The sequence below is a fragment of the Malus sylvestris genome, chromosome 4 (assembly GCF_916048215.2).
Source record: "Malus sylvestris chromosome 4, drMalSylv7.2, whole genome shotgun sequence".
Taxonomy (NCBI): Eukaryota; Viridiplantae; Streptophyta; class Magnoliopsida; order Rosales; family Rosaceae; genus Malus; species Malus sylvestris.
In genome coordinates, this window is record NC_062263.1 from 1,917,743 (window position 1) to 2,206,100 (window position 288,358).

Genomic DNA, 288,358 nt, shown 5'->3' on the forward strand with positions numbered 1-288,358 from the left:
TCTTTTGCCTGTCAAACTGCAATATACATGGATGCCATCGTCAACTTTACACAATCAATCACCATTTGAGGTCTTATTTCAATATGTTCCAGAAGTCCATCATCTCAGGATATTTGGTTGTGCATGCTTTCCATTATTGAAGCCTTATACCAGTAACAAGTTACAACCAAAAACCAAAAAATGCATTTTTCTGGGATATGCATCTAAATACAAAGGACATATATGCTTTGAAATTAGTTCGAAAAGGGTTTACATTTCTAGACATGTCATATTTGATGAGTGTGATTTTCCATATCCTTCACTTTCACAAAAAACATATGTACTTCCAACCAGTTCCTTTTCTAAAGCTTCTTTAAAACCAGTGTATGTCACAAGTGAATACACTGTTGTTGTAGCATTACCAAATCTATCTATGTTTATTCCTAGCCCTACACCTAGACCTGCTAGTGCCAGTGATCAATCTCAAACACCATATAATGTCAGTGGCTTATCTGAGACACCATCTTGTAATGCCACAACAACAAAAGACATAAGACAAGCCATTACTAGCACTTCACCTCAGTTTATCTCCTCTACAATCCCTGTGGCTCCTAAATTCAACCAAAAAACTTACAAGTTGTTATGCCTATACCTCGATTAAAATTGCATCCAATGCAAACAAGGTCAAAGAATGGAATTATAAAAAAGAAAGCTTTTCTAGCCATAACATCTGATAATGCAGAAGTTGATTTATCCCAGATTGAACCAGTTTCATATAAGTCTGCTCTTAAATCTCCAGTGTGGTTTAAGGCTATGGAAGAGGAAGTACAAGCATTATACTCTCAGAACACTTGGTATTTGGTCACTTTACCATCAAACAGAAACCTTGTAGGTTGTAAGTGGGTCTTTAAGATCAAAAGACATGCAGATGGAACCATTTCAAGGTACAAGGCTAGATTTGTGGATAAATGATTCAATCCAAATGGAGGTATAGACTATGGTGAAACATTCGATCTTGTGGTTAAGCCTACTACAGTAAGGATTGTTCTTGCATTAGCTGCACATTTTGGATGGTCTATGAGACAGCTCGATGTAAAAAATGCATTTCTGCATGGAATCTTACAAGAATAAGTTTATATGACACAACTTTTTGGCTTTGTGGATTCTCTACACTTTACCTCAGTTTGCAAACTTCACAAGTCCTTATATGATTTAAAACAGGCTCTAAGGGCATGAAATGAGAGATTTACTAATTTCTTACATTCTCTAGGTTTCCAAACCACTTATGCAGACACATCACTGTTTGTCAAACATGTTGGTTCTGAGGTGGTGATTCTCATACTTTATGTTGATGATATAATCATCACAGGGAGTGCAAATGATGCCATAAGAGAAATCATTTTTGCATTAGCAACAAAGTTGATATCAAGGATCTAGGACCTCTACACTACTTTCTTGGCATTCAAATTACACATAATGAAGAAGGATTATTTCTGTCTCAGCATAAATATGTTAATGATTTGTTAACAAAAACATAAATGCATCAAGCAAAGCTCTGTGTTACCCCTTGCTTACCTTATAACAGACTTCCTAAAGATGATTGAGTACCTTTTAACAACCCTGAGTTATACAGAAGCATAATGGGAACTTTGCAGTATCTCACCTTTACAAGACCTGATATTGCATTCTCTATGCACCAGGTCTGTCAATTCATGCACTGTCCTACGGAATCACATTATTTGGCTATGAAACGGATACTTCGATACCTCAAAGGTACACAGAATTACGACATTCAATATGTTAAAGGAGGACTGCAGTTAAATGCATTCAGTGATGCTGACTGGCTAGGGATCCCAATGATAGAAGATCCACAACTGGATTGATTGTTTTCTTAAGATACAATCCAATATCTTGGTCTTCAAAGAAACAAAACACAGCGTCTTGTTCATCCACTGAAGCTGAGTATAAAGCAATTGCTCCAACAGCTGCTGAGATTGATTGGATAAGACAGTTACTTGCCTTTTTACAAATCTCAATCCCAACTCCATCTACAATGTTCTGTGACAGTCTATCAGTTATTGCCCTTACCTGCAATCCAATGATGCATCAAAGAACAAAGCACATAGAGACTGATGTGCATTTTGTGCGAGAAATAGTTGCCAAACAACTAATTCAAATGCAATTTGTATCTTCCAGTGAATAATTTGCTAATATTCTGATTAAAGTGTTATCTGCACCATTGTTTCATACTCATTGCTACAATCTCAGGCTCCGTGGTTCCTCTCCTGAGCTTGAGGGAGGATGATAATAGCATAAGATGAATGGTCAGATAGGGTGCCATGTGTCAATGGATTAGTATGGTTGGTATAAGGTAGTTAAAGGTTGTTGAGATTGTAGTGACTTAGTGTGCAAGCAAGCTTTGTTACTTAGAAGAATATATAACAGTTTGTAAGAATTGTATTACTAATAAGAAAATATACAAGAATTCATTTTCCCTCTCTCTCACTCTATTCTTCTCAAAACCTCCATTATTGTTCTGCATTACTGCAACATAATCTATTGCTCTACACTACCTTGTATTTTCCATATTGTTCGAGTAAAATTGGCAATTCTAAACAAAAAGCTTGAGCATGTAATGTCTTAGATTAGTATATGTTTTCCGTTGTAAGTATTTTAATTTAAATTTGTCTCTCGTGCTCTCAATCACAAGAATGTCAAGCATTTCCAAGACATCCGCTCAGGTAAGTGTGTCATGCATATGCATTTACATAGTATAGGCTGTTTAGTTTTAGTGTTAACAATTAAGTTTTGGGCTTGCATGCATGTTAATTAGAATTACATGATTTTAGATCGGCAGAGAATCCTAGTTGTACTGCTTGTCTTAGCATTTGTTTATATGCTGATAACCCGTATGTCCACATCCCACTCAGTTTTTTATCTGGCCAGGATGATAAGTCCTCATCCTAATAATTAAGTCCGCGTTTTTGTTATGCCTCGCATGCATATCTGGTTTGGTTGAAAAACCTTATCTTGGTTAATAACGTGTGATTAGGTTTTGGTTGAAAACCTTTTTGTTCTAAGTCAGCACGTTTTTTATGATTGTGAAATATATTGCAGAAATATATCAATTATTTATATGATCAAATATATCAAATCAAATGTATAATTACTATCAGACTTATGAAATTTAAATTAGGAAAAAAAGAATAAGAATAACTGGCCTATGAACCAAAGAGATGCGCGATGTCGCTACCCTAAAGCCGTAGATGCCTCCCTACATGCACATTATGGCGGTGCCTACAACTCCAAGATACAACCCAAAGCCTCACATGCACAAGGGATTGCCAAGTAGTGATCAATTGACTAAGAATTATGAAGTATGAATGTAAATTGAGATGTGAAAACTGAGAGAGACAGAAAAGTTTTAGCGTATTTTGTTTTGTGTCTGAGGTTTCATATTTAAAGAACTTCTCATACCCTTTTAGAAAAGGATTATGACTCTTCAAATAAAACACAACTCTTAAATATTAAAAATAAATAAAATAAAATAATAATAAGTTTTGAATCTTTAAAATAAAATATTATTAAAATAATTAAAATAACTAACAATGATTTGATTGGATGCCTATATATAGGCATTAGATTAGGCTTTTAGGCTTCGTTTGGCACGCCGTATAATACCACCGGTGTAACATCTCACATTGACCAACGGAGAGGGATATATGCCTTATATGTACATGCCCACCTCCTATAGCAAGAGGCCTTGTGGGGACTTACTGACTTCAGATTCTATTGGAACTCAGTAGTTAAGCGAGTTCGGGCAAGAGCAATCCTAGGATGGGTGACCCCTGGTAAGTTCTTGCGTGAGTTCTCAGAAACAAAACCATAAGGGTGTGGCTGGGGCCCAAAGCGGACAATATCGTGTTTCGACGGAGTCGAGACCGGGATGTGACAGAATGGTATCAGAGCCACTCTGCCATTTGGTGCAAGTGTGCCGACGAGAACGTCGGGCCCTTAAAGGGGTGGATTGTAACATCTCACATCGACAAACGTAAAGGGGGTGATGTGCCTTATATGTACATGCCCACCTCCTATAGCACGAGGCCTTTTGAGGACTCACTTGCTTCAGATTCCATTGGAACTTCGAAGTTAAGCGAGTTCGGGCGAGAGCTTCTCGAGTAGTTCGGGTGAAAGCTTCTCGCGTTAGTTCCCAGAAACAAAACCGTGAAGGTGTGATCAAACAATATCGTGCTACGGCGGAGTCGAGATTGGAATGTGATAACCAAATAGTATTAATAGTACGAAACAGGTGTTTTGTGAGCTTCGTATTAAATAAGCACAAGATTTTTTAATCGGGCCCACTTATTTTATACACCTCATGCCCACTTGTTTATCCCAACCAAAACCTTTGATTAATTAGTCGAGTAGAATGGCTCTCTTCGCTGACTCCGTCCCTCTTTATCGCTTCTTCATCCCTCTCCTTCTCTCTCAGCACTCTCCTTCCACTTTTTCACATCGTCTACACTCTCTTGTCTGGATCCCAAGTTCATCTTCGCCCTTCTTCTTCTTTTCTCTCTCTGTTCCTCCCTCCTCCTTACACACACACACACACACACACCTCCCACCTCCTCCGTTCGCCTTCGATCTCTGACAAGTGACAACAAAACCTTCCATAGGTTGAAGGAGGAAGATGATGATTCGAATTCTTCCGATTTGGGTTCTGACGAAGAAGGGGGCCGGTCTTTGACGAGGACGGGGATAGCAATTCGGATCTAGGCTCCGATGAGGAGCCTGTTGGTTTATTACAATTGAAAATATTCAATCTGGGATTTTAATTTTGGTTGGTGAATCAATGAGTGGGTTTGTATGGAGGGTGGGATTTGATAAGTTATAGTAAATATTTCTGGTATTATTTTGGGTATTTTACCCTTTGGAAGAGAATTACTCCAGTGTGGAACACAAGTTTAATGTCAGATCTTGTTCTTATGTTGAATGCATCTGGTTCTTTAGCATGTATTTTCCGAACTTGTTTATTCCTGCCAAATAAGAAAAGGCATGAAATTTATTATGAATGCTTTGTGAATGAGTTGCCTTGCTGAGCATTTTCACATGATTGCCTCTTATTATGCAGGTTGTGTTGGCAGCTGATGACTTGCCTTCTATCAATGATGTAACTTACACTGAACTAATTGAGATTATATCAATGATGTAACTTCCCTTTTCTTATCCGGTTCAATACCAAACACAGTATAAATAATACGATCATTAGTCCGATACTGCACCAAACGCCCAACTAATTTAATCAGTACTATCCGTAATTTAATCAGTATCATCCGATGACTATTTATCCTATCCAATAGAAATAGTCAGTACATTCCGAGCTACCAAATGAGGCCTAAGGTTTGCTGCTGCCGCATATAACACATACGGGTAGAGAGGACTAGTGCAGGCGCTAGGTTTTTAGAAGTGATCATCATATCATAATCTTTGCTACTGCAGCATGCATTAGACTAGGTGGTTTTGGAATGCTGCTTTTGAGTTTTGAAAGAAAATATACAAAATAGATGCAACATGTGAATATGTTTTTGAGTTTTTGGGTTACTTCATATAGGAACGGCTATCGTTTCCATCTTATTGTTTTGATGGTTCTCAGGTCAATGCATATTCACTACTAGTTTAGTCCTTATTATTTTATCTGGGTTGTCTCGCATAGTAATATTTTCACAGAGAACATTATACGAGTGTTGCAGCAATAGTGTGTGAGGAAGAAAAGAGTCTTCAGCCGTGTGGTTTTAAAAGATAAAATTCAGTTTTTCTTTATTGATTTTCGTTGTACTTTAAACCGAGACCGATTATGAAAATATGCTTCGTCATTTTCGTAATTGGTTGACTTTCATTAACCATTTCATATATACTGTTCGTCGCACGAATTTCCGTCGGGGATGTCTTCCTGGCCAACGAGCACACAGCTCCCCGGGAGGTTGGCGCTGGTTGAGGGCTGTTGTCGGGCTTCTGCTTTCCTATCGGGCTTTGTCGGGCAAGTCTTGATTGGGCAAGACTCTTCGGGCAAGGCTCGTCGGGCAATGCTGAAAGAGAAGGACAGAGTTAATTTGAAAGGTGCCTTTGTGGGGCCTTAGGTATAGGCCTTGAGGCTCATAATCAAGATTAACTTTTGAGGTGCTCAGGCGTGCCACTGCCATCTTCAGTATGGCAGATGTCGAATGGATGTCGAGTTTTAGTTGTGAATATGTATATGCTCGAGAAACTGTGTTTAGACATGACAGGTGCCTTTGTGGGGCCTTAGGTGTAGGCCTTGAGGCTTCCTCTCAAACTAAACCAGTGCTCGAACACATCATATTTGATCTTTATGATTGCATAAATCTTCTCACCATTATACTTCTGATTACCCGAGTCCGAGAGGTAGAGTGAACCCAAATAGGTGCCTTTGTGGGGCCTTAGGTGTAGGCCTTGAGGCTTCCCATTAGAGTTCGTTCTTATACTCGAACAATCTAGACCGCAGAATAGAATGAATCCAAATAGGTGCCTTTGTGGGGCCTTAGGTGTAGGCCTTGAGGCTTCCTATCAGAATCTATTCCATATTTAAGCGTTAAATGATAATCATAATATAATAGAAACAAAACCAAGAGGTAGGTCGATTACTTGCGCCCCAAGTAACTTCGGACTTCTCGTTTATCAAGGACTGTCATGGATGGGTTAAGTCCACATAAAGTTCTTTTTTATGCCTTGAGGCCAAGGACTTTTAAACTGATCAGATTTACATGCCCGAGGGCTTAGGACTTGGATCTGATTTGAGCACTGAAGATATATTCAAATCGAATCCAAATACTGAGAAAGTCTTTTCATCATTATTTTGCTAGAAACAACTTGCATATAACTGGAAGTATACAACATATTGCTAGGCTTTAAAGAATGAAAAGACAAAGACAAAGCAAAGAAGGTCGGGCAAGGTTAAACCTTATCAGTTAAGGCTGATCGTCTTGCAGGTCCCTATCTTTGTAGTTTTGTCAAAGGTCTGAAAGCTTAGAGGGAGAAAGGGGGAGAGGGAGATACAAAAAGTGAATCGATACTACAACAAGTTCAAACAAGGTAGCAGAGCTATTATAAAGGTTTGAAGAGAAGGTTATCCCGCGGGGGATAAAGGCTTGTCCCGAATGGGATGAAGGCTTGGGCTGACTACAGCTTCGTTTTGAAGGCAAATCTGGCTTTTGAGCAGAGTTTGGGCTTGCATTTGTTTGTTTGATTGAGTGTCCTTATTCTTGTCTTCTCTTCCTCCTTTTATAGACAACTCGGTTTGGCCTCCTGTAGCAGCAGCCTTGCCCGAATGCGGTTTGAGGGTGATGACTCATCAGCTTTTTTACATGTAATGCCACCATAAAGTACTTTATGGGCTATGCAGTCTGGTCAGTCTATACCACTTGGTCCTTGGGTAGGTAAGCAAGTGGTCCTTATGAATTGTATCAAGTCAGAAAAGGCCCTTTCCTGCTTTCCTAGGTTTCGGCCGGGCCTTGATCTTCTATTCCTCCAGGACTCCTTTTGGGCCAGCTCATTTCTTGAGCCCAAAGTCAAGTTTTAATCCAAACATATACATTCCATGATCGCGTTAGTATCTTACAAAATTCGAGGAGACAGTGATTGACGGCCGCGTTAATGTCGTGCCACTTCCACTCAAAGGCTAAAGAGAGATTGAGTAGCAAAGCGTAAAAAGAAAACTGCCTACTAGTATGCATGTTTAGTTGAGTTGATGAGTTTTGTAAGTCTTTCTGTACTCATGTGTTTGTCCTGGCTTGGAAGTCCAGGGATTTTTCCAATTGTGGCCTCGTTAAATCCTGTAACAATCCGTCCCAAATTTTACAAATTTCGAAATGAGGGTAAATTGGTAATTTCACGTGTGGGAGATATTTTTCATGTTTGTCTTTTTTGGGCTTGTTTAGTGTGTCAGTGGGGCCCACCCCTTTGTTTTGGTCTCCCAGCCCTTTCTCCTTCTTCCCTCTCCCCATCATTCTCTCTCTCTCATCTTCATTCTCTCTCTCTCTCTCTCTCTCTCTCTCCTTCTCTTATGCTCATCTCTCTACAACTCTCTCTTTCTTCGAACTCACACACGACACCACTTCCACCATCACTAGCCTCGCCACTCTGGCGAACCCCAACACCCTTAGGACCTCCCTGTCACGACCTCAGACCACCAAGGCTCCACCTCCTCTTTCCCTTTCACGGTACAGTGTCACTGTCACTGTTCAAAATGTTCTTCGGAGAACTCTCGCGGATACCGACATGGGTAAGCTTTGGAAACACTCTAAACCTTCTCCTTTTGTCCTCATAGTTCATTTTTATTGTGCTTGTGTGTTGTGGACGTCGAAGTATTGCAGAAACTTCTCGGGGAGACTTCCCTAAATTTCGGCGAGAACCCAAGCCTTCCAGGCCATTTTCCTGCCAACTTCGGCCACAGCTGGCCACGACATAGGTATAATATTCTTCCTTGTTCTTAGGGCTTCAATTTGGTATATTGAATGACTAGTTTTAGTTGAGATTTTGAGATGAATAGAGCTCTCCAAGCTTCGGTTTTCTTGTTTGTGGAGACCTGCTGACCCACAGCCTGAAAACGGGTCGACCCGACCTGCAACCCAAAACCCAATCCAAAACACTGTTCTGACCCGACCCAATTTGTGTTGATTTTCCTAGAATATTCCTTGTGTTGATTTTTTGTTGACTTTTACGAAATTTTCCCAGGACCCCTCCTAAACTAATTTCGATGTCCTGATTTCAAATCCTCACTCTGTTTTCCCAAATTCAATTGCTTAAGTAGAGTTTTACTGATTAGTCATTTTATGTGATTAAGTACGATTGTTAGTGACAACCTCGTCCTCTCTAGTTTGAGCGGCTCTTCGGTGACAAGGTATCTGTGAGTGGACCCTTCTAAAATGCATGATTTTATTGCTAGAAATGCATACATGAAAATCATGATTATAATTATGTTTTATGAAACGTTTATGGGTTATCCGAATTATGCTTTATAAAATGTCATGCTTTATCGGATTTATGTTTATTGAAATATTTATGAATATGGTTTTATGATATGATGTTTTAGCTATTGAGCTCTAATGAGATATATTTTGAAAAGATTATGTTCATAATTTTATGTGCTTACTTAGTGGATATTCATATATATGTGCCTTCGGGCAAGCGATGTAGTGCCTTCGAACGGAAGATATATGTACCTTCGGACAGGCGATGTAGTGCCTTCATGCGATTGTGATACCACTACTAAGCACACTATATATGATATATGTTTTAATCCAAGGTTTTAGGGCATGCTAGTGTTTTCGGAAAAAAAAAACTATTATTTATTATGCTATATGAGTTTCTAAAACTGGGGGTTAGTACATTTGAAGAGTAGTTGATTTTAGTATTACTTAAATATATACTTGGTCCACTCATGCTTTGTTTTACGCCCCCTTCAGGACTTAGAATCGAGGTGTACACTCTCACATCGATATCTTCAAGTCCTCTCGGTGTAGGACCCAATCCTTTGTTCGCACCTTTTCATAGTATTCCTTCTACAATATTCTTGATTAGTTGTATGCTTTGAACATGTTCACACATTTGCATATTCATTATAGTTAAGTTTATGTGTTTTATTTTACGTTCGTTCTTTCTTCATATTTTTACATGCACGTTAATATGGCTTCGTCACCCTCGGGTGTCGGTCAAAATGTGTCTATCTTGATGTTTGGAGGATATTGGGGTCGGGCATGTCAAATCCTACATCCTACATGCATTTTTTATTTATCTTTTTAACTGCATATGTGTAGGATAGTTTGATAAGTGACTGAAAATTGAATTGGATTTTTATATTGAAACCTATTCACCCCCATCTAGGTTGAACTAGTACCACCCTAGAACTTGCACACATTATTATAAAAAATAGTATTAGTACCATCTGTTTGTATAATCTCTAATAGAAATAAAATACACATGTGTTGATGGGCCCACGTCTATTAGAGAGATAATACAAATAGATGGTAAGTACAACAATTATTATGGATTTGGGTTTTGTCCCGTAAGTGATGTCTATAAGGTCTATAAAGTGGTTATGATTAGGAATGCCAGCGGAGAGGTAATGGTTATGACTGTTGGTTCCTGGTTTTGGAGAATAGGGATTCTGATTACACTTTGGTGTTTCAATCATTATCGTCTCCTTTTGATACGTGCCTTTAACCTTGAAAATGAGCATTTCCAACAGTTACCACTACCACCTTGTTCTCCGATTTGAAATGGTCTAGCTTTTTCCTTGGAGTCTTGAAAGATAGGCTCTCTATAACTATGCGCTCGATGGCTAGTATCAATGCTTGGGTGATGCAGGAGAGTGATGTCAAGCAGTGGTGGACAAAGGAGCTGGAGATTCGCGTGAGTCGTCTGGTTTTTGTATTACTCGAGTATTGAAGTTTACAGATGAGGGGCAACCGGGGCAAGTCTTGTCGTTTAACAAGTCTCGCTTAGAGACTAATACTCGTAGAAGAAAGGGCCCTGTGAGGGTTGAGGACCTTGAGGTGGATGGGCTACCATGCGCAGTTGATACACCTTGCTTTCATGTTTCAAGCTTTGTTTCGCTTAAAGATGCCATGAGGGGTTCGAGCTCGAAGCTAGGTAAGATATGCCAATGCTAGTACTAGTTATGTTTGTTTTTGCAATTTTGTGCAAATTTGGTGGTAATTTGTTTCCATTCAATATATTTCATTTATTTTTTTAATTTTTTTTTGGAATTGTTATTAGCACTCCAAAAATCTCATTCTACACTCCAAACTTTCTATATTAGGAAATAAAAATACATTCGTGAGAAGTGTAAAATAAGATTTTTGGAGTTCCAATAACATTTTTTTTTTCCTATATAGTTTTATTTTATTCCAAAGAAAGAATAATTGCTAATGGTGACCGTTGTTGTGCCCACAATTTGAACGAATGTTGCGAGAGGAATGTTGAAAATTTGCTTAATTGTGAAAAGCTTTTCTGGTGAGACTTTGAGAAAGCCATCACGTGGGCTTTGCAATTTGGTTTTGTACAGTCAATTCACTTTCTGTTCCTCACATCACCTTTGTTGGGTGAGTTGCTATCTGCCCATTACGTGTAACTTTTTACTTCACTTCCTCTTGCATTTATTTTGGCTTCTCAAGCATTCTTGCTGGTGAGTGCATATATTAATGTGCACCTAGGTAGAGCCGTTCGACAGATACAGAAAAAGCTAGCGCAGCAAAACCATTTGGTGAAGAGAAAAAAAGTACTCTCTTGTTCATCGGTTTTGGGTGCTGTCAACTTTATTGAAAGAGCCCAATCATCTCCTCTTTGTGACTAAAGATTGTCACACCATTTGGAGCAAGAAGGAAACCTTTCTTTGGTTTTAGGGGCTGCTGCTCATCTTATAAATTTCTCTCGCTTTTTTGCTTTTGGTGTTTTGCTTCACACTTCCGTAAGAGCTTTTGTATGTTTGCAGAGCAAGAACGAGAATTGTTCTTGGCACATCTATGTGGGAGAGTGACGTGTATTTGGGTTTTGGGTTGTGAGAGCTTAAACAATTTTTAATCTTTATTTGATAGAAATCGTCTAGAAAGCGGGACTAATATTCTCACCCTCTCCTTACTAGACGTAGGCTTACATTGAACTAGTATTCGTCCTTGTGTTATTTGGATTTCTGAATTTATCATATTTTGCCTTGTTAAATATTTGCCTCATATCTGAAGCTTCCGCACAACACACACACGCGCGCGCGCGCACACACACACACATATATATATATATATTATTGTCGCAGAAAAATAGTGGTAAAGCCATAAATTGTCACAGAAATGAGTGAAATTTAAACGGGTAAAAGAGTATATGACTGTGAAGACACGTGATATTATGGGCCTCTAGACACACACACACACACACACACACATATATATATATATATATATATATATATATATATATATTGAACAAACACGTAGACATATATATGAAACAATTAAAAAATGTAAAAAATTTTGTGAGAAGAAAAATAATTATTTTTTGGGTAATAACAAATATAAATTATGAAAAAAAAATAGGAAAAGAAAATGAGGCTTATTTAGACCAACTCCAACTCTTGAAGTAAGTTCTAAAATTTACCTTCTATTTCCCCTCAATTTCCTTCCAACCCTTAGGCCAATTTGGGACTATGGGTTAGAAGCTAAAATTGGACCAAATATCGGCCAGAAAAGTGGGCTGGATTAGTGGTGTGCCCCACTTTTGCATGTGAATACGCCCCAAAAATGGGCAGCGCAACAAGAATGACGCGCCCACGCATGGAACGCACTGGGAGCTGAGTAGCTAGGGGTCCCACGCACATGGATCTTGTCAGCCTCCCATCAGAGCCTAACGACTCTTTTTCTCATCCAAGGGTTGTGCTTTATTGGACCGTTGGAGGTTCAGGTTCAAATTTGTTTTTTTTAGTTTATATTTATAAATGTATTAAATCCAACAGATGAGATTAAATATAATCAAATCTAATGGTAAAAAAAAAAAAAATTAAAGGCAAAATTTAAATCCAACCGCTAAAATAATTAAAAAAATTATTTAACTCAAAATTCACCAAAAAACTCTATAAATACCTATATTTTTGTTCAAACATCCATACAAAATTCACCTTTCTCCTACAATTCTTTCAATTTTCTTTCTACCACCTTCCAAAACCATGTGTTTTGTGTTTATACATCTCTATCATGTGTTTCATATTCTTCCATAGTGTTTCATGAGTTTTATGTGTCAGTTTAGTGATTTTTCAATGTTTATCAGGATTTAAATATTTTTAGGTTAAAATGTTCATAAAATTAATTTATGATAATCTACATATTTTTTTTAAAGTTATTTTAAAGAATATAAAGCTTAAATTCATTTTTAATAGTCTGGGGGGTAAAAATTTAACCCAAAAGAGTTGGAGTAAAAAAATTATTTCTTAGTTAAAACCTAAATATTCTGAGCTAAAAATTTTAAGTTTTAACTCAAAGGTTGAAGATGCTAATGGACGGAGAAGAAACAAGAAAAAAGGGAGGAAGAGAAAGGATAGGGAAAAGTGGGTAGGGAATGCCTCAAACATAAAAAAAACTCCAAATGGTAAAATATCGAGGATTTGACAATCGTCGTTCTCACGTTGAGGCAGAGCCAAGGAGAGAGAAGGGTAGAGAGAGGATGGAGAACCATAAGCAGATGGAGAAGGATGAGTGGGGCCATGGCAGTGGAGACGGCGATGTGGCTGTAGTTTGTTGCTCTGTTGCTTCTTCTTTGAAACCGGTTTCCTTTTCCGGTTCTCCACCCACAAACTCAAGCTTTGAAATTGTTGTAACTGAAATAGAAAGGAACGAAGTTACCCAAAAAATGTAGAAGCCTTGACTGGTGAATGATTCTTGGGATGAGTCGCGGACTAAGTCGCTCTCTTTAAGATGTTTCGCGGCTTTGTCCAGAGTGTGTAAGCAGTACTCAAACACCACGTCATCCCCAGGATAAAACAGCCCATAACCTTCTTTTGATAAGATTCTTCCTTGCACACCGGAAGAATCTTCAAACTTACACCTTTTCTATATGTTGCTTTCAAAACTCAATTTAAAAAAAAATAATAAGCTGTTGTTTCTTTTTCTGCTCCTCATTTTCTTCGAAACAGGGAACATATATATATATACAAGACAATTAAATATACGTTTCAAATTTTTGATATTCAAGGGCTTGAAAATCTTTAATAGTAAAAACTGAAGAAACCAAAACTGTCAAATAAAAAACGTACATATTCAAAGGTCAAATAAAAACCGTACATATTCAAACCTAACAAAAGGATGTACAGGACCTAATCTTCTTCTCTATTCAGAGAAGGAAACCCACCATTTAATATGAGAAGCTTTCTTACGTTTCAAAAGTAGTGGATGAGATTACTCCTCATCAAAATGTAGGATTAAATACAATTTAGGTTATATATATATATATATATATATATATATATATATATATTTAATGATTGTAATAAGTCCAAATATAAATACTACAACGGACAAAAACATAGCAATTAAAATATTTAAATAAAAACATATTTACTCCAACAATCCCCCACTTTTTTTGTTTAAAAATCGTAAATTAAGCAACATATTATAAAGCTATGCATAAGTAAAGGTGTTTCTCAACTTGAACTTGTACATAGTGTTAGTGATTCAGATTATACCAGAGTAACTTATAGTTTTGAACTCTATCTGTAACAACACCACACACATAACTTTATTAAGGTGAAGTTCAAAAAGCCAGCACATTACGGCCATGTGCTTGTATCCCAGTATAGTGAACGCTCTAGAAACTTGCCCAAGATTTCATAGGAAGCGGCCTCACTTCCACATTCACATAGGTAAGACTATCAAGGATATTCTTGTAGCTAGATATCTCACTCAACATAGAGTATAGACCTTACTAAGAGAAAAAATCTCACCCTAAAAACGCTTCAGGATGCCATGCTTCTTAGGGATGGACTTGGAATGATATTCCAAATTAAAATTAGCAAGACTTCACTCATATCACTTGTGATTTGTTATTACCCTTTGAACCTATTTCTTGGGATCTCCAGTCTATAGGTTGGGTTGCTATCACAAATGACTCAATTTTCTACCGGCTTTAGTCTTATCCCTTTCGAGGTTTTCCAAACTTTTTTCTCATGTTAGTCCTTTCATCAAAGGATTTTTCCAACTTTTTCTCATGTCAGTCCTTTCGTCAAAGGATCAACTAAATTTTCTTCAGACCGTATATGACTGGAATCGTTTTCTCCCATAAAGGGGTATCTGACAGTAGGTTCATAAATTTTAGAAGAATTAGAACCCCCACTATTTCGAAAATTAAAAAGAAATTTATTCTCTTAAAAATCAGCATCAAGTGACTCAATTATGACATTTTATCAACATTCAATTTAAACATTCCATCAGAGCATATCCCTTTCCCACAAAAACCCCATTTTTAGTAAGAGTATACATATCTGCTCCAATGGTTTGAATAAATCCAGCCTTATTGAGAAGAAAGCCCAAGACCAAATTCTTCCTTATTGCTGGAGTGTGCATCACATCTTTCAGTATCATGGTTTTTCCAGAGGTAAACCTCAGCTCCACCTCTCCAGTACCAGCAATATTAGTTGAGTGCGAATCACCCAACAACACCTTCCTTCCTTCAACCACAGAATAAGTCTTGAAAAGAGAATGATCATAGCAAACATGGCGAGAAGCATCAGTGTCCACCCACCACCCCTCGAATCCATCAACAAAGTTGATTTCTGATATCATTGCAATCAGTTGCTCTTTAACAAGATTTTCCTGTGGAGCACGGCTTTTCTTATTTCTGCAATTCCGGGCAAGATGGCCTAGCTTGTGACAGTTATAGCATTCAAACTGTCGCGAATCATAAGCAGCACATGAGGGGGATTGGTACCTATTCTGCAGATGAGAGGGATTTTGATTCTGAACCTTGTTTGTGTTGTTGTTGAGGCGCTTGTTGTGATTCTTGTTTTGAATCTTCATGTTCTTCCCATTTGGCTTCAGAACAGCTAGAGTCTGGTTTCGGTTGAAGTTGGTAGCCTTCTGGTTGCTTGACACGACCAGAATTTCCTCCTTTAATTCTTGTTTCCTGGCCTCTTCCTCAATGCGAAGTCGAGTAATCAAGCTTTCCAGGGAGAACTCTTTTGTCTTATGGCGGAATGAGTTCTTGAAAATTTTCTAGATTGGTGGCAATTTATCAATGATGACGACAACCTGAAATTGATCATCTAAAACCATACCTTCAGAAATAATTTCATGAGCAATTTTCTATAATTCATGACATTGTGCTTCAACAGATTTATCATCAACCATCTGATATTTCAAATAACGACTAACAGCAAATTTCTTAGCTCCAGCTTCCTCAATGTCATATTTTTTCTGAAGTGCCTCTCATAAATCTTTAGCAATGCCATAATCAGAGTAATAGTCATAAAGGTCATCAGTCAATCCATTAAGAATATAATTCTTAACAAGAAAATCATTTTCAATCCAAGTTTGTGAAGCTTTGGTCTGTGCAATAGTGGGCTCTTCAGGGATAGTTGGTTTGACAGTGGTGCAAAAAGAAGCCAATTTTTTTGTGGTGAGAAAAAATAACATCTTCTGCCTCGAACGCTTAAAATGGAGACCCTCAAACTTGGAAGGCTTGTTAAGGTCGAGTGTGGTATTGTTTTCAGATTCCATGGCAGATTGATACCGTCTTAAAATTGTTGTAAACTGAAATAGAAAGGAACGAAGTTACCCAAAAAATGTAGAAGCCTTGAGTGGTGAATGATTCTTGGGATGAGTCGCGGACTAAGTCGCTCTCTTTAAGACGTTTCGCGGCTTTGTCCAGAGTGTGTAAGCAGTACTCAAACACCACGTCATCCCCAGGATAAAACAGCCCAGAACCTTCTTTTGATAATATTCTTCCTTGCACACCGGAAGAATCTTCGAACTTACACCTTTTCTATATGTTGCTTTCAAAACTCAATTTAAAAAAAAATTGTTGTTTCTTTTTCTGCTCCTCATTTTCTTCGAAACAAGGAACATATATATATATACAAGACAATTAAATATACGTTTCAAATTTTTGATATTCAAGGGCTTGAAAATCTTGAATAATAAAAACTGAAGAAACCAAAACTGTCAAATAAAAAACATACATATTCAAAGGTCAAATAAAAACCGTACATATTCAAACCTAACAAAAGGATGTACAGGACCTAATCTTCTTCTCTATTCAGAGAAGGAAACCCACCATTTAATATGAGAAGCTTTCTTACGTTTCAAAAGTAGTGGATGAGATTACTCCTCATCAAAAGGTAGGATTAAATACAATTTAGGTTATATATATATATATATATATATATATATATATATAGTTAATGATTGTCATAAGTCCAAATATAAATACCACAACGGACAAAAACATAGCAATTAAAATATTTAAATAAAAACATATTTACTCCAACAGAAACTCTGCAATTCAACAGAAACTCTGTAATCGAGAAGAAGAAAGGCAACAAAAGAGATGAAAATACCAGAGGGGCGGATTTAACTCGTAGGGTCAATTTCTGACGATTGAAGGTGCGGCCGCACCTCCTTAGAGCTTTGTGGCTTCCCCACTGATCAACTATAGAATCTGGTGTTCGGTGTTCCACATAAACCCAAAAGCTAGAATCTAGCTATAGGGCTCATCACTAGGGCCGGCCCAGGCCCAGTGCAAGCAGGGCAACCGTCCGGGGCCCAAAAATATTGGGGGCACCAAAATTATTAGGGTGGTATATTTATATATGTTTTCATAAGAATATAAATTTATAAAATTTGGTTCAATGACATAGAAATTTAAGTAGAAGAGGTGGTTTGGTCATTTGAAAATAATGAGAGGTCTTGAGTTCAAAACACCACATGTTATTTACTTTCTAATTTTTTACAAATTTCTTTTCATAAGAGTATAAATTTATAAAATTTGGTTAAAAGATCAAGAAGTTTAATTAGAAGTAATGGTTTTTGTTGTTTAAAATTAGCAAGAGGTCCTAAGTTCGAAACGCTATGGGCATGTTTATTTTTTTCAATTTTAACAAATTTTTGTTTGGTTGTTAATTTATTTTTAGTTACTAGCTAGTAGCTATGTAGGTTGTTATTTTTAAATATTCGTTTCAATTCAAGTCTAATCTTCAACAATGAGTAATACGTAGACCAAATTTGTAGCGCAAATTTGTAAATTATATGACGTGTTATCAAAATATTTAATTTAATGCTCATTCATTACTAATACATATCAATTAAAGACTCGAAAACATCATTATTTTTTTAGTCCCATATTGACAAGGTTAGTAAATAAGAAAAAACACCTCATGATTTATACAAAAACACTTTCAAAGTTCAAATGGAAAACAAAACTCATCATCTATCTACTTATAAGCCCAGAGTTGTTTGGTTTTCTTCTCTCAATACAAAATAAATTAGTCTTTTTGTGTTTCTAAATTATTGAGTTTGAAGTGCTTTTCTAAGTATAATTTTATCAATGTCTTACGTGTGAAAATAAATACTTTTCTTATATGAAGTTAGGGCACTTTTTTTGGCGTCACCCCGGGCCTAAAAAATCTCTGGACCGGCCCTGCTCATCACATCACATAAAGCTCATTGTGAATTGGGAATTTTCCTAGTAGCTAGTGGTAACTAGAGATTTTGCACGAGAGCCTGATGGTTATCTTGTTCGTAATAACCAGCAAAGTTCATCATTAAGGTATATATGTGTATTCTCATATTAAAAAAATAAATAAATAAAAAAAAATAGTGAAAATCATACAACGGGGTCATAAAGTAATTTCTCTTTTACAAATGTGGTTTTCGAGCCATTCCAAGCATTTCTGTTGCAAGTTACATATGGCTATTTGGAAGATGCATAATAAAATGAAGTTTAAAAATAATTCAGCTTCCTTTTCACGTCCTTGTTATTTCACTTTGGCCTGAATTAAGCAGGTTGGAGTTTTCACTCCTAATCATGTGAATGGTATTTTGAATAAGCAACTTGTAGTCTCTCTTGTAATCTCGATTGAGTCCTGTAAACTCCTATAATTTCTGTTCTTTGGCATCCTCCTCCATTTTATAGGGTCAAAGTGAATATGGATGGCCTTGCTAAAAGTAATCCAAGTTTTGTAGCTTGTGGTGAGGTTTTTGGACATTATGCAGGTTATTTTCTTGGTGGTTTCTCCTTGAGCTTAAGGCAATGTACTTCTTTCTATACGAAGCTTCATGCTGCCATCTTTGTTGTAGAGTTGGCTCACACACAGGGTTGGCAAGATTTATGGCTTGAAAGTAACTCTTCTAGCATGATTTCTTGCTTTCCTTATGGTTCTTTCTCTCCTATTTGGTCGCTCCAGACTCGTCGGAAATAGTATTTCCCAGTTGCGGCATATGGTATTTCGTTGTTCTCATAGATTTCAAGAAAGGAATGCAGTTGCTGATAAATTAGTCAATTTAGGACTTATCTCGTCTTCACTTGTTTGGCATGCCACTCCTTATAGACATTCTTCCTTTCTGCATTTAGATTTATAAAGTATGTCGGCCCACAGGTTTGTCTCCTCTTTTTGATATGTCAATTTCTTTTTTACCTAATCTTTTTGGATTCTCCTTTTTTGTTTTGTAGCTTGTCTTGCAGGTTCTTACATTTTAGGTGTTATTTTAGAGAGGGTCAGTCATAAGTCCACCCTGTTTTTGTTTGTATTTTCTTTTCCAAGAAGGGTAAGTATATGTCCCCTCACTCTTTCTTGTAATTTTTTTTAAAGAGGGATAAGGTGTATGTCCTCCTATTTTTTTTCTAGTAATTTGTTTTTCTTGTTTTATAAGGGGTAAGTTTATATCTCCTTAACTAAGTGTAACTTCTTTTGTTCGTAACAATAAACTTTGCTCGCCGAGGTTTTAGTACAATTCTTTCTTGTAATAGCAAAGGAGACAACTTCACATTTTAAAAGTAAAATAAAAAAGTATTTTTCCATGCAATAGGACATTATTACAAAAGTCGACCAGTTGTGTTTGTGTAGCCGTAAGCTACTACCAAACCAAGAAATAGAAAAGGGCCAGCCATTTTCTTAAGATAACATTAATCTATCTGATCCAAGAAAGCCTTGAGATTCTTGTTCGAAGACCCCCCTTCAGTCACAGCCTCTCTTGCCAAATCTTTCCATTTCTTAGCATTCCTTCTCATCTCTTCACCAATCTCCCCACTTCCCATGACCAACTCCAAACACCTCTTGAGCTCCTCACCCGTAACAATCCCCTCCTCATTTTGTGTCACCCTCAATCCTGTCTTCCAAGTGTCTTCTATCAACTTGGCATTCGTCCCTTGGTCCGTCCACTGTGGAAACGCCACGACAGGCACCCCCGAAACCAGGCTCTCCAAACTTGAATTCCACCCACAATGTGTCACAAAGCAACCCAACGAAGGACTCGAGAGAACCGCCACTTGACTACACCATGGCACTATCCTCCCGAGCTCTTCCAATTCCTCTCTGCAACTCAACATCTCTTCTTCTTTCTTCGCCTCGTTATCGTCTCCCTTCTTCTCGACTTTATCTCTAATAACCCACAAGTACGGACGGCCGCAATCCAACAACGCCTTTGCGATTTCCTCCATTTGGGCCGTTTCCAACACAGAAATGCTTCCGAAGGACACGTAAATCACCGACCCTTCCGGCTTCGAGTTCAGCCACTCGAGGTACGAAGAGTCCTTTGATTTTTGGAAAAGATCGCCTCCAAATGACTTGTCCGATGTAACCTTGCCGTCCAAGGAAGCAGACGGAATCAGTGGCCCGACTCCAATCAAATTGTACTTGTCAATTGCTTTTAAGGCTTCTGGCTCTAGCGCATCGAACGTGTTCACTAGAATGGTCGGATTGGTTTCTCTCTCCAGCAGATCCATCTGTTCTTGAAACAACGGGAGGGCGAAATTGTACGGATTTGTATCCACCATGAAGGAGGGAAGGTCTCGGCTTGTGAGAGATAATGGCAAACCTGGTAATTCTATTGAACATGGAAGGACATCGTTCGTACCAGAACTAGTATTATTCCGGATGAGATCTTTGTACCCGTTAAAGTAATAGTAGTAGATGTCGAAAACTGTGGCTGGTTGAATCCAAAGCAGTACGTTTTGGAGGTGAAGTTTATACGCCACGTCCGCCGCCCAAGGGAGAAATGTTGTGTAGACTAGGCAAGTGTAAGGGAGACCCTCGTTTGCACTTGAGACTACAAGGTCGGTGATGGCTTGTGCTCCGTGGCGCCGCAGCTCCGATGCGTAGTGGTCGTTGTTGTTGGCAGAATTAAACCCGTCGTCGTACCCATCAGAGAAGAGTGAGTAGGTCAATCCATCTGGAATTGAGTCATTGCCTATGCGGTGACGGGCGGAAAGGCAGGTAACGAAGGTGACATGGGCGCCGGTAGTGTTGATAAGACGCTTGGCGAATTGGAGGGAAGGGTTGATGTGGCCTTGTGCCGGGAATGTGACAAGTAGAAAGCGGTGTTGCACCATGGCGGCGTATGGGATTGCGGAGTTGCGCGGTGGAGCGTGGAGGTGTTGGAAGTAGAATAAGTAGGTACGTAATTGATTGGTAGAATATTTGTTTCTGTGGGCTTATTAGCTGAGTGAAATTGAAATTCTTGTGGGAATATACATTCAAGGTGGGGAGTGTGTTGAGAGGATGTCAAGGCTTAAATAGGGGTTTGGGGGTAGAAAGGTGACGTTTGTCGTGACGCATTGAAGACGCTGGAGACGAAGCAAAGATGAGAAGGATACTTGTGTTTTGTGGTCTTCTCGATCATGCATAATATTATGAGTAATACTAGGGAGGTCATCTATACTTAAATAAAATACTATATTTATCACATATTTGTGTATTGTATCATTATTTGTATCATCTCTCTAATAGAGATAAGACCAGACCAAGTGGCCCAATATCTATTGAAGAGATGATACAAATATGTTATATGTGTAGAAATCATGTTATTTAAATCATAAATTTTATATCATACGACGTGGCTATTAATGACACATCACATGATTTACAAATTTAATGTAAAAAGTTAGTATCCCTAACTTACTCTTTTCAAATTCGCTTCATCAAGTTTCTTAGCACATCACGTGGACTAAATCCAGTTTGATGTGGTCAGATAGACAAATTAAGTCATCACCACAAAACTAATCAATACACATGCGAGTGTTTGATTTGTCTAGGTTAATTAACTATTGATTCGATCTGATTTGTCTAGTTTAATTAATTATTCAAGGCCGAGTGTTTGAGGCCATGAATAATTGAGTTCGAACTAAACAGCCTATACGGTTCATCGTAGATGTGAGCAACTCCACCTTGAGGGCTTGTCCTCAATACTAGGAAAAAAGAAAACTAAGAACCAAGACACAATCTGATGGTGGCACGGTCCTTCACTCTAAAACTAAAGAACTAAAATTAAAATAAGGGACTTGGATCCTCTCCTAAGCTAATGAAGAGGATCCTCCTGACCAAGTGTTATGGGCCGTTGGATTTTCATCTAACGGCTATAATTATTATAACTTTAAAAGGATCCACCTGTTTGTAGCCGTTGGATAAAAATTCAACAGCCCACAACACTTAGTCAGGAGGATCCTCTCCATTAGCTCAGGAGAGGATCCAAATCCTAAAAGAAGGACCAAATTGTTTTCTCGTGGTCCTAAGCCGAAAGAAGGTATGTTGAAATATCTATCATCGATAGAATGAGAAAAAAAGAGTATAAATATCTTAATTTCATTCCAACTAATATCGAAATCTTTTATGATAAAAACTTCACACCTGTCGAACTGTGTAAGTAATAATTTAAAAATGAAGACAATATCAATATTATTGGAAGTACATTTTTCGCATGTAACAAGGCAAACACATATATGCTCCATGTGTCATAATTTAGTTCGATATGACCAGTAAAAAAATAAGCAACCATATAGTTTTGGTGAAATGGAATATGAAATGGGCCCTACCGTGGGACTAAGACTCCTAATCCTGCTACTAATAAACACACATATGCTCCATGTGTCATAATTTAGTTCGATATGACCCGTAAAAAAAATAAGCAACCATATAGTTTTGGTGAAATGGAATATGAAATGGGCCCTACCACGGGACTAAGACTCCTAATCCTGCTAAGATTATTTTAAAAGGAAAACTAATGAAAAATGCTTGAAAACTTTAAGTTTTAATGATAAGGACAAAATAAAAGATAAAGTGAATAGTACTAGAATTGACTTTTTAGTGTAAAAATATAATTTTTTGTTAAAGTGAGCAGTACGGGTGCTTTTCGTTAAAGTTCCCTATTTTAAATTCCTAATCCTGCTAAGATTCCTAGTCAAACTAAACTTCCCTAATTAAGCTAGATGGTTGTAGTAGTCTTCACTCATGCATGCATGATGAGTGCAAAAATTCGCTTTCTATTTCTATTAAATTAAGTGAATAGCACATAACATGGACTAGTAGGTTTGACGTGGCAAGAGAGATGAACGAATTTAGTGAGCACAAACCTGATTAATACACATACAAATTTGTGATTTGTCTAGTTAGGGGCCTAAGGGCTAGGGGGCCGTTTATCATATGCCAAATTTGATTGGTCTTGTTAAATTTCAAGTAGACGGGTCACGAGCCCATTCCAACAACATCGATATTGTCCTTACTAGGCCACCCGCTCAATCCGTCAGGTGTGGGGTTTTAATACAAAAGACCTCGATATTAGTTAGAGTGGGGTAATTTTATTTAAATGGCTTGTTCTCAAGCCTTTTGACCGATGTGAGACAGAGGAATTATAACACTCCCCCGCACGTGAGACCCAATTTTATGGGTCACACATGAAGTTCCACACATCGGCAACCACGTGGAGCCAAGTCGGGGCTCACCCGTTCGTGCGAGGTCAATGGGGACCCACCCATTCATGTTGCATCTCTTGGCCTATGTGGAGCCAAGTTGGGGCTCACCCGTTCATGCGGGGTCAAAGGGGACCCACCCGTTCACGTGGATGTACGGGCCCGTCCTCTGGCTCTGATACCATCTTAAATTTCAGGTAGACGGGTTATAGGCCCACTCCAACAACACCGATATTGTCCCCACCATGTCAAATTTCAGATAAATGGGTCATGGGCCCATTCCAACAACACTGATATTGTCCCCACTTAGCCACATACTCAATCTATCAAGTGTGGGGTTTTAATATAAAAGGCATCGGTATTAGTTAGAGTGAGGTAATTCTATTTAAAGGGCTTGTTCTCAAGCTTTCTGGCCGATGTGGGACAGAGGAATTCTAATAGGTCTAGCTGCATCACACTAAAATTGATTGGTCTAGCTTTATGATACTAACTTTCCTTTATCAACAATGATCATTAGACACACAAAATTAACCATATTGATGACGTATTTTATAGTAGAGGCAAGTGTGCCAAAAAGTAAAAAAGTGTGGCATGACCATTGTCACCCTTTTAGTAATAGCTAACTTAGCAACGTCACTCTTGCTCTGTGGTTATTGCCCTCTTTTCTCGTATTGGCCTATGTTAAAGAGAATATATCGACTATGTGACCAATTTTGTGTCCTAAATAGTGTTACTGGGTCTTTATTGTTAAAGCTATTTTTGTTAAACAAATTTGACATTCATCTATTTCTTTTTCGTTTTGAACTAAGCAATGTCCTACACTGTTATATTGTTAGGTTTTATTGACCCTAAAAATTACAAGATGTACATGGCGCGCAGGCCGAACAACTAGTGAGTTAACTACGTCATTCTTATGAATGCAGGCTTACCAACTCACGACCGAGACTAATTGGGTGAGTAAAATAGATGTGGTGGTGGTGTTGAATGCATTGCTGACTGCTACGCTTAAGCGACTACGACCAAGGAAATAACGCCTCTCAGCCTAGGGTTCTAGATCCTGAAGACAAGGTTACTTAATTCATTGAGAAGTTCAACATCTTCTCCACCAAATTCGATACCTACAACTATATTCGTGAGAGTATAACTACGCTGAATCGGTATCAAGCTGTAAAGACAAATATACTCAAAAGAAACGAGTGTCTTTATGGTGAATGTTGTTTGGTTGTCGGAATGACGAACTCTGAAATGTACTTGCGAGTAACCAATCATAGACACCTCACTTCGCTGGGGAAGCTAATGAAGTGGCATCTTTCGGTGAAGGAATCAAAGATTCTTCATCGGCTGAGACTTAGATAGGTAACCAACCGAACTAGAAGTAGTGATGTTTAAACAAACTGAAGGTATTCCTAGGTCGACTAGTCCTACGACTCCAGTAATGTCCACCCGAACTGAATATGTTGTCAGTTTGCGAACCCAATGATGTTCGATTTGCCAACCAATGATGTTCCAACGAAATGAATATATGCAGATAGAGGGGTTAGACTAATTAGTATTTTTTTTTCAAGTTGTGACAAGGATTTCATGTATTGTTGGAATTTAAGATTATTTTATTGTTTGAATTTGGGCGTAGCCAATTAGTATTAGGGTTTCGTTTTCTTGCTTATTAGGGTTAGGTTAGTTCTCTATATGTATGATGCTTTATAGCTCGTAGAATAAGTAATTCACAATGTAGTATCTTGGAGTTTTGTAGCTATTTTGGCATTCTCCTTTCTTTAATAATATTCTTATTATTTTGTAATCTTGTTTGTTGAGCACTCTGACCGGAGCAATCTAGGTGAACCACGTACATCTTGTGTTTGCTTTCCTATCTCTATCCATTTATATACTTATCCACACTAATGACCGGAGCAATCTAGCGAAGATCACAAAAAGCGACCGTTTTCATTACCTATGATCTATCTTGCAAGAGAACGGAGAATTAGATGGAGATCTCAACCATAGAATACGAGCTGGATGGAAAGAGTGCATCCGGCGTGTTGTGTGACCGTCGTAGGCCACTGAAGCTCAAGGGAAAATTTTATAGGACGGCAATAAGGCCAGCGATGTTGTATGGCAGAGAATGTTGGGTGGTGAAGCATCAACACGTACACAAAATGGGTGTAGCGGAGATGAGGATGCTTCGTGGGATGTGTGGGCACACGAGAAAGGATAAGATTGGGAATGAGGATATCCGAGGTACAGTAGGAGTAGCCGAAATTGTAGGAAAGATGAGAGAAAATCGGCTCTGGTGATTTGGACATGTGCAAAGAAGGCCGACTGACGCTCCGGTTCGAAGATGTGACTACGGGACAGAGGTTCAGGGCCGAAGGGGTAGAGGAAGACCTAGGAAAACTTTGGAAGAGACTCTAAGAAAAGACTTAGAGTACTTGGATCTAACGGAGGACATGACACAAAACTGAGCGCAATGGCGTTCTAGGATTCATATAGCCGACCCCACTTAGTGGGAAAAGGCTTTGTTGTTGTTGTTGTTGTTGTTGTTGTTTGTTGAGCACTCTGATATTCAACTTGGTATCAGAGCAGGTTTGATCATTCGGGGTATCCATGTTATTTGTTTGATATTAGTTTTCAGTATTCGTTTTGAAAAGAAAAAAAAAATTGAATATGTTTGCTCGAAACCATTCCCAGATCCGTACATACCTGAAGCCCTGAACCGTACCCGCAATCGTTTCCTCATCAGATCACCACCACGCTACCACTAGAACCACCTGCTACAAATCCGACTGAATCTGCACCTCGCCTGCTTGAAACATTGCGCCACCATTTTCTTGAACCCATTGATGTATTCTCTATCTTTTGCATCCACCGCCGCTGAACCTGCTGTTGTCCACCGCTGTGCTTGTTCCGATTCCTTTCCCAACGATTTGATCACCTGCACCATGTTACCGCTGCAATCAAGAACTATGCTGATCCGTATTCATACCATCACCCAGATTCAACTGACCCAAGATTGCATGCCCGCTGCTCATCACATCCTTGTTGCACTGCTACACAGACGACCACTGCACTGCTGCTCGAACCTGTACTCCGCTTCCGTCGTGAACCCACTAAGCCACCGCGACAATAGAATCCCATTGCCACTGCACTTGCATCAACCCCATCTGCACACTGCCTCTGTAACTAGAAACCTAGCACATTTGCCATCTGAATGGATTGTTTGTTTGTTTGCTTGAATCGCTTGCCTTGTCGTGTCCGCCTAATGGAGCTTACCTTGTCGTGTCCGCCTAACGGAGCTTGTCTTGTCTTGTCTACCTAACGGAGCTTGCATCCGCATCTGCTTGTTGGCAAACTCATTACGTGTACCGCCATGAGTTTGACGGGGGGTGTTGGAATTTAGGATTATTTTATTGTTTGAATTTGGGCTTAGCCAGTTAGTATTAGGGTTTCGTTTTCTTGCTTATTAGGGTTAGGTTAGTTCTCTATATATATAATGCTTTGTAGCTCATAGAATAAGTCATTCACAATGTAGCATCTTGGAGTTTTGTAGCCGTTTTGGCATTCTCGTTTCTTTAATAATATTCTTATTATTTTGTAATCATGTTCGTTACGTTACACACTCTGATATTCAACTCGTATAGCGTTTGAGTTGTTTTGACTTAAAGGGGGTTTTTCACGTTGTAGAACCTCTTGTATTTATAGGACGACAATACTTTGGTTGATAGGTTCCAAAACCAATTCAAACTGCAGCACGCTCTTTGAGCTTTATCCCATTTTACTTGCTAGTTATATCCGATGCTTAAGTCTAGTCTAGCTAACATCTCATGAGAAACAACTCTAATTTGGGGCCATGTGCATGATGAAGGCCTACTTCCCTCCTAAGATGGGACTCTATCATTAGTTACAAGGACGATAGAGTCCCAAACCTATCCACATAAGTTATAAATCCCAAACCTATTGGATGTGCTGCTCACCGTGCCCATCTTAACAATCATAACTTCTTTTAATTTGTAGAATGGGAAAGCAATCACACTGCCCATAATCTTCAAATGCAGCATGTGCTTGAAAAGAGTCCATCAACTACTGAAGCTTTATTTTTGCTCCTATTCCATCGTCAGACCGCGGTACACTAAATGATAGGATGAGACAAACCTGTAGTTGTGTTGAAGGAGTCTGTCAGCTTTGCTTTTGTTGCTGTCAAAATATTTTTAATAAACGCTTCAAGATAATTATTTTGATGAAAATCAACGATAATATCTTAAAGAAGTTAAATTAAAATCTCTTAAATCTCTCTCATACGGCCGAAGTTTTCAGAAAATAAAAAAAGTTAATTAACATCTCTTTATTCTTAGAGCTATCAAACAATCTAAAATTTTGTTCATTCAACAACCTTAATTGTACGAGACCGATAGTTTAATAGTGGGTCCAAACTTGTTTACTCTAAAAGACAGAATGAAACTGTGAATAGCATGAGTGCCTCGCAACCGGTTTACCATCGACCACAAGTAATCATTTGCATTTCTTAGGATGCTAAAACAAACAAGAATAAAACCAAAATATAAATCAGATGGCAACGTCATACTGCATGGTTGCCTCTTGGTGTATAAGCCAAACTACAGAGAAAATATTGGAATGTTCTCTATTCTCGAACATATAAAAAAACGTCATCCATGACGATATCTTAAAAATCAGATTGCAACCAAAATTAAATAATGTCTTTTAGCTTGTCTTCTGATTGCGTATCACGAAAAAACATTACACCTCACAGCAAATGAAATTTTAGCACGTGTGTATTCATTCTGAATAACGCCATAAGAGTTCAAAGTTTAAATGAGGGATTCAACCAGGTTGTGCAAGACAAGAAATCTTCTGTATTTATTTTGTGTGTAGCTTTTTTTATAGTTTTTATTCTTGATCGATTGACACATGTTAAAAAGTTTAATCTTTCTTAACTTTATTGTCTTAAATTTAATATGTATTATTTAATAATAGAGATCATAGACAGACCAGACACAAAATAAATGTAGAAGATTTGTTCTCGTTGAGGAGCTAAGCACTCAAGATTATCTAAAGGGATGACGGAAGGAAAAATAGTTAGAATTAGGACAAGTAAATGGTGCAGTTTTTCCAATGTGGTAAAAAAATACAAAAATGGTTACGATTATAATAGATAAATAGTTTGTTGACCATTTGCATGCGTAAACAGTTGATCCTGAAACATCTCAACAATTAAATCTAGAGAACTTTAACAAAAAGTTCCTGATACTGTTTATTTTAACGAAAAATCACATTTTTACACTAAAAAGTTAATCATGGTACTATTCACTTTACCCTTTATTTTGTCATTATCTTTAAAACTCAAAGCTTTCAAGCCTTTTTCATTAGTTTTCCTTTAAATCTAAGCTGAAGAGGTAGATGTTGTGGGTCTTCATCAGTCCATTAGCAAGGTCAATGCGTCCGTTAGCAAGGTCAGTGCGCCTACTGGCCAAGTCCAATGGCATACATGCCTAATGCCTTCTTGGTATCTATGATTATATTGAAATAGATAATCATCTAAATTAAAGATATATAGAGGTAGAGGGTACTGATTCTTCATTTTGAATGGATTAGAAGGGGATCAGACATAAAGGAAAATTCTTTCTTTTAATCCTACTACATTTTTAGAAACGATTGAAATGAATAAGCTTTTCTTCTCGAGCAATTCATCTCCTACTTTCAAATTTGTCACATATTTTTCATTTATTCATTCAGCTTACCTTAAAAATGATAACTTATGTATTCCAATTCATTTCTCTGTACCAAACAAGGCTATAGTTCTCAACTTAAGAAATGCTTAGGGTCGACTCTCTCAAAGTAGGACGCTCATATATTTTTTGTCACCTCACTGTTAACGTCAATTTCTATACCAACATTATAATACTGTGCTAAAAGCATAAAATGACAGAGTGTCTATGAAAAATCTCACGAGTCTCTTTAGCATTTTTGATAGTAACTTATTAAACCATTAAGATTACTGTTGTCTCTTTAGCATTTTTGACTACTGTCAGTTCTTCCCTTTACCTCGGTGGACACTCAAAATAGTTTTTCTTTTAGGATAACTAATGAAATTGATTTGAAAACTTTGAGTTTTAACGAGAATGATAAAATAAAGGGTAAAGTGAATAGTATCAGGATTAACTTTTTAGTATAAAAATATGATTTTTCGTTAAAATGAATAGTACCATGAGCTTTTCATTAAAATTCTCTTTTGTTTTTGGGGCAAAGTGAACACCCAATTAAATCCAAGTATGTGACTAGAGCAAAGTTCCTGTGGTATTTTTCTCAACAAGGCCTTTGGTTTCTTGTGTAAGAGAGAGGATGTAGACAGATGGATGTCTCCTTCCGTTTCTTTTGAGAGCACTATTTGATGCCACTAATTATCCATTGAGGCTCCTTTTTGGATAAAATGTCTGGCCCCAGTAGGATGAGAATCTTTTCCGAGTTTTTTTTGTGAAGGTTATAGGAATCCTCAAATCATATTCGTTTATTATATATTATGCGATCAAAAATTATTTTAAATATTTTTATTGAAAATTAAACATGAACAGTACTTGAAGAAAACTGACCACACAATATACGATGAATATACATAATTTGAGGATCCCAGGATCCTTACAAAGGCGATCGGGAGAAGATCCTCATTCGCCCCAATTATCCAATTTGATAAAAGTTGACAGAATTTAACATTTAGGATCAGTTGAAGGAGAAATTTTTGTTAATATTTTAAGTGTCATAATATAAGTAGTGCATTCGCCCATGAGCGGTAGGTCTCGGTTCGAGACTTGGGAGCAGCCTCTCCATAAATGGAGGTAAGGCTAGCCGACATTCACCTCTCCCAGACCCTGCGTAAAGCGGGAGCCTTGTGCACTGGGTACGACATTTACCTTTTATTCAACCAGTATCCAACCACATCTATTATGACAGTGAGTATATATCAAATTGGATACTGGTTGAAGGCTGGAACATTGTCAGTTTTGTACTAGCTGAAGTTCACAGACTCGGGTTTTATTGAGATTGCAAATGCAATTTTTTTCTGATTTTGTTATCGTATTGAGACTTGTCCATATACAATTATCTTTGGACGTTTTCTCTTATATGTTTCTCGATATCCCTGGTACATGAAGGTTTCCAATCCATAATATACTTTGGTGGCTGAGATTTTAGGGTTCCAACCTTTCCTTGTTATTTTAAAAAACAGGCGTTGCGTCCACTTCAAGGGTATAACATTTTATTCACTCAGCGTAATTCAATCACCGTAAATATGTCATGATTTGAACTGTTCAATATTTTAATTATGATTTAAGATATCTTATGATGTTGGTACCAATTACTATTTCAGTTTTGTTTCACTTTGTTATCTAAAAAAGTTCATGCTTTGAGGAACAAAAATTCATTTTCGATTTTAATCAAAATAATCTTGGAAATGTAGAACAATCATGCTTTGAGGAACAAAAATTCATTTTCGATTTTAATCAAAATAATCTTGGAAATGTAGAACAATTGATCTTATGGGCTTTACAAACGTGTTTTAACAAAATACTCTTGGGAAGTTTTTTTATTATTACAAATCATAATTTTTATACACAAAAAATGGACAAATGAGTACCACAATAATCTAGAGAATTAGAATAATATCTTATATGTTGTGGTCTATATTTAATTGATAAGGGAAGGGAGCCGGCGGCACATAGAGACAATAGAAATAGATGTATTTGTAGGATTGTGTAGAAGAATGTGTGTTATTCTCCCTACGCAATGCCTTTATTTATAGTAATAAGAGAGAGAAGAAATCCTTCTCCTCCAAGAAATACAAGTCCTAATAGGGAAAAATAATTAGAATCAAATCTAATATAGGATTTACACAATCACACTTAAATAAGAAGTTTATAACACTCCCCCTTGAGTGTATAAATACTCAAGTAGATTCGGCATCATGTAGAGGTTGAGGAAGTCGACTCGTCGGCACTGATTCTTGGAACATGTTGTTCTCAATAAGGTAGAAACTTGCATAAGTAAGTAAGTCTCACAAAAAACCCTAAGGCTATAGTAAAAACCCATAGGGACAAAATCCATAGTCTAAGGAAAAATGCGTGAGTAATGCAAAGTTAAATGAAACATCTACGGGATGTCATCAGAGATATGATCAACCCAAGGTGGGTGCCTCGTCAAAACCTCGTTAGGTAGCAAAAACCCTATGGGAAAAATGCTCCTAATCATAGGAAAAAAGAGTACATTAAGATCAAGTAAGTATACTTCAAGATACTCCCCTTGAGTTTGACACAATTCCAAAGAGCATTAGCAATGTTACAACTCAGAAAGTTTACGCATACCAATTCCTTGAACAAGCTTCTGAAATGTCACATTCGGTTGTGATTTGGTGAAGAGGTTGGCTAGATTGTCTTGTGAACGGATTTGTGTGACTTCAATCTTCTGATGCTCTTGCTGTTGATGTGAGAAGAAGAACTTAGGCGCAATATGCTTGGTGTTGTCTCTTTTGATGTAACGCTTCTTGAGCTGTTCGATGCATGCTGCGTTTTTTTCATAGATCGTTGTCTAGACATCAATGACAGGGTAAAGATTGCAGGAGCTTCGAATATGGCCCACAACTGCTCTAAACCAAAAGCATTCTCAATTTGCTTCGTGTAAGGCGAGAATTTCAGCATGGTTAGACGAAGTGGCAACTAAGGTCTGTTTAGTTTACCTCCAAGAGATTGCGGTGCCTCCAACGGAAAAGACATAACCCGTTTAAGAATGCGCCTTTTGCAGATCAAATAAGTATCCTGCGTCGGTATAACCAACAAGGTGAGAATCGACTCGAGATAAGGGGGTGAGGCATCATTCAAGGATCTATAGGGATATAATAAATTCAGATCCGTAGTACGTTTAAGGTAGCGGAAAATCTCTTTAACACTAGTCTAGTGTCTACATGTTGGTACATTAGTGTATCTTGCCAAAAAATTAACAGCAAAAGAGATGTCGGGTCTAGTGCATTGATCTAAGTACAATAAAGCGCCTATTGCATTTAAATAAGGAACTTTAGGCTCCAAAATCTTTTCATCATCCCCTTTCGGACATAAGGGATCTCGTTTTGCATTTAGCAATCGAACGACCATAGAAGTACTCAAAGGCTTCGCTTTATCCTTGTTAAAGCGGCGCAACACCTTCTGGGTGTAGCTCGATTTATGTACTAAAATTCCACCCAAACGATGCTCTATCTCGAGACCGAGACAGTATCGAGTATTTCCTAGATCTTTCACCTTAAATTCCGACTTCAAGTGCGCAGCAGTTCTCGCTAGCTCTTCAGGAGTTCCAATGAGATTCATGTCATCGACATATACTGCAATTATCGCAAAATCGGGATGTGACTTCTTAATGAACACACAAAGGTATAATTCGTTGTTCACATATCCCTTACTAGTCAAACATTCACTCAAACGGTTATACCACATTTTTCCGGATTGCTTCAAACCATAGAGTGAACGCCTCAGCTAAATTGAGAGCGTGTTTCGAGGTTTGGAAATATTTGGTCCAATCAATGTAAGTCATTCGGGAACTTTCATATAAATTTTCATATCAAGATCCCAAAAGAGATACGCAGTTACTACATCCATCAGATGTATACTCAATTTTTCGGAAACTACCAAACTGATAAAGTAGCGAAAAGTAATCACATCTATAACGGGTGAATAAGTTTCGTCATAGTCAATCTTGGAGCGTTGTGAGAAGCCTTGCGCAACAAGACGAGCTTTGTAACGTATAATTTTGTTCTTGTCATTATTCTTCCAAACGAAAACCCACTTGTAGCCAACGAGCTTCATATGTGGAGGAGTAGGAGCTACAGGTCCAAACACCTTACGTTTCGCAAACGAATCGAGTTCGACTTGGATTGCTTGTTTTCAGTTTGACCAATCGGTTCTACATCGACATTCATCAACAAAACAAGGTTCAATGTCATCGCTCAACATGATCTTAATAGCTACTACATATACTAATGTATCGTCGACGATCATCTCATTTCTACACCGAACATCATCCAAGCTGGCATAACGGACTGAAATCTCATGATTCTCGGGAGGTGGATTCGTTTTTTCAAGGACGCTTCCCTAATCTAGAATTTCCTCGTAAGTTGGATAAAATGAGTAGGCGACAGTTGGATTCACGGTAAGTTCTTCAGGTCCATGTGCCTTGGGTTTCCTTTTCCAGGGGTGTGAATCCTTTGAACCAAATGGTCTACCATGCTTTTGTGTAGGGGTAGATGATTGGTTAGCCGTTAATGTACTTTTGGTACATCCATCTTTGCAAGCACATTTGCAGTTGGAATATGTGATCTTGTAACTCGCGCTAGATCGGTGAAAGCATCTGGCATGCTTTGAGCTATGCTCTGGAGATCTAATATGTGTTGCACTTCAGTCTGAGATTGAGTGGTGCAAAGATTTAAATGAGACAAAGTGGGAGTCGTCCACAACAATTCGCGTCATTTTTCAGGAACGTTGACGTTCTTATCTCCCCCTAATGACGGGAATACTATCTCATAGAAGTGACAATCTGCAAAATGAGCGGTAAACAGATTGTCTGTCAAAGGTTCTAAGTAATGAATAATCGAATGAGAATCATATCCGATATAGATTCCCATTATTCGTTGAGGCTCCATTTTTGTACGTAAGGGTGACGAAATCGGCACATAGACCACACAACCAAAAACACGCAAATGTGATATGTCATGTTCGTATCTGATAACCAACTGAAATGCGCTATATGGCTGGGTCATAACAGGCCTCAGGCGAACCAACATGGTTGCGTGCAATATTGCATGGCCCCAAGCAGCGATCGGGAACTTAGTACGTATGACCCACGATCGAGCAATCATTTGTAAACGCTTAATGAATGCATCTGCCAAGCCGTTCTAGGTGTGAACATGGGGTACTGGATGTTCAACTTCAACCCCAACCAACATGTAATAGTCATCAAAATTTTTAAATATGAATTCTTCAGTATTATCAAATCGAATTGATTTGATCAAATAATCAGGGTGGTAAGCCCCGAGCTTGATAACCTAAGCTAACAGTTAGGAGAATGCAGTGTTCCTTGTAAACAACAAGCACACGTGTGACCAACGTGTGGAAATGCTAACCAAAATCATAAAATATCTAAATGGTCTGTATGGAGGGCGAATCGGTCCACAAATGTCCTCCTAAATCCTTTGTAGAAAATAGGAAGATTTAAACAATCTTGTCATAAGAAGGCTTAATAATAAGTTTTCCCATAGAATAGGTTTGACATGCGATTCCTTGAATTGAACCTAAACGTTGGGTTAGTAGATGCCCGTGTGATGATTTGAGGATATGGCGCATCACTATTCGTCTAGGGTGTCCCAAACGATCATGTCAAAGTGTAATTTCGTGTGCGGTCCCAGAGGTAGGACCGGTCACATAGTGGCTTTCTATAGGGCGTATAATCGTAGTATACAAACCACTTGGGATACGCTCCATCTTCTTTAGAATATGCTTCTGACCATATTCGTAGGAAGTTATGCACAGAAATTCGACTCTGTTTTCTACATAGGTTTCAGCGTGGTAATTATTATCTCTAATGTCCTTGAAACTCAACAACTTTCTTCCGGAACGTGGAGAATAGAGTGCCTCATCAATGGTCAAAATTGTACCATTGGACAACATTATACGTGCCTTACTGTATCCTTTGATCAGGTTGGTTGGGCCTGAGATGGTTGTCAGAGGTGCATTCTTAGAGCAAGTCCACCCCTAAGGACTTTGCGTTAGCACCCAACGCATTTATCCACTCAAGTGAACAGTAATATACTAGAGTGAACAGTAATAGGCCAAAGCATCTCCACCCCTAAAAAAATGCGTTGGCACCCAACGCATTTATTTGGTGTGTTTTTTTTTTTTTAAGTTTATTTCGGATAAGATTTTTAACCAACTTCAGATAAAATTTCAAATAAACTTAAAAAAAATACACACTAAAATAAAATTACATACTCATCAAATAAACTATAAAAAAAACACACTAAAATGAAATTACATAAACTCATCAAATACACTTTATTCTTCAACCACAAGCTTTTTGGTATTTTTTTTTTCACACAAAAAGTATATGAAAACTTTGGTAGAAAGTGTAGAAAATATTGAAATATGGTGTAAGGTGGAAGATGAGAGTTAGGTATTTATAGAAAAAATAAATAATTTTTTTTTAATATTTTCTGTATTTTTAATATATTTTCTGTATTTTTTAATAAATTTTAATTTAGTTAATTAACGTGGACCGTTGATTTGTGATCGGATAGTCTATTTTAAAAGTAAAATTTAAATTTTTTTTACCGTTGGAAATCCAACGGTCTAGAAAAACTAGCTGTTGGATTTCCAACGGCTATGAGCATGCCACGTCACTGATGGGATCCAGAGCACAAGTGGGCTGACAGCCCCTCTGCAGCCTTTCGGCTACTCACGCCTAGGCACGCTTGTCGTGCACGCACCAGCCAAATAGGCTGGCTTCTTGGTCTATCAAAATTGGGCTAGCCTGTTGCCTGGCATGGGCTGGGTGCTAGGCAACTTTGTGGGCTGAAGCAATTTGACTGAGGGCCAGGCTGTTTTTTGTGTTGGGGGCTGGGCAAAGCAAGCCCGGTGGTCTTGCTCTTAGGTATGAAGTTAGTGAAATAGATATGTTCACGCAAAACAGTGTGCGTGGTTACACTATCTACTTGACAACCAACTTTCCCACTAGTCATACCTAGAATAAAAATTAATTTGAATTGGTCACATGCATAAAGTTCTTAAAACAAATATCCAAAAACAAATCACCATCAAATAATCCAAACATAAAGGAAAGTTGTCCAAAATTAAACCAAAAACACAAGGGGGTTCGGCCCCTAGGTGGAATTATTCGGCCCCATTGTCTAAATTTCAACTAGAAAATAGTTTATGTCTAAGATTCTAATCTTCCATAAGGGTAATAGCCTCTTGAAAGTTAGAAAGCTTCATCTTTGTACTTTTTGGTTCATCCACTTGCACAACCTTCTGGGGAGCTCGGCAAACATGGGACCAATGGCCATTTGAACCACAGCAATAGCACATGCCAGCATCCATGGTTTCAAGTGCTTTACCCTTATTCTTGAAGTTTAGGGTCTTGGGTGCTAGGTTAAGGCGTTTCTGGGCTCTGTTTCCTCCCTTAGATGGGCCTTAGCTCTGTTGACCTTAACGGGGTGGCTTCTGGCTGCCCCTACCAGGTTTATTTTGGCGTTTTGGGCATTTGTTTATGCTATGGTTTGCTTCAGGCATAATAGTCACCCTAGTAGCTCGAGTTTGATGATTTTTCATTAGCAGCTAATTCTGCTTTTCAGCTAGAAGTAAAACATAGATCAAATATGAAAACTTAGTGAACTTCTGAGCCCTATCTTGTTGCTACAGGATAATATTAGTAGTAGAGAAGGTCGAATAGGTCTTCTCCAGGAGATCCTCTTTGGTCAAGGTCTCGTTACATAACTTGAGAAGTGATCGGATTCAACAAACTTCATAATTATATTCATTCACAGACTTAAAGTCTTGGAAGCGGAAATGCTGCCAGTCATGTCTTGTTTCAGGCAAGAATATGTCCTTTTGGTGATCGAAACGATCGGCCAAAGCGACCTAGAGTGCTCGTGGATCCTCCTCAACAAAATACTCGGTTTGCAATGGGTCATGAATATGTCTTTGAATGAAGGTCATGGCAATGGTTTTCTCAGCTTCGCCAACTGAGTTATCCATCTCATCTTCAATGGTGGGACACAAATTCTTTGCAGTGAGGTGGAGCTTCACATCTTGGACCCACCTGAGGTAGTTTTTTCCATAGACCTCCAAAGTGGTATAGTCGAGTTTGTTCAAATTTGACATGTTCTTATCACAAAATAGATAGGCAAGATGTGGTTAGTGTAATGGTGAAAAAATCAATCCATTCACATTGGTTTAGAACATTTAGGTTCTAATAGACATGTATTGGTTTAAATTCGCATGAAAAAAAACTTCGGGTTTTCATGGGTGATGTTTTTAAGAAAAACTTCAGGTTTTCAAACAAGGCATGTTTTTAGAAACTTCATGTTTCGAAATAATTATTTCAGGTTCATATGTTCCTGTAGATAAACACAAATATATATAGAGAAATATGTAACAAGAAAATATGCAAATAGAACTTCAGGTCTATAAATTATAATAAAATTAATTATTTGGACTTTGGGCCAAATTTGAATGTGTGGGTGAAAATTTATAAAACCCAAATTGTCTAAAAAATTAAACAATTATTCGGGGTCCAAAAACAGGGACCATAAACCCATAGGTGGGTTGAGTGAATTTGTACCGTGGTCCAGGCCCAAAAACTGGGCTGGGGTTAGGCACCAACTAATCGGTCCCCAAAATAAATTTGGGTTGTGGGCCCAGTAGCGGCAAGCGGGTTGAAAGAAGACTGGGCCTAAAGCATAGGACCAGACAGGGTGCTGATCAGGTGTAGTGGGAAACAAGCTAGGGCTGTAAGCCCACTCAGAGGCGTGCTCATGTGCTTCGCGGTACAGTGCACCGGTGTTCCAACTTCAAGTTGGGATCACATGCATGCGGGCGTAAGGACACCAGGTCCCCTACGGGCTAGTGTCACGCTTGAGTCGAGCCATGGTCTTGGGCCGCATCTGTGAGCCCAGTCACGAATTTTTTTTTTTTTTTTTTCATATGCCGAGAGGGCCAGCCCAATTGGGCTTAGGTTGCAACAAAAGGAACACCCCAGCTTCGCTGGGTGTGGTCACCAAGGACGAAGGCCGGCACCGTCGTTTTAGGCTGTCGTGTTTTGATCAAAAGAACTCGAAACGAGTTGTGGTGTTTGACATGGAACCTGGATGGTGTGATGGAGAAGGTCTCGACATCCAAAAACCAAAGAAAAACCTAGGATTCGAATTTGGGTTTTCAAAATCCGGGGAGATTCATACGAATCTCGGCCAAAAAAAAGGTCGGCGACGATTGCAGGTCGTCGGGGATGGCAGCTGTAGTGGCTGGGCATGGCTGCAGGCCATGCTTGTGATGCTGTGAAGGGTGTCGGGGTTTTTGGGCTGGGTTCTAGAGGTTTGGAGCTTCGAGCTCCTACTGTGGTTTGGGTTTGGGTTCAAAGAACCCTAGAAATGTTTTTTTTTTCTTTATTTCCATATTATAATTCAATGCATATTGAAAAATAATTTAATGCATGAGCAGATATTTGATGCAATTCAAGGCAATATCAAATTCACATAATTCAACAATTATGGGGAATGTTCATGCCATCAGGGCTGCAAAAATATCGAGATAAAAACTGTTGTTTTGGAAGAACCTGATTGCGTGATTATATGGATGAACTGATTTGATGTAGAAAACTTCCATGTCAAATTCCTAAGCACAACAGTAGGAGCGTGCTAATAACGTGTTGTGACCTATATTTAACTGACAATGGAAGGGGGCCATAGGCACAGAGAGAAAATAGAGAGAGATGTGTTTGTAGGATTGTGTAGAGAAATGTGTGTGTTATTTCCCCTACACAATGCCTTTATTTATAGTAATATGAGAAAGGAGAAATCCTTCTCCTCCAAGGAGTACAAGTCCTGATAGGGAAGAATAACTAGAATCAAATCTAATCTAGGATTTACACAATCACACTTAAATAAAAAGTTTATAAAATTATACGCTTTACAAGCGTGTTTTAATTTTAATTTTCTTAGTCAATCAATGGAGTAGTGGTGCTTCAAATAATAATAAAGTTCATGCTAAAAAAATGTAGATTCATTTCTTTATTTCAAGATAAATAAAATTGAAAATGGTGTTGGCTGATTTAGGCTGCTAAGAATCAAAATCATGTATTTTAAAACCCTTGAATTAGAAACATAAACTTGATGTCAAATTCACCAATGGACATCAATGGTAGAGTACATTAAATAATTGGGAGTTTTAACGAAACACTCCCGGTACTGTTCACTTTTAACGAAAAACCATATTTTTACCTTTTCCTGATACCATTCACTATACCTTTATTTGTCATTTTTCATTAATATTAAAGTGTTTTTAGACTTTTCGTTTGTTTTCCTTAAATAATTTCCAAATAGACATAGTACAACTTACAAACAAGTCCTAGAAAGGGCTAGCGTACAAAAGGATGCCACTTATGAAAACAAAATATGAGTAATAGTTCATCTCTACAATGTTTACAAAATAGTAAATATATACATAAAAAGGTTTCAACTAAAAAAAAATTATCTTCAGAGACCCAACAGTAGCTAGTAGAGAAAATTCTAGAAGCCTAGGTGAGGAATGAACTGTCGCTAATGCCCCAAAGGCACCCAATCACCCACACTGCCAATTTAACACCACAAAATAGAACTTGTTCACCCCTAGATCATACATGTACAGACTTTCAAAAGCCCCAAAAATAAACAAAGTTAAACCTCAAACATATAACATCATAATACCCATTACAAAACTAAAATTTATCACTATTTTTTGCTCAAAATTTATCACTATTTAACCTACCATCCAATTGAAGCAGCCAAACCTCACAACTATATGCACCACCACACAGGAACAAGAAAGAATATAGTTCCAATGCCGGCAAATGAAGACATGAATCGAAAACCAAAGAAAGAGGCGAGGCAAAGCTCCGCGTGGAAACCAAAGTCTTAGTTCCATACACCTTCAGCTGAATGAGGGACGATTCGTTCTAAGTGTGGGTAGTAGACACCAGAGCTTGGTCAGACTTCTTAATCGAATGTGGCCATTTTGACGGCAAATGAGTCTTGAGGACTGGATTTGTAGTATGGGTTAGATATTTGTGGTTCATTTGGGGCTAATTAGGATCTGGTGCACAATAGCACGAATAGGGGGAATTAAGAGGATAGCCAAAAGAGGGGAAGTCAAGTTCCCGAATTGAGACGTAGCTCAAGCCCACAACCACCATGAATCGGGATTGAGGCAAATCATCATCTTTGGAGAGATGGGGCAAGCTACCATCATGGGAGAGATGAAGCAAAAGAGCACTTAAGAGGAAGTGGGGAGGAGAGAGAGAGAAGGAGAAAGGTAGATGAAGAAACGGGAGGGGCAATTGTTATACACCAATGACATCTGATGCACTCCCAAAACACGCACATTCATTTCAATTCTCTAGGATTCATTGGAGGCTGGCGTCTCCTTAAGAGAATCATGTCGTACGTTTCTTGCAATTGTTATACACCAATGATATGTCATCATCTCATGCACTCAAAGCTACTCTTCATTTTGCTTGGCGTCCTTCTAGCCCATGGCGTTTGGTGCATTTGGGAAAGGTCTATTACGACATTCACTTTGAGACCGAAGAAGATATGCCCCGAGTTTGGAGAGGAGGAACCTGTACATTCCCAACTAGTATTTTCATATTATCGCAACGAAAGCTGGTTTATAATCTTAGTGAAACTCTTGCCCATACTCAATCTCAGGTACGTATCTATGGTCTCAGCCAGAAATATACTGGGGCACACGCGCACACAAAACACCCTCGCGACACCTAATGGAAATAGCGAGAGGGGTAGGCACTGTAAGATTGTGAGTATGAAATATAGGTTGGGACCGGTTATATCGTTTAAGATTGATATAGAAAAGTCTTTTGTTTAAAGTAGTTGAGATATCCTCAATGATTTGGGTTAACAGGATTGAGAGAAGTTCTAATTGGTTTTGGAATAAGACTCGGTATTGGAACTTTATAGTGTCTCATAATTCTGTTTGGTTTGTAGCTTTGAGTCTGAGTCCGGTTCTGATAGGGAATGGACAGAGGAATGCTATATATACATATATAGCTCAAACCCCTGCTCTTGCGATTGTAAGCTTATAGAGTTCTAAGACCTATTGATTAGAAGAGCTTTTCTTATCGTTAAAGAGGAGAAGGTTTTGAGCAAGAAGACTGCAATGGCTTCTTCTTCTGCATCGAGTTCTGCAAGTATGCTTCCTCTCTATTCTTGTATTGTAATATTGTTCTTGTGTTTCGTGATTCAATAGCATATCTGTGATCTATGGGCTATGTTGAATATATGTCTTACATGTGGTATCAGAGCCATGGTTGATTATCGCTATTGAGTTCGAAAAATTTGTTCAAGAATTGATGAAGTATTACATGGGTGTTCATCATGAACTGTCGAAACCCAGGAAAAGAACATTAAAAAAAAAAAAGACATGAAAACATATTACCTGGGTTTCGAACTGGGCTCTTAGGGTTCTTAGAGCCTTTAGTTAGAAACGGTGCCGTTTTCGTTAAAATAGGCTTTAGACAAGTCATAAAAAATTAAAAGTGTCGCTTGGTATGCTCTTCGAAAAGGACTCTCTCTTATCATCTGAGATCGACCCTTTTCTTCCTAATTACTTCTCTGATTCATGATTCTTAGTCGAAATAGATGCTGAAATTGACGAATCTTGAAAGTTAACTACAAAAGGTATGAATTTGAAATTCGAATTTTGACATGATTCATGTATGATTATCTGGCATAAGTCAAAAGTAATACAGATTGTTCTTAAAAGATGTTTCCGCCTATATATCTGATATCAGAGACTATATATATGTATATTGTGCAATCTGTGGTGACTCTAATGCAGATATTGATGAATCCCGTTGAATTGCTTATTCTATGTGTGTCTTTAAAATATCAGATCATATGTATGAATAAGTTGATTCAATGAATAAGTTTGGTAGTGAAAAGACTGAAATCAAGAATCTTTAAGATTCATAGTGATGATTTCATTGTTGTCTAATGCAGTTTCACTAAGATCACTAAACTTAGTAGCAGTGCCAATACTCACTGGTGGAAGCAATTACAAAAGATGGAGAAGAGAGATTGAATTGCTTTTGACACTGAATGAGTATGACATTGCTCTTGACAATCCACAACCTGAGGCTTTAACAGACAAAAGCACTAAGGCTGAGAAGGCTGATTTTGAGAAATGGACCAGGGCCAACAAAGTGGCACTATCGATACTAGAAAGTGGTATGACAGACACTGTGCGTGGTGGAATAAAGAAGTCAGCTCTTGCAAAAGATTATCTCCAAGCCATTGAGAACAAATTTAAAGAATCAGAGAAGGCTGAGATTGCTCAATATATGTCCCTCTTGACTTCTTATAAATTTGAAAATGGAGGATCAATCAGAGATCACATTCTGAAAATGACTGATGCAGCTGAAAAACTTAACTCCATGGAAGTAAATATTGGAGAGAAACAACTTGTGTTTATGATACTCCAAGCATTGCCGCTCAAATTCAGTCAACTCAAAGTGTCCTACAACACTCAAGACAAGACTTGGACAGTGGATGAACTCATTGCTCAATGCGTGCAAGAAGAGAATAGACAGAAACAAGAAAAAGGAAAGGAGCCTGAAATTGTTAATTTTGTCCAAGTTGCCAAAGGAAAGAAGGAGTCAAATGTTGGTAAATCTTCTAAACCACAATCTTATGATAAATCTGTTATGCCTGCTAAAAGTTTCAATTCTTCTAAGTCTAATAAATTTAAGGTAAGAACTAAAAGTGTTGAGAAGATTAGATGTCATCACTGCAAGACCAAAGGTCACTATAGAAAAGATTGTGAAATATTCAAGGAGTGGCTGAGATCTAAAGGTAGAACTGATGTCTATGTTTGTGAGGAGACAAACCTTGTTGATATTCCTACAAACTCTTGGTGGTTTGACACCGGCGCATTTGTGCATATCACTAATACTTTGCATGGTTTTAAAGAACAAAAGAAGACAAACAGTTTTAATGTTTTCGTTGGAGAGGGAACCAAAGTTTCTGTTGAGTCCATAGGCACTGTCAAACTAAGATTAGACACTGGTTTTACAATGCAACTGAATGATGTGTTATATGTGCCCAAAATGAGAAGAAATCTTGTTTCTGCATCAAAACTGGTCAAACAAGGGTATGTTTTTGTGGGAGATGATGAGTGTGTCAAGTTTTTCAAAAGGGGATCTTTACATGGAAAAGCATTTCAGCATGACCATCTTTGGAAAATACAGTGCAATGTAGAGTTTGAGGACTTACATGTTTTGAATACTGCAACTAAGAGGATGCATGCTTCTGATCAATCTTTTATACTTTGGCATAAGAGGCTAGGACACATTTCAAAAGAAAGAGTGTTTCAGTTGTCTAAAATGAATTTGATCCCTGCAATAGACATTAAAACTGCTGCAGAATGTGTTGATTGCATCAAGGGCAAGATGACTAATATTAGAAAATTAGATGCTAAAAGAAGTAATGCATTGCTCGAGGTCATTCACACAGATATTTGTGGGCCATTTCCTGTCAAAACCATTTGTGGGAATACTTATTTTGTAAGCTTCATAGATGACTTCTCGAGATTCAGTTATGTCTACCTAATAAGTGAGAAATCGGCAGTCCTTGAATGTTTTAAAGTCTTCAAATGTGAAGTTGAGAAACAGTTAAACCATGTGATTAAAGCTGTTAGATCGAATAGGGGAGGTGAATACTTTGGCAGGCATACAGAAGCAGGGCAACAAAAGGGTCCATTTGCTCATTTTCTTGAAAGTCAAGGGATTGTGGCTCAATATACCACTCATGGTACCCCACAGCAGAATGGAGTGGCAGAAATGAGGAATAGAACTCTTATGGAAATGGTGAGAAGCATGATTTCAAGATCCAAGCTCCCAAATTTTCTTTGGGGAGAGGCATTGAAAATTGCAAGCTATATTATAAATCGAGTGCCCTCAAAATCCGTGCCTAAGATACCTTTTGAATTATGGCATGGTAGAAAGCCAAGCTTCAATCACTTTCATGTATGGGGATGCAAAGCTGAAGCAAAATTCTACAACCCAAGTGAGAAGAAATTGGATCCAAGAACAACTACATGTTATTTCATCGGTTACTCAGAAAAGTCAAAGGGTTTCAAATTCTATTGTACACAAGCATACACAAGGATTCAAGAAACACACAATGCCATTTTTCTGGAGGATGAGGATGTATCAGATATGACACATGAAAAATTCGATTTTGAAGAGATGGTGCAATCAGAAAGTTATTCTCAATTAACCTACAATCAAGTACCTGTATTGCAAAGAACTCACCCAAATGCCGATGATCTTGATGATGATATGGCAGAAGCTGAGAGCAATGATCAAGCAAGCATTGAGAATCGATCAGAGACTCAGAATCAAAATCTCAATGTTCAAACAAATGAGAATTTGACTGAACAACCACAGATCAGGAAGTCTAACAGAATCAAGAAACATGTGATCTCACAAGACTATGTGTATCTTCAAGAAACAGAATTTGATTATGGTGATATAGATGATCCTATGACCTATCAGCAAGCTATCAAAAGCCCTAAAGCAGTCTTATGGCAGCAAGCAATGGTGGAGGAACTTGAGTCAATGGCAAACAACAATGTTTGGTCTTTAGCAAAGCCATCAGATAACACTAAACCAGTAAACTGCAAGTGGGTATTTAAGACCAAGAGAGATGCCCAGGGAAGAATTGAGAGATATAAAGCTCGATTAGTTGCAAAAGGATTCACACAAAGGGAGGGTGTTGACTACAATGACACTTTTTCACCAGTTTCTTCCAAGGACTCAATGCGAGTGATAATGGCCTTGACAGCTTATTTTGACCTGGAATTGCATCAGATGGATGTCAAAACTGCATTTTTGAATGGTGAACTTGATGAGGAGATCTTTATGTCACAACCTCCTGGATTTGTTGAAAGAGGGAAAAAGGATATGGTCTGTAAATTGAATAAATCAATCTATGGTTTGAAACAGGCTTCAAGACAATGGTTTCTGAAATTTGATCAAGTAGTTACTTCACAAAGGTTTATTGAAAACAAGATGGATGATTGTATCTACCTTAAGTTCAAGGGATCCAAGTTCATTTTTCTGGTCTTGTATGTCGATGACATTTTGATTGCAAGTTCGGATGTACAGTTGCTAAAAAAGACTAAGAGCATGCTGAGTTCAAACTTTGAAATGAAGGATCTTGGGGAAGCTCACTATGTTCTCGGAATTGAAATCGCGAGAGACAGAAGACAGAAACTTCTTGGGTTATCTCAGAAGGGATATATAGAAAAAGTGCTTAATAGGTTTAATATGGAAAGTTGCAATAAGGCTGATGTTCCAGTAAATAAGGGTGATAAGTTCTCTCGCAATCAATGTCCTAAAAATGAACTTGAGACTAAATTGATGAAGATGAAACCATATGCTTCTTTAGTTGGCAGCCTTATGTATGCTAACATATGTACCAGACCTGATTTGGCCTTCATTGTTGGACTTTTGGGAAGATTTCAATCAAATCCTGGAGAAGCTCACTGGGTGGCAGCCAAGAAAGTGTTGAGATATTTGCATAAAACCAAGGGGTTTATGTTGGTTTATGGGCACAGTGATCCGTTAGAGTTGATTGGATTCACTGATTCTGATCTTGCTGGGGATGTGGATGAAAGAAAATCAACTGGAGGATACATTTTTAAGTTGAGTGGAGGTGCTGTGTCTTGGAAAAGTGCTAAACAGACTATTGTGTCAACTTCAACTATGGAAGCTGAGTTTGTAGCATGTTTTGAGGGAATGAAACAAGCAGTTTGGCTCAGAAACTTGATTTCTGATATGAAGCTTGTAGATTCAGTCAAATGGCCTATAAGAATGTTCTTTGATAACAATGCCGCTGTGTTTTTCTCAAGGAATAACAAAAGAACTTCAGCCTCAAGATTAATGGATGTAAAGTTTCTTAAAGTTAGGGAGATGGTCAAGAAGGGGGAAATAGATATTCAGTATTTATCTACCGGTGCAATGATCGCAGACCCTCTTACCAAGGCCTTGCCAAATAATTTATATAAGGGACATGTTGCTAAGATGGGGGTGGTAGAATCTTTTGAACAGTGGGAGTAAACTGTTTCAAAATTGGAAGACTGTTGGAGTGTTCATTTGAATTTGATGACATTAAGACAGCAAGTCTTCGTAGTTAGATAGTTTTATTTGAGTTAGTGTTTTGTTTAGTAAGTAGTTTATTTTGGTTTTCAATAAGTGTTCAATTCTTCCAATGTGATTAATTGTTCCAGAAAACAAGTTTTATTCAATGAAAGTAAGTTTGCTAAGAAATCAGTTTTGTGATTTGTTTGATGCATGCTTATTTGTATGTTGAATGGATAAAATCATTGACTTGATTCAAATTATGAGAGCTGTATTACTCAAGTGAGAGTTATACATTTTGTGCTCTGTGTTGTGATTTATACGATTCTTAATTGCAGATTGGATGAGTAGTAATTGTTGAATTGTTTTCTGTGATGTACATAGTAGATTCTTCAGTTCCTTATTTTGAGATGCATTATGATTGTAATCTGAGAGGATGATTAGAGCTTGCATAAGACTTAGTGATCACTTCTATAAATCTTAAATACTGGTTGTTGTGTTTCATACTCAAGTGGGAGAATGTAAGATTGTGAGTATGAAATATAGGTTGGGACCGGTTATATCGTTTAAGATTGATATAGAAAAGTCTTTTGTTTAAAGTAGTTGAGATATCCTCAATGATTTGGGTTAACAGGATTGAGAGAAGTTCTAATTGGTTTTGGAATAAGACTCGGTATTGGAACTTTATAGTGTCTCATAATTCTGTTTGGTTTGTAGCTTTGAGTCTGAGTCCGGTTCTGATAGGGAATGGACAGAGGAATGCTATATATACATATATAGCTCAAACCCCTGCTCTTGCGATTGTAAGCTTATAGAGTTCTAAGATGATTAGAAGAGCTTTTCTTATCGTTAAAGAGGAGAAGGTTTTGAGCAAGAAGGCTGCAATGGCTTCTTCTTCTGCATCGAGTTCTGCAAGTATGCTTCCTCTCTATTCTTGTATTGTAATATTGTTCTTGTGTTTCGTGATTCAATAGCATATCTGTGATCTATGGGCTATGTTGAATATATGTCTTACAGGCACTCCTCTTCAATTGGATAGGTCTACTAAAGATTGAGTTTATGGCTACTATGCCAGAATTCTTGTGGATATGGAACAAGCAATCGAAAAGATTCTGAAGCATCCTCGAATTTAAGTATTGTTCCTCGATCTTCCGAGTAATCTTCCTTCTTTTCTCATGTATGACAATTTAACAATGGATTTGCTTAGTCATCAACAGTTGAATAAACAAGACAATTGCAAGTAGGTTCCATCTGAAGGTCGCAAACGAAGTCATCTAGGTGAGAAGAATCGTGATCCTTCTCCTATTGATCTGATCAAACCCTAAATATTGTCAACCAAATTCTCGAGGATGTGATCAACGAAGAATTAAAACGCATTGTTGTTGTGGTGGTCACAGAGAAGGAGGATGTTGTGGTTACAGATACTGAAAAAGAAGATGATCTAGCTCGTTAGGAAGTTCTTTTAAAATGACTTAAAGTGCTTTGAGAGAAAATGTTTCTGGTTGAATTGCTTCTTGCAAAAAGCACTACTTATGTGCTTCCTGCAACAAACATTTCAAGTGTTTTTTTCAAAATTTACTTGTACTTTTATTAAAATAAATTCCAAAAATATTTTCAATAAAAGTGCATTCAACCATTTTAAAAATATTTTTGCCGTGTTAGTGACGATGAGCCTTAACTAGGTTTCCCGTCAAAGCAGAGCCGATGACCTCAAGAAATACATATGTGGGAGTTCAAACTCAAATTGAGGGCTCCAATTCTTTGCTTGCTTTCCACTAGACCAACATTCTCCATAAGTGATTATGGCTATAATAAACTTCAACTTGGCTACCGCTTATGTAGAACATAATGTATTGTGAAATACCTCATGTATTACAAACTAAAAAAAAAATGGTTACAAGTTTTACAATCAAAATGTGACCATTGAAATGTCGATATATATAAGCATTGTTGCTAATACAACTTTGATCTTGGCCCAAATGGAGTTGGTTTAACTTTCCACAAAATGAAATCCAAACCTAACCCCTTACTTTCCGGCCATCATCTACCATCCTCTCGCACCTTTTTGCCGCCAAATATCTCTTTTTCCATCTCTCTCCTTCGCTAAACCCTCTTCTCTTCTCTCTCTCCCTCTCTCTGATTCCTAGAGTCTGAAGCGGCCATGGAAGCAAACCAAACTTCCATGAAATGGAACCGGCCTTCACCTGTAATGTTCATCAGCACCGGCGCCAAATCTCAGATCCATCTCCACACCCACCAATACGGTAAATGCTTCGCTAATTTTCTTGGTATACTAGACCATGTTCTGGGAACACTTATAAACTCTCCATTGGATTTTCATAAAGAAATTTGTCTTTTATAAATGTGGTATTCGAGTCATTCAATTTCCTGGCATTTTTGTTGCAAGTAACATTAAAACAAAGTTACACCATAATTTATTTTAAAAAGATTTGAACTTAAATGCAGAAGGAAGAGTATATTATTCTGATTACAATTTTTATTTGCAATAATAAAGGAAACAACTACACATGTTAAAAGTAAACAACAATAAAAAAACATTTTCCCACTAAGTGAGATCGACTATATGAATCCTAGAATGTCATTGCGCTCTGTTCTGTGTCACGTCTTCCGTTAGATCTAAGTACTCTAAGTATTTTCTTAGAGTCTCTTCCAAAGTTTTTCTAGGTCTTCCTCTACTCTTTCAACTCTGAACCTCTATCCTGTAATCCAAGGACGGAGCTAGAAATGTTTTTGACTGGGGGCGTCCTAAAACAACCAAGTAAAATAATGGATGTTAAGTTGTTGAGGGTCCGGTACAATGAAAAATCTCTAAATTAATAAGTTAAATTTTAAATTGTAATGCCACAAACGAATAGATGAAGTAAATTCATATAAAATACTTTGCATAGTAAATTTTTTTATATCAAGTTATGATACTTCATCGGTTGAATTCAATCTATTTATGAAACCTCAAGTTCAATTGAGTTTGATTTAGATTAGAAAACGTGGAATATTCGGAACCAAAATAAAAAATTTAATTGTTGTTTTAATTGTCATGACAATTTTTTTCATCGCTCAAAAATCTAAGTGGGGGCGGATGCCCCCTCTGGGCCTTAGGTAGCTCCGCCCATGCCGTAATCGCATCTTCTAACTGAAGCGTCAGTAGGCCTTCGTTTCATATGTCCAAACCATCGTAATCGATTTTCTCTCATCTTTCCTTCAATTTCAGCTACTCCTACTTTACCTCGGATATCCTCATTCCTAATCTTATCATTTCTCGTGTGCCCACACATCCAATGAAGCATTCTCATCTCCGCAACATCCATTTTATGTACATGTTGATACTTCACCGCCTAACATTCCGTGTCATAAAGCATTGTCGGCCTTATTGCCGTCCTATAAAATTTTCTCTTGAACTTCAGTGGCATACAACGGTCACACAACATGCTGGATGCACTATTCCACTTCATCCATCCAGCTTATATTATATGGTTGAGATCTCCATCCAACTCTCCGTTCTTTTGCAAAATAGATCCTAGGTAGCAAAAGGTGTCGCTCTTTAACTCATTTGAGCATCCGTTTGCACTGAACTTGCACTCCATATACTCTATCTTTGACTGACTTAGGCGAAGACAGATTCCAACACTTCTCTCCAAAGGTTAAGCTTTGCATTTACTCCTTCCTGAGTTTCATCTATCAACACTATATTATCTGTGAAAAACATACACCAAGGAATATCACCTTGAATATGTCCCGTTAACTCATCAATTACCAATGCAAAAAGGTAAGGACTTAAACATGAGCCTTGATGTAACCCAACAATTATGAGAAAGCTTTAAGTTTGTCCTTCATGAGTTCTTACGCAATCCTTGCTCGATCATACAAATCCTTTATAGCTTGAATATATGCTACTCGTACTCTTTTCTTCTCTAAAATCTTCCAAAGAATGTTCTAAAATCCTCCATCATACACATTTTAAAAGTAAAATAAAAAAATATTTGTCCATGCAATAGACATTACAATTACAAAAGTCGACCATTTGTTTAAGAAAACATCAATATATCTGATCCAAGAAAGCCTTGAGATTCTTTTCCGAAGACCCCCCTTCACTCACAGCCTCTCTTGCCAAATCTTTCCATTTCTTAGCATTCCTTCTCATCTCTTCACCAATCTCACCACTTTCCATGACCAACTCCAAACACCTCTTGAGCTCCTCACCCATAACAGTCCCCTCCTCATTTGGTGTCACCCTCACTCCTGTCTTCCAACTGTCCTCTATCAACTTGGCATTCGTCCCTTGGTCCATCCACCGAGGAAACGCCACCATAGGCACTCCCGAAACCAAGCTCTCCAAGCTTGAATTCCACCCACAATGTGTCACAAAGCAACCCAACGAAGGACTTGACAGAACCTCCACTTGACCACACCACGGCACTATCCTCCCTAGCTCTTCCAATTCCTCTCTGCAACTCAACATCTCTTCTTCTTCCTTCGCCTCATTATCTTCTCCCTTCTTATTGACTTGATCTCTAATAACCCACAAGAACGGACGGCCGCAATCCAACAACCCTTTTGCGATTTCCTCCGTTTGGTCCTTTTCCAACACACAAATGCTTCCGAAGGAAACATAAATCACCGACCCTTCCGGCTTCATGTTCAGCCACTCGAGGTACGAAGAGTCCTTTGATTTTTGGAAAAGATCGCCTCCAAATGACTTATCCAGTGGATCCTTGCTGTCCCAGAAAGCGGACGGAATCAATGGCCCGACTCCAATCAAATTGTACTTGTCAATTGCTTCTAAGGCTTCCGGCTCTAGTGCATCGAACGTGTTCACTAGAATGGTCTGGTTGGTTTCTCTCTCCAGCAGATCCATCTGTTCTTGAAACAATGAGAGGACGAAATTGTACAGATTTGTATCGACCATGAAGGAGGGAAGGTCTCGGCTTGTGAGAGCTAATGGTAAACCTGGTAATTCTATCGAACATGGGACATTGTTCGTACCAGAATTAGTATTATCTAAGATGAGATCTTTGTAGCCGTTAAAATAATAGTAGTGGATGTCGAAAACCGTGGCTGGTTGAATCCAAAACAGCACGTTTGGGAGGTGAAGTTCATGCGCCACTTCTGCCACCCAAGGGAGAAATGATGCGTAGACTAGGCATGTGTAAGGGTGACCCTCGTTTGCACTTGAGACTACAAGGTCGGTGATGGCTTGTGCTCCGCGGCGCCGCAGCTTGGACAAATAGTTGTCGATGCTGTCGCCGGGCTTAAACCCGTCGTCATACCCATCAGAGAAGAGCGCGTAGGTCAATCCATCTGGAATTGAGCCATTGTCTAGGCAGTGACGGGCGGAGAGACTGGTAACGTAGGTGACATGCGCACCAGTAGTGTTGATAAGGCGCTTGACGAGTTGGAGGGAAGGGTTGATCTGGCCTTGAGCCGGATATGTGACAAGTAGAAAGCGGTGCTGCACCATGACGGCGAATGCGATTGCGGAGGTGCGTGGTGGAGCGTGGAGTTGTTGAAATTCTTGTGGGGAGAATATACATTCAAGGTGGGGATTGTGGTGAGAGAGGATGTCAAGGCTTAAATAGAGGGTTGGTGTAGAAATGTGACGATTGTGGTGACGAATTGAAGACCCTGGGGAGACAAAGCCAATATGAGAAGGATACTTGTGATTTGTGGTCTTGTCGATCCATGAATAATATCGTGGTTAATGTTAAAGAGATCATCTACTTAAGAGTAATGAATGCTAAGTAGATCAACTTTTTAAATAAAATTTGCAAATCATACACCTAGAGCAAATAAACACGATAATCATAATTAAGTAATAATCCAATCATCAACAATCATGTCTTATGGTTACAAGGTTTGGTTTAAAATTTTGATATCTCTAGTATTGCTCTATATTTAAATCATATTGACGACGTGATTATTAATTACTGAATTATTACTTAAGTATTAATTAATGTATGTATTTTCCAGTGTTCTCAAAATCAGCCTAAGCGGCCGCCTAGGCGCTAGGCAGTGGTGTGCCGCCGTGATTTATGCCAAGGCGTTTATAAAATCGAGTAGAAGTTAGTCGGCCGCCTAGGCGCTATCTAGGTAGTCTAGGCGGTGGTAGGTGGTGGTCTAGGCGGGTTCGTCGGAGCCTCGGCGGTTATTCGTTTCGCTGCGATCTGTCAAGAAGAGAGAGAGCGCAGTAGAAATCACTACAAGAAAAATAGGCTAAGAACACAAATGACTTGTGCCCTTTGCATTGTCATTCAACACAAATATGTATTTGTGCTTTTTGAATTGCATTGAACACAAAACCATCTCAAATGTGCCCTTTAACAAAAAGAAACATTAATTTGTGTCCATAACAAAGTATAATTGTGCCTATTAAAATTTGAGCACAAAATTTGTGGCACTATTTATAAGTATCAGTCATCATAATTTTTTATTAATTTAAAAACACACGAAAATCAAATTCGTGCCGTTTGATCTGACGACTTTTAAGTATTAATACTGTGATGAAAAACGTGAAACAGAAAGAGATATAGTATGGGTTTTTTTTTTTAATTATAAAAATGATGGCACCTTAAACCCTGAATCGCTTAGGCCGCCTAGTCCGTCTAGAGCGGCTAGCCCCTACCCGATTTTACTCTAATTTTTTATCTAAATCTCATCGGTCCTCCACCGTCAAGCACCTAGGATGGTTTTTAGGACAATGAGTCCTAAGCCGAAAGAAGGGGAACTCACATACGCTTCTCCTAAGCTGATATGAAGCGTTAAAAAAAAAAAAAAAAAAAAAAAAACTGATAAAAAGTCCTCAAAACTTCATGTTTAATCTTCAAGACAAAATAATTTTATAATACCCAAAATGAGCATAAGGAAAACATGACAAAGCAAGTGCTCCAAAGAGACAATTCGAAAAGGCATGCATGCAGCAAGTTCACATGGTCCTCATGAAAACAAATGCTAAAGGATAGAAGATGACAAAGTAAAGACAACAACAAAAGAAGGAAAAAGAACAGCCACAAAGGGAGGGAAAAAAGATAAAGAATCAGAAACAATGACACCTACACTTTCAAAAATTGTAAGACAGATTTAGAAACAGTAACTTTATCGGTCACTTTCAAAAACAGTTATAAATAATTGTATAACTTTTTGAAAAGCATTTTTGTAACTTAGTGGACCAATTTATGTGTATAAGTAAGCCTTTTTTAAAAGCATTTTTGACACACATCTGAAAACACTCAAGCATAGAGCATCCAAAGCCTTCTCCATGTAACCCTTCATCCTTGTAAACTTGTATCCTTTGTAATCACACTTTGTATATCAATAAAAGAGCAACAACAACAACAACAACAACAACAACAAAGCCTTTTCCCACTAAGTGGGGTCGGCTATATGAATCCTAGAACGCCATTGTGCTCGGTTTTGTGTCATGTCCTCCGTTAGATCCAAGTACTCTAAGTCTTTTCTTAGAGTCTCTTCCAAAGTTTTCTTAGGTCTTCCTCTACCCCTTCGGCCCTGAACCTCTGTCCCGTAGTCACATCTTCGAATCGGAGCATCAGTAGGCCTTCTTTGCACATGTCCAAATCACCGGAACCGATTTTCTCTCATCTTTCCTTCAATTTCGACTACTCCTACTTTACCTCGGATATCCTCATTCCCAATCTTATCCTTTCTCGTGTGCCCACACATCCCACGAAGCATCCTCATCTCCGCTACACCCATTTTGTGTACGTGTTGATGCTTCACCGCCCAACATTCTGTGCCATACAACATCGCTGGCCTTATTGTCGTCCTATAAAATTTTCCCTTGAGCTTCAGTGGCCTACGACGGTCACACAACACGCCGAATACACTCTTACACTTCATCCATCCAGCTTGTATTCTATGGTTAAGATCTCCATCTAATTCTCCGTTCTCTTGCAAGATAGATCCTAGGTAGCGAAAATGGTCGCTTTTTGTGATCTTCGCTAGATTGCTCCGGTCATTAGTGTGGATAAGTATATAAATGGATAGAGATAGGAAAGCAAACACAAGATGTACGTGGTTCACCCAGATTGGCTACGTCCACGGAATAGAGGAGTTCTCATTAATTATGAAGGGTTTACACAAGTACATAGGTTCAAGCTCTCCTTTAGTGAGTACAAATGATTTAGTACAAATGACATTAGGAAATATTGTGGGAGAATGATCTCGTAATCACAAAACTTCTAAATATCGGAGTGTGGTATCGTCTTGACTTGCCTTATCTGTTTCATAGATAGATGTGGCATCTTCTCTGGAAGTACTCTTCTTCCATCCAGGGGTGGTATCTTTAACTGGTGGAGATGCACAAGGTAATGTATCAATTTCACTTGAAGCTTACTTGTAGTTTCAGGCTTGGTCAAGCGCGATACAAACCATGTAGTAGGAGTCCCCCAAGTCGCCGAGCTAGGGGATCTGCTGAAAGAGGTGACAGACAAGGTAAGCAATCAGAGCTCCGGCTGATTGTTCACATTCTCCCTATCTTGCAGGCAGCATGAAGGATAAAGAGAAGAAAAATGAGAAGAGATGATATGGGATACTTTTGCTTTTGAAGAAGTAACTTTCCACAGGCTTATTCTTGAACTGAGCTGGAGGGTTTTCTAGTTTCCTCCAGAATATAAGGCCGACTGAAGAATTTGAGGGTCAAAACAAGTCCATCAAATCTAGAGTACGTTCGACCCTGCTGATATGGGATACTTTTGCTTTTGACAGAGTAGTGGATGTATCGGCACGTGTGCTGTTACACTTGTCTCCACATGCTTCCTTGTATCCTTCTCACTTGCCCTATCTGCTCCTCAGGCAGATGTGGTATCTTCCCTGGAAGCATAAGATGTTGAAGATGAGTACTCGAGAGCAATGCCAGGTAAGTAATCAGGTAAGGGGTTCCAGGCAGTCAATTCCTGGTTGGAAGCTTGATTCCAAGTGCTGACTGATTGATCTATTTCTCCTTGTCTTACAGGTAAGAACAATGCCAAAGGAAAAGACAGGGAAAAAGCATGATATGGGATACTCTTGCTTTTAACCCTGATGATATGAGATATTCTTGCTCTAGTATAGCTTGTTTGCAAAGGTATTATTGGGGGGAAAGAAAGCTGAATATTTCGAAAGGCTTCGTTGGGAGTGCCCTCTCAGATATGAGGAAGGGTTGAGCATTTTGCAGGTCTACCTGTCTGTTGGGGATGGAGGTCGACATATATAGGAGTCTCCCTAACAACAAGTAGTAATGCTATTCCTTTACCCTGCTTGGTCATAGCACGGTAGTGGGAGCTGCCAGCTTCACATGTTTTAACTCTGTCAGAGCACTTTGAAAAAGTGGTCCGGCTCTTGAAGTTGGGAAAGTGGTGCCTCTTCGGTTTTCGAACAAGCAATCCTATCGGGGATCTGGCTCTCGAGATTCGGAGAACGATGCATCTTCGATTTTTGAGAAAGCAATCATGCTGGGGGTCTGGCTCTCGAGATTCGGAGAGCGGTGTCTCTTCGATTTTTGAAAAAGTAATCATGTTGGGAGTCTGGCTCTCGAGATTCGGAGGGCGGTGCCTCTTCGATTTTGGAGCAAGCAATCTTGTTGGGAGTGTTTTCTCGGATGTGAGTAAAGGTTGGGCATGTTTGCTAGTCTGCCTTGCCACGAAGCACAGAGGTTTACACACAGGGACTTTCCAATTATCCAGCAATGGTACTGTTCCTTTACCCTCTCTTCGATTTTTGAGAAAGTAGTCATGTTGGAAGTCTGGCTCTCGAGATTCGGAGGGTGGTGCCTCTTCGATTTTAGAGCAAGCAATCTTGTTGGGAGTGTTTTCTCGAATATGAGTAAAGGTTGGGCATGTTTGCTAGTCTACCTTGCCACGAAGCACAGAGGTTGACACACAGGGACTTTCCAATTATCCAGCAGTGGTACTCTTCCTTTACCCTTGTGGGTAATAATATGGTAGCTAGACCTTCAAAATGTATGTGTCTAAACTTTGTTAGTGCTGTTTCTTTGCTATTATTTTACCCTTCTTGGTCAGAGCGATGTAGTGGGAGCTGCAAGCTTCACGTGTCTCAACTTTGGCAGAGAACTTTGGCAAAGTTATCTGTGGTACCCATGAGCTACTGTTGCGTGTGGGAAGTGGGTGATTGAACAGTAAGATTCATGTGCTTTCTACTTCACCAGAAGTCTTCGACAGAATGCCCATAATTTCCGCAAAGCTAAGTGTGAGTGTGACAAGTGCTGACAAGGCTGGAAAAGTAGGTGTCTCTTCGATTTCTGAGATCGACCCTCGTGGTCTCTGAGCAGCCCAACTTTTGAGAAAGCAAGCGCCTCTTCGATTTCTGAGATCGGCCTTCGTGGTCTTTGAGCAGCCTAGCTTTTGAGAAAGCAAACGCCTCTTCGATTTCTAAGATCGACCCTCGTGGTCTCTGAGCAGCCCAGCTTTTGAGAAAGCAAACGCCTCTTGGATTTCTGAGCAGGCGCCTCTTCGATTTCTGAAGCTCCGTCGAGTGCAGATTTTTTATAGGGGTTGGCATTAAGTTCCAAAGCACACTTGAATCTCCACCAATAGAAGCTCCATTCTTACACTTCTAAGATCTTGATTTGTCCGACCTCTTCTCTCTTCAACACCTTTGAAAATGTCTGGCCCCTCCGACCGTCGTTTTGACTTGAACCTTGTTGAAGAGGCAGCCCCGCCTTCTCCAGACAACATATAGCCCCCATCCTTCGTCTCCCCTACTGGTCCTCTTACCGTTGGGGATTCCGTGATGAAGAATGATATGACCGATGCGGTGGTGGCCAGGAACCTTCTCACTCCCAAAGATAACAGACTACTTTCCAAACGGTCTGATGAGTTAGTTGTTAAGGATTCTCTGGCTCTCAGTGTTCAGTGTGCAGGTTCTGTGTCTAATATGGCCCAACGCCTATTTGCTCGAACCCGCCAAGTTGAATCATTGGCGACTAAAGTGATGACTCTCAAACAGGAGATTAGAGGGCTCAAGCATGAGAATAAACAGTTGCATCAGCTCGCACATGACTATGCTACCAACATGAAGAGGAAGCTTGACCAGATGAAGGAATCTGATGGTCATGTTTTACTTGATCATCAGAGATTTGTGGGTTTGTTCCAAAGGCATTTATTGCCTTCGTCTTTTGGGGCTGTACCGCGTAATGAAGCTCCAAATGATCAACCTCTGATGCCTCCTCCTTCTAGGGTTCTGTCCAGTACTGAGGCTCCGAATGATCCCCTTCCGGTGCCTTCTCTTTATGGGGCTCTACCGACTGCTGAGATTTCTCCTAAGCAACCTTTGTGAAGGCTCCCTCTTGTTTGTTTATTTTGACTCATGTATATGTACATATTTGTAACTTATCGGGGATATCAATAAATAAGCCTTCCTTCATTTCAACGTATTGTGTTAAATACACCAAAGTCTTCTTCGCTAAGTTCTTTGAATTTTCTTTTGTTGAAGTTTGTATGTTGAAGCTTTCCTTCATATCAATAAATAAGCTTTCCTTCATTTCAACATATTCAAACAATTCTCCAGTCCGAAGTAAGCTTTTTTCTTCCATTTAGTGTTTTCTTTTAATTAAACTTCCAGTCCTAAATAGAGAAACATTATTGTAGTTATATTCTTATCTTGCTAAACTGATAATTATACTTTGTCTGAGCACTTTATGACCTTAAACCTGCTTTGTGAGTAGCCATCATGCTGAAACATGTCGAGTTCCATGTGCAAGGTTTTATGCCTCGTTGTTATAACTATTTAACCACATCTCTGCTTCAAATTTGGTGTAGAGCCAAGTTTAGTATTTTGATAGTATAATTATAATAGTAAAGTACATTGAGGACGGAAGTCATCAACACAACTGATATCAAACACTTGTTTAATTTTGTATGAACACTACCTATTATTGTCCTTGTAAACCTTGTCAACCACAACCTCCAGGAGTTTATTGTAATTACAAGCAATTAGAAAATTTAGAATATGATGAAAGTGAAATTGAAAGTATTCATTAAAGTATACATATAGCCTTTGATAACTTAGATATTAATTTAGTTGAGCAAAATTATGATCATATTGTAGATAAACTCATATAAGATATTGATAGCTTAGATATGATTTAGAACTACACAAGATATCCAATGAAGAAATGGAGAAACTAATTTTAGACAAAGGGGTAGAACATATTTTAGGAGCAAAAGTGTTTATACCATATTTAGGACATCCGTATTTAGATCTCGTACAAATACTCAGAGGACTTAAATGTAATTATGTAATAAAGGAATGGGCAAATATGTAATAATTGAGGAGCCCTTATTCTATAAAAATGACTCCTCACCCTCACAATTAGGGGAGGCCAATTCCTAAGGCTCCTCACCCCCTCAAGCTCTCATTCTCAGAGCCTCAGATCCATTACAGATGCTCTCTCTCTCCCCCTCAGAAATACAATATCAGTGTGGACGTAGCCCAAACATTGGGTTGAATCACGATACATCTTGTGTTATTTACATTTCTTGCAGATTCACGGTCAGATTTACGTTGTTCCAAGACCTCCGGTTTTGTGCATCAACATTTGGCGCCGTCTGTGGGAATCGATACGAAAAGTTGTGTCAGTTCTCTTTCATTTTTTTCACCTTCACCGTGAATCTGCAAAAATCACAAAAAACCCAAGAACAACACTCTCTCTCTAAAAAAATCCTGAGATACCCAGAAAAACCCATATCTCTATTTTTTTTTTTTAACCAAGGAATCAAATCTCTCATCTCTCTGTCTTGTAGAGCTTTCAAGACCCACACAGATTCAAACCTGTCCAAATTCCTGAACCATCCCCAAAGTCCAAATTCCAGAAGAAAACAAGTTATCTGTCTCTGCATGTGCACCAATCCACTGTGCCCAGTAGCGGTTTCGAGGCTCGGAGACCGTTTGGGTCCAACCGCGAGCCTGAGAGGGAGAGCTATGGCAGACACAGTGAAGCAAATCTTGGCGAAACCAATCCAGCTCGCTGACCAGGTCACGAAGGCCGCCGACGAGGCCAATTCGTCGAAGCAGGAGTGCTTGGAGCTAAAATCTAAGACTAAAAAGCTGGGATCCAAATCTAAAATCAGACATGGCGTGCGTGAAGCTGGGATCCAAATCTGAAGTCTTCTTCCTTGATGGCAAAACTTGGCTTTGCTCAACTGGACTTGATAGTGACATCATAGTTGAAGTTGGAGAAACATCTTTCCATCTTCATAAGATGAGCTCATTGATAATGTTGCCTACATTGGTACCCCGGGAAATGGTATCCTTGCTGTTGATGAGTCAACTGGCACGATTGGCAAGCGTCTTTCCAGCATTGGCGTTGAGAATACTTAGACAAAAAGGCGCGCTTTCCATGAGCTGCTTTTCACCACTCCCGGTGCCCTCTAATACCTCAGTAGAGTCATTTTCTTTAAAGAAACCCTCTACCAGAAGACAGCTGCTGGTAAGCCGTTCGTGGATGTTTTTAAGGAAGGCGGTGTCCTTCTTGGCATTAAGGTTGACAATTACTCTGTTGGAAGTCATGGTTGCCCATGAATGCAAAAAACTTGTGTTTATGGTTGGCCGAAGGTGGTCCCATGTACATAGGACTTCTCACTTGCTGCAGCAAATCCTTATGGACGAACGAAGCTTTTCATTGAAGAAATTGCTCGAGATATTTACCGCTCAGACTCTGACTAGAAAATCATATTGCTGAGATATTTCAATCGAGTCAGTGCACATCCTAATTGCCTTATTGGTGAGGATCCCCATGGGATACTAAACAATCTCATGCCGTTTGTGTAGCAAGTTGCTGTAGGCAAGCGTCCAGCCGTGACAGTGTTTGGAATTGACTATAATACCAAAGATGGTACTGAGAGTTCAAGTCGATGAAGATGAATGCGGTGGGGAGACAGATGTTGCGATCCAGTTCGTCAATGCACCACCACCGTCGTCAGTACTCGGACCACTTAACTGGCGCGCCGTCCAAATGGATGCAGTCCACCAATCTGTCACAGGACTTCAAGCTGCACGTGAGGGAGGTGAGCATGCATGTGGAGGCCAGCGAGGAGAATCATTTGAACGGGAGGGAGCACATGGGGGACAACAGAAAAGCAAAAAGGAAAAGAAAAAAAAAGGAGTGATAAGCCATGACCACACTGTCAAAAGCAAGTGGAGTTAGCCCTCCAGTTTCGCCAAGAGACAGAGACAAAAACGCAGTGGAAATCAAAAGGAAAAGAGAAAAAGAGAAAGAAATGGTGTGAGAAAAGCAAAAGAAAAGCAAAAGCAAGGAATAAACACCCTACCAGAATGATGTGATTTACTTTTCTTATTTCTGAATGATGTAAATTATTTTTCTTATCTTTCGGAGACATCTATATAAACCCCATCAGAGGGTAATAATAAAAAAATAAAAAAATAAAAAAATAAATAAAAAAAGGGCAAAGCCTAAAATAAATGGGCTGGAATGTTATGTAGAGGGCGAAGGCCCATAAGCCCAAAATAGCTCCAACCAGGTGATCAAAAGTACGCCCAGTACTCCAAAATTATTCGGCAACCTGCTGCTATTACCACCAACTAGGTTATGAAATGTACAACCCGTACTCTAATATCATTTGGCAACTAGCCATTTATGCCACTAACCAGGTGATGAAATGTACAACCCGTACTCTCCTTCATGCCACCAACCAGGTGATCAAAAGTATGCCCAGTACTCCAAATTATACATGAGCATTACTCATGTCATTCATACATAAACATTCATGAGCATCACTCATGACAATCATACATAAACATTCATGACCATCATTCATGTCAACATTCATGAGCATCACTCTTGTTAACATTCATGAGCATCACTCATGACAACATCTATGAGCATCACTCATGTCAATCAGTTTCAAAAGCTTTATTTACAGAGCTCTAACTTCAAAAGCTTCATTTACAGAGTTCTAGCTTCAAAAACTTCATTTACAAAAGCTCCAGCTTCGAAAGCTTCATTTATAGAGCTCTAGCTTCAAAGCTTTACTTGCAAAGCTTCACCTACAAAGCTTCAATGCAAGGTATACAAATACTGCCTCCGAACAACCGCCACTTTGGCCCATACATGGATTCAATTTGAAGTCTCCAGCCAACAGACTCTATTAACCGAAGACTTAGGGGACTACATTATGTACCATATATTGGCCCTCAACTGGGCCTCATGAAAAATACTTGGGGGACTTAGCCCATTATTTATGTATTGAGGAGCGAGCCCTTATTCTATAAAAGGGACTCCCTCACCATCATTAGAGAGCATCGCCGCCTACTGAGCAACTGCCTCGCCGCGAGCATCAACTATAGCCCATTATTTATGTATTGAGGAGTGAGCCCTTATTCTATAAAAGGGACTCCCTCACCATCGTTAGAGAGCATCAACTCTAACACATTATTCATGCATTGAGGAGCGAGCCCTTATTCTATAAAAGGGACTCCCTCACCATTATTAGAGAGCATCGCCGCCTACTGAGCAACCGCATCGCCGCGAGCATCAACTCTAGCCCATCATTTATGTATTGAGGAGCGAGCCCTTATTCTATAAAAGGGACTCCTTCACCTTCAACGCCGCAAGCCGAGCCAACCAAGGCAACATAAGCCACAAGCCGAGCAGCCTCGCAATATGTACTACTTCTAGTTTAGCATCATTTTAGATTGGGCACCACCTCATATCGAGTATCAGTGCCAGACGCCATCTAGTTACTTCGGCCCACACATAGACTGAATTTCAAGTCTCCAGCCAAAAGACTCTCTTGATTGAAGACTTGGGGGACTACTGTTTATACCATATATAGGGCCTCCATATTTAGATCTCGTACAAATACTCAGAGGACTTAAATGTAATTATATAATAAAGGAATGAGCAAATATGTAATAAGTGAGGAGCCCTTATTCTATAAAAGGACTCATCACCCTCACAATTAGGGGAGGCCAATTCCTAAGGCTCCTCACCCCCTCAAGCTCTCACTCTTAGAGCCTCTCATATCCATTACAGAGGCTCTCTCTCTCCCCCCCTCAGAAATACAATATCAGTGTGGACGTAGCCCAAATCTTGGGGTGAACCACGATACATCTTGTGTTATTTACATTTCTTGCAGATTCACGGTCGGATTTACGTTGTTCCAAGACCTCCAGTTTTGTGCATCAACAAAAAGAATACAATAATTTATAAGAATTGAAAATTGCATGTAATCCAGCAGCAGAAAATAGTACATCAGGAATAGAAAATAATTCAGGACACACTACTAGAATAGACCAACAATTTTTAAGACAAACGAATGAGCAATATAATGAACAAAGAAGAGTAGATTATATGGATGAAAAAATGATGAGACCACCTAAAAAAAATAGAATATCATACTTGGAAAGAATTGAACAGAATAATGTAGTAGGAAATATATTAAATTTAGATAATGTAGATCCACAATATTAAGAGAAAACAATAGAGAGATGGAAAAGATGTTGTGTACATGCAACATTAATGTTAGATTTAGTAATTGCAAAATATGTTAGATTTTTATTTTTATTTTTTAAAAGACCAGCTGATGACTTCGTCATGGCAGTCTTACCTTCTAGGACATGTTAGGTTATTTTGAACACACTTTAGATGGTTTAGTCTTTAATTATTTTTTTTTTATTTTTTTTTTTGAAACATAGTCTTTAATTATTTTCAAGCTTGGAAAGTACAAAACCCATAACATCATCAAGTAGCTAAAACACATTTTAATATAGATGATTTCGTTACATTAATTAAACAAGAATTTTTAGATCATAATAGATTTTTTTTTTTTGAGAAAGTTCGATACTCATTGATTCATAAAATCGAAACACTTACATATAAGATGGTAGGGTGAACAATAATAAGGGTAAAACTGTAAACAGTTAAGGTTGTTATGGTTGTTTTGTAATTAGTGAGTGATGAGTTGATGAAGGTGTAATTAGTTAGCTATCTAATACTAGTGAGTAACTAGTATATAAGGCATCAGGGTGTAACCTTATTGAGTTAATGAAAATGAAAGGATAATTTTCCTAATATGGTATCACTCGCCTAAGTCCTACGACAGCCGATCCTCTCCTTCTGCTTCCTGCTTCTTCCTCTTCGAATCTTCAACCTTAGAAATCTCCCGCTTCTTAATCTTCGATTCTTCCAACCCTAGTAATCACCATGGCTGGATCTCCTTCTTCTGGATCTGCTTCTTGTCCTAATTCTTCTCTCTCCTCGACGACATCGTCGATTACGATCCAAAATATTGGATCTATGGTGCCGATCAAGCTCACATCGACGAACTATCTCACCTGGAGTGCTTTGTTCGCTCCCATCCTTCACCGGTACAATCTCACCGGAATCATTGACGGCACGATGTCTGCTCCGCCGAAATACCTTCTTGACTCCTCGGGTACTCAAACTTCTACTCTCAATCCTCAGTATGTTACTTGGTTTGAGAATGATCAGAATATCTTGATTTGGATCAATTCTACTCTCTCGGATGCCCTAATTCCGTACACTATTGGAGTTAATTCGGCCCGTGAGCTCTGGTCCAAATTGGAATCGCGACTTGCAACGACTTCGCAATCGCACATTCATGAGCTTCGTTCTCGTCTTCGTAGCATCACGAAGGGTGATTCTACGGCTGCGCTCTATCTTCAACAAATTGAAGAAATCGCAGATGCTCTTGCCAATGCAGGCGCTCCAATCGAAGATTCTGAGTTGATTTCTGTCATTTTACATGGTTTGCCCTCTGAGTATGAGTCTTTCATTGATGCAATCCAATTTTGCCCGGGTTCAACCACTATTGATGAACTTCATGGGCTGCTTTTGAGTAAGGAGCTTCAACTGACTGCTCGCAAGAAAACCTCACCTTCTACTCCCGTTCAAGCTTTTAATGTTTCTGCTGGTCTTCTTCCCACACCTCTTGGTGATTTTGGTCCGCAAGCATTCTTTACTTAGAACGGCTCTTCTTCCCAATCCTATGGTACTCCAAATCGTGGCAATTTCTCTCAATCTCGTAATTACACAAATCGTGGTTCACAGCGGAATCATCAAGGTTTTCAGGGCAATCAACGATTCAATCGCGGGTTTCAGGGTAATCCTCGTTACAATCGTGGTCCTCGTTCTCAGTACAACAATTCTCACAGAAAGATTTCCTGTCAAATTTGTCGCCAATTGGATCATGAAGCTGTTGAGTGTCCTCAGCGCATGAATCCCAATTTTGGTAACAAGAACTCTCCAGCTGCTTATCATGCCTCTACCCCTCCTACTTGGCTTCTTGATTCTGGTGCGAGCTCGCACATGACTCATTCCTCCACCAATTTGCAGAATCCTGAGCCTTACACTGGACCTGAGCAAGTGTATATTGGTGATGGCAAAGGTTTGCCTATTCTCAATTCTGGTTCTTCTACACTTAATACTGGTTCTCATTGTTTTGATCTTAACACTGTCTTGCATGTTCCTCATCTTAAGCAAGATTTGATTTCCGCAAATCGGTTTATTCTTAATAATTGGTGTTCTATTCATTTGTATCCTTTTCACTTCATTGTGAAGGATCTTTCTTCGGAGAAAACGCTTTTTAAAGGTCCTGTGAGAGCTGGTTTCTATCCATTTCATGCATCTTCTATTGCTGGTAATCAAAAGGCATTTGCTGCTTCTGCTAAAGCTTCCCCGCAGACTTGGCATCATAGATTGGGTCATCCTGCTCTCAACATTCTTCGTAAACTAGCAACTCATTCTTGTATTTCAGTTTCCAGTGCTTTAAATAAATCTGTGTGCTCCAGTTGTGCTCTAGGCAAGAGTTCCAAGTTGTCTTTTGCTTCTGTTTCTTGTACATCCAGTAGGCCTCTAGAGCTCTTGCACACTGATGTATGGGGTCCTGCACCACTCATTTCTGTTAATGGATATCGCTATTATCTCATTTTTGTTGATGACTACACCAAGTATACTTGGTTTTTTCCTCTCAAGTCTAAATCTGATGTCTTTGATACATTTGTGCAATTCAAAGTGTTGGTGGAAACTTTACTCAGTACTAAGATTGTTATCTTGCGATTTGATTCTGGTGGGGAATTTCTGAGTCTCAAGTTTATCCGGTTTCTTCAAGAACAAGGCATTTCCCATCATTTAAGCTGCCCCCACACACCTGAGCAAAATGGTTGTGCTGAGCGCAAGCACCGGCATTTGGTTGAAACTGCTCGAACACTCCTAGCAGCATCCAAGGTTCCTCAGTCTTATTGGGTTGAAGCTTTTGCCACAACTATCTATCTCATCAATCGGATGCCAACAACCACCAACTTCTCACCTTGGGAACTATTATTTCACAGATCTCCAGATTACACCTCACTGAAAATTTTTGGATGCCGATGTTTCCCATGGTTGAAACCTTATACAACTTCCAAGCTTGATCCCAAGAGCAAGGAATGTGTTTTTTTGGGGTACAGTTTAAACCACAAAGGCTATAAATGTCTTGATCCTTTCACTGGCAAAGTGTATCTTTCAAGGCATGTTATTTTTGATGAAGATACATTTCATTTTGCTCAACAGGATCATCCTCCGCCATCACATTCCAGCTCTAGTTCTTCTCCTTTGCAACCATCCAATCCTATTCCCACCACTTTAACTTTTCCTTCTCTATCTCAACCTTCTTCCTCTTTGTCTCCTCTCTTATCTCCAACACCCTCTCCATCCCCATCTCTTCCTGTCCCCTCTTCTACTGCCTTACCTAACCCTCCTCTTTCTGCACCCTCAATCCCTCTCAATACTCATTCCATGCAAACCAGATCCAAATCGGGTATTTTTAAACCCAAAGCACTTATGGCAACCAAGTATCCCATCTCTTCTGATCTCTCTCCCGATTATACACCTTCTACCTATCTTCAAGCCTCTAAACATCCTCATTGGCGTCGAGCAATGCAAGAATAATTTAATGCTCTCATTCAAACTGGAACTTGGTCTCTAGTTCCTGCATCTCCCACTCAGAACTTGGTTGGTGCGAAATGGGTGTTCCGAATCAAACGAAAACTGGATGGTACTATTGATAGGTACAAAGCTAGGCTTGTTGCAAAAGGCTTCCATCAGCAGCACGGTATTGATTATACTGAGACATTTAGTCCAGTTGCTAAGCCTGTTACTATTCGGTTACTTCTCACTTTGGCTGCTAAGTTTGATTGGTTTCTCAATCAACTTGATGTCAGCAATGCTTTTTTGCATGGTACCTTGACAGAATCTGTGTTCATGATCCAACCACCAGGATTTGAAGACCCTACCAAGCTAAATCATGTTTGTCATCTCCATAAATCTTTGTATGGGCTCAAGCAAGCCCCCAGGGCCTGGTATGACAAACTCACCACTGCATTGAAGTCTCTGGGTTTCTCAGGTTCCTCAAATGATCATTCTTTATTTGTCAAGAAGGCTCCTCCTTTGATCTTCATTTTGGTCTACGTTGATGATATTATTGTTACTGGACCGAATGCTCAACTCTGCCAAGATGTTATTTCTCAGCTCAGTTCTTTATTTCCTGTCAAAGATCTTGGTCCTCTTCATTACTTCCTTGGTATTGAAGTCAAGCGGTCTTCATCCGGTATCCTTCTCTCTCAACACAAGTATATTCTTGATCTTCTCTCCAAAGCCCACATGGAAGGCTCCAAACCTTGTGTCACTCCTCTTAGTACAACTAAATTGGATCATGACTCTTCTCTGCTTGATAACCCTGAGGAATATCGATCTTTGGTTGGTGGTTTGCAATACTTAACATGGACACGGCCAGATCTATCTTTTGCAGTTAATTTGGTTTGTCAATTTATGCACTGTCCGAGACAAGCTCATTTTCAGGCCGTCAAACGCATTCTCCGATATCTAAAGGGTACCTTGTCTCTTGGCTTATGGTTTCCCAAATGTCCTAAACCTCTTACTCTTACTGCTTTCTCTGATGCCGACTGGGCCGGTTGCAGTCTTGATCGCCGATCTACTGGGGGGTTTTGTGTCTATTTGGGTGACTCCCTTATAAGCTGGAGTGCCAAGAAACAGCCTACTGTGGCTCGGTCATCGACCGAAGCTGAATATCGATCTTTGGCTAACACTGCAGCTGAACTGACACGGATAAGTAAGCTTCTACTTGATGTTGGTCTTGCTCTTCCTTCTTCCCCTCAGATTTGGTGTGACAACATTTCTGCCATTTCATTGGCTAAAAATCCAATCTTCCATGCTCGAACCAAGCATGTGGAGATTGATTATCACTACATTCGGGAAAGAGTGCTTGCTCATCAAGTTCAAGTTTTGTTTGTGTGTACTCAAGATCAGGTTGCTGATATATGCACCAAGGCTCTGTCCAAGCACAGATTCCATCTTCTCCGGGACAAACTCTCCCTTCGGCTACCTCAGTTCGGTTTGAGGGGGGATAATAAGGGTAAAACTGTAAACAGTTAAGGTTGTTATGGTTGTTTTGTAATTAGTGAGTGATGAGTTGATGAAGGTGTAATTAGTTAGCTATCTAATACTAGTGAGTAACTAGTATATAAGGCATCAGGGTGTAACCTTATTGAGTTAATGAAAATGAAAGGATAATTTTCCTAATAAACAATAGTGGGCCTCGATAAAAACCTAGTCGGGGATTTTAACCTGGTCTGAGAGAAAAAGAGCGTCTTGCACCAACATTAAATAAAACTACTCTCCTCGACCGGTAAATCACTGATTACATCAGGGGGTTCCTCAACCCATAAAACTTGATGAAGCAAAGATAATCCACATCTCGCCAGCCAACGAGCCACCATGTTGCCTTCTCTGCGAACGTGAGAGAATTTAATCCATTGGAATGCTCGAAGAAAATGTCGTGCATCATTTATCACATGCCCCAAAGGAGAAAATCTGAAACCTCATCCAAATACAAAGCCGCAATAACAAAACTTGCATCACCTTTAAACTCAACTATATCGTCTTCCCATTTTTTGAGCAAACAACACTGCCGCCCTTGCTGCTTCCATCTCTGCGTGCAGGGGTGAGGTCACTCCAAGAATTTGCATAGTCATTGCCGCCACAAACTTACCCAAGTAGTCACGAACAATAAGAGCTATTAGAAATTTAGAGTAGTTACAAATTTGTGATTTACAATACATAGCTGAATATACTTTAGGTTTCTTTAAATACTTAGGAAGAACATGTAGAATTAATGATATTAATTTATTAGATATTTATATGACAAAATAAAATGACCAATAAGAGAAAATTTTTGGAATGAATGACAAGAGCATCGAAAGAAAAATGATATTGTAATAGGACCTAAAATTCAACATGTATGGTATATTTAGACAATAGTGTAGCCAAATAAAAACTAAGAGACAGGTTAGGAAACAATTTTACATGAATTGTTAAAATATAGATTTGCCTTAACAATACGGTTGCAATAAGAAAATAAGCATAAGAAAAATATATAGAAGAATTACAAGTCATATAAACCCTACAAACAACATAATAATTTAATGACATATAGAAACATAAGTATAGTCTCAAATAATTTAGGAAAAAAAATGGTAAACCTTGGATTAGAAAATATAAAACACCAAAAGATAAGAGTAGTTGTAAATGTTATTTATGTGGAGAAATAGAACATATTAGACTTAAGTCTCCAAAATTAGGAAAATAGTCAAGAGCAAAAGTACATTAAATGGAATTGTTTAAATTAGAAGAAGATCACGATATACAGTCAGCATATAGTTTAGATGACCTCAGTGATAATGAAAGTGTTTATAATATAGAGAAGAATGATACATGGACTCTTGTGAGTAGGCCTTCTAAGAAACTAGTAATTGTAGTGAAATGGGTCTATACAACCAAGCTTAAACAAGGCAAGACTAGTTGCAAAAGGGTATGCTTAGAAACCAGGAATTGATTACAATGAGATATTTGCAGCAGTTGCTAGATTAGATACCATTAGGATTCTTATTGATATGGTTGTTCAAAAGGGCTGGAAATTTGTTTCAGTTAGATGTAAAATCAGTCTTCTTGAATGGTGTGCTCCAAGAATAAGTATATGTTGGACAACCTGAGGGATTCACTATGAAAACCCGTTCCTGAGTTTCACTATTTAAAACTACATATCTCGTATTTCGTATTCATATTTGTAATTTTGACGCTTTCATATTTACGGCGTATATTTTTTTGATAAGTAAAAGGACGAAATTGCCCTTATTGTATTAAATGGATTCTTCGCGGACGTATTTGATCTTTACATGATTTTCCAGAATTATTTACATATTCGAATAGTACGTCTCGATATGGATGCGTGAGCACAACGGAATGTAATTTGGAGTTATAACAAATAAGTTATAAACGAGCAAAGAAAATGGCGAAATGGTCATTTTACCATTATCTGGAAGGTTCCAGATTTTCTAGAGCAAAGATTTGTGAAGCCACGTGTACTGTTGACATGGAAAGGAAAGGAGAGAAAGGAAGGATGAGGAAAAGGGACCAATCAGCAAGAGAAGAAATGAGGGGAAATGAAGGGAAGCACGGGGATCATCGGCTTGTTCCCCTTTTTCTGACCCGACCTGCTTCCGCTTGTCTTTTCAGGTGGTTTTCATCAATTTTTCTAGTGAACCACGTTACCTAACCACCTGGAAAACATTTCCCATTGTTCCCTCTTCACTTTACATCCCAAATTTGATGAAATTTGGCTCGATTTCACTAAGAATCGCATCGGTGGGTGCGATGGTTCCTCAGCTGTGATCCCCCATTTCTGAAGGTAGTACAATCAATCACCACCACCAATAGACTTTCCTCAATCCCAGGAACAAAGCCCAAGCAATGGTGGAGGCATTAAAGCTCATTTTGAGGTCGAATCGAGAGCACCCATTCCAAGGGTTTCCAGCAGATCGAGGCAGTTTTCAGGTGTTTCCCGGCTGAATTGGACTTTGGCTCAGGTATGAAAGTTCTTCCCTTTGGTGAGATATACATTTCTATAAAATTTGTAATTTTTGGAGTTCGTCAGAAAATTGGGTTTCTGTTCGACGAAAACCACAATGTGCGGCGGTGTGTGGCCAGTGGGTCGATGATGTTTGTTAAGCTAAGTTAGATTTCCTAATTTCAGATTCAATATCCACTTAATGTGATTTGATTGTTTGAACCTAGTTTCATATGAATCGACGATCCAACTGTTGGATCGTCACCAAACTTTAATGCGTTATAGTATGTAATATTTGAGGATAAAAGGAACTTACGGATTGGGAATCTGAAGTACGGATCTTCCCAAATTGGATTTCTAAATTTGTAAAATCAAACATTGACCCCCACTTAATCTTAGCGATTGGCAAATCCAACCGATGAATCGTAATGAAATTTTAGTTTGTTGTTCTAGAAAAGTAGTGAGACTTTTGGGAAGTTACGGATTAGAAATTTGATAGGCGGATCTTCCGGTTTAGATTTCTATGGTTATGGACCTTACTCTTGACCTTGATCGACAGTTGGTTTTTTAGTCAACTAGCCCGAGTTCTTCTAAGGTGTTGCTGATCTTAGAGTGTTGTTGAGATTCCATGGAGCTTATTGGGCTCAACATGATGACGTGTTTTCCTCGATTGACGTGCATCTCAATTTACGTACTAATGGCATCACATTATGTTATGCTTGTTTATTTTATGTGATTTGACTTGTGTATTGAACTTGTTGTGGAGTGTGGTTGATTTGTATGTTTGGCTTGATGTGATGAAATGTGAGGGCTAGGAGTGGACTATGAACCCATTGTTATGGGGCTTGTTGCTTCGAGACTTGTTTCATATGTCATATCATTATTTCATTTCTAAGTTCGTTGAGTCGTTCTAATTGTGTGCCTTGTGCTTTGTTCCATTTCTTGTTTCATTGAGCTTTTGTATTTTGAGTACTTGTTTCATGTCTTGTTCTTCAATCGTTGCTCTATTCCTTGGACTTCCGCTTTGTTCCATTGAGTGATCTGGAACTGGGTTTTAGTTGGGGTTCCATTGAGTGGTCCAGAATCCCTCATGATCCAAGATTTCGTTGAATGGTCTGGAATCGTATCCAGCTTGGATTTCGTTGAGTAGTTCGATATGCATTGTACTCCGCGATTCCGTTGAGTGGTCCAGATCGTATCGACTCATATTTCGTTGAGAGGTCTGGAATCCCTTTTACTCCGTGATTCTATTGAGTGGTCTGCAATCGTTCCTGATTTGGATTCTGTTGAGTGGTCCAGAATCCCTTTTGGTGTCTTGGTTCCGTTGAGTGATCTGAAACCCGATGTTGATGGATTTCATTGAGTGGTTCGAAATCGCATCATTTGATTTGTTTGCTCTTTAGATTTGATTTTAGCTTCAGAGATGTAGGCTTCAGCCGAACTGTGTCACTCTAGCCCTATATTTCGATGTATTGTATGTGTTATTGATTGCTGTGATTATTGAATAGTGTTGGAAAGCATATATGTGTGTGTGAATGGCAAGATGAGTAGAGAATATTAATGTGCTTCATCGAATGTTCCTTGAGATGTTGCATGCCTGATCGTGGTATTATGTTTGGACATAGTGTTTTATGTGATGATTGTTCGAGTGTAGTGAATGATGAACTATGAATGGCTTGATCCCTATTTAGGGTACGTAGGCAATCTAACAACATAGTTAGATGTAGTCATAAAGTGTACGAAAATTACTACGCAGTTGGATCGTGAGTTGTGCTTTGCACATATCCTGAAGGCGGGGTATCTTAGATATACATGTAATTGGTGACGTCACGTGTCGATCCTGGACGTATGTCGGGATCAAGGCGTGACATTCACATTGAATGTAGAAGAGGATAAGGTTTACATATTGAACAAAGCTCTTTATGATCTTAAACAAGCACCATGGTATGGTGAAATTGATTCATACTTCACAAAGTGGTTTCAACAAGAGTTCCAGTAAAGCAACTCTTTGTACAAAAAGCAACTCTAAATGAGGAATGCTCATTGTCTCAATCTATGTAGATGATATAATCTAAACTGGAAGTGATCAAAGAATGATTGACGATGAGTTTAAAGTGGACATGAAGAAAAGATATGAGATGTCTGATTGGGATTGCTCTATCATTTTCTTGGTATGGGAGTTAAACAAACAAAATCTTATATTTTCTTGCACAAGAAGAAATGTGCATCTTCTCTTCTGAGCAAATTTGGCATGTAGGATTGCAAAACTGTGAGCACTCATTTAGTTGCAAATGAGAAACTAAGGAATGATGATGGAAATGGAAGTGTCGATGAAGCTAAATATAGAGGAATTGTTGGTCGTTTGTTGTGCCTCACAACAACAAGGTTTGATTTTATGTATGTAGCAAGCTTGCTAACAAGGTTCATTCATTGTCTCTCAAATAAACACTTTGGTTCTGCATGGAAAGTATTGAGATATGTTCAAGGAACACTTGACTATGGGCAGGAGTATAAAAAAAGGGAAGAAAACAATGTTGATTGGATACTTTAACAGTGACCAGGGTGACTCAGAGGATGATATGAGAAGCACATATTGTTATGCATTCTCTTTTGGTAATGAAATGTTTTCTTGGGTTTCATTAGAGCAAAACTATGTAGATTTATGTACTGCAAAAGTTGATACATTAGTGCATCAGGGACTACAGCTCAAGTTATATTGTTGAGATTTGTTTCAGATGATTTTGGAGAGTTACAAATCGAAGCAACTCCATTAATGTGTGTTAACTCATCTGCCATAGCTATCACCTAGAATCATGTCCTTTATCAGAAAACCAAGCATATTGATACAAGATATCACTTCATCAAAGATGCATTGCAGCAAAGGAAAATTGATTGCTCTACTATCCTACAAATGAGCAAATTGCAGACATCGTCACCAAGTCCTTATCAAGAGAAAGGTTCAGTTACTTAAGGAAGAAACTTGGGGTAAAATCTGTGCACAATTTAAAGGGGAGTGTTGAAATATAAATCCGACTCAGATTTTACACGTGTAATTATGCTATTGGAGAGTTCTTTTATTAGCTCATACGCTATGTAATGGTACTCTTGTTATTTGCTCATAAGCTAGTTACAATGGAGGGCTGAGATTGATTGAATTTGTTAGTTCTCTTTCTTCTCCAACGGTTACATATGTACTGATGTTGAGCTCACATGCATAGTGTGAATGTATGAGAATCTAAGGAGCAAGAGTCATATTCTTTGTGCAACAATATTTATGCCCTTCTTTCTTATTCCATTCATATCTTGCAAGAAATAAAACATTTAATTTTGAATTACATTTTTGATAATCAGAGTTTGAATTTTAACATATAAGCCCTTGCAAAGTTTTTTTCTTTCACCAATGTGGGACTACAAGTTTTTTTTTTCTTTTTTTTCTCACCAATGTGAAATTGCAAGGTTTTTTGTTTCACTAATGTGTAACTCTTTTACCTTCACATACTCACATGTCTCTTCATGTGTGGCAAATTTTAAGCCAAATACGTGGACAACATGAATTGAATGACGTGGAGCATGTGTGGCTATTGAAAGTCACACGTGGGCTAACCTGCTATGATAGCATGAAGAAAGTTGATATTCCACCATAAAACCAATTGATAACATGAAGAATAGTTCAACCTCTTATAAGTCCTTGCAAAGTTTTTCATTTCATCAATGTGAAACTATTTTACCTTCACATTCTCACAACTATTATGCTAGAGAATTCTTGTGGATATGGATCTTGCAAGTAATCTTCCTTCTTCTCTCATGTGTACAATTTAACAATGGACTGTTTAGTCATACCACTGCTAACTGCCAACAAGAAGTCGTCTAAGTGCTAAGAATCGTCCTCCTTCTGCTTTTAAAAATAACTCTGTTGTAGCTTCTACGGTAGTTGCTCCACATTGGTCTGAGCAAACCCAAAATATTGTCAACCAAGTTCTCGAGGATGTGATCAACGAAGAATTATACTACATTGTTGTTGTGGCGGTCACAAATGGTGGATGTTGTGGTTACAGATATTGCAAAACATGATGATCTAGTTATTGAATAGGTTTCCCAAGTCGGCCCTCTTAGTGATGATGGGCATTAACAACGTTAGGATATGTTGGGTAAATGGATGTTGGTAGTCATATCAATGACACATTTCTAAATTTAATTTGAAAATATGACATACCTAGCATTATCCTTTACAAAATTGGATATCTCAAAACCTGAAAATAGAAAGAATCCCACAACTAATTTATATAATCATTTAAAGTCATAAGAAGCACATGGGAATTATCTTTTATTTTTTACTATAGGAGTGCCATCCCACCACACATTAACGACATATTAATTTATCTTCTTATGCAGTCTCGGTACTGCATGAGGTAGTATCGTACTTTTGACCCAAAAGTTAAACAATACGTCAAAGCAGAGTCGATGATCGCAGAAAATGCGCTGTGGGAGTTTGAACTCGAATTGCGAATTCCAACTCATTGTTCGCTTTCTGCTAGACCAACATTTCTCTGTAAGTGATTATGGCTGTAACAAACTTCTACTTCACTACGGTCTTATATGGTACATAATGTATAGTGGAATACCTCATGTATTCAAAAAATAGAATTTGATTATAATCCTTATATGTATTTAATATAATTATTATCTAACAATTATATATAATGTACCTGAATGTATGTATTTAGTACAATCAAAATGCGACGGTTGAAATTTTGATTATATTGAAATACGTATAAGCATTCTTGCTGACACAGCTTTGACCTTGGCCCAAATGGAGTTAAACCACTTTCCACAAAACAAAATGAAAACCAAACATTTCAAAACGGAAATTAGGATTAGTTTGGGATTGTGGTGCTTTAAAAAAAACAGCTTATTAAAAATTGTGAAACATTAAATATGTTTGGTAAAACAAAAAATCTTTTTCTTTAATTGGTATTAATGAAAGTAAAAAAGTATAAAAAAGCAGAAGCAAAATCTACCATACTTCTTAAAAAATAATTTTTTTTAAAGCATAATAATCAATGCTCATTTAATAAACTTTTCAAATAACAAATATACTCCCACATGTTTAATAAAATTACAATCTTTTCCTCTACATTTTGTCTCTAACAATTACTATATCAGATTAAATACTATATCATGTTTTAGTCATTTAACATATTCAAAGCAATTTATATAAAAATTTACTAAACAATCAGACATTGATTTTTTTTTTATTATTAACAGCACTTTTACAAAAAAAATGTTTACCAAACACTTAATAACTTTATTTTATAACTATTTATTCTCACAGCATAACAAAAACAATTTTTTTAAACAACATTACAATACCAAATTAGCCCTTAATTTCCAAAAAAAAAATGTAATTAAAACTTAAACAAAACGTATTTAATCCCATAGCTCCGCATTCCCGCCAAAAATAACCTAACCCCTTACTTTCCCGCCATCGTCCACCATCCTCTCGCACCTTCTTGCCGCCATATATCTCTTTTTCCATCTCTACTACGCTAAACTCTCTTCTCTTCTCTTTCTCTCTCTCTGATTCCTACAATCTGAAGCGGCCATGGAAGCAAACCAAACCTCCATGAAATGGAAGCGGCCTTCACCTGTAATGCGGATCAGCACCGGCGCCAAATCTCAGATCCAGCTCCACACCCACCGATCCGATCAGGCCAGAAATTGTGACGGCGAGTCTAAGCTTCCGAGCTCCGAATCAGTCCGGAAAAGACCCAGATCATTAGATCAGATCATGGAAGGATCTTTAACCGGCAGCTTGCTCCGGAACACTCTGATTAAAGATCTCCGCGTCAAACGGGTATTTTCCCCAACCTCTGACCCGCCTGAGAACGTGAACGACCACCAAAAATTAGGGATTGAATTCCGTTCGCATGAACCAGAAAATGGTCCCAAGGCGGCGAAGAACGATGAGTTGGAGAGTTCTGGAAATGGGATTTCTTGCTCAGGTCCAAATGTGGCTGTTTCGGAGAGCATAGGGACTGAGAATTCAGAAATGGGGTTTGTGTTGGATGATGCCAGTCTTAAATCCCCGGCCAGTAAAGGGATAGGTGGCTCCGCTCAGCAATGTGCCCAGAAATCATCACCCGATGCGAAGGCAAATAGTTTTCGTGTCAATGTCGATTATCAAACCAAATCGGTATGTCTGATTACCAGTTTAGTTGAATTTTTTTTGAAGATCAAGTGTTTGATATTACTTAGAGCTGTTGGTTATAAAATTTGAGATAGGATGGAAGCATTTATGGGTCATACAAGGCATTGAAACGCATTGTTTGATTTGTGTTGTGTTATTCTTTGTGGTTATGTCAGGTCCTTAAGCCTCGACAGAGAGTGTTTAAAGCTCCCGGCTCATTCAGTTATAGACGATTGCTTCCGTATTTAAACGATATGGCGAAAGACAATTCTTGTAACCGCTTTACCCTTGCCTTTCTTTACTTTTGTTAAGATTGTCAAATGCTAATATTATTTTTCCCTCTGGAGAATTATATATTCTGGGAACTAAGTGTTGTAGTACTCTGTGTACAGGTATGCTTGAGTTTCGTCAACAGCCAAATCTTAATAAAGGTTTGGAAGGAAAACCGTTCCAGGGTAAGCGGGCTTCTGAAAATCAAGCAGGTTTCTTGCATCAATTTAATGAGCAAAAACTTTCCAGGGAGTGTCCTACCAATGGTTCTTCTGCTCAGCTGGAAACTGTACAAGTTTCTTCAAATGACACATCTAATGATAGTGTTGTTTCGGAATCACCATCTATGACTCTGGTTGAGGAGTGTCGGTCAAAGCCACCTGTTGATGAACAGGTTGAAATTTGTGATTTGGGATTTTCTTGCAAAGTTCAGAAGTTAAATTCTCCGAGCCCCTTTTCCTCATCAGCTGTGGAGGACTCTCTAGTTAATAAGGTTCATGTAATTGACGTGTATGCTGATGGTGATACACCAGTAGAGAATGCGGGGACTGCCGATAAAACTGTTAATGGGTTTCCAGGCGAAGCTCAAAATGTGAAAGATATAAATCCCAACTCACATTCGATTGTGGAGGAGTGCTATTCATGCAAGGATAGTGAAGTTGGTCAGAACATAAACTTACTTCAGAATGATGGGATGAGAAAAAATGACATGGGCTATCTTTGTAAAGACCAAAATCCAAATCACTTAAATGAGCAGAGAGTTGGTAATGCCGGTGACATTTTGAATCAGATAGATGATTCAAACGAAGACGATTGCCAGATGACACCACCAGATGCTGAGATCTTAGGGAAACTAAAGGGGGAAGTAAAAAGAGTTAGTGAAGAAGGATATAATCTTCAGAGTACAAATGAAGGTTCGGAGAAGCCATCCACTGCATTCAATCATAGAGATGTTCCGTCAGTTGATATTAAGAGACATGAATCTACTCTCAAGAGAAATCTGGTAATTATTTATCAACCTCTCTAAATGTCAGTCTGAATTTCATTTGGAAAGCCATCATTTTCCGGTATGATATCTTTTAATCCAAGGCATTCTGGTTCTACGCAAAAGCTGGCTGATCAATGATTTTTTGAATGTTTATTTGTCCTTCTGCTAATATAATTTTTTGTTTCCAAAATAGGTTTTAAATCCATGTTCACGACTCAAGTTGTTTAGGAGTCCGGGATCAATCAGCTACAGAAGATTGCTTCCATTTCTTATGGACATGGAGAAGACTAACTCTGGTAATTTGTTTCCTTTGTGCACTTCTTTATAATTTGAAGGAATAGATAGTTGTATTAACTTGGAGCCTCTAGTAGAAATAAGCTTAACCTTTCTTATGATCATTTTTCACAGCTGCCAATACCGATAAGGATTTGAAACAAAAGCAACTGTCACCAGTGACTCCTAATCAGCAAGAAACACCAATGGATAAATCAGAGGGCTTGAAATTTCAATCAAAGCATCAAATTTGTGATCCCGGTACTCTACCGACACCACAACTGGTGACAGCTAATGGCTCATCTAATGATGGTGGACAGAATCTAACTTCTCCAGAGCACGTCCCTGAATCTCAAATGCCAATTGATTTACAAGAGGAACATTATGCTGAGCAGGCTGTATCAGGTAAACAAAGTAAACTGGAAACACGCCCTGAGATAATGAGTTCTGAACAAGAAACAGATGCGCCAGTCACTTTGTTATGCCCCAGTACTTGTGAAGCCACTTCCATAAAAGACGGTGCAATATCAGTCAGTGATTCATTATCTGATAAACCTGAAGAGGAAGGCATAAGTTCAAGAGCAGCATTATCTAATGGTGGGAAACCACTTCAAGCTAATAGCTTTTCTCAGAACTCATCCGAAATTGCTGCCACAGTTTCTTCAGGTATTCATGAAGTTGGTCCCAGAAAAGGGATCCTTAAAAGAAATCCACGAGGATGCAGAGGACTCTGCTCGTGTTTGAATTGTGCTTCGTTTAGACTCCATGCAGAGAGAGCATTTGAGTTCTCTAGAAATCAGATGCAAGATGCTGAAGAAGTAGCCTTAGATTTGATGAAAGAACTATCCAATTTACGTAAGATATTAGAATTATCAGCTGCTAGTACAACTAATCCCAGCATGAACTTAAACGAGGTCAGTTTTTCTCGAGCTTGAAACAAAGATGCGGTTATAAACTTTCATTTTTTTGGCTCTTGCTATGCCTTTTTTATGACTAATTAGAATATATGCTTCCAAGTTGCAGTCCCTTTATGTTCAACCACTTATAATTTACATCTGCTCAAAATTGCCATATGGTTTGAATATCTTTTTTCACACGGCATACCAAAATATTTATGCCTTTTGGAAAGACTAATAAACAAAATAATTCGTTGATGTTGGAATCATGATTTGTTTTTTATTTATTTCAGGTTAAAGAAGCTTGCAGGAGAGCATCTGAAGCGGAAGGCATTGCAAGAAACCGCCTCGGTGAAATGAATTATGATCTCAACATTCACTCCAGAGTCACAGTAAGTGTCCCACATACTCCATAAGAAAGTATTTCTAGCTTTAATGGTGTTCTTCTGTTATTTGTTTATCCCAATTTGGTTACTCGGTATTAAGCCTTAGCTAAACTTATTTCTTGCAGTGCTTGCAGGAACCAAGTGTCACATTTGCAAATTACGTTGAAGAAAAAGTCATTCCGAAAGAAAAGTTTTCAAGCAGCTAGTGTCAGATCACAAGAAAGAGAGTAAACAAAGAATTGCATTCTTTGTGGCTAGGTTAGATTAGGTTGGATTATGGGAACCGTTCGTATTTGCAGGAGGATTTGGTTGGATTGACATCCAGGATGTTTCTAAATACACAAGTTTGTGGAAACTGTATCAATCCTGTATCTCGGGACGACATTGTTATAGATTCAGATTTCTGTAAAACTTCATTTGTGTGAATTTGAGTTATTTGAATGTGGAGATACTTTGTGGGGAATGAACCTCATGCAGTGGTAAGAGTCGATTGTATCATTGAAATCAAGAGAAGAATACAATTCACTCCGTCGCACCAGAGAGTGAGCTAGAGGCTCGCCAATACTGAATAACAGAGAGAATCAAGGCTTAGGGTTTGAAGTGCGTGTGCAAGCCTTGGCGGGGTTTGCTCTCTGATCCCAAGTTTACCATAGACGTGCTTTCACGGACACCGGGTTGCCTTCTGGTAGAAGATGTTTTAGGATTTAGTGTTTGATCATGTTTCTTAGTTTCTGGATTTGGAAATAAGTTGAAAGAGGAGTAAAAGGGATGAAGAACAAAGGTTTGCTTGTATTTCTATGTACGAAGGGCTGCAGCACAAAGCTTCTTGCAGACCTCACATCTCAACATTCTCTTACGCATTTGCACTATATCCAATCCAATCCATTCATACTAGGTCATCGCTAATGGCTTGACACTAGGCTACAATCTAAGAGATATAAGTCATACATAGATGGATTGAAACTAAACCATACATTTGTTCTATCGACCTAAGTAGACCATTGTTCTATCTACTTAAGTAGGCCAAATTTTTTCCTGGTCCTTATGGTGGCAGTGCACTTTTGATGTCCCTCTCGTGGCGAAAAAAGTTGTTAAGCAAGCCGTTGTGGTCATCCTCATTAGCAATTGAAACCCTAACTTCCGATTGTCTTTCGTTAAAAACGCGCAGACGTTAATCTCACGTGAGGTTATATTTGTTATTTCAAGTTTCAACCAAATTAAGAAACCTAAACATCTATCGTACGATGACTTAAGAGTTCACTTCATATTTTTCAGATTTATGTTTTCAGTCATTGGAATGGGTATTATAGGCATACACCTTTTTTCAGTGAAAAATTAAAACCTTGCAAATTACAAATGAACAGTGCCATTTTTCATTTGAATAGTATAATCCTCGAGGAATCTTGACACTATATACGAAAAAGAAATTGAAAAACATGTTGTAACTAAAAGGGCATCTGCAACGCCATTCGTATCACATAGGGTGCAGTTCATTAAATATATTTGAAACTCTTACTGATCTGGCTGATAAGATGTTCAATTTCAAACAAGATATAAAATATCGATGATATCGGAAATATCGGTAGTTCAAAAACACGGAAATTTCGATGGAAATATCGGGATATTATCGATATCGATAAAAATTAAATAAAAACCACGGAAATTGTAAGAAAAACTTGGAAATTTTTATTGAAACTTTGCAGGATGTTTATTTAGTCAATCGTCTATTAGTTTATCACAAAAAATTGGAAGGAAATGCATTGCATGATGGATTTAACTGATTTAAGTTGATTATATAGCGAGCTGGCAAATATTGTAAGTGTAGAAAATATGTAGTAATTAATGAAAGAAGTTTAAACACACTATAATCATTTATATATAATGAATTAGTACAATATTTTACACTTTATACATTGCATGGTAAGATACATGAGTGACTTAGTCCAAAAATACGAAAATTTCAATAGAAATATCGGGATAATATCGATATTTTAGACCTTGATTTCAAAGAAGTGACGTTGTTCAGTTTGAGCCTTTTCCGTCGAATCCTAATTTTATACAAATATAACCTCTTATAGTCAGCGAAGAAGCATCACTAAAATTTTTAGTTTGAAGAAACAAATATAACCTTCCCACATGTGATTCACGTGTGCCCTTTTAATGGAAGAGTAGGATGGCTATAGTAGTTTGCATAACAACATTTTCACCACCAGAGTGACATTAAAATTGCACTACCACCATAAGAATTACGAAAATATTTGGCCTTACAACAATAATAGATTTTTGAAGTACAAATTAATATTACATTTTTTAAATATGCCTGAAAATAATCTGAAATGGGCCAGCCCAATGGGACACATGCAGTCTCAAACCCTAGTTCTGAATCAATATATATTCTGAGGGAAGTGGACGTAATCTAGCAAGTACGGTAGTGCAAAACCTACAGAACTACATCACATCAATGGAAAAATCCGAAGTGTGCCTAAGCCACCCCCCAAAGTCCATTCATGGACAGGCAAAACAAGAGGAAGAAGAAAAAGAAGAAAAGCATGATAAGAAAGCCTATATTCTGCAATTACCAGACCACATTATAGTGGAGATCTTCTGCAAAATCCCAACTAAAACGCTCATCCTGTGCCAATGTGTGTGCAAGGATTGGCATCGTTTCCTCTCAGATATTGAATTCATGAGGGGTCTATTTTCACGAACTCATACTTGCCTTTTGGTCCAAGGGAACCCCCAAATACAGTGCCCATGGGGATGGCAGATTAAACACACCCACTTCTTGGTCGGCCTGAAGCACAAGTGGAACGGAAACCATGTGGCACTGAAGCTTTGTAGAGACCCAATTTTCCGAACAGGAGATATACATATTGTGAGTTCATACAACGGTTTGCTTCTATGCGAAGACAGGTTGATGGGATCGGTGAGTCTTTACATATCCAATCCCATTACCGCTGAGTCTTTAGCTATTCCTAAACCTTCGAAAATCCGTTTTACAAATTGTTATTCTGGCTTTGGGTATAGTCCCATCAGTGATGTCTATAAAGTTGTTCTGATTAATAAGCCAAACAATGAGTCCAAGGAACCGGGGGCGAGGGTTCTCACCGTTGGTTGTACTACTTGGAGAATCATCGAAGGTTTTGAGATTTTCGCATTATCATATGGTACTCATCATAATGGATTTATTCATTGGTTAGGCCGGCGTATGGATTCTCTCGGGATCTTTGCTTTTGATGTTGAAACTGAGCATTTCCAGCAATTTCCACTACCCCCTTGTCAGTTTGATATGGACAATGTGCCTAATTATAAGCTTGGAGTCATGAAAAGTTGCATCTCTTTGACTGTTCATTCGCTTAATAGTTTAACTGTTTGGATGATGAAGGAGTATGGCGTTAAGGAGTCTTGGACCCAAGAGCTTGAAATTTGCAAGAACTCGGGTTACTGTCGTTCATATTATTTCAAATCGGTGAACTTTACCGAGGAAGGAAAAGTATTGATACTAGGTAGGGACGGATGTTTGCGAGTTTATTTTCCTAATACAGGGGGCTTTGCGTGGATTCATATCGATGGGATATCATGGAACAGTGGCGCACTTGTCCACGTTCCAAGCTTTGTTTCACTTAAAGATGTTATCAGAGGTTAGAGCTCCAAACTATATGTCATAGCTAGCTAGTCAAGCTTACATAGTATTGGTAATATATTTTGTAAGATACTGAGGTGATTGGTTGCTTGATTTGCGTAAAGGATAGTATTATCCACATATCTATTTTTACTTCTTATACACTTTCTTAATTTTTTGCAGTCAGATCAGATAAATTGAAGAATATATATCAATGCCCAAAAATTAACAAGGATCTGTAGAACCTAAAAATAGGTGTGTGAATAGCATTATCCTACGTTGATTTAAATTTTCCAATTGATTGCAGATTAATGCATTCTTGTTTTCTTATTTTTTCTATACCTTGTTTTTTGTCTTTGTGCTGCATATAATTTTCTTCAACATTGTGCTTAAAATTCATATTACACAAGATTTTATCTACTTTGAGTTCTCGATTAAGGAATTATTCGGAATCTGACTTCATTAGAATTTTATTTATTTGGAAGGAATGTTTGTATTGAATAAATGATCGTTTATATGGGCAGATTCTAATTGTTCAGGAAAACTTATATAGTGGAGACTTAAGTTTGGCATTTTGTAGAAGTGTTTATGCAACGAAGCATTAGAGTAAAGAGAACAAGTATAAAGTTCTATTTTCTCTGGCCTCACAACAAATAAAAACACCTTTTTCCGACGAAATGTTGTCTGACAAAATATAAGGCGACGAAATGTCATTTGCGCGACTAATTTTGTTGGTCTGAAAAAGTTGGTTTTTCTTTAGTTGTTGAGATTTAAGTTTAACAGAGTGTGTATGTATTCATGAAAAAAAATTACAAGGGAGAGGTCTCATAAAAAGGAGACGAAGCAAGGAAGGAAAAACCTACCCAATAAACAAATGCAAACAGCTACAAAGTAGTAGTTAGAGAGAAAAAGGCTAGCCCTAGATACAACTCACAAGAAATCTCCTAGAAGACATAAACCCTAAAATTAAGGAATAAAAGGCTAGACCTAGTTACAACTCACAAGAAATCTCCTAGAAGACATAAACCCTAAAATTAAGGAATAACACTTTAACACAAAGTGAATAACACTTTAACACAAAGTGATGGCCACCCATCAGTTTCAATACTCTACCTCAAGCTGGATCAAGGGGGTTGATTGATCCAAGCTTGCTCAGCAATCTTTGGAAATGAGTAGAGTCGAGAGCTTTTGTAAACAAGTCAGCAAGTTGATCATAACTTCGAGTGTACATGGTGTTGATGACTTTGGATTAGACTTGTGCTCGGATGTAATGGCAATCAACTTCAATGTGCTTTGTTCTTTCGTGGAATACCGGATTTGAAGCTATATGCATGGCAGCTTGGTTGTCACAAAACAGGGACATAGGTTCCTTGTTGAAGCAGCCAAGATCCGTTAGGAGACTTTTTAACCAAATTAATTCACAAGTCGTGGCTGCCATGGCTTTATATTTAGCCTCAGCACTTGATCTTGCAACCACGGTTTGTTTTTTACTCTTCCATGTCACAAGATTGCCACCAACAAAAGTACAAAAACCAGTGGTAGACTTTCGATCGAGGGCATTACCCGCTCAATCAGCATCAGTGTATGCCATGATATGATTTGAACCATGTGTTTTGCATGAGTAAACCTCTGCCAATGGATCCCTTCAAGTATCTGAGTATCCTTTTGACACTCTCCCAGTGAATCATTGAGGGAGAGTGCATAAATTGACTGACAAAACTTACAGAATAAGCAATATCAGGTCTGGTGATAGTGAGGTAGATTAGTTTTCCTACCACGCGTTGATAAACCCAAGGGTTTGGTAGTGGTTCACTAGGTGCATTTACTTGAAGTCTACTCACCTGAGGAGTAGAAGCGGGCTTGCAATTCAACATGCCAGCTTCATCTCGTAGATAAAAAACATACCTCATTTGATTTAAGAACAAACCTTTAGAGGAAGTACCATTTCAATGCCAAGAAAGTACTTTAAGATTCCCAAATCCTTAATGGCAAATTGTTGATGAAGAAAGGATATGAGGGCATTGATTTCTTCTATGTTATCACCTATTATAATAAGATCATCAATATATATAAGAACAACTAGTTTGCCACTTATACTAGTGCGAACAAATAACGACGAATCGGCATGGCTCCTTATGAATCCTGCAGCTTCAAGGAATGAACTTAACTTCAAGTACCAGGCGAGGGGAGATTGCTTCAGTCCATATATGGCCTTATAGAGCTTGCAAACTTTGTTAGTTTCATGTTCTTGTGGATGTCTGGGAGGAAGCTTCATGTACACCTCCTCTTCGAGGTCACCATGAAGAGATGCATTCTTCACATCCATTTGAAATAGGGACCAATCGAGATTGACTGCCACAGATAACAACACTCGTATAGTACTCATTTTGGCTACGGAAGCAAATATCTCCTTGTAGTCAATGCCATAAGTTTGAGTAAAGCCACGGGCTACTAAACGAGCCTTATGTCTTTCAATATTGCCATTTGAATGAAACTTGGTCTTGTATATCCACTTACTCCCTACTGCCCTTTTTCCTTTTGGAAGATCAACCACACTCCATGTTTGGTTGTTGTTCAGTGCTTGAAGCTCTTCTTTCATAACTTTCTGCCATACTGGAATGTGAGCAGCTTCATTAAAAATTCTTGGTTCATCATTAGTGGACAGCTTATGTAGAAAGGCTGCATGGGATGGTGATACTTTTTTAACAAGTTAAGGCTTTAGAGATGGGATGTCTTACCGTGTACGTAACATACTCTTGTAGCCTTAGAGGAGGATGCCTGTCACGAGTAGGGTTTCTTCGTGGTGCCAAGACAGGTTGAGGAGAAGTGCCTGAGCTTCCTTGATCAGGAGATGTTTCCTCATCATCATGTTGTTTTGAGTGGTGGTTGAGATAAACATTGAATTCATGTAGATTTGCTGGAATGGACAGAGGAAAAATGTCCAGTTGGTTCTCCCCCTGAGGTTCTTCACTGCTATTTTTTGTGAAAGAATTGAGCATTCTCATCAAATTGAACATCCCTTGAGACACCAATCTTTCCATTAAGAGGATTGTAATATTTGTATCCTTTTTTAGTGCTTGAGTATCCCATGAAGGCACTCTTGACAACTCTGGGATCGAGCTTGTCTCGATGTGCAGCTTGAATATGGACATAACATGTGCATCTAAAAGTTCTCAGGTGTGAGATGTTAATAGTTCTTCCCTTAATTACTTCAACAGGTGATTTTGAATTCAATACACGGGTAGGTAACCTATTGATGATGTAGGCTGTAGTGAGGAGAGCTTGAGACCAAAACCTTCTAGAAACATGCATTTGAAGCATAAGAGATCTGGATTTCTCTAATAGTCACGATTTTTTCTCTCAGCTACACCATTCTGTTGTGGTGTACCAACATAGCTGGTTTGATGTAAAATCCCATGATTGCTCAAATAATTAGACATATTGTTGGATGTATACTCAGTGCCATTATCCGACTGTAAAATGTTTAACTTAGAGGAGAATTGGTTTAAGATTAATTGATGAAAGTCTTTGAAAGCATCAAAGAATTCACTTTTGAATTTCAAGAGGTAAATCCAAGTGCAACGAGAATATTCATCAATAAAGGTGGCACAATATTTATATCCATCAAATGATTCTACACGGGAATGACCCCAAATATCTAAATGAACAACCTTAAACAGTTTACTGGTTCTAGACTTGGAAGAAACGAAAGGAAGCCTAGTAGCTTTTGACATTTGACAGACTTCACATTCATGTGTGGCTTTACAAAATTTTGGAAATATTTTGTTCATCACAGGTTCTGAGGGATCGGCCAATCAAAGGTGCCAAAGTTGGTACTTTTGAGGAAGACTTAGGCTGGCAAAATGATGTTTAACAGGCTTGAGCTTCTTTGAAAGATAGTAGAGTCTATTCAATAGAAACCCTTCACCAATCTTCTTCTGGGTGACTCGATCCTGAAATACAACATTGTGAGGGGAAAATATGGCAAGGCAATTTAGTGTGTTTGTGAGTTTTCCTATGGACAAAAGCTGGAAGGGAAATGAAGGCACATACAAAGCTGTTGACTCAATCTCATCACTTAACAGTTTAAGTTTACCTTTTCCCATAATAGGTTCTCCTTTCCCATTTGCTACAGACACAAGTGAAGACTCAGGCATATTTTGAAACTTATCTAAGCAAGATGACTTATTTGTTATATGATATGTGGCACCTGAGTCTATGATCCAACAATCATGCGTAATTTCATTGAGAGCAATGGAGAGGGCAGAGATAATACCTGAAACATTGTCTTGGGTTGTGGTCTCATTCAAGAAGCCTGCAAATTTTCCAAGCATGGCAATAGGATTCTTAGAGATCACTTCCTCTTCCTTACTGATGCCTCATCTCCTTTGAAGAAAGCTTGCAAATTCATTTATCAAATCTATGGGATTTGCAGTGAAGTTTGGTAAACCACCAGTCAATGAGCTAGTTGAATGGAGAGTGTTTGGAAAAATTCCCTTGCCTTCTTTGATCATTCTTCCTTCCTTATCAAACTTTGGCTTTAACTCCGGATGTAGGATCCAGCATTTTTCCCTTATGTGCCCTTTCATGTTGCAGTAGGTACATTTCCAATCTGCCTTCTTTCCAGTAAAATTTTTTTTACCAATGTGTTTATGATTGCTAGTGAAAACCCTTGCCTCAGAATTGGACTTGGGTTCAATGTGCATGACTTGTCTTCGAGTTTCCTCTCGTTAGACAGCTTGACAAACACTATTAAACAAGGGCAGATCTGCAGTCATCAGCAAGTGACTTCGAAGATCTTCATATTCTGCTCCAAGACTTGCCAAAAGTTGAAACACGTTGTCTTCATCGGCTCTTTTAAGGAGTGTAGCGGAATCTGTTGTATGTGGACGATACATGTCAAGTTCGTTCCACATGGACTTCATGCTCCCAAGGTGTTGCACGAATGATTGATCATCTTGCCTTAGCCCAGTGAGATCCTTCTTGAGTTGAAATATACGAGCAGCATTGTTTTGGCTGCCATACATCTCTTTGATAGATTCCCACAAAACATGAGAGGATTTTGAGTAACTGAAGAGTTCAGACATCTTAGGTTCCATAGAGTTAAGTATCCAGGACATAACAAGCTGATCGTTTGCATGCCATGCACCATACGATGTAGAGGATGGTTCAGGTGCTTTAATGCTTCCATTGGCATACCCTAGCTTCGATCTTCCACCTAGGGCAAGAGAGATGGCGTGAGACCATGGTAGGTAATTAAACTCGTTTAATAACATTGAGCACAGGCACATATTTGGATTGATTTCACCATGAATCACACTGGAAGATAAAGTGTTTGACGAGCTTGCTGCCTCTCGGCTTAAAGTCTGGTCTTCTGCCATGACAGTGAACGAAGAGCAGAAGACACCAAGAAAGAAAGAATTTTTTTTTAATGGAATGGATTGAACAACAGAGGCATGACCCTATGGTTCCTGCTCTGATACCATGTTGAGATTTGAGTTCAACAAAGTGTGTATGTATTCATGAAAAAGAATTACAAGGGAGAGGTCTCATAAAAAGGAGACAAAGCAAGGAAGGAAAAACCTATCCAATAAACAAATGCAAACAGCTACAAAGTAGTAGCTAGAGAGAAAAAGGCTAGCCCTAGATACAACTCACAAGAAATCTCCTAAAAGACATAAACCCTAAAATTAAGGAATAACACTTTAACACAAAGTGATGGCCACCCATCAGTTTCGATATTAGTGGAGCAAGGGGCGTTGCAAGGGTTCGGATTCATGGGGTATAATTTATAACTAGCATATTCCAAGCTTGGTTTCGCGTCAAGATGTTATAAAGGGTTAGAGCTCGCTGGTAATATGTGTCGTGGCTAGTCAATCATTTGGTCTTTAATGTAGTGCAATTTCGTGGTCGCATTTCTCACTGCCATTCACTAGTTACAGATAATCCTTCATGTTAATTTTCCTCTAATCAAAATTGTTTCAAGTTCGTACATACATTATTTTGAGATATATATGTTACCCTTTCCTTATTGACGGCACCAAGTCATCCTGCAAATAAAGTATGAGAGAAGCGCAGATGACTTCTTTTTTTTTTTTGGAGCGCAATAAAATGAAACTGAGTTGGCTATGTTTGTTAGTAATCCAAGGGGACAAACAAATTAAATTACCTAACATACGAGATACTCCGGTTAAATTACCTAACATGGAGTATTATGGAGCTAACAAAGAATTTTACGCAAAACCGAACGAAGTGATGTACTATGATCTTACTGGCTGACACGAAATCAGAAGAATAAATAAAAAATTCTACAAGTCTATAGGAGGTACTATGTGTTTCTTTATTTTTTTATCTTTCCAGAATTTTGAAGTTTGTACAGGATAGAACTAAAACTTTTAAAATAAAGAGAAATTTGTGGAATGGAGGTGCACATAGAATCCCTGCTTACCGTGATGATGATTATGTTGCTGATGAAGTTGAGATGCACTCTCATGCACTCACAGATACCTGCATGCCGTATGCCTGATGTTTTGCTTTGCTTTACTTACCTTGCCCTACTTTGCCTTGCTTTGGCTTTGAATTTGACTTTTCTTTCTTTTCTTTTGCCCTATTTAGTTTTTTTTTTTTTTTTTTTTATTTTTATTGCGGGGAGTGAAGAGAAGAACTGCTTCGGATGAACTAATTTAAGTTTTGGACAACCACGTAAGTGCTTAGAGTAGTGATCACTCGAGACGGCAGCTCATAATCTGTGTTTCAATGCTGATGATAACCGTTGTCTACCGGGCCTTGATGACTACTGTTTTCATGGTGATTATCACCATGAGTTGGAGGAAGAGTGTTGGATAGTAAAAACATAGGAATTTTTTGGATTGTATTTTATTTCCTACCTTTAGGAGAAAATAATATTTAGATTTCTTTGTCCACATGGATTTTATTTTCGGAAAACTAACGAAGAGTTCAAAAAAAAAACTTTAGTTTTAATGAAAAATGACAAATAAATGTGTAATGAATAGTACCAGGAAAATGTAAAAATATGATTTTTCGTTAAAAGTGAACAGTACCAGGAGTGTTTTGTTAAAACTCCCCTTTATTTTGCTTATTTCATTAGATTTACTTATGTTTATACCATATTTAGGGTCTCGTACAAATACTTGAGTGACTTAAATGTAATTATATGATAAAGGAAGGGGCAAATATATAATAAGTGAGGAGTTCTTATTCTATAAAATGACCCCTCACCCTCACAATTAGGGGAGGCGAATTCCTAGGCCATCTCACCCTTTCTCAAACCTCTCACTCTCAGAGCTCTCTCTCCCTCAAATAAATACATAATCAGTGTGGACATAGCTCAAACCTTGGGGTGAACCACGATACATCTTGTGTTATTTACTTTCTTGCAGATTCACGGTCGGATTTACGTTGTTCCAAGACCTCCGGTTTTGTGCTTCAACATTTGACGCCGTCTGTGGGAATCGATACGAAAAGTTGTGTCGGTTCTCTTTCATTTTTTCACATCCACTATGAATCTGCAAAACCCACATAGAAACACAAACTTTGCACACTCCATTACTCTACTCTGCATACCCATTTGGTTCGACCATTTCTTCTGCTCAAGGTGACGCCGTTTCAAGTAGCAACACCAGCAAAATCTCCAAAGACGATGCCTTTTTCTTCTGCTCGCCTCTCCAAACCCCCAGATCCAAGCCACTCGAATGTGTGGTGGTGAGTGAGGATTCCAAAAAGCTGAGAGAAGGCCCATTTGCCGATACAGAATTCCATTTGCCTTCTGAGTAGAGCCACCTGTATATGAAACACATCTTGGTCAAGGGCCTAGCCGTTCTTCTTCTAATGCATAAATCAGTTTGTAGGCCACACCGATTCCTCCGAATCAAACAATGTTGTATCTCTCAGTCGTTGATCCATCGCAACACTTATACAGCTCCTTATTCCCCTCCCTCTTCCTCTCTCTCCCGCCGCGAGATTCGACTTCAGAGGGAGCTCCGCTGGCTCGAATGGCTGGCTTCTCTCCTCACCATAGTACGCCGACACTGACAGTACAGATTGATAGTAGCAGTTTTGTGGGGTGCAGGTGCCTCTGTTGAACTTGTCCAAAGACGCGTCGAGGCTCGACGTAGTAAACGCCGCTAACGGCTTCAAAACACTTTCGGAGAGTACTGTCTCGACCACTGACTGGCATACTTGCTAGTTCCCGCTCGACAGAAGCCCCACCGCTTGCAAGGCCAAATCGATGTCAGCGTCGATGGATTCCTCCAAGCCTTCCCCCAAATCGAATCCTCAGCTCCAATCATTCGACTGAAAAAAGGAGTCTAGTGACAGTGTTGTATGGTACAAACAATGAAGGGAGATGATGTCGCGCTTTACAATCCTCGAACGGTCGATGAGGTTTTTTTTTCCAGAGATTTCAAGGGCCGCAGATCTGGAATGATCAAAAGCAGAAAGCAACTGTCACTTTGGCTGCAATTATTACCACGAAAATACCAGTTGTCAAGCATTTGTCACTTTAGAGAAAAGCAAAAGAAAGCAAGTGGGCGGTACATGGTGGAAATGGAAAACAGAAACAAAAGCAAAAGGAAAAGCAGAAAAGCAAAAGAGAAAAGCAAAAGATCTTCCTATTATTATGATTCCTTATGTCTGCAGATGAAGAAACAGAGAGAGTGCAGCAGAAAAACACTGCAAAAGCAAGGAATAAACACCGCATCAGAATAATGTAATTTATTTTCCTTATCTTTCGGAAACATCTGTATAAACTTCATCAGAGGGTAAATAAAATAAATAAATAAATAAAAATAAAAAATAAAATAAAACGGCAAAGCCCAAAATAAATGGGCTGGAATGTTGTGTAAAGGGCGAAGGCCCATAAGCCCAAAATAGCTCTAACTAGGCGATCAAAAGTACGTCCAGTACTCCACAATTATTCGACAACCTGCTGCTATTACCACTAACCAGGTGATCAAAAGTACGCCCAGTACTCCACAATTATTCGGCAACCTACCGCTATTATCACCAACCAGGTGATCAAAAGTACACCCAATACTCCACAATTATTCGGCAACCCGCCGCTATTACCACCAACCAGGTGATGAAATGTACAACCCGTACTCTAATATCACTTGGCAACTAGCCATTCATACCACCAACCAGGTGATGAAATGTACAACCCGTACTCTAATATCATTTGGCAACTAGCCATTCATGCCACCAACCAGGCGATGAAATGTACAACCCGTACTCTCTTTCATGCCACCAACCAGGTGATCAAAAGTACGCCCAGTACTGCATATTATACATGAGCATTACTCATGTCAATCATACATAAACATTCATGAGCATCACTCATATCAATCATACATAAACATTCATGAGCATCACTTATGTCAACATTGATGAGCATCACTCATGTCAACATCCATGAGCATCATTCATGTCAATCAAACATTCATGAACATCACTCATGTCAATGAGCTTCAAAAACTTCATTTACAGAGCTCTAGCTTCAAAGCTTCACTTGCAAAGCTTCATCTACAAAGCTTTAGTGCAGGGTATACAAATACCGCATCCGAACAACTGCCACTTCGGCCCATACATAGATTCAATTTGAAGTCTCGAGCCAACAGACTCTATTGACCGAAGACGTGGGGGACTACATTATGTACCATGTATTGGGCCTCAATTGGGCCTCATGAAAAATACTCGGGGGACTTAACCCATTATTTATGTATTGAGGAGTGGGCCCTTATTTTATAAAAGGGACTCCCTCACTTTCATTAGAGAGCACTCATCACTTATGTATTAGGAGCGAGCCCTTATATATTGGACCTCAACTAGGCCTCATGAAAAATACTCGGGGGACTTAACCCATTATTCATGTATTGAGGAGCGAGCCCTTATTTTATAAAAGGGACTCCCTTACTTTCATTAGAGAGCACCCATCACTTATGTATTGAGGAGCGAGCCCTTATTCTATAAAAGGAACTCCCTCACCATCATTAGAGAGCATCAACTCCAAGCCCATCATTCATGTATTGAGGAGCGAGCCCTTATTTTATAAAAGGGACTCCCTCACCTTCAAACGCCACAAAGCCGAGCCAACCAAAGGCAACATAAGCTACGAGCTGAGCAGCCTCGCAACGTGTGCTACTTCTAGTTGAGCATCATTTCAGATTGAGCACCACCTCATATCGAGCATCAGTTCAAGACAACATCTAGTTACTTCGGCCCACACATGGACTGAATTTCAAGTCTCCAGCCAAAAGACTCTTTTGACTGAAGACTTGGGGGACTACTGTTTATACCATATTTAGGGCCTCGTATTTAGATCTCGTACAAATACTCGAGGGACTTAAAATGTAATTATGTGATAAAGGAAGGGGAAAATATGTAATAAGTGAGGATTCCTTATTCTATAAAAAGACCCATCACCCTCACAATTAGGGGAGGCGAATTCCTAGGCCATCTCACCTTCTCTCAAAGCTCTCACTCTCATAGCTCTTTCTCCCTCATATAAATACATAATCAGTGTGGACGTAGCCCAAACCTTGGGGTGAACCACGATACATCTTGTGTTATTTACTTTCTTGCAGATTCACAGTCGGATTTACGTTGTTCCAAGACCTCCGGTTTTGTGCATCAACAACTTATTTGATTAGGCTTGTATGTTGATCTTTGTAAATACCTACATAAGTGTCAAGATATAGTGCTTTTAATAAACTGAATTATACCACTTAGTACTATGACCTATTGGTCCTCTTCACTTATAAGTAAGAGGTTTTAGGTTTGATTCTTGCCAAAAACATATTTGAACCATATTATTGCTAGCTCTAATGTGAGGTTTAGCCCACTCACATGTCCCATGTCCCCTTAGTGTAGATAATATTGTTTGTTAAAATAAATAAATAAATAAATAGTTTGTTAAAAAATAAATTGAATTACAACCCATAGCCTATCCGGACCCAAAATGAATGGATAACCCTGAGTTGTACCCCTTTTAAAAATAATTAAAAAAAAGGGTAAATTACATAGTAGCCCCTCAGGTTTGAGCTCTATTGCAATCTCATACAACATAACGGATAATAAACAGTTGTAAAAAAAGGATAAAATATGATTATTGGATAAGGGATATTTTTAGTACAAATTGTTAACATAACGTTTTCCTTCTGGTTTGGTATTGATGTGCTTTTTTAAAAAACTTCTTCTGCTATGCTGTGAAAATAAACAGCTGTAAAAAAAAAAACAGTTCAGTGTTTGATAACTTTTTTGTAAAAGTGCTTTTAACAAAGAAAACATTGTTTAAGTGTTTGATAAACATTTATATAAAACTGTTGTGACGATGTTAAATGACGAAAAAGGGTATGATGTTAGATGTTATACTTTTTTATTCATAATGTAACTCTTTCTAGAAGCATCCAATTTTCTCTCTGCCCCATCTTCGCCTTTCCACATCTTCCAGACCCTTCTCCACACCTCAAACCATCCCCCACCGTAGCATCTTTGAGACCAAGATGATCTCCCCAAATTGATAATTTATTTTCTAAATTTGGCCTGACTCGATTATGTAATTGCAGCAAAAGCATATAGTGATAATAAGATTTGGAGTGTGAGGGTTCGGCGACTCAGAGTTGACGAAGCTCAAAAATTCGAGAAGGTGTGGGGGTTCAACGACACCTAGGGCTACGGCTTCATCACCCCCTAAGATGGAAGCGAATATTCACCAATCATTGGTTAGATCCGACGGCTTCCACACCGTCACTGAAGGCGAGTCCATAGCGGTAGTTTTGAATTTGGCAGTGGTTGTGGATTCGAGAGAAAATACAGGAGGTGGCCCGTGGCTATGGTGGGTTGCGTTCTTGATGGGTGAAAATTAATGACCAATGGGTTCAGAGAGGTGGTCATGGTGTTAGTAGGGGCTAGGTGTGGTGGTTGGGGTGGTCGGAGTTGGTGGGTGGTGTTTAGCACAGAGAAATGGAGGACATTATAGAGATGGAGGACAAAGATGGCATGTTAGTAAAAAAGGCGGGGGTATTATTGGCCTTTAGAAAATTTCATTAAAACTTCACTGTAGCTCCGCATGCTTCATTTTGAAGCAGTTTTCTGCAGTTTTTGAAAGCAAGGTCAGAGCAGCTTCCTGATTTCTGCTTTTTATCACCACACTTTGAGAAAAAACTGCTTTATTTTTCAGTTACCAAATGCTTGAAGGATCCAAAATTTTTTGAAAAGCTGCTTTTTAATTAAGCACCACAATGCCAAACTGGGGCTAAATAAACCTAATAATAAGCTGAAGTACGCCAGGCCCGGCCCAACGACTTTTGAATCATATTCCGAGTGAAGTGGACGATATATAGCAAGTACGCTGGTGCAAAACCTATATCAATGAAAAAACACCAAGTGTGCCTAAACCCCTCAAGGTCCACTCATAGACCTGCAAAACGAGATGATGAAGAAGAAAAGCATGATAAGAAATGCTATATTCTACAATTACCAATTTACCAGACCACATTGTAGTGCAGCTCTTCTGCAAAATCCCAACTAAAATGCTCATCCAGTGCCAATGTGCGTGCAAGGATTGGCGTCGTTGCCTCTCAGATCTTCAGTTTACCAAGGACCTATTTTCACGAACTCATACTTGCCTTTTGGTCCAAGGGAACCCCCCAATACAGTGCTCCAGGGATGGCAGATTAAGTACACCCACTTCTTGGTCGACCTCAACTTCAGCTCTACCAAAAACCATGTGGCTTTGAAACTTTGTAAGGACCCAATTTTCCGAACTAGAGATATACATATTGTGAGTTCATACAACGGTTTGCTTCTATGTGAAGACAGGTGGATGAGATCGGTGAGTCTGTACATATCCAATCCCATTACCGACGAGTCTTTAGCTATTCCAAAACCTTCTATGTATAAGAAAATCCGTTTTACAAATTGTTATTCTGGCTTTGGGTTTAGTCCCATCAGTGATGTGTATAAAGTTGTTCTGATTAAGAAGCCAACCGATTGGTCCAAGGAACCGGGGGCGAGGGTTCTCACGGTTGGTTCTACTACTTGGAGAAGCATCGAGGGTTTTGATGAGATTCTCGCATTATCAATGGTACTTATCACGACGGTTTTATTCAATGGTTAGGCCGGCGTATGGGTTCTCTCGGGATATTTGCTTTTGATGTTGAAACTTAGCTTTTCCAGCAGATACTACTACCCCCCTTGTCGTTTTGATATGAAGAATGTGTCTAATTATAACCTCTCGGAGTCTTGAAAGGTTGCCTCTCTGTAACTGTTTACTCGCTTCATAGCATAATTATTTGGGTGATGAAGGAATTTGGCGTTAAGGAGTCTTGGACCCAAGAGCGTAATATTTGCAGCAACACTTGTCTCCGTCCTTCAGATTATCCCCAACTGGTTAGCCTTACAGAGGAAGGAAAAGTCTTGTTATTAGAGAATTGTGGAATATTGCGAGCTTATTCTCCTAGTACCAGGGACCTTGCGAGGGTTGAGATCGATGGGATAGCATGGGTGGGTGGCTCACGTGTCCACATTCCAAACTTTGTTTCGCTTAAAGATGTTATCGGATTTTAGAGTTCGAAGGTAATACATGTCATATAGGCTCATAGCTAATCAAGCATACATGGTATTATGTTTTGTAAGACTAGCTTTGTTTCGCTTAAAGATTTTATCAAACGTTGTGTTTAATTTTTCCAATTGATTGCAGATTAATGCATTCTTGATATCTTGCTTTTCTGTATCACAAAGGTGCTTCCAATTGATTGCAGATTAATGCATTCTTGATATCTTGTTTTTCTGTATCACAAAGGTGCATTCTTGAACTCGCTTTTAGAATACAACATGCTCTGTGGTTTGTTTTGGTTGATACCATCTTTTGTTGCATATGATTTTCTTCCTTTGTTTACTAGTTTGAACTCTTCCCTTGTTTACTGGTTTGAACTCTTCCTTTGTTGACTGGCTTTAACGTTGTTCTCATTACATTTGTGTACTGCATTAACATACATTAATGCAGCGGGAAGTATAGGAGATCTAGTAATATTGAAATACAGTATAATAAGAGGAAGATTTCTAAAAGTGTATTTATAATACGAACAAGCTGAGAATACAAATCCATAAGGTTGTTCAAATAGCAAGACCCAAAACTAGATTATTGTTTAGGCCTAAATCTTTTCATAAAGGAAGTGATTTTGGCACACCCTTTTTCTTCTATCTGGAAATTACTTCGTATAATCATGAACCTACAACATACCGGGTTCGAAATCCACTCCTTTTTGTGGCTTTAGCCCGCTTCTTGTTACCTTGTTACTAAACAAATTGCATGCGTATAAAATGGGATCTAGGACCAGTGGGTCGGTTCTTCCCTAAGTCTCCAATTCTCAATATTCAATATAATCCCTTAAAGATGACTCAAATCTCCCCACTCTGTAGCATGAGATTTTGAGTCCAGTTTGTCCATCTCCGATTATAAGTTCTCGTGCAAGTCCTGCTTATTATGCGATGTGAGGTATCATCTTGATGATTCAGGTTTTTGCACCATCTTCCAGTTATTTAAATAATTTTTGCAATAATTTTACGAATAAAAAATCATTAGGCTAATCTGGTAATTGGTCTGTTCCGAATCTAATAGTTACACCTGACATGGCATTTTCAGGGTTACATAGTTGCGAAGCAATTTGTTGATTGCTATTCAGCTAATTGTCATGTTAAGTTCATAACTTTTGTGTTTAATTTATTCCATGTTCAAATTTCTAATGGCTAATCACCTCTATAAAGATGACTAATAAACAAGTCTTACATGATAGACACAATTCTTTTGCACTTAAAGAACTTTCGTGTGTTTAATCGTATGCCTAACCAACATTTAATATTAGTGGTGTCGCAATAGGATACAAGATTTAAATCCAATCTAGGATTAAGCCACATCTGAGAACAATTTTTAACATTGGCATAGTAATGGGATTGGCTCTAGAAAATAAAAAAAGCTTGTCATTGTTAAATTCATAACCTTAATTAAGTTTCAGTTGCTTAAATTTTAAAACTCTTTTTACTACGTGTTTAATTTCTCGTCTTCTTAAATTTCTTGTTAATTTTAGTTTCAATCAATTATTTATTTCTATAAAAAAATCTTTTAATTTGGTTTTGTGTGATTAATTGGTTAAATTGATTTACGCCAATCCTTGTGCAATCGATCTATAGTGATTGCCCTTGGTATATTATTATTATTGGTCTTGTCAACTATTCAATTGTGCTTGTTTTATCTATTTTAAAGGTAATCAGACCATTTAGTATTACGGTCTAGTAGTATTCTTCTTCACTTGAAAGTAAGATATTTTAAGTTCGATTCTCGTCAAAAACAAATTTAATCTACATTATTGTTAATCCATTGTGAAGTTAAGCATACCCCCCTCTCGGCCTCTCCTTAGTATAGATAATACAATATGTTAAAAATAAATAAAATAAATAAATAAATAAAAAGTAACTCGAGCTCACATATCACCGAGCCCTCGTTTTTCTGTTCCGTGGAATCACAAACAAAAATTTAGGGATGTGATATCCACACATCCCTTTTTACTTCTCTCACACTTTTTTAGTTTTCGACCGTCGGATCAGATGAATTGAAAAAAATCAACGAACATAGATTAACAAGGAATGTGAGAAGCCACACACCCCAAAATTTATTATATAAACAGATCTTACAACATTACCGCTAATCATACAAGGACGAAAGAAACATTTCATTTATTTGACACGATGCTAGGCCAAACCCTGTATTCACCGGAAGTAATAATTAAAAACACTATCAAGCCCTTGATCATTAAACTTTAACATTAATCTTTCTTTAAAGGGAACTAGAAAGATCGTCTGCATTCAGGTGGAGCGCCTTGTGGGAAGCGTTTTAAGTCGGTGCAATAGTTGTAAATCATGAAATATTTCTGCACCCATCTCAGACGTCTTCTGCTGGGAGCATCAAGCTCGTTAGTCTGCCATTCGGAGAAGGAACTGGATGACCTGGAATCAATGACGTTGAAGTTTCTGTAGTATGCTGTGAAGGGTGCCTTCGACCAATCAGTTTTCACCAACCCTCCTCTGGTGGCCCAGTCATCTGCATTCCAAAGGCTTGAGTATATCCTCATGGGTTGGCTCTTCGGGAATGGGACACCAACTGCTTCAGCGTTCTTGAATACTCTGATGGGAGTCTTGTCAACCAAGAAACTGAAAAATGGAGAAGCAATAACCCAATTAAATTTTTCTCTTTCATTTTTTTTTATGCAAGCGATATTCTATGCTAAACATATTTAAACTAAATGCACGAGAGTTTGGAGTTGGGTGCAGAGGAAGAGCACATTGCTTCTACTCTAGCCAACTCAACTAAACTCAATTCTTGTGAAACCATAAATAGAACTTAAGCGTAGGGCATCTAAATATACATGGATTAATAATTATTTCTTACATTATGTGTTGGGGCTTCCAGATGACGGAGTAAGTGTGGAAGTTTTTTGAGGGGTCAAACCAGAGATAGAACTGCTGCTCTCTATCTCCCTTGCCCTGGGTGAAAATATTGGTGTGCAAAATGTAAGGGTCACCGCTAAGATTTCCCAAGAATTCGAAGTCGATTTCATCATGTGTAGGACCTTGAGAGGACAGCTACATAAGAAAAAAAACAAAAACAAACCGAAAGATGAAAAATTATTATCTGTATATATATAGTAAAACAATTGGTCTTTAAAGCTGAAACAAATTTAAACCTCGAATGAATTTTGACTTGTAAATTATGTTATAAGTATTCGGTGGCTCACTCTCGTGAACGTATAGTATATATAGTTACTGTTGAATTTGATGCAAGCCATTATAGTCCAAAAAACTTAGTCTTATTTCTCTGTCTCACTACTTTGGAGATATTTTTACAAGACAAAAGCATCCATTTTCAAGTGGGCCAGTAGAATTCATGTCTTTATATGAAAAAAAAAAATCGTACAACATATAATCCTAAATGAAAAATAAAAAATGCTATTAGCGGTCTAAAACATTATCATGTACTCGTAATAAAAAAACGAAGTTTCTCAAAATATATCAGAATTAGTTAGATTTATACCATTTGATCCAATTTTTCTCTAATTTACGTAGTTAAAATGTGTGACTTCATCCGAAAAAAGATATCAAAGAATAATTTAGAGTATATAAACATTTTGAGCATTAAGGATGTAAAAGGATATTCTCTTTTTTTTTTTTTTTTTTGTATATATCTGACTGCTAGATGATGAATGTATTAAGTAAATGCATGTATTGTAACCAAGTCCGTAAAAATTTCACTTAAAGATAAGTTTTATTTATTGCCTACAATATCGTGAAGCCCACGTCAAATGATAGAGAAAAAAATTTGAAGAAAAAGAATGAGTTAGTATTTATATATATTATTTCCCCCAAAATAAGGAGTATATATGTAAGTTATTTGTTATTCTATTTTTTAGTATGTATGAGGAATGTGTACGTATGTGTGTTGTGTGAGTGATACGTACGTAGTATGCGGTGACGGTGCCAGCAGAGTTGCCGGGAACAAGCTTAAGCTGCATATCAATCCTCCCAAAGAGGTACTCTTTTTTGGACTGAAACCCAGAGCCAGAAACTTTGTCTAAAGACAGAGAAAGAAGTTGACCTCCCTTGAATATTTTGGGGCGGTTGCCACCCCATGTTAGGTCAAAATCCTGGTAAAAGTTTCCAGCATAAGTTGCTACCATTAAAGAGCTGCAAACCAATCCCACCAACAAAACCAAACTAGAAATCCCCATTTTTTGGAGAGAGAGAGAGAGAGAGGTTTAAGGACTGTTTTCAAGGTGTGTGTAAGGGTTTTAGAAGGAGGTGTATTTATATAGGAAAGGGGATGGAGTGAGGACGTAATGCTAACTGGCAAGGGTGGGGGACTTGTGAGAAATATTAACTTGGAGGAGCCAAACGCCAAAGGCAATGCCAGCTAAGCACAAAATGAAAGCTGGAAACTTTTGTTTGGGCATTGAGAGGTGCCTGGCTTTCTAGGTTTTTGAGTTTATTATTAAAATTTGGTTGGTTGTTTGTAAACGAGAAAGAGAAAGAGTGGGAGAAGATATTTTTTAGTATGCTAGAAATATGATCTTGTATGCTAGATGTAATTATATAATTGGTTAAAAACTTGATAAATAAATAAAATCTTCTATTAATTATATTATAATACTTAATATATCGGACCGTGTTGCTAGTATTTTGAAATTTTTTGTCCAGATGGAGATACATATTGCTAGCTATGGCTTAGCTAATAAATGTCTCCAGGATGAATGATGGATTTATGGGTGATAGCAGCCAGGTAGGACCTCATCTTTCTTTTGGTGTGATTTAAATTTGGTGGTGGATGCCAACTTGGTGTGGTATGGGAGAATAAAGTTTCCGTAATTCCCCCGGGACCATCAATCATGTATTGGGGACGGGAGGGAGGAGGGGGCTTACCATTGATTAGGAATTTGACAGTTGGCAAAATGATATCTGAGTCACTACTTTCCATGTCATGAACATTCAAGGATTATTCAAGGGTTTTAATTTCAACTCGAACCCTCGTCGACATCTCTCGAGTAAAAAAAATAGCAAGTAAAATATGGAAAAGGATCTTCGTCATATTTTTTTTTTAGAAATTTTGGAGATCTTGTGATTGTGATCGTACATCGTATATCATGCGTTCAGTTTTCGTTATGTACTATTTATATTTAATTTTAAATTTTAAATTTCAACTAATTTATGATCGCATGATGTATGATAAATGGTCACGATCACGGAATTTCCAAAATCTCCAAAAAAAAGAATCCGACAAGGATCCTTTTCCGAAAATATAATAACTTTGAAAATAAAACATTACTTGACAAGCACTCGAGACTCGAGTTATTCTCAAAGAGGGGCTTGAGTTTTTCTCGACGGGGTCCTGAGAAATAGGGGGAACTCAAATGATTTGAATTATAAGGTGGTTAAGTCTTTCTAGGGGCAAAATCCTAAGAGTATCAATTAATGAATCTCTATCTCATTATATGTTGGTTATATGCATCAACATTAGATTATACATCAATGTGATTTCCAAATGTAATTTCCTAACGTTACTTTTTCAAATTCTCTATGTTTATAAGTAACTGTTATCAAATGATCAAATCACTTGACAATTAGTAAAGTGGTATAGATATGTACACAACCAACCAAACAAGGCCACCAACGTTATGCAGTTAAGAAATTCAGAGTCCAATAATTGTATTTGGGTGTTTACTTTACAGCATAGGTTTGGCTTTGTATGATCTCAATTATTTTTTAATGCTTAATTTGGTTTTTTTTTCAATTAGGTGCTTGAAAGTGAACTTGAACCTAATGGACACTGATCAATATATAGGATCCTATCTCATTGGCAATTATTGGTTTCAAATTCAAATGTATGACTTGTAGTTTCTCCATGCTCTCTGGACAGGGATCATCTCTATTTTCTTTTAAGTTACAACCAATTTTTAATACTATTATATTGGCATCCAAAAACTTCTATCTCATCCTCATTCGTGCATTTTTTTTCCTTTCCAAGTTTAATTATTAGAAACTGGCGACCATGGTCTTTGACAGACAGGGAATGGGATTGCATGGTTTTTTTATTTTTTTTTAATTTGAGATATGGATAAGAGTAAAATGGGTTGAGACATGAACAACTGAAGATTCTGACACCCAAACCTTATGTGGAGAAAATTTTAGTTGTGACGAGAATATGGATGGTACATCACGTGTTTTTATGCAAGTGGTGGAAAATTTTAATTTTTAAGTTATTAACCTTTTAACACACATAACCCACCATTTATATAGGGATACGTGGTGTATCATCTCGTGTGACGGTCACACTGAAAAATCTCTCCCTTATGTGCATGTATGGCCACACTTTCCAAGTTGATGGTCCAACATTTGGCATGGAAAAATCTCCCAAGAGGTCCAGGGAGTGTGGAGCCTGCGTCGGTACTATCACAAGTTCCAACGGTGACAGAAAATTCATGAAAAGTTTTATTTTTTAGAATGTTAAAGAGACTATCTTAAAATGGAATTCTTTGACATTCTCTGTCACTTAACAGTTTAATGTTAATTTTCGTGCCAGTATTATAAAATATTGTGTAGAAAAAATGTGGCAGAGAGTCTATACAAGGTCCTACTTTTGAGAGAATTTCCTTAGAGCATTTCCAAATGAGACGTTAAAATCTTAGGTGGAATGCCACTATGCATATTAGACATCAAAAGTCTCTCCAACTGAAGTGTTATTTGTTAACTGGATTTGAAAGCTTTGTAATTTGGAGTCAAATTTGGCATCAATTTCAAATTTATTTTTAATTATTTTTATAGTGGATCCCTTATTCCACCAACATTTCAACCAATAAAAATTTTGATTCAACATTTCTTTCATAATTACAACTATTTAAAGCTCTATTTAAATAATAAAATAACATTTGACTATGTGGTTGGAGAAGTACAAAATTTGACATAAGACTTCAAATTATCACATCAGTCATCAATTGTAATTTAACTTTTATAACTTGACATTTTCTTTGTAGATGGTCTTAGCATTTCTCTCTTGGAAATGCAAATAAAGAAATGCTAAAGAGACTCTCTCAAAAGTGGGCTCGCTATAGACTCTTTGCTACTTTCAGTTCCTATGTCAATATTATAAAATATTGTGCTAAATCATAATGTAACAAAGAGTTAACGAAGAATCTTAGTTTTTAGAGAGTTCTATTAGTATTTCTCATGCAAATATAGTTAATCATACAACTTGTAAATTTCATCCCAATTTTGAGAGAGTCCTTAGCATCTCTCTTTCATAAATAGCGCATTTTATACTAAATTATTTTTTATATTTAAGTTAAAACATATCTATTGAATGCAATAATATTACTTTGAGGAACTGATTAGCTGTTAAACATTTGCCCCCGAAAAAGAATAGCTGTTAAACATGTCTATTATAATTAATCTGCCTCCCTTACTAAAGTGAGAAGTAGGCCAGTATGGTGTCCTATATATTCGCAATTCGTAGCCTTTATGGTGTTGCTCCTGAGTGTGCTTTAGAACCTTGAATAATCCTGAGCTGGAGTCCTTTTCTTGGTGAACTAAGTAATCACTAATTTCCAACACAAATCAACGTAGTAATTTTTTCGAGAAAAATAAAATAAATGTTGTAATTAATTGATATCGAATTGGTCACTTTCCTTGTTCAATTCGTAGTTTAGCTCATGAAAAGAAAATGAGAGAAACTTACAGGCAACATAGTGTATGTTTTGTGTTTGTTTGTTTTCCTAGTCTTAATATGTAGTTAAGTTACGTTACAAGAAATCTTGACTGCATGGATTATATTGCTTAACAACAAATTAGAGCTCTTCAAACTATCCATGCACATCATGAATGGCTACTGTGGATTTTGTTGACAACTTTTACATGGTTTCAACTCATTAATTTAACAAATCCAACTCTAATCAATCCTCAATAAGTTACTAGCTATGTGAATTTGGTTAACTTAAGCACGCGTAAAATTAGGTCTAATATTAATCCTGGCCATCAACACATTGCTCATTTGGCAATTATCGGGTAGTCGTTTTGTATGTATCTCTATTTATAAGTATCAAACCTGCCCCCAATGCACATATCATATGTTAATGAGTAAATTTATTGCCAACCTGCCCCAATGTGAAATAGTTTAGGGGTAGTGCTATCTACTCCACACACTTCTCAATTTTCAGTCATCTGATTGAATAAATTGAAGATGATCAAAGAACATAAATTAACAATGAATGTGTGAGAGGTAAAAAGAGGTGTGTGGATAGCACCACTATAGTTAAAATAAAATGCATGCACCCTCCATACTCAAAACACTACCAACCTACTTTTTAATCATGTAACAAAGCCATAGAGACAGGTCCTGGGCCCACTTCTAACCTCAACATTATAACAATTTAACCACTCATTGCTAAGTGTGAGTTTTATCGCAAAATGCATCGGTGGTACTAGAAGTGGAACCATGCACTTATATATTGTATTTTATTATAATTCCCGATGTGAGACTCATTTTCGACACTTTATTAATGATGATTAGAGTTTATTTCTGGAATGGAGAGTGATATGAATTTGAAAGCTTGAAGGAAAAAATTTGAGTTATAGCTGATCTCAAGTGAAAACCTTAGGTGGTGTAGTAAAAATTAAAATTTTAATAGAAAAAATTCTGCCGTAAATAATCACATCATATTACGCTAAGTAAAGCATTCCATATTAAAAGAGGAGAGAGATGTCTTCAATATTGGGTCGAGAGGTGTCAATCTGTTAGCATTTTAGAAAGAGAGAGACAAGCGCCAAGTGATGGTGGTTGCATGTCCGCGTGGCTTTGTTTTATAAATTCCCTTTAAAATAGTTTGGGGATGCACATTCCAATCTTGGTGACCCTAGTATTTTCAGTTTTGTTCTCTAAAATATGTATTTTATTTTTTTTTGTGGGGGGTGGGGGGCAGAATATGTAGTTTGATAAGAACTCATAAATTTAAAATGGGACAAATGATTAGCGCTTTAGTTATGGAATAAGTACCTACTTAGCAAATAATTAAGCTGGATTATTCTCCATAGTAGCCTATCCATTTCTTAATACATGTAGTAGGAGAGTGGGGCAGAGGCATTTTTGAGTGGATGAGGAAATCTGCAAATGCATGCATGAGATTTCTGTATCTGTAGTAAACACGGGGAATTGCATGAACTACACGATGGAGAGAGAGAGAGAGCCACGGACTCCACCAACCCAAATTACTCAAGAAAGCTAGCAAGAGCGGCGGTGCATAGTTAATGCTTATTTGGAGCGGGTCGGGGTATATGATTCATGAAGATTTGTTTTGTTGAAAGAAATTAATAAAAGAGATAATTCCGGTCAATTTTCCAATTCGGATTCATACATTATACCCGTGGTTTCAATGATTTGAAATCTTAAACACACCCTCAAGACAAATGCTAAGGAGACATTTCTCCACCCGAGAAATGCTAAGGAGACTTTTTAAAAGTAGGATTCTCCATAGACTCTCTGCAACCACCCACAGTTTAATGTTAATTTCCGTGTCAACATGATAAAACATTGTATAAAAAACATGAAATGACAGAGAATTCATGGAGAGTCTTGTTTCACCCTCAATCCAATATGTAGATATTAATGAAAGCGCCTTGACCGATCAACCACTTTCAAACTCATAAGAACTATGCTCTTCATTGCTTTCTCAGAAGAGAAACTATTTGAATTCATAAACATAAAACTAAGGGATTCAAAATGATAAAATTTAAAATTTGTACGAGAGAAACTTGGACCAAAGGTAGGATTTTTAAATTGAAATATTGTAGTTCCTCTATTTGAATTCATAAACATAGAGACTTATCAATGTCGTGTGAGTCCAAATTTATTTACCACCCAGGAACCCATATTAGGTGGCGAGAGTAAAGACTACCATAAGAGTGCACCGCGTGTTGGTAGTTTAACTATGGCTAATAAATTTAATTTTTATATAGGTCAAATTCTTTTCGTGGTCTCTATGGTGACACCCTAACTTTAAACCGAATCCTGGGGGTGAAAAAAATTGTTAACAACGTGAGTTAAAGTATGGGGATAATGCTAGGGAGATGAAATATTTAGACAAAATTTTGAAAAGTAAAGACATGGAAGTTGATGATTGATTTATTACTTAAACGTTGATAAACGTGCTCATTCCTATTAGTGACACATCATTTAGTTTGCAAATTTAGTCTTCCTAACATGAGAATCCCAGATCCATGAGGAGCTATGGCTTATCAAGCATGTGTGTCAGCTTCCTCCAAAGCGAAACTTTTCTCAAATTAAACCTATCAAAAATCCTAACTTATGTTCAAAAGATCTAATTGTCGAACCGTTTTCGACTACTTATGATTAATGCATCTATTAGTTCATTCAAATTTGATGTTCTCTCAGATGGTCAAGAAATATACACAGTTGTCTTATTATATAAGAGAAATTTATGTACATTGGACAACATCATTTGTTCCTCTATGTTTTTTAATTGCGTTTCTTAATCTATTTTCCCCATCAATTTTTCTGCTATGTTCTCTCATTTGGTTTCCAATCTTCTTACCGTATTAGTCGTTCGAATAGTTTACACTTTGTTTATATCATACTTAGGGCCTCCTCACCCTCACAAACCCTAGGTCTCTCCTATATAGAGCAAAGCTCTCACACTCTCTCCCTCACAAATACTCTCAGATAAATACAATCAGTGTGGACGTAGCCCAAACCTTAGGGTGAACCACGATACATCTTGTTTTATTTACATTTCATGCAGATTCACGGTCGGATTTACGTTGTTCCAAGACCTCCGATTTTGTGCATCAACATTTGGTGCCGTCTGTGGGAATCGACACAAAAAACTATGTCGGTTCTCTTTCATTTTTTTACTTCCACCGTGAATCTGCAAAATCTGCAAAACCCAAAATGATGCAAACCTGAAAAGAGAGGTTTGGAAATCGAGGCAAAAAGAACAGGCTAGAGATGCAATTTTATCAAACACGAGGGCTTTTCAGAAAATTTAACTGCCAGAGAAGGCGACAAGTGTAACATCATCCAACAAACGAAGATCCAGTTTTCTACTCAGACCCGCCATCGATACAAAGCTTGCTTTCGGTCTCCTCCGTTATGGAGAGGCACATCGAGATATTCCTGAAGAGGCTCTCCTACGTCGCCATCCTCATCGGCACCGTCACCTTCGTCTTCCTCCTTCTCAAAACCCCCGACACCTGCGTCGCACCAGGTTCTTCCCCCAAACCCCACATTTGCTTCCCCAAATCCTCCTGCGACGCCTCGCCGCGCCTGATCCTCCATCTCCACAAGAAGAACAACCGCTTCTGGTCCACCAAGACCTGGCAGAACAAGGCACCCGTTGATTAGAAGCCACATTATCTCGCTGAAGTAGGCAGATGATCCAGCTCGAAAGCTCGGTAGATCCCATGGACGAGTCCTAGTGAACTCAAGAGGCTGATCATGAAGTAGGGTCCTGAGCAGTGTTCTAGTAGACATCAATTCGAGCTTTATGGTTGTGTACCTCTAAGGTAGAATATGAAACCTCACAATCTTCTCGAGCTATTCCGACGCCAAACCACGTTGTTTGGGTAATCTCCCTCATTTCTTCCATGGAAGCTGCTTCATTGGTCAGTCTCTAAGCCATAGTTGTTGCAAGATCTAAATTTGGTTTCATAACAATGGTTGCGTGGCTCTAAGCTGCTGAAGTGGTGAAAACTTGCACTAAACTTGACAGGCTCAAGCACGGACAACACCTCCAACAGCAACAGTTGGGATCTAGCAGCGGCAAGATGACCCATCAGGTACGTCATAGGTAGGTGAGAGGACACCATCACTCCATTTCCTCCGTCGTCCCAAACCGAGTCATACCCGCCTTCGGCCGTCGTTAACGACCCAGCTGGAAATTACCCACGCTTCGTCGGCAACCTCTGTAATCAGAAGATCCAAAAGTCACAAAGCATCGTGGCCAAGCTTACCAGCCTCCCTTTCCAGCAGTGCCAGCACAGCATCACCATCATGGCCAACCTGCAGATTCAAGGCTGCACATGCATGACAGCAAAATGGAGACAAGATGATTACCTGCAGTGATGATCTTACTTTAAGGATTTGGAGATTATCAAAAATTGCGCCTAAAGGATTGCATCAGACAGGGATAGGGAACATGGGTGGGCAAAGAAATGGAGTGACAAAAGCAGAAAAGAAAAGAGCACATGGGAAAGCAAAAGCAAAGCAGGAAAGCAAAAGTAAAGCAGAAAAACAAAAGCAAAAGAGAAAGCAAAAGCAAAGAATAAACACCGTACCAGAATGATGTGGTTTACTTTCCTTATTTTTGAATGATCTAATTTATTTTTCGTATTTTTCGGAGATATCTGTATAAACCCCATCAGAGGGTAAAAAAAAAAAAAAACCGCAAAGCCCAAAATAAATGGGCTAGCATTTTGTGTGGAGGGCGAAGGCCCGTAAGCCCAAAATAACTCCAACCAGGCGATCAAAAGTACGCCCAATACTTTAAAATTATTCGGCAACCTGCCATTATTACCACCAACCAGGTGATCAAAAGTACGTCCGGTACTCCAAAATTATTCGGCAACCCACCACTATTACCACCAACCAGGTGATGAAATGTACAACCCGTACTCTAAATATCATTTGGCAACTAGCCATTCATGCCACCAACCAGGTGATGAAATGTACAACTTGTACTCTAATATCATTTGGTAACTAGCCATTCATGCCACCAACCAAGTGATGAAATGTACAACCCGTACAATCCTTCATGCCACCAACCAGGTGATCAAAAGTACGCCCAGTACTTCAAATTATACATGAGCAGTACTCATGTCAATCATACATAAACATTCATGAGCATCACTCATATCAATCATACATAAACATTCATGAGCATCACTCATGTCAACATCCATGAGCATCACTCATGTCAATCAACATAAACATTCATGAGCATCACTCATGTCAATCAGCTTCAAAAGCTTCATTTACATAGCTCTAGCTTCAAAAACGTCATTTATAGAGCTCTAGCTTCAAAGCTTCACTTGCAAAGCTTCACCTACAAAGCTTCAGTGCAGGGTATACAAATACCGCCTCCGAACAACCGCTACTTCGGCTCATGCATGGATTTAATTTGAAGTCTCCAGCCAACAGACTCTATTAACCGAAGACTTGGGGGACTACATTATGTACCATATATTGGGCCTCAACTGGCCTCATGAAAAATACTTAGGGGACTTAGCCCATTATTTATGTATTAAGGAGCGAACACTTATTTTATAAAAGGGACTCCCTCACTTTCATTAGAGAGCACCCATTATTCATGTACTGAGAAGCAAGTCCTTATTTTATAAAGGGACTCCCTCACTTTCATTAGAGAGCAACGCCGCCAGCTGAGCAATCGCTTCGCCGCGAGCATCACTCCTAACCCATCACTTATGTATTGAGGAACAAGCCCTTATTCTATAAAAGGGACTCCCTCACCACCATTAGAGAGTATCGCCGCCTACTGAGCAACCGCCTCGCCACGAGCATCAACTCTAGCCCATCATTTATATATTGAGGAGCGAGCCCTTATTCTATAAAATGGACTTCCTCACCTTCAACGCCACAAACCAAGCCAACCAAGGCAACATAAGCCATGAGCCTCGCAGCCTCGCAGCATGTGCTATTTCTAGTTGAGCATCATTTCAGAATTGAGCACTGCCTCACATTAAGCGTCAGTTCAAGACAACATCTAGTTACTTCGGCCCACACATGGACTGAATTTCAAGTCTCCAGCCAAAAGACTCTCTTGACTGAAGACTTGGGGGACTACTGTTTATACCATACTTAGGGCCTCCGTATTTAGACTTCGTATAAATACTCGGGGGACTCAAATGTAATTATGTAATAAAGGAAGAGCCAAATATGTAATTAGGAGAGGAACCTTTATTCTATAAAAGGGCCTCCTCCCCCTCACAAATCCTAGGTCTCTCCTATCTAGAGCAAAGCTCTCACACTCTCTCCCTCACAAATACTCTCAGAGAAATACAATTAGTGTGGACATAGCCCAAACCTTGGGATGAACCACGATATATCTTGTGTTATTTACATTTCATGCAGATTCACGGTCGGATTTACGTTGTTCCAAGACCTCCGGTTTTGTGCATCAACACACTTCATTCAGCTTTCAAAAAGGAGATTAAATTTATCCCTTCTCTTCGATCCTTAGCACAAGCACTACGTAAGCAAGTTACCTCTATCTTCTCATTTGAAAAGAAAATACTTCGTTCGTAGGCATTCTACATCATCATGTTTACTCTTTTTTTTTAGGTTTTTCCCTTGCTCAGGCATTATTTTCCTTTTACTGCATATTGATATTGAATCTTCCGTTTGAAAATGCCTTTTTTTTTTTTTAACTTGCTTAAAATGCCCCTGTCAAAATTTTAAGGCCTTTTCTTTGTTCATCTCATCTTCCTCCTTTTCTTTGTCCAATTATCAAGCAGTTTTTTATTTTTATTGCTATAAAGACCTTTTCTTTGTCAAATTATATATCCCTATGTCAACTCTTTCTAATCTAAATGCACTCATTTAGTCACTTACATTGTATCTGATAGAGTAGATGAAAAAAAGGGAAATGCGGATTATATATGCACCTTGATTATCATAAATAAACTGTCTTAGCTTTGGTTATATGTTCTACTATTTTGAGTTAAATTCGACAAACCATCCATACTAACAGCTCCCTTTTTCAAAATTTGTAGAAACCTGCTGCCAACCCTTGCAATGAAAAATTCAGAAGAGAAAACACCTCTACATAATGAAGATGAAGATGAGCCTGAAAACAGTAAAGTAGGAAAATATTGAACAGTCTTGAAACCCGCATCATCGCAAGGGCGTTTTTGCTTGTTCTCTAAAAGTGAAATGGAAGAGGCCGTTGCAGACAGTGTTTGTGAGCATCTGCTGTAAAATCCCAACTACACAAATGCGTATTCGACGATAGAACATAAACCCAGTAAATCCGACTAATCATTTCAATATCTGGCATAGCTGACTACCAGTCCAGTAGAAACTAAGAAATGTGAAGACATGCAGAGTAAGCCAACTTTGAGCCCCAGCAGAGCCCTTTCTTCCAGCCTTCTAGGACTATAAACCCAGTTTGTACTTGTATAAAAACACACTTGCCCCTTCTTTGTAAATTTCTGTTGGAAAAGATACAGTCTAATTGCTAAATTAATCAAATATAAAATCAAAGAATAATTTGTGCAATTAAATAAACAATTTAATGCATACACATAACGAAAAACAATGTCAAATGCACATGAAAATGGATCTAAAAAAATCTAAAAATTGGTCGAGGCAAATGTTGAATGTTTAAGACAAGTTTACGTCCTATTATGGTGCTCATGGTTGGTCTGCGTTTGTCTCTTAGGTCCTTGTAATAGTAGCACCCTAAATCACAAGGTTTTTGTGAACCACGATTGTGTTGAATACTCTGTCATATGGACTCAAGAAGGTACTACAACACTTTCTTAACAATAGTGAACTATGTGTATGAATATGTGAATGTGGGTGTAATTTCTACTTGCAAAAGGGTTACTTAATCATAGGCTTTCGATACTGTCATATTGCTCAGGATACCCTTTTTAGCTTCTAGAATCTATTTCTTAGTTCAAGATCCCCCTTAATAACTGGAATCAAAGAATTAGTAGATCTGTTCTGCCCAAAATAGAAATGGGCTAGGGTTATGAACTTATAATCTATAATCTAATGATCGAGTTGTCCATGATTATAAGTTCATTCCATACCAGACCAGACCGGAATAGGGTTATATACATTCTAAAAGGGTCTAAATCAGGTGATTTTTTTGGGTGCCTTTGGTTGTTTATATATATGCAGGTGTGTGGACTATACTAAAACTAACTCAAAAATATTGAAGCAAAAACAAATTAAAACAAAAGTTAAAACAATTCATAAAGCGGGAGCCTCAAATTATGATTCCGAATGCATGCAGCAAAACACAGTTTGAGTCCTCTTGAAAAATTGAACATATATGCAGATGACATAGATTACAGATTGGTATTACCAACTTAACAAACTCCCCTAGTTTAGAACTCGAATCCTAACCATAACGTCACGGTTAAAGACCTAATGCAACCATGAACCAAATCGAACAGCGTTTCTAATCTTGAAGCATGAACGTTCTGAGAGTCTTTCTTCTCAAGAGGATATATCTTCTTCACCAATATAATCTGTTTTCAACTTTTCATCATCTGTGAGCTAATCCGTAACTTCCAAACACCGTCTCATCTATTTCTGTAAAACAATACGAAATAACAGACAGGCAAATTTCAATCAAAGATCACTATGGATAAAGCAATCAACAGAGGTAAGCTAGGGAATTACTTTTCCTCATTTTATTTATAATTTCTCCATAAATGGGGGTAAGGCTAGCTGACATTCACCTCTCCCAGACCCTGCGTAAAGCGGGAGCCTTGTGCACTGGGTACGTTAAATTAAAACAATATACCATATATTACACCATGTTTTCTTCTCAGTTTATCATATTTTCTTCCAAAACCACGCCAATTCAAATGGCTTCCCATATCATTAGTGCCCTTATGCAGCAAGACCTTGCATGAATGCTGTAGCTTTCGCACAAAGCCTATGGATGTACTGTACGAGAAAATATTCAGCAAACCATGAGCTCTCAACAGAGTTAAAGGTTGGATTTGAGTAAACTACCTACATTTATGTGCCACAGTGACTAAAGTACTTCAAAGAAAGCCCATCAGGCATCAGGTAAGCCTGTGGAATGGAATCTGCCAGGAGCCTAACGTGCACCATCTGTAATCGTTTAATTTGAAAGGAGTGATGAGTATCAAACATACTGCATTTCTACCACATAAAAGTCCTTGACGTACTCTAATGAAACTACCAGATGATGAACTACAAACAAGAATTCCACAATGAAAAATCTTTCAACTAATGCTAGGCAGATTATCTTAACCATCACCAAATAATAATTCCTAACAGAGGACGACATGTTTCAAGGCTTCATCAGGGTAAAATATGTCCAATATACCATAAGCATGACACTCCAAGTAATCAAATTCTTTCCAAAGTGAAATGGAAGAGGCCCGTTCGGACAATGTTTGTAAGTTTGTAACCAAAGACCGTGAAAAAAAAACAAATACAGAAGTACCTACTAGATGATTAAACCAGTTAATAATCTGATAATTAATTTTAACATCTGGCACTAGCTGACTACTGGACTCTTAGTACTCCCTATTTCTCTTCTCTATCTGCCAAGAGCCATTTTCATACTATACAATATTTGTCCACCAACATCTGACGCAGTAACAGTAGCAAGTTCAAAATAATCAAGTAAAAGAAAACCATCTCCAGTCTCCAAGTGGAAACAGCTTGACTGATCACAATAAACACCATCTTTGCCACATAACATACAATCTTGCTAAGAGATTCCTATCACTCTTCCACACTCCACTGTCAAAAGCTGCCTCCTTAGCAATTAAATCATTGAGAAAATGGATCATACTCAGTAGTCTTCAACCGAATTACATACCGTATGACAAGACAGTACAACAACAACAACAACACATCCCACTAATGTTAGTCACGGATGTCTTATCAGACGAAAAAATGTTAGTCACGGATGTCTTATCAGAAGAAAAAATGTTAGTCACGGATGTGATTCTATTTCCCAAGAAACTAAGAAATGTGAAAACATGCAGAGTAGGTTAACTTTGACAATAGAGACAGAACGCATAATCTTTTTCACGTTTGGACATATCATTTGTTGAGAAGTCATGTAAATAACAACTAGTATCAGAAGAACATAAAAACAATAAACCAAAATAGCGATGAAAAAAATAAAAAAAGGTAGAACGAGAAAGAGGTTTATCACTTTATCTTAATCAACTAGACACCGTCCCTAATAACATGCATTCAAGACGGGCTTAACTTTACGCTGGAATAGCTAAATAGAGTAATCTAAATTGGATGGGAATACAGAACAATTATCTGCCACCAGAAGGGAAACACAAACATAATGCTTAACTATGTGGGAAACACAAAAAATGACCTTCAAATTGCACGCAGCAAGAAAAAGCAATGCTTAACTATGTGGGAGAGATGTTACCTCTGAGCTCAAATCCATGATGGCATCCTTAAGAGAAACAAAGCTTGGAATATGGACAAATGCTTCAACCATTTATGGTAGTCCATCAACTTCAACCGCAGCAGAGCCCCTTTTTCCATGAGTATAAACCCTCAGTTTATACTTAAGTAAAAACACCACTTGGCCCTTCTTTCAACAATTGAGTAGCAGAAAAACTAGTTCTGTACCCAATCACTTGCTGCATGACAAGCTCTCCGGCCCACGATTCCTTAATGCCATAATCTTTCATCACCCAAACATTGATACTTCCCAACGAGATAACGTATACAGAGAGGCAGCCTCTCAGGACTGCAAGGTTAACAAGACGCTTTCCCAAAGAACAAGGCGGTAATGGCAACTCTTGGAAACACTCACTTTCAACATCAAAGGCATCAATACAGAATTGTCGCCACGAGCAATCCAATGAAGAAAACCATCATGATAAACCCCATACCATTGGTTCCCAAAAGGGTATACGGAATTCCCAACATTTCTCCAACTTCCAGTGCCAACAGTCAAAACCATTACCTCCCATTCATTCGATTTCAGTCCGTTACTCGTAGATGAAACCACAACTAATTTATAGTCACCATCGACAGGACAAAACCCAAACCCATAAAGAAATGGAAAACCAATGTCCTTGGGAAATCTTGGAAGAGTTATGGACTCACCAATAACGGGATTGGAGATGTAAAACCGGCAGCTGTTAAGCCTATCGTATACGCAGAGGAAGCCATTGCAGGAACCCACAATTTGCACACCGAAATTCGGGACATTGGGGTATTTGGGAAGCTTGATTACGACGTCGTTCTTGCCTGAGGGTTTGTCGAGGTCGACCAAGGAGAGGTCGGTGGTGTTGGCGTTTCGGGTGCTGCTGTTTTGGAGCAAAAGGCAATCGGGTGTCTGTGAAAGTAGGTACTTTGTGAATCGGGTGTCTGAAATTTTTTAGACTTGCATTCATGTGAAATTTTCAATGTTTGTGCTTTGTCTGGGATGAGTAAGGGTGTTCCCTGCTCCACCAAAAAGAAAAGATGGAACAAACATTAAAATATGAACTCCTTTATTCATAATCAAAACAGGGGTGATTAACAAAAGAGTGTGATTGAATTCAGAAAGGATTGCCTACATATCTTCGAGATGGAGAAACTGGCCTATTTCTAAGCAAAAAGATTATATGAAGTAAGAAATACAACAAGGATCACTTTTGACAATAAGCCTATGGTGGGGTGTAAGGAGATGAGTTCTTCATGGACTTGGTTTCGTGCAGACGGCAGCGTTGTGATTGTGTCCGGAGCGGACTGCCTACATATCTCGGGAAGGGAATCAAACCGCATATAGTTTGAATGAAGTGTTTATGGAAAATATTTTATGAGCTTGGTGATGTTCCATTTCTTGGTGATCGGGGTTGCATCCATGTGCTCCAAGTGATAGGTTCTGTTGCATCCTACTTTAGCGATCTTGTACAGTCCTTAGTTTTTCCCCGAATTTGCCTTCTCCTAAGATCTTGGTATTATTGAAAACTTTTCTCATGACTAAATCTATGGCTTGCAGACTTTTGGGCTTGACTCCTTTGTTGTAACATACCGGATCTGATGTTGATAGGCCTCTAGTCGGACTTAAGCGCATTCTCGACGCTCTTTGCAAAGTCGAGATTAGTCTTCAGGATCCCTGCATTTTCTAGGGTTGTCCTTTCTTCAGTATCGAAATTCGGCATAGTCGTGACTTGGCCTAGGATGACAGCCTTCGTTCCATAGGTAATGGAGAATGGCCTGGTGGCTCTCTGGATTGTCATGCGATACGCCCATAGGACTCTAGGCAGTTCTTCTAGCCACTTGTTTTTCTATTCTTCTAGTATCTTCTTCAAACATTGCAAAATGGTTTTGTACGAGACTTCTGCCTGTCTATTACCTTGTGGGTATGTCGGAATGAAAGTGAGGTGATGGATCCTGAGCTCTTTGTACTAGTCTGTGACTTCGGAGCTGGTGAACTATAGACTGCTGTCTATCAATATCATGTGGGGAATTCCAAATCGGCAGATGATGTTTTTCTAAACGAAACCGCAATAGTGATTCTTGTTAAGAGCTTATCTTCTATCCATTTCAAGAAGTAATTTGTCGCCACTATTAGATACTGCATGTTCCATAGGGTTTTCTTAAGGGGTCATACTGAATCAATACCCCATTGCTTGAAAAGCCATGAACTTGTAGGATTATTAAGTTTTTCTGCAGTTTGATGGTTTATAGGAGCGTGCTTTTGACATTCATCGCACAACTAATTGCGTCTTGCTACATAGAAGGCCAATGTAGCTTGCAGTTATCCCTTTCTAGGCGAACGACCTTCCTTCGACATGATTGTCGCAAACCTTGGAATGAATATCATTTAAAATTTGTAAGCCGACCTCTGGCGTGACGCGCAAGGTATAAGGTCCGGAATATGAGCGTCTATAGAGTTTTTCTGCGGATGACTGTATAGCTTAACACCATTTGGATTAACTTTCTAGTCAAGTTACGGTCCTCTGGTAGTTTTTGTCCTATATGTAGTCGATGACGGTGACCACCTCAAGCTCCATTTCACATATATTAGGGACTTCTAGATATTCGAAGTGGATCATCCGCCTGAGGGAGTAATCTACATTCAAGGCTATTCCAGCGAGTGCGTCAGGGTAGTTGTTTTCTCTTCTAGGGATCTATGTAATTTCGTACCTTTTGAACTTCTCAAGTAGTGTTTTGACCCTGTTTAGGTAAATCCCTATGGTAGGATGATGGGTGGCGTAGTCCACTGTGACCTGATTAACTATGAGCATCAAGACAATGAATTAGCAGTTCTTGTACCTAGAGTTCTTCCAAAACTCTGAGCCCTACTAGGAAAACCTTGTACCCTATTCGAGTATGGATCCGTCTGGTGTTTGCAATACCATTCCTGGGCTAGCCCTTTATATTTTGGACAATCCGTCTACGTAAAGCTTCCAAAGGTGGGAATTTTCTGGAAAGCTTTAGGGACTTGATGCGTTTGAGACATTTTGAGATACTAGTGTGAATTTAGCTAGAAGGTTTGTCAGTGCTCGAGCCTTGATTGACGTCATAGGTCAGTAGGTTATTTCATGTTGCCCTAGTCGATAGCCTATTTGGTGACTTTAGACGAGGCGTTGGGGTTGTGCAAGATGGATCTCTGCAGATACTTCGCCATATAGACCATTCTGAACGACTGGATATATGGCCGGAGTTTTCAGGCTGCTGTTACTAGTGTCGAGATAAATTTTTTCATTCTCTGATATCTTGTCTCTGGACTCTGGTTCAAAAAGAGCTTTTGATATGTAGTATGTCAGTTTCTGCTCCCCCGACTTTTCTCGGATCAGAGTTGCGCTTACTGCATGGTTAGATACAGCTAAGTACAAGTACAAGTCTTCTCCATCTACTGGTTTGGAGAGCAACGGGGGTTTGGAGAGGTACTCTTTGAGCTTCGTGAAGGCTTCTTCGCATTCATCTATCCAAAGTAGACCCTTGCTATTTTTTATACCTGTAAAGAGTGGTTTCCACTTATTGGTGGATCGTGAAAGAAATATCATGAGGGTTGCAGCTTGCCCTATTAGGCTTGTATTTCCTTTACGGTTATGGGTGATCTCATATCTATGATGGCCTTAATTTGGTCTGGGTTAGCCTCAATTCCACGCTTAGTAACCATGTAACCTAAGAATTTGCCTGATGCTACTCCGAAAGTACACTTTTTTTTATTTATTTAGCTTCATGTTGTACTTCCGGAGTAGGTCAAACGACTCCTGGAGGTGTGTTATATGTTCTTCTTCTCTTTACTTTTGACAACCATGTTGTCCACGTAGACTTCCATTGTGTCATCAAGCTTCTCCTTAAAGATTCGGTTGACGAGTCACTAATATGTTGCCCCCTCATTCTTAAGTCTGGGCATGACTATGTTGTAGTATGTACCTTAGTCAATAACAAAGGATGTTGCTTCCATGTCTGGCTCGTATATCTTTATCTGGTTGTATCCTGAGTAAGCACCCATTTATCTTAAAAGTTCATGTCCCGCGGTTGAATCTACCAATAGGTTGATCTGTCGGAGTGGATATGGATCATTTGGGCAAGCTTTGTTTAGGTCTGTAAAATGCACACATACTCTCCACTTTCCTTTTGTTTTTTTGTTTTTTTTTTTTTTGCACTAGCACAACATTAGCAAGCCAATCTTGGTGGTGGACTTCGACGATAAATTGGGCGTTATGTTCTGTGCTTTCGTTTACATTGGATAACTGGTCTAGCAGTTGGTCCAGGTGGAGATGGTGGCAGATCACAAAGGGACCGATTCCAGGCTTATCTTCTACTGACCATACGAATGCATCTTTGTTAGCTCGAATGAAGTTGGTAAATAGTTCTTTCTCACGCTTGGTTAGTTTCAAGCTGATCTTGGCTTTCCATTGTGGTCTATCACGATCGAGGTTGATTTATATGGCTTTTTGGTCTGCCTTTGACCCCGGTGTACTGTCATCTTGGAGATCAAGATATAGGTCGAATTCTTTGTAACTCATCTGCTAAGCCCCTGACTGTGAGTGCTATGTTGATTTGGCCATGTGGGTGTTGGAGATTCATTTTTTTTTTCCCTAAACATGTTCATGCTTTAGACAATGTAGCAATGTGCCTCTAATTAATCTCCTTTTATTTCTTTTACTCCGCTAGGAACCGGGTAGCAGAGTAACTAGTGGTTTGAAAACATCAAAATGGTAGAATTAATCGCTAGTGGCTTGTTGATAGTGCCCACCATTCTTCATTTCCTGCAAGCGGCCTTTCTTTCTTTTTGAGCGTTTCCAAAATATTCTTGCTTGCCTTGTATATAGTTTACCTTATGAGGGTTTCCTTCGCTTGAGCACTGGACAATGTGGAGACCAGAAGCTTTCTGAATTTCCTACAGTGTTTCTCTAGGGTAGGGGGTCCAAATGACTCATTGAATTTCAGATCGATCATTTTCATATTTGGGTAGACAATTCTTCGAAACCAAAAAAAACTTATTTGATGTGTGCTTATATATCGAAAAATTTAACAGGTTCTTTAGATCAGATTTGGGAAACTTTAACCAAGATCATCACTTTTGTCAAAAAGCTATAGAAGAACCAGACCTCTACTCATCTTAAGAGCCATTCTAACTTCGCGAACATGGAAAGACAAATGAAGAAACCTGGAGAACTTAAGCGGGGCAATGCCTCCTACCTAAATTCTCGTCTTTGGATTTGGAAGCATAAGTACCATAACTCAAGAAGGTGACCTCATAACATCTCTAATCATTTAGGCATCAGCAAACGCCGCAGGCCCTAAGAGAAATCCACCGATAATCGACAGACCCTAGGCGCAAATACAGGGGAAGGAACCCATAATCCACATAAACCCCCACAAAACACCTTAGGGGTACCGAGAACAAAACCTTGTTGTTTAAGGTTCGACAAACACAAGGTTATTGGGAACTAAGAGCATCGATATTCTTCGAACGAAGATAACCATGCAAGTCTCATCCAACTCCGCATTTCGAGTCGGCTGATGGTTTAAGTCAGGACACCCCTTTTAGCAACAATCGAAGGAATGCCTTTGCCAGAAAAAATTCTCTCAACCAAGGTTCAAATAATTCCGCGATGATTCTGACCCTGATTACCATATCATGCATTACAGAAATGCCATGGCGTTATACAATAACAACAATGCCTGGATGTGCAAGATGTTATGAGGTGGTATTCGAAATTTCCGATTAAATGCATTGACTCCTCTCATAACCTGTCCGAAAACACCACGAAGCTATGTTCAGGGTACTCCCTCAAACCAAAGATAAAAGTCTTAGAGCCTATTTGAAGCGCTTTCGAGCAGAGTTGGCTGAGGTGGAAAAACTAGATGACAAACTCACGATTATGGTATTTAAACGAGGCCTCTATGTCCATCCACTTCTTTCTAAGATGTTGAACAAGAAGAAGTACGACTATGCTACTCTAGTTGAATGCTTCGATATCAAAAACGACCTGACCAACTGAGACGACAAGAGCTGATAGACAACCGTTGAGTCTGATTACTTTAGAAAAGCTGACAAAAGAAGGATGGACAGGTACATTTCCGCGTTTTCTCTATGACAAGTTATGAGAGAAGGACGCTGAGACGAGCAAATCCTATCAAAGCATAAACAAAATACTGCCTTGAACACCACCGTTAATAACATCATCCACAGCATAAAGGATAAACCCTTCATCCGACGCCCAAAATCACTCCAAAACATCTAGCTAAGAAGAAACCAAGAAAATATTGCTCTTTCCACATGAGTACCGGCCACACCACAGAGGTTGTAGTGCTGATGGATTATATAGAAGAATTGCTAGATCAGAGGCAATACTGGGAATTCATTAGGGATAAGGCAACAAAGAAAATTCGGCTAGCAGAACCCAAGGAAAGGGATCCATGGGATAAACACACTAATCTCATCTCCTAACGCCCCACCATAGGCTTATCGTCAAAAGTGATCCCTGATGTAATTTTTATGTCATATCATTTTTTTCTTAGAACTACACTAGTGATTTGATTCTCTATCTTGGAGATATGTAGGCAATCCTTCTCGGATTCAATCACACCCCCTTATATCTACTTGGACCATGAATAAAGAGCATCTGTTTGTCCTAAAATGTGTGTTCTTTCTTTATTTTTTGTTGATGTAGGGAGGACCTACTCGTTCAAAACAGGGCATAAACTTTGAAAACTTCGCAACATTGCAAGTCTAAAAACATTCAAAGTTACATTGTCAGACGAACCTCTTTTAGCCAATCCCGTCTAGAACAGTTAGTAACTTAGAAAACTCGAATCGTAATAATCACATAAACGATTGGTGGGCTACGAGCACATGGCACCTTGATCTAGAAGTCCAATGCACCCTTCGGCCTCCGAAAAGTTTATGAAACCAATAAGGTTTTGGGTTATAACATTCAAATTCGAGCTATATGCCACTTGATGGAATAGTCGAAATAGCGATCCAGAACTCATCTAATGGTGGATTTGAAAACCCCAAGTATGACTACTTTTATCCCAGTCTAACTTACTAAGTTAACTAAACTTTGCAACAAGAAGTAAGCACATTCGAATAGGGCATCTAGACTAGGTAATCCTCAAGAGGAATTTATTTCAACAGAGCTCTGATACACAAAAATGCTTTAGTCCAGCCAGTTAAAGTAGTTCAATCGGAAACACTCAGGTTCGACGCTTAGGGTATGACAAAAAGATTCAAAAAGTGTTTCCAACCCAGAGGCATGCGACCTTGTCTCCAAAGAACTTTCGCCTAAAGAGTCACTAAAGACAAACACCCATCACAAGCTAGAGGGTACACACCCCTCGAGCATCATATTGCAACAAGATTCGAAGTGCCCAAAAAGGGAATAAGAAAGCAATTAAATAGGAGGACATTCCCGATAAACGAAATACCCTCATTTCTGATCTAGCATGAAGAGTAGAAATGAGGCAAAAGGTTCTCCATAGGTCTTAACATCTACCATCAGAGTAAGGTGTACTCTAAATATCGCAATGGGTACCCTTACAAGCACTGAGTTTGGGAGATGATATTTTTACCAAATCAACATTATTGAGGGGGCTATAATGCTCTATCATGGGCCCACAACTCACCCGTGCTTCGCCTTGCTTCTTATTGTCCCAGAGTTAGCTTACTTTGGAGATTTAGCTAGATCGGGGACACGACTAGAAAAATATGAAGAACAAGAAAGGAATACCCTTAGCCAAAGTTAAAGGATTCAAAGCCCGGACAAGGGCAATGCGTTCAATGAATGGGGCACACCCTCATCCTAGCCTAGCAAACCATAAAGAAAAACTACTCCGCAATGCCCTGTCCACTACATCCTTAGGATCAACTGAAGAGGAACCGACAAGAGGAGTATCAGCAGTGATAGTATTTTTCTTCTTTATCTGTTACTCAAGATTCCGAAGATTACTCACCTTGCTTCGATATGACCAACATTGATGCATCGACCGCAAGCGATGAAGGCACCAGTAAATCAACTAATCGTATTTCCTCTTGGTATTGTTGCCATAGCTTTGCGACCAAGTTTGACTAGAAGACGGACTTCATGGGTTTAAATACTTGCATTCTTGGTGTCGAAGTAAGGTAGTACTGCGACTATCACAATGCAAACCTTTCATGGATGCTAAGTTTTAGAGTTCGTTTACTTTGGAAATATTTGTTGGATTGAGAATTTTTCGTGAAGCAGATGTACAAGATATGCATATCTTTACTCAAGTGCATGTCTATTATCAAAGTCCCAAAATGGACCAATTTGGTACAACAGTTTGGGGGAGACAAGCCTTAGCCCTTGGCAATCAAATATTTGAAAAAAGATTACACGATACTCTTGGCTAAATTTATCAGGATCTGCTGTCATAACAGAAATATGCTACGCCCACCTTGCTGGGTTACGAGCATGATACTGCATTAAAGGTGAGTATTTAAATGAAGACGTGCCACTGTCATTATTTGCTCGTAAAGGAGATGAAGAAGAACAAAGATGAAGAATTCACACGAGCATCCTGCCACTTTGAAGAAATTGGACTCTGATGCAAATTTTGCACTTAAAACCCAAAAGTGAAGAAGGTTGGTGATGGGGCATCCTTGTGGAATCCAAACACTCAAGCCACATGAGTGCCGTATGGGCACGTGTATGAATGAAGAACAGCCATTGTCATAATCATCCAATATCAAATAAGGAAGGAAGCGGCGGCGGACGACACCTTGAGGAATTTCAACCCTATGGCATAGATTGACTTTGATGTAAGATTTGCATCGAAGGTGGCTCATATGGGAGAATATTATAGAACAAGTTGCTAGAAGAAGGAAAGTATTTTTGGAAATTTGCGTTAAGCAATGCTATTTTTTGAGATTGAATTTTTTTCTCAGCAAAAGACTCATAAAAGGATTAAAGTTAGGTAATGAAGACACATGCATCATGGTAGAGAATGGGAAGGGTTTGAAGGAAACTGCTGCCTGATGAGGCTATATAAAGGGAAATTGCTAGAAGATCTCATCGTTGAAAGCAAAAAGACGCGTAACCAAATGCGTGGAAAAAGCGACCTATTAATACAAAGGAATTCGTGATCATGGTAGTGGATCTTTCTTCACAATTCCAAAGATTATGTGATGGAAATCGAAGTGACTTGATTACCCGGCTTTAAATGATGATCCAGACATGATTATAAGAATTTGAAGACCAATCGTTATGTATTCCAGCCTACTCTGAAAGGTATGGTCTTTGGTAACAATCTATCCTCAAGGGGAACAGGTTGCCTCTTAGACAGATAGTTAGGGGCAATTATGGGACCATAATTTTCCAAGGATGGAGTAAGGCTGATTCGAATATTGTTACCTCAGAAGTCCAGTCATGGACTCACCGGCTCTGAGCAAAGTTGTATCAAATGTGGAATCCTAGCAACTTCGCTGGATGACCATGTTGTTCCACAAGACACGATTTGATCCAGATATGGACTCAAGCAAATCCTATAATCTTTGGAGTCCCTACAATTTAGGAATAGGCGTGTGCTGCAAGTAATCACACTTCTAAGAGGATGCAATATGTAGTCATTAGATATCCTCTCGGATTTTCCCAACTTCAAACAAGGATTCTATCCTAAAAGGTTTCTTTCCCATGGTATAAATACACCCATTTAGGGTTCATCTACGGTAACACAATCTATAGACTTGAATTCTCTTGCCCATTATTCGATTCTCAAATCATTTACTAACTTAACCGTCGAAGAGTCTTTGATCGGCACATGCATGTCCAAGGGTTTGCATACGGTTGTTTACTATTTTTGTAGGTTATTCCATACTACATGCATTTGTGCCTCAACCAACGCTTACGAAGGTGTCCAGATTTGGTTCCAATATCCACCAAAAACAAGTAAAGCTTTTCTATATACAGAAAACCCTAAACACTCACTTTTCTCAGAGAGACTAACTTAGGCATCGAAGATCCATTGGCTAGACCCCTCTCCCCCAGCTCATCGTGAGCGCGTTAGGCTTTTGGTCTTTGATCAAAGATGTTGACTGTTTTGCAGGTATATTTTCCTCAAAGCGAATGACAGTGAAAATTTGCATTGACAATAGTTACAAGTTATTTTCTCATTACTTTTGGTCTCTCATTTTCCATTTTATTCGGATTACTATAGTGGGATTTCAAAGAAATGGGCTTCATTTTTTAAGCTTTTCATTAGACACAGGAGGCCGACTACCATTAGCACCTGTAATTTTTTTAATGAATGAATCGTACAGGTTTGATTGATACATCTCCCTTACCAATTCATCGGGTGCTTGAAATTCTCATTTGAATAGAAAAGAGATTCCAAACCTCGATTCCCTTATGTATGGAGGGCAAAGGTGCTGTAACGAATGCAGGTGGTTGGTACAGTAGTATAGTAGAACGCGCCTCTTTTGCCAGAGCCCACACAACACAACATTATATTACTGTACAATCTACTTCTCACATATCTCTTGATTAATTACTTATTCCTCTTATCCCACATGTTGAAAGAACTATCTGTTTATATCTTAGCCTATACTTAGATCAAGACCTTACTAATAAAATAAGGCTCCACTTTATACATTTTTCGGGGCAGACCAATGCAACATTTTTAAAAAGGAAGGGAACTTCTAACCGGAGGAGGCAGTAGGAATGAAGGAGGCGGGAAGCTACCGCTTCATAGGAAGTTGTATTAATGAAGCTCTACAACTTGTGAAATTGTCAACTCCGAAATTCGCCATCATAATCTCATAAACCATAGATTTAAATTTGACTATTGATTGTCGTTTACATTTATGTTCCATTCTTCTCACTGTATTTTTTTTATTCATATTTTTTTTTTTTAAACAAGATCTTTTTTTTATATCACGTTCATATTTTTTTTATAGTTAATGAAAATATTGCTTAGAATTTATAAAGTCTCTAGAAACTATATAACATCGACTCATATTTCAATTAACCGTAAACTTTGAAATGTGATATCAACGATCCAAACAGTTCATTTTTCTACATCTGCTAAAAGATCATGCTTTTAAAAAAGAAAATCTGAAAAATGAAATTTGGTGAGAAGAATAGAACATAACTAACAATCGATGGTTTAATATAAATCTAGGTTTATAGATTATGGTGTCAAATTTCGGAGTTGACCCCTTCACAAAAGTTGTAAAACTTATCATTACAAGTGATTGCACGCACGCGCACGCACGCACGCACGCACGCACATACATACATACATACATACATACATACATATATATATATACATATATATATATATATACATATATATATATATACATATATATATATACATATATATATATATATATATTTTAGGGGTGTGCTATCCACACACCTCATTTTACTTTTTACACACCTCTTGTTAATTTCTATCCATTGCTTTTCTTCAATTCATCTGATCCGACGACCGAAAATTAGAAGGATGTGTGAAAAGTAAAATGAGGTGTGAATATCACACCCCTTTTTTTAACATTTTTTTCACACTTATACATCAATTAATATGAATTTTTATTGATTTTGCACTCAAACAATAACACACTATTCATGAGGGTTTGAAGTGTTTTAAAAATCTAAACGACGATATAACCATTGTCTAAGCATAGATGATGCAACTACGAGCGTTTGTATATTTTTTTTTCACATTTTTTCACAGTTTTACATTAATTATTATGAATTTTTATTTAGTTTGAACTCCCTTAAAACACTGTTCACGAGGGTTTGTAAGGTTTCAAAAATCCAAACAATGATGGACCATCGTCAAAGCATACGATCATGAGCATTTACATATTTTTCACACTTGTAAATCAATTATTATGAATTTATAATGTGTTTTTATATTTTTAAATTACTTTGGTATGTTTAATGTGCTTTGGAATTTCTTAACCTTTCTTACATAAGATTAAATACTACGGCTATAGTAGTAAGGTTTTTTAGTAGTTTAAAATTATCAAACTAACATTTTTCTTATCGGTTGTAACGGGTCACCTGCAGGTAAATACTATGTGAGATTAACGGGTTTCGAACGTGTGACGACCCGATTAGTTAATGTATTGACCCGAAACTCGTTATTTCGTGTCGTTTTAGATCAAATTAACAGGCCATGTAAGAATTGTTAGGTCTAGACTCTAGTTTGGACCCTTCTTTTCTTTAATACATAATATGTCTTCTAGACTACTCATACATCACACAAAACACTTATTTCAATGAACTTTATCGGAGTTGTTTTATTTTGCAGGTTACAAAATGTCTCTCATGACTTTTCTTTGGGGTTGAAGTTGAACTATCAATGCCTAGAATTAATTTTGGGGATGTACCATCATTTTTGTCTTTTATCTCTGTTTGGGCCCAAAAATATTGGTTTGGGCCAAGTTTAGAATTGTTCTTGGCCCAGAGGCCGAGTTTAAGTGTCGTTGGGGGTTATCCAGCTCACGAGCCGCGCAGTCGAAGCTGGCCGTGTCCCATCGGGGACCTGTGGGATGTGGGTGAGTCCTATTACGAGAAGGAGTTTCGACAGGATAAGGATGTTGGAGTTTGAGATTGAATACGGCTTGATAACGAGTTAAGTTCAAAGTCCTAGTAGGAGTAGGACTGTCCGAGATAAGGTTGGACAGGGGAAAGGAGTCCTAATCCGAGAATGATTGGGATTCAATGCAGGTTACTATAAATAAGGAAGGAGGACATCGAACAAAGCCCCTCCAATTCAACACATAAACTGCCCTGCACAAACTCTCGCTCTACGCGAAACCTCTTAACAACCTTGAGATTTTTACTTTTTTTTCCGCCGACATACCTTCAGTTTGGATAAACAGCACTGTGGAGGCAACCGGTGATCATCTTCAGTTTGGATAAACAGTATTGTTGCCGTAGAATCAGCCGACCGTGAAGCACCTTCAATTTGGATAAATAGCACTGCAACAGGGTCAACTGGTGATCTATCCAAGTCTCGGTCGAGAAGGATTTTTGGATATTGGCAGAAGTCATCTCATCAGCCTTCTCGACGAAGTGAGGTGTTACTAGGGCTCGGCACATCGAACGCCGAGTTGTTTATGACTAGGTATTCGCAAGTAGGTTTTAGAGTTCGGCATTTTGACGGCCGAACCACTTTCACAATCAAGACGTACATTTGTTTTGAGTATTTGTGTCCCTATACTCTAGTGTTGATTCGACGTGCTTATACTCTCACGAACATAATCATCGTGACCGAATCTGGCGCCGTCGATTTGTGAACTTCGCAGAACTAGCAGCTTTGTCTTCAGGCTCTAGAACCCGAATGTCGAAAGTGTTCCTTGCTCGGCCGCAGTCGCAAGATCGAGAAGTCAGTCGTGCACTCAACGCAACATTAACACATTTTACTCCTCGGTCGAGCTCGGCCGACGAGCTGGCACGCCCCTCAAGCAACCGAATGACGTAGTTAGCTTATTAATTACTCGGCATGCGCGCCACGTAGGCTTGGTAGTTTTTTAAGGTCAACAATCTCTCGACTGACTTGTAAATTTTTCCACAACTACTTTGTCTACCGTCTTTATGACGCTGGATGTAGAAGAATGAATCTGTTTTCATAAATTTCAAGGGTTGAGCAAAATCTCCTCCAATTAATAAATAAAAAGAAACAAGACCTATAGAATATTATTCCTAATTATATATATAATTATGTATGCAAGTGGTAGATTACCTTGGGTAGGGCCTCTCTTTGATCAACAAAGAGTAGGCTCTCTTTTCTCTGATACATAATTTATCTTCTAGATGACTACTCATACATCGCACTTGTATTTCAGAGAACCTTATCGAAGTTGTATTTCTCAGGTTAGTAAGCACCTCTCGAATTACCATCCGCTATGTAAAGGAATCTGGGTGTATTCCAGAGAAGCTTATCGAAGTTTGTCTCATTTGTTATGATTTAGATCAAGGTATGTTCTTCAATGAAATATTAGAAACGGAGTTATTGTTTGGGTTTCTTAGCCCACTTAAGTAGAACAAGTGTTGATATCTGCATGGTTGATTGCAACCACATGACTTTTCTTTGGGGATCAAGTTTGAACCATCACTGCCCGGAATTTATTTTGGGGATAGACCATCACTTTTGTCTTATTTCTGTTTGACTGACTGATAAATTTTTCCATAACTTTGTCAAACGTCTTTGTGGGTTTGGATGTAGAAAAAGGAAGCTCTTCATAAGATTCCAAGACTGAGCTAAAACTTCTCCTCCAATTATATGTTTCATTGGAAAAAAAAAAAACAAGAACTACAGAATATTACCAGCAATAGTGCCCGCGCGTTGCAGCGGGTCTTAAAACTACTGAATAGAAAAGAAGAAAACAGGCAGTCGACTATTACAAATATATAAATTAACAAAATGCAAATCTAAACTAACCAATTCAATTAGATAATACTGCAAATTTCATAGGTATTTGTTAAGGTGTAAGCTAAAGGCATTAAATTTATGCAAACACGTTAAGTATGTGCGTAATCTATCATTAATCAAATGTAAACAAAATATGAAAAAATAAAGAGGTAAATATGCTTTAAAATCAGTTCACAAAAAAGGGAATTAACATGCCATCACAACTTTTCAAACCGCTACTTTATTTCTCAAGTCTCACCTTCAAGTGTTCTAAAATCGTGGAAGGTGTTGTATATGTCCTTTACTTTACAAAAATGAAACGTGCAAAACAAACAGCCAAATGAAACCTGTAATCATAAATTTTAGAAGCATCAGAACCATAATAACTTGTTTCATACACTAAGGAAATAAACTTTGAAAGAAATGTAGCAACTCGAAAACAGCAACTAATATTTCTAATGAAAAACCTCTTTGCTTACCAGCATAGAATATATATTAAGGTATACATTACAACATTTGGTTATCGGCAGTAGAAACACAAAAACTCTTCAGTAAAAAGCATTTAAGCATAAAAAAAAGTCATTCTAATCCATGTAATGTGAGACATAAACTTTTTAATGCATATTTCCAATATGTATAAATTGTTTTATTTTATATGATCAAATTTTGATCTAATTTAATCAAAAAATTCTAATCTAATTTGATATAATAATAATATATATGTCCCCAAGGATTGATCATATTACCAATTATCAAATCACATTCTCGGTATCTTTCTCTAACATTTTTCTACTCAGTTTCCAACTCATTTCAAACTTATTAAAAAGGCCAATTCAGTCTACTTATCTATATGCTGCTGGGTTTTCCTGTGCGAGCTTAAAGCATCTAGCTTACTACCAAAGGACACTATAAAATTAATTCTTAATGCTTACCAGACTGAATTATGATTTATGATTGGGCAAAAATTCGATTGAACTACATTACTAAAATGTCAGTCCCTATAATTTGGAATTGAAATCCTAAATTAGCATCATTGGGATAAGTTGACCAGCATCCATATAAGATAACAATCCATTCATTTTTAAGACCCGGGTGTGATTCAATTATAATAGCCCTGCATCTCAAACGATTCGTGCATGGCTCACCACATCTACCCAAAGTGTTGACACATTTATATACGTGTAATGTAATTCCATGTATAAAACAAAAGTAAAAAAATAACAGCAGACAGAGAATATAATGTCCAAATCTGTCAACACTCTGCATACCTGCCAGAGCCTCCAGCAACAGAGGATACAACAAACGGAGTGCTTCCAATTTGCTTCTTTTCTTATCTCCCGTGTCACTGCTATCACTAATTTTTTTATTCTTAGCCAATTCCTCGAATTGATGTAGCAGGAAATATTAAACACCAGCTGAAAAAAATTATAATAAAACAAAGATCGATCTCATGCACTAAAAAAAAACAACAAACAAATATCAGAGCAGCATTAACATACTAATAACGACATACCAGGGGCACCAGCAAAAGTGGAAGATACTAAAAAAACAACAAACAAATAGGAAAAAAAAAGAAGTAAGCAGTCAATCTTAATTTCCAAAAACATATATAAAATAAATAAATAAATAAAAAGAGAGGAGAGAAGAAAGACAAACATCCACAGTCGGCCACAGAAGGAGAGGAGGCATTGGAAGCGGCGGGGATGGAGGCGGCTCTTGTGATGTTCAAAACGACACCAAACGGAGCACTGCTCTTGAAGACCACAACTAACCCAAAACAAAATTATTACAGTTTCATCCAAACTAACAAAATTACAGAATAAAAACTGAAAGACAGTAGTTAAGAATCACACCTCAGTTGTATAAAATTTATTTCCCAACGATCTAAAGACAGCAGGCGCTCAACGATCTAAACACAGCCGGCGCTCAAAAGGAGAAGAACAAACAATCGCAGAAGAACACAGCTAGAATAAGGCAGGAATCAGAGAAGGACCAGAAGAAACAAAGGGTTAAACGCAGAAGAAGACTCTTGAACTCGATGCCGAGATATCAACGATGATGGACGCATGGAAAGAATGGGCAAAACCGTCTTTCCACTGTACGAAGCAGGCGACAAAGCGAGCGAGGAGAAACCAAGGGGCAAAAACATCCGCCCACTAGTCATCCACAGTGCCCACAAAACTGAGTTTTAGTATATACTGAGATAATAAGCCCGCGCGTTGCGGCGAGAACCAACTGTCATGAATGAACAGAGGGACACGTGAGTGAATGAGGTCAATAAGATAAGCAACTTGGCTTTTATATACATTCAACCGAGCATGGTTTATTCAAGGGTTAAAAGGGCAGTTAAATTGATTGAAATAAAAACAGTCACAACACATGACATGATTAGATGGACCACTGCGTTATCTGTAAGTTAAGTTGTGGCCCCATAAAACAGAAGCACTTTCCAATGCATAACAAAATAGATTTTGATTCAAGTATACCTTGTATGATAGTGAATAAGTTCCTGCTGATTTTCTCCATCCATCTAGCCTGTGAAAATCAGAAGTACAAACTTGAACTCTAGAGCTTCAATCACCAGAATCACTTCTCATTCCTAAAATTAGGCAAATTCCCAACAATAACAACAAAAAACCTCTTAGATTTCACTTTTGCTTAATCATAGGCATCCACTCATCCGTAACAAATGGAGAAATAAGCAAAAATCACCTTGAGATAACACAGAGTCCACTGTTGCTGCCTCGGCAGCATCTTGAACAAGAAGAATACCAATTAAGTGAGGATCTCAAGTAAATTCACACCAACACAAAACCCAACCAGCAACAATTTGTTCATGATGTCTTACAAATGATATCTTACAACACCAAATTTCGTCCTGAAAACAGGACATTTAATGCAGAAAGCTCAAAACTTTGCCTCCCAAAACTAACATCTGAGAGAGCATTGCACTTCTTATCTTTAAAAGCATGAATGGTGAACTAAATAAAATAATAAGAATCTGCAATGAACTAAATAAAAACACATTTTTTACAAACATTATTTGCACAAAAATAAAAATTGTATTGAGAAACTCACCATCCCACTACTCACGAATGATGTATGATGATCAACCTATCACAAAAAAATGAAATCCAATTCAAATAATAATAAAAAAGAGAGCTTGAATATAGCAACCCTACTCACCCTCTTATGGTCTAATATGTAAGGACGTCGTAATCCAATCATGTTAAATTCACCCTTTTAAACGCCACAATTTATCTAATAAAAAGAGAAATTGAAAGGAAAAAAAAAGCCTAGAACACAAAGTAGTGATCGAAAGCTCCCTCTACTGTCATTATTTGACCAAACTCTGTGAATTAATCGGAAACAAAAGAAAACTAAGAACTTGATTAATTGAGTGATTAAGAAAACATGGACTTGTATATGAAAGCTGAATTCATTAACAGATGCTTCACATACATCACGCATTCAAATATTAGATAATATTTCCAAGCCATAACATCCACTGTTTATTTCCAAAAAATAGATACACTATATGGATAACAGCACCTGGTAATGAATTGATACTCAAAAAATCCCACAAAACCATTCACAAATACATATTTCACTATAAAGCATGAAAAGAGAAGATTAAGGTTCAAAAATACCTTTTGGGTGAAGTACAGCGAATTTGAATGATGGCACTAGGTAAAAGGACCTTGTTTCAGAAAGGAACGATGCCGAGGCTAGTGGGAAGCTCCACTGATTCCGCCATATTTGCAATTTGTAGTGAGAGGAAAGAAGAAGAAACAAAAAGGAGCGTCAGAGGAGGAGGTAGAGAACAAAGACATTACCATATAAGTGCCTAACCCAAAAACAAAAAAACTTAACACAAAATTATGGATGTTGTAGTAGAGCATTTTAAATGAAACGAATAAATATTGGGAAGTACTGATTGTCAAACTAACCTAACGAACTTCTCTTGCTGAAAATTCATGACTATAACTTATTTTCTAGAATCTCCAAACGGAAAGTTAACCTCCGAACATTTGAATAACCCGAAGAACTTCCTCATGCACCACCAAGTTCCCAAAAGCAGTCCCTTGACAACTAGGGGTGGGTTCAAAAAACCGAAAACCGAAAAAAAACCGAAAACCAAACCGAACCGAAACCGAAAAAACCGAACCGAACGAAAAAATCTAACCGAATTGAAAAAACCGAACCGAACCGAATTCTTTTGGTTCGGTTCGGTTTTAGTGATATAGAAACCGAACCAAACCAAACCGAACCGAATTAATTAAATTAATTTTTTTATTTAATTATTTGTTTTGGGTATTATTTTCTAAACCCAATTTGTAAGTTAAAATGTGCTAAACCCAATGTGTTGCCAAACTTTAAGCTTAAAATATTAAAAAAATGCCTATAAAAACTCTAAACCCTAACCTATTATTTCTCCCCTATATAAGGTTCCGGAACCAAACCTCTTCCCGAAGTACCTACATCCATCTCCATAGCACTGTCTACTTCTGCGCCAGCTTTCTTTTCCAAATCTACTCTCATATAACATGTAACATAATCCATAAACATTTATTTCGGGTAGATTACTAGGGTAATTTGTGATGGAAAAGAATCCAACACACACTAAATAAATCCACCCACGCATTACCTTTACTAATCAAGTTGTCAACATGCAGTTATAAGCAAACAACATTGATCTTTGAACAACATCATACAATTTAACTTTTCTAAGTCATTTGTACGATTTTTGTGTTGTGAGGTTGTTAGTTTGGACTTTGGGAAGACTTGATAGATGATTTTAGTTCAATTTTAAATGTTTATTTTCATTGTCTTTGATTATAGTTAGAATGTTTATGTTATGATTGTGTTGGATATGTTAAAATTTAAAATTTCAATGTTTTTCATTTTTTGAAAAAAAATAAAAACAAAAAACCGAAACCGAACCGAAATCGAACCGGAAAAACCGAACCGAAAAAAAATTGAACCGAACCGAACCAAACCAAAATTTCGGTTTGGTTTCGGTTTTGGCAAAAAACCGAACCGATTTAAACCGAACCCACCCCTATTGACAACGATTCAAAGTGAAATAAAGTGAATGCAACATAGAAACTTCTATAATTAATTGTAACACCTAAAAACAGTTTCATCCTCCATTAAAGATATTGAGTACATCAAGAATCGCCACTATATTTGAAATGAATTTGGTGGATTAGAAACACAATAATCTCACGCAACTAAGATCATCTAATACTTTGAACACTATTTGCAACTCAACTTCAATACCTATTATTGATTAAGAATTAATTCCTAACCCATTACTCAAAAACCTAAATTTCAAAAATTAAGAAAAAAAAAGAGCAAAATTCTTGGTAAAACGCAATTATTGTTTCTAAATATACATTCTCAGAATTTCAACACTGCTCTGATGATCTATAAAGAAGGTAGCTTTGGAGAGTTTGGAATCGAAGTAAGGCATCAATTTTGGCTGCGGTGAACTCGTCCCGGAACTTGAGAAACCCAAATAAAAAATATGATGAATAAGTAGAGCAGCAAATGATTACACATGTATAATAATATGTATAGAGATAAACACATAAACAAAAATTAATGTTTCAATTTGTATCTTATCCAAAGCTTAAACCTCCAACCAATCATTCTCTCCCAGAGGTCATCAAAAATGTCATTCTTCTGAGAATCGACGTTTAAGGAGAGGATTTGTTCGTCCCCGGAAAACCACAAATACAATCAAATAAGCTTCCAAAAGAACATTAATAAATGAAAAATACAAAGCAAAGAAATAATGAGAAACCAAAATATGCATCTCAAAATCTAATCACTTTTTAGCCTGCTGGCCATTTTTAGTTCTTGAATTTAGACAGTTAAACCATGACTCAGCACATGAATGAAGCGAGAGCGTAAAAGATAAGTGGGATATGCTAAAAGTCATCCTCGATTCATGCATTAACTTTCAAACTATTCCAAAATAGCTTACATCTTTAAAAAATGAATAACTTAAGTCAAGTTAGCCATAGGAAGCCTGCAGAACAAAGTTAAACATGAAGAATGAATAAAATGACAGACAGATTTAAACAGCATACCAAAAAAGGAGTGCAAAGCTGAATTCTTCTCGACTTACCTCTTTACTGAGTTATTGGACCTATTTAGAGAGTTACTGGACTGAAATGAAGCCAACTCTGCAACAGAGAAACAAATGGAAAGGTCAAAATCCAAAAATCCAAGTTTAACTCAATCAAATATATTAACCAATGAAAGTTGCAAGCTGCAAATACTCAGCAACGTAGACAAATAAATTTGTTTTTCAAAGACTTAATTGGTCCTCTATTTTATTAATTATCGTTTGGGAAAGGAAATTTGAGACAACACCTTATCAAAGAGAACCATATATGCATTTAAGTCATGGTACAATGGGCGGCATTCGCTGCTGCAGTGATCTAATGCTTTTTCAATGTTCAGAGAGACTGTTAGTCGTATAGCCCAATCAATGGTCTGATTCTCCCCTGTCAAGGAAGTGTGAGGTGAATTTATACCTGAAGCGCTTTGAAAAGCTATAGGCAATAAATTTCAGAGGTCACTTGTTAAGAATATGAGAATGGGAAAAGCAAAATAGCAGTCACAATTTGAAATGAAAATAGCACATGTGTAGATAATAAATCAGCTTTGTGAAAGTGGTTTGAGATCAGAATATTATGCTCAAGCAGATCAAATGCATTCTTCAAAGCGAAGAATGAAAAAAAAAACCAATATCTTATGTAAAAGAAGAGAAAATTATATGGAAAACTAATGAAAAGGACTTAAAAACTTTGAGTTTTAACGATAAGGACAAAATAAAGGGTAAAGTGAATAGTACCATGATTGACTTTTTAGTGTAAAAATGTGATTTTTCGTTAAAGTGAACAGTACCACGGGCTTTTCATTAAAACTCTATATCTTTGCAGGACTGTGGCCTCATCCAAAAGTAAAGCCAAAACAATATCTTAAAAGTAGTAGTCAAAAGTAAGAATGAAACTGAAGTAGGAAAAATAAAATGGTCAAACAGAAAACAGGCAACTTTGAAATATCCAACTTTATATGTCGGGTTTATCTTTGACAACACCATAGCATCTTTAATCGGTATGGCCTGTGCAAAATGAAATTGTCAATCCTGATTCACAAAGAAGAAAAAATCAACTCCCACATAAATTAAGATGCTATCCAACATCCCTTGTCCTTAGCCTCAATCCCAATCAAAAATCCCGACAGCACAAACATTATTAGTCCTAACAATGTATAAATCTATATGCACACATATATTCACACAAAAATATATTTACACACATATATTTATATACACGGACAACATTGAGTTCAATCCAAATCTATAGTCCAAACAATGTACTAAACACATAAGAAACATAAATCCAATGTACCTCCAACAGAGACTTGAACCATCTTTTGAGAGTCACCATAGCTTTCCTTTGCCCTTTTTCTCTTTCTAATCTCTGTAGATTTTATCTGGAAACATAAATAAAACTACAAAATCACAAGTCGCTTATACTGGATCAATGTTTTTCTCTGAAATCTCTATTTTAGACTTAGTATCGAGAAGAGAAAAGTCTTAGATGCAAAAGATAACTCATTCATCACAAAGCAACAATACATTTGCAGTAACTGTTTAAATCAGAACATATGATTATCATGAACTGCAGCATTAGCATTCTAATTAGAAACTTGTAGCCATAAAATTGAACATTTCACTACCTTGTTTGATAGCATTAAACAATCTGATTATCAATCATTACCTTAGCAGATGCTTGAATTTCTCTGGCAGTTATATCCAAAGCAAGTGCATAACCTTACACCATCTGATTTTTGCTAATCGGATTTAAACTTAAAACCAAATCATTAACAGCATCATTATATTAAAATAAATCATTAGCAGCAGCATTATTAACTGATTAATTAAACTAAATCATTAACAGCAACACTATTAACTGATTAATTAACTGACCTTCAAAAAATAAAATAAAAAGTGATTAATTAACAAAAAACAGTAACAAAAATTACAAATTTACCCGCAATGTAATCCATGGCGGTGGATTGCGGAACATTGCGAGCTTTCTGAGAGATGATCACCGCCACCTCATGGTCCAAAGATAACAGAGGGTGAGGGACTTCGATCGTGCCGCCGTTCATCAAGTAAGACAACGTCGGTTTGAGGAAAAGCACGGGCCTTCACAAATCAGAATTAAGAGAGGAACTGGTTGCTTTGCATTCTTTGCAACCCACAGTTTTCCCTCATATCTGAAAGTTCCCAAGAAAGTTAAAAGAACAAAAGGAAATAATAACTGAAGATTCTTCATGTTTCACATAAAGCTCGTAATTAATTTTAGAAAACAACTTACTTGGCACGAATAAATTTCTCAGTCCCACTTCTGTCAAAATTTGGTGGCATTTCTTTTTCCCAATAACTGTTTCCCTTTTCATTACCCATGGCTGCCCAAAAGTACATAGAGTTAACTAACACTGTAGTCAGTTAAAAAAGATTAAAAACGGACAGAGCAAGAATGTGAACACTGAACTTATGTGTTCTAACAAATCAAAGCACCCTAATACAAAACAGTGGCAAATCACAAACCTGGAAGGTCCTCTTGTACTCATCAACCAAGACTCCGAGCTGATTGAGCAGCTGCTGGACCATCTCTAGCCGATTCAAGAGCAAGCACACCATTAAAAATCTCAAAACAAACTGAAGCTGCTTGTTGGCCAAGCTCAGGTCCTCAAACATGCCCTCCTTGAGTACTCTCTGCTCAGAATAACCTCGTGGAATTACCTCGTGTGCATAAGGAAGAAACTGCAACTCAATGAGACAGACCACTGCAAAGTAACTCATGGTTCACACTCCAAATTATAGAAAACAAATGCTAATCAATACACAAAAATGAATAAAAGACATGAAATCATTGTATTTGAATAAAATCACTCACCTCTTGATCACTTCAATAAAAAAATGGGGGCAATAACACGTATATTAGAGAAAGAAATAGAATAGGTTATAGAGAATATGTTGGAAAATATGCACTGGTTGTATACTGAAATGAATCATTACAACCCCTCTGGCTCTATAACATTGAAGACGAAATACCTGCATTAGTTTGGAAGCATGAAACTCCACGCAGAAAGTAGATTAACGTGGGTCAACTATAGCTTCATGGTCAGTCTAATTTCTAGTATTACAGGTATTAGATAATTGAAGTGCAATATAAGCCAATAATCATGTATCAGTAACATAGGAAAAATAGTAAAATGTGCCCGTGCTTCGCTGTGGGGATTGAATGTATTAGTCGGAACATGCATGGATAGTTTCTACACAAAGTAACTAAAATGACAGTACAGTACATAAGAACCAATGGATTGATACATTGCTTGCTATGCATGGATATGCATGCTATAAGAAACATTCATTTGCAGATCGTACAGTGTTATCAATATTACTCACAGTTTCAAGTAATCAGTCAGCCCACTCCATGCGGGAAAACACAGAAAAAGGAAAACAGAAAAGTAGAAGACACAATACTTGAGCATCTAGCAAGAAAAGCAAGCTTGTGAAAAAAATTGCTAAATCTTACAAATTCAATCACCAAATGTTATACTCTAATCCAAGACAAAGATAAGGCATATAGTTTGTTTACAAATCAAAACAGAGTTTGAATAGTCACTCTCTTCACGTGGCTGCAAGAACCAGTCGTTAATTTGGAAACTATTCAATACACGTTAAAACATGACTTGGAAGCGAACTGATGAAAAAGATAGAAGGGAATATGTAACACAACTTAGTAATTGTATATGTTACGAAAGAGCAATACTTTTCTACCTATCTACATACCTCAGGATCATTAAAAGCAAGAAAAAATTGGAAAAAAAATTGCTTATAATCTGTTTGTTTGGTGAAAAACTGCAGAAAGAGAAGCAAATGAAAGAAGGAATTTTTGAAAGGGAAGCTCACCACTGCTATCATAGGGCGTGAGCACAGACGGCTTCGGAGGCTGCAAACAAAAGCCCCAAAAAACGAAAAACCAAGGTCTCCTGAAACTGAAAACAAAACCAAATTAAACAACCACATGTAAAATCGCAGGCTACAAAGAAAACCCCCAACACAATCCCAAGTGGAAGGAAAGGGTAAATGGAAGAAGAATAGAGGTGACAGAGAGGGGGGAGATACAATCCCTCAACCCCATCCTCAATGCAGCCAACATACTCGTTCTCTCAACCCTACCTCCCTAGAAACCGGCCTTAAAAACCCATACCCATACCTCCCTAACCCAATAAATCTTCACAGACATATTGCAGAGAAAGGCAGATAAGGAACGCAAAAGCATGAAATAAACAAACATTCATAGAAGAAGTTTCAAATTTTACCTGCCGATCCAGCAACAGCTCGAATTCAAAGGTCAACCCCTTCTCTAAATCACGCAAACATCATTCAAATAAGAAGTTTGAGATTTCTACTCTACATTATACAAATTTATTAAATTAGAATCAAACTAATAAAGGAACTAATAAGATATTACAGTGTTGCCTCATCAACCATTTTCTGAATGTAATAATTATATTGCCTTGCTTAAAAGAAATTATACCTACAGAGTGATGGCAAAGGCATTTGCTCAGCCAGATAAAACCCTGCAAAGACCAAAAATCCCTGAAAATCAATATATTATACTACATCTATATCAAACAGTAGTATAATTTTCGTTCACAGTGGGCCCAAAGGTACAAAAAATAAATATATCTGACCATCTGAACCATGATTAAAAAAGAGAAGCGTTCATATGCAAAGAATTAAAAAAACCACAACAGTTGTTGTTTACCCTTGCAAACTTAAGTATGCATGTGCAATTTGTGCAATAAATTAATATGTGAATTCCTATAAATTCACTTGTGAATGTAGCAAATTACATGCAACGTCTTATACACCTAACTGCAGAAAAATACAATGCAAGAAACCCTAATTTATTAGCAAAAATTATGAACAGTTAAAACCTAGGGTTATTCGAACAGTAACCTAGGAATTGAAAGACAACTTACCCTTTGAATCGAAGGGAAGCAAAATTACCCACCCACTAGCCCATACCTCTCACCCCATTTCTCTGCACGCGGGTTCCCTTCAACCTTACCCCGACATTTCTCCCCATCTCTCTGTCCATGCAACGATTCCCCAAATCAAGGGTGAATCATGCACCACCCTAACCTCTCTACCCCAAATCATTCTCTCTCTACCTCAAACCCCTCCCTGAAACCCTAGACCCACTCCCTGTCACTCCTCCGCAAACCCACCTACTCTCCCAACCAAAGTGATCAAGTGCTACTGTCGAGAGAAGAGGAAAGAGGAGTGAAGAACAAAAACCAAATGCATAATGTATTTTAGAGGGATAGATAACTGAGCATTTGATTCACAGGCCAGCACAAAAACAAATAATAGAGCAATGAACTAAAAGGGGAAAATGCATACAGTTTGAATTCTGCAGAGAAGCTATAACACTGAAAGACCAGCACAACAGGAAGATAAATATACACACACACAGATATACACATAAACACACACGGACACAAATACAAAAAAAGTTAAAACAGAGCTCAATTAAAAAATGAATTTTTTTTTTTTTTGCAGAAAATCACAAATTGTAAATCAGTCTATTATGTTTACTGATTTTGTTCCAATTCAAATCACAGAAAGGAATTGAAAAGTTTAAAACAAGAATGTCAAATACATTCACCTAAATACAATGCTTTTGCAAGCTGACCACCAGTAATATGCACACAACACGAATCCGAGAAATATGAACTTCCGGATTAAGTGAAAAATCACATGGTCAATAAATTTAATAAGTTTATGGATTAGTATTATGAAAGAGGATGGAAATATCAAAAAACTAATAAAAGGGGTAAAATTCTATACATCGAATAACAGTCAACCCTAAACCCTGGTTTTGAAGATCAATATATTTGTTGTTTTTATCATGCATAACGCATTGAAAGCTAAAGTTGTTGATCATGTTTACGATGACAAACACTTTACAACAACTTTAAAAGCATGCTTGTTCAAAGACATAAGCTATAATCAAACCAAACTGAAAAATTAAATCTATTTCTAACAATAGCAACCATAATTTCCTACCAAAAATAACATATCTCAATAGATTTGTTAGCAAACGATTCACAGCGCATCATATGTGAATGAACAAAAACCAGATACATAATGTATTTTAGAGGGATAAAAAAACTGAGCATTTGATTCACAGGGTCAGAACAACAACAAATAATAGGCTAATGAACAAAAAGGGGCAAAATGCATACAGTTTGATTTCTGCAGAAAAACTATAACACTGAAAGACCAACACAACAAGAAGAAAAAGAGAAATGAAGAGGAAGTGGTATTATGAGACAATGAAGAAAGCAGCACAAAATATCTATTTTTCTGTCCTAATTTAATAATTTAAAAAGAAATCTTGCACTCCCAACTAAAAGTTGAAGAACCGAACCAGAACCAAATAGAAAACAAAGCAAGAAAAAAAAAACAGGTTTCTAAGCAGGTTCAAACCAAAAATAGTGAAATATGGGAAAATTCGATTAAAAATGACACTTAGCTTTGAAAGGAATTCAAGCTACCAGCTGGGAGAAATCCTCATCAATGCTTGCAGAGATAGCTTCCAGCTGGACCCAAATATCTTAAACCAACCATAGGTTTAGGCATCCCTTCCTGCCTCACCGTTTCTCTAAGCAGAGCTCACCGAGAAAAAACAAAACCCAAATTTCGGGCAGCCCTACCTATTGTTTTGCTCATCCTACCCTCCATCTCTCCTCCAATTTTTCCTTCTAGAGTCCTCCTCTCTCTTCTTTCTAGCATCACAAGACCCCTTCTCTCTTCTCTCTACCATCGGACGACTCCTCCTCTCTCTCTTCTCTCTCGCATCATACGACACCTCCCATCTCTCATCACTGGCATCGTTGCAGGCTAGGCCTGCCTGTGTCGGTCATCCATCCCAAAAACCCAACTACATATAAAACCCACCAACCCAGTCACAGCCCAAATCCGCAAAAGCCCATACAACTAAAAAAAATAAAAACCCAAGAGAAATCCTTAGGGCAATGGCATGTCTGTAAATAAAGTGAAATTGGGGTAAAAAAAAACTATTCATTTGTGCAATTGAAAAGCCTTCTTTAGACTAAAGTAATGATGTAAGACTAATGTTGAGTTGTCAATTATTGTTATGAAACGGATTATGAAAATTGATTATTATGATGCCGCAAATTGCGTTGGTGTTCAATGGTTTTCATGGTTAATAACATATATTTAATTAAAATGAGATAAATTATTATTTATTTATTTGGTAAAAATAAATCATTAATTTGAATCTTTCTTACATAAAATTAAATAATATGGCTATTGTAGTAAGGTTTTTTAGTAGTTCAGAATTATCAAACTAACATTTTTCTCCTCAGTTGTGAAGGGTCACCTGCGGGCAAATAACATGTGAGATTAACGGGTTTATAACGTGTAACCCGATAACGACCCAATTATAATGTATTGACTCGAAACTCGTTATTTCATGTCGTTTTAGATCAAATTAACAGGCCATGTAAGAATTGTTAGGTCTAGACTCCAATTTGTACCCTTCTTTTCTTTAATGCATAATATGTCTCTAGACTACTCATACATCACACAAAACGCTTATTTCAATGAACTTTATCGGAGTTGTTTTATTTCGCAGGTTACTAAATGTCTCTCATGACTTTTTTTTGGGGATGAAGTTGAACCATCACTGCCTAGAATTAGTTTAGGGGATGTACCGTCATTTTTGTCTTTTAACTCTCGACTGACTTGTAAATTTTTCCACAATGACTTTGTCTACCATCTTTGTGGCACCGGATGTAGAAGAATGAAGTTGTTTTCATAAATTTCAAAGGTTAAGCAAAATCTCGTCCAATTATATCTTTTACTGGAAACAAAAAACATCTTAAGACCTAAAAAGAAATAAGACCTATAGAATATTATTCCTAGTGAGATATATAATTATATATGCAAGTGGTGGATTGCCTTGATGGGTAGGCCATTTCTCTTTGATCAACAAAGAGCGGGCTCTCTTTTCTATGATACATAATTTATCTTCGAGATGACTACTCATTCATCGCATGTGTATTTCAAAGAATCTTATAGAAGTAGTTGTATTTCTCAGGTTACCAAGTGCCTCTCAAATAACCATCCGCTATGTAAAGGAATCTAGGTGTATTACAGAGAAGCTTATCAAAGTTTTTGTCTCATTTGTTATGGTTTGGATCAAGGTATGTTCTTCAATGAAACATTAGAAACAGAGTTATTGTTTGGGTTTCTTAGTCCACTCAAGTAGAACAAGTGTTGCTATCTGCATGCCTGATTGCAACCACATGACTTTTCTTTGGGGATCAAGTTTGAACCATCACTGCTTGAAATTTGTTTTGGGGATGGACCATCACTTTTGTCTTATTTCTCTTTGATTGACTGATAAATTTTTCCGTAAAGACTTTGTCAAACGTCTTTATGGGGTTGGATGTAGAAAAAGGAAGCTCTTCATAAGATTCCAAGGTTGCGCTAAAACTTCTCCTCCAATTATATGTTTCATTGAAAAAAAAAAAAACACAAGAGCTATAGAATATTATGTAAGACTAATGTTTAGTTGTCAATTATTGTTATGAATCGAATTATGAAAATTGATTATTATGCTTCTGCAATTTGCGTTGGTGTTCAATGGTTTTCATGGTTAATAACATATATAAAATTGTTTTTAATTAAAATGAGATAAATTTTTATTTATTTATTTGGTAAAAATAAATCATTAATTTGAACCTTTCTTACATAAGATTAAATAATATGGCTATTGTAGTAAGGTTTTTTAGTGGTTTAAAATTATCAAACTAACATTTTTCTTCTCGGTTGTAAAGGGTCACCTGGGGGCAAATACTATGTGAGATTAACGGGTTTCTAACGTGTGACCCGATAACGATCCAATTAGTTAATGTATTGACCCGAAACTCGTTATTTCGTGTCGTTTTAGATCAAATTAACAGGCCATGTAAGAATTGTTAGGTCTAGACTCCAATTTGTACCCTTCTTTTCTTTAATACATAATGTCTTCTAGACTACTCATACATCACACAAAACGCTTATTTCAATGAACTTTATCGGAGTTGTTTTATTTCGCAGGTTACTAAATGCCTCTCATGACTCTTTTTTTTTTTTTGGATGAAGTTGAACCATCACTGCCTGGAATTAGTTTAGGGGTTGTTCCGTCATTTTTGTCTTTTATCTCTTGACTGACTTGTAAATTTTTCCACAACGACTTTGTCTACCATCTTTGTGGCGCCAGATGTAGAAGAATGAAGCTGTTTTCATAAATTTCAAAGGTTGAGCAAAATCTCCTCCAATTATATTTTTTACTGGAAACAAAAAACATCTTAAGACATAAAAAGAAATAAGACCTATAGAATATTATTCCTAGTGAGATATATAATTATATATGCAAGTGGTGGATTGCCTTGATGGGTAGGGCCTTTCTCTTTGATCAACAAAGGGTAGGCTCTCTTTTTTTTTATACATAATTTATCTTTTGGATGACTACTCATTCATCGCACGTGTATTTCAGAGAACCTTATCAAAGTTGTTGTATTTCTCAGGTTATGAAGCGCCTCTCGAATTGCCATCCTCTATGTAAAGGAATCTTGGTGTATTCCAGAGAAGCTTATCGAAGTTTTTGTCTCATTTGTTATGGTTTGGATCAAGGTATGTTCTTCAATGAAATATTAAAACAGAGTTCTTGTTTGGGTTTCTTAGCCCACTCAAGTAGAACAAGTCTTGTTATCTGCATGCCTGATTGAAACCACACGACTTTTCTTTGGGGATCAAGTTTGAACCATCACTGCCAAACATTTGTTTTGGGGATGGACCATCACTTTTGTCTTATTTCTGTTTGAGTGATTGATAAATTTTTCTGTAATGACTTTGTCAAACGTCTTTGTGGGGTTGGATGTAGAAAAAGGAACCTCTTCGTAAGATTCCAAGGCTGAGCTAAAATTTCTCCTCCAATTATATGTTTCGTTGGAAAAAAAAATCAAGAGCTATAGAATATTATGTAAAACTAATGTTGAGTTGTCAATTATTGTTATGAATTGAATTATGAAAATTGATTATTATTCTTCCGCAATTTGCATTGGTGTTCAATGGTTTTCATGGTTAATAACATATATAAAAATGTTTTTAATTAAAATGAGATAAATTATTATTTATTTATTAGGTAAAAATAAATCATTAATTTGAACCTTTCTTACGTAAGATTAAATAATATGGCTATTGTACAAGGTTTTTTAGTTGTTTAAAATTATCAAACTAACATTTTTCTTCTCGGTTGCAAAGGGTCACCTGTGAGCAAATACTATGTGAGATTAACAGGTTTTTAACGTGTGACCCGATAACGACCCGATTAGTTAATATATTGACCCAAAACTTGTTATTTCGTGTCGTTTTAGATCAAATTAACAGGCCAGGTAAGAATTGTTAGATCTAGACTCCAATTTGGACCCTTCTTTTCTTTAATACATAATATGTCTTCTAGACTGCTCATACATCACACAAAACCCTTATTTCAATGAACTTTATCGGAGTTGTTTTATTTCACAGGTTACTAAATGCCTCTCATGACTTTTTTTTTTGGGATGAAGTTGAACCATCACTACCTGGAATTAGTTTAGGGGTTGTTCTTCAATGAAATATTAAAACAGAGTTCTTGTTTGGGTTTCTTAGCCCACTCAAGTAGAACAAATGTTGCTATCTGCATGCCTGATTGCAACCACATGACTTTTCTTTGGGGATCAAGTTTGAACCATCACTGCCAAAAATTTGTTTTGGGGATGGACCATCACTTTTGTCTTATTTCTGTTTGAGTGATTGATAAATTTTTCCATAACGACTTTTCCATAACGACTTTGTCAAACGTCTTTGTGGGGTTGGATGTAGAAAATGGAACCTCTTCATAAGATTCCAAGGCTGAGCTAAAATTTCTCCTCCAATTATATGTTTCGTTGGAAAAAAAAAATCAAGAGCTATAGAATATTTTGTAAGACTAATGCTGAGTTGTCAATTATTGTTATGAATTGAATTATGAAAATTGATTATTATTCTTCCGCAATTTGCGTTGGTGTTCAATGGTTTTCATGGTTAATAACATATATAAAAATGTTTTTAATTAAAATGAGATAAATTATTATTTATTTATTAGGTAAAAATAAATCATTAATTTGAACCTTTCTTACGTAAGATTAAAAAATATGGCTATTGTAGTAAGGTTTTTTAGTTGTTTAAAATTATCAAACTAACATTTTTCTTCTCGGTTGTAAAGGGTCACCTGTGGGCAAATACTATGTGAGATTAACGGGTTTTTAACGTGTGACCCAATAACGACCCGATTAGTTAATATATTGACCCAAAACTTGTTATTTCGTGTTGTTTTAGATCAAATTAACAGGCCATGTAAGAATTGTTAGATCTAGACTCCAATTTGGACCCTTCTTTTCTTTAATACATAATATGTCTTCTAGACTGCTCATACATCACACAAAACGCTTATTTCAATGAACTTTATCGGAGTTGTTTTATTTCGCAGGTTACTAAATGTCTCTCATGATTGTTTTTTTGGATGAAGTTGAACCATCACTGCCTGGAATTAGTTTAGGGGTTGTTCCATCGTTTTTGTCTTTTATCTCTCGACTGACTTGTACATTTTTCCACAACAACTTTGTCTACTGTCTTTGTGGCGCCAGATGTAAAAGAATGAAGCTGTTTTCATAAATTTCAAAGGTTGAGCAAATTCTCCTCCAATTGTGTTTTTTACTGGAAACAAAAAACATCTTAAGACATAAAAAGAAATAAGACCTATAGAATATTATTCCTAGTGAGATATATAATTATATATGCAAGTGGTAGATTGCCTTGATGGGTAAGGCATTTGTCTTTGATCAACAAAGGGTAGGCTCTCTTTTCTTTGATACATAATTTATCTTTTGGATGACTACTCATTCATTGCACGTGTATTTCAGAGAACCTTATCGAAGTTGTTGTATTTCTCAAGTTATGAAGCGCCTCTCGAATTACCATCCGCTATGTAAAGGAATCTTTGGTGTATTCCAAAGAAGCTTATCGAGTTTTTGTCTCATTTGTTATGGTTTGGATCAAGGTATGTTCTTCAATGAAATATTAGAAACAGAGTTATTGTTTGGGTTTCTTAGCCCACTCAACAAGAACAAGTGTTGCTATCTGCATGCCTGATTGCAACCACATGACTCTTCTTTGGGGATCAAGTTTGAACCATCACTGCCCGGAATTTATTTTGGGGATGGACCATCACTTTTGTCTTATTTCTGTTTGACTGACTGATAAATTTTTCCATAACGACTTTGTCAAACGTCTTTATGGGGTTGGATGTAGAAAAAGGAAGCTCTTCATAAGATTCCAAGGCTGAGCTAAAACTTCTCCTCCAATTATATGTTTCATTGGAAAAAAAAAACCATCTGATGAAAAGAAAAAAAAGAGCTATAGAATATTATGTAAGACTAATGTTGAGTTGTCAATTATTGTTATGAATCAAATAATGAAAATTGATTATTATGCTTCCCCAATTTGCTTTGGTGTTCAATGGTTTTCATGGTTAATAACATATGTAAAATTGTTTTTAATTAAAATGAGATAAAAATTCTTATTTATTTATTTGGTAAAAATAAATCATTAATTTGGGTTGTCATTTAATATAATTGTTGAGCTCTACTTTATAACCCATCGATTGAAGTTCGAAATTTTCCGTTAAGTCGGGTTGGTTTTGGCCTTCTCGGCACTTTCCGGCGAGTATGACTTGCTGTCAAGAGTTTGGGTAAGATTTAATTTAAATTGTGACAAATGATGAACTCGTATGTTGTGTTAAGAAAAGTCACCCTCGTACGTACCCATTAATGTCTTCTTTTGTTGGTGAAACAATTCTCCCTGTGAGTGTTTGTAACTCTTGTCGGTGTAAAATGCCTTTAAACACCTTAAGGAGTTATCAAGCTCCTTTAAGGGAATTATTCGTTATATCAAGCATGCTACTGTTGGTTAACACCAGCTGAAAGTTGAATAATATTGTTATTGAAGTGTAAGTTTGCATCACAAGTAAACTGAGATTCTGATCAAAAGATCGTGCCATAGATGGGGTTATGATCCATGTTAAGTTCTTTTATATGCTTTGTTTTACAAAGGACTTCAAATATTTTCTTTATGTATGACAAACGGTAACCACAAACTGATTGGCTCTTAGTTCAACTCAGTTTGCAATTCTCACATGGATTTGTATATAGAAATGTATGAAACACTATACGAAAATGAAAGAACAGAAAGGAAATGATGTTAAATACTTAAAAAAATCCAACTACAAAGTAATAACTTGAAAGAAATGCAAAATACAAGAGATCAGGCAAGTTTAAACCCGTTCGGGCAAACTTGCTTGCTAGTTGGGCAACTTCGTGCAGGTCGTTGAAGTGATTTGAAAAGAATTTTTCTTATAGGGAATCGATCTTACATGCAATGCAGCAGAGCGTTAAACATAAATACAAGTACAAAGATGCTAGATTACAAAAGGAATTTGAAAGAGAGTAGGCTGCACAGCTTCAAAGTCTTTTTTATTTGTGAGTTGAGTGCCTTTTTCTTCTTCTTTTATGTTGCTTTATATAGAATAGACATTTCTTCCAGTTTAAACCTTTTACTCTCAAGATAATTCTGTCTGCTGGAAACAAATGAGTCCTTCGATCTCGGGATGGTTTGTCAGTCAATATATATTTCAATTCTCTTCTGGAAAATGATTTTTAAAACTAATTAAGTAGAGAAATTATTGCTGATGTGCTTGACGTTTCTTTGGGGATGAAGTTGAACTCTCACTGCCTGTAATTGTTTTGTCTTATATCTCTTGAAAGTGACAAATATTTACATAATGACTTTGTCTACCGTATTTGTAGGTTAGGATGTAGAAAAATGATTGCAATTTGTTGGCAGATTCAACCAGTTATGCTATTTTTTATTGGACCTGTACTCTTTACTAATGTGTGTATATATAGCACTCTAAATTACTCGTTCTTCACATCCATCACCTACTTGATATCTATATGGCGAGAGTCATGAGAGTTGTTTCACCAATCAGCTTTCTTCTATGCATTGCGTCTATTACTGTTAGCTTATGCAATGGAAACCTGAATGTACCTTGCAAAGAAAATGAGAGACAAGCACTTCTTCTGTTCAAGAAAGATCTTATTGATTCTTCAAATATGCTTTCCTCTTGGGTTGGTGAAGGCGATTGTTGTTGCAACTAGACTGGTGTTGCCTGTGATAATTTAACCGGTCATGTCCATGAGCTCCACCTTGCTGGTTATCAGGATCCAGTGACTGGGGTGATGCATATGTTGGGTGGTAAGGTAAATCCTTCTCTACTCAATTTAACGCATCTCAGCTACTTGGATGTAAGCTTCAATATTTTTAAAGGACTACAGATCCCTAGGTTTCTAGGTTCTCTTAAAGGTTTAAGGCATCTTGACCTCTCAAATGCAGGGTTTGAGGGAACCATTCCTCCTCAGTTGGGAAATCTATCTAGTCTACGTTATCTCGACCTTTCTGAAAACTCTGGTTTGATGGTTGAGAGTCTCAAGTGGCTCTCTGGTCTTTCTCTGTTGAAACATCTTGACATGAGTTCTGTAGATCTTACTAATGCATCTCATTGGTTACAAATAAACACATTCCCTTCTCTTCTGGTCGAGTTACATTTGTCTACCTGCAATCTTTATCACATACCAACAGGTGTTGCAAACTTGACAATTCTTAAAGTTCTTGATCTGGATCTGAACCAACTCAACTCTACCATACCGAAATGGTTGTACAGTTTGAGCCATCTCGAGTCCCTCAATCTTTTTTACAATGCTTTCCATGGTGAAATTTCGAATTCCCTTGGAAACTTGACAGCCCTTGTTGATCTTAGTTTAGGTTGGAATCAGCTTGAAGGGGAAATCCCAAACTCATTGGGAAATCTTCGTAAGTTGACTTCTGTTGATTTGTCTTTGAACAATTTTAGGGGGAGGGTATCAGAAATCTTTGAAAGTTTGTCTCGGTGCAGTCCTGGTCAAATAGATTATTTAGATTTTTCAAATAATAATCTTTCAGGTCCCATTCCAGTGTCCTTAGGAAATCTATCATGCTTAGAGGAATTGATCATTCATAACAATTCATTAGAGGGTGTTGTCTCTGAAGTTCATTTTACTAATCTTACAAGATTATCTAACTTTTATGCGGATGAGAACTCCTTGACTCTTAAAACCAGCCCAGATTGCGTTTCTCCTTTTCAACTTTCTATCTTGAGATTAGGTTCTTGGCGTCTTGAACCATCAGAGTTGCCTGCATGGCTTAAGAGTCAAAAACATTTGTCCGCTCTTAACATGTCCAATACAGGAATTTCAGGTACCATTCCGACTTGGTTTTGGGACATTTTTTCGCTTCGTTCAGTAAGCACTGTGGATCTCTCATGTAATCAATTGTCCGGTGAGGTTCCAAACATAGTTTCTGCCAACTGGCCAAAACAAAAGCATTCAATCTCCACTTTTCAGAAATCATAATTGACTTAAGGTCTAACCAGTTCAACGGTTCATTGCCTTTTGTGTCTTCGACAGTGACTACACTAGATCTTTCCAATTCATCATTTTCGGGAATTCTCTCTCTCTTCTTTTGTGATAGGAGTGATGTACCTAAAAACCTTCAAGTTCTTTATCTTGACAACAATCTCCTCAATGGAGAAATTCCTGATTGTTGGTTGCACTATCCAAACTTGAACGTTGTGAATTTAGAAGACAACAATTCGATGGGGAAAATTCCAAGCTCTATTGGACACTTATTTTCTCTTGAATCATTGCACTTGCGCAATAATAACTTATCTGGAGAATTACCCGTGTCCCTACAAAACTGTGAGAAGTTGTTACTTCTTGACCTTGGTGGAAACAAGTTTGTTGGAAGCATTCCAATATGGTTTGGCCAAAGCTTGGTAGTTCTTAGTCTTCGTTCAAATAAGTTCGATGGTGGCATTCCTGAAGAACTCTGTAGTCTCAGGAATCTCCAAATCTTGGACCTTGCACATAACAATCTCTTAGGAACGATACCAAGATGTTTCCAAAATTTGTCATCTATGGCCACTACCTTTTCAAGCAAAGTAGTTCCCAATACTCTGTTCTTTGTGGAGTCCTACACAGAGAATGCAATTTTTGTGACCAAAGGCAAAGAAGTGAAATATAACACAATGCTTCGTTTGGTGGCTAGTTTGGACCTTTCAAGCAACATGTCATTTGGAAAAATCCCTGAAGAGCTAACCAGCCTCATTAGCTTACAAACGTTGAATTTATCCTATAATCTTCTTACCGGAAAAATCCCTTCCAGAATTGGTGATATGAGAACGTTAGAATCACTTGATTTGTCTGTAAACCAACTTACTGGCGAAATTTCTTTAAGCATCTCAAATTTGACATTTCTCAATTATCTGAATCTGTCCTATAACAATTTGATAGGGCAGATTCCGACAAGCACTCAACTTCAAAGCTTTGATCAGTCTAGTTATGTTGGCAATAAACTTTGCGGACCTCCATTGGAAGAGCGTTGCAATGCAGATGAGGCCATGCCACCGATAGGTGATGAGAAGCACGGAGGAGGTCTTGTGCTTGAAGACGGTGGGTTCTATCTGAGCTTGGGGCTTGGGTTTGCATTCGATTTTTGGATTGTTCTTGGATTACAGTTGTCTAATGTGCCATGGAGCAATGCATTTTCTCGGTTCCAAAATCACATGGTGATGAAGCTCTATGCTGCAATCGTTGAACGTTATTAAATAATTTATGCAGATTGAGCGAGTTTGTGTGGTTTGTTACTACTTTTCTGCTATAAATATACATATACAAAATTTTGTATTTTTTTTTTTATCTTTTCCTATGTTTTCATTTTCCCAATATAATATTGTAAGATTTACCTTCCTGAATCTCAATCTTGACGAAAACATGTGTTCTAAAACCATCTCCAACCCATGAGATAAACATTAAAATGTGATATCAACGATCATAACCGTTCATTTTTCTATATCCGCTAAAAGATCAAGCTTTCAAAAAAGAAAATCTAAAAAATGAAATTTGGTGAGAAGAATAGAGCGTAAGTTTATGGATCATGGTGTCAAATTTCGGGGTTGACCCCTTCATGACAGTTGTAAAACTTGTTATTACAAGTGATTGTGTATATATATAAACATTTTTTCACACTTCTACATTAATTATTATGAATTTTATTTGATTTTGCACTCAAACAATAAACACTATTCATGATAGTTTGGAGTGTTTTAAAAATCTAAACGATGATGTAACCATTGTCTAAGCATAGAGGATGCAACTACGAGCATTTGTATATTTTTTTTCACATTTTTTCACACTTTTACATTAATTATTATGAATTTTTATTCAGTTTGAACTCCCCTTAAAACACTGTTCATGAGGGTTTGTAGGGTTTCAAAAATCCAAATGACGTTGGACCATCGTCAAAGCGTGCGATCACGAGCATTTACAGATTTTTCACATTTTTCACACTTGTAAATCAATTATTATGAATTTATAATGTGTTCTTATATTTTTAAATTGCTTTGGTATGTTTAATGTGCTTTGGAATTTCTTAATCTTTCTTAAGTAAATTAAATACTATGGCTATTGTAGTAAGGTTTTTTTAGTAGTTTAAAATTATCAAACAAACATTTTTTTTATTGGTTGTAACGGGTCACCTGTAGGTAAATACTATATGAGATTAACAGGTTTCTAATGTGTGACCCTATAACGACCCAATTAGTTAATGTATTGATCCAAAATTCGTTATTTCATGTAATTTTAGATCAAATTAACAGGCCATGTAAGAAATTGATAGCCGGAATTTGCATTGCTTGATGAATTAAGTCCAGACAGCACACTCCAATATTAGGCAACTCATTTTTGAAGTTAGGAACTGTTGGAAAACTAGATCGGATCTGAACTCCGCTAATGTCTCATTCCCATGCTCCGTCAATAACCAGTATGTCTTCGGACCCATCTTTGTCATGACAAGGGATACCCTGAATATAAGTCTACCAAGCACGAATAGCTCTGCCCGTGAAATAATAATGGCCGTTTGAACTCGACCTTATGTTATGCAGCATCCTAAACTCAGGGATATCTAACTGTAGACATGTAAATTTCGTTGCATACAATGATGGATCGCAAAGCTCCATGTGGCATATGACTCATCATAAATGGACAAGTCATCAATGACATGTGGCACAAGTCAAACAAAGGAACTTCCCCAAAATTTGTCAATAAGGGTGAATCCTCCTTAAATTGGGCTAGGGAATCCAAATTGATCCTAAAACTGGAAAGAAAGCTAAAGCATCTTCATAAAACAAGTAAGAATTGAAGATTGCTCACAAACTAGGCAACAAGATCCTTAAATTTGGCCAAGGGAGTAAAGTGGTTGAAATTAAGATACAAAACATGCCTAAAATCATCCCAAACGTAAGCCTTGAGAAGCCTATAAATACAAGGTCCTCTCACAAGCATAAGGGTCGAAAAAATCTCTACATAGAAGAAACTCTGCCAAACCTTTAAAGACTAATACGCTGCCAAAACGCTCTTCGAAGAACATTCAACAAAAGCCAAAGCTTTCTCTCGACCAAAGCCGAAGCACTTCCTTGAAGAATCAACAAGCGCTCGTGTCGATTCCTTCAAGACTTTGTTGCAAGCTTATAAACTTGTAGCAACGTTCATTTCAAGATCAAGTCGCCAAGACCCTTAAAGCAACGAAATCCCGCATCAAACACTACCTTTGATGCCCCTTTGAGGTGAAAACCATCCCCACATTTGTTTCAAGCTCAAAACTTGAAGCAATCGTTCAATCGTTCGTCCTAGATCCATTGCGACTCTTGGATCAACAATCAACCATCTAGATCAAATTTGAAGACTGAATCAGAGGAAAAGTTGTAAACAGAGATTGTAACCTACAAATTCAATCTACTTTGTACATGTGTTATCGTTTCATTCGTTACAAGAATTTTTGTGTTTACAAATTTGGCACGCCTGGTGGGACCTCTCTGCCTCTCATCTCTGTCTTTAAATCCGCAAAAAAGCACAAATGGCATCAAGGAAATAGTAGTTGTTCTTGCTACCAACGCGAAGAATAAGGGCATCGTTGCCGCAAGTGGTGGCAATTTGGGCGTCACAACTCGAAGCAAGGCAATAACTCTCTCTGCCATGCCTTCCACTCCTCCATCAACTTTGCCGAATGAGCAAGAGTACCCGAGGCACAAACCTGTGATCACCCTAGCTTCGCTGAGGGCGCTAAGGGAAGAAAGCCCGATGAGGTACTTTAAGTCTTTGACTTCTGACGCCGACTCAAGTAGCTCATGTCCCGTAGCCATGAGAGTCATGACCACTTATACAACTTCCATCGTGGAGCAACTGACTCAAATGAGTAAAGCAATTGCAAGGTTGAAAATGACTGTGGAGGAGAATGACTTACAAATTGCTACGTTCGTCAACCGTCTGGAGGTGCAGCACGAAGACAAAGCTGACCTGAAAGTTAACCAACCAAAGTAGGAAATCGACTAAAATGAAGAGCTTCTGGTGGAGAAAGCCTAAGAGAAGCTGGACCAAGCAACAACACTCATGGGATCTCTCTCTATCCAACAGCTATATGAGATGATCATTAACACCATCAAGGCGCAGTACCAAGGAAGCTCGCATGACTCCGTGCTGTACTCAAAGCCCTACTCCAAGAAAATTAATGCCTTGAGGATGCCAAGGGGTTATCAGCCGCCAGAGTTCATGCAATTCGATGGAAAGGGCAATTTTAAACAACATATTGCCCATTTCATCGAAACTCGCAACAATGCTGGGACAAAGGGAGACTACATCGTCAAGCAGTTTGTACGCTCGCTAAAAAGTAATGCCTTTAACTGGTACACCGACCTCGAGCCCAAATCCATAATAGTTGGGATCAGCTTGAAAGGGAATTGCTTAACGGCTTCTACAGCACGCACCACACCGTAAACATGCTGGAGTTGACAAGTACAAGGCAATGGATTACAAGGATTAGCTTTTTGAAACCTCTGCCATTAAGATGTACGTTCAAGGTATACACTGGGGCCTACACTACATCCTTCGATGCATAAAGCCTAGGACATTTGAGGAACTGGCGACTTATTCATACAACATGGAGTTGAGTATCACCAACCATGGAAAAAAAGAGCCAATCACCGACTTCGAGAAGGACAAGGTGTTCGCTCCGAAGGTAGACAAGATTAGGAAGAAGCCCGCCAAGGAAGTTTTTACTATCAACACTACCTCCCCCTAGTCAAGACCTCCATTGCGCCCGTCAAGATCTCTTACAATAACAAAGCGAATGAGATAAAAAGAGGTGAGCCTTTTCGCACCCAAGATAGGTACAAAAACACCTTGAAAGAGTTGGAGCAAAAGACGTACCCTTTTCCAGACTCTGACGTGGCTGCGATGTTACACGCCCTACTGGAAAAATAGGTGATTGAGTTACCGGAATGTAAGAGCCCCAAAAAGATGAATCGTGTTAACGATCCCAAGTACTGCAAGTACCATCGTATCGTGAGCCATCGTGTTGGCAAGTGCTTCATCCTCAAGGAGCTCATCATGAAGTTGGCGCAACAAAGACAAATCAAACTTGACCTTGAAGACACAACATGTACACTACTGCAATTATGTTTGGTTTGTTCGATTTCATGCCTCTCCAAGTAACACATGTTCAAGCTGCGTGGCACCTTCTACACAACCATCATTGGGGGTAAATGACCAAAATGCACTTACCAACGATGAAGAGGGGTGGACACTTGTGACCTACAAGAAGACAAAGAAGCCAAGACGACAAGCTGCAAAACCAAATGTGGAACAAGCGAGAAAGCACCACCGCAGTAACAATAGGAAAGCCAAGAGAAACGTAAGAACTGCTAAGCCGACATACGTTAGAGAACCTATGGAGCAAGAGCCATACATTCTCGTCTCATTGCACGAGTACTTCTTAAAGGATTTCTTTCAACAGTGCACTACTGGTGCCTGTCACATGGTTGAAGTAAATATAAAAGAGCCCTCAAAAGGCAAAGCTATCACCATCAAGGAATAGGAAACTCTCATGCCTGAAGAAAGCCTGGCGTTATACTTTAACATCGATGAGGCGCTACATTGCCCAAGGAGATGCGAAGAGCACTAATAGCGATCTTGGTGAGTCCCGACGACCATGAAGTGCAGGAAAGCAAGGACAAATGCTTGAAGCTTCAACCACATGAATACGCCACATGTTATGATGTTCATGACGCAATCACCTTCATTGATGAAGACTTGCTACTAGAGTTAAAACCTTACAACCGTCATCTCTTTGTCTCTAGGTACGTGAAAGAGCACAAAGTCAACCGCATGCTTGTGGATGGTGGTTTGGCCATAAACATTATGCCAAAGTCAACAATGACTACAATCGGCATCAAAGTGGGTGAACTGACCCAAAACCGTCTACTAATCCAAGGTTTCAACCAAGGAGGACAATGAGCGATGGGCATGGTTTACGTCGAGATGACCATTGACGAACTCAAGTCGAGCATGATATTCCATGTGATTGACGCGAGAACTTCCTACAGTTTGCTCTTGGGAAGGCCTTGGATCCATGAGAATGGAGTGGTGTCGTCCACCCTCCACCAATGCTTAAAATACTACTAAGAATGAGTGAAGGTGATACAAGGCGACACCAAACCATTCACCGAAGTTGAATCATACTTCGCGAACGCCAAGTTCTACATGGATAAAGATACAGTGCCTGAAGCTCTTCCAAAAGAGATCAAGTCCACAGGCAAAGCTGTACCAAAAAATGAGTGGCAAGCCGTGCCTAAAGAGCAAGAAGAGGAAGCCGTGCCATCTTTAAGTAAAAATGACGATGAGCTTGCTAAGCCCGTAACAACCAAAGGGAATGTGACGCCCTCAAAATGATCAAACACACCCGTCTTTTGATACATCCAGAGTCGAGAAGAAAGAGTGGGCAATCCCTGTTCGAAACAAGCAAAACCGACACACAGCTGCACAAGGACGACATAAAGCTGCTCAAGGCAAATGCAGTTTTACCTCTGACATAGCTAGGTGATGCTAAAATCTCAAAACCACCGCAAGGCTTTGTACAACCCCTACCAAAAGTGACAGAACCAAGCTCTCTTCCAACCAAGAGGATTGAAAAAGGCTTCGACCCAAACGCCTATAAACTCATGTCAAAGGCTGGGTACAATTTCACTTCCTCTTCAAATCTTGGAAAGAAGAATGCAAACACCGTTAACGACAAAGAACGTGACCTCACCGAGACTCAAAATAGACTAAAGGAGCACGGTTACGGAGTTTACAACAACAAAGCTGAACTTGACTTCACACTAAATACGCCCGTGAAGATTTTAAGAGTAGCGAAAAATGCTAGCGCTCAACACATCAATGTAAGCGTTGAACAAAATCAAGAGGAGCCTAAACCCGCCCCTCGAACATCAGTCTTCGATAGGTTGAATCGTTCAAAACCCATAATTTTGGCACTTGATCGCATTGGAGGTCAAGAATGAACATCCATCTTAAAACAGCTTAACAAGCCAACACCCCAAAGCTCTGTCTTCGAAAAATTGTTAAAATCTAAGAAACAAAGCAACATGGCTAGCTCTCTTCCGCGACGGTCTACCTTAGAAAGACTTGTAGAAACCAAGAAGACTTCTAGAAAGAGGAAGACAATGCCAAAGGAAGAAAAGCTCGATGATCTAGTAGGAAAAGACGACATTCGCAGCCCGATTCCTTTAAGGATGAAGTGCCAAGCAACCTTAAAAGTAGGCACAAAAGGACAACTGAAGGTATAAAAAGTGCACCATCATCCACACTGGCCAATCTTCACGCCAACAAGCCCAAGTGGACGATGTTGAAGATGAGGTCCAAGATGTTTTCCACATCACGATCCAAGAGGACGAGGAAGACGAAGTTCCCGAAGAGGATGTCACTGATGCGCCACCATAACTCAAAGAAAGAGGGCAAGCCACGGTTGATGATCTCAATGAGCTTAACCTAGGCACAAGCAAGGAGCCAAAGCCTATCTTCATAAGTGCACTACTAAGCACAGATAAGATCAATGAGTACTACCAACTACTTTTGGAGTACAAAGACGTCTTTGCTTGGACCTACAAGGAAATGCCCGGCCTTGACCCTATCATTGTTGTGCATCATCTAGCAATCAAGCCTGGAACGCGACCGATAAAGCAAACTCAAATACGCTATCGATCCAAACTCATCCCACAAATTGAGGCCGAGATTGACAAGTTAATCGAAGTAGGCTTCATTCAAAATGTGCAATACCTTAAGTGGATCTCTAACATCGTCATTATCTTTAAAAAATCTGGATAAATACGTGTTTGTGTAGACTTTCGAGACCTCAACGACGCTTGCCTAAAGGATGACTTTCCCCTGCTAATAATTGAAATCATGGTGGACACGACCATTGGCCACGAAGCGCTATAATTCATGGATGGCTCATCTGGGAACAATCAAATCCGTATGGCTTCTGAAGACAAGGAACTAACAGCCTTCCGCATCCCAAAAGGTATCTACTGCTACAAGGTAGTGCCTTTTGGTTTGAAGAACGTTGGAGCCACATATCAATGCGTCATGCATAAGATCTTCAATGACATGCTACATAAAAATGTAGAATGTTACGTAGATGACGTAGTTATCAAGACCAAGAAGAGATCCGATCACTTGAAGGATTTATGAATGATGTTCGACAAACTACGGCACTACAACCTTAAGATGAACCCGTTAAAATGTGCATTTGGCGTCACCTCTGGGAAGTTCCTCAGCTTTATTGTCAAGCATCGTGGCATTGAAGTGGACTAGTCAAAGATTAAGGTCATTCAAAGCATGCCCGAGCCAAGGAATCTACACAAGTTGAAAAGTCTACAAAGACGGCTTGTCTTCATAAGACGTTTCATCTCTAATCTCGCCGGACGCCGTCAACCCTTCAATCGACTCATGAAGAAGGATGCTCCATTCGTATAGGATAACGTCTGCCGCAATGCCTTCGAAAGCATAAAAAGGTACCTAGCATGCCCACCTATCTTAAGAGCTCCCATGCATTGAAAACCATTCATCATGTACATTGATGCACAATAAGGTTCCATTGAAGCACTCTTAGCACAAGAAAATGAAGAACAAAAGGAAAAAGCACTTTACTACCTAAGTAGAACCCTCACTAGGGCTAAGCTCAACTACATCGTAATAAAGAAGATGTGCCTTGCCTTAGCCTTTGCTGTCCAAAAGCTCAGACACTACATGCATGCTTACACCATCCATTTGGTTGCCAAAGCTGACCCAGTCAAATACGTCATGTCCAAGCCAATTTTGATGGGCCACTAGTAAAATGGGCATTCATTCTCAATCCCAGCTAAAGCCATCAAGGGATAAGAGCTAGTAGACTTCCTTGCCTATCATACAATCCTAGCTTATTGGAAAATCTTAGATGACTTGCCTGACGAAGAGGTGTTCTATGTCGACATCTTCCCGACATGGATAATGTTCTTCGACAGATCCGCACGAGCAGACGGAGCGGGGGCAGGAGTAGTATTCATGTCACCATAAAGACAAATACTAGCTTATTCCTTCCGGTTAAGTAAGCAACAACGTCGTTGAATACCAAGCACTAATTATCGGACTCCAAATGGCGGTCAACATGGAAATCACAATGCTAGAAGTGTATGGTGACTCCAAGCTCATAATTAATCATCTTTTGACTGAGTATGAAGTGAGGAAAGATTATCTCGTCCTATACTTCCAGCTAGCAACTCAACTGCTCCGAAAGTTCAAGGCCGTGACGCTAGAACTTTTGCTAAGAAAAGAAAATCAAATGGCATACGCTATCGATAACTTAGCCTCAAGTATGGCGCTAAGAGAATACAAAGCTGCAGACGTGCTAGTTTGCCAAAGATTGGTGATCCCACCCGTCACTAAAATGTTATTGGATGATACAAACGTCATCTCAGTACTTTCAGTCGACGCTGAAGAATAGAGATAGCCGCTGATGAACTACTTGGAGCATGGAAAGCTTCCAGATGATCCTAGACACCGTTTTGAAATATGTCGACGAGCACCTCACTTTCTCTACTACAAAGGAACACTCTATCGACGCTCTTTTGAAGGAGTACTTCTAAGATGCCTAGGTGAGGAAGAAGTTAATCAAGCCATGAAAGAAGCACAATCAGGCGTACACGGAGCGCATCAGTTTGGACCAAAACTGCATTTCCAGCTCAAAAGGATGTGCTATTACTGGCCAAGCTTGGTGAAGGATTTCCTGGAACACGCCAAAATGTGCCAAGCCTGCTAGTTCCATGCCAACTTCATATATCAACCGCCTGAGCTATTACACCCTACGGTTGTTTCATGGCCATTTAATGCATGGGGATTGGATGTCGTAGGACCAATCACACTAAAGTCGTCTATCGGAGAAGCCTACATCTTAGCTGCAACAGACTACTTTTCTAAGTGGGCTGAAGCAGTACCCCTAAGGGAAGTCAAGAAGGAAATTGTCGTTCGTTTCATCAAAGAGCATATCATTTATCGATATGGTGTGCCTTACTACATCATCACCGACAACGGAAAACAGTTCTCCAACCAACTCATGGACAAGCTCTATGAGAAATACAAGTTCAAGCAACACAAGTCTTCCATGTCTCATGCTCCGACCAATGGTCTTGTAGAAGCATTCAACAAAACACTATGCAACCTCCTAAAGAAGGTGATCGGGTGACAGAGAGTTTATGGAGAGTCTTGTTCCACCCTTAATCCAATATGTAGATATTAATGAAAGCCATTTGACCGATCGACCACTTTCAAACTCATAAGAACAATGCTCTCCATTGCTCTATGAGAAGAGAAACTATTTGAATTCATAAACATAAAACTAAAGGATTCAAAAATGATAAAATTTAAAATTTGTACAAGAGAAACTTGGGACCAAAGTTAGGATTTTTAAATTGAAATATAGTAGTTCCTCTATTTGAATTCATAAACATAAAGACTTATAAATGTTGTGTGAGTCCGAATTTATTTACCACCCAGGCACCCATATTAGGTGGCGAGAATAAAGACTGCCATAAGAGTGCACCGCGTGTTGGTAGTTTAACTATGGCTAATAAATTTAATTTTTATATAGGTCAAATTCTTTTCGTGGTCTATGTGGTGACATCCTAACTTGAAACCAACTCCTAGGGATGAAAAAAATTGTTCATAACATGAGTTAAAGTATGGGGATAATACTAGGGAGACAAAATATTTAGACAAAATTTTGGAAGTTAAAGTATGGGGATAATACTAGGGAGACAAAATATTTAGACAAAATTTTGGAAACTAAAGATATGAAAGTTGATGATTGGTTTATTACTTAACCGTTGATAAACGTGCTCATTCCTATTGGTGGTACATTTTTTAGTTTGTAAATTTAGTCTCCAAATTTAGTCTTCCTAACATAAGGATTCCAGATCTAGGAGGAGGTATGGCTCATCAAGCATGTGTGTCGGCTTACTCCAAAGCGAAACTTTTCCTAAATAAACTTATCAAAAATCCTAACTTATGTTCTAAAGATCTAATTGTTGAACCGTTTTCGCCTACTTATGATTCATGTATCTATTAGTTCATTCAAATTTGATGTTCTCTCAGATGGTCAAGAAATATATACAGTTGTCTTATTATATAAGAGAAATTAAGTACATTGGACAACATCATTTGTCCTCTATGTTTTTAATCTATTTTCCCCATCAATTTTTCTACTATGTTCTCTCATTTGGTTTCCAATTTTCTTACAGTATTGGCCGTTCGAATAGTTTACACTTCCTTCATCTTTCAAGAAGAAGATTAAATTTCTCCTTCTCTTTGATCCTTAGCACAAGCACCAAACAAGCAAGTTACCTTAAATCCTCAGATTTACTTTTTTTTTTTTTTTTTTCGGTTTTCTCCTTGCTCAGGCATTATTTTCCTTTTAATATTGATATTGAATCTTCTGTTTGGAAATGCCTTTTTTTTTAACTTGCTAAACATGCCTCTGTCAGAATTTTTAGACCTTTTCTTTGTTCATCTCATCTTCCTCCTTTTCTTTGTCCAATTATCAAGCAGTTTTTTGTTTTTATTGCTATAAAGACATTTTCTTTGTCAGATTATATATCCCTATGCCAACACTTGCAGTGAAAATTTCAGAAGAGAAAACACCTCTACATAATGAAGATGAAGATGAGCCCGAGAATAGTGAAGTAGGAAAATATTAAAGTCTTAAAACCCGCAGCATCGCGCCGGCGTTTTTGCTTGTTCTCTAAAAGTGAAATGGAAGAGGCCGTTGCAGACGATGTTTGTGAGCATCTACTGTAAAATCCCAAATACACAAATGCGTATTCGACGTTAGAACATAAAACCGGTAAATCCGACAAATCATTTCAACATCTGGCATGGCTGACTACTAGTCCAGTAGAAACTAGGAAATGTGGAGACATGCAGAGTAAGCCAACTTTGAGCCCCAGCAGAGCCCTTTCTTCCAGCCTTCTAGGAGTATAAACCCTCAGTTTATGCTTGTATAAAAACACACTTGCCCCTTCTTTGTAAATTTCTGTTGGAAAAGATACAATCTAATTGCTATATTAATCACATATAAAATTAAAGAATAATTTGTGCAATTAAATAAATAATTTAATGCATACTCATAACGAAAAACAATGTCAAATGCACATGAAAATGGATCTAAAAAAATCTGAAAATTGGTCGAGGCAAATGTTGAATGTTTAAGACAAGTTTACGCCCCATTATGATGCTCATGGTTGGTCTGTGTTTGTCTCTTAGGTCCTTGTAATAGTAGCACTCTAAACCACAAGGTTTTAGTGAACCACAATTGTGTTGAATACTCTGTCATATGGACTCAACAAGGTACTACAACACTTTCTAAACAATAGTGAACTATGTGTATGAATATGTAAATGTGGATGTAATTTCTACTTGCAGAAGGGTTACTTAATCGTAGGCTTTTGATACTCTGTCATATTGCTTAGGATACCCTTTGTAGCTTCTAGAATCTATTTCTTAGTTCAAGATCCCCCTTAATACCTGGAATCAAAGAATTAGTAGATCTATTCTGCCCAAAATGGAAATGGGCTAGGGTTATGAACTTATAATCTATAATATAATGATCGAGTTGTCGGTTCCATGATTATAAGTTCATTCTATACCGGACCAGACCAGAATAGGGTTATATACATTCTAAAAGGGTCTAAATCAGGTGATTTTTTTGGGTGCCTTTGGTTGTTTATATATATGCAGGTGTGTGGACTATACTAAAACTAACTCAAAAATTGAAGCAAAAACAAATTAACAAATTAAAACAAAAGTTAAAACAATTCATAAAGCGGGAGCCTCAAATTATGATTCCGAATGCATGCAGCAAAACGCAGTTTGAGTCCTCTTGACCAATTAAACAAATATTATGATGACATAGATTAAAGATAGGTATTACCAACTTAACAAACTCCCCTAGTTTAGAACTCGAATCCTAACCATAACGTCATGGTTAAAGACCTAATGCAACCATGAACCAAATCGAACAGCGTTTCTAATCTTGAAGCATGAACGTTCTGACAGTCGTTCTTCTCAAGAGGATATATCTTCTTCACCAATATAATCTGTTTTCAACTTTTCATTATCTGTGAGCTAATCCATAACTTCCGAACATCGTCTTATCTATATCTGTAAAACAATATGAAATAACAGAGGCAATTTCAATCAAAGATCACTATGGATAAAGCAATCAACAGAGGTAAGCTAGGGAATTACGTTTCCACATTTTATTTATAATTTCTTAACAATATACCATACATTACACCATGTTTTCTTCTCAGTTTATCATACTTTCTTCCAAAACCACGCCAATTCAAATGGTTCCCCATATCATTAGTGCCCTTATGCAGCAAGAACTTGCGCTTTCGCAAAAAGCATATGGATGTACTGTACGAGAAAATATTCAGCAAACCGTGACAGCTCTCAACAGAGCGAAAAGGCCGGATTTGAGTAAACTACCTACATTTATGTGCCACAGTGACTAAAGTACTTCAAAGAAAGCCCATCAGGCATCAGGTAAACCAGTGGAATGGGATCTACCAGGAGCATAACATGCACCATCTGTAATCGTTTAATTTGAAAGGAGTGATGAGTATCAAACATACTGCATTTCTACCACATAAAAGTCCTTGACGTACTCTGATGAAACTACCAGATGATGAACTACAAACAATAATTCTATAATAAAAAATCTTTCAACTAATGCTAGGCAGATTATCTTAACCATCACCAAATAATGATTCCAAACAGAGGACGACGTGTTTCAAGGCTTCATCAGGGTAAAATATGTCTAATATACCACAAGCATGACACTCCAAATAATCAAATTATTTCCAAAGTGAAATGGAAGAGGCCTGTTCGGATAATGATTGTAAGTTTGTAACCAAAGACCGTGAAAAAAAAAAAAACAAATACAGAAGTACCAACTAGATGATAAAACCAGTCAATAATCTGACTATCAATTTTAACATCTGGCAATAGCTGACTACTAGACTCTTAGTACTCCCTATTTCTCTTCTCTATCTGCCAGGAGCCATTTTCATACTATACACTATTTGTCCACCAACATCTGATGCAGTAACAGTGGAAAGTTCAAAATAATCAAGTAAAAGAAAACCATCTCCAGTCTCCAAGTGGAAACAGCTTGACTGATCACAATAAACACCATCTTTGCCACATAACATACAATCTTGCTAAGATTCCTATTGCTCTTCCACACTCCACTGTCAAAAGCTGCCTCTTTAGCAATTAAATCATTGAGAAAATGGATCATACTCAGTACTTACTCCTAACAGTAGACTTCAACTGTCACATCCCGGCCCGGGGCGGACCACTTCTCGGGCCATCTCCACCACCGTAGCACGATATTGTCCGCTTTGGGCTTACCATTCCCTCACGGTTTTGTTTGTGGGAACTCATGAGCAATTTCCCAGTGGATCACCCATCCTGGGAGTGCTCTGGCCTTCTTCTCACTTAACTTCGGAGTTCCTACGGAACCCGAAGCCGGTGAGCTCCCAAAAGGCCTCGTGCTAGGTAGGGATAGGAATATACATTTAAAGATCACTCCCCTGGGCGATGTGGGATGTTACAATCCACCCCCCTTAGGGGCCGACGTCCTCGTCAGCACACCATGGCCAAGGTTAGGCTCTGATACCATTTGTCACATCCCGGCCCAGGGCGGACCACTTCCCGGGCCATCTCCACCAACGTAGCACGATATTGTCCGCTTTGGGTTTACCATTCCCTCACGGTTTTATTTGTGGGAACTCACGAGCAACTTCCCAGTGGGTCACCCATCTTGGGAGTGCTCTGGCCTCCTTCTCGCTTAACTTCGGAGTTCCTACGAAACCCGAAGCCAGTGAGCTCCCAAAAGGCCTCGTGCTAGGTAGGGATAGGAATATACATTTAAGGATCACTCCCCTGGACGATGTAGGATGTTACATCAACCGAATTACATACCGTACAACAAGACAGTACAACAACAACAACAACAACATATCCCACTAATGTTAGTCATGGATGTCTTATCAGAAGAAAAAATGTTAGTCACGGATGTGATTCTATTTCCCAAGAAACTAAGAAATGTGAAAACATGCAGAGTAGGTTAACTTTGACAATAGAGACAGAACAACACATAATCTTTTCCATGTTTGGACATAACATTTGTTGAGAAGTCATGTAAATAACAACTAGTATCACAAGAACATAAAAACAATAAACCAAAATAGCGATGAAAAAACATAAAAAAGGTAGAACAAGAAAGATGTTTATCACTTTATCTTAATCAACTGGACACCGTCCGTCCCTAACAACATGCATTCAAGACGGGCTTAACTTTACGCTGGAATAGGTAAATAGAGTAATCTAAATTGGATGGGAATACAGAACAATTATCTGCCACCAAATGGGAAACACAAACATAATTTCAATAATTCTGCATCATCTATTCAAAATAAAAAAGACCTTCAAATTGCACACAGCAAGAAAAAGCAATGCTTAACTATGTGGGAGAGATTTACCTCTGAGCTCAAATCCATGATGGCATCCTTAAGAGAAACGAAGCTTGGAATATGAACAAATGCTTCAACCATTGATGGTATCCCATCAACTTCAACCGCAGCAGATCCCTTTTTTCCAGGAGTATAATCCCTCAATTTATACTTATGTAAAAACACCACTTGCCCCTTCTTTGTAAATTTCAACAATTGAGTAGCAGAAAAACTAGTTCTGTACCCAATCACTTGCTGCAGGACAAGCTCTCTGACCCACGATTCCTTAACGCCATAATCCTTCATCACCCAAACATTGATATCACTCATCGAGAGAACGTATACGGAGAGGCAACCTCTCAGGACTGCGAGGCTAACAAGACGCTTTCCCAAAGAACAAGGCGGTAATGGCAACTCTTGGAAACACTCACTTCCAACATCAAAGGCACAAATCAATACAGAATTGTCACTACGAGCAATCCAATGAAGAAAACCGTCATGATAAACCCCATACGATTGGTACCCAAAAGGGTACACAGAATTCCCAACATTTCTCCAACTTCCAGTGCTAACAGTCAAAACCATTACCTCCCATTCAGATTTCAATCCGTTACTCGTAGATGCAACCACAACTAATTTATAGACACCATCGACAGGACTAAACCCAAACCCATAAAGAAATGGAAAAGCAATGTCCTTGGGAAATCTTGGAAGAGTTATGGACTCACCAATAACGGGATTGGAGATGTAAAACCGGCCGCTGTTAAGCCTATCGTATACGCAGAGGAAGCCATTGCAGGAACCCACAATTTGCACACCGAAATTCGGGACATTGGGATCTTTGGGAAGCCTGATTACGACGTCATTCTTGCCTGAGGGTTTGTCGAGGTCGACCAAGAAGAGGCCGGTGGTGTTGGGGTTTCGGGTGCTGCTGTTTTGGAGCAAAAGGCAATCGGGTGTCTGTGAAAGTAGGTACTTTGTGAATTGGGGGTCCGAGAGCGATCGGCGCCATGACTTGCACACGCAGCGGCATTGTATCAGAGCTTTGATTGGGATTTTGCCGAAGATCTCGACTGTTATGTGGTTTGGGAGTTGGAGAATGTAGGGCTTCTTCTCGTTTCCTTCTTCCGGTTCATCTTTTTGCTTTGGCGGTTCCGCGTCGGAGTTGGTTGGCGGGCTGGTGTGCGTGGGTTTGATTTTCTTCATGGCTGGAGATGTCATGGAAGCCTGATATGCGAACGATGCTTTTTTGGTGGGAAGGAATGCAAACGTGTCTAATGCCTGTACTTACTTGCACTTTATCATGCTTGGAACACTAACTGCTCTAATTCATGGACAGAGGAGGATCCTTTTGAGGATTCTGGAGATTTTATATTCATATCATTTTAACGTTTTGTAAAGTATTTCTTATATTCAATTTTAAATAAAAAAATTTACAATGATTTATGACGGTATAATGTATGAAGAACGAATATGATTGGAAGATCTCCAAAATTCCGACAAAGAGGATCCTGCGAGTAATTCGTGGGGATTTCAGTTGAGGAAGTGGACAAATTTATAATTTTATTTTCACAAACAAATAAAGAATTTTATAATATGAACTATATTAATGAAATTCTTTTTGTCAACCAAAAGAGGATGAAAATATATTTTGTCTTCTATCACAAAATAAAATTAAGGACAATAAAGTAATTTTGTACAAACTAAATTTTACAGTTTTTTTTACAAGTATCACCTACAAGCGATCCTAACAAATCTCTACTTTAAAAAATAAAAACAAAAACAAAATCAAAAACTCATCATCCATTTCCACATTCTCTCTTTATCTCCCTCTCCCCTTCTCTTAAAAACAAAATAAAAGTTTGTGGGCATATGCTAGTATTTTTTTTTAAGATTAAGTAAGAATAACTATTTAATTTTGAGGTGTAATTTTAAATTGGTCATAACCTTTTAAAATATTTCAAATAACTGCCTAATGTTTTCAAATTGGACATCAATTAGGTCACCAACATTAAGTGACCCTTGATAAGTATTAAGGCAAGTTTCACTCTCACATCATCTATAGCGATCTAGATCGCTAATGGTTATGTGGTCGTTATGTATAATTAATATGTCGTCGCTATTAAAAATGATAAATTTTCTATAATCAAATATATATATATAAATTATCATTATTGCTATTCATTAAAAAGAGTTTTTTTTTTTCACATTTTAGCCAAAATGGTCTTTAAGATTGGCATAACTTCTCACTTTGGTCCTTGAGATTTGAAATTAATAAAATTAGTTCCTGATTTGTTCACCATCAATCATTTTGGTCATTCTGTGAAAATTTTCTGTAAAATAAGGACCAAAATAATTAAAAAAATCTCAATTAAATAAGCAGTGGATCAAATTGATTTGACAAAATTTGAGCATACTTTTCATTTTGGTCTTATTCAACGGATATTTTTCACGGCATGATCAAAATAATTGTTGGTGGACAAACTCAGGGACTAATTTTATCAATTTTCAATCTCAATGATAAAATTGAAGAGTTATGTGAATCCAATGTATTAAATATCGATGATATCGGAAATATCGGTAGTCTGAAAACACGGAAATATCGATGGAAATATCAAGATATTATCGATATCGATAAAAATAATATGGAAACCACGGAAATTGTAAGAAAAACTTGGAAATTTTTATTGAAACTTTGCAGGATGTTTATTTAGTCCATTATCTATTAGTTTATCAAAAAAAATTGGAAGGAAATGCACTACATGATGGATTTAACTGATTTAAGTTGATTATATAGCGAGCTAGCAAACATTGTGAGTGTAGAAAATATGTAGTAATTAATGAAAGAAGTTTAAACACACCATAATCATTTATATATATGGATAAAAAAAATTTATATTATTTATTTTATCTACATAATTTGATGGTCTAAGGGAAAAAAAAACATTATCCAAAAAATTCATAGAACATTTATATATATATATATATATATAGTTTTATCTTATTCTATATATAATTCTAAACCATATATATATATATATTGAAAAGATATTTATATATATATATATAGATATAAAATTTTATCTTATTCTATATATAATTCTAAACCATATATATATATATATTGAAAAGACAAAAAGCACACGGTTTCATAATTCAAAACCGTGTGCCCTTCCACTTGTTTCACACTTCCAAGGGCAGAGTCCCCATATCATCATACAGTTTCATGATCATACATTTTGACCCTTTGAAAAGTAAAACACCTTCCCAATTTCCCATTAAATCTGTTCGGTCCCAATTTCCCATTTATTTTTCTCTCTCTCTCTCTATCTCTCTCTCTCTCTCTCTCTACGCGTACTCTCTCTTCCTCCATTTGCTCACAGACGGCAAAGCTGCAGAAGCTTGCCGAGATCAAAAGTTGCAGATTCAGAGTTGCTGCGCGTTTGGGATTTGCAATCGTCTAGATGGGTACGGTCCACCCGGGACTTGGGCTCGCACACCCATGGCTCGCCGGACCTGGGTTGGGTGTCCTCAGGGTGCCCTGGAGCTTCACGAAGACGAAGGGAGAGAGGGTTGACGCCAGTGATGATTTTGGTACTGTCGTCGATGGGTGTGGGTGTGTAAATGGGTGCGTGAGTGTAGATCGGCGTGAGAGGGAGAGTCTGTGCGAGAAAGGGGGGATAAATAGGAAGTGAGCTGAGAGAGAGGGAGATGTTGGCGTGGGTGGGGAAGGGGTGGAGGGTTGCAGGGAAGGGGAAGGGGGGGAGACCCAGAGATGGGAATGGGTGCTAAGATGCAGAGAAGAAAGAGAGGCGAGAGAGAGATTTAATATATCACGATATTATTGATAATATCGATAATATCGCAATATTAGTGGTAATATCGTGATATTATCTAGCGCGATATTTTGACGAAAACCCTTTGGATACCTATTAAAATATCGGTTCGGCGAAAAACCGATAATATCGGCATTTTGTTCCTTGTGCGAATCTTAGATACTATTACTTTAGTCTAAAGTAGGAGGGAAAATCGCACTATTCATATTATCTATTCTAAAATTAAGAAAGGATTTGACTGTAGCTTAGCTACAGTCAAATTTTTGCCCTTTGATTTTGCTTTATTTGCGCCACTACCATCGTATCTGTGGTTGAGTTGGAGGGTAATTATATAAAATTAGAAGGGTAATATTGTCTCTGAACAGCTTTCAAGATATTTACAGTTCTGCCAGTTTTGTTGTGAGATGGGCCCTTGCATTATTTACATATCTGCCATTTTCGAGAGACGTGGGTTGCAGAGACGAAGAGGGGTATAGGCGTGGGATGGCAGGGAGGGAAAGGGACAGGGAGGAGTGAGGCTGCCAAAAAGGGACAAGGATTGTCTGCCCTCCTAATTGTGGTGCCTTTCCATGTCTTCCTATTTTGTGCGGTCATGGTTAAGCCATGCCAATATTTTATATTAATTTTTTAATAAAATAATAAGACAAAAAATAATAAAAATATAAAATATTGACGTGGGTTAACCATGGCCGTACAAAATAGAAGGGCGGGCACACCTAGGAGGGCAGACAATCCTTGTCCGCCAAAAAGGGGGGTTATGGTTGATTTTTTCTCCTCAAATCAAGGGTTGGTGTCGGTGATTGCGAGATTGAGAGGGATGGGAGAGAGACAGAAACACACCCATTTGGCCGTCATTTCCCTTTCTCAAACCCTAGCAGCAACAACACCAACTCTAGCCGATCTCTGCAATAGCGTCGGCTCCTGCATCTGAAAACCAAAACCGCACAAACCTGGCCTCCATTTCTGTAACTTGGAGCTTCGTCTCTCTGAGTCTAACTCCGAATATCAACAAGGTCTCTCTCTCGCGTATAATTTTGAATTTTTGGAATTTATCTTGGAATTTTGTCTTTGATTCTCCTTTCTGTTTGTGCTTTTACATTTTTGCAAGTCGGCTAGAAGCCGAGCTTAGCTCTTTCTATAGCTCCGTTCTCTCCCATGGCCAGGTATGCCCTCTTTCTCTCACTCTCTTGCACTCACAAGCTCACGTTTTGAAAACCTAGCTCCAAAGCTCTAAAGCTCCAAGTTAAGGACTTTTTGAATGCTAATAAAATATAGGAGGCATCAAAGAAGTTGAAATTTCAATTTTTTTCTTGTTTTTTGGTTGGATGAGCATTTAGATGGAGTGAACTCTGCTAGAAGTGAGAACTGGGCTTACCCCAATTTTTATTTTTCAGTTAAAAAACATGGTGATTAATTTCCGCTCTTTTGTTCGGGCATGAAATTGGAGGCTGAATTATTAGGATGATTTGGTAAATTACAGTGAAACCTTTGCTACTCGATGTATGTGTATGCATGATATGTGTATGTATGATTTTAGATTGTAATGTATCATAATTTCGTGGCATGAAAATTGACATTTTTAGACTTACCCTGTGGTGAGATTTTTGCATGATTTTTTTTTTGGGGGTTTGTGGGGTTTTTTAGAGATTTATCTGTGAAAGCATTGTTATATGATTTTTTTTAATGTGGGTTTTGATTGTTTGGTTATAATTTTGGGTATCTGTTTTGGTTTTTTGAATCGGTTTTTGTGTAAGTCAAAGTTTTGTGGATGATCGTTGGTTCTGAACGAATCGAGTTACATATATGGCTTTGCTTCCCATCTACTGAAAAGGTTACCCTTCTTCTCTCTACAAATTCCCTTCTAACTGTCCGCACTTTTACAAAACCAAAAACCAATTTTATAAATTTTGATCACATTTTTCTTCAGATTACAGAGAGAGAAAGGGTTGTATATTTTTTCTATATTCAGAGAGAGAGGATTTGAGGTGGGTGGAGTGATGAGTGTTTAGGATTTTTTATGGGAGGGATGAGAAAAGAGTAAAAACGATCAGGAAAATCGAATTCTTTCTCTGAAAGTTCATCAACACTTTGTAAGAACTCCAATTCTTTCTCTCATATTTCATCTGGTTCTGTTAATTTTTGCAAATTTTCAGATTATGGGTCGTTCCCAATTTCCATTTTTTCTTTGGGGTTTATGTTGTTTTGATGGAAAAAGGTCGTATTAGCAAATAGATGATATTTCAAAATTACGGTCGTCGGATTCACTTATTTTTGTTCATCTCTAATTTTCTGGATTTTTCCATGTACGTTACAGAATTTACTGACATTTGATAAATGTTAAGCGAAGTTCTTCAATGAATCTCTCAAGGTGCTCGAAGCTGATATTCAGTTCGCCAACACTTTGTAAGAACTCCAATTCTTTCTCTACTTACACAATTCCAAAGCACTGTGTAATAAACAGTGGAATTTTTATTCAGATTGTAGTAATTGCCTTGCAATTTTTTCCCAATATGTTTATACACTTACAGTACTCCAATCTCTCTCTCTCTCTCTCTCTCATTTCTTTTTGGTTTTGGAAATCTCTTACTTTCGATGGTTTTGTTTTCTTGCAGATGTCCATGAATTTTACGGACTTCCTATGTAATCCTTGCCTCAGAAAGCAATCTCGACATCGTTGCTGGTGGAGGAACGCCGTCATATGAGCCCCGGAGCACGCTGCTGCTGGTAATTTTACTTTTTTGATTTTATATGAATTTGTTGTTTGTTTGATGAGAAAACATGGAAAACTAGAGAAATTTTTTGAATTTAAGGTTGCTATAACACAAATTCTCACTATGATTTGTGATGGATTTTGGGTATCTTTCCTTTCTTATGCTTTTTATACTGCCTGCATCAACCCCTTTTCGTTTTTTGTCTTATCTTCCAACTTATGCCCTCAATGATATTAGATAAGGCGTTTTTAAATTTATTGCTAATATTTTGAACTTTGTGTTGTACTAATGCCATAAGGCATTTTGATTTTTGACATTTTGTTACGTTGGTTGGAGAGTTGGAGACTTTTGCTCTCTTTGCATTTTGCTATGCTGGTTGGAGACTTGCGAACTATTGATTTTCAATGCCATTGCCCTCGGTATTCCTTACAATTATTGATTTTGAGTGCTATTGCTTCCTTTATTCTTTAGAATCGAGTATTGGAATTTTGAATGAGACAAGATTGTTTGTATGGCTTTGTGCTTTCCCATATGGGTTTAATTTTGCACAGCTTGAAATGTTGACATTGTTTTTGTTCATGTAACTTTGGATCATTGTTCGTCGTGGGATGAGATTGGGATCTATTTCTTTGTTTCAGTTTTTGCATATCAAATTTTCGAGAGCTATTTGATAAGAATCAGGCCTGTATAGAGTCAGGTTTTATAACTCAAACCATTTTCAATAGCTATTTGGGAATAGGACGAGTAATTAAAGAGTGAGTTCATATATATGAAATCCTGTTTAAGCTTACTTTTTCCCTTATGAATATTTCTTCATCTGATAGGCTGATGCTTGGGCTACTGAGAATTTTTCCTCGGTAGCAAAATGCTCATTTGGCCAAATTATAGGACAGGTGTGCAGTTCTTATTTATTTAATTTTTTCTCCTTTCTCTCTTTTTGATACTTTTCATGTGTATTCACTTGGAAAAAAATACTTTAGTCTTAATGATATTAATGTTGCATGATCTATTTTCTTCTGGAGCCATAAAATCTGCAAGAGGTTTCCAAGTATACAATGAGGTTGCTGGCCTTTCAGGGCTTAACTTCGCTTATACAGATAACACTGCAGTATACCATACAAAGGTTTTTTTATTCCCTTTTTCCCCCTTTTTTGGGATATTAGTTACAAAATCTGTTTGGAGCATAAGTGTGAAACTAACAGGAGGGGTTAGTAAGTTAATTAGTTAATATGATTCTCAATGGATATGAGTTAGAGAACTCATTGCAATTTGCAGAGATTTCCTAAAGACAAAAAGAAAACAATGTTTGTTTTGAGTACTTCTCGCGTCATTGAGGCACAAATGTTGTACCTGCATTAATTAATTTTCTTTATATCGAAATTGAATAAATCTAATTTTCCTCGATATCCAAATGTATTAAAGTAACTGTGATTGAAGTTTGTTTATGTCTGCTTTCCAAGATTCATTTTTTGGTTACCAGATATCTCACTCCGTTTACAAGTGCTTTTTAGTTAACTAAAAAAAGGCTTTTTATTCTTCGGCTTACATGACTTCCTCACAATACCAAAGTACAAGAGAAACAAAGATTGGAGGTAATTTTTGCTCTAACTTCTTTAGAAGTTAACTGACAATAGTGTCTAAGATATGTATTGTGCATTTGGCCAGTGTTAACTACCGAATCGATTAAAAAACATTTTGTAGGGGCTGTGCCGCCGTTCAGTTACTCTTGGGCACTTGAGGAGGTGTGATCATATGCCTCACTTCGGGTACGAGCTCTCACTACTCTGTTTATTTGTTCTCAAAAGATTTGTAATTGATGTTGGAGCAATGTCATTGTAGTACTAATCCCTAAATGTATTTCGTTAATGTAAAGTTTATAGAATACAAAATCAAACTGAAACATTTATTTTACCATGTTTATTCAACCGCTTTGATTGGTTCCTGAATTATATAGAGATCGGTGTGTTCAATTGTGGTTTGCAGAAATTGCTGAAGTAAAATATTCATTAAATGTTTTGTGAAATAGACATTTTTCAATAGGGTAGTTGTGCTGCTGGTTTTTTGATGATGTGCCTGATGTTTATTTTGGATTGAATTTCAACTTCTACATAGATTTATGATTAGTAAACTCTCATGGAAGTTTGGAAATGATAATTTGTTCACGAGCTTATGTGTGCTATAATTGAGTGTGTTAGCGTTATTTTACTTTTTGTTTAGATGTTAAGAAAAAATTCCTCAACTTTACAAGGAATGGGGAAAGATGAATATACTAATACACTTCGTTTTCTCTTCAATATCAGTGATGAATATACTTCGTTTGCATCTTTCTTGATAATATTTTCCCACTTTCCCTTTAAAATATTTGAAAGCATTGCTGATTTTGCGTTTGTATTTACTTTGTTAGGAATTGATATTAGGAGGTGTTAAATGGACCGTTGGAATTGAGTTTCGAGTCTCTGAGGGACATAATGAGATGGGTTATTGATGAAAGGGTTTGGAGGAGAAGGTGGACAAGAGACCAGTGCATTGGATGCACAATATCAGTGATGAACACTTTTCCTTATCTTTGTTTAGAAAAAATTTGAAAGAGCCACTGGTTTTGAACGTGCTTAAATGCAAGATTATTTGCAAAATTTTGTTTAAATTTTTTAATGTTTAGATTTTTATTCCATAAAAATTGTGAGAGGAAATATATAATGATAGACAAAAAACTATGTTAAACAAGTTTGGATGGTTTAAATTATAGAATTATTTTGGTTGATGGTAGAGACGGTTTCAAATCCCGCGGCAGAGCGCGGGCATTCCTGCCAGTGAACACTGTTTTGTAAGATATTTCAGTTTATTTACAAGACTGCCACTCGAATGCTTTTAGCCAACTTTCTCTTTATTTACAAAACTGCCACTCAGGCTTAAGACCCGATTTTCAGCCGCTGCATCTCAGGTTTTACTCGGGGAGAGAGAGGGGAGGGGGATAGAACGGCTGACAAATTGGAGAGAGACGATCGCTCCCATTTTCACTCGGAGACAGCTAGGTGTGGCTGTGGCGAGAGGAGAGGAGGAGGACAGAGGGGCTGGAGTGGGGACAAAGGGACTACGACCCCCGACTCTCCTCCCAGCTATTCGACTCCTTCGTCGACTCTAAGTCGCTCAAGGACTCCGCAGCCAATTCCCCAATCTTCCACGGCTCCACCGTAGATGACGCTTTCGCCACTCAGCCGGCGTCGGAGGCCTTCTCTCCTCCGTCGATCTACTCCGAATCGAACGGCCAGGGCTTTGATGGAGGGTTTGGCGGGTCCGACGATCCGATTTTGCCGGCTCCGTCGAAGATGCTGCCTGAGGAGGGCTTCGCTATCAGAGAATGAAGGAGGTAGGGTCTTTAAATCCTTTTCACTGATCGATTATTCCATCCGGCTCTCTTCTTCACTGCAAGAAGTTGCCAGAAAAGTAAGTCCAAATTGTGATGCATAATTTACTTTCATTTTTTTTAATTAATTTATGAATACACGTTCTTCATAATGAGTTTACTTCTTGAGCAGTGCAACCTTTAAAGGGAAGGGATATATTCAAACCAAAAAAGAAAAGGGAAGCGATACATCCATTCTTTTCCTTGCTACAGGTATGGACCTCTGTTAAATTTGATTTTCCTAAGCGTTTTCTTTTGTTTAAGGTCAAAAATATTTACGAGTCATATTTATTATGGTCATGCGTGGAAAAATGTTGTAATTATTTCTCTCTCTCAAAATTAGTAGATTTGAATTTTGGTACATGGATATATACAAGATAGAAAATGAACATTTACTCTTTAACAAAATCACATAGAATTCACATGTTTTGGTATGATTCAAAATGATATCATGTGAAGAAGTTTCATCATTGCTTTGATATCATGACTTTCGATGTAGTTAAGAGTTTATGTGCAATTGCATTTTTCTCTATGTGCTGCAGTATGAATTCGTTGGTCATTAGCGAAGCTGCATGGTGTGGGATGCAGATAAATGAACTGCAAATGGTTACACCTTGCAGCCTGAGATATTTCATCAGGTATGGAGGACGATGTTTTTCAAAGTTCAGATGCATTTTCTGTGGTATGGATGGTAAGTCGGCGGTTAATGTAATCTTGTGCCTTCATTGTCCTGTATATTAAGCTTATAATGAACTTTGTATTTTATTCTTTTCATATACAAGGCAATAACTCATATTCGTTAATCTACCTATTTTATTTGGGTGATAAGTTCACTCTTTTAATCTCAGCTAAAGGAAGATTTAGGGTGTGGTTTTGTTAATGGCGGTGGATGATTTGGATGAAAGTATGTATCTTGGGGATTTTTTTTGCTTGCTTGCAATTGTTAAGGCCAACTCTGAAGAAGTTTTTGTAGAATGAGATTCTTATCAGATTCTTATACCAAATTGTTTCTCCGTTTATGGCAGGTAATAAACGTGGTCCAACCAGTAGCTGATAAAATGTCATTGTATATATGCTTTTGTCGATTTCTGCTACAATAATGAGGGAATCTAGAGGATCGAGGCCAGTCGATCTGAGGTTTGTACAACTCTATCCCTTTCTTTCTCTCTTTATGTGAATTTCGTGAAATTGACTACGTACGTTTTGATTCTTGCTGTGTTTGGGAGCGGAGAAAGCTCTAGATTAGCTTTGATCACTTGAATTTTTTCTTATTTAGTTCAGCACAGTTGGAGTACATAATCCTACCGTTGGGCTATTTCTAGGGACGCTTATGTTTACTTTTGTTAGTTTGTTGACAGTTTGGTATGTCTTTCATATTGATGGAATTAAATTGTGAATTCATTATGGTTCAGGTTGTTGAAATTTGAATTCGAAATTCCCTTTGGAAACTGTCACAAGCGATGTGTCTGTTGAGGCTACAGGAATCAAAAGCCAGTGAGAGGTAAAGTTTTTTCTTTAGCCACAATGGCGCCACTGTCTAATCAATGCCTATAAAGTTGTAAACCCTTCCGAGTCTCTAGCAGCTAGAAAAAGCTTCTTGAACATTCATCCAAGCAGAAAAAGAGAAACGAAACAAGAGCTGCCGAGCTGCATCAACGGGTACCTTCAATTCTTCTAGTTTCTTTCTTTATTTAACTTTTGTTTTTCTGGGTTCTATTTTTCAGTGTTTAGTCTTATTCTGTGTATTTTTCAGTAGCACTTTTGTGATACGAATGAAGGGTTTGGATTTATGGCTTTGGGTTTTCCATTTCGTAAATTTAGAGATTGGATTTCTTCTGAAAATTTTGAGTTAGAGTGTTTAATCCATTCCGGCATAACAGTGCAGATATTCTGCAAAGTCCCAATTAAGACCCTGCAAGTCTTGGCGACATTCGCTCTCAGATCCCTAATTCACCAAACAACTACTTTCACAAACACCCCCTTCATTTTTGTTCCATGGCTTAAGTGGCGGCCCCATAAACCCCAAATCGGAGGGATACTTATTGGTGGACCTTGATAAGGTCTCAAACCCAAATGACTATGTACTGAAGCTTGCTAGAGTTTTCTATTTTTTGGGGTTAGCATGTTTAATTTTCGGGTTAGTACATGTAGAGTTTTCTATTTTTTGGGGCATATGACTTAAACAAATGTTATGGTCCAAAGAAGAAAAAGATTATGTGTTTTGTCTGTATTGTCAAAGTTAACTTGCTCTGCATGTGTTCACGTTTCTTAGTTTCTTGGGAAATAGCATCACATCCGTGACTAAAACTATTTTCTTAGGATGAAGAGAATTATTTATAGGTCATTACTGCCTTGTCGTATGGTACGTAATTCGGTTGAAGACTACTGTTGGGAGTAAGTTAGTACTGAGTATGATCCATTTTCTCAATGATTTACTGAAGAGGCAGCTTTTGACAGTGGAGTGTGGAAGAGCGATAGGAATCTTAGCAAGATTGTATGTTATGTGGCAAAGATGGTGTTTATTATGATCAGTCAAGCTGTTTCCGTTTGGAGACTAGAGATGGTTTTCTTATTTTACTTGATTGTTTTGAACTTTCTACCGTCACTACATCAAACGTTGGTGGACAAATAGTGTATTAGTATGAAAATGGCTCCTGGCAGAGAAAGACGAGAAATAGGGAGTACTAAGAGTCTAGTAGTCAGCTACTGCCAGATGTTAAAATTGGTAGTCGGATTATTGATTGGTTTTATCATCTAGTAGGTACTTTTGTATTTGGTTTTTACGGTCTTTGGTCATAAACATTGTCTGAACAAGCCTCTTCATTCCACTTTGGAATGAATTTGATTATTTGGACTGTCATGCTTTTATGGTAATTGGACATATTTTACCCTGATGAAGCCTTGAAACATGTTGTCAATTGTTAGGAATCACTATTTGGTGATGGTTAGATACTCTGCCTAGCATTAGTGAAAGATTTATCAATGTGGAATTCTTGTTTGTAGTTCATCATCTGGTAGTTTCATCAGAGTACATCAAGGACTTTTATGTGGTAGAAATGCAGTATGTTTGATACTCATCGCTCCTCTCTCAAATTAGACCATTGCAGATGGTGCGCGTTAGGCTTCTGGTAGATACTATTCCACAGGCTTACCTGATGCCTGACGGGCTTTCTTTGAAGAACTTTAGTCACTGTGGCACAAAAATGTAGGTAGTTTACTTAAACCCGCCTTTAAACTAGACAACCTCTTATACCCAAGTAATTTCTGATATGTACCTAAATGTTGACGACTACGGCGTATTAAAATAAGCTTAATCAAGCACCAATCACACACTTTCTCATTTTGATTCCGCAAATAGGCATATATAAATATAATTGCACTGAAATGGCGGACTAATCTTGTGCCCGTTGACGGGCGCTAATTTCGTTAGATTTGTACAAAGCCTATGCATTTGGTGTTTGAAGTCATGGATACTTCTGTGTATGAGGCAGCAATATCGGGTGATCTTGGTTTTCTTGAAAAAAGTGGAGACTCTGAGCATCTTCTTCTACAGAAAACACCTAGAAATAATAATATTCTTCACCTTGTAGCTGAGTTTGGACAAATCGATTTCTTGAAAGGCGTCCTGATCCACATTCAATCTCCACAGTTTTGGTCCACCAACAACAAAGGCAACACTCCCATGCATGTAGCTGCTAGAGCAGGCCGTGATGAAATAGTAGGGTCATTAATCAAGCAAGTAAGCTAGGAGCAGATGAGGAGGGTGCGCTGGTCAATGGCGAAGCGTATAAAGAGTTACTTCGGATCAAAAATTCAATTGGCGATACGGCACTACATGTTGCTATCAAACAAGGTGACCTCAATGTGGTGATCCTATTGGTTGAAGCCGACTCCGGACTATGTTGTTTAACTAACATCACCAACGAGTCGCCATTATTCTTAGCTATTTGCAAGGGATTTGGAAGCATAGCTCTGTACATGTTAGACAATTCGCCAACATCTCCTTCATTTGAAGGAATTAATGGTGTCACAGCTTTACACGCCGCAGTTACTCGCATTAACTATGACGGTAAATAATTTATATTCAAAAGCTAAAAAAAAATGAAATCACTCTTCTGTGAAACGAATTTCAACTAACTCACTTTCTACTGCCCTTTATGTTTCCATACGATTTAGGCATTGTGCAGATGATGGTTTCCAAGAATCCTGAAATAATCAAAGAAGTTGACGCCAACGGATGGACTCCATTACACTATGTAGCATTGAGAGGGAACGTTGGAGCAACCCTCCTCATCCGCTCCTAGCTTCCTTGCTTGAGTAATGAGCAACCCTACTATTTCATCATAGCCTGCTCTAGTAGATACATGCATGGGAGTGTCGCCTTTGTTGTTGGTGGCCCAAAACTCTGGAGATTGACTGTGGATCAGGACGCCTTTGAAGAAATCGATTTGTCCAAACTCAGCTGTAAGGTGAAGAATTTTATTATTTCTAGGTGTTTTTTGCAAAAAAAGATGCTCACAGTCTCCACTTTTTTCAAGATCACCTGATCTTGCTGCCTCATACACAGAAGTATCCATGACTTCAAACACCAAATGCAGAGGCATTGTACAAATCTGATGAAATTAGCGCCTGTCAACGGGCATAAGATTAGTCCGTCATTTCATTGCGATTATATTTATATATGCCTATTTGCGGAATCAAAATGAGAGTGTGTGATCGGTGCTTGATGAAGCATATTTTAATACGTTGTAGTCGTTAGCATTTAGGTACATATCAGAAATTACTTGGGTATGTTTGGGTGGGCAACTTTCAAATTTTAAGGCCCTTTTCTTCTACATTGTGCCTAAATGCCTTGGAATTTAAAAGTTCCTTACCGAAACATACCCTTAAAGGGAACTTAGTGAAGTTGATTGGATTAGAAATTATACAGGGGACATGCAATCAAACAGGAAATAACAAATGAGTGCGGAGCTGATGGGATTATAAGTTATACCTACATTTCGAGAAATTATACCGGGAACATGCAAGAAAACAGAAATTGTACAGGGAACATGCAAGCTGATGGGATTAGAAGTTATACCTGGACTTAGAGATGTGGCTTCGAATATGTGCGCCCAGAGATGAAGAATGTGAGGAGCAACTAGGGTTTGGTCTTGAGGAAGTAATAGAAGGATGGAGGCCCTGATGTTTTTGGATGAGAGAGAGCAGTCTCTCAAGTGAGTACGCGGATCTAAGTTTCAGAAATGAGGGAATGAACTGAACAGCTTTTAGATTCTCAATGGGTTTTTCAGTTTTCACCTGTGTGGACATTTGAACCCCACGTGTGTTAAATCCTTTGTCTTTTCTTTTTATTTTACTTTGTGTTATTTTATTTGTTGATTTTATTTATTTATTTTATTTAATTTAGTTATCTGTCTTCTAGAGTTTTCTTTTCTTTTTGTGGTTTTTCTATATATATTTATTCCGCTTATTTTTCATGCCTTGAGGATAATGTGTGATTTAAGTTTTGGGGGGGGGGGTGGAAGTAAATTTTCAAATCTTTAATTTTTGAATCAATTAATTTTTTCTAAAACTTTTTAAGTTAATATCCATAGATTATTTTAAATGGACATAGTGAAGATTAATCTCATAATGGAGTATTTTCTATTTATTTTTGCTTAGACACTAATTCATGAGTTATACTTTGAAAAATTTGCACATTCACACCAACATGGTTTGTGGGGAGTGAGATTAAAACACTTACTTTTCTTCTGATTAAACTTTTAAGTTTTGTGCTAAATATAGTAAAGTTTTGGTTTTTGTTATAAATAAAGTAATAACTGTTCCACCCAAGGCTTTGCTCAGTAACCGAGTCAGTCTTACCTAATCAGCAGTTATTTTCGCATAAAACAGTGGAGTCTTGGTGTAATGACTCGTTCCTGAATTATGGTATTTTGATCCTCAAGGTGGAAAATGACCAAAATGCCCTTAATGGGTACATGTTGACTTTCATTGACTTAGTAGCCAGGACACATGTAACATATTTATTTAGTATATTATTATAGTACTCGTCGTTACGAACGCGTGGATGCAAGATGAACGAGATATGGACATAAATTGAAGCTTTTACAAGCCTTTGAATTCAAGGACATTTTTGTAAATTCCTCTGTTTCTCTGGAGAATTCCCATTGGTGCTGGTTGCAGTGGGACCCGCGTGGGGGGATATTTTCTTTTTTCTATCCTCCCTGTTTTCTGAAACAATAAATTGATCAAACTATCAACTTATATGAACGAGTAAATTGATCACATTTTGAAACGATAAATTGTAACATGAGAAAATTAAAATCCTCGTGACCTCATCCCAAACCAAAAAACGTAAAATAAAACAAATTGAATACCACAACCCAAAAATAGTAAGAAAACAAAATAATTAACTAGAAAATTTGTCAACTCCTTAATTCAATAATACGGTAAGTTAAATAAAAGCATCCTAAATAAGCATCCAATACCAATAATTAACGATTTGGCACACGCACCTAACAAACTTGGAGGGTAAAATAGGCATGAAAAAATTGAGAGCCATATCATAACAAACGTTGACTCAGAAATGAAAATTTTTGCTCAAGTGAAAGTATTGGCATACTATTATTTTTTTTAAATACAAAAACCTTATTGTAGGCCTGATTTAACTTAACAATATAAAGGACAGAGAGATAGAAGTGCGGCACGGTAAGGAGAGATAAACTCTAATAGGATAATATCTATTTTTATTTTCTATTTTTGTTAGAAACGATAGTATTATATTGATAGAGAGGCCATTGGGAGCCAAAAGTAACAGTACAAAAATGTTACGTTACATCCTCCACAAGGAGATCAATAATGAAACTAGGAGGCTGGTCAATCCAATAAAGATGACTGCCAATATTTAGACTAAACCTAGTTAAAAGACGAGCAACGGTGTTAAGACTGCAAATATGATAAGATTTACACACGATCACATCCTAATCTAATATATATGACTGCAACAAACTTGTAATTTTCCCTAAAAATCTCTCAAACTTTATGATATAAAGATGCCAATTTGCTAGAAATTTCACCGAAACTACCTTTCTTTATGTTAAGGGATTGATAATTTATGGATTTTGTTTAAGATTCTTCCATTGTCTGAAGTACATAAATTGTGATCTTCTTCAGAATGAGTAACCTGAAATGACAAAAACCCCATTCTATTTGTATTCCTCAAGAAATTTCAATGGATATCCTAACACGATTGTAAGAGTACCGAACACAAGGATCCAAATCAAGAGGAGGTCAAGGGTCAAGCTAGTGACACTTGTCAATAGATGAGAAAGATAGTTATGTGAGTTGTTATAAGATTAGTTACACAAGTTGTTATAAGGAGGTTAGAATCTTATCCAATTGTTAAGCTTTCATTACAAGCTTTGACATTGACAACAGAGAAATAACGTTAGTGGGTTAAATAGTTGGTTGTTCGAGGGAATGAGAGTCGGTAAAGATCAAACCTGCACCAGAATGCATAGACATGATTGCTCCATGCCACTGCGATAAAGCAATCTTTTTGTTTTTAATCTTTTTTTTTTTCTCGTATACAAGATAGAGAAGCATCTTTTTTTTAACATTATATTATATAATTTTTTTTTTTTTTGAATATTCTCATGACTGGCAAAAAAGATGCACATTTTTCAAATGTTATATTATTCTTTTCTTAACATTATATTATACAAGTTAACGCCGACTCCTTCCAAGGCTTGTATGCCCTCGTCGAGATTCTCCACAGCCTTCTACTTGCGGAGGATTTTGAACAGCGTATGAGCGAACAGCAGGCGTGGAAAGGAAAGCTTATCACGTGGAAAGTCCAACCTGTCTTTTCTGAGGAACAAAATGGACTCCTCCATGGCAATGCTCTTGCCAAAGGTGTTTGATTTGATCCTCCAAGTGGCTGTCGATGAAATCTGAAGGCAGAGCATATATGATTGAGAAGGTTTGTCGATCTTGAACCACCACATTAACCCAAGTTTTATGATAGCCCCTCCGCCTGGGAGACAGAGTACGAGGCCACGAGGACCATGTTTGAGGAGAAAGCCGTCGCCGGAAAAGAGTTTCATACTCTCACTGTTGTTGACTGGTGCACTCATCAAATCCCTCCCGTTCCAACAAGGCAAATGTGTAAAATGGACTAAATTAAGGTGAGATTTTTGGGTACGCAGGCGTGAGGATTATACTAAAACTAATTCCAAAATACTGAAGCAAAAACAAATTAAAAAATTAAAACAAAAATTCACACAATTTATAAAGCGGGAGCCTCAAATTATGATTCCGAATGCATGCAGCAAAACACAGTTTTGAGTGCTCTTGACCAGTTAAACATATATGCAGATGACATAGATTACAGATAACTACTGGTGTTACAAACTTAACAAACTCCCCTGGTTTAGAACTCGAACCCCAACCATAACATCATGGTTAAAGACCTAATGCAACCATGATCCAAATCGAACAGCGTTTCTGACAAAATTCTTTCTCAAGAGGATATATCTTCTTCACCAAAATAATCTGTTTTCAACTTTTCATCATCTGTGAGCCAATCCGAAAACATCATCTCGTCTATATCTGTGTAACAATACAAAATAACAGACAAGCAAATTTCAATCAAAGATCAATATGGATAAAGCAATCAGCACAGGCAAGCTAGGGAATTACGTTTCCTCATTTTATTTATAGTTTCTTAGCAATATACCATATATTACACCATGTTTTCTTCTCAGTTTATCATATTTTCTTCCAAAACAACGCCAACTCAAATGGCTCCCCATTTCATTAGTGCCCTTATGCAGCAAGAACTTGCATGAATGCTGCAGCTCTTGCACAAAGCATATGGGTATACTGTACGAGAAAATATTCAGCAAACCATGACAGCTCTCAACAGAGTAAGAGTATAAGAGGTGGTCTAGTTTAAAGGCCGGATTTAAGTAAACTACCTACATTTTTGTGCCACAGTGACTAAAGTACTTCAAAGAAAGCCCGTCAGGCATCAGGTAAGCCTGTGGAATAGTATCTACCAGGAGCCTAACGCGCACCATCTGCAATGGTCTAATTTGAGAGAGGAGCGATGAGTATCAAACATACTGCATTTCTCCCACATAAAAGTCCTTGATGTACTCTGATGAAACTACCAGATGATGAACTACAAACAAGAATTCCACATTGATAAATCTTTCACTAATGCTAGGCAGAGTATCTAACCATCACCAAATAGTGATTCCTAACAGTCGACGACATGTTTCAAGGCTTCATCAGGGTACAATATGTCCAATTACCATAAGCATGACAGTCCAAATAATCAAATTCATTCCAAAGTGGAATGAAGAGGCTTGTTCAGACAATGTTTATGACCAAAGACCCTAAAAACCAAATACAGAAGTACCTACTAGATGATAAAACCAGTCAATAATCTGACTACCAATTTTAACATCCGGCAATAGCTGACTACAAGACTCTTAGTACTCTCTATTTCTCTTCTTTCTCTGCCAAGAGCCATTTTCATACTAATACACTATTTGTCCACCAACGTCTGATGTAGTGACGGTAGAAAGTTCAAAATAATCTAGTCAAATAAGAAAACCATCTCCAGTCTCCAAACGGAAACAGCTTGACTGATCATAATAGACACCATCTTTGCCACATAACATACAATCTTGCTAAGATTCCTATCGCTCTTCCACACTCCACTGTCAAAAGCTGCCTCTTCAGTAAATCATTGAGAAAATGGATCATACTCAGTACTAACTTACTCCCAACAGTAGTCTTCAACCGAATTACGTACCATACGACAAGGCAGTAATGACCTATAAATAATTCTCTTCATCCTAAGAAAATAGTTTTAGTCACGGATGTGATGCTATTTCCCAAGAAACTAAGAAACGTGAACACATGCAGAGCAAGTTAACTTTGACAATACAGACAAAACACATGATCTTTTTCTTCTTTGGACCATAACATTTGTTCAAGTCATATGCCCCAAAAAATAGAAAACTCTACATGTACTAACCCGAAAGTTAAACATTCTAGCCTTCAATAATGGTTCATGCAATTAGGAAAACTAAGTTAAGAAACAGCAGCAAATCAAACAAGGATTGAATTCAAAACCAATGACCTAGTAAGAATGAATCGACAAATGAGCTAAAATTGTTAGTAATATAAATGTATTTATTCTGTTTAACAGAATTCAAAATTTAATTACGAGTACTTTTCCTCTTAGAGCCAATGCACAACAGGATTGTTTTCACTTGCTGGTAGGTTGTTAAGTTTTCTGCAAGTTCTAAAGAGGAGGGTCCAAGAGGAGACACCTAGACGGAGCAACTGATAAAAAGTACAGAAGACAGGCAAAGTGCGATAGAGGAGGTAAACAGTCGCGGTGAATGAAAGAGAAAACATATATCATTAGCCGTTAGATAATAGCATATTTAAAACATAAGGAAGTGTGTAGGTTTGTGTGTCCCTTGCTGTCATTTGACAAGCCACAAAAACACAAAGCAGGATTTATCTTAATCGACAGGGGAAGCCTCTCAAGAGAAACATGCATTTAATGAGGGGCATACCTTATCTTTGAAGGAAAACTATGTAGGAGAAATGAATGGAGAATTAGCACCAAGGATGGCAAAAGTAAATAAGTACAGTAATTACTTAACCTATAAGAAAATTGCAAATGGCAAGAAACACCAATTTATCACATAGCTTTGACATATATTACCTTCGAGCTCTAGCCTGCAATGATATCTCTAAGCTGAACAAAGCTTGAAATATGGACACACTCATTGACCAATGATGGTATCCCATCAACCTCAACCATCACAACGGAGCAAAGAATCATTCCTAAAAGGAGCTTCCCCTTCAATAAGAGGAGCTTCCCAATGGAGCAAAGAATCATTCCTAAAAGGGAAATAGAACTTGTTTAAGTCGTATGCCCCAAAAAATAGAAAACTATGCACGTACTAACCCGAAAATTAAGCATTCTAGCCTTCAATAATGGTTCATGCAATAAGGAAAACGAAGTTTAGAAACAGCAGCAAATCAAACAAGGATTGAATTCAAAACCAATTACCTAGTGACAATGAATCGCCATATAAGCTTAGTAATATAAAGGGTGATTCCAAGCCAACAAAGCTCTCCACTTTGCGAGAGTCGGGGGAATAAATTGGCAAAAGTAAATATAAGTACAGAAGAAAATTGCAAATAGCAAGAAAAACCAACTTATCACATTAGCTTTGACAATATTACCTTTGAGCTCTAGCCTGCGATGATATCTCTAAGCTGCAGAAAGCTTGGAATATGAACACACTCATCGATCAATGATAGCATCCCATCAACCTCAACCATCACAACACCCCTTGTTCCAGGAGTGTAAGCCTGCAAGTGAGACCCATTTAACAACAAGACTTTCCCCTCCTCTGTAAACTTCAACACTCGGGCAAAAGTTGGAGAATCAAGTGCTTCGTTGCTAATTTCAAGCTCTTTGGTCCAAGACTCGTTAATGCCATAATCCTTCATCATCCAGACATTGATATTACGAGTCGAGCAAGAGCGAACAGTTACAGAGAGGCAACCATTCAAGACTCCAAGGGTAAATTGAGTTTCTAGCAAATCCAAACAGCTCGGCAGCTGGTCTAAGTCCAAATAACAGGGAGGAAGTGGTAACTGCTGGAAATGCTCCCTTTCAACGTCAAAGGCCCATATGAAAGTCGAACTATCCCCATACTGACCAACCCAATGAAGGAATCCATTAAGATAAACCCCATATGGTTGAAACCGAGAGGAAGGGAACACGGACACATCCCCAATGCTTCTCCAAATCCTGGAGCCAACAGTCAAAACCAATACTTCATCTTCACTAGATTTATCACTCGGAGACATAAACACAACAACTTTGTAGACATTACTGATGGGACTAAACCCAAACCCACAATAATACGGATTATCAATTCTCCGACGCTGACAATAGGCGATAGTATGGGGAGACAAGGATATCACTGGAAGCGCTAAAGACTCGCTAGTAATGGGATTGGAAATGTAAAAATGGCGTTGGTTCAATTCATATATGCAGAGCAAACCATTGCAAGAACCCAAAATGCCCACGCGAAGAGCGTGGACATTTGGATCTCTAGCAAGCTTCAGTACAAAGTCATTTGGGTTTGAGACCTTATCAAGGTCGAACAATAAGTATCCCTCCGATTTGGGGTTTATGGGGCCGCCTCTTAAGCCATGGAACAAAAATGAAGGGGGTGTTTGTGAAAATAGGTGTTTGGTAAACCGGGGGTCTGAGAGCGAATGGCGCCAAGACTTGCACACACACTGGCATTGGATGAGGGTTTTAATTGGGACTTTGCAGAATATCTGCACTGTTATGTGGTCTGGCAATTGCAGAATGTAGGGTTTCTTATCATCCTCTTCTATGTCAGTGTTTGTTGGTTCGGTTTTCTTTGTGTGTGCATCCATGTCGATTCGCTGCAAAAAAACTCACAAGATTCTCAAATCAAGATTCATCTATAGTAAAGTTGAGCATGAATGTGCCAAATACATCACATGATGGGACTAGAAATGGAGGTCGGATTACCAACAAGTAAAACAATCCCACAAGAAGGATTGGATTAAACACTCTAACTCAAAATTTTCAGAAGAAATCCAGTCTCTAAATTTACGAAATGGAAAAAAACTCAAATCCATGAAAACAAATCCATAAATCCAAACCCTTCATTCTTATTAGAAAATAGCTGCTGACAAATACACAGAATAAGACTGTCGTACCCAGTGCACAAGGCTCCCGCTTTACGGAGGCTCTGGGAGAGGTGAATGTCGGCTAGCCTTACCCCATTTATGGAGAGGCTGCTCCCAAAAATACACAGAATAAGACTAAACCTGAAAAATAAACCCAGAAAAATAACAATTAAATAAAGAAGGAAACCAGAAGAACTGAAAGTACCTGTTGATGCAGCTGCGAGGAGCTCTTGTTTCGTTTCTCTTCTTTCTGCTTGAATGAAAGTTAGTGAAGCTGTCTAGACTCGGAAGGGTTTACAGCTTGGGTGTTTTAACAAATCACTCGGCACTGTTCATTTTTTTTTTTTGTTGGTTTTCCTCAATTAATAGACGTTGCCGTCGTTGTGGCTAAAAAAAGCTAAAACACTTTTTTAGGCTGACGTTATTTGCACAATTATTTTTATATTTCATGTACTATTAAAAAATTTGGTCGTCGGATTAAATAAAAGAAATGTTATTAGCATTCTAAAAATTTCATTCTACACTTCTGACAAATATATTTTTCTTTCCAAATATAGAAAGTTTGAAGTGTAGAATGAGATTTTTGGAGTTCCAATAACAATTCCCTTAAATAAATTAAAGAAAATTGATGAACAAAATTTAAACTTAGTGTATGAGAGTTAAAAAATGGTGTGTGAATTTGAACCACTTAGTACTATGATTTATTGGTACTCTTCTTCACTTGTAAATAAGAGGTCTTAGGTTCGATTCTGACTAAAAACGAATTTGAACCCCATTATTACTAACCTATTGTAAGGCTAAGCACACCCTTCCCCCTTAGTGTAGATAATAACACTACCTTAAAAAAAAACATTGTTAGCTATGAGTCGTGACATTAAAAATGAAAAATGATTTTTGCATTTTTTTTTTTTTTTCTTCATTATTTTTCTCTTGTTTTTTAGTTAGTAGACTACTAAATCAAAAGAGAAATAAGATATAGAAACAAAGGGAGGAGTGGAAGAAAATGAATGTGAAAAATTATTGCCCTTGAAAGTATGATTGTTTTTCTAGTTTTGCTTTCAGTAGAAAATGTTTTTCTGGCTTTGCTTCCGGTAGAAAAATTATATTACAATTTTATTGTAATACATTAAATAAACCGTCTTATTTTCAGTTCATTCGAACTTGCATGTAGAGGAGAGAGCACACTTTTTGAGCTAACGGTTCACCTAAACCTACATATAGAGCTTGTACTTTCTTCAAAGAGAATGCGTGTTTTTGCATGAAACGCGGCCAATCCTAGATACAAAACGAGGTTAGAAAGATCAAAGACAAGCGTGCATTTACAAGAGACAGACCGTATTTTCTTCACTGCCTTCAACTTGGCTTTACCATCAAGAGATACATATACACATAATTAACTCTACTACACTAAACTACATCTTTCTACATCGAGGGAAACCTTGCTAGTGTAATCTACCTTCTTCTCTGACCCAAATTCGATCTCTGACGGGCACAAGAACGAACCTCATTTGCTTAAGTTGGTGATGCAGAAAGTAGGAAATCCGGTTGTAGTCTTTGTAGCAGTATACCACAAAAGGGACACAGTGGTTTTAAGGATGTGTCTAGCAAAGGCGATGCGGCCAAAGATTTGAAATTGAAAGGAAGACCGGGGGTTGCAAACAGAGTCGCTGGTGCCGGTTTGGAAGCTCGTCTATGACAGCATGTGCAAAACCATGTCGGAGTAGTAGGACAAATCTCCATAGAAATGGAACACCTGACTAGTTTGTGGCCCTTTCCGCTGCAGATGGCAACGTCTGGAGATTCAAATGGAACTGATGCTAAACAATAGCTGCACGTCTCTGCTGATGTGCATTTACTGGACTTAAACCTGTTGTTTGAAGAAGAATACGGAGCAATACTTAGTATATAGCACTTATAGTTTACACAGACAGTTGCATTGCCAATTACGAAAGCCTCATACTTTTGGAACCTTTTCACTGGTCGCTTCAATTCTATTATAATGTGTTTAACTATCTAATCAACTTATTATTCCCGCCATCTGAAAGCCAACCACCACCCAGAAACCTCTAACGACCTTAACCACTAACTGCCCTCTGACCCATTTACCAGCTGTGCTGGCACATCACAAGGAACATCATAACCAGAAAAGGCAATAGTACACTATAGCAAAAACATACCCCGAAATATTGAATTTCAAATTTCCAGCATCCAAATTCAACAGCCAGAGACACTTTAAAGCTTTAAGATACATGGAAAAATTTAAAATTTCACTAAATATTTTAGTTTTTTAACAATCAAATTAAGAAGGGACTGCTTCTTCTTTTTTTATATTTTACGGTCCCACTCTGAATGCGTAATCTTCACTGCACCAAGCCTCAGAGAAGTATATTACATGAAGTTATTTTCGATGATATATGAAGTCAAAATGCAGAGACACGGAAAAGCATGGTCCTCGTGATTAAAGTAACAAGAATAAACAATCATATCAATAAAGAGGGTAGACAGATTCCTATGACAAAGGATAAAAGTCAGGAAGTACCTCCTATCCCGCTTTCCAACTTCGGATGCGAGGACCTTTAGCTGACCGTGCACATGATCATGATTAAGCTCAATCCACTGCTCCATTTGTGCAAAGCCAACAGGAAACCACTTTCCAGGTGGAGAATTTGGGGCTGAAGTAGGCATTTGACTTAAAAGAGCAGAAAATGTAAATCCCACAAGCCTTTCCCGGAGTTCTTTTTCACTGTTCAAAAGCAGATTGATCCACAAAGACCGCTTCTCTTTTTCAGCTCCATGTACTCCTTTCAAATTCAGTAATTTACTGTTTATTTCATCACCCTTCATCTCTGATAGAATCACACGTCTGCAGATTATATTGAGAAGGTGTAATTGGCGAGAAGTAACTATTGAGCAACTTCGGGAGACATTCAACAAAACCGTTTCAGCAGGAATGCCCGTTTGAGATCCCAAGTATGAAATAGAGAGCCACTTAATCAGTACTTCTTCTACATACTCTGGTTTAGAATGATTGAAAGCCAACAATGCTGTTACAATATCCCAAACAACCAGAGGTTTATCTTGCATTTCATACTGCTTTAAGGACCATAGAAAGTTGGACTCCCAATAAACCAACTCCTCAGAAAAACCAGGAATCGCTTCAATATCAAAATGTAGGGAATTGTTTGGCGAGACATCTACTTGCTGCCCACCGGTCCAGAAAAACTCAACAATGGCCTTTTGAGTCCTGAGAATGTTCGCAAAAATGTAAATTCATCAAGAATTAGAAAACAACAACCAATATTGTAACTCTACATTAGGTTGCTTGTTCTTTTCTATAGAATACATAAATTCTTTTACGTGCTCTTCTGCTTCCTGCAATATCGTTATGACTTAGGACGGATGAAGTGGGGATTTTTTATCGGATCAATACTACAATTTGATGAATTCTTGCAAATAAGAAAAACTCACAATTTTATCTTTTCTTTCCTCCCTTTCTTTATCCAAGGAAGATAAAGGGTTCTATTTTTATGAATCCTTTGACCCTCCATTTATGATAATGTTTTTGGTTGAGTTGCAACGGTGTTGTCCTTTTTTCTTTTGATATCCTTTCATTCCATCTTTAGGATTCATTCACGTTATAATAGTATATAATGTTTAGCCACTCTCAAATTTACCCAAACCACAAAAGATGGATCTAATAGAGGAATGTAATTAGCATAAAAATTATCTCACCTTGCCTCGTACATTGGGTTTAATTGTTCAACATCAGTATTTCGAACCTGCCATTTTCAAGTACAGATATCTTAGTTTATTTTCACTTTTATGGTATGCGAGAATATGTTTGTATTGGCGCAAAGAAAATATCATACCCAAGCAATCACAAGATTTCCAGGGGACACTGCCAGACCAAAGCAAGAAACAAATTCTTCTGGTAACTGCATCAAATTTTAGACTGACGTTATGGTGGAATACAAAAAATTAAACAAGCATACTTATAGGGTAAGAACTTACATCAGTTGAGTTTCTCAGACGAGGAGTATTTGAAGGAATAGGTACTTCACAGAGAGAACTTCCACTCAAAATCCAACAGCGTACAACATTATCCTAGTATCATTGTAAAAGAATGGTTGCCAAATGAATAATGTAGATATAAAATATTCCACAGAAAGTTTAGGTAACTACATACCTGGCTGCAGCTGTACAAAGATTGCCCATCAAACGCCCAAGCTAATCCTGTAACCTGGTCGGTTCCCAGAAGCATAAATAGCCAGCAGTATGCAATATAAGATTTTGACAAATAAAAAGACACTTACCGTCTGGCCATGTGCATCATATGTGCCAATCTTGTCAAAATTTTGGCTAGATATGTTGCATATCCACAATTCAAAAGAGCCAGATCCTTTTCCAGCTGCTAAGTGAATTTTGTCTGGAGACTTAGTAGGCACAATGACTGAAAGTACAAAAACTGGGGCAGCATCGCTTGCAACCTATTTAAAAGTTCAAAATAAAAGCATGCTCAACAATACAGTAGAATAACACGAAGAGCACTGTATACAAAAAGACAGAAAAAGAAAGAACTACCTCCTGCAATAGGGAAAAGGAAGTGTCGCTAGGTTCTGATGACTTCAGCAACTTTTCATTATTCCCCAGCCAGATCCTCACACTGGAAAGATAAGGAGGCACAAAATGAATACAAGAAATCACAGATAAAACTAACAAAAGACAAAACAAGAAGACAACAATCGAATCTCGAACAGATAATAAAGAAATTTTTGGGTAATCAGTTAGCAGATTAATCAGAGTTGCAACTCTCGTAAACGAGTCCAGTGGTAGGACTACTGCTAGTATGTTGAAACAAGATACAAACTTGACAACTAAACTGACACTAGAATGCAAGTAGCATGTTGCTCAACACCATTTAAGCACCTTGCTTCTACACTGCAAAAACTATTCTCTAACTAGACAAGAAATTTCATACAAGTGCTATAAGAGTGAAATTCATTATGATTTCCAGCATACCTAACTTACCTCCCATCAGTACTAGCTGTAGCCAACAAAACTTTAGGATTTGAAGAATCAGAATCAAGCAACGCCCAACCAATAGCTGTGATCCATGAATTGTGTGCCTGAAGAATCCCTATGAGTGCCACAGTTTCCGGGACCCTGCTTTGATCAACAGAGTAGCATTCTGGTATAGGAATTCTCCATACAGAAACTTTCCCGGACTTCCCTCCAACTGCAAGTAACGACATGGACAAACCATCTTGAGGAACTGAACAGGTTTTGGATAGTGAATGCAGCATTGGCGACCAGGCAACTGCAAGAGTTGATAGCATTGCCGTGCGAGAAGCATATTGATCTGCAGTTATAAGAGGGAGTGTGCTGTTTTCTGGTATCTCCTTGGCAGGTTTTACTTTCGATTTTGAAGCACGAACAATCTTATTTGAACTCTTTTGTTTCACTGGGTCATAGTCAATCTCAGGTTCTATTTCATGCTCCTAATACGAGTATAGTCAGAAAGACCGTCGGTCAGTGCTCAGGGCATAAATCAATAGGACTGCACCTGACAGATGAGAGGACTTACATTTACATCTTGCTGTTTTGATGAAGAAGCCCATGCCTCCCCAAAATTTATACTCTGAAGATAATCATAAAGCTTGGCCGATACATTTGCAACCTGAGCAATATGCATAACCAATTCAGAACCATAAAAGACTACAACTTTATAACATCAACCAGTTTAAACTGCAGATACACATATACCTCTATCCATTCAGCACAAAAATCGCAATATGGAGAGCGATAAAGCTTGACGAATCCTTGGGTGGTGCAGACAGCCAGCAAGCAGCCTGCGTTCGGAGCAAGCCCAACGGGGGACCAAGAAATCGATCGAACACAGGGTTCTTGGTCCCGTGATAAAATGGTAGGCAGCATGCAATTAGAGAATAAATCTGAAAACCCAACAACAAAACAAAGAATGAGAATGGAAACACACATTATATAATCGAAGCCGAAAAGATCAAAAAATTTGGTGTATGCAATGTACCTTGTCTGTCTACGACACCAATCGGAAAAGGTTGGCTGTTTTTTATGGTGATTAGGCCTCTTGGTCCAAAAGGCAGAGCAGCCGGATTCTGCGACACACACACAAACATAAACACTCGACCAAACAAAAACACAAACACTTGACAAAACAAAAACATTATGAAACATGAATCAGAGTTTCTGTTTTGAAATTACGGTACCAGAATGGTGACGAGGTGGCCGGAAGCGACGGCGATGAGGTTCTCGTCGGACCAAGCGATGGCGTCGGGGAAGGATGGAGCGCCGACGAGCACGGTGGCCTGGAAACGGGAGTCGGCGTTTTGGGTTTGGATTTGGGAATTGGAGGGAAAGAAAGACATGGCCGTTGGGATCCGATTTCAATGTCGGGTGACTTCAGTTCAGTTCAGTTCAGTTCAGCAGATGACAGAACCCTAGTTCGAGTCTCGATGGAAACTATAACTGAGATTTATTAGTTTCACTTATTTATAATTTTTTTTTGTCGGCCACTTTTATTGACACCTCACATTTATTAAAACACTGCATAATTAATATTTTAAATACAAAATAAAAAAATTTAAAATGTCATATAAACTTATGTGCATTTGTTTTGTCATTTTAAACGATTTGTCATATAAATTATAGAAAATCATAATTTGTTGTCTCATCTTAACTTTGTTAAGTTTTTTTTTATCTAAAATAAGTTTATGTTCAGAGTTATTTCGAACTGTTGATCTCTTTTTCACAATTTTTTTTTTTTACAAAATATATGCACACTAAGAGTTTGGTGTGTTGGGGGGGGGGGAGTAGGGGACTAAATTGATTTTGAACTTTTGACTTTTTTTCCTTCGGTGAACTAATAAAAAGTACATTAGACTCACTAACATGAAGTTTAACTAATTACAAACTTTGAGGATTCAACGTGGTCAACCATGTCCATTTATTAAAAAGGGCGTTGAAATATTCGAAATAGCCTTGAAATGTCAAAAATAATCTTGAAGTGAACGAGTGGGAAGTTGAAATATCCAAAATAACCTTGAAAACATGTCATGTGTGTGGGGGACTAAATTGATTTTGAACTTTTGACTTTTCCTTCTTTTCGGTGAACTAATAAAAAGTACATTAGACTCACTAACATGAAGTTTAACTAATTACAAACTTTGAGGATTTAACATGGTCAACCATGTCCATTTATTAAAAGGGGAGTTGAAATATTCAAAATAGCCTTGAAATGTCCAAAATAATCTTGAAGTGGAACGAGTGGGAAGTTGAAATATCCGAAATAACCTTGAAAACATGTCATGTGTGTTGGGTTTTTGGGTATACTAGCAAAGGTGCCCGCGCGATGCTGCGGACTTTTAAACATCATACAACATGTAGAAAGTTATATTTACAACTCTGCCTAACTCAAGTAATAGATAAAAGTTTGTTTCTTACCGAAATATACGAATTTGAATGAAATGTATCAAAGAAGTATAAAGTGGAGCAAACCTTGTAATTTTTGTAAGGTGGGCAGCTGCAATACCAATAGTGATATAATTTGACGGAATCTGGCTGTTGTAATCCAGCGTGGTTGTTCTTTGTAAATTTTTTGGAAAATGTAGTAGTTGGCTTGAAAAAAAACAATCGAGAGCGTTGAACGAATCAAACCTGAATGATATCAAATCAAATCTTAATTATGTATCAATGGTGAACTTATATTTCACAGGCACCATGAAGCATAAAAGTTTAACCAAACAATGAAATTCAGCTAGATGCGTCAATGTTTAAACATTTGAAACATATAAAAGTTCAATGAAACAATCAAAACCCAGTTAGAAACCTCAATGGTTGAATTCAGAAACTATGTAAGTTTATGTTGTATTAATTCATGCACATCATTTCACTAAAACAACGGAAAATGCGAAGAAAGGTTAGACATACATAGGATTTTGATGCTAAAAGCAGTACCTGAAGTGGGCAAAAAAGTTGGACAGTGCGGTGGACTTGAGAGCTTCTCGATGAGATATAAGACACATCATTGTGGGCAAGAAATTGGGAATTTAGTGTTATGGTTTCAGTGTATGGAAACAATATAAATTAGAAAGAGAAGGGGGAGAGCTTGAACACATATTGGACGAGTTTTGACACTATCTTTTATCAAATAGGTGGTGGGCACTAAAACATTCAATTTGACATGGTCAAGCTCATTTACAGTTGTTTATCCACTGAGCAAAAGATACACTGTGAATGTAAATATTATTTTTAAACTCCGCCTGTGTAAGTTTATCTTACATTGCCGGTCCCAAGCCCGGGTAAAGGAGGAGGGGGAGGGCGTTAGGTAGTCGACGGCCGACACTCCACAGTTACGTCGAATGCTTATGAAAATGAATCCAGAACGAAATCGCGCTAAGGACATGACACAAAACCGAGCGCAATGACGTTCTAGGATTCATATAGCCGACCCCACTTAGTGGGAAAATGTTTTGTTGTTGTTGTTGTTGCTGCTGTTTGTGTTACCCAAATGAAGGAATAAATATAGGATGACAGGAAACTGGTGCATGTTCTCTACGAAGCTTTGCCAGTTCTCTGTTTTCCTCAATTCAATTAAGAGTTTAGACCCATTAATTTATCAGTAAATAAATAAAACAAAAATTATGACAACAGTTGGACAAAACAAAAGAAACCGTAGAGATTCAGCAGTTAAGTGTCTACAACCTCAAAATTTTACTGAGTTTATGCAACTAAAGGGGCAATCAAATTATTAAGTTGTAAACAAAGTATCCAATTTCACGAAAAAAAAGTATCTAATAGCACATTAGATGGTAAACTTGGAATTAACCACTGGATTTTGAAAGAGAGCATTTAAGATAGATGTGTAAACATGGATACAAATGCGTATCTAAATGGGTAAGGCATGTGTGCTTGTTTTTGTGTCTTCATATGTTTATCACAAAAAATAACACAGGGCAATAAAGTATTTTGCCAAATTGGAAATTGTGAATATAAATTTTATTGTATCACAACAGCAGCAATTTTAAGCAAAAAGATTAAATCCACCAGTGTTAAATCCTGAAATTCTACAAAGAAAAATACTATGAACACACCCACAACCGAAACACAGAGAAAAAACATGATAGAAAATCTTTCCAAATAAGCAAAACAAAATAAAAAATAAAACCCACGTGCAAGCAAAACAAAGGAAACTAAATTAAAACACATTCAAATACCTTCAACACAGAGAACTTGGGAAATCGAAATCGAAACTCCCAAATTTTCAAAGGCACCGTTTCTTGAAACTGAAAACCAATTTGCATTAGACATTTAGAGAAACTATCAAACCAAACACAGAAAATCGAAACCATATAGACTGATAAACATGCAATACATACCTGGAAACGCCGGATTAGATCAGTCCAAACCAATTTCCAATCGAATAAAAAATGGGGAAAAATCTCTGAAATCGAAAGCCAAACGACATCAGACATGCAAAAAAACTATGCGAGGAAACACACGAAACCGAAACCACATGCGATAACAAACACACAAAACTTACCTCAAAATGGTCGATCAGATCAGCCCACAAATAATTCGAATCGAATTAAAAACAGGTAGGCATTCGTGACGTGTTTTCCGTGTTCATGTCGTTTTCGTGTCATATCCGATATCTTAACGGGTTGTGTCGTGTAACATCCGTTAAAATAAACGGGTAAAATGACCCGACCCGAAATCGATCCGATAATATTAACAGGTAATATGACCGTTACCCGTTAAGGAAAATATATTTTAAACTAATAAATAATCAAATGAAAAATATAATACAAAATAAGTGTATACATACCATATTGTCACATCCAAAACATAAAAACGCAATTTTCTTTTAAGTATATTTTCACTTACCTATAGTCTTTAATAGTTTTTTAATTAATGTAGAAGTGTAAAAAAATATAGAAAAATATATATAAACGCTCGTAATGACAAGCTTTACAACTTTCATGAAGAGCTTAACTTTGAAATTCGTCACTATAATCATATAAATCATACATAAAAATTTCACCGTTGATTGTTGTTTACATTTACACTTCATTATTCTCATCAAATTTTGTTTTTTAAGATTTTATTTTTTGAAAACTTGATCTATTAGAGGATGCAGGAAGATGAACGGTTTGGATCGTTGATATTATATTCAGAGTTTTACGGTTAGTGAAAATATTGCTTGATGTTTATAAAGTTTCTACAAACTATATGACATTGACTCATATTTCAGTTAACCGTAAATATCGAAATGTGATTTCAAAGAATTGAACCGTTCATCTTCTTACATCCGCCAGATGATCATATTTTCAAAAAAGAAAATTTTAAAAATGAAATTCAGTAAGAAGAATAAAGCGTAAATGGCAATTGACGGTTAAATATAAATTTAAGGTTTATGAATTATAGTGTTTGATTTCGAAGCTGACCCCTTCATGAAAGTTGTAAAGTTTGTCACTATAAGTGATTGTATATTTTTTTTACATTTTTTACACTTCTACAATAATTATTATTAATTTTGCCCTCAAATAAAAAACATTATTCATGAAGGTTTGGAGGATTTTAAAAATCTAAACGATAATGTAAGTGTAACCATTATCTACTCGTGGAGGAATAATGATAAATCATGAGTGTTTATATATTTTTTCACATTTTTCATCCTTGTATGTATGTCTTCTTAGTTTTTGCATATACAAATACTATATTAGTTTATTTTAATTTTGGACAACAACATGTTAAGTAAAATTTATCCTAGTAATGATAATAAGGAACTCTCATAATAAAAATAAATAATGACTAAAACTTTTTTTTAAAAACTTATATAGAATAATAATACAAAAAATATATTTAATATAGAATATATTGTATATATTAATATGGCTATTGTATTTTATAATAAATCTTTTAGTAATTAAACTTTAAAATTATCAAAATAAATTTTTTTCTTAACGGGTCGAAACGGGTTACCCGATAATGACCCGATAAGTTATCGTGTTGACCCGAAACCTGTTATTTTCGTGTTGTGTCACCGTGTCATGTCAGAAACTGCCGGGTCTAGTGTTGATGCACAAAATCAGTGAGGACTTTGGTACAACATAAAGTGTTAAGTTTGTGACATTCGCTAGATTGCTCCGGTCACTAGTGTGGATAAGTATGTAAATGGATAGGAACAAGGAAGAAAACACAAGATATATGTGGTTCACCCAGATTGGCTACGTCTACGGAGTAGAGGAGTTCTCATTAATTGTGAAGGGTTTACACAAGTACATAGGTTCAAGCTCTCCTTTAGTGAGTACTAGTGAATGATTTAGTAAAAATGACATTAGGAAATATTGTGAGATAATGATCTCTATTTATAGAAGAAAGTTTCTAGTTTCATCCTGACATTGACACGTGTCGTGTTGTGATTGGCTTCTGATGTTGACATGTGTCGCGCTATGATTGGCTTCTGATGTCGACACATGTCGCGCTTTGATTGACCTCATGGTTAGAGGGAAACTCTTCTGAGTCCTTGACGGTATAACGTTGACCGATGCTCAGTAGTTTCAGGATTGATCAAGTATGGTACAAACAGTGCTCCCCTAAGTTCCCGAGTGAGGGAAGCTCTTCGGTTAGGGACTTGCAAGATCCAAGCCATTGAGTAATCACAAAACTTCTAAGTACCGAAGTGTGGTATCACTTTCACTTGCCTTATATGTCTCATATGTAGATGTGACATCTTCTCTGGAAGTACTTTTCTTCCATCCAGGGGTGGTATCTTTAACCGATGAAGATGCACAAGATAATGTATCAATTTCACTTAAAGCTTACTTGTAGTTTCGGGCTTGGTCAAGTGCGATACAAACCCTAGTAGGAGTCCCCCAAGTCGCCGACCTAGGAGATTTGCCGAATGAGGTAACATACAAGGTAAGCAATCAGACTTCTAAGCAAACAACCTGGATCAGAGGTTTGACTTCGGCTTCCGGTTGATTGTTCTCCTTCTCCTTATGTCGTAAATAGCAACAAGGATAAGGAGAAGCAAATGGAGAAGAGATGATATGAGATACTTTTGCTTTTAAAGAAGTAACTATCCACAGGCTTATTCTTGAACTGGGCTGAAGGGTTTTCTGATTTCCTCTAGAGTATAAGGCCGACTCAAGAATTTGAAGGTCAAAACAAGTCCATCAAATATAGAGTACATTCGACCCTGATGATATATGATACTTTTGTTGTTGAATAAGTAATGGATGTATCAGCACGTGTTCTGTTACGCTTGTCTCCACATGCTTCCTTGTATCCTTCTCACTTGCCCTATCTGTTCCTCAGGCAGATATGGTATCTTCTCTAAAAGCATAAGATGTTGAAGATGAGTACTCGAGAGCAATGCCAGGTAAGTAATCAGGCAAGGGGTTCCAGGCAGTCAGTTCCTGACTGGAAGCTTAATTCCAAGTGCTGACTGATTACTCTCTTTCTCCTTGTCTTGCAGGTAAGAACAAGGCCAAAAGAAAAGACAGGGAAAACGTATGATATGAGATACTCTTGCTTTTAACCGTGATGATATGAGATACTCTTGCTCTGGTGTGTCTTGTTTGTAAAGGTATTATCGGGCGGAAAATAAGCTGAGTATTTTGAGAGACTCTGCTGAGTGTGCCTTCTCGGATGTAAAGAAAATTTGAGCAATTTTTTTATTTGCAGGTCTGCCTAGCTATGGAGGATGAAGGTCGACATATATAGGAATTGTCCCAACAGCGAGTGGTAACACTATTCCTTTACCCTTCTCGGTCATAGTAGTGTAGTGAGAGCTGCAAGATTCACGTGTTTTAACTTTGTTAGAGCACTTTGAAAAAGTGATATGTGGTATCTGGAAAGCTGATGTTGCGTGTGAAGATTGCAGACAAGCTTTATCCAAGGAAATCTAGCTCTCGAAGTTCGGAGAGCAGTGCCTCTTCAATTTTCGAACAAGCAATCCTGTCGGGAATCTGGCTCTCAAGATTCGAAGAACGGTGCTTCTTTGATTTTTGAGAAAGCAATCCTGTTAGGAGTCTGGCTCTTGAGATTCAGAGAGCAGTGCCTCTTCGATTTTTGAGCAAGTAATCCTGTTGGGAGTCTGACTTTCGAGATTTTGAGAGATGTGCCTCTTCGATTTTTGAGCAAGTAATCATGTTGGGAGTTTGGCTCTCGAGATTAGGAAGGCGGTGCTTCTTCGATTTTTGAGCAAGTAATCCTGTTGGGAGTCTGGCTCTCGAGATTCGGAGAGTTGTGCCTCTTTGATTTTTGAGCAAGCAATCTTGTTGGGAGTGTTTTCTCGAATGTGAGTAAAGGTTAGGCATTTTTATCAGTCTGTCTTGCCACGGATCACGGAGGTTGACACACATAGGGACTTTTCAGTTATCAAGTAGTTGTGTTGTTCCTTTACCCTTGTGGGTAATAATAGGGTAGCTAGACCTTCAAAATTTATGTGTCTAAACTTTGTCAGAGATCTTTGGCAAAGTTATATGTGGTACCCGAGGAGCTGATGTTGCGTGTGAAGAGTGGTGCCTCTTCGAAATTCGAAGAGTGGTACCTCTTCGATTTTTGAACCAACGGCCCTATTGCCATTTCTTTTATAAAGGCACCAATTGTATGCAAGAAGTACATTCAGAGAGTTATTGCTTGTAGAAATTTTCCCCTTATTTTTGTACTTGAGATATTTATTGCACCTCGTTTCTCCTTCATCATTTCTGAGAATGTTTGGCCCATCCGATCGTCGTTTTAACTTGAACTTTGGTGAAGAGGCAGCCATGTCTTCTCAAGACAACATATGGCGCCCATCCTTCTTATCCCCTACTGGTCCTCTTACTGTTGGGGATTCTGTGATGAAGAATAATATGACCGCTGCGGTGGTGGCCAAGAACCTTCTCACTTCTAAAGATAACAGACGATCTGATGAGTTGGCTGTTAAGGATTATATGGTTCTCAATGTTTAGGGTGCAGGTTCTATGTCTAATATGGCCCAAGCCTATTTGCTCGAACCCGCCAAGTTGAATCATTGGCGGCTGAAGTGATAAGTCTCAAACAGGAGATCAGAGGGCTCAAGCATGAGAATAAACAGTTGCACAAGCTCGTACATGACTATGCTACAAACATGAAGAGGAAGCTTGACCAGCTACAGGAATCTGATAGTCAGATTTTACTTGATCATCAGAGGTTTGTGGGTTTGTTCCAAAGGCATTTATTGCCTTCGTCTTCTGGGGCTGTACCGCGTAATGAAGCTCCAAATGATCAACCTTCGGTGCCTCCTCCTTCTGGGGTTCTGCCCAGTACTGAGGCTCCGAATGATCACCCTCCGGTGCGTACTCTTTCTGGGGCTCTGCCGACTGCTGAGACTTCTCCTGAGCAACCTTTGTGAAGGCTCATTCTTGTTTGTTTATTTTGATTCATGTATATGTACATATTTGTAACTTATCGGAGATATCAATAAACAAGTTTTGCTTCATTTCAACGTATTTTGTTAAATACACCAAGGCCTTCTTCACTAAGTTTTTTGAATTTTTTTTCTTTTGTTGAAGCTTGTATGTTGAAGCTTTGAGAGTGAAGCATGTATGTTGAGGTAGTACTCCCTTAATTTCCCGAGTGAGGAAAACTTCTCGGTTGAAGACTTGAAAAATCCAAGTCACTAAGTGGTTGTAAGACTTCCGAGTATCAAGGTGCAGTAGCATATGGTAGGAGTCCCCTAAGTCTCCGGTCGAAGGAGTTGATGAATGAGGCATTTCCTTTCTAAGTGGTAGCCCAAAACTCCTCATTCATATATATTTGTTATGAAAGTTGTTAGGCCCAAAGAAGATGAGGCCTAGGCAATTTGTTTTTTTTTTTTGAATTTTTTTTTTCGAATTTTTGAATTGTCGAATTTCCAAAAAAAATATATATATATTTTAAAGCTTTGTAGGTGAAGCTTTGGTGTTGAAACTTTGTAGGTGAAGCTTTGAGGTTGAAGCTTTGTTGGGTACTATGAATTGATTTTGCTTCACAATATCTTGATCAAGATAGTTTGAAACTTTTATAGATGAAGCTTTTATGTTGAAGCTTTGTAGGTGAAACTTTTGTAGGTGAAGCTTTTGTGGTGGGTGAAGCTTTTGTTGGTGAAGCTTTAATGGGTGAAGCTTTTGTGGTAGGTGAAGCTTTTGTGGTGGGTGAAGTTTTTGTTGGTGAAGTTTTTATGGGTGAAACTTTTGTGGTGGGTAAAACTTTTGTAGGTGAAGCTTTTGTGGTGGGTGAAGCTTTTGTTGGTGAAGCTTTTGTTGGTGAAGCTTTTATAGGTGAAGCTTTTGTAGGTGAAGCTTTTGTGGTGGGTGATGTTTTTGTGGGTGAAACTTTTGTTGGTGAAGCTTTTATGGGTGAAGCTTTTGTAGGTGAAGCTTTTGTGGTGGGTGAAGTTTTTGTGGGTGAAACTTTTGTTGGTGAAGCTTTTATGGGTGAAGCTTTTCTAGGTGAAGCTTTTGTTGGTGAAGCTTTTATGGTGGGTGAAGCTTTTGTGGTAGGTGAAGCTTTTATGGGTGAAGAACTCACCGCAAAACTATCCACTCTGAGACTAAGCGAGGTGAAGAGAGAAGAGAGGAAGAGAGAGAGCAAATGGCTGGAAAAGAAGGGAACCAAATGCAATGGGGAAAAAATTCGACTAAAAGCAATGAAAAGGAACTAAAAAACGAAGAGAAAGCGACGATGACAGTAGCGTGGAAGTAAAGGGCACAGCGGTCCTTTGACTGTGGAAAGCAGGAAAAAAATGAACAGAAGGAAAATTTTTAAAGGCATTTTGGTCTGCACACTGGCCTAGAACAGTACCATTCGAGTTTGGGTTTTAGTATATATAAATTTTTGGTATAAATTTAATTTGAATAACTAAATACGCAGTGGAGATTATAATAACATGCAATATGTCACTCATGATTGCTATAAGACCATAGTAAGTCGAATTAGAATACTTATACCTTAGAAGTCCGGCCATGGACTCAACAGCCTTCGATTCGGAGCTGACTAAATGGAGCAATAATGCCACCATCATCATGTTCCAGGATCAGTGGGCGAATTCCACAACTTCGTTGAGATTGACCATACTTGTTCCGCAAGATTCAAGAACCTAATCTAGTAAAGAATCAACAAGTTTCCTATAATCTTGGAGTCCTTACAATCTAAAGGATTGGCATGCACCGCAAATAATCACACTCTTAAAAAGATGCAAAATCTAATTCTTAAATATCCTCTAGGATTCTCCCAGTTTAAATAAGGATTCTACTGGCCTAAAAGGTCATCTCTTCGACTGGTATAAATACATCATTCGAGGGTTCATATCTGGTAACACAATCTCTGCACACTTATTTTCTTGCCCACTCTTAAGTCTTAATATTGCTTACTAACTTGACTTTTGGAGAGTCTTTGATCGACAAATCCCTCGGTCGTTGGCTTACTCACAGTTGTGTGTTGTTTTATAAGAAAACAAGTTCGATCATCTCCACTTCTTGTGGGGTGCGCAAATTTGGTTCCCACAATTGGTGGTTTTGCTGAGAGTGAACTCATACTCCTCCTCACTAGGTCACTCTACCACAAGCATGAACGCATAAGAAAGCTCCGTCAAGGCTAACGTTAACTAGACATCTAACAACAGTCTGGCCCCAGACGTCTCCATTGCACAAGTCGGGGATAACCCTATCCCCGACACCACCACTACTTCAGAGCAAGTAATCATATTAGGTTGCTGAAACCGCAACCACCTTAGAGCAATTCCGCCTCTAAAAAAATGCGCCAGCACTCAGCCCATTTAATCCACTCAATGAACAGTAATAGACCTTAATGAACAGTAAGTAATAGGCCAAATGCATCTCCACCCCTAAAACTAAATAGCCTAGTCAATTTTATTAAAATATTATTAATTTTTATAAAATAATAAATTGATTTTTAATTTCTGACTCTTTCTTCTTCTCTCTGGACTCTATTCTTCTTCTTATTCTTCCCATTTTTCCCACTTTCTTCCTTGATTTTCCAACTGTGCGATCAAGCACAATTTCACTAATTCCACAGATTATGTAAGATTCTCTGGACTCCCTTCTTCTTCTTATTCTTCTTCTTCTCTCTAGAACCCAGCCCACATTCCGAAACAATGCCGTCAAACCCACCAAACTTCGAACACGGACACCCACCACCCTCTTCCCCACATGTTTCACAATCACACCCAATCGATTTCACCCGCCAAGTTCGGTCCCTGCGCGGAGCAACCAGAGCCCCAAGATTGGCATGGGATCGGATGGGGTTCCAGGGATCGGGAGGCCTCGGAGGTGCAACGGAGAGTGATGGAGCTGGAGATCAATGGAGTTATGGAATGGGATCGAATAGGGTTCCGCGGAGGGTGGTTCAAGTGAGAGAGACGGTGGCAAGTTCTTGTGTGTGGCGTCAAATGAGAGAGACGGTAGCCATGAAGTCAAATGGGCTATCTCCTTCCTCTGTCGATTCTGGGCTGGCCTGTGGCCTGGCTTGGGTTGGGTGCCAGCCTAAAGGGCTGGGGTGGGGCAAATTTCATGGATACCGGTCCATTTTTTAGCTTGGGTGCCTGGCTAAAAGTAGCGGTAGAACTGCTCTTAGGGAGTGAAGAGGCTCCATCTACGAGGCCCCATCCTACTATGAGTGAGGTATGAGATTCTTTGTTAAAAATCAAATCAACTATGCTATTGATAAGTTGCAGTAGGCTTATATCGCCTCTCGTGCGGGGAACCACGCAAACTTCGTGGACATGAAAAAGAGATAACTCACCAACTCGCATACTCAAATCATCATATTTGGTTATGGCAACATAAGCACCATAACTCCCAACCGACAACTCATCGAACAAACTTTTACTCAGACTCCAACAGGCATCGCTGATCTGTGTACAAAACTGCCTCACGATGGTCCAATCATTAACCGCGCTACGGCGGTCGAGATGGGTTCTGAGGAACCTCGATCCCTTGGACACTGCTCCAGTACTCTGGATGGAGCCGCGACACCTAAATTTATAGCACTTAAATTACATAGTCAATCAGTTGGAACCTTACAGTCAAATTTTCAAAGTTTTCAACCAATGAGAGCAACTCTATAATTTACAATTTATCAACACAAAACAATTGATGAAATATGAAGAAAACCTAGTAAACACTGGGATTAATCCCTATAACAGCAAATTCAATCTCGTCTAGTGAATAAGGCAAGTTCAAACTATGCCATAGATTTAACGGTATACATCTCCTTTTATCACCTGAAAAATCTCATCATCCAGAATTATACTCTATGAGTAAAGCATTTGCCATGGAGTTATTATTTTAGAATGGATTAGCTAGTCTCCTTATTTTTTTATTTTTTTAACAAACGATATTATCTACACTAAGGGGGTGTTTGTTTTCCCTCACTAAAATTCACTAGACTGGACTGGACTAAGGGTTAGTCTAGTCCCGTGTTTGTTTCCTACATGGTCTAGATCTAATGAGACTAGCTCTCACTCGCTTCAACTAAAGGAGGGACTAGCTGGTCTTAACTAAACCCCTAAAAAACCATGGGATTGCTAATCCCATCTCCAAAGACGGTCGCACGCTGCAAGTTTATGAACGCTACAAGTCTGCAAGCATGCTTCTGGGCAACTCTGTTTGCCAACCCATTTCCCATATCTGAAACCCAGCCTCACCAATACCTAAATCTCAGCACCAAAATTCAAAAAAAAAAAAAAAAAAAAGCATAGCGATAACAACAATCCTAATAGAAAAATTCTTCTTTATTCTCGAGAATTCCCAGAAAGTTTTCCTTTTTCCTAGAAAATTCCGAAGAGAAATGGATAGAGAAGGGGAGAAAGTAGCTTTGGACGAAGAGAAATGGAGAGACGATTTTGCAGAGGAAAAATAATTTTGAAGGTTGTGGTTTTGCAGGACAAAAGATGGAGAAAATGAGTGTTATGGGGACGAAACTAAAGGAAGAAAATAAAGAACTCTCCAAAGAGTCCAAAGAGAGATTGAATAAAAATTAAAATATTATTGAATTAATAAAGGGGACAGAAGTAGAGTGTTCAAGACACTTTAGAGACAAAATGAAAAAAGATTGAATAAAATATTATTAGATTAAATAATATAATATTATAGCTGTTACTTATCCTTCTTTAAGTCCGTCACTGCATCAAATACTTCACTAAGTTAGTCCAGCTTAGTCTAGTCTAAGCCAATCCAGCTTAATTCCGGAAGTTAGTCGAGTCCGAGATAGTCCAGTGCAACAAACGCACCCTAAGGGACAGGGGTGGGCTTAGCCTCACAATAAGCTAGCAATAATGTGGTTCAAATTCATCTTTGGCGAGAATCGAACCTAAGATCTCTCACTTACAAATGAAGAGGAATATCACTAGACCGTAGTACTAAGTGATAGCTCGTCTCCTTATTAATTTGCATAAAGTAACTTCTTCATTAATTAATTACAATTAAAATTGTATATTGAAAATCGATGTTGGCCAAGGGGAAGCTGAAATGTCTCTGAGAGTATTTCTGACTCCCAGAATGGTGGATTGTCGTGGCAAAGCCATCAGCTAGTCCCATTTTTTTTTTTAAACAAAATTGCCTTGTTATTGGCACTCTCAAATAATAATTCAACACTCATTGATTTTTTCTTTTTTTAACAAACGATAGGATAAGATTAAGAATATTACAACAATAATCAAAATATCAATGAATGAACATCTTACAAAAATGTGATTAACTAGCGTTAATTTTCCCAAACCGAGTTGGATTACCTAGTTTCTTGGGAAGCAAGGTTGGCTTGGGAGAATTTTATTTGGGCAGGAGAGCACATGTTATAATTACTTGTATATTAGCGGTTAGCTAGGGTTCTATTTCTCACTCTAAGCTACATCATCCACTCCCTCTACTCGCCCGCAGTGCGCTTTCCTTCTTCGTTCTCTCTTGAACTTTTTGTCACCAACCATGAAATACTCTGGTAAAACTAGAAAGTGGCTTGACGAAATCCTCTCATCTGATCAGCAGAAACCTGCAGCGGAAACCACTCGTAATCAGAATGCTTCCAAGAAGGCTGCTAACGATTCCTCTTCTTCCCATTCGACGAAACTGGTCTCCAAACGCGAATCCCAGCAGGTAGCTTCTTTGAATAATTCAAAGAAACGCTCCGCTCCTCCACTGGCCGACGATTGTGAGAGAGTTGAGATTATGGGCCAGGAAACGAATAGGGCAAAGAAGAAGAAGAGGCTGTCTACTCCTCTTCCCGTGACTTGTAAGATTTCATCGGATAAATCGGGTGGCTACTTGAGCTATGAGTCACCGGTGACAGTGCTGCCTCCTCGACCTCTTTGTGATCATCATGAGCATGGCACCACAACACCTGAGGCGGGTCGGGTGGCCATGTCGAAATCTCGGTTCGCAGTTACCATTCTTAAAGCACAACGCCCTGAAACCCCCTCTGTGGTGATTGACAAGTATAGAGCCACCGAACTTGCCAGAGCCAATGAATTGATAAAGAAGAATCGCCAAAGAGACAGAGAAGCTGCTCGGCTTGCCCTCATTGAGATGGAAAAGAATGTCGACATCGACGATCCTTTCAAAACCATGAGAGAGTTTGAGATGTTAATTTCCAATAAAGGGCACTTGTTAGATTGATTGGTTAACACGTAACGTTTCTTTAGCTTAGCTTCCTCTCTTATTTTCGAAGCAATGTGTGTATATGAATGAAGTTTACACATTTTATGGCCTCTGTGAATAAGATGCATCTTTTCAATCTTCTGTTGCTTGCCGAGTAGTTATATACAACCTAATTATAGGCTGTGTTTTGATATGGAGAATTAGGTTAAACTAAATTGGACTAGCTACATCGCTATATTTTACGTTCAATCAAGGTACACAGCTCTTTGTCACCTGAAAAATCTCATCATCCAAAGTTATACAGTATGAGTAAAGAATTTGACATGGAGTTATTATTTTGGAATGGATTAGCTAGTACCCTTGTTAATTTGAATAAAATAACTCTTCATTAATTGATCACAAACAAAATTACTTGTATATTTAAAATCGAGTTGTTATTGACACTCTCAAATAGTCATTTAGTTCTCCTTTGATTATTATTTTTAACAAATGATAAGATAATTTACATTAAACTACGGGGAGGAGAACTCAAACATCGGACTTCATATGCAAGTGCAAATACTCTTAACTAATTGAATTACAAACTACTTGCAGTCCTAAAATATATTCGTAATATCTTAATCTTATTTGATTAAAGTGATATCCAATTCTACCCCTAATTTGCATTTCTAATGTAACCTCGTTATTATGAGAGTTGTCATATCTCGCTGCCCTTTTTAGTCCAACTAAAAGCAAAAAGGCATCACAGAGAAAAGTTTTCATTTTTCTATTTTATAGAATAGTAATATTATGAAGACTAAATGTGTAGACAAGTTTGCAAACTAAATGATGTGTCGTCAATATGAATGAGCATGTTTATCAACGCTTAAGTTACAACCTAATAATCAACTTCCATGTCATTTAGTTTACAAAATTTAATTTACAAATTTGGTCTCCTTAGCATTACCTATTTTAGAAACCAGAAAGTATATATGAGAAATCAAGAAACCACAATTTTCAAGGAAACTAGAAATCCTACAGTTTCAAAAACCAAATTAAAGAAAAAACAATAATCCAACAAACTCGATTAATTGTAATAGAAAAATAGGATTAAATAGCGCTAAATTTCCCAAACCGAGTTGGATTACCTAGTTTCTTGGGAAGCAAGGTTGGCTTGGGAGAATTTTATTTGGGCAGGAGAGCTAGGGTTCTATTTCTCACTATAAGCTACATCATCCGCTCCCTCTACTCGTCCGCAGTGCGCTTTCCTTTTTCGTTCTCTCTTGAACTTTTTGTCACCAACCATGAAATACTCTGGAAAAACTAGAAAGTGGCTTGACGAAATCCTCTCATCTGATCACTACAAACCTGCAGCAGAAACCACTCGTAATCTGAATGCTTCCAAGAAGGCTGCTAATGATTCCTCTTCTTCCCGTTCGACGAAAATACTGGTCTCCAAACCCGAATCCCAGAAGGTAGCTTCTTTGAATAATTCAAAGAAACGCTCCGCTCCTCCACTGGCCGACGATCGCGAGAGAGTTGAGATTATGGACCCGGAAACGAATGGAGCAAAGAAGCAGAAGAGGCTGTCTACTCCTCTTCCTGTGACTTGTGAGATTTCATCAGCTAAATCGGGTGGCTACTTGAGCCGTGAGTCACCGGTGACAGTGCTACTTCCTCTTCCTCTTTGTGACCATCATGAGCATGGCACCACAACACCTGAGGCGGGTCGGGTGGCCATGTTGAAATCTCGGTTCGCAGTTACCATTCTTAAAGCACAACGCCCTGAAACCCCCTCTCTCGTGATTGACAAGTATAGAGCCGCCGAACTTGCCAGGGCCAATGGATTGATAAAGAAGAATCGCCAAAGAGACAGAGAAGCCGCTCGGCGTGCCCTCATTGAGATGGAAAAGAATGTCGACATTGACGATCCTTTCAAAACCATGAGAGAGTTTGAGATGATAATTTCCAATAAGGGCACTTGTTAGATCACTAGCCTAGTGAGTTTTGGAGCAATGTAGTGTACTGATTCAACATGTACGTGTATAGTATTGATGTTCTAAGGAATTCATATAGGTTGCAATTCTTAAATGTATTGTGAAAAAAAAATGAAAAACGAATGAGAAAACAAAGTAAATGCTCAGTAACCCAGCATCATATCAGGAACCGGTGTATAAAATCCGCAGATTGTCAAGAAAAAAAATCAAAATTGCAAGAGTTCCTTTGATCCCTCACTACGGTCGAAATTATTTATGGTGCACAAAGAATGCTATGTTGTATTATGTAAGCCGAGAGGTGCCAAAGCGGTAAAAGCCCCTGCCAAAAATAATATCCTTCAATTACGATTCACGCAAGAAGTTGTGAATGCAAGAAGAAACACACCATGAAACTTTTTAACGCATGCCAGAAGCTCACCAAACTGTAGAGAGTTAACGCCACTCTTTGGGCGTATAAATTTGGTTATTCACGGCTTGCCCTCCTAGCAAGCCGTGAGTTATTCACGGTGTGTATGTAACACACGCCATAAATACTACCAGTAACACAATGGCCTGGCCAAACATTGTTCATGGCGCAAGTTCTTATGAATCCGAGTTAAAACTTTCGTGATTAAATTTTTTCGGTTGCTGGCTTTTGTTCCAGTATTTATATGTAATCCGAGTTCAGGCTTCAGTGTCCAGGCTAATATGATTTTCTCATCAAGTAGAATTTATGCCCTGCAACAGTACTCAAACACCAGATGAACGAATAAGCCTGAGAATCGACGAAAAGAACGAAGATTCTACTTCCCGATATGCGATATCAACAAGCTACAGAATAAAACCGGATCGGATGGCCAGGAGAACAAACAATTTCAAGTTGCTGGTAAGCCCAGTGAATTACAGATGGGTATATAACTACAAGCACAAAATCTAAACCCTACTAGATTAAACTCTTCATAAGTAATTTTGTATTAGACTAATGTTCTTGCCAAAGGTGCCACGTAATGCGAGCTCCTTGCAGTATGCCTATTGCTTGTTGGGATCAGTAGAGATGTCAAATCCAGGAGGGATGAAGACGACGTCATCCCACGTTGATGTAGAACCCTCCTGCAATATTTCATTGTTACTTTTGCTTTCTAATTGCCCGCAAGATAGGAGGAAAACGATTCAAAACTATTGAGAAATGAGCGAAACATTTGTTTAGTTTTTGTAGCTCAATCCTAGCGCTCCACAGTCTCCTGGTCGTTGATTTATAAACAACAATTGATAATTGTAATAAGAAAAACGAATGCCTACCTTCATCCCCTTTATGACTTCCTCAAGAACAGCAACCTACAACACAATAGAATAAGTAAACAGAAAGATAAGTTCTGCTACACCGTCAATAGGTCCTGAAACCCATACCTGAACATCCCCTGGTCTGAAGGCAGGATTTAATTGATTCTGGTCACGAGAAGCTCTTGATAGTGAATTTTCCAAATCCTCCTAAAAATTTCTAAGAATAAGTAAAACCGCAATATTCATGCCAAAACAAGCTAGATAATGCAAGCAAGGGTATTGTTTAACTGACCTTCCTGAAAAATACTGGACGATAGCTCTTGCTTTGGCTTTTCAGAACCAAGCTCCTTGACTAATCAAATGTTTAATCAGGTTAACAAATATATTAGCATGGGAATTCATGCAAGAAGTTTGTGATGAAGACAAATGTCAAAAAAAAATCAGAAAGCCATACAAAATTCTAGTAAGCCAGTTTGGAAGCAGAAATAACTTTAGGAAACGCTAGTCGCTAAAAGAATAAGATTAAATCACAGTTTGGGTCCAAAAAGTTTGGCCTAGCCAGCCTCAAGACGGAATTCTACTGTCCACAATAGATCAGTTTCCAACCAAAGGTTATTATCAGTTTAAAACAGGTCGACCTATATATCATAAAGAGCAAGATTGTGCAGCATGATTCATGAGAAATAGCAGGTCTGAATGAGAATGGGCATGGACATCCCAGTTTGAAGGCATTTTTTCATATATCAAGCAGTAAAATGGATATCCATATGACTTTTTTTAACGAAAAAAACTGGACCATTAATCACAAGATTAATTTCAGAACCGGTTTAACTCATAAAGATCCATGTTTATTGGAATATAGATACATGCTTATATTGATTGTACAATTAATTACATTGCACTACTGCGCGATTTCTTAGCAAACTTTCAAAAAGACATTCAATACGCAATAGTGAGAAGCTCCCATGCAGGAAACAGATGCAACTTGGGCATACAGCCATAATTAGTTTGGAAAACCCGATGCATCCACTGCTGGTTTGAAGCTCTAGAACTGTGAATTGCAGGGTTTGAAAGGTTAACAAGCTTTTGCATCCAAATTCTATGGTTAAATAATTTTTTTTCATAGAAACACACTTGGGAAACTGACCTATTAATTTTGGCCAAGAAAAAGAACAAATTACTGTTCCTAATAAGAGGAATATTCAGTTTAGCACCATGTGGTTTGTGCCAGAATAAGCTTACTGCGCCCCCTTGTGCCAGAATAAGAGAAAACAGAAATGTGCACGTGTTTGGCACTAGCACAGTAAATGGTGAGTACTACAATCAGTCTGATGGGTGCTTTCCTGAATAAGTTGAAGCCAAAGAGTATAAGACTTAGACGGACATGCACTAGCACCTAAATGGTCTGCACCGAAACGACATAGTCTACCACCAAACTAATGCAGCAGTCTAGATGTCACCGTGGATAAACTATATGAATTGAGTGACAAACCTTATCCAAGTAAGGTCAACGTAAGAAACCTAAGAGCTAATGCCTGATGTTTTCTCTTTAATTTTCTTATACTTCCATGCATCCATAGGAAGCTACTTTGACTTCGCTTCAGTTTCTTCAATTGAAAAGAAACAAATTTCTCAAAAATTTAAAAGCAAACTTGACAAGACCCAAAGGACACAACATTGTGGGAATACAAAGGGTGAACAAAAAGGAGAGAGATAACAGTGTATCCCACTCTCCAGCAATAAAAAAAGAGCCCTCACATATAGATCTTTGTTTTGTCTCTACCATTTTTGTTCCTTTCACAGTTGAATTTCAAAACACATTTAAAGATCTTAAACCTAGAAACCCAATTTTTTTAATCTCTTTGCAAACCCACCTCAATCTCAACCCTTCCAGGTTAGTGCCAATTCTTCTCCTATTTAACTCATTAACAACCATTAATTTTTCACAGTTTCTACACCTTTAGAATATCACCTGACCTGAAATTAGGCTGAAGCCATGCAGCATATTTCCTAGATTCAACGACAAGGATATTGATAGTGGAACATCACAAATTTCCCCAACTGGGTACTTCGAATTGATGCTATGATGGTATAACTCGTTCTCAAGTTGATTATAGATTGAAAATGCCATGTTCTTTTTATTCGTTCTTACACTTTTATTCTGAAGCGAACAAGGCAGTAAGTTATATCTTTTAAACTTCAGGGTGGCAAAGTGATGCCAAATTATTAAAAGCAGAAAAAAAGTCGACAAAACCCCCTCACTTTCCTTATTAGAAAAATACAACCACCAAATGGAAAACATCATAATGGCATATTGAAAAGGGCGACATTAGCAAGGTTTGGAGTTATCCATTCTAGAAAATGAAAGCTGTTGAATAGATAATGAGAAAAAGTTTTAAAAAAAATATGTGAAGTAAATCAAAGGAAGGTTAGTAAACAAAATATATCATCTGTCAAAGTTGAAGCACCCAACTCAAAACCACATTGGCAATGAGTGGATCAGTTCAGAATTTTACATAATAGTGACCATGTGGATGTTTTATATTCACATGGCTGGAATGAGCCAAAGATGTGAATCAATCAAGAACGTGTAATCAAATTAGTGTAGACATTTTGCCAAAAAAAATAGTTTAGACAAAGGAATGAGTTACCTACAAAAAGGAAACCAAGTTGAAGCAAACAGCAAACTACAGGCCTTCAACTATACAGTATATGACTAATTAAAATTGGGAAAAGCTAAAAGTAGAACCTGGAAAACTGGTACACCAGGAAAGCCATCATCATCAGAAGTTCCAACCTTTTCTCTCTCCTACATAGGGGATCACAAAACAAACATAAGACTTGAATATGGAGGAACGAGAGGTAGAGAGAAATCATTTTCTGGCAGAAGAGTACCATGCATGCATTTAGCTTATATCTTTTATGAAACCAAGTTCAAACCCCAATATCTTTTTGCAGATTTCTCAAGACCAAAGCCAATCACACCCTACTGCAGTGACGTCCATTAAAATGTGTATGTATTAATCTATGGGAACTTACAAGGTATTTAGTTTCTAAATCTGCAGTTTGAAAAGGATGGGAGGGCTGATGTTCATATACATCCTTTTATATGACAGCTTCCCTAGGTTTTGACTGTATCTTATGTATTGAGTAAGTATTTTAAAACTAAAATCGTTAAGGCATCCTTGCCTATTCAGTATCGAATCAAATGTGAATTTACAGAGCTAGCACGCAATACATACATATGGATAAAGCATGGGGTGACAGACTTGCAGTTATTTTCTTGTTGTTTCAGGATGAATCCGTTATAGTTATGTTCAAATAATCAAAACTTCGTGTTAAATTGACAAAATTCAACTCCGGAAAATAACCGGTGTATTTAATTACTATTCTTGTGCCAGCATCTTACGCACCTTAAGCGCATTCTTGACTTGAGAATACTCAGGAATCAACCTGAAGGCTACTCCATCGACCTTGAGCTGAAAAACCTGCGAAACCAACACCCATTAACCTCCACCAATCCTTAATTTATCCAATTTCAAGGTAACAGAAAACCTAAATAAACAAAAACATGAATAAAATTTCATCAAGTTATTCACATTCCCACCTTATTTAAAGCCACAGCCACCACTTTCGACCCGCTTCGCATTCCGGGGTCCATAATCCTAATATGCTCAAGAAGTGCATCCGCATCCTCTTTCTTGAAACAAAACAATCCCAGAGACTTCCCAGTGGAAGCACCAGAAACCAACACGAATTCCTCCGAGGCATTACTGAGAGCATAAACCGGCACGCCGGCAAGCCGCTCTTCGATGTCCTCGGTGGTCATGGCGGCTTTAGACCCGCCACCAGGGGAATTGGCGACCTGGGTTTTGTTACTCACCGCAATTCGACCCCAAACTGGGTTCTTGCCAGAAGAATGCACCGGATTGAAGCTCGAAAACCTGGAATCGAATGCCTGTTTTGCTTGATTCTGGAGGTTGGAGAAGGTGGATTGCAGGTGTGTTTGGAGGGAAGAAGGGTTCGGGTTGAAGAGGGGAAGGTGGGAGAGGTGGTGGAGGAAACCGGAGCAATGGTTTTGGAGGTTGGTGAAAGCCTGTTGGAGGCTGAGTTGGGGCGGATTGTGTGTCGGTGGTGAGGAAGTTTTCGGGTTATTGGAGTTTCCCAAGTTCATTTTTCTCGAGAAATCGATTCACAGAAGAAGAGAAGAAAATCGATGAGAGTTGAAGAGTGAGTGAGAAGTGAGAGGGGAAGAGACGAGGGTTTATCCAACAAGGGGTTTTGGAATCTACCTTTTTACCTTTTTTTTTTCTTTTTTTGTTCAGTTTGTTTTTCTTTTACAATTTTTTTTTTTCAGGAAAAAATTTATTAATATATAACCACCACAAAGTTGTGATATTAGTTATAGCACATGTATGATCGTATAAATCATTAATAAATTATTTGTTAACGAAAACAAGGTCAAATACAATGAATTTGAATTGAACATAGCAAGATTTATAGACGATAAACTTAGATTGCACAACTAATTCAACCAAGTTCAATGAACGAAAGATATTAATTTTCTCTTTATAGAATTCTTTCATGGATACGTGTATTTGTTGTACTATATAATGATATGTTTTAGGAAATTTCGTCCTCAAATTTTACTATTTAACTTTTCGTATTTTGTATTTATGCGAATTTTTGTCTAGAAGCGTGAATTTGGTACCAATTCCATGACATTGAATGAGGATCCTATCCGGATCTTCTTTTTGAGGATTTAGGAAATCTTTTAATTATGTTCGTTCATTGTAAATCGTACGGCCGTTTTCATCATATACTATTTATGTTCAATTTTAAATATAAAATTTAAAATGATTTTTTATCGTACGATATACGATAAATTAATATAATTAGAGATCTCTAAGGATCCTCACAAAGAGGATCTAGAAAGAATCCTTATTCCATCACATTCATTTGGCCCAATTAGCTAACTTTACCAATGGAATAGGATCCTCTCTAGATTCTTTTTGTAGGAATTCGGATGATCAATTAATTATGTCCAATCATCGTATATCGTGCATTTAAAAATTATTTAAACTTTAAAATTAAATATAAATAATATCTAAGAAAAAATGACCACATGATATACGATAAATGGACACGATTGATTGATCATCAGATCCTTACAAAGAAGATCCTTGTCCTTTACCAATTGCTCAAATCCCACATGTCAACTGCTACCAATTCTGCTTGGAAGCCTCATTTCTTCTCTTCTTCTCATGGTCGGTCTCCCGATTATCGGTTCTAATAAAACACCCAATCTTATGAATATGGGTTCTAAATTGCAGAAAACTCATTTTTTTTTTCTGCAGAGAAAAGTTATGGCTCAAGTAACTTACTTTACCTCTCGATTTCCTGGTCCATACGATTTCTTTTTTATCCAATATTATGTATTTTGGAACTAGACATGTCCATAATTAAACTCATCTGATTTCCTTAATTCCTTTGAGTTTTGATTGATCAAAACCATGTCCAAAGTTGAGTTGCAGAGCTGCCAAACAGCAGCAAGTTCTGCATTTCCAGTTTTGGGACTCCATTTTATATCTGGCATAAGTTTCAATTTGGAGCTCAGTTTTCTACAAATCTTATATGGTTTTAAAGTAAACAAAACGAGCTTCAAAACCCATTTAAGTTTATACCATTTGGTTCAGTTTTGAGCGTTCAAAAGTGTGTATAAACTTGGTTGATCAAAGCAGTTGTTAGTGTTACTATTTGTTCTTACTTTTCTCTATAAGCTTGTTACAGTTGAAAGCTTATTGTGGTGCAGATTGGGCTGGGTGCAAGGACACTAGAAGGTTCATCTCAGGCGATTGGGTAATGATCGGTGAGTCACCAGCTTCTTGAAGGTCTAAGAAATAAACTACAACATCAAGATCGACAGGTGAAGCAGAGTATAGGGCCATGGCTTTCACATGTTGTGAATTGACTTGGCTGAAATGCGTCCTCAATGACTTGCTAGTTAAGCATCCCAAAGCAATCATATTGTACTGCGATAACGAAGCAGCCCTTCACTTTGCATCCGGTCCCGTTTTTCATGAACGAACAAAGCATATCGAAATAGATTGTCATCTAGTTTAGGGAGAAGCTGCAAGGAGTGGTTCTCATCGAGTATGCGAAAACACTTCAATAAATAGCAGACTTGTTCACTAAACACTTGAGTACTTCACAATTTGATCATCTTCTTATCAAGTAGGGTGTCATAAATATACACTCCAGTTGAGGTGGAGTGTTAAAGATAGTAAGGTCAAATACAATGAACTTGGATCGAACATAGCAAGGGTCAAGACAATGAACTTTGATTGCACAAGTAATTCAACCAAGTCTTATGAATGAAATATATTAATTTTATATTTGTAGAACTTCTGGCAAGATACGTGCACTTGTTATATTATATAAATGTGTTGTACCTAGTGTTTTCATGATTAAAGAAATACAATTTTTCCAAGTTAAATCTTGCAAGGCAAGAAATTATGTCATGTTTACTATAAATAAAGGCACAAAGCATGAGGAGTAACACACTGAATTCTTCAAGCCCTTCTCCATCTTTCTTTATTGCACTCTCTCTCTCCATTCAGTAAAATAGACCACAACAAGTTATCATCATGCTTATTACACTGCGTTAAGGAACTAAAGTTTATCCTGCTACAAACTCGTTCACAACATTCATTATCGCAATCCAGGTTCTTCTAAGTTAGGGTGAGATGACATAACATAGTTAGGGTGAGTTGACATGTAACTACCCGTGCCTAATTTTACGATTTTATTAATTTTAAAATTGTGAAATTACAAAAATGCCATTTGAGGCGAGATTGTTAATTTTCGTTGACCGTCATTTCGTGACGCGTACGAGCTGCTATTTTACTATATTCTCAAAGCACTCGACGGTACGAACTTGTAGGCGCAAGCAGAATCAAAATCAAAGTTACGATGGAGGTTTTACGGAACTACAAATCTGAAAAACACTTTTGTTAAAATTACTATTTTATATTTTATATATTTTTCATAATTATTATACTATTATTATTTTAATATTTTCTGATGAGATATTTTAAATATTTTATTAATTTATTTTTTGGCCTGTGGGGCCCACACATCACAAAGTCTCCACTCTCTCTGCCGCGTGTCTCTTTCACTCATTCTTTGGAACTCTCTTTGTCTCTGCCTCGCTCTAACTCTCCCTCTCTTAGCTCTCTCTCCACTCCCCGTCAACACAGACTCACATACACCACCGATCACCATACCTCTGGCGACGCCACCACCACCACTTCCTTCTTTGCGAGTCCTACAAACAAAGAACGGGGAGAAAGCCCTCGTTTTCCTTCTCTCCCTCGCTGCACAGTACCATCACTGTGCAATATCGAATCCAACGAGTTCTTGCCGTCTCCGGCAAAGGTAAGGCCTGAAACCTTCCTAATAATTTGTAGATCATGCCTAGAAGTACATTTGGGTTGTTTTTGAGACAGTTTGATGTTGTTTGGATAGAAATCTCTCAGAGCAATCTCCCCAGTTTTCAGGCGAAGGACCCGCAAGCTGCAAGCCATTTCCCGGCCCTTTTTTGCCACTACTTGACTCAATATTGGTATGACTCGAATCCTTACTCTCCTAGCTTCATTATGGTATTTAAAATGTGAGTTTTAGTTGAGTTTTTGGAGCTAGTCGGAGCCATGGTAGTTTCCCGACCAAAATACCCAGTTCCCAACAATTGCAGCGGCAATCAGGAAAAAAAGGCCCAAACCGGATCTATGGGCCGGCCCAAACCTTGCCATTAACTTGATCTGGCCCATTTCTGAAATGGACTGGAATATTCCGTGCGTTGACTTTTAAAAAAAATTGCCTGGGACCTATCTTAGCATATTTCGACATGCTGATTCCGAATCCACAATTAGTTTCTCCAAATTTAATAATTTTGGTTAAGTTTTACTAACATGTCCCAATATTATGCTTAGGTGCGATTACTATTGGAGACTCCAGCTTTCTTAGTTCAAAAGGCTGCGACCTAGCAAGTATCTGTGAGTGAGTCTTTTCTTTTATATAGTGTGTGTGTATATATATATGTGTGTGTGTGTGTGTTTTTAGTTTTCATATATACAGCTAATAACGAATTTACCATGTGATGCCGTAATTAAATTAACGTTTATAGGAAATGACATAACAATGAGAATTAGAAAATCATTATAAATCCTATGGGATGCCTTAATTAGATTTACGGCTATGAATAATATTATATTGACTAGAATTATCGAATCAATGTGGCATGTTCGTATTTACGTTATCTGCTCACTGCACCAGTGTTAGTACTCAATCGGGGCCTGGGCCAGGACTAGTCTTTAAAGTGTATGTTCACATCACACCGTACGCTCACTTTGGATCCATTGTAGGTGCCAGTCCAGTCCTAGATGGCTATAAGCAATTAGGACTCGTATGTGATGCGCGTAGTGCCAGTCTTCACGTGATTGTAGTACTAGAGCGTAAATCATTATTACACCTAGTCCTGTTCATGTCAGAATACCTCTGCATGAACTCATGTGTTAGAATGTGTCAATGAGCACTAGATGTGATATGTTTATTTATGTGATTACCAGACGTATTCGGAGTCCAGGTCGACGTGTGTCATGACAAATTAATGATTTCAAAAATTTGATACGACAAGTCGCGTAAAATTTTAGTTTATATGTCAAATTGAAAAATATGTATAAGTTCATATGACATTTAACAATTTTTTTCCATAAATATAAAAAGAAAGTTGTCGTCACCATTAAAAAAGCGCTTTCATTTATAAGTCCTTGATTAGGTCACAATTTTGAGAAAAACACTTCAATTTCAATGCTTTAGAGAAAATCCAATGTACACTGTAGCACTAAAGGAATTTCACAACTAATAATCTAATTAGAGCATGATAAGTGGATATATAATGCGTTTTTCTCCGATTAAGCTCTTGAAGTGTTTTTTATTTTATAAAATAAACTCATAGTTAGCTGTTTTTTTTATTTGTTAAATATTTTTTAATACAACGATATAGTTACACTAAATGGTGAAGGATTGGACTAAACCACGCAATTGTTCACCTGTAATAGTTTTGAATCGAACTCCTTATTCATGAAAGATGAATCTAAAAACTCTCACTTATTGATAAGGGCAAATTCTACTATAGTTTAATATTAAATAACAAAATAAAAAAAAAGAATAAAAACCTTAAACATGCTAAAGAAGGAAAAAATTATTAATTTCAAATTCCACCTTTCTAAGGAAGAAACAAAAATATTATTTTGATTAGGTGGACATATCATGTATGCAATCTATCGTATTGAGTCGATGGAGTAGTTGATAAGGGTTTCTTTTTCGTTTTTCCTTATCTTATGATGGCTTTGATGATGATGGAGTGGTTAGTTATGGTTAATGATCATAATTATAATGATGAAGACGCAATACAAGAAAATTGCAAATATTGAAGAGTGGGTTAGGCAACTTAATTTTATAGTTTTATCATTCATAAGCGAGACTTTTTAGAAACGAATATTTTAAATGATGAGTTCGATATTAATTTATCATTTCATTAGTTAATATAAATACGATGATATTATCTACATATCTCGTTTTACCTTATACTCATTTTTGTGATTTATGTCATTTAATCCTTTTTAATTCTTTCATTTGATGAATAAAAATTGTAATGAACGTGAGAAAGATAAAAGGAAGTGTGTGATAACACAGCTCTATAAATATTTCATTGCGTTAAAATATTTAATAGATACAATGATGTTGTTTTTGTGAATTGAGATCTTCTTTAACCCTACCTTTGTCCAAAGTCAACAGACCAGATCACTCAACATAGAGAGATAGAGATCCGAACTGTTTAAAAACATAGTTTTGCGTGAGACGGATAAGTAAGATGAGCTAATAAAGACTACAAAATTTAGATTAAGTGATCCAAATTTCCGTATCCGTCGGCATAGACTCATAAATCGGATATGGTCCCAATTCGTTTATTGCGAGGCTGTCGATGTCGCTTCTTGACTTTAGGAACGAGTAGGTAGCTCAGTCATGACGACGTGTGGTGTAATTTTCCAGGTCAAAGTCTATCTGAGCTGTTTATTTTATTGGTCGTTTGTTTTTGTTATCTGACGGTCAGGTCACATACTCGTGGGGGTGGCCACGGTTGTCAATACATCCAGACACGTGACATCCAAGTTTTAGTCCTCTACGATCAACCACATGAATTCTATATGGGCCTGCATCAATTTATAGACTTTTCGGGACTCTTTTGTCCTTTAGATCAAGGAGAAAAACAACCGTTGATTTAGTAGAAAATTCAAAATTGGAGCACGGGTCTTTCCATTTTGGTCCAATTCAGATCACCATTTTTCAATTATATACATTACGATTTCAAAATCTCTCGTCTTTCTATAGTTAGATGAATTTATTTTATGTTATAACTGTTTATCAAGAAAATAAATATCGAGACTTTACTTTTAAATGTTATGATTTAAACTCTATCAAGATGTAGAATTACTTATTTATTTATACTAAAATACAACGATTTAGTATCAGAGTAATAATTTCTGACTTGACATGAACAATTTTAGTAAAACAATAAAAGTGCATTCGTAACTCAATCTTTTTAACTTGGCTATTGCGATATGATATTTTTCAAACAGATTACATAAAACCAACATCGTTTACATGATGGTGACTTTCATTGCAAGCGAAACCTAAAATGTAAGCGCCTTACCCGTTTATGAAATAAACAGCTCAAACTTGAAATCTACCATTGAAGCAAATGGTCATGGGCCTTACCCGGTTGGTTCTATAATCACTATCATTTTTTTGCTTGATTACCGTACCCAACCCAACCATGCTCAAAATAAAAAAAATGGCATTAGGTCATGAAAAAACAACCGCACGATTTTAGTGGGCCACCGGTAACCTCATACAATTACCATGCACCTCAATGTAGACAATCACAAAAGGTTCATCCAATGATTGAATTCTTCGTATATAAGTTAAAGCACAGTCACATGGGGAGATACAGTGGTCGAGCGATTGTCTAATGCGCCGTCACCCATAGACTGTTCCGTACAACACTCTCACGGTCTCTCTCCGGAGTCTGCCCCCCAGAACACCAGAAGGACTTGCAGACATTTCGAAGACTTTCGATTCCGTTTGCTTCTTCTTTGGGTCACATTCCGAGCTTTTTATATTGTATTTTATTGTTTTTCTCTGCTGCTGCCATCTCTTCTGTCATCCCAACTCTTCCTTTTGGACATGGATGCTCAAGATCTAGTGAGAAGTCACAGCACAGGTTCTTATCTTTCTTCTTTTTCTGAATCTTTATTTTCTTATTTTTTGTGGGGTTTTCTGGATTTTGATTTCTGGGTTGAAAATATTTTTGATGGGTTTTTCTGGGTTTGTCTTTATTTTCTTGTACTCTCCCTCTCTATGAATCTTTATTTTGTTGGCTTCTGGGGTTTAAGGGTTTTCTATTTTTATTTGGTGTTTTTGATTATTTCTGTGAATTGATGAATGTTTGTTTTGTTTGCTACTGGGCTTTAAGGGTTTTCTAATTTTTTGTTGTTTTTGATTATTTTTGTGAATTTGATAATCTGGGTTGTTGTTTGTTTTCGCTATTCTTTTTGCGTTTTCTGAGTGTTGGTGTTTTTCGTTGTTGATATTGCAGGGCATGAGAGCCATGGAGGAGTCCATGTTTGCAGCAAATGTGGGTGGCCCTTTCCGAACCCACACCCAAGTGCCAGGCACAGGCGTGCTCATAAGAGGATTTGTGGAACCATTGATGGCTACAAGTTGGTTGGCTTACAGGAGAACACCCAGTCAGATGATGAGCACTCCGATGACGACCGCAAAACCCCAAGTGAGCTAATTAAGTTTTCCGCTCTACGTAATCTACCCTGTTTGGTGGCTGTAAAAATATTTGGAAAGATTCTAAAATTTTGGAATTTGGGATTTGTTTATGCATTGGGGCAGATATTTAGGACTATGCTATTAAGCTGATAGAGAGATCACCTGGATAATTAAGTAAAATCTTTTTAGAAACCGGCAGCTAAGTGTGTAAAACAAATGATATACTATGATTTGATTGCATCTCAAAACAGTAAGAGGGGTTTCGATTTTCTGCAGTTTTTGTTGATAAGCCGATGGGAAGTTAGATATATTATTCTTTAATTCCTTTGATAGATCTTAAATCATGGTATTTATGGTACTGAATTTTCTGTGTAAGGTTCGAAAGTATTGGAAAGAAGTAACAACGAAAAGGGCAGTGGTCTAATTGGGGAAGGATCTGTCAGATCAGAAGATGCGGTGTTCTCAGATGCTGTTGCAGAATTTTCGGATAGTGGATCTGGTGCAGGAACTGGAGAAGGGTTAGAAGATGTTTTGAAATCAGCAACTAGTGTGGAAAAGGTTGCCAAGAATGATTTGAATGCCATCCAATCCCTTAATGATGGGGAAATCAACGGTAACGTTTCAATAAACCAGTCCAATTAATCATATTAACTGTGTTTTGGTGACATCTGATTAATTATTTATATGTAACTGTTTGATTAGTTAATGTATCTGTCTATGGTCTGAAAATTTGATTTTTTGCGGCTTAATCATTATTTTCTTTATTAAGAGGGCACTCAAAAACAAATTAAATGAATTAGAATAAATAGAACCATTGTCTGTTTAATCCATTACATTGAAGGATGACATGATAATTTCCTAATCAGGAAAATAAATCGTTGTAAAGGGGAGGGATGGGTTCTGTAGGGTATTTGAGTGTGCACACCTGCAGTGCGTTCAGTTGCTTTGCTTTGTCACTCATCAATGTAGGATATAGTTTGTTCAACAGTGATGACACGTCTAGGTTGGAATATGAGTGGATAATTCTTGTGAATTCTGTTGAATAGTATGAGTAGATTATGGTTCATATTGACATTCCACACACCCATACCGCCGCCCCTGACCCTCGCAAAGCGGGGAGCCTTGTTGGCTTGGGGTCGCCCTTTTTATTTGATTGGTGACAACTAATTTGATTATATAAGTTAGCATGTTTGTCCTTTTTGAGAAGATGTATGGATAATATGGAAATATTTTCTTATACAAAGAAAAGAAGAATATGGAAATGTTGGTCCAATTTTTAAGTATGGAAAACACAAACCAAAATGTAATTTTAGTGTGATACTGAGTTTATGTTCTGGATTAAATACTTTTAAGCTGCAGTAAACTGTAGATTGAGTGTAAGGTGTGTCATGTTAGATTTTAATCTACTTACAACTAAAACTTCTGCAAAACTTCGAGAGTATTCAAACAGCGTATAAAGTGAAACCGTATTGCGCTTGAGAACTAAAATCTATCCGTGTTTCATTGAATTTGTTTTTTTCCTTGAGTTCTGATATTACATTTCTGTACACTTGGTTGGATGGGAGTTCTTCACATAAAAATTTCAAAATAGTGTTCTGCCATATTTGTTATCATGGGTAAACGAGTTTTCATGCCTTTGAAGTCACAAGTCCTTTTAAAATTCATGATAAAGAGATGATATTCTTCAGTGCAACATTAATTGTACCCAATATCGACTTCTTTTGTAATGTAGTGATGGTGAATGTTCTTCTGTGTTCTTGCATTGGTCTGCATTTTGTTTAATATGTTCGCGTACATTTCTTTATGTGAATATATTTTGTCATTACATTTCTCCACCTTTGTCGTCAGATTACATTAGTTGCAGTAACAGAATGATTTATCTCTCAATAACCTGATGCAAGTTTCTTAAATCCAGAGAATACAACTAATCAGCTGGGCTATGCACCAGAGTCCCGAGGATCTATGTCAATCACTGGCATAGATTCAATGAAGAGGCCAGAGTCAGCTGTGCAGGATGATAGGAATGGTTCAGAAGATGACGTACACCCTATTACCGATGTATCAGAAGATAGCAAGAAGGCCCGTGCTACTGACAGTGTGATTGAGAGCTCTTTAACATCCATTTCACAGGAGGGCCAGGTGAAGGAAATCAAAGCAAGTGATCAAGATAGAAACTTACCATACGGTTTGGTCGCACCCAATGAAGTTTCCAGTGAAACAGCTGAGGGTGCCTCTAAGTTAGAAAGAACAGTTGAAGTGACTTCAGACTCTTTGCGAGATATTGAAGTTGTTCCATCAGAGAAAGAGCATATTCATGTGTTTGATTTGGATATTCCCCAAGTTGGTCTTTCCCCTGATGTTGAATCTGTTGAACATGCACAAGCTTCTGTTAATACCGCAGAAAATAAGGTGGATACCACAGACGAGATGCACTGTTTCAGTTCTGGTGGATTAACTGAGAGTAGCAACTCGAAGGGAGAAGGGAGTGCATTTGTACATGTGCTTTCTGTGCCTGATGACCTACCGGTGGTAGACAATGCTGCGGCAATGCTTGAAGGTTTCAAAACCTACAAAGAAGAGAAACTAGACCAGCCCACTTTTTTGGACTCTTGGGAACAATTTAATGACGAGGAAAATGGTGTTAAAAATCCTGTTTCAAATGACAATTCTCAGATTTTCCAGTCAAGTAATTTAAGTGGAGGCACTGTGGCCTCTTCAGATATGCATGATTTAGAAGCTAGCCGCGAACTGGATGGAGGCAGCAGCAAGCCAATGGTTAAAGAAGTGCCTTCTGAAGAAGCCAATGTGTCTCAGGTTGAGATCAAGACTACTGAAAACCAAGGTTCAGATGAAAAATCACCCCCTGCTGACATTGTGATGCCTCAGGTAGCTAAAAGCTTGGTTGGCTCTCCTGAAGGACAGGAGACTTATGATAATTATGAGTCGTTACAGGTGAACTTTCCAGAAAGTGATACAAATGTCGCATCTGATGCAAATTCCTTGAGCAGTACTGGTATAAATCAAACAACACACTCTGTTGATCTGGATGATAACGAGAAAGATGAAAAATGTGATTTGAGTGCAGATCATAGCAGCAAAGGACCTGTAGAAGGAAATGTTATTGACGATGGTGATCATGAGACTGAAAAGTATGCTATAACTGAGGATGAGTACATTGAAGTATCTATGGAGAAAATTGTTGCTGAGAACCCTATTACTAGTTTGGAAAATACCAGTTGTCTCTCCAAACTTCAAGTTAATTCAACAGACATACTGAATGGCGATGACTCTGGTGATCACGATAAGGGTGAAACTGAAAAAAGCGTTGTATCTGGAAATAAAAGCAGGGGAGGATCTATTGAGGAGAATCTTTTGGTGAAGCCAAAACTGAACCTGGACAGCAGTTCCAATTCTAGCAGAGCTGACCTCAATGTAGTTTCAGATACAAAGAAAAGTGTGATGGAAAGTGAGATTGATTGCAATGACAAGGTCCAGCTAGAAGTTGGGGGCAGTACTGCTGCTGGGTCAGATCATGGTCCCAATGTTGAATCGTCACAGAAGAGTTTAATGGACTGTGGAATGAAAGAAGTAGGTCTGTCCTCTTTAGATACTGAATCTTCTGTTCCAAATCTGTCCTCTTTAGCTACTGAATCTTCTGTTCCAAGTTTCACCGCTGCTGAAGATAACTGCTCCAGAGAGCTCCTTGGGGTTTCTTTGCAGGAAGAGAATGATAAACTTGTTGAGCAACAGACAAGTTCGTCTGCACTTGATGTTGTTGACTCGAATAGCCAAACTGACAGCCTCGAAGGCAACTGGGGATCTGTTTCAGGTACAAGCATTAATGAGTTACGTATAAAAGTTCTATTTTTGTAGGTCTAGCATATATCTCCATCTTAGAGGGTCTCCTTCATATCACTTTCTCGTTGGATCAGTTTATATATCGTTTAATAATGTTTTTTTTGTGATAGATTTACAATTGTTTAGAATAGTCGTATACCATATTTATATTTTTTGTTTCTAGGCTGTCTTTTACAGTCTTTTCTCTATGCATAAATACCTTATTCAATGCTTTTGCTCAAAAGGAAGTGTTAAAATTTTCTAACTTCGGTCTATTTGCTGTTGATGCATGGTACAGTTTATTCTATCCAGTCGGAGGCACAAGCTGTTATTGATGCTGAAGCTGTACCACCTACAGATCCCCAAGCTTCATTGGAAGGGAAGGCGAAACTTGCATCTGAGAGGCAATACTCTGACAAATCTGATACGTTTGAGGCACCGTCTTTCATGACATTGGTTGAACCTGGAGGCGTTGATAATCAAAAGGCTACTGCTGCTGAAATCAAGACAGCACAGAACCCGGAACAGCCAAGACCTGCACCTTTGCAGGCTGGGTGGTTTCCTTCTATTACTCATGTTGTGAATGAATCACCGGGGAGAAAGAAGAACGAAGAGATCATCGCCAAGGTTACAAACTGGAGCACTGGGAAGCAACACACTCCTTTGAAAAACCTTTTGGGTGAGGCCTACCTAGAGAACAAAGCCAAGTCACCGAACCAAAAAGAAAGTCAAGCCCCTGCGCTTCAGAAAGATGATAAAGCAGTGACGGGGAAGGACAATGGTCGTGTAACAACGACAGTGAACTCAATTCTGGCTCCCGAATCACCGACAGGTCAGGCATCTAGGAAAGACAATGTAAAAGAATGGAACTCTCCGGCAAGGTACCCTACAGAGATCAAGAGTGAAAAGCGGAAAGCCAAGGGGAGACCGTACTGGGCACAATTTTTATGCTGCTCATCTGCGCATCAGCATCCGTAGCGTCTCAGTTCAGAAATTTTGAAGTGAAGCTTGTGAAGTTTTCAGTCATTGATGCACATATTGTCTGTGTGTTAGCTCTAAGTGTTGACTTCTACCGACTTAGGTGCATATTGTCAGTATGGTTATTTGAGTCTGGGATTTTTAGTAGGCTGGTACTGTATTTTACGCGACAGTTCAAAGTTAGTCGATGTTTGATATGGGATGAAATTTCAGCTTGAGCTAAACCGCACAACGGGCTAGAAATATCTAGGTATTGAATTCAGCATAGGTTATCTCGCACTCTCCCACCAAAAATGTCGGTAATTCAAGTAGCGTCCCACTGTTTGTTCTACATAAATTTTCGGCAAAACTCCACTAGATCATTCAAAGTTCTAATCGAATGGCTAAATTCTCTTTAACCAATCAAGCTGCAAGCCCCTCACGGCTATGTATTTGTATCCAATGTGCAATATCAATGCATTAAACGTGTCCTTGCGAATTTCGGTTGCTCACCTAAATTATACAAAATTTGTGCGGTTGCAGACTTGATTTGTGTGGTTGCGAAAGCGCTAGGCAGTGAAATTCCAAATTGGTTCAGTTGCCATAAGGACGTATAAATACACAAACTGCAGATCAAACGAGGGAGATCGATGCTGCTCATGTGCGGCTAAAATATATTCCATTTCCGGCTCACATAAACTCGAAGGTGGGTGAGGAAGGTGAATGGAAATCTATCATTAATATAAATTTCAAACCATGTAACATGTTTTTCTGCACATGAAGCATCAGGACAAAGAACCTCTTAAAGTTGTTCCCGTTTCCAGACCAGGATTTGAGGCATCAATCCTTCTTGGACCTTTTCTTACCAAGCTTCGAAGTTCCATCTATTCTCGCCTTAAATTCTTCGCGAACCTCATCGGTCAACACTTCATGGCAGAGAGCACCCGAAAGTATCTTCAAAGTTACGAAATTAGGTAAGATTCCATGGCATACCATTTCGTCAAATAACCTTGTGGCTTCTTTCCATTGCCTGGTACGACACAATCCTTTAATTAAAGTGCTGTAAGTCACAACATCAGGCTTTTCCCCTCCACGGAACATTTCGTCGACAAGATTCAGTGCCTCTGCAGTCTTCCCTTCCTTGCATAAAGCATCCAGTACAGAATTGTATGTAACAATATTAGGCAAGGCTCCATAATCAATCATGGTTTTAAGTAACCTCACACCTTCCTCCCAGTTACCAGACTTGCATGAAGCAGAAATCAAGGAAGTAAAAGTGACAACATCAGGCTTTGTGCCGTTCGTTGTCATATTTTCCAACAGAGTAATCGCTTCTTGAATTCTTTCTTCTTTACAAAGAGTGTTCATAAGAACATTATAGGTGTATACATTGGGTGAAATTCCACTGTTTAGCATGCAAATCAAGAAGCTCTTGGCTTTTTCCAACCTCCCCGATTGGCACAATGCAGAGATCAAGGAAGTAAAAGTGACAACGTCAGGCTTTATACGTTTCTCAGTCATTGTTCCAAACAGAGTAAGTGCTTCTTGAATTCTTTCATCATTGCACAGCGCGTTGATTAGAACATTATACGTGCGTACATTAGGAGAAATTCCACCGTTTAGCATGCAAATCATGAAGCTCTTGGCTTTTTCCAACCTCCCCGATTGGCACAATGCATAAATTAAAGTGTTGTATGTGACAACATCTGGCCTGACTCCATGATCTTCCATTCCTTCAAAAAGAGGGAGCACTTCTTCCCAGCGACTCATGTTGCATAACCCATGAATCAAAGAGTTATAACTGATAATATCCGGTACAACACTTTTGTTGATCATATCTCGAAATAGGGTCAAGGCATCATCCATTCGGCTTTCTTTACACAAGCTATCGATGATTGGATTGTAGCAGTCTTGGTTTGGCTTAAACCTTCCATCTTCCAACATATTCGTAAGTATCTCAAGTGCCTTAGAAGTTTTCCCAGCCTTGCATAGTCCATTGATCATGGTAGCATAAGTGATTTCATCGCATGTGTATCCCTTCTCTTCTATTAACTTGAACAGCTCCATTGCCTCAGTCAGGGAACTGTACTTGCAAAGCCCATGAAGCAAAGTATTTATAGAATGAGCATTGGGTTGAAGACCGTATTTAAGGGTAATTGCTAAAACAGAGAAACAAGCGTTCATCCGGTTCAGCCGGCACAAGCAATTCAGAAAAATATTCATTGTACAGACATCAGGTCGGAATTGAGCGCAACCCATCAACTGTTTACACATAGAAACCACAGCAGAATATTCCTTCATCTTGGAGAGTGCCCCCAACAAATAATTCAAAGTCCAAATAGAGGGCAAGGGTTTGGTTTGAATCATGGAATTAAAGTAACCCAATGCTTCGTCTTTCCTAATTCTTCCAGATTTGCATCGAGTCTGAATCATACTCTCCGACACCAAATGGGTTTGTTTAATTCTATGCGTACAAGTAGGATTAGCATTAACAGCGTCGGAATGAAATCCCCTACTTGGATTCCGCAGGATGGTAAAAATGAAAGAAGGAAGATTACCTGGAGATGGAGGTCTTGTGGTTATCCTCTTCATCTTCATCTTCATCTTCGGTTTCAGTTGGCCACGCAAATTCAGCAAACCTCACTTCCCGAAGAAGAGATAAAATTAAGGAAGAGAATTTTTATTTATTTTCGCCCAAGTATGTTATAATATTTGGTGTACCAGCAAAGGTCACACACTTTGTGTGTTGAGAAATATTTTTTGTTATATTTTAAATGTGAAACTGTTATTAGCATTTTAAAAATCTCAATCTACATTCTTCATAAATGTATTTTTTTTTTAATTATGAAAAGTTTGAAGTGCACAATGAGATTTTTGGAGTGCCGATAACAATTTCCTTTAAATATTTGTTTTTTTATTTTTTTTATGAGAGGAGTTATTTGTTTTTAACGGGTTGGCACGCATCCAAAAAAGATAGGAAAGAGAGAATGAGTTGGGAGGGTTAGCAACCGAAGAGGTTTGAACACATGTCGTCATGAAAGAGGTCAACACATTTCCATCATTGTGGCAAGGGCCACTTGCATTTGGGAGGGTATTGATAAGATGACATAGCTGTGAGGTTTAAAAAAAAGTAAAAACGTGTTTGTACAAAATTACTTTAATGCCCACATTGTTTTATCATATCTTCTTTTAGTTTTGTATTAAAGGGTATAGCAGTAATTTTATTTGTTTTTGGTTGACAAACAATGTTTTATTAAAATGTAGTTTAGACTATGACATTTGATCCAAACAACATTTAAATTTTATCGTGATAATTAAATAGGCAAATGAATTTAGATTAAATTGAATTGTGCAAGGATGATTTATGAATCGAGACTTACAAAATAGACAGTTCGGATCATTGAATTCAATGTATAGGTGGGTCACACAACTAATTAACATTTTTTTTTAAATGGGGTCCCTTCCTTAAAAAGCATGTATAAAGTATATCTAAGTGCATCTCCAGAGGGAGTTGCTGTCAAATTTGATAGCAGTTTCAAATCTATTTTTAGCAAGGTTTTAAAAGATGCTAGGCTCTAGTCGAGCGGTGACTTGGGGTTTAGCTCCTAGGCGGATTAGGCGGATTTAAGTAATGAGCGTTAGAGGGTGAGATGATTGGATAAATGACTGAAAAAAACATATATAATGATAATAATACCTAATTATATATAAATAAATGATATAATATTAATAGTAGTGGTATGGTACGGTATACCACTGGTAATGGTTTTAAATACCATTACCGTACCAAAAATGTATGGTATGGTACAAATACCGTATCATTACCAATGGTACAAATTTTTTGGCACAACTTTGATGCGGTACTGTTGATAATTCAGTTGTTAATGATAATTTACCAAAAAATTCCACCCCTCAAAGCCTTCTAAAAATCAGAGACTCATATAACCATACTGACAATATGCACCTAAGTCGGTAGAAGTAAACACTTAGAGCTAACACAGACAATATGTGCATCAATGATTGAAAACTTCACAAGCTTCACTTTCAAAATTTCTGAACTGAGACGCTACAGATGCTGATGCGCAGATGAGCAGCATAAAAATTGTGCCCAGTACGGTCTCCCCTTGGCTTTCCGCTTTTCACTCTTGATCTTTGTAGGGTACCTCGCCGGAGAGTTCCATTCTTTTGCATTGTCTTTCCCAGGTGCCTGACCTGTCGGTGATTCGGGAGCTAGAATTGAGTTCACTGGCGTCGTCACCCTCGACAAACCTCTACAAATAACACTAGTTGTCAACATATTTTGATAGGAAAACTAATGAAAATGACTTAAAAACTTTGAATTTTAATAATAAAGACAAAATAAATGGTAAAGTGAATAGTACCAAGATTGACTTTTTGATGTAAAAATGTGGTTTTTTATTAAAGTAAACAGTACCGAGAACTTTTCTTTAAAGTTCCCTATTTTGATATAAACTTTTGATATATATTGACAGGAATTGACATATGTATTGGTGCTCAACCAAATGGCCTAATGAAACTTTTTGGTTGCATCTAATTTGAGCCAATCTTTCCTAGCCCGACTTAATTTGCCAAGACTGCACAATCACCTTCCCACCTTTTAATTAGTTATATTCATTTTGAATAAAAAAAATATAGTTATATTCATCATCCAACTCTTATCCTCCTGCAATATAAAAATAAGGCCTAAGGCGGAAGATAACCCAGATGATAAAAAATAAAAATTTAAACTCTTATGGTAAAATTTGTTAGGATTTATGGCCTAAAATTGAAAATTATATAAACTCTCCGTTAATTATTAGCACGTGAGACACACATATTAGGCTAAAGGGTTAATATCAGTTTATTACCCTAAAGTTTCTTGTTTTTCAACATTTGGTACATGAAGTTTTTTTCATTCAAAAGTAGTAAATAAAGTTATAATTTTGGAACACTTTCATATATTCATTACATTAAGGTTACTGTTAAGTTTACCGTTAATTGATGATATGGCATTCACGTGGACAATGACTCTGCTCAATTTCTCTCTCTCTCCCTCCCACATCTCTCTGACACACAGCGCACTGCTCCGTCCTAATTCAAACTATAAACCCTAATCTCACCAGTTCCCCTCTTCGATTCCTTCCAAACCCACATCGCTGATTGCTTCCTCCACCTCTCCTCATCTTCCCACGACTTTTTCTTCCTCCCATGGCTCTCGAGACCTCCTTGACCATTTCCTCTACATACACCAAAAGTTCAAAACTCTCCTCCCCCTCTCTTCCACCAAAACCCACATCTCCAAACCCACTGTTTATTGCTACATCTCCGACTACTTCAAGCGCATTGTCAAAGCCCTAGCCGTCTGCACGCCATCCGCGACGGAATGACTAACCTTTTGAAGTGACTCTAACAGTTATTTTCAACAAAATGACTAACCTTTTCCAGTCTAAAGCACTTCTTTGATTCTTAGGAGCAAGATGGAAGTGGGTAAGGAAAAATCCAATGATGATTTCAAAAGCGTATGTCTTGATCATTACCCACGATTCATCTCATGCATTTCTAAAGCACATCTCTACTTCTAAATATCCTTTTTCAGGACAAAGAGTGATCTTGCTTCATCTCGTAATGAAGAAAGCCATCTTGCATAAGGTGTTTTATTCTTTACTAACTAGACCATCAATTATTTTCTTGAGATAACACCTTCCAGCTTAATTTGGCAAGACAAGCGTTATCTAAATAATCTGATCTTTTGATGGGGTTTAAACTTTCCTAAAAAGTAGTGCCATCAGTTGGGTTCTTCAATGAAAAAAAATGTGTTTTTTCAAAATCATAAGTACAAATAGTAATATCTAGAAGCAACTTTACACTATTCTAAAAAAAAATCATTTTTTTAATTAAGGGCAAGAGAATACTTTCAATTAATGAAATTTTTATATTAACAATTCTATCCATTTTTTTAAAATACTTTTAGAACTACAATTTATCAAACATTTATTTATTTTTTTTCCACAGCTATTTATTCACACCGAAGCAGTTTTGGGAAGAAAAAAAAAAAAAAAAACAATAACCTCAAACTCGCGTTCCTTAATTTTTACTCTTCCTCGAAAATGACTAGTTTAACGAAGTGAGGTTTGCTGAATTTGTCCGGCGAACTGAAACTGAAGAGGACGATGAAAAGGATAACTACAAGAACTCCATTCCCAGGTAATCTTCCTTCTTTCATTTTTACCATTCTGCAGAATCCAAGTCGGGGATTTCATTCCGACGCTGTTAATGCTAATCCTACTTGTACGCATACAATTAAACAAACCCTTTTGGTGTCGGAGAGTATGATTCAGACTCGATGCAAATCTGGAAAAATTAGGAAAGATGAAGCCTTGGGTTACTTTTATTCCATGATTCAAATCAAACCCTTGCCCTCTGTTTGGACTTTGAATTATTTGTTGGGGGCACTCTCCAAGATGAAGGAATATTCTGCTGTGGTTTCTATGTGTAAACAGTTGATGGGTTGCGCTCAATTCCGACCTGATGTCTGTACAATGAATATTTTTCTGAATTGCTTGTGCCGGCTGAACCGGATGAACGCTTGTTTCTCTGTTTTAGCAATTACCCTTAAATACGGTCTTCAACCCAATGCTCATTCTATAACTACTTTTCTTCATGGGCTTTGCAAGAATTGTTCCCTGGCGGAGGCAATGGAGTTCTTCGAAGAAATAGAAACGAAAGGATACGCGTGCAATGAAATAACTTATGCTACCATGATCAATGGACTATGCAAAGCTGGGAAAACTTCTAAGGCTCTCGAGATACTTACGAAGATGTGGGAAGATGGAAGGTTCAAGCCCAACCCAGAATGCTACAATCCAATCATCGATAGCCTCTGTAAAGAAAGACAAATAGATGAGGCATTGACCCTATTTCGAGATATGATCAGCAAAAGTGTTGTACCGAATATTTTCAATTATACCACATTGATTCATGGATTATGCAACACGAGTCGCTGGGAAGAAGTGCTATCTCTTTTTGAAGGAATGGTAGATCAAGGAGTCAAGCCTAATATTGTCACCTATAATGTTCTTATGACCACTCTTTGCAAGGAAGAAAGAATTCAAGAAGCACTTACTCTGTTTGGAACAATGACCGAGAAAGGTATAAAGCCTGATGTTGTCACTTTTAATTCCTTGATTTCTGCTTCATGCAAGTCTGGTAACTGGGACGAAGGTGTGAGGTTATTTAAAAACATGATTGATTATGGAGTCTTGCCTGATATTGTTACATACAGTACTGTTCTGGATGCTTTATGCAAGGAAGGGAAGACAGAAGAGGCACTGAATCTTGTGGAAGAAATGGTCCGTAGAGGTGAAAAGCCTAATTGTGTGACTTACAACTCCTTAATTAATGGATTGTGCCGGACCAGCCAATGGAGAGAAGCCACAAGGTTGTTTGATGAAATGGTTTGCCGTGGAATCTTACCTAATTTCATAACTTTGAACATACTCTCGGGTGCTCTCTGCAATGGAAAGATGACAGATGAGGTTCGCAAAGAATTTGAAGCGAGAATAGATGGAGCTTTGTAGCTTGGTAAGGAAATGGTCCAAAAAGGATTGATGCCTGGTCTAGAAACGGGAGGAATTTTAGGGGGTTCTTCGTCCTAAACTACATGCTTCACGTGCAGAATGGTTTGAAATTTATATTGATGAAGAGTGGTAATATGTAATTGGACTTCTAAGGATGAGTGGTTATATGTTTCTCCTTTTTGTCACACGCTACTTGTGTGATGTTACTTCAAGATCCTCCGTTTCATGGTGCTTCCAAATTAAATGTTGGTCCCTCTCCTCTAGAAATTGGTCATTCAAGGAATATTTCAGCGAGAGGATTGATTAGAGACAACATGACTGCTAATATTGGCCGAGGTGAGATTTTATCTGCTCAATCACGAGTCTTCTGCGTGGTTGCAGTCATAGTATAACTTCATCTTTTGGTGGAAGTTGACTCTCATTCTCATCTTTTGCCATATTGATTGCCTAATGAACAGGCACTGCCTATTTTTATTTGATGTCATATGGATTCATATTTGTTGATTCCATGAGGTATTTTAAATGGTGGAAGTCTCGGATGTTAGTGAGACTTGGTGCTAATCAGGTTGCTACTTAGTGTGTGATATTTGAGCGTGCGCTTTCCCTAGCTTGTGCAAAACTAAATACTTCTGGAAAGAAGGCAGCGGCAGATATATGTTGGCTGCATACCGACTTCAGTTTAGGGCTTGTTTATTAACCATATCGTTATTAATTTTTAGTTTTTTGTTCTTGGGGTGTGATGAAAGGATACGCATGCAATGAAATAACTTATGCTACTATGATCAGTGGATTATGCAAACAAGGGAAAATTTCTAAGGCACTCTAGACTCTTAAGAAGATGTGGGAAGATGGAAGGTTTGAGCCAAAACAAGATTGCTACAATCCAATCACTGATAGCTTGTGTAAAGAAAGCCGAATGGATGAGGCCTTGACCCTATTTCGAGATATGATCAGCAAAAGTGTTGTACCGGATATTATCAGTTATAACTCTTTGATTCATGGGTTATGCAACATGAGTCGCTGGGAAGAAGTGCTCCCTCTTTTTGAAGGAATGGAAGATCATGGGGTCAGGCCAGATGTTGTCACCTACACCACTCTAGTTTATGCATTGTGCCAATCGGGGAGGTTGGAAAAGGCCAAGAGCTTCTTGATTTGCATGTTTAACGGCGGAATTTCACCAGATTTATACACATATAGTGTTCTAATCAACGCGTTGTGCAAGGATGACAGAATTCATGGAACAATGACTGAGAAACGTATAAAGCCTGATGTTGTCACTTTTACTTCCTTGATCTCTGCTTCATGCAAGTCGGGTAACTGGGAGGAAGGTGTGAGATTATTTAAAACCATGATTGATTATGGAGCCTTGCCTAATATTATAACATACAATTCTGTACAGGATGCTTTATGCAAGGAAGGGAAGACTGCTGAGGCACTGAATCTTGTCGAAGAAATGTTCTGTAGAGGGGAAAAGCCTGATGTTGTGACTTTCAGCTCTTTAATTAAAGGATTGTGCCGTACCAGCCAATGGAGAGAAGCCACAAGGTTGTTTGACGAAATGTTATGCCATGGAATCTCACCCGATTGCATAACTTTGACGATACTTTCCGGTGCTCTCTGCAGTGGAGGGATGACATTGACAGATGAGGTAAGAAATGGTCCAAGAAGGAAGGATTGATGCCTCAAGCCTGGTCTAGAAACGGGAATAGATTTCCATGTTTTTCTTGTTTCCCTTACGGCTTTGATTGATCCACCCCCCCCCCCCCCCCCCCCCCCCCAAAAAAAAAAAAATCACCTTCGATTTTATGTGAGCCGGTAGTCGAATATATTTTAGCCAGACATGAGCTGCATCGATCTGTCTCGTTCGATCTGAAAGAACAATCACCATGGTCATTTATACGTACTTCATTGACTGCGTCTATGTATTTATACGTCCTTACGGCAACTGAACGATCTGAAAGAACAGTCACCCTTGTGAGGATAAGCTCAACCCCTTCTCCTTAGTGTAGATAACATCGTTTGTTAAAAAAAATTTCATTTGACAACTAATTGAATCATATTATTATGTGCGTGCGAAATGCTTTTTTTATAATTGGAACTACGTGCCTCTTAAGTGCTTGAAAATAATATTTAATAAATAAATGTGTGCAAAATGCATTTTTTAAATCACGGCGCGTTATGCACCTCTTAAGATGTTTTGAACACAACCTTCATGATTTTCCTTATTTTTTATCATATTTTCCTTTTTCCTTCATGTGGGCACCAGCAACTTTCACTCATTTCTTTTTTTTTATTTTTTATTCTTTTCTCTCTTCCCACTTATATTTATATTATATTTTATGACAAAATTACCAAATTACCCCTGCATTATTTGATGCATTATTTTGGGTTGCTTTTAAACTTTTTTTGTTTTTTTGGGGGCATTTTTGTCCAAGTCTTTTTGGTGAAGCTATGACCTCTAATTGGGTATGCTGACTTTATATACAAAGATATGCCCACACACAAAGTATGTGTGAAATTCTTTATTTTTGTTTTTAGAATTGAAGAAGAGAGGAAGAGAGCGAAATAGAACATGAGAGTGGGGAGAGAAGGAGATAGGTTTATTTTTAATTTTTTAATTTTTTTTTAAATTAGAGATGTTAAAATCACTTATAGGTGAGGCTTAAACAAAAAACAACAAAATTTTGTTTTGTGAAATTAGATTATTGCCTTTAACTTTTTTGTTGTGATAGCAAACTAAATAGTCTTTTCGCTCTTTTTTTGTTGACCAAGAGGGTTCTATTAGGAGAAATTAGGTTCTTATCCATTTTTTGCTACTTCATAGCTTAAAACCTTATTCTTTTTTCAATTTTTGATCAAGTTTCTTAGGTTTTAATAAACATCATTAATTATTTCAATAATAAAATATTTTTAATTTCTAAATATGTTCATTTATTGTTAGAAATGTTTCATATGGTATATTTATATTTATGGCTAAATTTTTTATCATATATTTTCAATTTTTATTTTGTACCCATTTTAAATTGGAAACTCTTTTTTAATTTGTACCAATTTTCTTTTCAGTTTTAATTTGTACCAATATATTAATTTCTTTTTGTGCCCTATTTTCTAATTTATTTGTACCCATTTTTAATTTTGCTAAATATACCCATGATAATTATATGTATTTATTTTATGTTTTAAAATATATCATTAGTTATTTTTTAAAAGTGGGTACATTATTTTTTGCTATAACTTTGTGAAGAACAACATTACTCTATTATTGATTTTTAAGTATTTATTATATTTTAAAAATATTATTTGAATTTGTTTAAATTTCATAATTTGTGGGACATTAAATGTATAAATGTATGAGTTAAATCTCTTAAACGATGCTAAGGACCTCAACCAAAATATTTAAACAAACAAGGTTTCAGTCTAACAATTAGACTGATTAGGGACCGCAACGAAAAATACATGTTCTATTAATATGTAATTTAGACCATCCCTAAATAAGATGTCAAATTTTAAAATTTAAATTTCCAGCTTATGTGACTCATCAATCGATATGTCAAATTTAAACCATTATTAATTGTATGACAAAAATATAATTATTCATTGCATTATTTACTTTTCATAATTGTAATTAGTATTTGTTTTGTCAAACGATAGATTTGTTAGATTAGGGAATCAATGGGGTTCGAACCCACATCGTGATGGAAGGACAACACTCATCTCCACCACAATAGAAGACCACTTGCTTGTAATTAGTATTCTTAAAACAAAAGATAATAAGAAAAATTATAAAAAGCATTTATTATCCACTAAAAATCAGTGTTCTAAAAAGCGGGCGGCTACCTAGTCGCTCAACGGCAAAGCACCGTTGCGACTACCCCAAAATTGTTTGGGAAATTGGCTAGCCTATTAGGCGGCTATTTGGGTGGGCTAGGCGGCCGTTGGATGGGCAAGGTGGCGACTTTGATGGCTAGTGGCCTATGGATGGAAAATTGTAACAATACTCTGTTTTTCCGTCTCGTCGTCCTTTGGGTGCGTCACTTTGTGAGGCCCCGATACATCTGGCAACGATGTAGGATGAAGCCAATAGAGAGAAGGCGTGCTCTGTTGTTACAGAAAAGAAATGGGACGGAGAGACAGAGAGACAGAGAGAACACGTGATCTGTTGCAGAAAATGAAAAGGACAACGACAAGGTAAAGGTTAGTTAGGGTTTTGTATTATTGAATAAGAATGGGCTTTTGTTTCGACTTTCAGGTCCATTTAGTTTTAAAATTAGGCCCACCTCTAGTGGAGAACGTACAAAAATTGAGATGCTCTTAAAAAACCTTATAAAATTAATAGAAAGAGTCATAAAATTTCCAATAAAATGTATATTTAGTGGAGTAAGATTCTCTCATTTCCTAAATCATGTATCTAACCTCTACTTTCCCAATAAAAAAACCCAAGCCTTCTTGCACTGCGACTCTTCATCTTTTCACTCATCTAGCCACTGTCTTCAACTCTGTTGCTCCAGTTACGGCGACTCTCTCTCTTTTCGAAGTCCATCTCATCTTCTCCTTCATCAAATTGGGATGTATTTCTCCCTGACTTCGTCTGTCAAGTTAATTTTTGTACAGTTTTAAAGAATGTAGAGATGGAATTTAGGAATCTTTGTACTATTTTTTTTAGGGATATTGGGTTCTTCAGCAATACTTCCATCTATTTACTTCTTGTTTCTTAGATGAATCTCTATAAAATTATCATAATTAAATAAAAAAGTTTTAGAAACCCAAAGGGAGTGGCCAAAACACGTTTGGGCTTCGAATTGGGTCAGAAAAAAAAAATCAAATTTTGGCCCAAAACAAAGTGGTAATTACCATTACCATACCATGCCAATTGAACTATTTGACATGCCAAAAAAATTTGGCACGGTAATTGTAATAGATTTTGTCATACCAAAAGTTTGGTATGGTAATTGGTATATGAGTTTTGGTACGGTAATCGTACCAATACCACCCCTAGGCTTTGGTACTGTATTTTACGTGACAGTTCAAAGTTAGTCGATGTTTGATATGGGACAAAATTTCAGCTTGAGCTAAACCACACAACGGGCTAGAAATATCTAGGCATTGAACTCAGCACTAGTTATCTCGCACTCTCCCACTGAAAATGTCGGTAATTTCAGTAGCGTCCCACTCTGTGTTCTACATAAATTTTCGGCAAAACTCCACTACATCATTCAAAGCTCTAATCGAAGGGCTAAATTCTCTTAACCAATCAAGCTGCAAAGCCCCTCACGGCTATGTATTTATATCCAACGTGCAATATCAATGTATTAAACGTGTCCTTGCGAATTCCCGTTGCTCATCTAAATTATACGAAATTTGTGACTTGATTTGTGGTGGTTGTGAAGCGCTATGAGTGTTATACTTCTAGGCAGTGAAGTTCCAAATTGGTTCAGTTGCCGTAAGGACGTATAAATACAGAGACTGCAGTCAGCGGAGTATGTATGAATGACCATTGTGAGTTTGTTTCGATCAAACGAGAGAGATCGATGCAGCTAATGTGCGGCTAAAATATACTCCATTACCGGTTCACGTAAACTCGAAGGTGGGTGAGGAGGGTGATCAATCAAAAGCGTAAGAAAAACATAACCAGTGAATGAAAATCTATCATTAGTATATGACCAATCTTCATTAATATAAATTTCAAACCACATAACATGTTATTCTGCACATGAAGCATCAGGACAGAGAACCTCTTAAAGTTCTTCCCGTTTCCAGACCAGGATTGAGGCATCAATCCTTCTTGGACCTTTTCTTACCCAGCTTCGAAGTTCCATCTATTCTCGCCTTAAATTCTTCGCGAACATCATCGGTCATCACTTCATTGCAGAGAGCACCCGAAAGTATCTTCAAAGTTACGCAATCAGGTGAGATTCCATGGCATACCATTTCGTCAAACAACCTTGTGGCTTCTTTCCATTGCCTGGTACGACACAATCCTTTAATTAAAGAGTTGTAAGTCACAACATTAGGCTTTTCCCCTCTACGGAACATTTCGTCGACAAGATTCAGTGCCTCTGTTGTCTTCCCTTCCTTGCATAAAGCATCCAGTACAGAATTGTATGTAACAATATCAGGCAAGGCTCCATAACCAATCATGGTTTTGAATAACCTCACACATTCTTCCCAGTTACCAGACTTGCATGAAGCAGAAATCAAGGAATTAAAAGTGACAACATCAGGCTTTATGCCTTTCGTTGTCATATTTTCCAACAGAGCAAGTGCTTCTTGAATTCTGTCATCCTTGCACAACGCGTTCATTAGAACACTGTATGTGTATACATCTGGTGAAATTCCGCCGTTACGCATGCAAATCAAGAAGCTCTTGGCCTTTTCCAACCTCCCCGATTGGCACAATGCATAAATTAGAGTGTTGTAGGTGACAACATCTGGCCTGACTCCATGATCTTCCATTCCTTCAAAAAGAGGGAGCACTTCTTCCCAGCGACTCATGTTGCATAACCCATGAATCAATGTGGTATAATTGAAAATATTCGGTACAACACTTTTGCTGATCATATCTCGAAATAGGGTCAATGCCTCATCTATTTGTCTTTCTTTACAGAGGCTATCGATGATTGGATTGTAGCATTCTTGGTTGGGCTTGAACCTTCCATCTTCCCACATCTTCGTAAGTATCTCGAGAGCCTTAGAAGTTTTCCCAGCTTTGCATAGTCCATTGATCATAGTAGCATAAGTTATTTCATTGCACGCGTATCCTTTCGTTTCTATTTCTTCGAAGAACTCCATTGCCTCCGCCAGGGAACAATTCTTGCAAAGCCCATGAAGAAAAGTATTTATAGAATGAGCATTGGGTTGAAGACCGTATTTAAGGGTAATTGCTAAAACAGAGAAACAAGCGTTCATCCAGTTCAGCCGGCACAAGCAATTCAGAAAAATATTCATTGTACTGACATCAGGTCGGAATTGAGCGCAACCCATCAACTGTTTACACATAGAAACCACAGCGGAATATTCCTTCATCTTGGAGAGTGCCCCCAACAAACAATTGAAAGTCCAAATAGAGGGCAAGGGTTTGGTTTGAATCATGGAATTAAAGTAACCCAAGGCTTCATCTTTCCTAATTTTTCCAGATTTGCATCGAGTCTGAATCATACTCTCCGACACCAAAAGGGTTTGTTTAATTGTATGCGTACAAGTAGGATTAGCATTAACAGCGTCGGAATGAAATGCCCTACTTGGATTCTGCAGAATGGCAAAAATGAAAGAAGGAAGATTACCTGGGAATGGAGTTCTTGTAGTTATCCTTTTCATCGTCCTCTTCGGTTTCGTTAAACTAGTCACTTTCGAGGAAGAGGAAAAAGAAGGAACGCAAGTTCGAGGTTATTGTGTTTTTTTTTTTTTTTCAACTGCTTCGGTGAGAATAAATAATGTGTAAAAAAATAAAGGTTTTTTATTTAAAATGGTCCCTGCGATTTGTATTATCCATAAGTTTGGTCCTTGAGATTTCAAATCAATAGAAGTAGTCCCTGAGATTGTCTACAATCCATGATTTTGGTCATTCGCTGAAGCTTTTGGCCGGAAGTTTGGGCAATTTTCAAAGCTTTGTAACTCAATCATTTCTTAACCAAATTCGACCCATAATATATCAAAATGAAGATAGGAAAGTGTAGAATAAGATTATATTTAATTGGAACCCCAATGATTGCCATAGATGGTCAGAAAATAGCCTCAAAGTTGACTGGTCCGAGGGAAAACTGGAAAACTTGCCAGAAACTCTTCAAAAACTGGGTAAACTTTAAACGTTCATAACTTCTTCAATACTCAACGAAATCATCAAAAACAAAAATCATAGTTCTCAACAAGAAGAAGAGAATGATACATTTTTCAACGGCTAAATCGCCGTGGTTTGGCCGGAAAACTGCTTGAAAGTGGCTGTTGAAAAACGAGTCAGCAACTTTCGATCCGTTTTCTGACCAAACCACGGCGATTTAGTTGTTGAAAATGTACCATTCTCTTCTTCTCGTTGAGAAATATGATTTTTGTTTTTGAATCACTTAATTTCGTTGAGTATTGAAGAAGTTATGAACGTTTAAAATTTACCCAGTTTCCGACGAGTTTTCCAGTTTTCCCTCAGACCAGTCAATTTTGAGGCTATTTTCCGACCATCTCCGGCAATCATTAGGATTCCAAATAGATATAATCTTATTCTATACTTTCCTATCTTCATTTTGATATATTACGGGTCGATTTTGGTTAAGAAGCGATTGAGTTACGAAGCTTTGAAAATTGCCTAAACTTCCGGCCAAAAGCTTCAGCGGAAGGACCAAAATCATGGATGGTGGACAATCTCAGGGACTACTTCTATTGATTTTAAATCTCAGGGACCAAACTTATGGATGATGCAAATCTCAATGACCATTTTGAATAAAAAGCCAAAAATAAATAAGTGTTTGATAAACTGTAGTGCTAAAAGTGCTTTTGTAAAAAAAGAAATAGGATTGTTTATATGAAAATTTCATTAATTGGTACCTAATTAAAAAAAGCAATTTTTTTATAAGCATGTGTAAAGCTGCTTCTAGGGGGTATAGGTAAGATTATCATACCAAAACCCATGTACCAATTATCATACCAAACTTTTGGTATGACAAAATCTATTACCATTATCATGCCAAACTTTTGGTATACCGAATTTCGGCATGCCAAATAGTTCGGTTGGTAAGGTATGTTAATGGTAATGGTAATTACCACTTTGTTTTAGGCCATTCTTTTGGGCTAAATTTTGATTTTTTTTTTCCAACTCAATTCAAGCCCCAAACGTGTTTTGGTCACTCCCTTTTGGCTTTCTAAAACTTTTTTATTTAAGGGAACTTTAAAGAAAAGCTCCGGATACTGTTCATTTTAACGAAAAACCACATTTTTACACTAAAAAGTCAATTATGATAGTATTCATTTTACCCTTTATTTTGCCTTTATCGTTAAAACTCAAAGTTTTCAAGTCATTTTCATTAGTTTTCCTTTTATTTAATTATGAGAAATTTATAGAGATTCATTTAAGAAACAAGAAGTAAAAAAATTAACTTGATAGACGAAGCCTGAGAGAAAGACATCCCAAATTGATGAAGGAGAAGATGAGGTGGACTCCAGAGAGAGAGAGTCACTGGAACTAGAGCAACAGAGATGAAGTATGTGGCTAGATGAGTGAAAAAATGAAGAGTCGCAGCGCAAGAAGGCTTAGATTTTTTTATTGGGAAAGTAGAAGTTAGAGGATGAGATGATTGGATAAATGACTAGAAAAAATAAAGTGCATATATAATGATAATAATACCTAATTATATATAAATGAATAAATAAATGATATAATATTAATAGTAGTGATATGGTATGGTATACCACTAGTAACCATTACAGTACCAAAAGTGTATGGTACGGTACAAATACCGTACCATTACCAATGGTTTTTGCCACAACTTTGGTATAGTACTGTTGATATGGTAATTTGGCAAAAAAATCCTGTGTTGGACCCATGATTTTGTAAGAAAATACCTTTTTTTTTTCATTTACGAACACAACTGATGGCACAACTTTTTAGGAAAGTTTAAACCCCCATCAAAAGATCGAATTACTTAAATACGCTTGTCTTGCCAAATTAAGCTGGAAGGTGTTATCTCAAGAAAATAATTGACGGTCCAGTTAGTAAAGAAGAAAATACCTCAGGCAGTAAGATGACTTTCTTCATTGCGAGATATAGCAAGATCACTCTTTGGCCTGGAAAAGGATTCTTAGAAGTAGAGTCGAATCATTTTCATGGGGATCTTAGGGGATCCCATGATCGTGACCGTTCATCGTACATTGTGCGGTCAGTTTTTGTTATATACTATTTATATTTAATTTTAAATTTTAAATTTTAAAATGATTTCTGATCGCACGATATGCGATAAACGGTCACAATCACAAGATCTCTAAGATCCCCAGGAAAAGGAATGTAGAGCACCTTTTCCAGAAGTAGAGATGTGCTCTAGAAATGCATGAGATGAATTGTGGGTAGTGATCAAGACATATGCTTTTGAACCATCATTGGGGGAGGGCGTCAGGTAGTCGACAGCCGGCACTCCATGATCACGTCGAATCCTTATGAAAATGAATCCAGAACAAAATCGCGCTAAAGCTAGGGCGTCACCCGTAAGTGGCGCGCTGTGTGGCCTGAGCACAGTGATAAGTGAGCAAGGGTCGCTGTATCTCCATCGGCACCCGGATGCAGTGTTAAATGAGCAAGGGGGCCATAGAAACTTCTTTTTGAACGACTCCACTCAAAGTTGTTTGGGAGCATATGCTCCTATCAACTTTACCCGGGACACACAAAAGAAGTACTTTGATCCTATTAGACGGGGGAGGGTGAAGAAGCTAGGACAGAAGGGTAGAGTTCAAGAGAGCAAAATGCGTTTAGGAACGTGGAATATAGGAACCTTAACGGGAAAATCTATGGAAGTAGTGGAAGTTATGGTGAGGAGAAGGATAAATATTATGTGCCTACAAGAAACTAAGTGGGTTGGTAGTAAGGCAAAGGATCTAGAAAACTCAGGGTTTAAACTTTGGTATTCGGGCACAAATAGAACGAGAAACGGTGTTGGCATCATCGTGGACAAGACCTTGGTACAAGATGTTGTAGATGTCAAGAGGGTAGGAGATAGAATCATGGCAATCAAGATTGTAATAGGACAAGAACTTATCAATGTGATTAGTGCGTACGCACCTCAAGTAGGGTTGGATACGAGTTCGAAGGAGAAATTTTGGGAAGATCTTGGAGACTTGGTGCAAGGAATTGCTCAGACGGAGAAGTTATTTATAGGAGGAGATTTAAATGGACACGTGGGCAGGGAGACAGGCAACTATGGAGGTTTTCATGGTGGCCATGGTTTTGGGGAGAGAAACGAGGATGGGGAAGCTATCTTGGATTTTGCAATGGCATATGATCTCTTCTTAGCCAACACCTTCTTTAAGAAGAGAGAAGAACATGTGATCACCTACAAGAGTGGGTCGTCAAAAACACAAATAGATTTTCTTCTAATGAGGAAAGGGGATCGTATAACTTGTAAGGATTGCAAAGTTATACCAGGAGAGAGCGTGGCTAATCAACATCGCTTGTTGGTGATGGATGTACATATCAAAAGAGTAAGACAAAAGAACAAGACTTGGAAGTGCCCAAGGACTAGATGGTGGAATCTAAAAGAAGAAAAACAAGCCATTTTCAAAGAGAAGGTAATCACCCAATGTGTGTGGGATAGAGAGGGGGAAGCTAGCCAAATGTGGGATTCCATGGCTAGTTGTATCCGAAAAGTAGCAAAAGAGGTATTAGGAGAGTCCAAGGGCTTTGCCCCACACCAAAAGGAATCTTGGTGGTGGAATGAGGAGGTACAAACAAAGGTGAAGGCTAAGAAGGAATGTTGTAAAGCCTTATACAAGGAGAGGACTGATGAAAATGGTGAAAGGTATAGAAAAGCGAAGCAAGAGGCGAAGAAAGCTGTCAGAGAAGCTAAGTTAGCGGCTTACGACGATATGTATAAACGACTAGATACCAAAGAAGGAGAGTTGGATATCTATAAACTATCTAGAGCAAGGGAAAAGAAGACAAGGGACCTAAACCAAGTGAGGTGCATCAAGGATGAGGATGGAAATGTTCTTGCTACAGAGAACGCGGTTAAAGACAGATGGAGAGGTTATTTTCATAATCTTTTCAATGAAGGACATGAAATGAGTGCTTCTTTAGGGGAGTTGAGTAACTCAGAAGAGTGTAGAAACTACTCTTTTTATCGTCGAATCCGGAAGGAAGAAGTGGTTGTAGCTTTGAAGAAGATGAAGCATAAAAAAGCAATAGGCCCAGACGATATACCAATCGAAGTGTGGAAACTTTTGGGAGAGACAGGTATAACATGGCTCACTGACCTTTTCAATAGGATTTTGAAAACGAAGAAGATGCCAAATGAGTGGCGAATGAGCACTTTGGTGCCTATCTACAAGAATAAGGGCGACGTACAAAATTGCATGAACTATAGGGGTATTAAGCTAATGAGTCATACAATGAAGCTCTGGGAGAGAGTCATTGAGCATAGATTGAGGCAAGAGACACGGGTTTCGGACAACCAATTCGGGTTCATGCCAGGGCGCTCAACCATGGAGGCAATCTATCTCTTACGAAGATTGATGGAAAGATATAGAGATGGGAAAAAGGATTTACACATGGTCTTTATAGATTTGGAAAAAGCGTATGATAGGGTCCCAAGAGACATTCTTTGGAGGATTTTAGAGAAGAAAGGAGTACGAGTAGCATATATCCAAGCTATAAAGGATATGTATGAAGGAGCAAAGACTGCCGTAAGAACTCATGAAGGACAAACCGAAAGCTTTCCCATAACTGTAGGATTACATCAAGGCTCATCCTTAAGTCCTTACCTTTTTGCGTTGGTAATGGATGAGTTAACACGACATATTCAAGATGATATTCCTTGGTGTATGCTTTTCGCAGACGATATAGTGTTGATAGATGAAACTCAGGAAGGGGTAAATGCAAAGCTTAACCTTTGGAGAGAAGTGTTGGAATCTAAAGGTCTTCGCCTAAGCCGATCAAAGACAGAATATATGGAGTGCAAGTTCAGTGCAAATGGAGGCCAAAACGAGTTAGGGGTGAGGATCGGAGATCAAGAAATACCAAAGAGCGACCGTTTTCGTTACCTAGGATCTATCTTGCAAAAGAACGGAGAATTAGATGGAGATCTCAACCATAGAATACAAGCTGGATGGATGAAGTGGAAGAGTGCATCCGGCGTGTTGTGTGACCGCCGTATGCCACTGAAGCTCAAGGGAAAATTTTATAGGACGGCAATAAGGCCGGCGATGCTGTATGGCACAGAATGTTGGGCGGTGAAACATCAACACGTACACAAAATGGGTGTAGCGGAGATGAGGATGCTTCGTGGGATGTGTGGGCACACGAGAAAGGATAAGATTGGGAATGAGGATATCCGAGGTAAAGTAGGAGTAACCGAAATTGTAGGAAATATGAGAGAAAATCGGCTCCGGTGATTTTGAACATGTGCAGAGAAGAGGTCGGACAAATCAAGATCTTAGAAGTGCAAGAATGAAGCTTCTACTGGTGGAGATTCAAGTGTGCTTTGGAACTTAATGCCAGCCCCTATAAAAATCTGCACTCGACGAAGCTTCAGAAATCAAAGAGGCGCCTGCTCAGAAATCGAAGAGGCGTTTGCTTTCTCAAAAGCTGGGCTGCTTAGAGATCACGAGGGTTGATCTCAGAAATCGAAGAGGCGTTTGCTTTCTCAAAAGTTGGGCTGCTCAAAGACCACGAAGGCCGATCTCAAAAATCGAAGAGGCGCTCGCTTTCTCAAAAGCTGGGCTCCCCAGAGACCACGAGGGCCGATCTCAGAAATCGAAGAGGCACCTACTTTTCCAGCCTTTTCCAGCCTTGTCAGCACCTGTCACACGCACACTCAGTTTTGCGGAAATTATGGGCATTCTGTCAAAGACTTCTGGGGAAGTAGAAAACACATGAATCTTACTGTTCAATCACCCACTTCTCACACGCAACAATAGCTCATGGGTACCACAGATAACTTTGCCAAAGTTCTCTGCCAAAGTTGAGCACGTGAAGCTTGCAGCTCCCACTACATCGCTCTGACCAAGAAGGGTAAAAGAATAACAAAGAAACAGCACTAACAAAGTTTAGACCCATAAATTTTGAAGGTCTAGCTACCATATTATTACCCACAAGGGTAAAGGAACAGTACCACTGCTGGATAATTGGAAAGTCCCTGTGTGTCAACCTCTGTGCTTCGTGGCAAGGTAGACTAGCAAACATGCCCAACCTTTACTCACATTCGAGAAAACACTCCCAATAAGATTGCTTGCTCCAAAATCGAAGAGGCACCGTCCTCCGAATCTCGAGAGCCAGACTCCCAACATGACTACTTTCTTAAAAATCGAAGAGAGGGTAAAGGAACAGTACCATTGCTGGATAATTGGAAAGTCCCTGTGTGTCAACCTCTGTGCTTCGTGGCAAGGTAGACTAGCAAACATGCCAAACCTTTACTCACATTCGAGAAAACACTCCCAACAAGATTGCTTGCTCCAAAATCGAAGAGGCACCGCCCTCCGAATCTCGAGAGCCAGACTCCCAACATGATTACTTTCTCAAAAATCGAAGAGACACTGCTCCCCGAATCTCGAGAGCCAGACCCCCAGCATGATTGCTTTCTCAAAAATCGATGAGGCATCGTTCTCCGAATCAATCGAAGAGGCGCTCGCTTTCTCAAAAGATGGGCTGCTCAGAGACCACGAGGGCCGATCTCAGAAATCGAAGAGGCACCTACTTTTCTAGCCTTGTCAGCACCTGTCACACGCACACTCAGCTTTGCAGAAATTATGGGCATTCTGTCGAAGACTTCTGGTGAAGTAGAAAGCACATGAATCTTACTGTTCAATCACCCACTTCCCACACGCAACAATAGCTCATGGGTACCACAAATAACTTTGCCAAAGTTCTCTGCCAAAGTTGAGCACGTGAAGCTTGCAGCTCCCACTACATCGCTCTGACCAAGAAAGGTAAAAGAATAGCAAAGAAACAGCACTAACAAAAGTTTAGACACATAAATTTTGAAGGTCTAGCTACCATATTATTACCCACAACTGTAAAGGAACAGTACCACTGCTGGATAATTGGAAAGTCCCTGTGTGTCAACCTCTGTGCTTCGTGGCAAGGTAGACTAGCAAACATGCCCAACCTTTACTCACATTCGAGAAAACACTCCCAATAAGATTGCTTGCTTCAAAATCGAAGAGGCACCGTCCTCCGAATCTCGAGAGCCAGACTCCCAACATGACTACTTTCTCAAAATCGAAGAGAGGGTAAAGGAACAGTACCATTGCTGGATAATTGGAAAGTCCCTGTGTGTCAACCTTTGTGCTTCGTGGCAAGGTAGACTAGCAAACATGCCCAACCTTTACTCACATTCGAGACAACACTCCCAACAAGATTGCTTGCTCCAAAATCGAAGAGGCACCGCCCTCCGAATCTCGAGAGCTAGACTCCCAACATGATTACTTCCTCAAAAATCGAAGAGGCACTGCTCTCCGAATCTCGAGAGTCATACCCCCAGCATGATTGCTTTCTCAAAAATCGAAGAGGCATCGTTCTCCGAATCTCGAGAGCCAGATACCACAGACCACTTTTTCAAAGTGCTCTGACAGAGTTAAAACATGTGAAACTGGCAGCTCCCACTACCGTGCTATGACCAAGCAGGGTAAAGGAATAGCATTACTACTTGTTGTTAGGGAGACTCCTATATATGTCGACCTCCATCCCCAACGGACAGGCAGACCTGCAAAAATGCTCAACCCTTCATCATATCTGAGAGGGCACTCCCAACGAAGCCTTTCGAAATATTCAGCTTTCTTTCCCCCCGATAATACCTCTGCAAACAAGCTATACTAGAGCAAGAATATCTCATATCATCAGGGTTAAAAGCAAGAGTATCCCATATCATGCTTTTTCCCTGTCTTTTCTTTTGGCCTTGTTTTTACCTGCAAGACAAGGAGAAAGAGAGCAATCAGTCAGCACTTGGAATCAAGCTTCCAGCCAGGAACTGACTGCCTGGAACCCCTTACCTGATTACTTACCTGGCATTGCTCTCGAGTACTCATCTTCAACATCTTATGTTTCCAGGGAAGATTCTGCATCTGCTTGAGGAACAGATAGGGCAAGTGCGAAGGATACAAGGAAGCATGTGGAGACAAGCGTAACAGCACACGTGCCGATACATTCATTACTCTGTCAAAAGCAAAAGTATCCCATATCAGCAGGGTGGAACGTACTCTAGATTTGATGGACTTGTTTTGACCCTCAAATTCTTCAGTCGGCCTTATACTCTGGAGGAAACCAGAAAACCCTCCAGCTCAGTTCAAGAATAAGCCTGTGGAAAGTTACTTCTTCAAAAGCAAAAGTATCTCATATCATCTCTTCTCATTTTTCTTCTCTTTATCCTTCATGCTGCTGCAAGATGGGGAGAAGGTGAACAATCAGTCGGAGCTCTGATTGCTTACCTTGTTTGTCACCTCTTTCAGCAGACCCCCTAGCTCGGCGACTTGGGGGACTCCTACTACCTGGTTTGTATCGCGCTTGACCAAGCCTGAAACTACAAGTAAGCTTCAAGTGAAATTGATACATTACCTTGTGCATCTCCACCAGTTAAAGATACCACCCCTGGATGGAGGAAGAGTACTTCCAGAGAAGATGCCACATCTACCTATGAGACAGATAAGGCAAGTCAAGACGACACCACACTCCGATACTTAGAAGTTTCGTGATTACGAGATCATTCTCCCACAATATTTCCTAATGGCATTTGTACTAAATCATTCACTTGTACTCACTAAATGAGAGCTTGAACCTATGTACTTGTGTAAACCCTTCACAATTAATGAGAACTCTTCTATTCCGTGGACGTAGCCAATCTGGGTGAACCACGTACATCTTGTGTTTGCTTTCCTATCTCTATCCATTTATATACTTATCCACACTAATGACCGGAGCAATCTAGCGAAGCTCACAAAAAGCGATCGTTTTCGCTACCTAGGATCTATCTTGCAAGAGAACGGAGAATTAGATGGAGATCTCAACCATAGAATACGAGCTGGATGGAAAGAGTGCATCCGGCGTGTTGTGTGACCGTCGTAGGCCACTGAAGCTCAAGGGAAAATTTTATAGGACGGCAATAAGGCTAGCGATGTTGTATGGCACAGAATGTTGGGTGGTGAAACATCAACACGTACACAAAATGGGTGTAGCGGAGATGAGGATGCTTCGTGGGATGTGTGGGCACACGAGAAAGGATAAGATTGGGAATGAGGATATCCGAGGTAAAGTAGGAGTAACCGAAATTGTAGGAAATATGAGAGAAAATCGGCTCCGGTGATTTTGAACATGTGCAAAGAAGGCCGACTGACGCTCCGGTTCGAAGATGTGACTACGGGACAGAGGTTCAGGGCCGAAGGGGTAGAGGAAGACCTAGGACAACTTTGGAAGAGACTCTAAGAAAAGACGTAGAGTACTTGGATCTAACGGAGGACATGACACAAAACCGAGCGCAATGGCGTTCTAGGATTCATATAGCCGACCCCACTTAGTGGGAAAAGGCTTTGTTGTTGTTGTTGTTGTATACTTCCATCTTGCTCTAAGGATCAAAGAAGTGCTTTAGACTGGAAAAAGTTAGTCATTTTATTGAAAATAACTGTTGGAATCACTTCACACTTAATCAAGTTTTAAGTGTGGATATAGTTAAAAAAAATTGTAATGTTACGATCTGCTTCCTCTAATTGTGAGTTTTGTATAAAATCAGCAACGTGGTTGCAAAATGAAGAAGGACAACAGCTAATCAGAAAGAGTTTGTTAAGAAAAATGTGGAAGCTAACTAGTAACAATTTATCGTATATGCTTGATTGGATGAATAGTCTTGATTTTTTGGATTCAAATGAGTTAAGTGACCTTAGTAGAGTTCTTATTTGTTGGTAGATTTGGAATGATAGAAATAATTGGATTTTTCGGGGTGATGTACCCTATCCTAGAAGGTCTCAAATGATTGTTACTAGTGTGGGGGTAGATTTTTATAATGCAAGCACAAGAATTAATTTGAATAAGGGTACGGATATCTCCACTATTGTTAAATGGCATCCCCCTGATAAAGATTTTGTTAAACTAAACTTGACTTTTTATTCAAAATGGTCATTGAGATTTGCATCATCCATAAGTTTGGTCCTTGAGATTTAAAATCAATAGAAGTAGTCCCTGAGATTGTCCACCATCCATAATTTTGGTCCTTCCGCTGAAGCTTTTGGCCCGAAGTTTGGGCAATTTTCAAAGCTTTGTAACTCAATCGTTTCTTAACCAAATTCGACCCATAATATATCAAAATGAAGATAGGAAAGTGTAGAATAAGGTTATATCTATTTGGAAGCCCAATGATTGCCGGAGATGGTCAGAAAATAACCTCAAAGTTGACTGGTCCAAGGGAAAACTGGAAAACTTGCCGGAAACTCGCCGAAACTGGGTAAAATTTAAACGTTCATAACTTCTTCAATACTCAACGAACTCAAGTGATTCAAAAACGAAAATCATACTTCTCAACGAAAAGAAGAGAATGGTACCTTTTTCAACGGTTAACTCATTGTGGTTTGGCCAGAAAACGGCTGTTGAAAAACGAGTCAGCAACTTTCGAGCCGTTTTCAGGCCAAACCACGGCGATTTAGCCGTTGAAAAAGGTACCATTCTCTTCTTCTCGTCGAGAAGTATGATTTTTATTTTTGAATCACTTAATTTCGTTGAGTATTGAAGAAGTTATGAACATTTAAAGTTTACCTAGTTTCCGGCGAGTTTTCCAGTTTTCCCTCGGACCAGTCAATTTGAGGCTATTTTCCGACCATCTCCGGCTACCATTGGGCTTCCAAATAGATATAATCTTATTCTATACTTTCTTATCTTCATTTTGAGATATTATGGGTCGAATTTAGTTAAGAAACGATTGAGTTACGAAGCTTTGAAAATTGACCAAACTTCCGGCCAAAAGCTTCAGCGGAAGGATCAAAATCATGGATGGTGGACAATCTTAGGAACTACTTCTATTGATTTTAAATCTCAAGGACCAAACTTATGGATGATGCAAATCTCATGGACCATTTTGAATAAAAAGCCAACTAAACTTTGATGGCTCTGTTATGCAAGAGAAAACTTTTTTTCATTTGGGCTTTACTGGTGCTGGTTGTACTCGCAGTTTCTCTCTTTAATAAATTTTTCTTCGATAAAAAAAAAAAGGTTAGATGATGAATGTAACTAATGAAAATGTGAGAATGTGATCGTGCAATATCAAAGGAAATAGTTTCAACATTGTCAAAGATGATATGGGGAGATGGAGACATGAGACTCATTCGTTGGATGAACGTGTCTAGTTGCCAAAGGCTATGCGAAAATTTGGCTCTCGCCGTCTCCGTGATATGAATCTTATAGGCGGGGAAGTGCTATCAAGTGTTATACTTTCAGGCAGCGAAGTTCCAAATTGGTTCAGTTGCCGTAAGGACGTATAAATACATAGACGGCCACCAATGAAGTACGTATAAATGACCATGGTGATTGTTCGTTGAGATCAAACCAGACAGATCGATGCAGCTCATGGCTGGCTAAAATACATTCCATTACCGGCTCACATAAAATCGAAGGTGGATGAGGGGGATGATCAATCAAAGCCGTACCGGCTCACATAAAACAGAATTGTATGTAACAATATCAGGCAAGACTCCATAACCAATCATGGTTTTGAATAACCTCACACATTCTTCCCAGTTACCAGACTTGCATGAAGCAGAAATCAAGGAATTAAAAGTGACAACATCAGGCTTTATGCCTTTCGTTGTCATATTTTCCAACAGAGCAAGTGCTTCTTGAATTCTGTCATCCTTGCACAACGCGTTCATTAGAACACTATATGTGTATACATCTGGTGAAATTCTGCCGTTAAACATGCAAATCAAGAAGCTCTTGGCCTTTTCCAACCTCCCCAATTGGCACAATGCATAAACTAGAGTGGTGTAGGTGACAACATCTGGCCTGACTCCATGATCTTCCATTCCTTCAAAAAGAGGGAGCACTTCTTCCCAACGACTCATGTTGCATAACCCATGAATCAAAGAGTTATAACTGATAATATCCGGTACAACACTTTTGCTGATCATATCTCGAAATAGGGTCAAGGCCTCATCCATTCGGCTTTCTTTACACAAGCTATCGATGATTGGATTGTAGCAATCTTGTTTTGGCTCAAACCTTCCATCTTCCCACATCTTCTTAAGAGTCTCGAGTGCCTTAGAAATTTTCCCTTGTTTGCATAATCCACTGATCATAGTAGCATAAGTTATTTCATTGCATGCGTATCCTTTCATCACACCCCAAGCACAAAAAACTAAAAATTAATAACGATATGGTTAATAAACAAGCCCTAAACTGAAGTCGGTATGCAGCCAACATATATCTGCCGCTGCCTTCTTTCCAGAAGTATTTAGTTTTGCACAAGCTAGGGAAAGCGCACGCTCAAATATCACACACTAAGTAGCAACCTGATTAGCACCAAGTCTCACTAACATCCGAGACTTCCACCATTTAAAATACCTCATGGAATCAACCAATATGAATCCATATGACATCAAATAAAAATAGGCAGTGCCTGTTCATTAGGCAATCAATATAGCAAAAGATGAGAATGAGAGTCAACTTCCACCAAAAGATGAAGTTATACTATGACTGCAACCACGCAGAAGACTCGTGATTCAGCAGATAAAATCTCACCTCGGCCAAGACTAGCAGTCATGTTGTCTCTAATCAATCCTCTCGCTGAAATATTCCTTGAACGACCAATTTCTAGAGGAGAGGGACCAACATTTAATTTGGAAGCACCATGAAACGGAGGATCTTGAAGTAACATCACACAAGTAGCGTGTAACAAAAAGGAGAAACATATAACCACTCATCCTTAGAAGTCCAATTACATATTACCACTCTTCATCAATATAAATTTCAAACCATTCTGCACGTGAAGCATGTAGTTTAGGACGAAGAACCTCCTAAAATTCCTCCCGTTTCTAGACCAGGCATCAATCCTTTTTGGACCATTTCCTTACCAAGCTACAAAGCTCCATCTATTCTCGCTTCAAATTCTTTGCGAACCTCATCTGTCATATTTCCATTGCAGAGAGCACCCGAGAGTATGTTCAAAGTTATGAAATTAGGTAAGATTCCACGGCAAACCATTTCATCAAACAACCTTGTGGCTTCTCTCCATTGGCTGGTCCGGCACAATCCATTAATTAAGGAGTTGTAAGTCACACAATTAGGCTTTTCACCTCTGCGGACCATTTCTTCCACAAGATTCAGTGCCTCTTCTGTCTTCCCTTCCTTGCATAAAGCATCCAGAACAGTACTGTATGTAACAATATCAGGCAAGACTCCATAATCAATCATGTTTTTAAATAACCTCACACCTTCGTCCCAGTTACCAGACTTGCATGAAGCAGAAATCAAGGAATTAAAAGTGACAACATCAGGCTTTATACCTTTCTCGGTCATTGTTCCCAACAGAGTAAGTGCTTCTTGAATTCTTTCTTCCTTGCAAAGAGTGGTCATAAGAACATTATAGGTGACAATATTAGGCTTGACTCCTTGATCTACCATTCCTTCAAAAAGAGACAGCACTTCTTCCCAGCGACTCGTGTTGCATAACCCATGAATCAATGTGGTATAATTGAAAATATTCGGTACAACACTTTTGCTGATCATATCTCGAAATAGGGTCAATGCCTCATCTATTTGTCTTTCTTTACAGAGGCTATCGATGATTGGATTGTAGCATTCTGGGTTGGGCTTGAACCTTCCATCTTCCCACATCTTCGTAAGTATCTCGAGAGCCTTAGAAGTTTTCCCAGCTTTGCATAGTCCATTGATCATAGTAGCATAAGTTATTTCATTGCACGCGTATCCTTTCGTTTCTATTTCTTCGAAGAACTCCATTGCCTCCGCCAGGGAACAATTCTTGCAAAGCCCATGAAGAAAAGTAGTTATAGAATGAGCATTGGGTTGAAGACCGTATTTAAGGGTAATTGCTAAAACAGAGAAACAAGCGTTCATCCGGTTCAGCCGGCACATGCAATTCAGAAAAATATTGATTGTACAGACATCAGGTCGGAATTGAGCGCAACCCATCAACTGTTTACACATAGAAACCACAGCAGAATATTCCTTCATCTTGGAGAGTGCCCCCAACAAATAATTCAAAGTCCAAACAGAGGGCAAGGGTTTGATTTGAATCATGGAATAAAAGTAACCCAAGGCTTCATCTTTCCTAATTTTTCCAGATTTGCATCGAGTCTGAATCATACTCTCCGACACCAAATGGGTTTGTTTAATTGTATGCGTACAAGTAGGATTAGCATTAACAGCGTCGGAATGAAATGCCCTACTTGGATTCTGCAGAATGGCAAAAATGAAAGAAGGAAGATTACCTGGGAATGGAATTCTTGTAGTTATCCTTTTCATCGTCCTCTTCAGTTTCAGTTCGCCTGACAAATTCAGCAAACCTCACTTCGTTAAACTAGTCATTTTCGAGGAAGAGGAAAAATTAAGGAACGCGAGTTTGAGGTTATTGTTTTTTTTTTATTTATTTTTCTTCCCAAAACTGCTTCGGTGTGAATAAATAGCTGTGGAAAAAAAATAAATAAATGTTTGATAAATTGTAGTTCTAAAAGTATTTAAAAAAAAAAAGGATAGAATTGTTAATATAAAAATTTCATTAATTGATAGTATTAGTATTCACTTGCCCCTAATTAAAAATAATAATATTTTTTTAGAAGCATGTGTAAAGTTGCTTCTAGATATTACTATTTGGACTTATGATTTTGAAAAAAAACATTTTTTTTCATTGATGAACCCAACTGATGGCACTACTTTTTAGGAAAGTTTAAACCCCATCAAAAGATCAAATTATTTAGATAACGCTTGTCTTGCCAAATTAAGCTGGAAGGTGTTATCTCAAGAAAATAATTGAAGGTCTAGTTAGTAAAGAATAAAATACCTTATGCAAGATGACTTTCTTCGTTGCGAGATTAAGCAAGATCACTTTTTGGCCTGGAAAAGTATTCTTAGAAGTAGAGATGTGCTCTAGAAAGGCATGAGATGGATCGTGGGTAATAATCAAGATATACGCTTTTGAAACCGTTGGATTTTTCCTTACCCACTTCCAGCTTGCTCCTAAGGATCAAAGAAGTGCTTTAGACTGGAAATGGTTAGTCATTTTATTGAAAATAACTGTTAGAATCACTTCAAATTTAATCAAGTGTGGATATAGTTAAAAAAAATTGTAATGTTACGATCTGCTTCCTCTAATGGTGAGTTTTGTACCAAATCAGCAACGTGGTTGCAAAATGAAGAATGACAGCAGTTAATCAGAAAGAGTTTGTTAAGAAAAATGTGGAAGCTAACCAGTAACAATTTATCGGATATGCTTGATTGGTTGAATAGTTTGGATTATTCAAATTCAAATGAGTTAAGTGACCTTAGTAGAGTTTATATTTGTTGGCAGATTTAGAATGATAGAAATAATTAGATTTTTCGGGGTGATGTGCCCTATCCTTAATACTTGAGTAATAATGCCTTGATTATATTAAAAGTTTTAAGATGGGAATAGGATTCTCTACTCCAAGCAAGTAAACTCACATACTGTGACATAATTGACATAGAGATTATGCGACCATCTCTATGTCTGCGACAATATCTTCAAGTCCCTGCCTGCATCATGACAAAACCTTGCAATATAATATGTGTCAATATAATATGTTGCAAGAGAAAGAGTGAAGAAGGAAACGAGTGTGTGAAAATCATTGTTTAACGTAAAAATAGCATGTGTCTCACATTGCCACATCAATATTTAACATTTGACCAAACTATCATCTTATATATATAGGGACAAGGATTGTCTGTCCTCTCACTTCCGGTGCCCTCCTGTTTTGTGTGGTCACGGTTAAGCCAATTCAACATTTTATATTGTTTTTTTTATAGAAATAATAAGACAAAAATGAATAGTAATATAAAATGTTGACGTGGCTTAACCGTGATCACATAAATAGAAGGACAAGGACATCCGAAGTGGGAGGGCAGACAATTCTTATCCTATATATAGTGTGTAAATATATCAAAATTTGAAAGAATAGATTGTAACGTGAGAAAATTAAAACCGTCCCGACTAATTTTTGAAAATGGTTGAAATGCACTAAAGCCTCAAACAAAAATAAAAAATAAAATGGAAGGGAGGAACGAGAGGCAACCCACGGAAGCAACCAGATTGGAAGATGGAGAGTGTTGTGCCCCTGCACCGTTTCCATTGCCTAATACCACCGACATGGAAGCTCAATCCCAGTACCAACAGCTTCCTCTTCCCCAGAACCCTAACCACAAAACCCTCCCCCAAACCCAGAACACCATTCCCTTCTTCTCTTTGCTATTCCGACCCATTTCCGCCACCAGATGTAGCCGCTCCACGCGGTGGTTCTACAAAGCACACCACCCTCCTTGTGGAGACTTTCCATGAGCACCAGAGGCTCAAAGACTTACTTGTGAAGGTCACCACCGAGGACTGTTGCCCTTTAAAATTGCTTGCAGATGATGGTGATTGGACCAAAGACCAATTTTGGGCTGTCATCAAATTCCTCAACAATGCTTCCAGGTCCAAGGAAATTCTTCAGGTTTCTCTCTCTCTCTCTCTCTGTTGCTATATAATATTCTAATAACTACTGGATTTGGAATTTGAATATTGGGTTTTTAGGAAAAATGAATTGGGTTTTTAGGAATTAAGCATGTTTGATTTGGATAATGTTTTTTACCTTCCGTTCATTGCTTTTCTTATATTTTTCTGACCATCCAAACAGAGCATCATGACGAGTAGTTTTTTGGATAATTTCTTATGTTTCTTATTGTAATGGTGGCTTGGACACTTTGAACAGTTGTTTGAGATGTGGAAGAAGATCGAGAAATCGCGGATTAATGAGTTCAACTACAGCAAGATAATAGGATTGTTAAGTGAAGAGGGCCTCATGGAAGAGGCAGCGCCATGCTTTCAAGAGATGAAGAGTCATGATCTTAGGCCGTCTTTGGAGGTTTACAATTCAATGATTCATGGTTTTGCCAGACAAGGAAACTTTGATGATGCTTTGTTTTACTTTAACGAGATGAGAGAAATGAATGTAGCTCCAGAAACTGATACATATGATGGGCTTATTGAAGCGTATGGGAAGTATAAAATGTATGATGAGATGGGTATGTGCGTGAAGAAAATGAAACTAAATGGCTGCCCACCTGACCACATTACATATAATTTGCTTATTCGAGAGTTTTCAAGGGGCGGGTTACTCAAAAGAATTGAAAGTGTGTATCAGTCCATGCTTTCTAAGAGAATGTTTTTGCAGTCTTCTACTTTGATTGCAATGCTTGAGGTTTATGCGAAATTTGGGATCTTGGATAAGATGGAAAAGGTTTATATGAGACTTTTGAACTCCAGAACACTGGTGAAGGATGACTTAATTAGGAAACTAGCTGAAGTTTATATCGAGAACTATATGTTTTCAAGATTAGAGAACTTGGGAGTTGATATTTCTTCAAGATTTGGTCAGACTGATCTAGTTTGGTGTCTGCGTCTTCTATCTCGTGCTGGACTTCTTAGTCGAAGAGGAATGGATTCCATTGTTGAAGAGATGAAGGAACAAAAAACCCCGTGGAATGCAACGGTTGCAAACACTATCATGTTAGCTTATTTGAAGATGAAAGATTTCACACACTTGAGAATCTTGCTCTCTCAATTACTAACCCAGGGTGTGGAGCCGGATATTATCACAGTTGGAATTCTATTTGATGCAAATATGATTGGCTACGACGGGTCTGGGACTTTAGATATATGGAAAAAGAAGGGCTTGCTCCAAAGATCTGTGGAGATGAATACCGATCCCCTGGTTCTCACCACATTTGGGAAAGGACATTTCCTTAGAAACTGTGAAGCAGCATTCTCCTCGCTTGAGCCTGACTTTAGAGAAAATAAAACATGGACTTACCATCATCTCATTGATTTAGTCTTAAAACACACCGAATCTAGCCTCAAGATGAAGGATGCAATGAAGTCAATCTAAGCTAGCTTAGCAAAGTTACCCTTTTCTTTGGTCCGAAAATATCTTTGAAAAGATACTGTTATTCAAACTGTTGTGTTCATGTACTGACCCAAGGGACACTTTTGTACATAAATATGTGACAGAACCTCTTAGGATAGATTTTAGATAATCTTCAAAACATCTGCTTCCTGGAATGCGGGATATTCAGATCATAAAGAGGAGAATTTACTGCTAGACGCAATGCAATGTTATTGGACAAAGGTTGTCTGCTAGAGGCTACTAATGCAACTTGACATCTGCATTTCTTGAATTGATATCCCTTCTGTGCTACCCTTGCTGTGCCCCTTCATTCTGGATTAATCGCATGTTTGGTATCATCTTTGGGAGCCAGGTTTTGAAACTTGATTTGGCGAGTGAACAAAATTCTGTAAGCACAAATCATTCCATCATGATAAGGCAGATTCGGTAGACATTGGGAGTGGTTAACTCAGAAGAGCAAAGACATGCCCGATGTTTATCGCAGAAGGGTTGCTGGTCCGGTGGTGGATGGTATGCTATAAAACTTCTTTTTTCATTTTCTCAGAGAGATTCTTGGTAATCTTTATGGGTGTCATTTTGACTAAAGCAGTTTGAGTTTGGATTTTGAATTATAATTGTCGGAAATCCTAGAACCTACATAATTTGTAAATTTGGCACACGTTGTAGCGAAACATTGCAAGGGAAACATGTTTACAGCAATGAGATTTATTTTCTACTAGGTAATTTCTTCCTTTTTGTTTCTTTTGCTAATTTGAAGAAATACTTTCCTAATCAATAGCTCGATCCGAAATTAATACAGTAAAGTGCTTTTTACCATGCTAGCTGCATATTATCTACTTTCTCTAGAATGGAAGAGTTGGGATACTTTGTTCATTCCTAAAAATATTACCCGGATCGATGTTGGTCTTAATACGCACCAATCGATCGAAATTATCCTTGAAGTACCTGGTTCCATAGACTCTTCCCTCAGAATAGCTTGCCTTGCCATTGTGGTTGATCCCCAGGTCAAGATCTTTGTAGATGAAGGCGGCTTCCCTTGGATTCATGGAAGCAAAAGGAATCATGTACTCACTCTCTGATACACAAAAGTGGCCTCCATTTCTAATTTTCATCTGCAAGTTATGCTCGTGAGCACAAACGATGGCTTGTTGCACTTGAGATTCGTGCAAGGCAGTGATGGTAAGGAACGTTTTGGGGTTGAGGATGCGTTGAAGCGAAGATTTCCGATGTAAGATTGGAAAACAGATGAGCAAGAAGCACTGTTATGAGTGTAAATTGCTGCACTGATTGGATGATGAGCGCTCAGTTTGTAAATGTTTCTGAAGCCTAAGGGGATGTACATTTTTTAGCATTCATGTGATGAGATTTTGTATGGACCATGCGCTTATATGAATGTGATTTCATCCTCTGAGTTCTGACAATAATTGGTAGGTTGCTGGTATCGGGTACCAGACTAGTGGTACTAAATCCGTACGCAGTATCCCAAGCTTAGGGCCGAACTGTTTTGCACTCCAAAAGAGTCATCCTGCACTCCTCGTTTATAAAATAATATGACAGAATTGCACCTCTGGGAGGTGGCCTTTTCGGAGTACCAATAACATCTCAAAGTCCTTCACAAATCATACTCATAAAGTCCTAAATCTTTGGTAGTTCTCTCGTCTTCCTCTTCGACTTCATCGTCCTCATCCTAACATGTATGTCTTCTCCCTCCTGCATTGCTCGTCCAAGCGTCGGCCTCTCTGCCCATATCTTGTCCGCATCAGGCCTGCATACACAACGCATGCTTCAACGGCGTTAAAGAAGTCCTCCGTTCAAGCACAAAAAGCGGCAGAGACTCAACAGACGGCAGCTTCTTATACATGTCATCCAACACGGGAGCCTCTGAGTCAAAGCAGAAGTGTACAAGTGATCTCTATTGAAATGCCTTAAAATCATTCATCCACTGTACGCAGCGCGTGTAAGGATTCAAGACGATCATAGGAAATGTAGAAGCTAGCGCTTCGGAGATGACAGGACCAGTAGTGCACCAAGCAAGAACATAATCAAGCCAAACTGCACGAGCCCTGACAATCGAGATAACCTGAAGTAGCAGCCCCATGACTTCTCCATCGAGCATTCGAGACATTCTACAGAACAACTCTTCAGCATAAACTTCCTCATAAAACCCGGTAGCAAACAGCATCCCAGGTTTGCACTAAAAATCTCAGCAGGGTCAAGGTTCATGACATACGCACAATATTAGATTCGTCTGTCTGGCTAACCAACCGACGAACGAAGGTTGTTTTACCCTGTCATATATCATTTGCGAGCTAATTAAGTCGAAAAAATTTGTCAAAATATAACCATTGCCTTTGAATGCAAAAATACAGGGGTTAAATTGACCGAAAATATGTCGTCATCAACGTGGAACATCACTCAAACTACAGGGACTAAACTCATGATCTGCCAGTACACCAATCTCCACCTCCGCATAGTGGTGGTGCCGACGCCATGTGCACATCATCACCGCCACCATGAGGTCAAGGTTCTCCTTCATCTTACATAATAGCAAAAGAATAGAAAGAAGAATTTATATCAAACTGCTTTATTTCTTGTAACCATATACAGTAAATAATACACATTTGCATCAACACTCCTCTTTCTTTTTCTTTTCCCTGTTACAAACTTATAGTAAAAAACATATACTCTATCTGTTCAGTTTTGGAATCCACCACGAAAACAAGGTCTGACCTCAGGAGAAATCAAGTCTAGCTAAAAGAGAGAAGATTAATGGGAAAGCATCTGAAGATAGGTCAACTTAGAGAGGCACTTGTCATGATCTTCGACGAATGCAGCAATAAGCAAATAGCACTGCACTTTCTTCTCCTGTTGCAGATTGTCCCAAGACTCCCAACAACAGAGGTCAGCTTCAACATATGAACCGCCTTAAAGCCGCAGTTGCTTTTCCTGATCTTCAACGTATGCAGTAATCAACAAATGGCATTGAACTTTCTTCTCGTGGGGGTTTAGCAACCTCAGGAATCCCAAACACATTCCAAAACCGAAGAGTCTCATCCGCGGCTGCAGTGGCCACAGCACATCCATCTGGGCTCTGAAAGCATAAAAAACACGGTTAGAAACTACAAAATCAAGTTGTGACCTAGCCTTTTTCATTAACACAGTTCAACTTATCAAAAGTTAATTTTTCTGAAATTATTACCTGAGTCATAAAGAGAATTCTGGATGTATGGCCACTGAGCTCTGCCATCCTCACCATCGAAGGGTATTTCCAAAGGACCAGGTGATTCTGGCTAAAACCGTGAGAACTAAGCAATTCACGCTCATTCTTGCTCCACACCAGACCACACACTTGTGAACCAGTTTCAACCGAGTTCAAGCACGAGCCCGTGTGTACATTCCAGAACTTAATGCACTGGTCACCTTCACCTCCACCAGAGGCCAGCAAATTCCCTTGGAATGGACACCAAGCAAGGGCCTTGACTGCTGCAGAGTGGTTTTGAAGCCTGTGAAGCCACTGGTGTGATGAAGTTGAAGAGATTGCCGACCTATCCCATATAAAGAGAAGATTGTCGTTCCCTCCACTAGCTAATTGTTGGCCCGACGCTGACCATTTCAATCCACAAACTTCCTGATGGTGACCGATGTAGGTTTCAACTATATGAGATCTCACTCTAAGGTCATTGTTGATTATTCTACTATCCCCACCGCCTGTGGTAAGTATGTGCTTGTTCCAGGCCAGTGAACCCACTCTTTGTTGGTGACCATCTCTCAACACTCGCAACTGCATAATGAGTAGTAAATTTAGCTGCAAGGTTTTGTTTAACAGCAGAATAAGCAATAACAATGTTCTTACCAGTTTAACAGAGATGGAATCCCACAATTGAACATTGGAATTGTTCAAGCCAACAGCAACGTGCTGCCCATCAGGAGCCCAACTGATGCTTGTAACGGGGCCAGCTTCATCATCAACTGTGACAAGTTCTTCAACGGATGCATCAGAAGCACTCCATAGGTACACTGTGTTTCCTAGAGCAATTGCAAGAACATTATTGCTGCTCCAGTCGAGTACATTCAAGTAGAAATCATCTACAATCCCGGGAGCATCCAGTGTCCTCTCTGAACCCTGCAAAATCAATTTGGAACAATAAGAACAACCACATAACAATGGTATAACACACACTACAAACAATGATTCAGACAAAATCCTAAGCAGAATTACATTCCCTTATACGATCATCACTGAAACACACAAACTGCATGTTATCATCATTACACATGCAGTACGAGCAGACTTACATTCCCTTATGTCTAGCATTACCTATGTGAAACAATCTTAGAATCCAAGTAGACATTTTTTAGCAGAAGTGTTCATAATCCAACTTCACATATGACAGTACTAATGCAATTATACCTGAGGAATCTGTCGACGGGGCTTGGCAGATTTGGCATTATGAGGAGGGGGTGAAAGTAGCCTCCTCGGAATGGCTTCAACTGGTGTTGGTGGCTTTTCCTTGAATGTCAGGATTCGCGGCCGGTTCATGTTAAACGTCTCATCCAGTAGCTTACGGTACGCCTCACTTGATGGAGAGCTTACAACCGAGTTCTCTTTGCCTTTTCTCCCTCCGGTGACCATGTAATTCGCGTAATCAAGGTCCATTGCCGCTCGATTCGGTATAAACCTGTCCAGCTGTGAATACCAAAAGACAACATCAGAAAACGAAAACCCAAGACACACTAAACCTCTGGTTGGTTTCAAGTAAAATAAAGGTTAAAGAAAATTAGCTGGCCGCTTTTGGAAAACAAATCTCGGAATTCGGTTTTGTTTTCATTAAGCAATCAAAAACAAAGATTCGCCCAGTTCTTGAAGGAAAAAAGCCCTAAAATTGCAACGATGCAGATAATTAACAGCAAACCCAGGAGAAATTCATACGGGAAAAATATGTAAACCATAACAATTTGAAACAAATCAAAAGAACCCAGAAGGGAAACCCGCTTACATTTTCCCGATTGCGCTTTCTCGGAAGGAACTGTTCTTGGAGAGGGCTTCGGTACTTGATCTTTCGTGATGAATCCATAGGCGGAAACAGAAATTAACAAGAAAAAAGAAGAATAAAACCTGCAAATAACAAGATCAAATTAAATTCAAATAAACCCAACAAGAAAATCACAGAAAATAATATATAATCTGATATAGAAACTAAAAAATCGTAAAAAATAGAGAGCCTTGATCTTTTTGTGCGAGAACCGAAAGCAATGCGAAAGGTGATCAAATTATCGAACAGGTTTCCGTTGTGAAATTTTGAAGAGTTTCGAGTTCAACGGCTACGTTTTAAATAGGTTTCCGTTGACACTTTGCTTGACCAAAATACCCTTTACATGGTACTTACTTCCGAGAGTGATTCTCGCCGGATTCTCTTTGTGAGGATTCCGAGGATCCTCCAATCATATATGTTTATCGTACATCGTACGATCATTTTTTGTCAGGTATTATTTATATTTAATTTTAAATAAAAAAATTACAATAATTTTTTACCGCATCATGTACAATAAACGAATTTAATTGGAGGATCCTTATAAAGAGGATCAGGCGAGAATCCTCTTGGCTTACTTCCATGTACAAACCCGAATATAAAATTTGCTATTGTAGTTTTGGGTCCCTCTAGGGTAGCTTAATTTACTGTAATGTTATAACGTTCAACTATAATATACTATGTTAACAGTGTTATAATAATTACGTCATTTTTTGTTATTAACTTGAATCTTATTATAATTATGTAACGTTAGAGTTAATTTTGAACCATCATTGTGTATCTTAAATAATATTGTTAGCAAAGAGTCCACTACGTCTACAATCTTGGAGTATTCAAGATTATCTCCAATGCCTTACTTTTAATAAGGTATAAATTATAATTATCTCCGATACTTTATTTTTAATAAGGTACCGTAGAATTTCCTTTTATTTTGAGAAAATGAATTAGCTAACTATCTTAATTTACTAAAATTAAATATTATTACGTCATTTTTATATAACTTAGAACCGTGACTGCAATTGAAAATATTCATACGTATTTATAAACTTTCTAAACTCCAAAATTTTGCAACTTTAAGTTTATAAATTAGTGTCCAATTTGAGAGCAAGTTAAGAAAAAAACAAGATAAGAACTCAGAAAGAACTATTTATCCATAATAGTCTTTTGTATGCGTGTGAGCTTGCGTGTGACAATTTATTATTTTGTATGTTATATTATACTTGTAATTTTTATTATGTTTTATTTTTTTAATACAAGCGATTGTTTACGCAATGTCAACAATAGTAATTATAGGATTCTTAATTTGTCATATCCCGATCGAGGCTCGACTTCGCCGTAGTATGATATTATCCGCTTTGGACCCCGACCACGCTCTCACAATTTTATTTCTGGGAACTCACGCAAGCAGAACTTTACAGTTGATCACCCATCCTGGGAATGCTCCACTTCACAGTTGATCACCCATCCTGGGAATGCTCTGGCCCCATACTCGCTTAACTTTGGAGTTCCTGCGGAACCCGAAGCTAATGAGTTCCCAAAAAGCCTCGTGCTAAAAGAGGTGGGCATGTACATATAAGGCATAGAAGATCCTCACCCCTAGGCGATGTGAGATCTAACAATCCACCCCTCTTCGTGCTAAAAGAGGTGGGCATGTACATATAAGGCATAGAGGATCCTCACCCCTAGGCGATGTGAGATCTAACAATCCACCCCTCTTAGGGGCCCAATGTCCACATCGGCACACTTCCGGCCAGGAAGTGGCTCTGATACCAAATTGTCACATCCCGGGCTCGACTCCGCCGTAGCACGATATTGTCCGCTTTGGGCTCCAACCACGCCTTCACGGTTTTGTTTCTGGGAACTCACGCGAGCAGAACTTCCCAATGGGTCACCCATCCTGGGAATGCCCTAGCCCCGTATTTGCTTAACTTCGGAGTTCCTACGGAACCCGAAGTCAGTGAGTTCCCAAAATGCCTCGTGCTAAAGGAGGTGGACATGTACATATAAGGCATAAGGATCCTCACCTCTGGGCGATGTGGGATCTAACATAATTAAATCCTAATATTGAGGGATTCTTATAATATAACTTAGGTACGAGTTATTGTTGGCTGATATTCTTGAATACCTGTCCACTTGTCTTGTTTCTTTGAAATTAGCATTAGTTGCAATACTCCCTTGAGTTCATTTTTGTATACCACTTCATTATTTGTTACAGGATGAGTTTTACTTAATTTACCCGCTTTACGAATCTCAAAAACCTCAAAAACCAGTTTCATTCAATGATATATAATGTGGTTCAATGGTATATAATGTGGTGGCGATGTTAAGTTCTTCAAAGCGATGATTATAATTTAATCCAACAGTCAAGAGATGACTTTAAGAGAAAATTTAAAAAATAAACAGTTGGATCGTTAAGATATATTATTGATTGAGCTGTACAAGAGATCCCACTCCACAATATATGTTTTCTTGTTGAAATGAAGTTTGGTCAGCTGGATTTTGTTTTTATTCAACATCTGTTTTCTTTATAGGCACACAAGTATATAGCGAAGTCTGCAAAGGAACTCCCTAAACAAAACAACAATTGTTTAATTTTATATATGTGATACCATATTAATATTTTAGGAAGGCGACTGTTAATTATTGCAGTTTTTCTGTTCAACAATGAGATCAGTTGGTCCGAACGATTGCAAAACAATTCAAATCTTCCAAATTAAAAGACAACATTCATAATTTTCTTTGATTAAACGCAAAATATAGTGATCTAGCTAGTCCAATCTAGACTAATCTAATCCTCCATATCAAATATGGCCTTTAATTAGGTAATATTTAACTTTCCGGCAAGCAACAGAAGATTGAAAAGATGTGAATATCCAATCAATATCTTATTCAACTGAGGCAATAAAATGTGTAAACTTCATACATATACTGATATACAAATACTGCTTCGAAATAAGAGAGGAAGCTAAGCTAAAGAAACTTCGTTACGTGTTAAGCAATCAATCTAAGTGTTACCAGAAATTATCATCTCGAACTCTCTCATGGTTTTGAAAGGATCGTCAATGTCGACATTCTTTTCCATCTCAATGAGGGCAAGCCGAGTAGCTTCTCTGTCTCTTTGGCGATTCTTCTTTATCAATTCATTGGCTTTGGCAAGTTCAGCGGCTCTATACTTCTCAATCAAGGCAGCGGGGGTTTCAGGGCGTTGCGCTTTAAGAATGGTGACTGCGAACCGAGATTTCAACATGGCCACCCGAGCCGCTTCAGGTGTTGTGGTGCCATGCTCATTATGATCACAAAGAGGAAGAGGAGGTAGCACTGTCAAGGGTGACTCACAGCTCAAGTAGCCACCCGATTTATCAGATGAAATCTGATCACAAATCACAGGAAGAGGAGTGGACAGCCTCTTCTGCTTCTTTGCCCTATTCGTTTCCTGGGCCATAATCTCAACTCTCTCGCGATCGTCGGCCGGTGGAGCAGAGCGTTTCTTTGAGTTATTCACAGAAGCTACCCGCGGGGATTCGGGTCTGGAGGCGAGTTTCGTCGAACGGGAAGAAGAGGAATCGTTAGCAGCCTTCTTGAAAGCATTCAGATTGCGAGTGGTTTCCGCTGCAGGTTTGTGCTGATCAGATGAGAGGATTTCGTCAAGCCACTTTCTAGTTTTACGAGAGTGTTTCATAGTTGGTGACAAAAAATTCAAGAGAGAACGAAGAAGGAAATCGCAGTGCGGACGAGTAAAGGTAGAGGGAGTGGATGGTGCAGAGTGAGAAATAGAAACCCTAGCTAACCGCTAATATACTGCCCGAATAAACTCTCCCAAGCCAACCTTGCTTCCCAAGAAACTAGATAATCCAACTCTGTTTGGGAAACCTAACGCTATTTAATCATATTTTTTGTAAGATGATCATTGATATTTTTACATGGAGAACAACCGACTAATATTTTGATATATTTGTCTCAGTTTGAGTGAAGTACTAATTTTCATTCCACTACAATTAATCACGAGATTTGTTGGATTATTTTCTTTTTCTTTAAATTTGTTTGAAACTGTAGGATATTTCTACTTTCCTTGAAAATTGTGGTTTCTTGATTTCTCATGTATACTTTTCTCATAATAACGAGGTTACACTAGGAATGCAAATTATGGATAGAATTGGAAATCATGTTAATCAAACAAGATTAAGAATATTACAAAAATAATTAAGGAGTGTGCGTGGCTTGTTTAGTTGGTCAAGAGCATTTGCCCTTGCACTCAACGTCCAGTGTTCAAATTATCCTCCTCGTAGTTTAATGTAAATTATCCTCCGCATTCCCGTGTTCAAACTTCTGTTTTCTTTTTGGCACACAAGTATATAGACAAGTCTGCAAGGGAACTCCCTAAACAACACAACAATTGTTTCATATTATATTTTTGGGTAAATTACATAGTAGCCCCTCAGGTTTGAGGTCTATTGCAATCTTATACAACATCTTTAAAACATTTCACTTTCATACCTCAAGTACTATTTTCATACAACATCTGTAAACAGATTCATGGATGGAAAATGTAACGGTTGTATGAAATTGAAATAAAATAGTACTTGAGGTATGAAAGTGAAATGTTTTAAAGATGTTGTATAAGATTGCAATAGACCTCAAACCTGAGGGGCTACTATGTAATTTATCCTATATTTTTATACATGTGATACCATATTAATATTTTTAGGAAGGTGACGGTTCTTGCGATTTTCCTGTTCAATAGTAAGATCAGTTGGTCTGAACGATTGTAAAATAATTCATATCCTCCAAATTGAAAGACAACATTCATATATAGTCTTCTTTGATAAACTTAAAATATAGTGATATAACTAGTCCAATCTAGTCCAAACTAATCCTCCATATCAAACACGGCCTTTAATTAGGTAATATTTAACTTTTCGGTAAGCAACAGGAGATTGAAAAGATGTGAATATCCAATCAAAATCTTATTCAATGAGGCCATAAAATGCGTAAACTTCATACATATACACATACTGCTTCGAAAATAAGAGAGGAAGCTAAGCTAAAGAAACTTCATTACGTGTTAATAAATCAATCTAACAAGTGTTATTGGAAATTATCATCTCAAACTCTCTCATGGTTTTGAAAGGATCGTCAATGTCGACATTCTTTTCCATCTCAATGAGGGCAAGCCGAGCGGCTTCTCTGTCTCTTTGGCGATTCTTCTTCATCAATTCATTGGCTCTGGCAAGTTCAGCGGCTCTATACTTCTCAATCACGACGGCGGGGGTTTCAGGGCGTTGCGCTTTAAGAATGGTGACTGCGAACCGAGATTTCAACATGGCCACCCGAGCCGCCTCAGATCTTGTGGTGCCATTCTCATGATGATCACAATGAGGAAGAGGAGGCAGCACTGTCACCGGTGACTCACAGCTCAAGTAGCCACCCGATTTATCCAATGAAATCTCACAAGTCACTGGGAGAGGAGTGGACAGCCTCTTCTGCTTCTTTGCCCTATTCATGCCCTGGTCAATAATCTCAACTCTCTCGCGATCGTTGGCCGGTGTAGCGCAGCGTTTCTTTGAGTTATTCAAAGTAACTACCCGCGGGGATTCGGGTTTGGAGACCAGTTTCGTCGAACGGGAAGAAGAACCGTTAGCAGCCTTCTTGAAAGCATTCAGATTGCGAGTGGTTTCCGCTGCAGGTTTGTGCTGACCAGATGACAGGATTTCGTCAAGCCACTTTCTAGTTTTACAAGAGTATTTCATGGTTGGTGACAAAAAATTCAAGAGAGAACGAAGAAGGAAAGCGCAGTGCGGACGAGTAAAGGTAGAGGGAGTGGATGTGATGCAGAGCGAGAAATAGAAACCCTAGCTAACCGCTAATATATCCTATATATAAGTTATAACATGTGGTCCACAGCCCAAATAAAACTCTCCCAAGCCAACCTTGTTTCCCAAGAAACTATATAATCCAACTCTGTTTGGGAAAACTAACGCTATTTAATCATATTTTTTGTATGTTTATCGATATTTTGATATGGAGAACAACCGACTAATATTTTATATATTTGTCTCAGTTTGAGTGAAGTCCTAATTTTCATTCCATTACAATTAATCACGAGATTTGTTGGATTATTTTCTTTTTCTTTAGAGTAAATTATAGCAATGGTCCCTTAACTTTAATCAAATTGGAATAATAGTCTCTCAACTAAAAATCTATTACCATTGGTCCCTCAACTCATCAAAATGTGTAGTTATGGTCATTTTCGTCAACTTCGTGAGAATTTTGTCAAAATAAGTTATGTTGGAAGAACCATTGCTACAATTGGGGTCCCTCAACTCATCAAAACATGTAGCTATGGTCCTATTCGTCAACTTTGTCAGAATTTTGTCAAAATGAGTTATGTTGGAAGAACTATTGCTACAATTGGGTTAAAGTTGAGGACCATTGCTCCAATTGGGATAAAGTTGAGGGACCATCTCTCTAGTTGGATGAAAGTTGAGGGGTCAATGGTAATGGATTTTTAGTTAAGAGATCATAACTGCATATTTTGATGAGTTGAGGGACCGATGGTAATGAATTTTTAATTAAGAGACCATTGCTCCAATTGAGTTAAAGTTAAGAGACAATTGCTACAATTTACTCTTTTCTTTAAATTTGTTTGAAACGGTAGGATTTCTGGTTTTCGTTGAAAATTGTGTTTTCTTGATTTCTCATGTATACTTTTCTCATAATAACAAGGTTACACTAGAAATGCCAATTATGGATAGAATTGGAAATCACATTAATCAAATAAGATTATTAATATTACAAAAATAATTATGAAGTGCAAGTTATTTGTTGTTCAATTAGTTAAGAGCATTTGCCCTTGCACCCAGCGTCCTGTATTCAAATCCCCTCCTCTCCTCATAGTTTAATGTAAATTATCCTATCGTTTATAAAAGAAAATAATCAAAATGTGCTGATTAACTATTTAAGAGTGCTTGTAACAAATCGATTTTCAATATATAAATATTTTGTTTGTGGTTCATTGATGAAGTTAGGTGTAAAGACTACAGAGAAATACGACATAGTTTTACCCTAAAAAAGTAACTACAATCAACCACAAGATTAGAATGGTCTCTCATTTATAACTTTGGCTAATAAAATTAGAAAAATGCTACAACTTTGCACTAGTTTTTTAGCTTTAATAAATGACAAGTGCTATTTTTTACACAAAACGCAATAATTTATCTTATGGACAAAAGTCAAGATATTTAAAGCCTTTGAAATCATTTTTTTTTAAATTTTCTTATTTAATTTATAGCCAAAAACATTAAAGGTCTTTTTTGTTTTGTAAAAAATCGATACAATAAAACCTCTGTGAACCCGCTGCTGGAGATCTTGGGTTCGAAACCCGCTGCTGGTATGGAAGCCAGACTTGTGGTCAGGGGGAGGCTGAAATGCACATTCGAGTCTTCTCGGCCTCCGAAATGAGTGGATAACCGTGCCACCAGTTGTCCTCTTTTTTGGAAAAAAAAAAAAAAAAAAAAAAACCTCTGTGAACAATTCTATGATTTTAGGAAGGTTATTACTTAATAGAGGTGAATTTAAAAAAATATATATTATTAACTTATTTATCCTTAATGAATGTTGTATTTTCTAAATAGGATTCTTTGGGTGCCAAATATCTTATTTCTTGCATATTTCTATACTCATTGACAATTATGAGTTCAAATCTTTTGCACCAATTTTGCATGTGATCTCTCTATGACATCTAATATTGATTTACACATGTCAATAAATTTAACCCTTCTTAACTTTGTTGTTATAAATTTAGCATGTGTCAATCAATGATAGAGTTCATAGAGAAGTCACACACAAAATGAGTGCACAAGATTTAATCTTGACAACTATAATTATGTGGAGACGTATTTCCTTAAGATAGGACCAAGAAATTTTTTAACTTATTACAATATAGAGTTTGTTCTAATACATAACTAGTCAAATTTTTATAACTTTAAAGAGATTATTTCATATAGAGTAACAGTACAAAAAAGTTTTCCTATATATAGCATTTGAAAAATAAACCAAATATAGAGGTTGCTAGCACTTCCCAATCAAATTATAAACCTCTTTGAGTTCTTGTGTTCACTTTCACACACGCATGCATACTCTAGTAAAAAAAAAACATGGGTGTTAGGCGGGCTCGACGCATGTAAAACGAGGCAAACTCAACTCATGTAGACCGAGGTGAACCATGGCACGCAAAACAAGGTGGAGCCCAGCTCACAAAAAACAGGGCGAGCTTCTAGCAAGCAAAACGAGGCAAGCTCCGTGCACGAAAAAGAGGCAGGATACGTCACACAAATCGAGGCTAGCCTTGCGCACATAAAACGAGGCTATCTTCGTGCACGCCAAAACGACGCGAGCTCTGTAGACGAAAAAAGGGACGGACTTTTGGAACACAAAACGATGCGGAAACCACATATGCAGAACAAGGCAAACCTAGGCACACAAGACGAAACGAGCTCTGCGCACGCAGAACGAGGTGAACTCCCGAGTGCTTAGAAAATGAGTTGAGCTCCACGCACGAAAAAATATAGTTTGAAGAACATGAATACGATCGTGGTAAGAGAAATAAAAGAAAATTTTTAAAATATGTACAAAAATAGTTCAAATTCTTGGGATTTGAATTTTTTTTGTTAATTTTTTTTATTTCTCTTACCACTACAACAAACTATAATATTCATGTTCTTCAAAATATATTTTTTCCATACAAAATCTATTATAATTCGTATTTAAACACTTGTAATTAACGATTTCAAAATCTAAATTTAAAGATATTTGAACCCCTTTTTTTATTAATTTTTCTTTTATCTAAATATAAAATATATATATATATATATATATATATATATATTAACAGAAACCTCTTTGTCAACCAAAATAGGGTGAAAGACTATTTAACAAAAAAAAATTACTATTTTTTATTGAAACCTCACCTACAGGTGATTTTAACATCTTTAATTTTTTTTTTAAATATGCACTATACATTTTAACATTTCTATATTTTTCACTTATTTTATTACTTTTGGGCTTAAATATTCTACTAAATATACACTTGGTCAATAAATCGTAAATTTGCTTCCAAATACATTATAAAAAATTTCTTAATGCGTACGGAAAATATTTCAAGATAATAAAAAAATTGCATTTTTTACAAAAAAATGTGGATTAACACTCACAGTTTTATGTTGGTTTTGAAAATTCGTACATAAATCACCGTTCAATTTTTTTATTTTCACCTTCACCTTACTGTGAAGTTTTGAAAATTAAGGTGAGACTTTCCGTTGAGATTTTTTAGTGTAGAACCCCATTTGACAATGTTTTGGGCCTCACTATTATATTTATCACTTTGTTTTTTTTGTTTTCGGGTTAAATATTCTACTAAATATACATTTATTACTCAATAAACCGTAAAACTGCTTTCATTTCTTAAATAGTTTAACTTAATGCTCAAGAAAAATATTTTGCGAAAATAAAAAATTTGCATTTTTGTCAAAAACAAGTTCTAAACATATCTTGGTGCTAATCGGGCTTGAACCTAATGCCTAGGTGGATTTAAATAGATTTATTATATATTGAATAAATAAGTGCCTATTTATACATAAAAACACATAATTGTACATAAATTGCAAAATAAAGAATGAGGATCCTCGCATCGTGTCCGTTCATCGTACATCGTGCGGTCAGTTTTTGTCAGGTGCTGTTTATGTTTAATTTTAAATAAAAAAATTAAAAATGATTTCTAATAGCACGATGTACGATAAATAAACATGATGTGAGGATCCCCAAAGAGGATCCTTGTTCCAAAATAAAACGACATATAAATTATTAAGTATTAGAACATATTGAAAACATGGGGAACAAGTATATAATGGTGTTCACCCGAGTATTTAACAAGTCTCTTACATTTTATTTTATTTTTAAAAATGCAAAATGAAAACTTTAATTTTCTGTCTAAGTGAGAGTCGAGACCTAGGTGAGGTCTGTTGAGGTGGCCTAGGTGGGCGAGGCAGATACTTAAGTGGGTCTAGGCGTATTTTCTTAATTTCAAACGCCTAAAGACTAACTGCGGCGGTAACCAGTTGCCTAGAACCTAGGTGGGAGCCTAAGCAATATTAGGCAGAGATTTTTAGAACAGTGCACTCCACCAACTCAACCCCTAATTTCCACTCATTTCCTGCGCATGCTTAATTTTAAATAGTGGATGGTCAAACATGTGATTGTTTCTCTTTTACAATTTGTTTATGAAAAGAATCAGTCAAATTCAAACTTGTCATTAGTATTACGGTTTGAATTTCAGAATGGCGAATTTGCAGTTAATCTATTCTCTCACACTTTTAATGTAAATATATCATTATATCAGGATAATTTCAACAATTTTAAAACTTAAAAAGTATATATATAAAAGAAAAATAAAAAAAAAAGGAGAGAAGTTAGACTAAACTTGAGTTTTTTAATTCTGCTATTAAAATTTTCGATATGAATCTAAATATTCTGAAAAAATAGAAAGAATATTAAAGTGCATCTAGAGATTCTGAAAGTTCCGAGATTTTTATTCAAATTTTACCAATAAACAAGATTTCAAAATTTTTTAGTTATTTATATTTTTATTGCAAATGGTCCTTGATGTTTTGAAAACTCACAACTTTCATTATTTATTATGGAATTTGATCCTTTAATTTTTACTCTCACCAATCACATTGTGCCACGTAGGTTAACATAAGCACACAATTGGAAGGACCAAATTGATGTCTAGGAGAAAACATGGACAACCAAATTGATCGAATTAACACGCAAATAGCCATTTACCACAGTAGTGGAAAGGTGTTAAGCTATTGTATGACGACGTGAACTCAAACCCCGTCGATGTCTAATCTAACATCTAATCTAAAAAATTATATCGTTTGATAAAAACAAAATAAAAATGGGAACTTTAATGAAAATGGCTTGGCCTAAATTTATTTTAACAAAAAATCATGCTATAACTTTATTTAATGAAAAAGAATCAAAATTTAATGAAAACCCCTTAAATTTTAATAAAAATGACAAAAAAAAAACTTAATTTTTAATGAAAAGGACACAATTAAAAAATTAATAAAAAATCTGACGCACGCGCAGGACCTGTACACTGTTTACTGAACATTATTTATGAAATTGAACACTATTTATGAAATTGAAACTATTTATGAAACTGCACTATTTATGAAACTAAATGGTACTATACTATTTATTGGTCTAATTTCATAAATAGTGCCTAGTTTTTTGTCCACTTTCATAAATAGTGTCTAGTTATTAATCATGTTTCATAAATAATGCCTAATTATTGGATCCAGTTTCATAAATAATGTATAGTAATTGGTACATTTTCATTAATAGTATCTCTTTCTTGGTTCGGTTTCATAAATAATGTCTAGTTATTGGTTCACTTTCATAAATTGTGCCTAGTTATTGGTCATGTTTCATAAATATTGTCTAGTTCTTACTCCAATTTCATAAATAGTGTATAGTCTAGTTTCATAAATAGTTTCCACCTATTGGTTTAGTTTCGGAAATAATGCCTAATTTTTGTTTTCGTTTCATAAATAGTGTCTACTTATTGGTCTTGTTTCATAAATAATGTCTACTTATTTATCTAGTTTCATGAATAGTGTATACTTATTGGTGAAGTTTTATAAATAGTGTTTAATTCTTGGTTTAGTTTCATAAGGTTTGAAACTTAAACCCTTTTTGGTCCTGTAAAAGCACCAATTGTGCCGAAAACGATGAACCCAGAAGTGACTCTTTATATCAAAACCTTGAGAAGATTATGTTGTCAGTAATTATATTTAAAAAGCTGTTTTCAATTACCAAATTAAAATTTCCTCACTTTTTTCATATACCTACAATAATAAATGTAGCTCTCCATCCAATTTCTTGAGTTTGGGTGTCATATTCGAGAAATTATTTCTTGTGTTCGTAGCACAAATGTTATACCACGTGTTATTATATAAATGGTGACAAATTTTTTTTTTATGTTATTAATTTTTTAACATAAGAATCTCACAACTTGTATAAAATGTATCTTCCCGTGTTCTGGGCACATTGAAAAGCTTCTCGTCATCATGACTACTATTGGTAAATAACACCACAAAAATAAAATAGGAGAATGTAATTCAATTCGAAACATTTTTCTTATACTAAGCAATAAATAAATAAATAAACCATAAGGGTGCGTTTGTTGCGCTGGACTGTCTCGGACTGGACTAGCAGCCGGGACTAAGCTGGACTGGCTTAGACTGGACTAAGCTGGACTAACTTAATGAAGCGTTTGGTGCAGTCTCGGACTAAGAAGCAGGATAAGAAAAACAGTACTGTTCACCAGATTTGTGTTTGCTTAGACTAGGACTACAAATTTTTACCATTGTGTAATAGAGTAATGCTACAAATATCATGATATGGGTTAATTGGAGCATATTTTTGCCATGTATATTATGAATCTTAAAAAAAATTGACAATTGTTTTGTTTCTATTACCTGCTAATAGAATTGGGTTTAATTTGCAAATGTACCTTGATTTAAACTCTATCACCCAACATAAGAAAAATAATAGTGGCCAATACATGCAACTTCAACAAATACAAGTACATAAGATCTCCATAATTTAGAAAATCCTAGTTAACATTAGTTAACATTAGCCAAAATAGATCTCCATAATTTACAAAATGGCTAGTTAACATAAGCCAAAATACTAGTGCAAAGCTAAGTTATAAGTCATAACATAAGATTGTATGATTAATAAAATACATCCATGTTAACGTTAATAAAATACATCCATGTTAACATTAGCCAAAATCCTCATCCGCTTGCGTTGTCGCTTAAAAGCCTTTGGACGAACACTTTCTTGAGTTCCAGTTTGATTGCCCTGAACACTCCCACATTTTTTGGTTTATCCAAAATAAGAGACAATGCATCAATTTGATCCATAGGAGAGAGACCCATTGCTTCAAGTTCATTAGCTATGTCAGTATGATCTGCAGTACCTTGAACTAAAGGACACCTTTAATGCAGTAGCCTTAGCCTTAGCCTTAGCCTTCTGTTTATGCTCCTATTCTCTACAACCAACAACCACAAAAAATTGCAATTCAGCATCAACCCCACACAATACAAAACATTCACATTGTAATATCATGATTATAAACCAAGTACATACACACACACTCATGGACAAATGTGCAAAATACACATACATACTCACACTCACACTCACACTAACACACACACGGACATACACACTCTCACACACTGACAAAGACTCACACACACCCTGCATACATACATACACACACACACACTGCACACACACACACTGCATACACACTCACACACACATTGCACACACACACACACTGCATACACACACACTGCACACACACACACACTGCGCACACACACACACTGCATACACACTTACACACACACTGCACACACACACACACTGCATACATACACACACACATTGCATACATACACACTGCATACATACTGTGTTTTTATACTGTGTTTTTATACTCACACACACACACACACTCACTGCATACACACACACTGCACACACACTCACACTCACACACACTCACACTTACACTCACACTCACTCACACTCACACTCACACATACACACACACTGCACACATACTGCATACATACATACACACACACACTGCATACACACACACACTGCACACACACTCACACTCACACACATTCACACTCACCCACAAACACAGTCACACACACACACACGGGGACAGAATGCAACACACTAACACACACACACTGCATACACACACACTGCACACACACTCACACTCACACTTACTCACACTCACACATACACACACACTGCACACATACTGCATACATACACACACACACACACTGCACACACACTCACACTCACACACACTCACACTCACATTTACACTCACACTCACCCACAAACACAGTCACACACACACACGGGGACAGAATGCAACACACTAACACACACACACTGCATACACACACACACTGCACACACACTCACACTCACACTCACTCACACTCACACTCACTCACACTCACACATACACACACACTGCACACATACTGCATACATACACACACACACACTGCATACACACACACACACTGCACACACACTCACACTCACACACACTCACACTCACACTTACACTCACACTCACACACTGCACACAGTCACACACACACACACGGGGACAGAGTGCAACACACTCTTACCCTCACACACACACACACACACATTGCATACATACTCACACACTGCATACATACACACACACACTGCACACAGTCACACACACACACACGGGGACAGAGTGCAACACACTCTTACCCTCACACACACACACTCTGTTTTTATACTCACACACACACACACTGCATACATACTCACACACACACTGCACACACACATACACACTGCACACACACACACTGCACACACACACATTGCATACATACTGCATACATACACACACACACACTGCACACACACACACACTGCATACATACACACACACTGCACACACACACACTGCATACATACTGCATACATACACACACACACTACACACACACACACTGCATACACACACACACACACTGCACACACACACACTGCATACATACTACACTGCACACACACACACTGCATACATACTGCATACATACACACACACACACACTGCATACACACTCACACACAGACTGCATACACACTCACACACACACTGCATACATACTGCATACATACACACACACACACTGCATACACACACACACACTGCATACACACTCACACACACACTGCATACACACTTACACACACACTGCACACACACACACACACTGCATACATACTGCATACATACACACACACACACTGCATACACACTCACACACATACTGCACACACACACACACACTGCACACACACACACACTGCATACACACACACACTGCACACACTCTCACACTCACACACACTCACACTCACACTCACACTTACACTCACAACACTTACACTCACACTTACACTCACACTCACACACAAACACACACACACACACTGCACACTTACACTTACACTCACACTCACACTCACACACACATTTTACACACACAACTCACACACACATATTTTACACACACAGGTTACACACACAACTCACACACATACACACAAACACAGATTACACACACACACACGGACATATTACACACACATTTTACACACACAACTCACACACAGGTTACACACACAACTCACACACACACACTGCAAATAACACAGGTTACACACACACACACACGGATAGATTACACTCACATTTTACACACACAACTCACACACACACAGAGATATTACACAGGTTACACACATATTACACACACACACACACACAAACACACTCACACACACACAAACACACAGACAAATTACACACGGTACACACAAACACACACACAGAGAGCACACACCTAAGACTAATCTCAATTTCATCTTATGAAAACCCCAAATTCTAATCTCAATTTCACCTAAATATCAAAACCCTAATTTGTTCAATTGCAAATCCACTTGTATATTATGAATTTCGCAAACCCAAAACAACAAAATCAAATAAACCTCAGTTAATATCACAAACAAATCCACACAAATCGACGAAAAAAATCCAAGATTCGAAGCTTACCAACTTGAGGCAGATGACAGCGACCAGATGCAAGGACGACGATGAGCGTGAGGACGATGTCGGAGCACGGCAAGGACGACGACGAAGGCAGACGCAGAGATGAGGACGATGTGGGATGTGAGATGTGGGAAGACGCAGTTTCTCTGGCTTACGAGTCCGCCCGAAATTGGGATCCCTCGTGAAGAACGGCTAAGCCCCCCCTTAGTCCTAGCGAATCCCACCTAAGCTCATTAAATCTAATCCCGGTGCCCACCAAACACTGGACTATAGTCTAGTCCAGTCCAGTCCCAGCGAATCCTGTCAAACAAACGTGCCCTAAATGTAGGTGACAATGGGACAAAAAAATGGGAGGATGAAGTTGGAGAGGAGGGGAAGAAGGGGAGAGGGTTCGCGCCCCAATGCAAGTTGGGTTTTTATTTTTATTTTTTTTTATTATCTTTTTTATTAGTCTTTTGTCCTTATTATTAAAATAAAATTAGTAAATGATTTTTTTATTAAAATGCAAAGATTTGAAATCATTTTCATTAATTTTCCTAATAAAAATTAATCTAATTGACACATAAAATATATGAACTCCGAATAATATTCTGCAAATTTCCGAGGAGACTCCAATTCCAAAGGTTCCGAAAAATAAAAAAAATTCCGAATTTGAAAATTGCGATCCGATCTTATGATTCGTCGAAAATCCACCTCCATGCCTGTCTGTGTTTTACTCTATCCAAGGAAGTAGGACATAGGTTCAAACCTCAGATTTAGTCTCATTTGGGTCTAGGATTGTATCGGAACCCGCTATATTCAAGTTCGACATTTCTTTTTTCAACATACCTTACCTTGATTATAGCGGGTTATACATTCCAATTCAATCTTAGACCGCAGCGTTTTTTTATCTCTCTGCCAAAACGCAAAAAACTATCAAAAGAAGAAAGTACCAAGCAAAAGACTCAGGGATGCTTTTCTACTGAAAGGTTATCCACCAACAAGGAACACTGTAGCATCAACAGCAACATCAAATCCACGCACAATTTTTCGTCTTCTTTTTTAATTTTATTCATTGAAATACTTTGCTCACCTAGGGGAAGAAGAAACAAACTGTCTGGGTAAACTAAAAAGATCCTCTCCTTCGAATGGCGAAGTCCACTCTCGGGATGCCGCAGCTGATGCTTCACCATTAGCAGCTCCATCCTGCAGTCCCACAAACGAGATGCCGTTCATGTTAGAGGAAGCCGCTCTCATTCCAGGCTGTGCACCCATACCGGTAGGCTTTGGATCATAAAAGTTGGGATTGCTCTTCATGATGGAAGGCAGTCCTGTCCACAGCCCATTGGGCCTTGGCGCAGACAGACCTCTATCCAAACTCCAGTCAATGTTGGTGTAATCTATCTGTCCAGATGAGCCGCCACCTGCGTTCCAGTCTGCCGGAGAAGCTGCCCCTGATGAGCCAACTGAACTCAACCCTGAGAAAAGTCCAAGGGAGGAAGCAGCAGCAAGTGTCGGAGATGCACCTGCCCTACTCCATAGATTATTCCCTCGGCTTGTTCCAGGGGATTCAGCTGGGCTGCTTCCAGGAACAAAATGCTGCTGCTGTTGCTGTTGATACTGAAACTGGTGGTACATCTGATTTGAACTCAAATTACTAGGGCTTGGACTTCTATTGCTAGGCATGTGGGGCATATAACCACTGGCCCTCATAATCTCAACACTAGTAGAAGGATACCAATTGGCAGCAGATCCAGGAGGCGATGAGCTCATACTGGTGGCAGGGACCTGCTTTATATTGACAGATTGAGGGCGCTGCATCATAATAACCGGTTCCCTTACTGTTCCAGGCTGAAGGTTCTTCGACTCACCCCCTACAGCTACATAACGAGTTTCTGTCTTGACTGGTGGAGTTAAGAGCTGCAAAGGTGATGCCAAAGAATAGGAAACTGAAGGATTCGATCCCGAATTTGTCAACCTTCTCTCAGCCAGAACTGGTGTCGGTTGGGGTTTCGCCCACTCCAACTTTGGCTGTCCTCTCTTCAGAGGCTGCAGAGTTTTGCCTGCAGATTCTAAAGATCCTCCAACTGCAGCTGCTTGTTTTGTGTAATTAAAGTCCTTGTCATCCCTTCTTTGTTGTATAGTTGGAGGAGGATTGGGTTTTGTTTGTGGCCTCAAGTTATGGCTAACAGCAACAGGAAGCTTGCCATTAGAACCAGTTGGAGGATCACCAGTTTCTTCAGGCTTCAGTGATACAGAGGGTGATTCTTGCTTTGATGCTCTTAAGCTTTCAGCAGCCTTCTGAAGATCACCCTCACAGGCTACAATAGCTCTTTCAACCTCCTGCTTTGAGCACTTGAACTGTGTTTCCAAATCAGCAATCCGCTCAAGTTCTTCTGATATGTCAATTTTCAAATTACCCCCACCAAAGTTTTGATCCCTTGGTTTATCTGTATCTTCACCACCTTCAAAAAGCCATGCTACTGATTCCTCTACTCGGCCTTCATTCAGTATGAGAGCCATGGTTGCCCGTTCTTGTGAAAACCCCATTGACACAAGCTGTTGAGCAAGTGCCTCAAGCTTTCTTGACATGAGATAACCACTGCATCGTTCATGCAACTCCTGAGCTCGCCGCTCTTTCTGTCGCTGATGCTTCCTCTCATTCTTCTGACGGATTTTCTCTCGCTTGTCATTGTCAGCTCCTGGCACTGCTTCCTGCTTGGTAGGAGGATTAGATGTCTTATCTTTATGGTCTTCCGACTCACCCGACCAGCTACCATTATTGGAAACAGAATCATACTCCACTCCGGTAGCAACAGAGCCCCCAGAATGGTCATCTGTTTCATCTATGTTGCGGAAACGACCATTGCTGTGAAGAGGCGACACAGAAGATGTTGGTGATAATTCAAGGGCATGGAATGTTCCTAAAAGTGGATTGTATGCACTAGCTGGGATCCCACTACCTGCATTAGCAGGCCCCGTCGAAGGCTTTATAGGTGTCTGGGTTTCTTTGCCAGCCTTCTTGTCCTTAGACTTAGATCTGGATGATGCTGGAGACATCTCCTCGAAACTTGAAAGCAAGCAAGCACAGCAATTCCTGCAGCGTTTCAGATATAGGATTCATGCGTTCAGTACAAACAAAATTGTATCCCGCCACATGTTGTTTCTAACAAATTGTTCTACGAAAGTAGCATTTTGATACGAAACCAAAATAACCCATCACACATAAATAATCAAAGAATTGCAAACTTGAGTTCCAGTTACACTTTCTCAAACATTTAAGCAAACTTCCTACCAAACCCACATTTTCTTTGCAAAATTCAAGAACATTAATAAATTGGGTGCGAGAACCGATTCAAACCAATCAAATCCGCGGTCAATTTGAATTGGCACAGAACAAATCATGAATTAAACGGTTCAAATCTTAAATAAAATCCGACCCAAAACACCCAACTAGTCAAATTTCCATTTCTCGAACCAAACAATTGCAAAACCAAATCAGAGAATACCCCAGGCAATTCAATCACAACATCAATTGAAACAAAAACAAGAATTGGAATTCGTAAAAGCGGAATTCAATACAAATGTAACAAAAAACAAGAATTGCAATTCGTAAACAAGAAATTGAACAACAACAAACGACGGCAATTGAAGAACCAAAAGGAGAGGGCAGTGGGAATCGATTTGAAGAGCGTACCTCTCTGCGTTAGGTGATCGCCGTCGATCTCAAGAGGCGGTGCAAATCGGGTTTCTGGGTTGGAATGCAAGAATCTGACGCAATTGTGTTCAACGATTAAGGCGAATCAGAGGCCCAGATGGAGGGAGGGGGAGAGAGAGAGAGAGAGAGGGCGCAGCGGTTTGGGCGATGAGTTGGGGGCTTAGGGTTCGGAATTTTAATTTTTAATTTTAAATGTTTTTCGATTTTCTGGTTTTTTGGGTCAATAGAAAATAGTTAGGGTTAAAAGGATCGGGAGACTTTTAAACTTTGGGGGAATGATTTGGTGCTTGGGTGCCACAGCGACAACCACAGCCACCACACCCGTTTCGGAGATTTTTTTTTAAAAATTTTATTTTCCATTTTAAATAACGAACTATTTGGTAGTTTTATTTTTATTTTGTTACAACAAACTTTTGAGTATTTTTTACCCAAACAACTTTTTTCTGCAGATATTATTTAGCCGGATCTTCCCAAAAATAAACAAAACTAGAATCACATTTATATTTTAATTATATTGGATTAATTACTTAGGCCAATTGGACATGTTTTAATTAAATATGTTTGAGCTTTATCTACACTATTATTAAGAGAAGACTATTATTAAGAGAAGAGCCCTTGTCAATTTTTTTCGCCAGCTTTTTTTAATTTTGCTCTCACTTTTGAATACACAATATAAGGAGGCAAAATAGTAATTTTGTACCTTTTGACAAAATGACAACCATATCTCTATTTTTCCTATTTTACCCTCTCTTTTTTTTGAGATAATGACAATCATATTTTTCCAATTTTACTCACTTTT

At 38.0% G+C, this 288,358-nt stretch overlaps 17 protein-coding genes, 2 long non-coding RNA genes and 3 pseudogenes across 46 annotated transcripts; 10 read left to right on the plus strand and 12 right to left on the minus strand.

Annotated features, from left to right (window-relative positions):
- Positions 1 to 19,513: 19,513 nt before the first annotated feature.
- LOC126618730 (phloretin 4'-O-glucosyltransferase-like) lies at positions 19,514 to 21,234 on the minus strand. The gene has a single exon (XM_050286875.1). It carries the CDS (start codon positions 21,073 to 21,075, stop codon positions 19,651 to 19,653), a length of 1,425 nt encoding a protein of 474 aa, XP_050142832.1. The 5' UTR covers positions 21,076 to 21,234; the 3' UTR covers positions 19,514 to 19,650.
- Positions 21,235 to 50,185: 28,951 nt separating this feature from the next.
- On the minus strand, positions 50,186 to 51,919 carry LOC126618733 (phloretin 4'-O-glucosyltransferase-like). Its single transcript, XM_050286877.1, has one exon. The coding sequence runs from the start codon at positions 51,845 to 51,847 to the stop codon at positions 50,426 to 50,428; it is 1,422 nt and encodes a 473-aa protein (XP_050142834.1). The 5' UTR covers positions 51,848 to 51,919; the 3' UTR covers positions 50,186 to 50,425.
- Positions 51,920 to 75,795: 23,876 nt separating this feature from the next.
- Positions 75,796 to 78,876, plus strand: LOC126618732 (uncharacterized). The gene is given in 6 exon segments (XM_050286876.1): positions 75,796 to 76,473; positions 76,644 to 76,740; positions 76,860 to 77,740; positions 77,919 to 78,021; positions 78,134 to 78,714; positions 78,716 to 78,876. Coding segments are annotated over 6 exon segments (2,280 nt in total). The 5' UTR covers positions 75,796 to 75,882; the 3' UTR covers positions 78,743 to 78,876.
- A 2,865-nt stretch (positions 78,877 to 81,741) lies between these two features.
- Positions 81,742 to 82,926, plus strand: LOC126619657 (F-box protein At3g07870-like). Its single transcript, XM_050288071.1, has one exon. The coding sequence runs from the start codon at positions 81,742 to 81,744 to the stop codon at positions 82,924 to 82,926; it is 1,185 nt and encodes a 394-aa protein (XP_050144028.1).
- Positions 82,927 to 98,552: 15,626 nt separating this feature from the next.
- Positions 98,553 to 100,763, minus strand: LOC126618737 (xyloglucan endotransglucosylase/hydrolase 2-like). Its single transcript, XM_050286886.1, has 3 exons — positions 100,431 to 100,763; positions 99,365 to 99,558; positions 98,553 to 99,126 (listed from the first exon to the last, which is right to left on the minus strand). Exons 1-3 carry the CDS (start codon positions 100,698 to 100,700, stop codon positions 98,763 to 98,765), a joined length of 828 nt encoding a protein of 275 aa, XP_050142843.1. The 5' UTR covers positions 100,701 to 100,763; the 3' UTR covers positions 98,553 to 98,762.
- A 10,357-nt stretch (positions 100,764 to 111,120) lies between these two features.
- On the minus strand, positions 111,121 to 115,616 carry LOC126619658 (F-box protein At3g07870-like; annotated as a pseudogene).
- LOC126618734 (F-box protein At3g07870-like) lies at positions 112,447 to 167,726 on the minus strand. Of its 6 annotated transcripts, none has more exons than XR_007621837.1 (3): positions 166,405 to 167,725; positions 164,610 to 164,739; positions 112,447 to 113,305 (listed from the first exon to the last, which is right to left on the minus strand). XR_007621837.1 is itself a non-coding variant. In XM_050286878.1 (2 exons), the coding sequence occupies exons 1-2, from the start codon at positions 167,593 to 167,595 to the stop codon at positions 162,718 to 162,720; spliced, it is 1,380 nt and encodes a 459-aa protein (XP_050142835.1). In that variant the 5' UTR covers positions 167,596 to 167,726; the 3' UTR covers positions 162,534 to 162,717. The 6 variants fall into 6 exon arrangements, 4 of the variants coding, with proteins under 4 accessions (XP_050142835.1, XP_050142837.1, XP_050142838.1 ...); XR_007621838.1 differs by lacking the exons at positions 112,447 to 113,305; positions 164,610 to 164,739 and adding exons at positions 162,770 to 162,887; positions 163,785 to 164,014; XM_050286878.1 differs by lacking the exons at positions 112,447 to 113,305; positions 164,610 to 164,739 and adding an exon at positions 162,534 to 162,906 and having other exon boundaries at positions 166,405 to 167,726.
- LOC126618739 (uncharacterized) lies at positions 134,061 to 140,772 on the minus strand. Of its 4 annotated transcripts, none has more exons than XR_007621843.1 (7): positions 137,721 to 137,777; positions 137,488 to 137,578; positions 136,885 to 137,386; positions 136,513 to 136,597; positions 135,470 to 135,603; positions 135,222 to 135,279; positions 134,062 to 135,122 (listed from the first exon to the last, which is right to left on the minus strand). XR_007621843.1 is itself a non-coding variant. In XM_050286888.1 (7 exons), exons 4-7 carry the CDS (start codon positions 139,098 to 139,100, stop codon positions 137,331 to 137,333), a joined length of 375 nt encoding a protein of 124 aa, XP_050142845.1. In that variant the 5' UTR covers positions 139,101 to 139,174; positions 139,502 to 139,545; positions 139,720 to 139,762; positions 140,168 to 140,772; the 3' UTR covers positions 136,985 to 137,330. The 4 variants fall into 4 exon arrangements, 2 of the variants coding, with proteins under 2 accessions (XP_050142845.1, XP_050142844.1); XM_050286888.1 differs by lacking the exons at positions 134,062 to 135,122; positions 135,222 to 135,279; positions 135,470 to 135,603; positions 136,513 to 136,597 and adding exons at positions 139,089 to 139,174; positions 139,502 to 139,545; positions 139,720 to 139,762; positions 140,168 to 140,772 and having other exon boundaries at positions 136,985 to 137,386; positions 137,721 to 137,936; XM_050286887.1 differs by lacking the exons at positions 134,062 to 135,122; positions 135,222 to 135,279; positions 135,470 to 135,603; positions 136,513 to 136,597 and adding exons at positions 139,089 to 139,174; positions 139,502 to 139,592; positions 139,720 to 139,762; positions 140,168 to 140,772 and having other exon boundaries at positions 136,985 to 137,386; positions 137,721 to 137,936.
- Positions 144,631 to 147,695, plus strand: LOC126618742 (uncharacterized). The gene is made up of 3 exons (XR_007621845.1): positions 144,631 to 144,688; positions 144,791 to 144,896; positions 147,206 to 147,695. It is a non-coding gene; the product is annotated as an uncharacterized LOC126618742 (long non-coding RNA).
- On the plus strand, positions 149,185 to 152,182 carry LOC126618740 (receptor-like protein EIX2; annotated as a pseudogene).
- Positions 167,727 to 170,991: 3,265 nt separating the features above from the next.
- On the plus strand, positions 170,992 to 181,740 carry LOC126618741 (uncharacterized). Its single transcript, XR_007621844.1, has 11 exons — positions 170,992 to 172,613; positions 172,823 to 174,513; positions 174,623 to 174,687; positions 175,326 to 176,365; positions 176,458 to 176,537; positions 176,867 to 177,015; positions 177,350 to 177,461; positions 177,737 to 177,825; positions 177,905 to 177,983; positions 178,205 to 179,529; positions 181,255 to 181,740. It is a non-coding gene; the product is annotated as an uncharacterized LOC126618741 (long non-coding RNA).
- Positions 179,540 to 181,027, plus strand: LOC126618738 (uncharacterized; annotated as a pseudogene).
- Positions 181,741 to 184,589: 2,849 nt separating the features above from the next.
- LOC126618736 (F-box protein At3g07870-like) lies at positions 184,590 to 189,438 on the minus strand. Of its 6 annotated transcripts, none has more exons than XR_007621839.1 (5): positions 189,301 to 189,438; positions 187,602 to 188,825; positions 187,426 to 187,494; positions 187,075 to 187,253; positions 184,590 to 184,934 (listed from the first exon to the last, which is right to left on the minus strand). XR_007621839.1 is itself a non-coding variant. In XM_050286882.1 (3 exons), the coding sequence occupies exon 2, from the start codon at positions 188,814 to 188,816 to the stop codon at positions 187,611 to 187,613; it is 1,206 nt and encodes a 401-aa protein (XP_050142839.1). In that variant the 5' UTR covers positions 188,817 to 188,825; positions 189,301 to 189,438; the 3' UTR covers positions 184,590 to 184,934; positions 187,602 to 187,610. The 6 variants fall into 6 exon arrangements, 3 of the variants coding, with proteins under 3 accessions (XP_050142839.1, XP_050142841.1, XP_050142842.1); XR_007621841.1 differs by lacking the exon at positions 184,590 to 184,934 and adding an exon at positions 185,010 to 185,414; XR_007621840.1 differs by lacking the exon at positions 187,426 to 187,494.
- Positions 189,439 to 190,413: 975 nt separating this feature from the next.
- LOC126618743 (uncharacterized) lies at positions 190,414 to 195,715 on the minus strand. Of its 2 annotated transcripts, none has more exons than XM_050286891.1 (13): positions 195,341 to 195,715; positions 195,142 to 195,229; positions 194,859 to 194,998; positions 194,680 to 194,772; positions 194,124 to 194,593; positions 193,677 to 193,758; positions 193,409 to 193,582; positions 193,282 to 193,335; positions 193,107 to 193,199; positions 192,965 to 193,030; positions 192,828 to 192,874; positions 191,635 to 192,339; positions 190,414 to 190,962 (listed from the first exon to the last, which is right to left on the minus strand). In XM_050286891.1, exons 1-13 carry the CDS (start codon positions 195,497 to 195,499, stop codon positions 190,608 to 190,610), a joined length of 2,526 nt encoding a protein of 841 aa, XP_050142848.1. In that variant the 5' UTR covers positions 195,500 to 195,715; the 3' UTR covers positions 190,414 to 190,607. The 2 variants fall into 2 exon arrangements, with proteins under 2 accessions (XP_050142848.1, XP_050142847.1); XM_050286890.1 differs by having other exon boundaries at positions 194,859 to 195,046; positions 195,341 to 195,714.
- A 16,774-nt stretch (positions 195,716 to 212,489) lies between these two features.
- On the minus strand, positions 212,490 to 217,323 carry LOC126618744 (protein TIC 22-like, chloroplastic). Its single transcript, XM_050286892.1, has 7 exons — positions 216,596 to 217,323; positions 216,402 to 216,476; positions 215,738 to 215,797; positions 213,281 to 213,340; positions 213,115 to 213,195; positions 213,007 to 213,042; positions 212,490 to 212,817 (listed from the first exon to the last, which is right to left on the minus strand). Exons 1-7 carry the CDS (start codon positions 217,160 to 217,162, stop codon positions 212,737 to 212,739), a joined length of 960 nt encoding a protein of 319 aa, XP_050142849.1. The 5' UTR covers positions 217,163 to 217,323; the 3' UTR covers positions 212,490 to 212,736.
- Positions 217,324 to 223,907: 6,584 nt separating this feature from the next.
- On the plus strand, positions 223,908 to 229,911 carry LOC126618747 (uncharacterized). Its single transcript, XM_050286894.1, has 5 exons — positions 223,908 to 224,332; positions 224,708 to 224,899; positions 225,266 to 225,502; positions 226,805 to 228,718; positions 229,025 to 229,911. The coding sequence occupies exons 1-5, from the start codon at positions 224,296 to 224,298 to the stop codon at positions 229,702 to 229,704; spliced, it is 3,060 nt and encodes a 1,019-aa protein (XP_050142851.1). The 5' UTR covers positions 223,908 to 224,295; the 3' UTR covers positions 229,705 to 229,911.
- A 492-nt stretch (positions 229,912 to 230,403) lies between these two features.
- Positions 230,404 to 259,527, minus strand: LOC126618750 (putative pentatricopeptide repeat-containing protein At1g12700, mitochondrial). 8 transcript variants are annotated; one of them, XM_050286905.1, is made up of 3 exons: positions 258,069 to 259,527; positions 256,642 to 256,813; positions 230,404 to 230,902 (listed from the first exon to the last, which is right to left on the minus strand). In XM_050286905.1, the coding sequence occupies exons 1-3, from the start codon at positions 259,399 to 259,401 to the stop codon at positions 230,524 to 230,526; spliced, it is 1,884 nt and encodes a 627-aa protein (XP_050142862.1). In that variant the 5' UTR covers positions 259,402 to 259,527; the 3' UTR covers positions 230,404 to 230,523. The 8 variants fall into 8 exon arrangements, with proteins under 8 accessions (XP_050142862.1, XP_050142857.1, XP_050142859.1 ...); XM_050286900.1 differs by lacking the exon at positions 256,642 to 256,813 and adding an exon at positions 231,341 to 232,322 and having other exon boundaries at positions 230,404 to 231,130; positions 259,443 to 259,512; XM_050286902.1 differs by lacking the exons at positions 256,642 to 256,813; positions 258,069 to 259,527 and adding an exon at positions 243,640 to 244,660 and having other exon boundaries at positions 230,404 to 231,130.
- Positions 235,693 to 239,181, plus strand: LOC126618752 (pentatricopeptide repeat-containing protein At1g12775, mitochondrial-like). Of its 3 annotated transcripts, none has more exons than XM_050286910.1 (2): positions 235,693 to 235,887; positions 236,358 to 237,821. In XM_050286910.1, exon 2 carries the CDS (start codon positions 236,379 to 236,381, stop codon positions 237,258 to 237,260), a length of 882 nt encoding a protein of 293 aa, XP_050142867.1. In that variant the 5' UTR covers positions 235,693 to 235,887; positions 236,358 to 236,378; the 3' UTR covers positions 237,261 to 237,821. The 3 variants fall into 3 exon arrangements, with proteins under 3 accessions (XP_050142867.1, XP_050142866.1, XP_050142865.1); XM_050286909.1 differs by having other exon boundaries at positions 235,701 to 236,832; positions 236,966 to 237,145; XM_050286908.1 differs by adding an exon at positions 238,909 to 239,181 and having other exon boundaries at positions 235,746 to 237,264.
- Positions 237,958 to 239,338, plus strand: LOC126618754 (pentatricopeptide repeat-containing protein At1g62910-like). 2 transcript variants are annotated; one of them, XM_050286913.1, is made up of 2 exons: positions 237,958 to 238,877; positions 239,096 to 239,338. In XM_050286913.1, the coding sequence occupies exons 1-2, from the start codon at positions 238,099 to 238,101 to the stop codon at positions 239,262 to 239,264; spliced, it is 948 nt and encodes a 315-aa protein (XP_050142870.1). In that variant the 5' UTR covers positions 237,958 to 238,098; the 3' UTR covers positions 239,265 to 239,338. The 2 variants fall into 2 exon arrangements, with proteins under 2 accessions (XP_050142870.1, XP_050142871.1); XM_050286914.1 differs by having other exon boundaries at positions 237,958 to 238,588; positions 238,660 to 239,338.
- A 1,593-nt stretch (positions 259,528 to 261,120) lies between the features above and the next one.
- Positions 261,121 to 264,478, plus strand: LOC126618751 (pentatricopeptide repeat-containing protein At4g14190, chloroplastic). 3 transcript variants are annotated; one of them, XR_007621846.1, is made up of 3 exons: positions 261,121 to 261,602; positions 261,861 to 263,564; positions 263,854 to 264,478. XR_007621846.1 is itself a non-coding variant. In XM_050286906.1 (2 exons), exons 1-2 carry the CDS (start codon positions 261,210 to 261,212, stop codon positions 263,034 to 263,036), a joined length of 1,569 nt encoding a protein of 522 aa, XP_050142863.1. In that variant the 5' UTR covers positions 261,121 to 261,209; the 3' UTR covers positions 263,037 to 263,777. The 3 variants fall into 3 exon arrangements, 1 of the variants encoding a protein (XP_050142863.1); XR_007621847.1 differs by having other exon boundaries at positions 264,059 to 264,478; XM_050286906.1 differs by lacking the exon at positions 263,854 to 264,478 and having other exon boundaries at positions 261,861 to 263,777.
- Positions 264,479 to 265,622: 1,144 nt separating this feature from the next.
- Positions 265,623 to 268,343, minus strand: LOC126618753 (cell division cycle 20.1, cofactor of APC complex-like). Of its 2 annotated transcripts, none has more exons than XM_050286911.1 (6): positions 268,257 to 268,343; positions 268,052 to 268,170; positions 267,466 to 267,741; positions 266,908 to 267,177; positions 266,254 to 266,835; positions 265,623 to 266,145 (listed from the first exon to the last, which is right to left on the minus strand). In XM_050286911.1, the coding sequence occupies exons 2-6, from the start codon at positions 268,127 to 268,129 to the stop codon at positions 266,008 to 266,010; spliced, it is 1,344 nt and encodes a 447-aa protein (XP_050142868.1). In that variant the 5' UTR covers positions 268,130 to 268,170; positions 268,257 to 268,343; the 3' UTR covers positions 265,623 to 266,007. The 2 variants fall into 2 exon arrangements, with proteins under 2 accessions (XP_050142868.1, XP_050142869.1); XM_050286912.1 differs by having other exon boundaries at positions 268,278 to 268,337.
- Positions 268,344 to 284,791: 16,448 nt separating this feature from the next.
- On the minus strand, positions 284,792 to 287,792 carry LOC126618749 (uncharacterized). Its single transcript, XM_050286896.1, has 2 exons — positions 287,539 to 287,792; positions 284,792 to 286,938 (listed from the first exon to the last, which is right to left on the minus strand). The coding sequence occupies exon 2, from the start codon at positions 286,899 to 286,901 to the stop codon at positions 284,931 to 284,933; it is 1,971 nt and encodes a 656-aa protein (XP_050142853.1). The 5' UTR covers positions 286,902 to 286,938; positions 287,539 to 287,792; the 3' UTR covers positions 284,792 to 284,930.
- Positions 287,793 to 288,358: the final 566 nt, after the last annotated feature.

Coding starts and splice junctions, on each gene's coding strand:
- LOC126618730 (XM_050286875.1), bottom strand. CDS start 21,075: ATGGTGCAACACCGCTTTCTACTTGTCACATTCCCGGCACAAGGCCAC.
- LOC126618733 (XM_050286877.1), bottom strand. CDS start 51,847: ATGGTGCAGCACCGCTTTCTACTTGTCACATATCCGGCTCAAGGCCAG.
- LOC126619657 (XM_050288071.1), top strand. CDS start 81,742: ATGGAAAAATCCGAAGTGTGCCTAAGCCACCCCCCAAAGTCCATTCAT.
- LOC126618737 (XM_050286886.1), bottom strand. CDS start 100,700: ATGGGGATTTCTAGTTTGGTTTTGTTGGTGGGATTGGTTTGCAGCTCT. Junction 99,559..100,430: donor GCACCGTCACCGCATACTAC/GTACGTATCACT, acceptor TTTCTTATGTAG/CTGTCCTCTCAAGGTCCTAC. Junction 99,127..99,364: donor TGGAAGCCCCAACACATAAT/GTAAGAAATAAT, acceptor TCCATTTTTCAG/TTTCTTGGTTGACAAGACTC.
- LOC126618739 (XM_050286888.1), bottom strand. Junction 137,579..137,720: donor AGTACAAGAGGACCTTCCAG/GTTTGTGATTTG, acceptor ACTTTTGGGCAG/CCATGGGTAATGAAAAGGGA. Junction 137,387..137,487: donor GAGAAATTTATTCGTGCCAA/GTAAGTTGTTTT, acceptor GGGAACTTTCAG/ATATGAGGGAAAACTGTGGG.
- LOC126618734 (XM_050286878.1), bottom strand. CDS start 167,595: ATGACATCTCCAGCCATGAAGAAAATCAAACCCACGCACACCAGCCCG. Junction 162,907..166,404: donor TCATGGATTTGAGCTCAGAG/GTAAATCTCTCC, acceptor TATAGCAATTAG/ATTGTATCTTTTCCAACAGA.
- LOC126618736 (XM_050286882.1), bottom strand. CDS start 188,816: ATGGATGCACACACAAAGAAAACCGAACCAACAAACACTGACATAGAA.
- LOC126618743 (XM_050286890.1), bottom strand. CDS start 195,499: ATGTCTTTCTTTCCCTCCAATTCCCAAATCCAAACCCAAAACGCCGAC. Junction 194,773..194,858: donor TTTGTGCTGAATGGATAGAG/GTATATGTGTAT, acceptor CATATTGCTCAG/GTTGCAAATGTATCGGCCAA. Junction 193,759..194,123: donor ACAGCTAGTACTGATGGGAG/GTAAGTTAGGTA, acceptor TTATCTTTCCAG/TGTGAGGATCTGGCTGGGGA.
- LOC126618744 (XM_050286892.1), bottom strand. CDS start 217,162: ATGAACTTGGGAAACTCCAATAACCCGAAAACTTCCTCACCACCGACA. Junction 213,043..213,114: donor TCAGACCAGGGGATGTTCAG/GTATGGGTTTCA, acceptor ATTGTGTTGTAG/GTTGCTGTTCTTGAGGAAGT. Junction 212,818..213,006: donor AAGTCATAAAGGGGATGAAG/GTAGGCATTCGT, acceptor GAAATATTGCAG/GAGGGTTCTACATCAACGTG.
- LOC126618747 (XM_050286894.1), top strand. CDS start 224,296: ATGGATGCTCAAGATCTAGTGAGAAGTCACAGCACAG. Junction 225,503..226,804: donor TAATGATGGGGAAATCAACG/GTAACGTTTCAA, acceptor TCTTAAATCCAG/AGAATACAACTAATCAGCTG. Junction 228,719..229,024: donor CAACTGGGGATCTGTTTCAG/GTACAAGCATTA, acceptor TGCATGGTACAG/TTTATTCTATCCAGTCGGAG.
- LOC126618752 (XM_050286908.1), top strand. CDS start 235,854: ATGAAAAGGATAACTACAAGAACTCCATTCCCAGGTAATCTTCCTTCT.
- LOC126618754 (XM_050286913.1), top strand. CDS start 238,099: ATGTGGGAAGATGGAAGGTTTGAGCCAAAACAAGATTGCTACAATCCA. Junction 238,878..239,095: donor ACGATACTTTCCGGTGCTCT/CTGCAGTGGAGG, acceptor ATATATTTTAGC/CAGACATGAGCTGCATCGAT.
- LOC126618750 (XM_050286905.1), bottom strand. CDS start 259,401: ATGAAAAGGATAACTACAAGAATTCCATTCCCAGGTAATCTTCCTTCT. Junction 256,814..258,068: donor AACTTTGAACATACTCTCGG/GTGCTCTCTGCA, acceptor GAATTTCACCAG/ATGTATACACATATAGTGTT. Junction 230,903..256,641: donor AACTGGGAAGAATGTGTGAG/GTTATTCAAAAC, acceptor GGAAGGTGTGAG/GTTACTTAAAACCATGATTG.
- LOC126618751 (XM_050286906.1), top strand. CDS start 261,210: ATGGAGAGTGTTGTGCCCCTGCACCGTTTCCATTGCCTAATACCACCG. Junction 261,603..261,860: donor GGTCCAAGGAAATTCTTCAG/GTTTCTCTCTCT, acceptor CACTTTGAACAG/TTGTTTGAGATGTGGAAGAA.
- LOC126618753 (XM_050286911.1), bottom strand. CDS start 268,129: ATGGATTCATCACGAAAGATCAAGTACCGAAGCCCTCTCCAAGAACAG. Junction 267,742..268,051: donor GAAAGCGCAATCGGGAAAAT/GTAAGCGGGTTT, acceptor TGGTATTCACAG/CTGGACAGGTTTATACCGAA. Junction 266,146..266,253: donor GAATTCTCTTTATGACTCAG/GTAATAATTTCA, acceptor TTATGCTTTCAG/AGCCCAGATGGATGTGCTGT.
- LOC126618749 (XM_050286896.1), bottom strand. CDS start 286,901: ATGTCTCCAGCATCATCCAGATCTAAGTCTAAGGACAAGAAGGCTGGC.